At 32.1% G+C, this 275,891-nt stretch overlaps 1 protein-coding gene and 1 long non-coding RNA gene across 2 annotated transcripts in view; one reads left to right on the forward strand and one right to left on the reverse strand.

Annotated features, from left to right (window-relative positions):
• Positions 1-7,747: 7,747 nt before the first annotated feature.
• Positions 7,748-242,206, reverse strand: LOC140441327 (uncharacterized). The gene is made up of 3 exons (XR_011950983.1): positions 242,022-242,206; positions 61,733-61,912; positions 7,748-7,818 (listed from the first exon to the last, which is right to left on the reverse strand). It is a non-coding gene; the product is annotated as an uncharacterized lncRNA (long non-coding RNA).
• Positions 242,207-245,151: 2,945 nt separating this feature from the next.
• LOC140441324 (uncharacterized) overlaps positions 245,152-275,891 on the forward strand; it is a 160,369-nt gene continuing 129,629 nt past the window's right edge. The window contains exon 1 of the mRNA XM_072531976.1: positions 245,152-245,271. Coding sequence (XP_072388077.1) covers positions 245,259-245,271 — 13 coding nt within the window. The 5' untranslated portion in view covers positions 245,152-245,258. The remainder of the gene's footprint in view (positions 245,272-275,891) is intronic.

The following is a 275,891-nucleotide window of genomic DNA, read 5'->3' on the forward strand; positions in this document are numbered from 1 at the left end:
AAGCTGAAAGAGACACAGTTTAAAGAGTATTGGGCATTAGGGTCCTTACAAAGACAGCGAGATATTTTGACTTCTTGTATTCAGCCACGTAAGTTGCTGAAAATGTGCTGTGAAATTGTGCATTTTTCATTACAGGCAAGGAAAAACAAGAACGGGTATGTAAAACGTTTCTCATTAATACTTTTGGAATAACTAAAAGAGGTATTCGCTCTATAATTAAATCACTCTTAAATGAAAAAACTTCTATTATACCAGAAGATAAACGTGAGAAGCACGAAAGTCACAAGAAAATAAGTGACAAAATTTTGGATTCTGTTCGTAGCCATATAAATTCAATTCGACGAATTGAAAGTCACTATCTTCGAAGTGATTCTTTAAGGCAATACATAAATGGTGGTTTAATTATTGCAGAACTATACAGGAGCTATATAAAGGAACAAAAAGAAGCAAAAGAAGAAGAGTCAGCAACCTGCGATTATTATTCTCGTATTTTCAACAGCGAATTTAATATAGGGTTTTTTTTTTCCCGAAGAAAGATCTTTTTGATAAATGCGAATCTTTTAAAAATGTCGAAGCAGAAGAAAAAGAAAATATGCAAACAACCATTGAAAGTCACTTGGAGGAAAAGGATCTAAGTCATAAAGAAAAAACTAACGATTGAAAACAAAAAATTCTCATAACAATATACATCTGGCTACTTATGATTTACAAGCAGTATTACCTGTACCAATAGGACAAAGTTCTGCATTTTTTTACAAATCTTGCTAAAAACTGTTATACTTTACAGTAGTAGAAATAAAGGCGAAAAAAGGCCAAGTCTCCGAAACTGATAGCACTTGTGAAATTGATAAAGCTAGCTGTTACTTTTGGAATGAAGTGATGGGGAATAGAGGGGCAATAGAAATCGGATCTTGCGTTTATTACTATCTAAAATAATTGTCAATAACCAGCCCAGGAGTTAATGTAATTTTTAGTTTGGATAACTGTGGAGGCCAACAAAAAAAATAAATTTCTAATAACCATGTACCTGTTTGCTGTCAATACTTTGGACATTAATTATATTACTCACAAATAACGTCTTCGCGGTCACACCCAAAATAAAGGTGATTCAGTCCACAGCATAATAGAAAAAACAGTGAAGAGGGCAACCAAATCAGGGCCCATATACATTCCCGAGCAATACGTTGAATTAATTAGGAATGCTTAAAAACAGGAGCTCCTTTAAACGTTAAAAAAATGGATTTCACTGAGCTTTACGATGTAAAAGCACTATACAATGAAATGGGAGTAGATTTCGCCAAAAGCGAGGAAGGCCGAGACAAAATAACAGAAGTAATGTTACTTCAAAGCTTAAAAGGGAAAGATTACTTCCTGTATAAAAAAAGTTATAAACCATCAACGTGGATGAAAGTTGATGTTTGCCAAAAAAGAAGGGGTCGGAGTTCGTCCGAATTGTTTTCACCGAAATGCCAGCTACGTAGGGCTCACTCTTCAAAAATTCCTTTAGGTGATAACAAACTAAAAGATTTGAAACAGTTACTTTCAAAACATATAATTCCTGGATCTTGTAAAGCCTTTTATGGTTAAATTTTTCGTTGATTGTTTTTTTGCAATTTCAATTTCATTTTTAAGTTCCTTTTTATTAAAAATGTTTGCTTTTACTACAATTTTTAATTTGTTTAATAAACTTTTTCAATGACTTTTTGTGCTTATTTCGATTCCTCCTTTCAAAACTAGCCAGGTAACCTAAAATTTTACAAAATTAGTATGTCTGTGGAAATTTTGTCTTTAAAACTAAATTTTAAATTTTTCTTTCTAAAACTAAATTCTAAATTCTTAATTTTTCATCCCTAAATTTAAACCCCAATTGCAATTACGTCATTGCTACCTCAGTTATTTTGTGGCAACAATGACATAATTGCAATTGGGGATCAAATTTAGGGATGAAAAATTAAGAATTCATTTCGAATGTGTAGTAGAGTTACAGTATATCACGGTGGCTAAGTATAACTGCAATACTAATCCAGTAACTTCAATATGCTTTATTGCATAAGGTATTAAGTAAAATAATTTTATATTTTTGGCTCTCCTGAAAAGTAACACTTTTGTAGTTGCGTCATTGTTCCACCGGGGCAGCAATGATGATCTTCTTAACGTGCCCCATCCCTAAGGACATTGGCGATCATCATAGCCCATTTGACTCTATCTGCAGCCGTCTTGAAAAGTTCTATTGACGTTTTCCCACTCCATTGTCTCAGAGTCTTCAGCCAGGACGTGCGTCTTCTCCCCGGTTCTCTTTTGCCTTCCACCTTCCCTTGTATGACCAGCCACATCAATAGGGATGTTCACAAATTTTTAAATATAGTTAAATTCAATTAAATTCAATAGATTATAAACTATATAAAAATATAGTAAACATGAAATTGTTTAAATATATATATTTTTTAAGATAAATCAATTCTTAATTTTAATTTTGATGGAGGCTAGAAAAACGGCTCCTCGCAGCGAGGCTACGGTGTGTGACGTCAGCAGTCGTATCTACGACTTGTTGTGTATACGTATTTACGAAGTGTAACCAGTTCTTTAAGTATTTATATAGTGATAATGAAGCCAAATAAGTGGTGTTTGCTACAAAGAGAGGGAAAAACTAGAAAAGGCAGTTATTATGCAAGTTAGAAAAAAAAATAAATGCAAATATCTGTACCTCGGAAGGAATCAACACTATGTTCATTTTTAAAACTTTACAGGAGAGCAGTTTTAAACTTTTTTTCATCAAAAAGTATTATTGCTGCAGCTATTTATTGAGATATCGAAACAATATTTTACTAGAACATTCTGTTTATTGTTATTTACATAATACATTTGTTATAATTAAAAACAAATTTGTTCCAGTGTTGTTTAACCCTTTTAACGGACGTGGTGTTGTATCCATCTAATAAACTTATTGTACTGTAAGAGTTAGTATGGGGTATTCAATAACAACTACAATCCTATTTGACTTTTACTGACAAAATTTATTTAACCATACAATTTTCCTTTACAAATACAAATATGTATGTAAAAATGCCATTTTAGGTACAAACCACTCAGTCATCCTCAAGTAAGTCTCCTTCTGGATAGTCACTATTAGTATTACTAGTAGGTACTTTAAGTTTTGATAAAAATCATGGCAAAATGTAGGAACATTTGACAGTAATGCCAATAGATCGTTATACTTTTGTTGTGATATAAGTATTGGACTTTGTGATACCAGTTTCAAATCTTTTGGCAATGTAAGGTGTCGCTTTCGAAACCTAACAAGGTCAATCTCCTGGTTTTCGTCATGAAAAGTACTTTTTAAAAACAGAGTTCCAATGCTGTTTTGTTTAACTTGCAGTTAAACACAGTTTGACAGAAGAACTTGCTGTTTGTTAATGTCTCTTTTCTATTAATCAAAGGCGGATTTTAAGATGTTTTGACATCATACAAAGACCTTAAATTTTTAAAATCTTCTAGTTCCATAGTATGTACGGTATATTTCATTGAGGTTTGTCTGACTAATTGCTGCCAGTCCCAGAGCGTGTAAATAGAAATGTTAAGTTTTTTCTCTTTCGCTCTATCAGCGCATGGACAGTGTCCTCTACCATGTGGGTATTACTCTTTAGTAGAAACTTCTGGATGATAATTTTTACTTTTTTAAACAAGTATTAATGCTAACATTTTTATTCTGGCCGTAACATTTGTAAGACCGTAGTATGATTTCTTCTATGTTACTGTCAGGAATGATGGTATCTGCCCATTTTAGTAATGCAGATCTTATTTCATTTCCAATACGAATAGTTTATCAGAACTTTTGTCTATATCAGACTGATCTTCGTTATCAAAACTCAAGGCATCTCTAATAATATGCTCTTCATTTAAAACATCATTGCTTGGTGTATTATTTGATTCTGAAATTAAACAAGGAGTATAATATTGGTTATAAGAGATTTAATAATATTGCTAGTCTAAGGTTGGTATCAAATCACTACATTATTCTTTTGAGGTTATGTTTTTTTAATAGTTTAAAAATAATGAGCAAAAAGGTAGCTTACCTGTAAATGCAGTAGAAGAATTCGCAGAACTTTTTAGTAGGTACTTCAAGAATCTTTCTCCTACGAGAATTATGGTTCATTGTTCTTATTATTAGTAACAAACCACTGTAAACACACCATAAATGGCAAAAGTATTATTATTAGATCACTAACAGTCTACCTCTCATCATAGAGATATGCGCGGCGGTAATTCACATGCGTAGAGGGACAAAACATTAAGTCCACATGGTGTTTTATCCCTTTAAGTAAAAAATTGACTTGGTGTTCTTTTAAAGGTCACTTTCTTTATCAGCAAATGGTTTAGGACCTAGTGCTCTATTCCTTTAAATAAAGTTAATTATTAGTCTGTAAAAGTGTCAAAATTGAAAAAATGGACATAGTATTGTATCCCTCCGAGGTACAGATATGAAAACCTGTGGTTTGACAATTTTATGTGAATATGGTGTTAAATTGTTTACAACTGTATTAAAAATCTTCTCAGAATTGTTTTTAGATGTATTTAGACACCCAGGAACAAAACACCACTTATTTGGCTTCATTATCAGTGATTAAATACTTAAAGAACTGGTCACACTTCGTAAATACGTATACACAACAAGTTGTCGATACGACTGCTGACGTCACACACCGTAGCCTCGCTGCGAGGAGCCGTTTTTCTAGCCTCCATCAGAATTGAAATTAAGAATTGATTTATCTTAAGAAATATATATTTTTAAACAATTTTATGTTTGCTATGTTTTTATATATGTTATAACCTATTGAATTTATCAATATTTAAAAATTAGTGAACATCCCTATTCGTATTTCTCGTTTCTTAGTATGTGACCAAACTAGCTCATTTTTCTGTTCTTTATAGAGATGATCAGCATACACTAAAAATCAAGAAACATGTCTTTCAAATTTTCTGTTTTATACTATATGATGACTTCTTTTTTGTTCAGTGAGAGATTATGTATTGCTGATACAAAAATGTTTAAAAATCAATATTCACTCGTTAAGAATAAATTTAAAGATTATAGTTTATTCGTCTTCCGGGTTTGGACCGTGTCATTTGTGAGTGACACAAAAGTGGGTTCATCTCGACGTTTCGCTACAATTGTATGTAGCTTCTTCAGGAGAACAAAAAAAAAAAAGAAAACAAAAGATAGGAAGATGGGTAGTTAGCAACGGTAACTCAGTTACTCAACGCAACCAGAGGCGAATACTAACTACCAAGATGGGTGTTTGGTCACAGTAACTCAATAACGCAGCCAGAGGTGAAAACCAAATGCCAGGACAGGGATTCACGTCCAACAGCTCAGAACACTAACGCGTCGAGAGACGGGGAGTGAATCCGACGATTACTCCGCTACCGCTCTATTTATAGTCGCGGTGACCTGTCGTGTCGGGACGTATCGGCACACTTCGTGGCGCGAACGTCAAGAAGCGCGCGCTGGCCAATCATGTGGCTGCATCGTGGTAGCGGGACCGGACGGCGGCTCTAGACTGAGATTCCAGATGGGAGACAAGTAGTATCCTTTCTCTCGATTGATATTATGTGGATTTTTTCGGATCTCTAGAGATTCGCGGATTTTCCTGGAATAAAAGAAGGGGCTCTTAGAAATAATATGGGTTTTTTCGAACAATATGGAATGGCCGGTTTCTTGGCAGTGTTCTGCAACTGCAGAATGGGAGAAAAGACCTAATCGAATGCATCTTTGATGCTCTTGAATCCGAGTTTTGACGGAACGACCAGTTTCGCCAATATACACTTGTCCACATGAACAAGGAATAGAATAGACACCACAGGAAGATAGGGGCGGTAATGGGTCCTTGGGAGAGGGTAGATATTGTGAAATTTTCTTGGGTGGTCGAAAAGTAGTCCTGATACCTTCTTTGCGAAGAATTTTGCCAATCCTATCAGTGACACTTCGAATATACGGAAGAAAAGCCACAGGAGTATTACCCGAAGATTCTGAATTTGTCGTCCTAGGGTGTAAAGGGGGATGTAGATGTCGGTGTGTAATATTTTGAATTGTGGACTTGGAGTAACCGTTGGCGACAAGGGTTTTTTGCAGATGGCCAAGTTCTTCTCTAAGGTTGTCAGGTTCAGAAATCGAAATGGCCCGATGGATGAGAGAGTTGATCACAGAATTCTTCTGGGCAGGATGGTGGTGTGATGAAGCATGTAGGTAACGATTCGTGTGAGTCTTTTTTCTATAAACAGAGTGACCCAATCGGCCATTGGGCTTGGAGGTGACTAACACATCGAGAAAAGGAAGGGACCGATTATTTTCTACTTCCATTGTGAATTTTATACTCGGATGTTGTGAGTGTAGATGATCTAGGAAGGGAGAAAGGGTATGTTGACCATGGGGCCAGATGATAAATGTATCATCAACGTAGCGGAACCAGACTTTTGGTTTTAAGGGGTAAGATTCTAGGGCTAAAGACTCAAAGGCTTCCATGAAAATGTCAGCAATGACAGGGGAAAGGGGAGAACCCATTGGTGTTCCAGATATTTGTTTGTAGAAATTGACTCTAAAAGAAAAATATGTTGAAAGGAGGCATTTTTCCGCAAGATCTGCCAAAACCAAAGACTTGTTATCTGGTTGCGTTGAGTAACTGAGTTACCGTTGCTAACTACCCATCTTCCTGTCTTTTGTTTTCTTTTTCTTTTTCTTTTTTTGTTCTCCTGAAGAAGCTACATACAATTGTAGCGAAACGTCGAGATGAACCCACTTTTGGGTCACTCGCAAATGACACGGTCCAAACCCGGAAGACGAATAAACTATAATTCTGACTCTGGCCGTGGAAGCCTACGATTTCAATTTTAAAGATATATTTAAACATTTTAAGTGCTAATATTTTAAATATAGTTAACGTTTTTATGTAGCATTTTTTTAGAAAAGTTAAGTAAAAATCGATAAAACAATCACCGATTTCTAAATATCACTTTACGAACGTAATTGTAATTAAACAAAGTCCATTTTCACCATACTTGTTATGTTGGACTGTCGTTGTTTGAGATTTTAAGTGGTGTTTCCAAAATTTTAACAACCCTAAATTACTTTCACGACTTGAAAGCGTTTCCATGTAACGACACACAAAAAAGGAAAAGTTTATTGGGCTTGGGGTTGTGAAAGAATTTTGTAAAAATCCGAAGTTTAGATAACATAATTTAGGATTTCTCAAGAAAGTTGGCCAATAATTTATTTCACGATTTAAAAGATATATAAATAAGTTTTCAAACTGAAATATTCCACATTAAGGACATAAGATGTACTCATATGTGAATTTACGTTTTCTTAATATAATTTGAAATCACTTATCAAAAAAAAACACGTTAAATTAGAATACACATTAAAAAGTATTGTTGTTTATTTATAAATGTCAAATAAGCCAACTAAATTGGACCGTATTTGTTTATCAATTTCTAATAAACTATTGCAAGAAATAGTAATTTACGTAACAAGTTTTGAAAGTGATATTTTACTAGACGAGTAGGAAGTTTCCAGGGCGAGCCGTAGGCGAGTCCTGGAATCCTGCGAGTCTCGTAAAATTACTTTTGGATCGTGGTACGTACAATATTTTTTCTGCAGACGTTTTGTATGTTAAAAAGAATAATGGATAAACTTTACTTATGAACTTTTATTAAACACTTTAAGTGTTTGGACACTCGGAGATTGAAGTTCCTGGTTCCTGTTCTGTAATTTTATTTCTGTGCATTAGTTAACACGTGTTCTCTTTTTTCTTGGTTAAGCATCTGCAAGACAAATAAAACATTTTATTATATTTCATTATATTTATCAATTATGAACACGGAAATAGTGAAAAAGACAAAAAGGGTGCGTTTTAAAAGCACTGATGACCTTTTACTAGTAAAAGAAGTGCGAGGAGTCAACCCTCTGGAATGTCCTGTTTTTCAAACCGAAAATACTGTTTGGCTTGCTCAGGCTCTAAGCTTTCAAAATTGAACACAGAATTTACATTTTATATGTTATCATTTAAAATATGATTTAGTATTAAATCATCTATAACTTCGTCATTTGCTTCAACTAATATTGTTTGTTCTAAATTGTCTTCCATATTTCTGTAGAAAAAATTTGAAACCCAAAATGTACAAAACCAGACAAATATACCTTGGGCAAATGAAAACAAAAAAATTAATTATTTTACTGTCACATACGACATTTGACTGACAGCTGCCAACTATTAACGTTAAGCAACAATTCGACCACTTGATAACTCTAAAATTACATATCCGTTAAAACTTATACCGTAAAAAAATAGCGTGTCAAAATAACGGAAGGATAACATTTTACTTGATAACTCTCTATTAGTTGATTTCCATCCTCCGTATCTGGAATCAGTTAGGTTTCACTTTCACTGGTGATTTCCATTTCTTGGAATTGAAAAACGAAAAACTAAGCGAAAACACACGAATTTTAAATGACAAGCGTTATCATAATAAACTACAAAGTTGATGTTATTGTCAAAACCGTTACCTAGCTTCCCAAAATCGTCCCGAAAGTGAAAACATTAGTCACGAAAGTAGCTACTTTCGGTTACAGTTGTGTAAAATGGTACTTTCGATTTAATAAATCATACCGAAAGTTTTATTTTCGGGAAGGCTGCAGAAAAATTATTATTGTATACATAATATATTTGTCGTAGTTTGTACATAAAGACAATTACAAATAAAATATTCAGTTAAATTTAATTTTAACATGGAAGGTCGTTTGGGTTTACATTGATACACCATATTCTATTGAATGGGGTATAATTTATTTTACAAATATGCGACTATCGCCAGAACTACGAAAGTAAACTTTTCTAGTAAAGAAAATATGAAACAAGTAATTTCTGAATTGAATTAACAAAGATACTTTTATAATCTTTTTGAAGCAAAGCTTCAATACTGGCGTTGTATTTTACTTCGTTCTCCATAGTGAAATGCTGAGGGGAGCGTCACGTAACAACCGCCAAAAGATGGCATCGTCATATGACGATGGCATTACATAAAAAATAACTACTAAAATACAGACATTAACTAAAAAGTAGAAAATTAAAAGTATATCTGTCATCCCCTCTATCCCATCCAATTAAAAACAATATAAAATCGTCACACGTTACACGTTAAGTCCTAAAGCATAAACGCGTCCTTTTGTCTCGGACCAAAGAATTTTTTTGTACTTCCCATATCAAAATTATATTCGATTTTGTGTATGAATGACAATTTGATGTTCTGACAACTAAAACAAGGAAAAAATATTGTGGTCACTTTTGGTGCACACGGTCTGTGGATAAAATTTTTTGTTCTTTTTAGTCTCTTAAGTCCAGACCATGTGAACAAGGTTTTCCCACACAGTTTGTAATGCATGAACAAAATAAAAATATATTGCAACAAATATATATATATATATATATATATATATATATATATATATATATATATATATATATATATATATATATATATATATATATATAAATATATATATATATACATATATATATATATATATATATATATATATATATATATATATATATATATATATATATATTATGATATTCTATTACATTAACTTCTTAACAATACTTGCATGGGTATCAAAAGAACACTTAATGCACATAAAAGTAGTTATGGGCAGCCTGAACAGCATCTATGTACTTTTTTAGCATGTTTAATTGCAGATTGCCTTCAATCGCGTTCTGAAAAAGATTTATAACAAAGTGTGTATCTTCCTCTATCCTCTTTTTCTATAATGCAGTGTCGGACGGATTGTTCTTGTTGTGGTTCGACAGCACCCCTAGTCTATAGCAATGATAAAACTATTTTTTCTCGGACAGAAGTAATAGGTATGGTGTTATCCGTAACATATTTTCAACGCACATGCGCATTGACCTCTGTCGTATTAGTCAAAAGTTAGATAGCGAATTTCCGGTACCACTTGAAACAATTTTTGAAAACAACGGTTTTCAATTCTCAGTTACAAAAACCGTTGATATGGTATTCTGAAAAAGAACTTCCCAATCTTAAATTTCAATTCTCGGTTACAAAAACCGTTGATATGGTATTCTGAAAAAAGAACTTCCCAATCTTAAATTTTTGTGGTTTGATAATCAACTTACTTGGAAAGAACATATTAGATAATTAGTTTTGACTTGTCACAAAAAACTTAACCTAATGAGAACACTGTCAAATAGATATTAGGGCTCTGATCTCTCTACCTTACTTACAATCTACAGAACTCTAATTAGATCAAAAATTGATTATGGATCAATCGCTTACGCCTCTGCTTCACCCACATTGTTAAAACAGCTAGACTTTATTCACAACACAGCACTTAGACTCTCTCTTGGCGCATTTCGAACATCACCGGTGGAAAGTTTATATTCTGATAGTGGGGAGCCTTCATTATATCACCGCCGAATTTTCTTAACACTTTCACACGCAACGTCAATAGCCTCAAATGTAAACAAACTTCTATTTAATAATACGTTCACTAATAAATATATAAATCTCTTTACCAATAGTACCAAACATAAGCCTTACTATGAGAGAGTACGGTGTTACCTGAGATGTCTTAATATCGAATTCCCAATTACATTTCCAATCAATATTAAAAGCCCCTCTCCTTGGATAATTAATACCCCAAATTTAAATACTAACCCAATACAACAAACATATTAACTGTTACGCAGAGATTAAGAATAATCTAGATCTAATTTTCCGTCAGCCATTACGAACATTGCTATAAAATCTTTACAGATGCATCTAAGTATGATAAAGGAGTTGGTGCTGCATTCGTTACTCCAAGCGATATATATCAATTTCGTCTTCCAACCTTCTTTTCGATTTTCTCCGCTGAGCTCTATGCAATGTTTAAAGCTATCATGCATATAAATTCTAATAACATTCCTAACTCTGTTATCTTAAGTGACTCACTAAGCGCCCTTCAAACACTTAAAAAGATCTATCCCAAAGGTCCCCTTGAAAAACTGATAAAACTAGAACTCATGAAGGCTCAAGAAAATTCTAGGAGTATAAGATTTATATGGATTCCATTCCACATTGGCATTGCTGGCAACAAAAGTGCGGACCACTCCGCGAGTGAAATTGCTAAATGTGCCGATATAGAAAAAGCCGAGAATCGAAATACCGCGAGTGATATAAAAGCTTTTATAAAAAATCGAGTTTTGTGCAAGTGGAAATACGAATGGCAATCTTCTTAAACATCACTGAAGCAAATTAAAAATGACGTTACAGCTTGGGAACCCTCAACCAGGAACAAAAGAGAACAATTGGTGATAACGAGATTACGAATTGGACACACGAAACTTACTCACTCATATTTACTGTCCAAAAGTGATCCACCTATTTGTGAAACATGTAATTTACAAGTAACCGTTAACCATTTATTAATTGAATGTCATAGATTTGCCAATTTTCGTCTTACATTTAACATACCTAACAGTTTAAGTAATTTATTAGACACTAATTTTTCAGTTAGTAATATTGTTTCTTAAAATCTCTAGGAATATTTTATAAACTCTAATTTTGTAATTCTGTAGCTGCCGCTAATAACCATTATGGTGGATGCGGCTGTAATTTCTAAATAAAAAAAAAATTTAAATAAAAAATCAATCTTTGAGTTTAATATTTACAGTGATATCATGCTACCGATCTGTTCCCTTTTAAAAATCTTGATATTTAGATTAAACCACATGTATTTACTTTTAAAATTAGGTATTAGTAAATTAACAGTGGCGGAAAGGGCTCTATTTACAAAAAGTTGCAATTTGCGAATTCAAGTGCATTGGCACTATGGCATGTACCCACAAGCAATTTATATGCAAAATATTTTGAAGGATAAACAGATCAACATGTTACAAGCGAGATTAAATTAAAATTCTTTTTTTTTTTCCATGTTTATGGTATAATTTCGGTTTAAATAGATGTCTTCAAAATAGGTTCTTTATAGAATCATAAATAAATATGCAAAAACGTTTGTAATGAGGAATTTAAAGTTCTAATTAAAATAAGTTGCGTATCTTAAAATCAGCAGGTGTTTTTTATAATTAATTTGAGTAATTAATAAACATATTTTTGAGACTTAATTGAAACATAATTTTAAAAACGATATAATATTAAACATAAAGTATTTTATTGAAGATATAGGTAGGAAGATAATTGTCCTTTCAGTTTATGGGTAAACATGTTTATTTTTATAGTTTAACACTAATAATTCTTTGACATGTTTTCTGAAGTGATCTTGAAGTCTTTAAGTGAAGTGTAAATCTAATGTTTAATCTATTTAATCTAGAGTCCTTTAAAATGTTTAGGTAAACACTTACTGGCGCTCTAATTTTTGCAGTTTAGCTGTATTCAGTATTTCTTGATTTCCTATTGTCAAATTGTTATCTTTTTACTATCTTCCTTTTATTTATCTATCTGTCTTTGATTTCTTTGTTCTGTCATCTCTCTATCTAAATCTTTTCTGGACGGACAGCTACGTAGCTTTATCATCTACTATTGTTGGCTTTTTCGTTACATTAATGTTAAGAATCAACCTCCATAGAATACTTTATATATATATATATATATATATATATATATATATATATATATGTGTATATATATTATTATGGATCAGTTTATCGATCAGAAATAGAATAAAGAATTTTTTTATTATTTTCATATATACCGCGGGCATATAAGTTAAAATACAACCCTGTACTTATTTGTAATAGTTAGAATAAGAGAAGACATTGTTTCCGTGACGGAACATTTTTTCCTTGAAAGACTGAGTGAATAGTGAAAGGACAATGGAACCCGTATAATTATATATTTAAGGAATAAACTTTGTAATTGTATTTTGCGGTGGACATTTTTCGAAAGTAAATAAGAATTAGATTTAGATATGAGATAACAAGAATTTGGAAGCTTATTTCTGTTGAAAAGGCAAAATTGTTAATGGTTTCTGAAAAGTAATTTGAGTGAAAGTAGTTTATTTATTTTAAATATTATGTTGGAAATTTTCTAAATCGGAAATAAGTGGGAAAGATGAATGCTTATGATTGGTTTAAAAAGGAATGATGGGGAATGAGAGAGTTGAGAAGGTTTATCTGGGGAGATTGAAAAGATTATTATGTTACCGGCAGACCAGAAGAGAAGACGTGTTTTTCGTGTAGTCAATCTGAGTACCAGTGTTTTCGTGTGTTAGTGAAAAAGGTGGAAGCTGAGAGCAGATCAAAATCGAGAAGATTAATACCTCTTTTGAGTCTGCATAGTCTACGAGATACAACTGAGAAAGAAAGGAGAATTTGTGAATAAAGAGTACCGGTCAAAAGAGGCTTGGGCTTGTGTTTTCGGAGGAGTAGTTTGCTGGTATGCGGTTTGGATCGATGCTGAGAACGGGAAAGATTTGATGGTAGCCGGACATAATCAATCAAGGAAGGAACTGTGGTTTGATCGAGGGGAGACATCATTGGTGTAAAAAATAAAGGTCAGTCAAATAATTTGAATGAAAGAAAACCTCTAAGATATTCTAAAGATAAAATCAAATATAAACATACGAATTAAGATTCCAAGTTTCAAAGAGTTATATTTTTGTGAATAAATTATATTTTATATGGTCAATTTTTTTTGTGGATATTATTATAAAAAACAGATCAATAGATAGTTTGTAATTAAAATTAAATTTAGAGTATAGGAGTTTGTTGGGAAAGATAATTGCCCACAAAAGTTATTTATTAATATTCAACGTATTGCTTATTGAAAATAAATAATAATTTGTGTGCATATTTATGTTGTTTTAATGTTAGTTCCGTTTCCTGTTCTATCCCGATTATGAGCAACTAGGAGATACTGAACCCATTCGAAGAGATATATAAAGTAAAGTGATTAAAGTAAAATTAAGAGCACCCTGAGTATTTTTAATAGTAATTGATTTGTATGACTCTTTGTATGAAAACAGTTGATTGAGAGAATTTATTTGCCCGTCGGAAAGAATTTGATATATTTATTTGAAAATTTATGAAATTATTTGAGTTATTTTATCTAGGTACAATTTTACATTTACTCTATTTTTGATTGATTTAATTTTTTGATGAATTTAAAATTTATGTGATAAATTGATAATATTTGGGGGAGAAATATTTGTCGTGTTCTGCAACATAGAGAGTGTTGTAAAATTTCACATTTGGCGGGGACAAAAAAAAAACAGTAACAAAAAGAAACAACATGTCGACCACAAGGAGTCAAAGCAAAATGCAAGAAAGAAACGAGGATAACAGATTAGAAGAAGCAATTGTTGAAGAAGGATCGGATAATGAAGGAAATGCTACAATAATGGAGGAAAAAAAAGAAACAGGGATGTTAGAAAAATTATTAGCAATGATGCAAATACAGACACAAACAATAGAGAAAAACCAAAAAGAAACAAAAATAACAATGGATAGAAATCAACAAGAAACAAAACAAACAATGAGCAATATAGAGCAGCGTCTGGAAAACTATGAACAGGAAATTAAAGGATGTGTTGAGGGGATAAAGAAAGAACTGATACAACAAATAAAAGAGATTAATGAAATTAAAAATGATATGAAAGAACAAGAAATGAGAATTAAAGATAATTTGGAGGAATTAGAAAAACAAATTAAGGATATCAGAAAACAACGAGAGACTGGAGACAGGAGAGAAGTAATCATCCAAAGTCCGGGTGACATAAAAATACAGTTAGGCGGGGACGTAAAAAAATTACACCCAGTAATTTTCATCAACAATTTAAAAAAGAAAGTACGACATATCGGTAATTTCGAAACAGCAAAGGAAACGATAAGGAACCATCTTAAAGATGAGGCAAGTTTATGGTTTGATAGCAAAGAAGAAGAATTTCAAAATTGGCAAACATTTGAACAAAAATTTCTGAATTATTTCTGGGGGAAAATACAACAGATAGAGATAAACAAGGAATTACAAAATGGGAGATACCAGGATAGTATAGGTATATCAGAAAAAACATATGCCCTACAACTATACAACAATGCAAGACACTTACATTACAACTATTCGTCCGAACAGCTAGTGGAACTAATAGCCAGACATTTTGAAGACACCTTAGAAGATCACATAACTCTACAAAACTACAAAGATATTGACATTTTATGTCAATTCTTACAAATACGAGAAGCAAAATTAAGAGAAAGAAAAATGAGGAGAACGCAAAAAAATTATACACAACGAGAAAATCAAGACTATAGAGATAGAGGACAAAACTTTAGGAGAGAGTACACAACAAGAGAATTTGTCCCGAGGAGGGAAAACGAAAGTAGAGACAACGGAAGAGTAAACTATGAACAAAGAAATCGGCAATGGAACGAAAACAGATATCGAGAGAACCAGAATAGAAACAACACTCGCACATATCAGGAAAACCGAAATAATAATAGAACGAATGAACCGGAAAATCGCGGAAACCGATACGGGTCCGAGAGACCTAGAGAAAATAGAAGAGCGGTCAACAACACACACATAGAGGAATGTGAGGATGAGAGACAAAGCGACAGAAGTAGAAGCGAACAAGAACAGCAAGCGTCTTTTCACGAAGGCGCTCACTAAAGACAAAGAAACAAACAGGAATTTTTTGTCACCCGAAGGAATTTATTAAATTGGCAGAAAATAAGGACAAAACAAGTGGAGCAAATCTAAAATTTGTAGATGGTTTTATCAACGAGACACCGATTAAAATTATGATTGATACTGGATCGGAAATTACACTGATCAACAGAAAACTAATAGAGGAAGTTAATTTAATGAATTTGATTTACAAAATTCCCAAGGTAAATTTAGTGGGCGCAAATAAACGGACTTTGGCAACGATAAATGAAGGAATACGAATAAAAGTACGATTGGATAAGAAATTTTATGCACTACAATGTGTTGTGATGCCAAACATGTCGCATGATATGATCGTAGGAGTGGATGAATTGGCAGAAAAACATGTGGTGATAGATTTCAAAAATAACACGATGAAAATCACAGAGGAAAAAGAAGAAGAACAGGACAGTAAGGAAATAGAAAAGGAAAATGAGAAACGGAAAATTGATTTAGATAAAGAACAAACGGTGGAAATGAATTTGGCAATGAAGCAAGGACAGAGAAGAACGAGGAGATTGGCAAAAGTAAGTGAAAAGTGGGTTTCCTCAAAAGAAAAAATGATCCCAGAAGAAGAAAAAGAAGAAAGATTAACAAAAGAAGACGAAAAAGGTACAATTGAAACAGTGGTATTTGAAGAAGTATGCGAAATGGAGGAGGCAGAATACAAGATAAATATGTGCAAAGAAATTGAGGAAAAAGAAAGAAAATTGATATGTGGAGAAGAAAAGGAAAAGGAATTGCGTGTAATATTGAGAAAGTATGAAGATTTAATAAATGAAGAAAACAGAGTAGCCAAAAAGTATGAACATTCATTTGAGGTTAAAGACTTAGGAAATTTTCGATCGAAAACTTATCCGATCCCATATAAATACCGACAGGAGGTGAAAGGAGAAATTAAAAAAATGTTAAAAGATCAAATCATAGAGAGATGTGACTCGCCGTACATCAACCCAATCGTGATTGTGAAAAAAAGCAGTGGAGAATTGAGGCTCTGTTTGGATGCCCGGAATATAAATCAACACACGATATCTCAATATGAATCACCTCTCAACATCGAAGCTATTTTTGGGAGAATTACGGGAACACACATGTTTTCTAAAATTGATTTGAAACATAGTTTTTGGTTAATACCGTTAGCAGAAAGATGTAGAAATTACACCGCTTTCTCAATCGATGGTATTGTATACCGATTTAAAGTAGTACCTTTTGGATTACAAAGTGCGTGTGCAGCATTGGTAAGAGCTCTTTATACAATATCAAATGAATATAAAGATTTCATAGTGCATTACATCGACGACTTACTCATTTTTTCACCAGATACATCAAGTCATTTGGAACACATAAAGATTATTTTGGGAGAATTGGACAAGGCCGGATTAAAACTGAATATTGAAAAATGTCAATTTTTTCAAAAAGAAGTGATATATTTGGGATTTAAATTGGACACACAAACAGTTAGTTTAGCCGAGGACCGGGTAAAACTCATAGATGAATACCCAAGACCAACGAATTTAAAAACATTGAGAGGTTTTCTCGGGACGATCAACTATTTTAAAAAACTAATTCCTGATTTAAGCCAGAAGGAAATTCCTCTGATCAAATTATTGAAGAAGGGTGTTAAATGGAATTGGAAAGAAGAACAAGAGAAAGCTTTTCAAATTTTAAAAGAGGAATTCTCGAAAGGAACGAAAATATATCATCCCATGTACAATTTGCCTTTCATACTACGAACTGATGCATCCATACAAAAATTTGCGGGAGTTTTGTCGCAAATACAAAACAATCAAGAAGTGCCGATTTGTTTTATTTCCCAAGTGACAAAAACACACGAAAGAAAATACAGTGTGACTGAACTAGAGTTTGCTAGCGTACTTTTCTGTGTAAATAAGTTAAGATTTTATCTGTTGGGAGCAAAATTCACAATCGAAACTGATCATGCAGCTTTGGTACATATAATGAAAAATCGTCTGGTTAACAATCGTATACATAGAGGCATTTTGTTACTACAGGAGTATGACTTTGAGTTTCGATATATAAAAGGAAAAGACAACATTATAGCCGACGCTCTCACAAGGGATGAAGACTCGGGGAAAAAGGAAGTAATTGCTTTTCATGTAGGACTGAACATTTTGACACAAGAGGAAGGTGTATTTTCGTTAAACGAAATTAGAACAAATCAAGAAGACCTGGAAGAAAGAGAAAAAAGAAGAGCGGAGAGTGAAAACGGTATATTTTTCAAACGAATTGATGGAAAGGAACTATACGTGATAACACAGACATTGGCAGAAAGGATCATACAGAAATTACACGAGGACAATGGACATATCGGCAGCAGGAAGGTTTGGCTGGTTTTTCGCGAAAACTATATATGCCGAAAAGATTACCGGATTGCAAAAGAAGTTACCCAAAGATGTGAAACATGTCAAAAATATAAAAGCAGAAATTTCCGAAATGAAAATGTGGCTAAAAATATTGTATCCCACCAAAAATTAGACATTGTAGCAATAGATATGTTAAGTGATCTGATAATGACCACGCAGAGGAACAAACATATTTTGGTGATGGTAGATATTTTTTCGAAATATGTAAAGCTATACACATGCCGTACGACAAAGGGGGAAGAAATTATGAGAAAAATAGACAATTTTATAGCCACCGTAGGAACACCAAGGAAAATATTATTTCCGGAGTGACCGATTCAAGAGACAGTTGCAAGACAGGGGAATAGGGACAAATTTTGTCAGTATCCGACATCCTAAAAGTAATCCGTCAGAACGTTTTATACAAGAGACTACAAAATTCCTCCGCATTGCTGCCATTGGACAACATCGACGATGGGATAGGAAAGTGGCAGAAATCGAAAACGACTTGAACACCACTCCAAGTACGGTGACAAAAGAGACGCCGGAATATGTCATGAAGGGTATTATGCCAGTACGGCCATGGGAAGAACCGGAGCAGAGAGAGTATCAAATAGTATTGGAAACTGTTCGAAGGAGGCTGCAGCGCAGTAATGAAAAATATCTCCAAAGGCAAATCCAGAATAGAAAACGAAGACCAGTGACTTTCCAGAAGGGAGAAAAGGTGCTTGTAAGGGCGTTACGAGTATCAAATCTCACGGGGGACGTGTGCGCAAAGCTAATGCCTATTTTCGAGGGTCCATACATCATACAAAATGAAAATGGAATAAACAGCTATGTTCTTAGACATGTAGAATCAGAAAAGATACGAGGAGTTTACAATATCCAGGATGTGTACAAATACCATGAATAAAAATAGTATAGATTTTAAGATGGAGTAATAAAAATTTAGGATAGGATAAAATGACTACAAAAGAAAAATTTTGTGTTGAGAGAAAATAATATTTTTTTTGGTTACACTTAAAAAAAAAGAACATTTGTATCTCAAAACAAGGCGGGGATTTTTTATGGATCAGTTTATCGATCAGAAATAGAATAAAGAATTTTTTTATTATTTTTATATATACCGCGGGCATATAAGTTAAAATACAACCCTGTACTTATTTGTAGTAGTTAGAATAAGAGAAGACATTGTTTCCGTGACGGACCAGTTTTTCCTTGAAAGACTGAGTGAATAGTGAAAGGACAATGGAACCCGTATAATTATATATTTAAGGAATAAACTTTGTAATTGTATTTTGCGGTGGACATTTTTCGAAAGTAAATAAGAATTAGATTTAGATATGAGATAACAAGAATTTGGAAGCTTATTTCTGTTGAAAAAGGCAAAATTAGTAATGGTTTCTGAAAAGTAATTTGAGTGAAAGTAGTTTATTTGTTTTAAATATTATGTTGGAAATTTTCTAAATCGGAAATAAGTGGGAAAGATGAATGCTTATGATTGGTTTAAAAAGGAATGATGGGGAATGAGAGAGTTGAGAAGATTTGTCTGGGGAGATTGAAAAGATTATTATGTTACCGGCAGACCAGAAGAGAAGACGTGTTTTTCGTGTAGTCAATCTGAGTACCAGTGTTTTCGTGTGTTAGTGAAAAAGGTGGAAGCTGAGAGCAGATCAAAATCGAGAAGATTAATACCTCTTTTGAGTCTGCATAGTCCACGAGATACAACTGAGAAAGAAAGGAGAATTTGTGAATAAAGAGTACCGGTCAAAAGAGGCTTGGGCTTGTGTTTTCGGAGGAGTAGTTTGCTGGTATGCGGTTTGGATCGATGCTGAGAACGGGAAAGATTTGATGGTAGCCGGACATAATCAATCAAGGAAGGAACTGTGGTTTGATCGAGCGGAGACATCATTGGTGTAAAAAATAAAGGTCAGTCAAATAATTTGAATGAAAGAAAACCTCTAAGATATTCTAAAGATAAAATCAAATATAAACGTACGAACTAAGATTCCAAGTTTCAAAGAGTTATTTTTTTGTGAATAAATTATATTTTATATGGTCAATTTTTTTTGTGGATATTATTATAAAAAACAGATCAATAGATAGTTTGTAATTAAAATTAAATTTAGAGTATAGGAGTTTGTTGGGAAAGATAATTACCCACAAAAGTTATTTACTAATATTCAACGTATTGCTTATTGAAAATAAATAATAATTTGTGTGCATATTTATGTTGTTTTAATGTTAGTTCCGTTTCCTGTTCTATCCCGATTATGAGCAACTAGAAGATACTGAACCCACTCGAAGAGATATATAAAGTAAAGTGATTAAAGTAAAATTAAGAGCACCCTGAGAATTTTTAATAGTAATTGATTTGTATGACTCTGCATAAATTAGTGAATTAATTAATTAAATAATTGGATTAATTAAATTAGTATTAATTAATAATAAAACATCATAAAGCAGATCACAACAATATATAGTAATCTCTTTTTATAACGATTCCCTATATAACGATAATTCCTCTATAACGATGAAACGATGGAAATAGTAAAAATTGCTTGGTTCGTTATAAGGACAATGTATTATTTCTTTCTCTATACTGATATCGTTCTTTCTTTATAGCAATGACTTTTTAGAGTTCAATAGTCGATGACAACTGTGTTATTGTGTTTACAGTTTAGACTACCTGAGTCACTGAGTGGCAAGGTCATTGTCCAGCGGTTGTTTTGTTTGGCGCGTAAGGAATGCAGCCACTCATTCAGGACTTTTGAGACGGCTTTTCATTTCCAGTTTGAGTCGTGTGTCAGTGTATCAACAGTCAACATGTTTTCGAAAAAGCGTACAGTGCTCTCGGTGGAGGAAAAGTTATCGATAACTCAAGAAATAGAGAAAGGTGAAAAGCAATCGGATGTCTTTCGATGTACGGGGCTGTCTCAGTCAACTGTGGCCACGATATGGAAGGACGGAAAAAAGAGGTTTGAAGTGGAGATGGAGGGCGGTAGCAGTAAAAAGTTGCGGAAACCTCAGCACGAAGATTTAGATCGCGTTATGTTTCAGTGGTTTCAGCAGCAGCGTATAAACCATATTCCACTTTCTGGACTTGTGGTCAAGACAAAAGCTGAGTTTTTTGCAACTGAGCTTGGAATTGAGAATGTCAAGGCATCTGAGAGTTGGATGAGCAAGTGGAAGCTGCGGCACAAGATCAACTACGACTAATCAGCGGACAAAAACCTAACGGATGATTGGCTAGAAATCGTGTGGCCTGAACTGAAGGCACGATATGCGTCAGACGACATTTTCAATGCTGATGAGACTGGATTGATTTTTAAAATGGCATCAAACAGAACTTTAAAATTTAAATCGGAGAAGTGCGTGGTAGTGGAAAGCTCTCGAAGGAACGCATTACAGTTTTAGTGGCCACTAACATGACAGGTTCAGTGAAGCGAAAATTGTTAGTAATACGCAAGTCGAAAAAATACTCTGGTCTAAAAATGAGATTATAATGTTATGCCAACTGTTTGTTGTGCCAGTGTTATGCCAATTTTAATATCTAACAATAATTAACTAACTTAATTTCTCAATATCCGATTTTCTATTTATACATTTTTTATTTTTCTGTATATGTGTAATTTCTAAAGTAATAGGTGGTAAATACTGTCCTTATTCTTCTTGGTTCAAGAATTTTGTCGATTTATTCAGTGACACCTAATATATAAGGAAGAAAAGCTTTTGAAGTATGATCAGGAGGTAAGTTTTTGGATTGAGATCCTATAGATGTGATTTTCGCGGTAACCATTTTGGATGAGTGATCTTCTCAAAGTAGAAACCTCAGTAGGTCCGCTTGCATCATCGTAAAGGCTTATTGATCTCGAGACAACGGTATTAATAACTAAAATAATTTGTAAAGGTGGATGATTAAAGCTGGCATGCGAGTTATGATTGGTATGGATTGATTTTCAGTAAACAGAGTAATGAAAACTTTGGAATTAGTTTTTCTTTATGATAATGTCAACAAACGGTAGAGATGAATCAGTTTACATCTCCATCGTGACCTTAATACTAGACTAAATACCATTGAGATGGGTTTGGAACGTTACTTAAGCTCCCATAAAGGAAAAACAGCTGAAACAATAATGGCATAAGAATGCTAGACTTCTCTATGATGAACAATGTAGTAATAACTATTACATTTTTTGGACACAAGAGAAGTTAAAAGTAGAGAAAAGAAATCGATAATTAATTACATGTTGGTAGAAAAAAAAAATAACTATAAACTATAGTAGTAGTAACGAAAATTAAACCAAAATAAGTCAGAACTAAACGAGAAGAAAACAGAAAAAATAAATAACAGCACTACCATTTAATTAACATTAGTGAACTTATTCAGTTTTTTTTTATGTTTTTTTTTTCGTTTAGTTTGTTATATTTTTAATGTTCTTTGACTCTCCTAAATTTACTCCGCATTCAAACTCCCTGTATACAAAATTAACTAAATGCACTACATACGCTCCATATAACATACAGTCCTTGTTAGCCATAGTTTCTGTAACAATATATAATGTAATTATAGAATTTTTTTCAGACACATGCATAGCTTTATAAATCTGGTACTCGTTCATGGAAATTTTCATGAGTGTGTATAGGGTTAGACTTGTACCCTTTGTTTATCCTATATGTAACAATACCTTATCCGTGATCAAGTATTGTTTATCTGTTAAAATAAATGTCTTGACGGACCCCTAGACGAGAAGCGAGTGTGCTTGTATTTTCCTTCGACGTGTTCTTCTATTAATTATTCGTCTATTTCGTTTTAGGGATATCGCTGTGCATTTGTCTGAGGGAAATAATCTGTACTTATGTGTATATACTTTCTTAAGGAATATATTATAACCTTTCGAGACTGGCTGAATGACGAAAGTCTATGCCACAAAAAAAAATATTTTTAATGTTAAGTTATCGTATAGTTTTCATACCATCACAAAAACCTACAAATTGTTTTTTAAGTAAAAACGCTTATAAGTATTATAATAAACTAATGAAGTAGTTGACGTCTTTCATTTGCCAATAATTAACCGATCAAACCTCTGCATTTATCGATTGAATACATTTTAAAATAAAATTTTAAGCATTGTTTGTTCCTATATCTAAAAATTTCTGTAAACCTCTGTAGCAGTAGTCAACCAAAGAGTGTAGTCTATATATAAAATTAAGTCTGGTGTTTATATTTAATAATAATTATTTAAGTAACAATATAGCTAAGTTAAATTGAATTTTAATAATCTGAAAGGTTATCCTACATATACAAAATTAATAGGTATGGTCCTTACGAAATACTTAGCTAAACTTGTGTCGTAATCAATAAAACAGAGCCTGTGATATATTTCTTCATCGCCCTGATGCAATAATGTTGTCAAAATAATTCCCCTACGTATTTGTTATAAGCTTTCTTAATATAATTATGAGCAATATATAACATTGAAGGTGATTGATTGAAAACACAATTTAAAAATAAATTGTTGTGCGAATTTAAAATGTAACAGAGGGAAGTTAAGTTATTTTTTTACGACAGATAAAAATATACCTTGATATATAGAAATATAAAAATCAATTTCAGGTATAACTTTTCTTTATTATTTATATATAATATTTATATTATATATATATATATATATATATATATATATATATATATATATATAAGAATAAGAAAAAGGAAGTACTTGTGACTCGTTTGGAACAAATATATAACTGTTTTGGGTGGGTTGGAGTCAATAAAAGGGCTATTGGTTAACTATTTTTTTAATCTCGAGCTTTCAATTGTGTTTACAATTATTATCAAGAGCTAAAAAAGACAAAATATCTTACAAGGTTGAACTACAAAGAAAAAACAATTTTTGTTAACTTACCAAATAAAAATTAGTTTAGTAAATAAAAATTGCTGCTAATACAGCTTACAAATAATTAATATAAAAATGTCCTAATCTAATAAATGCTTCTCTGCAAATTTTTTATAATTTTGAAAACATTTTTTTAATACAAAAATAATTGAATTTATAAATAAGTTAAAATAGCAACCAATTACAAATAAGCCTCAATGTCATAAATGCCAACATAAAATTTTTTTTTTTGACAATTATATTGCCAAAAGTAAAATTTCCTTTAAACATTGTTTTTTGTTTAGTAACAAAAAAGAAGAAGATTTATTCACCGTTGACAGATGTCTGAAAAAATGTAACAGATATAATGGAGAATTAAATATGACATTTTACAAGTTAATATAATTATAAATTTTGCTTAGATTTTGAATTTCTGATTAATTCAAATCGCATTATTTCTCACAAAAGTGATTGCAGAATCAAAAAACCATCTTGTGCTTTGGCAGAGCATGTAATCGATAAAGACCATATTATGGATTTTGATAACATTAAAATTTTATGTAGTGAAAGTAATAAATTTAAAAGGACTTTTTTGGAAATGGTTTGTATTAGCAAAAGTGATAATAATTTAAACAAAAGATCAGAAATTCAAAATCTAAGGAAAATTTATAATTATATTCTTTCTTTATGATTTATATATAAAACTTGTAAAATGTCATATTTAATTCTCCATATATCTGTTAAATTTTTTCAGACATCTGTCAACGGTGAATAAATCTTCTTCTTTTTTTTACTAAACAAAAAAGAATGTTTAAACGAAATTTTACTTTTGGCAATATAATTGTCAAAAATAAAAATTTTATGTTGGCATTTATGACATTGAGGCTTATTTGTAATTGGTTGCTATTTTAACTTATTTATACATCGTTCCCCTGTCGTCGTTCGTGCAGTAAAGAGCTACTTACTGTCAACGAAGAAAAGAGGTGAGTGTTTGTGCCAAATAGAACAGAATCAAACCTATCCTTGTAAATTGAACAGGTATTTTGAGCATTGTACTTTGTTGTAATATTATTTTAAATTTTAGTTTGATAAAAATAATTTTTTATTCATTTTTTGTGACCAAAAATTTGACATTTCTGACTGATTCTTTATGAATAAGGTGGAGGGGGGGTTACCCCCCCTGATCCCAATGTAAATAAAAAGTTAAATTCAACTGTCACTGTCAATATGTATTCTGAAAAAGACGTTGGTCCGTTTTTTGTGTTTATAGAGTCAACAAATATAAATAATATTAGAGTTGGTTCTTTTAATAATATAAAAATTGCAAGAAATAATTTTAATTTAAAATTAAACAATATTAATAAAATTAGAAGCAAAGGTTCAAACAGAATTTCTGTAGAGTTTAATAATTATCAATCTGCAAATACATTCCTAAATAACAAAAATTTATTAGATCAAGGTTATAAAATTTATATACCTTTTAATTATATATCTTGTAAAGGTATTGTACGTCAAATAGATGTTGAAATAAATGAAAATGAACTTATTGAATGTTGTTCTACTAACAGCGATATTCAAATTTTAAATTCTAAAAGGCTAAACAGGAGAGTAGTCAAAGGGGATACAACTACATACGAACCTACTGGTACAGTTTTGTTCACATTCAGTGGTGTTTTAATGCCTAAAACAATAAATTTTTACGATCTACCAAAATTGGTTAATGTGTACATTCCCCCAGTAACACAATGTTACAATTGTTTAAGATTTGGACACACCAAAACAAATTGTAAAGCAAAAGAAAAATGTATGAATTGTGGTGAACTTAAACATACTGTTACGATAACTATCCTGGCCTAAAAATAACTGTAAAATATATGATGACTAATGCTAATATGTTTTAGATTTTACGAGATACTTCGATTTACCTGAATGACCTTCCGGAATAAGGGCGAACCGATGCGAGGGAAATCCAGTTTGCCTTTACCGTTTCGCCATCGAAGGTTTTAGACTTCTCGAGATAACGGCACTGGTATATAATAACGGAACTCTAATTGAAGGGACAGTTAATAAAGAAGATTCGCGCTCGCGATATTGTTGTTACGCTCGCCTACTAATAAATTATTGTATATGTAGTGATAAATAAATAAATATCAGTTATTGTGCTTTTTAATGAATTAAGATAAGAACAAGACATTATAAATTAAAGACTTAACAATTAATAAATTCACAACAAATGGTGGCAGAAGTGAGATCGAACATAAATTAGACTTATAATAATAATACAAGTGAATATTTGTAAATTGTGAAAATGACGACGATTTATGAGCTGACAGTGACTAATTTAAGAAGACATCTTGAAGACAGAGAATTAGCTTCTACCGGAAAAAAGGCTGAGTTAGTCCAACGACTAAAGAACGCTTTGCTAGAAGAAGGACTAGATCCAGAGACTTATATATTTGAAGATGCTGTCATCTCGTCGATTTCGAAATTAGAGAACAAAGTTTCCGGTGATATCGCATCATTAGAGAACAAAGTTTCTGGCGATATTTCGAAAGTTTCCGGCGACATCGCTTCTTTAGAAAGCAAAGTTTCTAACATGATTTCTTCCCTGGAAAGCAAAGTTTCTGCTAACATCTCTTCAGAAATCTCTAAAGTCACTTCTGAGATGTCTGCCCTGGACGATAGAATATCTTCGTTAAAAAACCAAGTTGCTGCCGATAAGTTGGCCTTCGAAGAAAAGATTAAAGAGATGGAAAGGAAGATGGAAGAAACAGGGACAGCAGAGAGAGGTAACAATCCGATTACAGTGGAGATAAAAGAAGACGAGACGAAATTTAAGTTGGAGACACGGCCGAAATTTGAAGGAAGTGGAGGTTTTATTCATGTTAAAGTCCCAACTTTCGACGGAAAATCATCATGGAACAACTACATGAAACAGTTCGAATCAGCCGCAAGAGCAAATGGATGGTCTGAAAAAGAAAAGGCTGTAAACCTGACTATCGCTCTTCGAGGAGATGCCTTAGATGTGCTTCAGACCATAGCCGTAGAGGAGACCGATGATTTCGAACAACTGAAGAAGAGGTTAAATATGCGATATGGCCACGAACATTTGGAGCATGTATATCAGTCACAGCTTAAAAATCGTAGACAGAAGAAAGATGAGGCTCTTCAAGAATATGAGGTAGATATTGCCAGATTAGTACGATATGCTTATCCAACAGCTCCCGAAGACATGATGGAAAAATTGGCCGTTCAAACGTTTATTGATGGTCTTCGTGATCATGAAATGCAGAGAACACTGCGATTAGCTCGTCACAAGACGCTGGTTGATGTCCTATCCGCCGCGCTCGAATACGAGTCAGCTACGCAGACCTCTGGCGGGTACAGTAAAGCTAGGACTGTAAAAGAGGAAGGAGATGAAGATAAACTTGACCAGCTCGTTAATATGATGAAAAGCATGACATACAAGAAAACGAAGACCATCAGATGCTGGAATTGTGGCGAAATAGGACACGTACGAAGCTCCTGTAAGCACCCTAGGTACGACGCAAATCAAGAAACTCACCATCAGGAAAACTAGAACGGGCCAGCCTTAGGGGGGCAGCTTCGACCCAAAACTTTTCCAAAGACCCTCTCATACTAATAGCTTCTTTGAAATGTCGTGAAGATAGTGTATATGTAGATGGAGACATAAATGGTAAAAAGCATACGTTGTTGGTGGATACCGGAGCGACCAGAACCATTATACGCCCGACAGTTATAAACAGCCGAAAGAAACTGTTACCAACGAGGTTACGACTTCGGACCGCTACAGGTGAAAATGCCAACATTCATGGAGAAATCCAGGTACAATTGGGAATTGGGGCGGAAAAGTTTGTCCATACTGTTATAGTTGCTGACATCGAAGATGATGTTATATTAGGAATGGACGTAATGAATATGCATGGATTCCAATTGGATTTTAAGAATAAGGTAATCAAAGTTGGCAACGAGGAGGTATTTCTCCATCCACATAATGACAACACTGTGCAAGCAGCCATTACAGAAGATACAGTCGTGCCTGCGAGAAGCGAAACGATCATAGTAGCGCGACTACAGGGAATTGTAGACGAAGGGAGACCTGTTATGATGGAGCCTTGGAACCACGACGATGAGGTTGGCCGTGGAATCATAATTGGAAAGGAATTGGTGACTTTGGCTAAGGAAATTCCTGTGAGGCTTATCAATGTCAATGACTACCCAGTGACAATCAAGAAAGAGACAAAAGTAGGAACTTGTATACCTGTGACATCCATAATCCGTCAGGCGACAACATCTGATAATTCCAACGACAAATTCGACCAAATGGTTGCAGTTGCAGGACAGTCTCTAAACCAGATGGAGAAAAGGAAATTAAGGGAATTTCTTCGGCAGTATCGTGATATTTTCGTACCGAAAGGAGGAAAAACGGGAAGAACTACCGTTGTTAAGCATAAAATTGATACTGGTAATGCTAAGCCAATTCGTCAAACAGCTCGACGATTACCACAGGCAAAAAGAGAGGAAGCTGAAACGATTGTTCAGGAAATGAAGAAAGACGGGGTGATAGAACCTTCTACGAGCCCATGGGTCTCTCCGGTGGTCCTGGTTAAGAATAAAGACGGAACGACGAGGTTCTGTGTGGATTACCGTTTGCTGAACAACGTTACCAAGAAGAATAGTTATCCTCTGCCTCGGATCGATGACACATTGGACACATTGGCTGGAAGTAAATTGTTTTCTACTTTGGATTTGAAGTCTGGATACTGGCAGGTAGAAATGGACCCAGTAGATAAAGAAAAGACAGCCTTCACCACAGGATCTGGATTGTGGCAATTCAACGTTATGCCATTTGGACTCCGTAATGCTCCTGCGGCATTTGAGAGGCTTATGGAAAATGTGTTGAGAGGGTTATCTTGGAAAACATGCCTGGTTTATTTAGATGACATAATCGTCTTGGGGGAGACATTCGAAGATCATTTGAGGAATTTAGAAAACGTTTTTAATCGACTTAAAGCTGCCCAATTGATGCTAAACCCCAAGAAGTGCCAGCTATTTCAAGGTAAAGTCAATTATCTGGGTCATATAGTCAGTAAAGAAGGAGTGGCCGTGGATAAGGGAAAAATCGATTCTATTAAGGAATGGCCAAAACCAACTGACAAACATCAAGTGAGAAGTTTTCTTGGACTATGTACTTACTACCGGAGGTTTATTAAGAAGTTTGCAGATATCGCTAAGCCATTAACGCGACTTACAGAGGAAGCAAGAGAATACCGCTGGGATATAGACTGCCAAAATGCCTTTGAAACGTTGAAAAAGCATTTAATAACAGCACCAATTTTAGGGTATCCACTGCCAGAAGGAGAGTTCATCTTAGATACGGATTCAAGTAATGTGGGAATTGGAGGAGTGCTGTCTCAGATTCAAGGAGGACAGAAACGAGTCCTCGGATATTTTAGTAAAGTTCTTTCAAAACCTGAGCGGAATTATTGCGTCACGAGAAGAGAACTTCTGGCAGTAGTGAAATCAGTAGAGCACTTCTATCAATACCTCTATGGAAGGAAGTTTTTAATCCGAACCGACCATGCCGCCCTTAAGTGGTTGATGCAGTTTAAGAATCCAGAGGGTCAGATAGCCAGGTGGATCGAACGACTCCAAGAATACGATTTTAAGATTGAGCACCGAGCCGGAGTTAGCCACAGAAACGCTGATTCTCTTTCCAGAAGGCCATGCCCAGCAGAGTGTTCCCACTGCAACAAAACGGAATCCAAGGAAGCAGCAGTGCTAAGAACGACGATTCTCAACGACGACTGGACGCCTACTAAGATAAGGGAAGAACAAGAGAGAGATCCAGTTATACAGAAAATTCGAAAATGAAAAGAGGAAAACCGTCGACCACCTTGGCAGGAAATATCAAACCTATGCTCAGTAGTTAAGACGTATTGGGCCCAGTGGGACTCATTTATCATCGAAGATGGCTTGCTCAAACGAGTCCTGGAAAATGATGACGGTTCAGAGAAGAGAAGACAGTTGGTGATCCCAAAGAGCAGAATAGCCGAAGTACTTCGTCAGTTACACGACAGTCCATCGGGAGGGCATTTTGGTGTAAGGAAAACCCTTCAGCGAATTCGGGAATGGTTTTATTGGATGAACAGTTCCGACGATGTAAAAGACTGGTGTAAGAAATGTACTATTTGTGCCACGAGTAACGGGCCTTACCGAAAAAGGAGAGCTCCTATGAGACAATATAATGTTGGAAGCCCGTTTGAAAGAATAGCTTTGGACATCGCTGGGCCATTTCCAGAAAGTGAAAGTGGAGGCAAGTACATGCTGGTAGTAATGGATTACTTCACTAAGTGGGTCGAGATTTACGCACTTCCAGACCAGAAGGCCGCCACCGTTGCAGATAAGTTGATCCAAGAATATATCAGCCGATTTGGAGTGCCTTTGGAGATCCATAGTGACCAAGGCAGGAACTTCGAAAGCGATCTATTCCAAGGAATATGTGATAGACTAGGCATGAAGAAAACAAGAACTACCGCGTATTATCCGCAATCGGATGGTATGGTAGAACGAATGAATAGGACAGTTGGCAAGTATTTGACAAAGATGGTGTCCGATCATCAGCGAGACTGGGACCAATACCTTCCGTTCTTCACAATGGCCTACAGATCTGCTGTTAACGAATCAACAGGCCAGACACCAGCCAAAGTCCTATTCGGACGCGAAATGCGACTACCTTGTGATCTAGAGTTTGGGTGTCGACCTGGAGAAGATGTAGCGGGTGAAGATTATGTGATCGAATTACGAAAAAGAATGGACGATGTACATGAGTTGGTCCGTTCCCACCTTCAGATCGCTAGCGACCGAATGAAGAAACGGTACGATACACAAGCCGAAAAGGGTTGCTTTAAGAAGAACGACAAAGTCTGGCTGTATAATCCCAAGAAGCGAAAAGGTTGTTCTCCCAAATTGCAGCAGTTTTGGGAAGGTCCATACCTCGTCATGGAGAAAATCAACGATGTCATCTATCGAATAAGCAAGATTCCGAGGGGAAATCCGATGATAGTACACCATAACCGGCTGGCGTCTTTCGAAGGTGACCACGACGTAGATGAAGAAGTGGAAGTAAACCAAGTCCAAGATGTGTCTGACCTCACGTTTGAGGAATTCATGGGTGCCTATGGAGGTACCGGTAAAGCGAGACATGGTGTTACCACTGAAGAAAAGCAAGATCTACTCGCGCTCCCCGATGACTACTCGCTGGCCCTTACCATCCCGGCCAGTATCAAAGACGCACCAGGGTTGGCATCCGTCTTTCGAAGGAAGTTTGGTCGAGTTGCAGAACTTCAATGCCAAGTGCCAGCTCCCGGTAAAACCTTGAAGCTCCAAGATGCATCACGTTACCTTTTCTACATGGTGACAAAAGACACTGCCCGTGACCAACCTACCTACCGAGATGTATGGGAAGCCTTACTTCAATAGAGAGAGCACGTACTAGAGTCCGACGTGCAAAAGTTAGCCATACCAAAGTTGGAGTGCCGCCAATTAGATTGGAGGGTTATCCGAAATATGGTGGAGGAGATCTTCAAAGACACCGAAGTCCAGGTGTTAGTCTGTTGCAATCCGCATAGTTACTGGTGCGGAGAGAAAACCGTCCCTTGTCATTTTTATACAACTGGAAGTTGTAAAAGAGGGTCCAGTTGCCGATACCAGCATACAGTTCCGGTTCCAGTCCCGACAAGGTTCCAGGAGGAACCATCTTTTAAGAGGGGGGCAATGTTACGATAACTATCCTGGCCTAAAAATAACTGTAAAATATATGATGACTAATGCTAATATGTTTTAGATTTTACGAGAGACTTCGATTTACCTGAATGACCTTCCGGAATAAGAGCGAACCGATGCGAGGGAAATCCAGTTTGCCTTTACCGTTTCGCCATCGAAGGTTTTAGACTTTTCGAGATAACGGCACTGGTATATAATAACGGAACTCTAATTGAAGGGACAGTTAATAAAGAAGATTCGCGCTCGCGATATTGTTGTTACGCTCGCCTACTAATAAATTATTGTATATGTAGTGATAAATAAATAAATATCAGTTATTGTGCTTTTTAATGAATTAAGATAAGAACAAGACATTATAAATTAAAGACTTAACAATTAATAAATTCACAACAATACCGATGATTGTACTATGAAATGTTTCTTTTGCAAAGGTCCACATGTTTCAACAGCGCGTACGTGTCCGGAATATTTACGTCAAAAAAATATTAAAGAACTCATGTCTTACGAAAATTTAACTTTTTTTGAAGCTAGTGAATACATTCCCAAAAATTACATAGAAAAAGACAAATTTATTTTCAACTCAAAAGATTTTCCGTCCCTTCCGAGTAATAGTACTAAAGTAAAATCCCTTAATAATAAAACTATTCAACACAATACCGTTTCACCATCAGAAAGAAGAACACACAATTTCAAATCTTCGAAAAGGACATTTCAGCAGGTAGTATCAAATACAAATAATAAAAGAAGAGTAATCCAACAAAGTTATGACAGAAATGCACATGATGAATGTCTTTATGTTCCAAATGGTAGACCAGAGAATTACTCCTCTTTAACTGCCTTATCTCAATCTAAATCTCCAATACCCTCCCAATCGGAACCAAAATCTTCTAATTCATATAATGTAAATCCAAATTCAGCCTGGAATGCCAGTGCATCGCATAGTAATTATAATTTCGATACAATACCTTCACAAGATTTCCTAAAATCATGTATAAACTTTATTAACATTTCACCAGATAATTTAAATATGGTTAACAAACTTGTTCTTTCCCATTCTAACCTTAAGTCCTATATGGACTTAGACAATTATTCAGATAGTGATTAATAGGTTAAAACTTAGAATGATCCTAAAAACAAAAATAAAAATCATTCAATGGAACATCAGAAGTATCAATTCAAATAGGGATACTCTGACTGATTTAGTCTCTAAAGAGGACCCAGATATAGTAGTTATTAATGAAACTTGGCTTAAAGAAGATTTCAATTTTACTCTAAAATTTTATCACATTATTAGACAAGATAGGGATGATGGCTATGGTGGGGTAGCTACCTGTATTAAAAATTCTATTTCATTTCAGACTATTAAAAAATATAATTCGGACAAAGTCCAATACATTATAACAAAAATTGATGACATATTCCTAATAAATATCTATTCAAGTTCAAATAATGAAATATCAGTGCCTTTTTTAAATTCCATGTTAGAAAACCTAGATATAAAAAAATTAATCATTATGGGCGATATGAATTCCCATCATCCAATTTGGGATAAATGTTTAATTAATAAAGGTGGTAAAAAAATAGTTGACTTTATATTTGATAACGAGTTGACCATCCTAAATGATGGTTCAGCAACTTTGTTTCAGCTTCCCAACAATAATATCAGTGCTGTTGATTTAACAATCGTGAGTAGTAATCTGGCTTTATGTACCAAATGGGGAATTATTAAAGACTGCGGCAATAGTAACCATTTTCCCACATACATAAAAATCAACGACATTGAACTATCAGATACAACTTTTGTTAAAAATTATAAAATAAGAAATTCTTCAAGAGCTGATTGGGATCTTTTTTATGATGAAATATTAAACAACCTAGTAAATTTCTCAATAAATAAAGTAAATTACAAACAATTCATGTCAGTTATCAATAAAGCAGCAGATGTTTCGATTCCTTATAAAAATTGTAGGATACAGGGTAAACCATTCAATCCTTGGTGGGATGATGAATGTACATTATGGGTAAAGAAACGTAAGGAAGCTTTGCACATATTTGACTCATCACCATCACTAGAAAATTATTTGTATGTTAAACATATAATTGCACAAACCAAGCGTAACCTTAGATTAAAAAAGAAAAATAAATTTAAACAATTTTGTGAAACATTAAATAGAGGATCCAATATTACATACGTATGGAATAAAGTAAAAAAAATTTTCAAACCATAATAATTGCAAACATTTTTATAATCCATCAGATAACATTAAAAGAGAAATATTATATAATATGTCATCAATTTCTATTGATCCTGAATTCCGTTTACTTCACGCTAACCAAGAATTTGAACTTATTTCAATTTCAGAAATTGACACTGCATTGTTCAATAAAAGAAATTCTGCCCCGGGAATTGATGATATTTCTTACTCAATGATAAAACCTCCCTCTAAAAGCCAAAAAAATTTTCCTAAATATATACAATGAATGTCTTAAAGGAGGACCCTTACCTAGCGATTGGAAAAAATTTAATATTCTTAACATCTTAAAACCCTTAAAGGACCCACTTCTTCCAACTAGTTTTAGACCAATTGTTTTATCCTCTTGCATACTAAAAACTTTAGAAATAATTTTAAAAAATAGATTAGATTGGTTTTTAGAACATAATCTCGTTTTCAAAAATACTCAAGCAGGTTTCAGAAGAGGTAGAGGAACTGCCAACAATTTAGCCCTCCTTCATACCTTCATTTCAGAAGCCTTTGAATCTTCCCATTCAGTTCTTGCCGTCTTCATTGATATTAAATCAGCATATGATAATGTAAATATATATAAACTTTACAATAAATTACAAAATTTAAATGTCCCTTGTCCTATAATTAATATTATTTTTAAAATTTTGCAAAACAGGCTTTTATATACTAGATCCAATAACGGTGACTTTTTGGGCCCGTCTGTAGTAACTAAAGGTTTACCCCAGGGTTAACCTTTAAGCACAATTTCTCTATTTTCCATTCTTCCTGAAGATATAAATATTAATGGGTATGCTGATGATTTGGTTTTATATGTTAAAGGATCAGTTATCCAACAAATGGTTAATAAAGTCAATATGGCATTGTACAATGTACAAGAATGGTTGTTAGAATATGATCTATCTCTTTCTATAGACAAATGTGAAGCTGTATGGTTTTCGAAGGGAAAACGTAAAAATTTTACCCCAGAAATCAAACTTAGTAACACAATTATACCATTAAAAGATCAAGTTAAATTTTTAGGCATAATTTTTCAAAATCATCTCAAGTGGGACAAACATGTTGATAATATATTAGTTAAAACAAAGAAAAATATTAATATTTTACGTGCAATTTGTAGAGTGTGGTGGGGGGCAGACCCTAGGACTCTTTTAATAGTCTTTAATGCTTTAATAAGATCTCACTTAGACTATGGTTCATTATTATTCAGACCTATATCTCAGAAATGTATTAATAAACTTAACACAATATTTTTTGAAGGGCTAAGAATTTCTTTAGGTTGTATGAAATCGGTTTTCGCGTCTTAATTAAATAAAAGAGAATTCTTAGAAATGGTATGCATAAATAAATATCAATGCGTTAATAAAAAAACTGATATTGATAAACTAAGCAATATCTATAATTACATTCTGTCTTACGAAAATTAATACTATAATTTTGCAAAAAAAGATTTTCTGACTATAAATATTAGAATTTCAAAAAATTTAAATATTCATATTTGGCGCCACTTTGTACGTAACCATAATAACAATCAAGAGCTAGTTATCAACAACAAAAAATATAATAAACAGAAACGAGTGTCTTTCTGACATAAATCAAACATCAACATAATCAATGTCAAAATGAATTTTTACAAAATTAGATTAAATTGGAATATTGTACTTACATAACTGTATAATTTTTAAAATAAGTTAAGTTTTAATGTTTTGCAAATTTGAAAATTTTATGGATTAACCTCATGTTGTAAGTTTTTTTACTAGTTTTATACAATGCTATTTAGTTCTAATTTCGTTGTATTTACTGATACCATATTTTAGCATATCCTGAAGAAGCAAATAAATTTTGCGAAAGCTTGATTCAAGAACAAAGAGTTTTACTTTCCTGCCCTATTAATGACTGCAACCTCAATATAAAACTTTATTTTACATAACGTGTCAGTCAATAATACCTAACTACTTTATATATATATATATATATATATATATATATATATATATATATATATATATATATATATATTGATACGATTAGGGTTTATAGAAAATAATTTATAAGTTATATACTACATAATATTAGATATTTGGTTGTTTTAAATAAGTTATATACTAGAGAATTTAATAAAAATTATTTATGTGAGGGTATTTTTAAGAAATTATCATATAATAATTGTAAAAAGTTGTATTTTAATGTTGTAAATATATGTAAGTGAGCCATGTGCATAGGCAACCAAAAATACTCTCGAAGTGACAGATAGAAATTAAGAATATTTACGAATATAAAGTGGGGTTATAATAATATATTGTTTGAATTGTGTATGTTATTAAATTAGAGTGTTAGTTACTAATTTGAATGTTTATTCTGATCTGAAAAGCCTAAATGTCAACAAAATTATCAATGGAACATTAACGAATTCTCCAGAGTGAAGAGTGTGACCATTGTTTACGGTCGAACATTCTGGAATAATGATTATCTCGGTGGATGGAACAGATATTTTTTCGAGAACATCCATATCGAAAAAATAGAACGAGATCGAACATGGTTTCTTACCAGATGGTTCTGGAATATCCAAAAAGATATAAATACCCGTGATTTGGATTCAAGATGGCAGTTTTTAGTCAGAAGTCAGGCCAGTTCATTATGAAAGTTAGTAGACACATTTAGTGAATAGTGAAGTAAATTGTTCAGAATTTTCAAGAAGTCAGTCAGAAAAGTTTAGTAAGAAATATGAAAGTTAGTTGGAGATAGTCCAATTGTTTAATATAGTGAGTTAAATGAAGATTAAAAATTATGCATATATTTAATGCACATTAATAATTATACACAAATAATTATTGAAGATTATAAAAGTATATTAGAAGAATATTGGATGGACATTGGAAGGAATTAAAATTATATTATGATTGGAGATTAGTATAAATCAACTTATAATAATTGGATATTGGTATATTGAAAAGAAGAATAAATATAAATGGTGTTTGCTGGTTTGCTTGGTGGTATATAAATGCTGGTGAAGAAAAATATATCTTAAATTGGTAAAAGCTGATAATTGGAAAAAGAAATTTCACAAAAACAAGGATAACCGAAGTACGAAGACATTCAGTGGTGATTAGAATATATATAGTGGAAAACAGTTCATTTAGGCATTCAGTGAAAGAAAGGTACAAAATTTTGTTAATATAATTTAGTTAGTCTTATAACAATTTCAATTTTGAAGAGAGTTTGTTTAAATTTAACATTGTCTATAGAATTTAATTAGTTTTATAAGAACATCAATTTAAAGATAGTTTATTTTAAATTTACATTGGCTAGGTTAGATATATATGTGTGTTTCATAATAGTTATAATAAAGATAATTTAAAAAAGTACTTACAAGCTAATTCTTTGAGAACCGCGATAAAAACCCTATATATTATATTATTAAAAATACTCATTGCTCATCATTCAAACAAAAAATACATCATAACAATATATATATATATATATATTGTGATGATTGGTGTTTAAAGAAAATAATTTATAAATTATAGACTAGATAATATTAGATGTAAAAAAGTATTTGGTTATTTTAAGAAGTTATATACTAGAGAATTTAATAAAAATTATTTATGTGAGGGCATTTTTAAGAAATTAGCATATAATAATTGTAAAAAGTTGTAGTTTAATGTTGTAAATATATTTAAGTGAGCCATGTGCATAGGCAACCAACTATACATGTGAATGATAGACAGATATACTTACTCTCCAAGTGACATTTTAGGAAATAATTGGGAATATAAAGTGGGGTTATAATAATATATTGTTTGAAATGTGTATTTTATTAAATTAGAGTGTTAGTTACTAATTTAAATATTTATTCTGATCTGAAAAGCCTAAATGTAAACAAAATTATCAATAAAAAATGAACGAATTCTCCAGAATGCAGAATTTGACCATTGTTTACGGTCGAACATTCTCGAAATAATGGTTATGTCTGTAGAACGAACATATATTTTTTTCGAGAACATCCATATAGAAGTAATAGAACAAATGGAACATGATCTCTTACCAGATGGTTCTGGAATATCCAAAAAGATATAAATACCCGTGATTTGGATTCAAGATGGCAGTTTTTAGTCAGAAGTCAGGCCAGTTTATTATGAAAGTTAGTAGAAGATAGACTCATTAAGTTAGTGAAGTCAATTGTTCAGAATTTTCAAGATAGTGCAGTCAGAAAAGTTTTAGTAAGAAAGTAGGTCCAGTCCATTCAGTTACAAATAGTCCAATTGTTTAATATAGTGAGTTAAATGAAGATTAAAAATTATGCATATATTTTAATGCACATTTATAATTATACACAAGTAATTATTGAAGATTAAAAAAGTAATAGTATAAATCAACTTATAATAATTGGATATTGGTATATTGAAAAGAAGAATAAATATAAATGCTGTTTTGCTGGTTTGCTTGGTGGTTTATAAATGCTGGTGAAGAAAAATATATCTTAAATTGGTAGAAGCTGATAATTGGAAAAAGTAATTTCACAAAAACAAGGATAACCGAAGTACGAAGACATTCAGTGGTGATTAGAATCTATATAGTGGAAAACAGTTCATTTAGGCATTCAGTGAAAGAAAGGTACAAAATTTTGTTAATATAATTTAGTTAATGTCATAACAATTTCAATTTTGAAGATAGTTTGTTTAAATTTTACATTGTCTATAGAATTTAATTAGTTTTATAAGAGTATCAATTTAAAGATAGTTTATTTTAAATTTACATTGGCTAGGTTAGATATATATGTGTGTTTCATAATAGTTATAATAAAGATAATTTAAAAAAGTACTTACAAACTAATTCTTTGAGAACCGCGATAAAAACCCTATATTATTAAAATACTCATTGCTCATCATTCAAACAAACAATACATCATAACAATTTGGCACCCAACGCGGTGGCTCTCTATTTAAAAGAATTAGTTTGGGAAGATAAGTGCTCTCATATAATTAAATTAATTATCAGTAGAAAGGAAAAATTATAGATTTTATTTTAATTATATTTGAACAAGGAAAGTCTCAAAATGTCTCAAGGAAAGAAAGGTACAAGAAGCAAAAAGAATGAAGAAGATGTGGAAGTAGAAACACAACCTATACAAGAGGAGAGTTTAGTTCAAGTTCCACAAGATACTGCAGAAATGAATCCAGAAAGAGAGGAAAATGTCAATATGGCAGCTTTGATGTCATTAATGATGCAGATGAACAAGACAATGGAAGAGAATACGAAAAAAATGGAAGACAATACGAAAAAAATGGAAGAGAATTCAAAAGAAGTCAAAGAAGACATAAAAAAAATAGAACAGAAAATGGAAGAGAATACAAAAAAAATGGAAGAGAATTCAAAAGAAGTCAAAGAGGACATGAAAAAAATGGAACAGAAATTGGAAGAGAATTATAGAAAATTAGAAAAGAAAATAGAAGATAATAATAATAAAATTGTAAAGCAAATAGAAAAACAAATGGATAAAAACTTGAAACTGCAGAGAAAAAAGTAGCAAATGAAATAAAAAGTATACGGAATGACTACAAGAAAAGGATAGACAATTAGAGGACAAAAGTAAAGAGGATTATTCAAGATAATAAGATAGATATAGAACAGAAAATAGAGTTGCAGAAATGTAACTTAGAAGTAAAAATTAACGAAGACAGGAGAAACACAGAAGAAAAATTAGACGATATACAACAAAATATCCAAATAAATAGTAATCAAATAAGAAATGTGGAACAGAGAATAGATGATATTTCACAAATGAGAGACATAGGGAGACCTTACTTAAATTTAACACATGAGACTGGGATTAAATTCTCTGGTAATATAAAAAATTTGCATCCTAGAGTATACATAAATAGTTTAAAACATAAATTAAGATTTGTGAATAATTAATGATATTAAAGATTATATTAGAGTGACATTAAATGACAATGCAGCAACTTGGTTTGCTAGTATTGAAAATGATTTAGATAATTTTCAAACATTTGAAAATAAATTTTTAAATTATTATTGGGGTGAATTAGAGCAAGCCAAGTTTAGAGAAATTCTATATTTTGGAAAGTATAATCACAATTTAAAATCAAATATGGTAGATTATGCATTAAAACTGATAACAGTTGAAAATATTTAGAACCACCACTTAGAGAAGATGAAACAGTCTTAAATGTATCTAGACATTTTGATGCTGATGTTGTGCAAACCGTAACTGTACAAAATATTCAAACAATAGATAGTTTTATTAATTTTATTCAAAGAATACAAAGAGGCAATATGACAAGTAATAATAACAACAGAAAAAACAATAATAACTTTCAATATAATAAAAATGATAATCAACAATATAGACAATCATATAATAATTATAGATATGGTAATAATTTACAAAATTTTAATAATAATAACAGTAATTATAATAGACAACATTTTAATAACAGTACTAATAATAATAGACAAGATTTTAATAATCGAAGAAATACAGAGCGACCTAACTATAACAGACAGGTAAATTGTATACAAAGGAATAGAAGCTGCGAAGACAGGGAACGAAATAGTACAAGGCAAGAAAATGTGAGTAGAAGTCATAGTAGGGAAAGACATAGGACATCAGATCCAAGTGGTCAGATACCATCTGACAATTCTAATAATCAAAATTTTGTGCAGTAAACTTTCTGAATTACAAGTTAGGCCATTGCTATTATGAAAAACCTTCTGAATTTATTTCTTTAGATGAAGAGAAAATTATTGAATCTATTAATTTAATTTATATAAATGCTTTGGCCAAAAATAAAATGATTAAAATTATGATAGATACTGGTTCAGAAAGTACTTTAGTCTCGGAGAATTTTATTTTTAATACATTAAAACTATCAGATATAATAAAGATTCCAAAAATTAAAATTGTTGGTGCAAATAATAAGAAGTTGGGTGAAATTGATAAACTAGCCAATTTTAAATTAATATTCTTAATAAAGAAATTAATATGCAAGGATTTATTGTCAAGGATTTATGTGTTGATATATTAATGGGAAATGATGAATTGGAAAAGAAGAAAGTAAAGATAGATTTTGAAGAAAAAATGGTAACTTTGGAAGGGCAAATAATTAAATTTATGCAGAAAGATGAGGTGGAAGAAGGAATAAGAGTTGATAGGATATTATTAAAAGAAAATAATGATGTTTATGAAGAAGAAATGTATGTGAAGAATAATTATTGTAGTGAATATTTAAGGAATGGAAATTTTAAGCAGATGGATGCCTACGAGGTGGAGTGCGTAAAATTGGAAGAAAGGAATAATGAGTACATATTGAAGAATAATTTTATTTGTAAAGAAGAAGATGTGATAAAAGTTAATTGCCCTGAAGAATATAAATCAATAGTCGTTTCCATATTGCAGCAACACAAGGGACTTGTCAACAAAGAAAATAGAATTGCACAAAATTATATCCATAGTATAAAAGTTAAAGAAGAAAAAGATTTTAAAACAAAATCATACCCAATACCATATAAATACAGAGAAGAAGTAAACAAAACAATTAATAATATGTTAGAAGATGGAATCATTGAGAAGGCAGACACACGTTTTATAAATCCTATAGTAGTAGTACGTAAAAGATCAGGTGAAATCAGGTTATGTTTGGATGCAAGGAATATTAACAAGATCACTGAAAAGCAATTTGAAGCACCAATGAGTATAGATGGAATACTAGGAAGAATTACAGGAATGTCATTTTTCACTAAAATTGATTTACAGCATAGCTTTTGGTTAATACCTCTAGAAAGAAAAAGTAGACAGTATACAGGATTTCAGATAGATGAAGTAGTATATCAATTCAAAGTAGTACCATTTGGACTTCAATCATCTTGCAGTGCTCTATGTAGATGTCTTCATGATATTTTGGATCAATATGAACATTTTGTAATTCACTACATTGATGATATATTAATTTTTTCTAAAACGGCTGAAGATCATGAGAAACACCTAAAAATTATAATAAACAAATTAGACAAAGTTGGACTAAAAATAAATCAAGAAAAATGTACATTTTTTCAAAAAGAAGTAATATATCTAGGTTATAAACTTAACACTAAGGGAATCGAAATGGATCCAGAACGGACACAAGTCATTCAGGAATATAAAACACCACACAATTTAAGAACTTTAAGAGGATTCATTGGAATAATTAATTATTATAAAAGGATGATACCAGATCTAAGTATAAAAGAAATTCCATTACTTGAACTACTGAGAAAAGGTGTAAAATGGAGATGGGATCAGAGAAGAGAACTAGCATTCCAAGAGATTAAAAACATTTTTCTGTCAAATTTGAAAATATACTATCCTGACTACACACAGCCATTCATATTAAGAACAGATGCATCAATAGAGAGATTATCAGGGGTATTATTACAAATACATGATGGGGTCGAATACCCAATACAATTCATTTCAAGAATTACAAAGCCACATGAAAAGGGTTACTCAGTTTCAGAATTAGAACTAGCAAGTATAATACACTGTGTCACAAAATTAAGATTTTATTTGTTGGGTAATGAATTTACAATAGAAACAGATCACCAAGCTTTAACATCTATATTAAATAACAAATATGGAAACAGTAGAATACATCGGTGGAGTCTAATATTGAGTGAATACTCCTTTGAAATCAAATACATTTCTGGAAAATCCAATATAGTGGCAGATGCTTTATCAAGGTTAGAAAATACATCACAAAAAGGGCAGCGAACAATAAAAATTGGATTAAATCAATTAGTAGAAAGTACAGGATTATATTCTAAAGAAGAAATTATAAGAGATCAGATCAATTTGAGTGAAAAACAAAAAGTCCTTAGGAAAGATGGGGTATATTATAAAATAATAAATGGCATAGAAGTATATGTAATAACTAGAACTTTAGCAAAGAAAATATTGAAAAATTTACATAACAATTATATGCATATTGGTTCAAGAAAGCTATGGATGCTATTTAGGGACAATTATTTTGCAAAGAATGACATAAGTATAGCAAAAGAAATTGCTACTCAATGCCCAATATGTCAACTAAACAAAGAAAAGAATTTCAAAAACCAGAACACATATAAATCTAATGTTGTATATGAAAAACTAAATACAGTTTCCATGGATTTTATTTCAAATTTAGTTCTCAGTCCAACAGGAAAAAAGCATATACTAGTGATAGTTGATTTATATATAAAATTTATTAAACTATATCCCTGCTTCAGAACAAATGTTAAAACATTAAAATTATATATTAATCAATTTTTCGAAGAAATAGGACCATTTAGAAATTGCATAATAGATAATGCTACATATTTTAACAACCAAAAATTTCGGACATTTTGTGAGAAAAAGGGAATCAACATTCATTTTACAAGTATCAGACATCCTCAGGCAAATCCTGCAGAAAGATATATTAAAGAAGTTATAAAATATTTAAGGATACTGTGCCAAAATCAACATGAAACTTGGCAGCAACATATACCACAAGTAGAATATTTTTTAAATAATACACATAATTTGAATACAGAGGAAGTACCAGAATATTTAATGTTTGGCCATATAGGAAACAGAAAGTGGATTAGTGAATATAATCAGGATATGTTAGAACAAGTAATGCAGAAAGTGAATAACCGAATTAGGAGGAAAGCTGAAAAATATATCAGAAGACAAAATCGAAATATAAAAAAACCAATCACATTTCAAAAAGGAGACCTAGTGTTAATTCGTTCACTTAGAAAAAGTAATGTTAAAGAAAACCGTTGTAAGAAATTACAACCAATGTTTGAAGGTCCATACAGAATTGAAAATCAGAATGGACTAAATAGTTATGTGTTAATAGATGCAGAGAACAGACTAAGAGGCATGTTTCATATCAACGACATTTTTCAATATCATGAAGAGAATGAATAATGTTTTCTATACCTTTAACACAAATATAAAAACACTAACAATTCACTGATATATCCATTTTATTCAATAGACTTGATTTGTTAAATAGATGGTAGATTTTATTGTTGTGAATCAATTTGACATCATACTTGTTGTCTTGTACATATGGAAATTATTTTGTACCCTAAAAATCATAATTTGGGGTTAGATACAAAATTGAATTTATAAATGTCTTTCTAATATACCTAATAAAGTGTAAAACTTACCAATTCATATGGATGAAAGCCTGTTGAATGGAAATAATTCCTAGATTTTGTTTATAAATAAACATAACACAATAATAGATGATTAGATTATATGTTTATTTTCTGATAGCCTCCATTTTCAATTGCTTTATTTGACATGACAGTTTGACATAGACAGCGAACAGGGATGTATTTAACACATTTAAAAAAAAAAATTTTGATTTATTAAATTTAATAAGGTATGAGAAAATTAATATTTAAAAAAATAATAAGTAAATTATTTATTTTAAATATTATTTTGGGGTATTGTGATGATTGGTGTTTAAAGAAAATAATTTATAAATTATAGACTAGATAATATTAGATGTAAAAAAGTATTTGGTTATTTTAAGAAGTTATGTACTAGAGAATTTAATAAAAATTATTTATGTGAGGGCATTTTTAAGAAATTAGCATATAATAATTGTAAAAAGTTGTAGTTTAATGTTGTAAATATATTTAAGTGAGCCATGTGCATAGGCAACCAACTATACATGTGAATGATAGACAGATATACTTACTCTCCAAGTGACATTTTAGGAAATAATTGGGAATATAAAGTGGGGTTATAATAATATATTGTTTGAAATGTGTATTTTATTAAATTAGAGTGTTAGTTACTAATTTAAATATTTATTCTGATCTGAAAAGCCTAAATGTAAACAAAATTATCAATAAAAAATGAACGAATTCTCCAGAATGCAGAATTTGACCATTGTTTACGGTCGAACATTCTCGAAATAATGGTTATGTCTGTAGAACGAACATATATTTTTTTCGAGAACATCCATATAGAAGTAATAGAACAAATGGAACATGATCTCTTACCAGATGGTTCTGGAATATCCAAAAAGATATAAATACCCGTGATTTGGATTCAAGATGGCAGTTTTTAGTCAGAAGTCAGGCCAGTTTATTATGAAAGTTAGTAGAAGATAGACTCATTAAGTTAGTGAAGTCAATTGTTCAGAATTTTCAAGATAGTGCAGTCAGAAAAGTTTTAGTAAGAAAGTAGGTCCAGTCCATTCAGTTACAAATAGTCCTATTGTTTAATATAGTGAGTTAAATGAAGATTAAAAATTATGCATATATTTTAATGCACATTTATAATTATACACAAGTAATTATTGAAGATTAAAAAAGTAATAGTATAAATCAACTTATAATAATTGGATATTGGTATATTGAAAAGAAGAATAAATATAAATGCTGTTTTGCTGGTTTGCTTGGTGGTTTATAAATGCTGGTGAAGAAAAATATATCTTAAATTGGTAGAAGCTGATAATTGGAAAAAGTAATTTCACAAAAACAAGGATAACCGAAGTACGAAGACATTCAGTGGTGATTAGAATCTATATAGTGGAAAACAGTTCATTTAGGCATTCAGTGAAAGAAAGGTACAAAATTTTGTTAATATAATTTAGTTAATGTCATAACAATTTCAATTTTGAAGATAGTTTGTTTAAATTTTACATTGTCTATAGAATTTAATTAGTTTTATAAGAGTATCAATTTAAAGATAGTTTATTTTAAATTTACATTGGCTAGGTTAGATATATATATATATATATATATATATATATATATATATATATATATATGTGTTTCATAATAGTTATAATAAAGATAATTTAAAAAAGTACTTACAAACTAATTCTTTGAGAACCGCGATAAAAACCCTATATTATTAAAATACTCATTGCTCATCATTCAAACAAACAATACATCATAACAATATATATATATATATATATATATATATATATATATATATATATATATATATATATATATATATATATATATATTCTGATTATCCCATCCTACACAACATAAACTGGCAGCCTATGATAGCATTTTACATAGATTAATAGAAATTCAATGTCAAAATATAAATTTCAAACAAAATTAAACATCATTAAGCAAATATCAGTAAACAATGGGTACAACGAACAAACAATTAATAACATCTCAAATCAAAAACTACACAAGAAAGCCCCGAAATTAGTATTTCCAACACCAGAGAAAAAATCCAGTACCTTCTGCTCGATTACATAGACAGACAAAATAACACAAATAGCAAAACACTTAAAAAAGAAATGTCCAAATACTTACATCGATCAAACTAGTAGAACTGTTAACAAACGTAAACCAGAAGATCTTCACATCCAAAATAAAGGCCTTAGGCTATCTTTATTAAAATCCTTGGAAATTATCTAATTAAATAACAGACATAATTCTGAAAGTTGAGACAAACAGTTCTCCCCTCCTCAACCTATTTCGGTAAAGACTATAAATTATAAATACTTACAAAAATAGATTACTTGAGAAAGGCACTCTACCGAAATAGCTATAGTGGTAAGATATTATAATAAATTTTGTGGAAGTTTTAAAAACAAATTTTTCAGTGTTTTATTGTTATATAAAATAAATTTCCATCAAATAACGGTCGAATTCATCACTTATTTAAAAGAAGTCAGTACAGGACTTTTGACCATATTATTTTCCAGATTACTTTTGAAAATTTGCAACACAAAATATCTTGTTTTTAAACATGTGTTTGCAAAATAAAGTGTTTCCGAAATATATACAATTAAGAACGAAGAACCTGAGCCCAGTGGCACAAAAAGGGATAAGGGATCCTCGATAACATTGAGGAAAGCTGGGAAAAACTGAAAAATAACACTATCATATAAAAAAAACCGCATGATTTAGAGAGGAAGTAAGACAAAATGTAAAAAAAGAAGAAAATCTTTTTACAATACAGTAACCTACAAATATAACAAGCATATAATTACTATAAACAAATCAAAAATGGAATAAATACTTTAGTTAAAAAAATAGAAAGGGGAAAAAAATTAATTACCTATATAAGATAAAACATATTTAGAAGGAAACATGGACAGACTACTTTAGATCTCTATTTGCTAGTGACGATAATAAACCAACAACACCAGAAATGATGACAAACGATGTAATAAATATTGGGAGAAAAGACGCAAAGGTAAGAAAATTAAAAAATAAAAAATTGCCGGTGAAGGCAGAATACCGAATGAACTTCTAAAGTAAGGGGAACCAGATCTATATAAATAACTATTAAAACTAAGCGAAAAAGTAATAGAACAAAATAAAATACCATATGAATGAAGATCAAGCATCCTAATACCCCTCTTCAAATAAAGAGACAAATAGAAACCGAAGAATTACAGAGTTTATTAAACACAACACTAAAATTTTAAACCAAACTGATAAAAAATAAACTAAATGAAATTATAACACTAGCAGAAGACAACAAGGTTTAACACTAGAAACGCGACCGTTCCAATTTTGACCCATTTCGAAATTCATCTCTGTGCAGTAAATATTCTATACTTGCTATAGCTTTAAAATTTTATGACATTTTGTGAATTATCTGGTACTTTACATACAGAAAACTATATATCTACAATGATAACAAATTTTTTGTTTTTTTACGAAAATACCTTAAAATGCGGATAGGTCATTCTTGACCCAGATATCTATATTAGTATAAACTATTTACGATTGATATATACTAATTTATATTGGAATTTAGGGGTTTACTACTAACTTATAACTAATGGCAATAGAATGAGAATGGCGAAATACATAATACCGTCTGAATGGAAGGGATACCATACTTACGTTCGCCAGATCGTCCATCGCATGGAGAAAAACACTACAACTTTCTCAAAGTAAAGATAATTTACTGCATGATAAAGTATGCTGCACCAATTCAATATAACTGCAGAAAATTAAACATGTCAATTTTTCCAAAAAAGACAAAAAGCATGGTCATAACAGCAAATTTATGAGAATGTAAATTGGAGCTGGAAGCTCACAATATAAAACAACAAGTGATGGAGTGTAAATATCTAGACACCACACTACTAGCTCTGGAAAGCTCGAAACAGAAGTGGTAGATCAAGTGAATAAAGCAAACACCGCCTCATGTTGCCTGAATACACCAATATGGAGAAATAAAAATATCGAGAAAGAAATGAAAGACAGAATTTAAAAAATAGTCACTAAACAATATTGACATACTCGGCAGAAACACAACCTGGCAAAGAGAAGACAAAAATTATGATAGAAACAGCAGAGATGAAAACTCTTAGAAAAATGTAATAGTAAGTAGTAATGTCATAGTAAGACACTATGGGATAAAGCAAGAAGTACGAATGAGATATACTACAAAGATGCAAGGTAAAGAACATCAAGAGCTGGGTAAGAAATGGACGAGTAGAATGCAACGATCACGCAAACCGAATAACAACGAATAGAGTAGTAAAGACGACAATAGACGGTTCCCCAATAAGAAGAACAACAACTTACTGGAGCCACATTGAAAAGCAGACAGACTTATGTCTATATAAAAAGAAGAAGAAGAAGAAAACATCTTCGGACAGCTTACAAGAATGTAAACAACAAATACAAAAAAGACATAAAAAATATATTTGGAGATACGAACACCAAAATGTAGGACTCGAATCATTCATCTCATCACTCATCACTCAAAAAGAAACAACTGGGATAAAAAAAATGGCAATAGAGATCGACTACTGGTATTTTGTATCTCATCACATTATTTTTTTAAAACGATACTTAAACATAAGACGATACACAGAAAAACATGAAGATCTTCGGAAGCAAAGCATCAAAACCAAATCGATCACATACTGGTTTTTTCAAAACACAAAAACTGGCTAGTAGACGTAAGAAGAGTATAAGAAGCAAATGAGGAATTAGACTACCTACTAGTCAGGATTAAAATTAAGATGGAATAAGCCAGACACAAAATTAGAAAATTACGAAGAAAGATGCAAAAATCAAATGAAAAAGAAACCAAAAATATACTGGCATGAGAAAATATCGCATTCAGAACTATGGAGAATACCAAAATAAGAGAAGGTATCAATTAACATTAACAGAAATAAATTCAAATAGATTAAGCATACTAAGGAAAGATCAAACTACCATATCCAGGCAGACACTCAAGTTTACTTGTATATATTTAGCAATGAAGGTGGTACTTTTAGACTGAGAAGTCAAGATAGTTTGTCTAGTGTAAATTGCCACCATTATTATTAAGATTTGGGCTGCTGAAGAAGGCACATAAATTTTAAACCAAACTTACATATTTACACTTACACTTTTTTATAATATTAATAAGCAAATAATAACAAGCTCAAAAGTGTAAAGAAAACAAATTTAAATGTGATGTAGGGCACATATCTTTATAAGCTTTAGCAATTATCTGTTTCTATATTACTTTCATCATAAAATATAAGCTCGCCGAAGAGAGATTATTAATAACAAATCCATGTTATATTAAGAGTACAACGTACATTTAATTTTGGTGAGATTTATTCTTGTTTGTTTAAATTTTCCGGACTCCAGCCTGGCATATTCTAAAATTACGTTTGCTGGCAACCCCACTCAAATAAAAAATTTTTACCTTACAAATTTTCGAACACATTGAAATGAGTTTTTTAGTGTTCTTGTAATTTAGTTAAATGGTATAATTATAGTTTTTACTTATATATTTTAATGTACCTATATATGTTACAAAACATAAAGTTCTGATATACTAAATTATTGCAATTTGCAGTACCGCCATCCTTTCTACAAAGTCGGTACTTTTTTTTAACATAATCTCCAATATTAAAATCTTTGTTTGTACCACCGTGTAAATTTTTAAAATAAAATAAAAAAATAATACGTACGTACTTACGGTTTTGCCACAACATGAGCAATAAACTTTATCCACATCCATAGATAGCTCTTTGTAAGATTTTATCCAAGTTGAATCATTGCTTATTTTCGGCGTTTTCAAAGTACAATAATTATTCACAATTAGAAATACACGTTGTTTACGCCTCCAATTTTACCAAGAATTTGAATACCAAGTGGTTATAAAACAAAATTAAATATTGACATTTTCATGCTATCTGTAAGTTTGAATATAAAAATATATATTTAACACCAAATTTTTAAATGATATGCACTTAATGCTCACTTTTATAAAAATATGCAAAATTTGACATTTTTGCATTTTTATACATTATATGAAAAATATGCAATTTGCATATTTGCCTAAGTCTACTTATTACCAACTAAAACCTCAATAATGATTGCATTCACATCATATTCAATATTTCAACCTAAATTAAACAGAATCACAAGCAAACAAAACATTAAAATCTGTAGCTATATGCTGTAGGGAAAGAGCTTATGTGAAAATTAAGAAAAAATTTATTGTTATTTTGCTATTTGAACTTGCCATCTTTTTAATGCGTAAATAATAAAAATTAATAGAAAAATAATATAACATGTGACTATGTTTGCCCGACCTAGACTAAATATATCATAATCTTCTCTCACTGAACTTAACAATGGTGTATTACATGTGCATGTATATACAGGATGATTCATTAAGAATGTTCAATCTTTAAATTGTAGATTCTAGACCTCAAAATTCGATGATTCTGTCCAACACCTTTAATAATAAAGTGGCATAACTCAAAATTCTTAAATTTTGAGTTTTATGTAAAAAACGACCGAACATAGTGCCCTTTATTGATTTAATGCTAACGCATTTTGAAATCGGACACCCCTGTGGGTAGATTCCTGCTTGCGTCAGTTTAGTACCGCACTATTCCATTTTGTGTGTGTAACAATAACAGGTTAAAAAACAAAAACTAAAAAACTTTAAAGTAAATGTTCAAAATGTCCACTATTTACTTCAATGGACTTTATGATCCGATATCGCAAAGATCTCTTAATATCAAATAGCCCTTGTCTATTATTTTTAATGACATTCGTCACTTCTTCTATTTTCTGTGACAGTTCTTAAAGGAGAATTAATTCTTTTTTTTTTGTAAACTAATGCCTCCATTTGCGACCAAATTGAAAAATCCACAGAATTGAAATCAGTGCTTCTTTGTGGCCAAGCAAACTATCTTTCACGACCAATACATCGATGCAAAAACTGTTCATTAAACTAATGACGAACTTCTAAAAAATAATGTGGTGGTGCCTTGTCGTGCAAGCTAGAAGAATAAAAAGAAAAACCTTTTGCCCATAGCATATTTTTTCAGCCAGCAGAATTAAAAAAAAAACGTTTTGCTTATGGCATACTTTTTCATCCACTTTTCACTAATTTATTACCAACCCGATAATTTTTCACCACCAAACCTACTACTAATGGGAGCGATTCCGATAGCTTAATATTCAAGATAGCGAAATTAAAAAAAAATATTTATGATATATCACACTATTCTGCCAGATTTTTACGAATTTATTACCACCCTAGTAATTTTTTACCCCCCAACTACCCTTTGTGGTAGGTATGTCAATAATTCTGTTTTCTTTTAAAATTTTCTTTTACAATTTCACTGTCCTTTACTTATAACTAAAATAAAAATATATTTTGGTAGATTTTTGCTAAAGTTTGACAATCCTGATATATTTTCATCCCTAAAACAATTTTATTTGAAATTTGGAAATGTTTCCGCTAGCTTAATATTTGAGCCAGCGGAATTAAAAAATATTTCTTTGAATTATCACCGTGTTTTGCTTTAACGAATTTATTAACACCCTAGTAATTTTTCACCCCTTAACTAACCCATTTAATACCCTGTAAATTTTTCCTATATCCAACTGACAATAAATGTAATATCGACATAAAATTAAAATTTTTGAAAAACTGCTAATATAAATATATTTTCCAAGCAAATAATTTAAACTAGCTGTTTCGTAATTTCCGCCTCATTTGAATATTCTTAAAGTAATAAGGCCATTAAATGTTAGAATAAGTGAACATCAATCTTATACTAAAAATAGAGGATTTGATAGATCTCAAATATGTAAACACGCATGGAAAAGTGAACATAAAGTTCAATGGAACGATTCAAGTAAAGTCCTAAACTAAATAGACGGTAAAAAGAGAAAAAACAAAGAAGCGGCTCTAATTATGCTAAATTAGACGAATTGTGATACTCACAATTCCTCGGCAGAATGCAGTAGGATCTAGTAACCCATATTAAAAGATGAAGTTAATAAAAGGAAAATACTACCATTGGTAAGTCAGTACCATATCGAGGAAACATCAATTGTTTTCTAAACATCATACATATATAGAATCAGAGTTTGGTGCTTATTGAGAGCACACTAAATGTAAGACCAAATACTTACCATGTAGGGATAGTATTTTTTCCTGGTTTTTTCCTGATGATTTCATAAAGTTGATTTTATGTAATCGAATGAACTATCTTACAATAAAGTCGTCCCAGGAACACAACTCAGCAGTATTGGCAATATCATTTTAAAGTGATCTTCTTTAAAATGTATAATATATGTCAATACAAATGAGTCATATAAAATTAAATTATTAGAAGAATTTTTCACCAAGTAACAAAAAATAAAATTTGATTAATTTATTAATGTTTGTACTTTGCCAACCATTTCCAAAGTGGAAATTGAAACGTCAATAAACTTATTTTAAACTTTAGTTGTGGCTTATTCCCAATAAGACAGTAATTACTATAAGACACCACAAGAAAATAGCTTCATAACAATATTCCATGTATCACAAAAAATTTTATTTAATATTTTTGCCTTAATAAAAGGTATATAAATAAAAAAAGCTATCGGGCTACATCACAGAATGTTTTCGGAATAACTATTCCATCATCAGTGCCATCTAGATGTACATGTTTAAAAACACTAAATATGTGGGTAAAAACCCTTTAAATGTAGTTTGATTAACTTTGAATTATTACGAATTTGATATTATAAAACTATGATGTTTAAGTTATAAAAGGAATTCAGCACATAGCAACGTAGCGAGATTACTCACATGGCTACAATCCAAGAGTGGAGTCCTACGTTGCCATGTGATGAGTTCGTTTTATAACTTAAACATCATAGTTTTTAAATATCAAAGATGTAATTCAAGGTAAATCAAATTACATTTAAAGGGTTTTGACCCACATCTTTAATGGCTGCACAACATAATGAGTGTTATCTGGATGTGCATACATCCAGATAACACTCATTATGGAATAGTTCTTTCAAAAACGTTCTGTGATGTAGCCCGATAGGGTTTTTTATTAATACACCTTTTTAACAAAACACTTTTTCATTTCAGTTATAAGTAGAGGACAATGAAATTGTACAAGAAGGTTTTTTCACCTTCAATTTTAAACTAACAGAATTATTGACTTCTGATAAGGGGTATTTGAGGAGTAAATAATTACTAGGGTAGTAATAAATTCGTAAAAACCTACCAGAACACTGTGGTATATCATAAATATTTTTTTTTGGAATTCTGCTACCTTGAATATGACTCTAGCGGAATCGCTCCCATTAGGGGTAAGTTTGGAGATGAAAAATTATTTTGTTGGTAATAAATTAGTAAAACATTGATGAAAAAATATGGCATAGTTTACATTGGATTCCGCTTATGTGTCCTTGCTAGCTTAAGGGTCTTCCCTGTCGTGCAAAAACAACATGTTTTGTCTTAAGGCTAGATGTATATAATCTAGTAATTTGTAAAAATATTTTCGAAGAAAATCTATATACAGAGGTTTATAATTATAACTTTAAATTAGTTTGCAGTTTAGAAGGACTTATTAAGTAGTCACATATTACACCACACCGAATATTACCCTTAAAGTCGTGCTGAAAATGGGTTTCTCTTTTAGCATGATGATTTCTAGAATCACACAAATGATTATTTTTCTAATTAAATATTCCTCGTCTGGTAAATGTTGCCTCATTAGCCAAAATAAATATATCCAGAAAATCTAGGTTAATATTTGCTTTATCTTGTAAAAGGTTGAGCGAATTGTAGACGTGCATGTAAATCTTGAGAAAGTAAATTCGGAATAGGGTGTAATGATATGGATGCAGTTTCCCCTCTTTAATATTCTAAAAACAAACGATTGGCTTATCCCTGTTGCCAGACTTAATCGACTAGTACTAATATATGGATTCTCTGCAACAAGAATTAAAATTTCATCTCCTTTATCGACAATAATAGTTTTTGTAGCTCAGTTTTGACTTTATTGCGTAAAGACCCTATGTCATCTGGGCGGTTGTAAAGATTTCAAAACAGTTTATAGTTGGATTGTCTTTTATTTGGGTATAATTGGTAATATCTATGAGTCGCAGTGGTTCCACTGTAATTTGATTGAGCAAAAACACAAATCATATTGCGCATTTCATTGTTGGAAAAATCGGTATGCCTAGGTTTTATTTGATAAATAAATATTTCCCTTATTAACTACTTAATTCTTGAAAAATTCTATACTAATTTAACACTTACTCTTATTATTATAATAATATTAACAGCAAGTTTTATTGGTACACAAACATTCTAAAAGTGACATAAGCTTAATTGGAAAAATGAACTTAAAACCACAATTAAATTCATAAAAACATTAACAATAACACAAACGTATTTGGATAAAGAAAATCCTAGCAAACAAATGCTATTTTGGACTGAGTAGACATAATATGAGAAGCAGAAACTTAAGCCAAAAAACAATAATAACCATATACAAAACCCTTATACAACCAGTGTTGACATATGGGTCGGAGACATGGACCATTTCCAAGGCAGATGAAAGTCTCCTGCTTATATTTGAACGAAGGATCCTGAGAAGAATATTTGGTGACATCTGTGAAAATGGTGTTTGGAGAAGGAGGTACAACTACGAGATATATCACAGATATAAACATATATTTGGTGGTAAAGACGTAGTATCCTTTATAAAAATAGGAAGACTAAGATGGGCAGGACATCTGGCAAGATCACAGCAGAACAACCCTCCTAGAAGAATCCTTATGTCACAACCTGTGGAAAGTAGAAGTAGGGGTAGACCAAAACTCAGATGGAGGGATGGTGTAGATGAGAATGGTAGACAAATAGGCGCAGCAAACTGGCAACAGTTGGCAATGGATATAACTGACTGCCGTAATAGACTTGGGAAGATCTAGGCTCTTTTATAGGGCTGTAGCACAAATGATGATGATGATTTGGATAAAGAAAACTGAAAAATTAAATTAGGGCTAAATTTGCGAATAAAAGGCTTATTTTACATTGAGTTTTGTGTCTATATCCAGGTACCTGTGTATCCTTGGTAATTGTTTTATGTAAATCATTGGCGATAGTATAGATATTTTATTTCAGCTTCTAGTTTTTCCTACAATTATTTAGAATGAAGAGATTTATAAAAACCAAAGAAAAAAATGCATATAATATATTAAAAATAACTATCAAAGTTTTTACATTATTACGTCCACACCCGTGGACTCGGCTAACACTAATGTTTAGTAAATTATGAAGTTGTGTCTAGTTTTTTTATATAAAAGTGATATAGACTTATGAATAAAAGTTACATTTCAAACACATTGTCCGCACTTACTTATGTTTACTAAGTGTTCATTACATAGTAGACGATTACAAACTTTGCATGATTTTCGTGTCTTTATTAGCCGCTTTTTCGCTAAATACATACAAATGTAGCTATTTCCATCAATTTTGAGGCATCCAGTGGAATCTCGAAAAGGTAATGACTCTGCTGTATTACTTGAATCTGTGGGTAGAAGTTTTCCTAACATACACCAAATTCCTGACCTTGATGAAAAATTTCGATACACATTTGGTACTTTAGATTTAGCAGAAATTGCAGACATCACTAGTTGTTTCCATAAGTCTTGTAGAAAACTTCTACGCTTACTGGTTTCAGTAGAACTCTGTGGATTATTCTCTGTATAAATTATATACGTTTAGGCAAGCTACGTCTAGGATATTGTAAAAGAAGGCTACTGGCCAACGCAAAGTTCTGTGTTTAGTGGAATAATCAGAAACCATTTTGTCCATGTTGTCTACGCCTCCTTTAGTTTTATAATAGAACTGAATTATTTCAGGTTTATTTTTTGAGCCACTTGCATTATCGTTGTCATGCATTGTTGACAGCAAGATAACGCTTTTTTCTGGCACATATGAACAAATGGTAACACGATCTACAATAAATCTGTGTAATGACGATTCAGGTTCACACTTTGGCGAAGGCAGCATTTCTTTTGGAATATATGGTTTGTTTCTTTTCAAAGTACCAACTAATGATAAATTCCAAGACAACGGGAGACGGGCTAGTGGAAGAGTTGTGAAAAAATTATACATTGTTTTGTTTCGTCCACAATTTTGGTATCGGTAACACAAATATTTTAGTACGCGTTCACCTTGATTAGTTTCACGTCCAGTTGAATTTTTTTCGGTAAAAATTTGTCTAGTAAGTGGATACGAATTATCGGCATCACACACCTACAAAATCTTAATGCCATACTTGGCAGCTTTTCCTGTCATGTATTGCGTGAAACGTGTCTTACCTCTAGAAGGAAATAACTGTTCATCCACAGAAAGACAATCCGACGGTACATAGTTACGATATGAATTATCATTGAGAAGATGGAATATATCTGTGATAGCTGCAGCTTTATTATTTGTAGGAATCTGGTGATGCTCCAAAAGCGTTTTATGCCCATACTTGCTCGGAACAAAGGATCAGAGTCTGTTTTCCATAAATCTTTCGAGTGCTCTGAATTCGAATGCCGTACTCGTGCTGTAATAAGAATACCTAAGTATGCATTAAATTCTTTTTTGTGAATGACTTACAAACTTTTCCAGGTTTTTCGGGGTTTTCAGCATTATACTTTTTACAAACGCCATTAGCTTTTCGATTGATTTCGCGTATAATTATGTCACACATTACGTCCCTAAAAACACATTTGAATGTATCTCTAATAAAAATTTTTTCACGCAAAAGGTTACGTTTTAGTGTTCGACTTGCAGTAAATGGTTTTCGTTGCCATACGTTTTATCTCTTGCAACCAGAACATCACTTTAGGAAGAACTTCCTTGAAAATCGTCAACATCTTTATCACTACTATCGTTGTCGTCGGTATCGATTTCAATCTTATTATTGATATTAGTAAAAACGTCCTCTACGTCTGAAGCTTCATCTCCATCTGGTTTGCTTTGTGGAACATGGTCCTTATCTGATTTCTGGTTTTTGATATTTTTGTCTACTTCCTCATCTATATCGTCTATAAATTGTTCAAGTATGTTTGTTGCTTTTCATACGTCAACTATTTTTTTCTCTTCTTGTCATTATTACAACATAAAACAGGCATATAGTCACAAAAATATTAACAACTTCTAAGCACAGTTAAATAAACACTAAAAAACAAACAAAGAAAAATCCCAATTACTACCGTATCAGGTACTTGGGTATAGACATAATGGTTAAGAGATCTTTGCGAAACCGGATCATAATGTGTATTGAAGTAAATGGTTGGCATTTTGAATATTTTCTTTTAAGTTTTTTTATTTTTTTGTTTTAATTTGTTATTGTTACACATCTAGAGAATAAGTTTTTTTTTGTAAAATTAAAAAATATATAAAATAACTGAAGAACCTATTGAACTACATAAATCAAAACAAGAGTAACTTTTTTTGTAGAATTTAACATGTTTTCTTTTTATATTATTTTATTATTTTACCCATAGTTCAGCCAAAAAAAAATTGTTTCGATAAATAATATATAAAGACGTGTAAATAGCGCCCTCTATAAGAAATGCTATATTAGAGTCTAAATTAGCAAGTCTGATACCCAAAAACGTAAAATTGAGAATGTTTAAAGAAAAATTGTAAATATATACAAAATTATTGCACAAATTAAAATCCATATTTAAACTTTAAATTCTCGGTATTTGGCACGTTGGGCAGAATCATCATATTTTGATGTATATAATCTACAACTTACAGATTAGGCATTCTTAACTTATCACACGGTAAATACACATAGTCAGTCGCAGATTCTGTTTTTGTCACAAATATTGAACCAAAAGATGTTTCGAAAGGAACATACGCTGAGCCACATCAAGAAAGGCCTCTCTGTAGCTTAATAGAAGAGCATAAGGAAAGAGGCAACAAGGGGTACTGCGATAAGGATTACAACAAAACTGTATAAAACCAAGCAATAAGGGTAATTGCTTGGTTTTATAGTATAAAGAGGCCTAGAGAGATTACAAGTACATCCCATAACAAAGAGTTACTAAAAAATCAAGAAATTTGTTTAGTTAAAGAAAATGAATTACTGAAATCGTTAGAACAACATGGGGCCTGTAGAAGGAAGCAGACTTAAATAGAGTCGATCTTAATAATATTCCTAAGTGCCCTATAGTTCTCAACCGCGTTCCTAAAAAAGAGGTTTATAAGGCAATTATCAGGACCCATCCAACGTAATCTTATACAAAGCATTTTCATGACATGTCAAACCTCTCCCTTTGATGAATCTTTACCCCAAGGATTTAACGACGATGGAAATTGAGATTATAGAAAGAGAAAGTATAAGGAGATATTTCCTTATTTTATCGTTCATCCTATATGATAATCCTGAACAACCACTACCAAGGGATTTGGAAGGGCTAGTGAAAAATTTCAGAAACAAATTGACTGCAGTTAATCACCGGCTATGATGCAAATGGAGACTGTCTGACCTGTGGCAGTACAAACACCAATAAAAGAGGTGAGTCATTACTACAGTTTGTTATAGAAAATAATCTAACCATACTAAATGTGGGAAATAAGCCAACATTCGTAATATCTCAATAAAAGTAGGCAATGTATATAAAAGAGACCACGACTCACGTGGCCATAGTCTAAGATCCCACAAGATTACTACGTTGGTAACGTAGTTAATTTAACTCACATTTTTACATACAGTTAAGAATAGGAGAATACATTGATAAAAGGTTGCCAGTCAAAAAGTGGTCGCTTTATTTCGTTAATTTATTCTTTAAATAAAATAGGCTGCTAATGAAGTATATGCATGTTTTTTATACCAAAAAAGCTATTTTTTTAATACATTTTTTTAAATTTTTTCTCCGTGAAATATGGTCGAAAATCGACAAATCCATTTTAAAGTAGTTTAAGAATATTTATTGTTCCTTATATATAGCGTCTGATAATCACACCTCAAAGTTTTATACATGTTCCAACTCTTTGCCTGATTACAACGATTGCAAATTCTCGATCCTTTGAGATAAAGGATGTACTCAGACAAAGAGATTTACCTATTTAGAGATACCTATTTAACATTGCATTGGAAACGGCAGTCTGAAATATACAAATTAGAGGTGGCGGTACTATTTACAATAGATTAATACAAATCTTGGCATACGCTGATGACATTGACATAATAGAACGTAGTAAGCGAGATGTTGAGTAATATTTTCTAGAATTGGAAACGGCGGCGAAACAAGTCGGCCTTGTCATCAACGAAAACAAAACCATATACATGTTGGTTACTAACGATCCTGTAGCTAATGAGAAACGGAAAAGAGCATTTGGAAGTCACATCTTTGAAGGTGTTGACAGCTTCACATACCTTGGCTCGCTCATGACTACTATCAATAAAACAAGCGAAGAAATTAAAAGACGAATAAACCTTACAAATAAGCCATACTCTGTACTCCAGAAACAATTCCACTCTAGAAATATACAAAGAAAAACTAAAATTATTATAAACAAAATACTGCTGAGGCCGGTGCTCACATACGGGACCAAAACATAGACTCTAACGCAGAAGAATGAAAGACCTCTGGGAATATTCGAGCATAAGATAAGTACTCCGTAAAATATTTGAAGCTATAACCGATCAAGGGCACTGGCGCAAACGACATAATTTCGAATTGTACTAACTTTTTAGTAAACCAGATGTCATAATGTTCATTAAAATACAGCGATTTGGATGGGCCGGACACATAATACAAATTCCTGATAACATAATTGCTAAAAAGCTAACGACAAAACACATATAGGAAGAAGAAATAAAGACCGACCGCGATAGATGGAGTTGAGACCGACTTAATGTCGAGTTACACATATCCAGTGCTCGGCAAAAAAACAATGGACTAAATATATATATATATATATATATATATATATATATATATATATATATATATATATTTATATATATATATATATATATATATATATATATATATATATATATATATATATATGTTTGTTTTGAGGTTTCCGCGGGAGCTATATGTGCTATCACTATTTTTCCGGGTTCGACTCCGCGTTGTAAAATGCTGGTTTTCTTGAAAACCATTGTTTTGGCGACGTTTCGGCAAGGTCTCACTTGCCATTCTCAAGCCTGGTGGATCTACTTCTCGTCGTTACTGTACTAATCGAGTAACGACGAGAAGTAGATCCACCAGGCTTGAGAATGGCAAGTGAGACCTTGCCGAAACGTCGCCAAAACAATGGTTTTCAAGAAAACCAGCATTTTACAACGCGGAGTCAAACCCGGAAAAATAGTGACAGCATATTATATATATATATATATATATATATATATATATATATATATATATATATAATGGCCAGTAATGTATATAATATAATATCATTATGACAAGTATTTTTAACAATTTAATTATTACACTAAATAAAGAAGAATTGAAATGGACGGTTTAGAAAAATAAAAACAGGCACAACCTTCTATCCCGTCTTCTTCTTAAAGTGCCCTCTCTTGAATAGAGGTTGGCTACTACAATTGCAAACTCTTCTCTGTCTTCAGCTGTTCTTATTTAGCCCTGTCTATTGCTAAATTTTTTTACTTACGATAGTATTTTTCTTGCTAGTCCTCCCTATATATTCATAAATAATTATTCGTTTAAAAGATGTTCCATTTTTAAAACTAAAAATATTGCTTTTTAGAAAATAAAACTATTTGTTTACCTTTTTGTTCATAAGCATTGAAACGCGTAAAACGAAGAATTTAATTAACAGTACTCTGAATCGTTTAAATTCGTACAACATTTTTGTCATAAAACACGCTATTTTAAAATTTTTTAATGACTAGCAAAAATGAAAGCTCTTTGTAGAATTTCATCGATCAAATTTAAAAAATCTAAATTTAATAAACGTTTATAGTTTACTGTCGAATCATTTTTAGATTATTATTTGATTATGTTCTGAACTAGGCAATATTTTGATATTGCTTTTTAACTAAAAGGAGTTTTAATAAAATAATCTTTATTTGCATAATACAATAATTTTTTTCTGTGTGCAGGCAATTTCTGATTACTTCTGTAACATTCGAACGCGATTTTTTGGCAACTTCATGGCAAAAATTATTAAATTTGTCTACCATTGGAGAGAAAATTAATAGCTCTTGAAAATGTTGTACCACTTTGCCCCCTTCCTGTTTAAAATTGTACGGGTAACATTTACTCTAGCTATGATGTTGACCGTTGAGAGCAAGAAATATTCACTGAAAGAGTCTCCCTTGAAAGGAAAATTGACCTGTTTTCCATATTTAAGAGTCTAAAGATATTATTGGTAGAAATTATTCTAATTGCCACCCTGTATTTATACTAGGTATATATTATAGTTACTTACCTGTAGATGCAAAAAGTGAAATCAATGCAACTTTTAGGAGTAATCCTTCTAATGACACCATTTCCCTTAGTTTTCTGTATTCTTTATCACCTTTAGTATCCAGTACACTTCACTTCACTTTGAAAACAGCTTCGGATATATTTTTGTTAACGGAGCCCATCGTACACGTAGACGCTTGATCTGGAAATTACAAATAAAGAAGTTAGCATAAATGTAAAAACTATAAAATGTAGTGTATTTGGCTAAAATTATTTTATTATAATATAATATGTAGATCTAGTAAAGCATGATTACCTAATATCTATGTAAAGATCCATTGGCATGGATAATAGAGGTATTAGAATATTCAGAAATCTGTATTATGGCCAAACAGTTAAAAATGAATATCAATCAGTATATGTTCGATGGCTTCGAAAAAAAAATATAGCCCTTCAATAAACATTTAAAGGAAGACCTGTGCGACTATGCATTTTATATAGCCAAATATAACAAAAGCCCTGTATTAACAAGTGCCGCCCAGTAGGATACCTGTTTTGAGTAATTGACTTAAGTAGGACGCTTATGTTGAATAGAGAACATTCAGTGTTTTGCCCTGACGTTAATCAGGATTTTCTTATTTTTCCGTTTTCTTGCACTATATATTATCTGACAACCCTATATACGAACAGTTGATATGTGACATGTATTTATTTGACGTATGAGCCTTGAAGTCATTGTCTATGCTTTTGGTTATGACTAACGAAAGATTCTGCACTGTGCTAAGTTACGCGTCGGCCGGTAATGCAGATCCAATGCTTACCGATATGGTCCTATATGGCTGTCTGGCACAACTGACCTATTGAGCGAAGATGTGAAAAAGATAAGTATCAGACAGGGGTACGTCTTTTAATATCTGGTAAAAAGAAATATTTAAGAAAGTCCTAGAAGACGTCTTAATAATTTAAAATATGCAGATGACACAATAATATGTGCAGGGAGTATCTAAGGTTTACTAAAGAAGAAATAAGAAAAGGACAAAACGTTAAACAACTAATAGAAGAAAGAAAGAAAATAAAAAAAAAATGTTTAAGAAGGAGGCAACCGCGGAGGGAAAATCGCGCTAGAAAGAAAATACAAAGAAAAATATGGCAGTTAAAATCACACCAGAAAAGATAAAAGGAATTGTGTATATGATATGTTAAAAATGTCAGAAAAAGCTGAGCTTGAAAATGATCTTAGAACACAATACACCCTTTATTATACAAAATTTGACAGGTAAAACACTAAAAACTAATAAACGACTCAAATATAAACAAGGAAATATAATAAAAAAGAACACCGAATAATACCAAAATCGAAGAACACTTAAAAAAATATACTCCGAACACAAGATATTACCAGATATGGACGAAGAAAATAAAATACAGGAGTACAGATGAGTGTAGTTAGCACAGATGAAAAAAGAAACACAAAACACACTGAAATAACTTAAAAATGACTAAGCCGGTGAAAGTCATATTAAGTGACGTCACATGATTTCAACACAACTTAGAATCCTTTAGCCAAGTACACTGGAATTACAGCCACTAGACGAAGATTTTATTAATGTGAAGTTACAGAATACACCATAGCTTGTTTCATTTAATTTGTATAAGTGCATTCAGATTTGTTATATATTAGCGGTATAGCCACTACTCTATACCGCTCTGAGGAGACATAAAGAGGTCGAAATACGTATAAGCGGCTGTCGCTGCCCTGTTTCAAAACAAAAATCTAATACCGTCATTATGTTTTATTACTTTACTTCGGTTGGAGTACCAGAAACTGAATTCACTACGAATTTTGACCATGATGAACGGCATGTGGAATGCAATTTTAGATTCTCTTGCCGAGTAATTTATCAAGCTGTTTGCTTCGCAAGTTTTAGGAAGCATATTGGTAAAAATTTGAATTCGGTTTCGCCAGGTAGAAATCGTCTGATTTCTCTTTTTGTTTTCAGATGGTGTAGTTACGTCCGTATATAGTTATTTTGATAACTATTGTCTAGGACGGAAAATATTTTTGTTTTGGTTCAGAGTAGTGGCTATACCGCTCTGAGGGGACCTAAAGAGGTCGAAATACGTATAAGCGGCTGTCGCTGCCCTGTATCAAAACAAAAATCTAATACCGTCATTATGTTTTATGTGATAAACAAGACTTTACAATATTATATTCAGGATGAAAAAAGCAAGGACAAGAAGGGGTGAGATTCATGATACTAAGGCACCTAAGAAAGAAAATTATAAATTTCAAGCCAATATGCAAAAAGGATGGCCTATGTAAGAGTTAAAAACAAACCATTTAATATATTAGTTTTAATCAAATAAAAGGCAGATATCGAGCACAGTTTTTATTAAATCTTGCCCAAGTTCTTTCGCTTCTAGAGCATCTTCAGGGGCATTTCGTCAAATTAGGCTATCCATCGATATATGTATATATATGTATATATATATATATATATATATATATATATATATATAGATATATATGTATATATATATATATATTTATATATTTATATATATATATATATATATATATATATATATATGTATATATATATTTATATATTTATATATATATATATATAAATATATAAATATATATATACATATATATATATATATATATATATATATATATATATATATATATATATATATATATATATATCATAAACAATAAAAGATACATTAACATAACACGACACAGGTACAAACTGTTTAAATATTTTGAAAAGCGACGAAGCTGCATATTGGGTGGCATCAGGAGAGAGAATGATGCCACATTTCTCAACAAGCAATGCAGACGAAAAAAAATATTTTATGATAGAGTCGAAGAGGAGATAGAAAAGATACTTACAGAAAATGTCATATTTGTACTAGGAGACCTCAATGCATAGATTATAACAGAAAACTTTTTACAATAAATTGCAGAAAAGCATAGAATACACGAAAACACGAATGACAATGGGCAAAGAATATGTAACATAGCATCAAAACCAAATTTTTTAATAAGCTCAACAAAATTTGAACACCCTAAAATACATAAGGTAACTTGGAGGTCACCAGATCAGAAAACATACAGTCAAATTGTTCACATAATGATTACTAAACGAAAACAATTATCAATAAAAGATGTAAGAACATTTAGAGGTGCGTGTGCAGATTCAGACCACTACATGATCACAGCCACTATAAGAAAAAAAGTTGGAATTAAAACAAAACAGAAAAATCAACATAAAAAGTATTAGGTCAATAAAACGAGTAACGAAGAAGTAAGAAAAAAATATGAAGAGGCAGTAACAGTTAAAATAAAAGAGAAATATAAAGCAGAAGACATAAATACAGAATGGGACATGATCAAATAATCAATAGAAGAAGGTGCAAATATGCAGGTAGGTAAAAGTCAGGATAAAACAAAAAACGGATGGTATAACCAAGAATGTAGAGAAATAACAGGGAAAAAAGTGCAAGCCAGAATTAAATGTCTAAGAACAGATAAAGAGGAAGACAGAAAAGCATATAAATAATTTAAGAAAGAATACTAAGAAAGTGATAAGGCAAAATAAAAGAAGATGGACGAAAAAATGCAGGAAGGAGAGCAGGAAATAGAGGCAAGGATAGCAGGAATTACTACGGAGAGCTCTTGACGAAGGAAACAACAGGAGAAGATATAAATAACAAGGAGAAAACAGTGCACAAACAAGAAGCAGACATAGTAGATGAAGTAGACATCGAAATGTCAAAATAACCAACATTAAAGGAATTTAAAGAAGGAATACAGAGAAGCAAAAATGAAAAAGCCCCCAATAAAGATGGAATTAATATGGAACTAATCAAATACGGAGGAAGGTAGCTGAGTGGAAAAATACTGGCACTAATGAAAAATATATTGAAAGAAGAGAAAATGCCAGGAGACCCCACATAAACTCAAAAAATTAATAGAAATGATAATGAGAACTACAAAAATAAAATTAGCATAAAGACACAAAGAGGAGAGACAGAGGAATTCAGTATAAATAAAGGGATTAAACAAGGAGATGCCTTATCAACAACGCTATTTAATCTAGCCTTAGAACATGTATTACGAAATATAAATAAAGAAAATCTAAGATGAAAAGATGGTAAAATAATTGCACATGCAGACGATATTGCTATTATTGTAAACATAAGATAATGAAAGAAATGCTGGAAGAAATAAATAGAAAGGGGAGGTAATGGCACTTATTTGGTATAATGGTTATTTAATTCCTTTTCTTCTTCTTTTTAGCCTTCTGTCGTCCATTGTTGGACATAGGCCTCTTCCAACTTCTTTCCTCAATTTTTTTTTTCAACATGCGGCTTCTATCGACCGCACAAATATATTTCATTATGGAGAAGACACTCTCTAAAGGAGCAAACGTGTCTGGTGGAAACAAAATATATTTATAAGGTTGAGTGCATCAATGTGTTTAAATAGTTAAATCGTGTACGAAATGCATCGTCAGTCAAAATCAGTTACTTTAGTTAGCAATTATTTATCAATATCCTGGCAACTACCCGGTTTTCTCAATAATAACTGTTTTGCTTTTTGTAGTACAATATTGCTATCAATGCGTTCTTGAAGATCAGATTTCAATCTTTTTTTTACTTTTTTCCATGAGTAGTACAGTCCTGTTAAAATTAATTAATTGTCAATGCACAAATTACAACTAATAATTCACCTATGTCACTTTTCAAAGAAATCTTGCATTGCATGTGGACAGTTTTCTTGGGAAAACAAGAATGCTTTTAGGCCTTCAAATATTTTTTTAATTGCTTGCAACAGAGAAAGAAATCTGGTACTTATATGTTGGACTAGGATTGTATATTGCACATCTCAAGCATCCACAGTTTGATCAAGTTTTTGTTGAAGATCAGATATACGTAAGTCCCATCAAGATAAGTAACAAAATTATGTTTGTCTACCACCCCAAATACATTTGTGATATTGCTATATGACTTAGTCTGTTGGTTAGATTTTCCAGGATTTTTAGCAGATTTGTCTCAGAGCAGATTGTGTTAGACTCTAGTAGTTTTTTTTTACACTCGAGTTTTAGTAGTCTTGCTACTCGGGTCATGTGTGGATTTTATTTAATCCACCTTCCAGTAATTTTTACTTATTTCTCGACGTTTTTTGCTACCTCCCTGAACATTTTTTGGTTCACTATTTGGGTTGCAGACAGTCTGAGTTCTCTTTCATGACATCTCGTTATTTTCTTTCATCTCGTTTTCTGCCGTTGTTCTCGCGAGTTTAAAATATTAAGGCTCTAAGGCCCCAGAGTTTGCCAGCTGTCTGGGACATCACTGACACGATGGGTATTTATGTGTATGAGTATGTGTGTGGTTATTTACAATAAATAAATCTACATTAATAACATATGTGCAGCGCCTATACAACGTTCTCAGTCGATCCAAGGGCATCTGTTTGGTTTTACCTTATTCATACCTGTTCTACTTATCCATAGACTGATCCGTATCAGTAATTGGAATGCGTCATTTTAGACTGGAAAACGTTCCCATCTCCTGCCTATCTAGTATAATATACTAGATATACAGTAAATTCTACCTATTATAATTAATATAAACGGTGACAGTGATTCCAGTAGCAGCTGTGAGATAGACAGTGATAAGTAAGTAAAGCATCTAAGGGCCCTTTGAACATTAAAATTAAGCTTCATTTTTAGTAGATTAAAACTGATGAAACAAAGTTTTTCTAAAAAAAAGAGCCTGGCACTTAGAGAGGTGCCCACAGAAGTGAGTACTTCTTATAGCTGTTAGCTATATATAGTGTTATTACTATATTTAGGTTAACAAAAATGTATGTCTCCTTATTACTGAATTATTAATAGTTTTTATAATAACACTACACATTTAAGTTAACCGCCCAACACTTTATCCCGAGTATGCTCGGTCAAACAATTTTTAACAAAAATTATAAACCCGAGATATCTCGCGCTGAATGTTGACTAAACAGCTGAACAGTAGCCAACCGTTTAAAATCGTTTTAAATAGTGGCATAAAATATATTAAAACGTGTTAACTCGTCTATTTTGTTGTTGCAAATTTTGTTGTCGTTGTATTATACACGATGGTGGGGAAACTTGTTGTGCCAAGTAGAGACCGACCGAATGTGATTTTTTTGGCCGAAGCCGAAGCCGATGCCGAAGTTCGGCCTGTAGGTTACCTTCGGCCGAAGCCGAAGCCGAAGCCGAAGGTGACTAAAAATATACCTATTATATGTTAAAAATTTAAATAATGTGCTTTATTTTTTTATTACCTGATAAGTGGTAAACAAAAATATGAAAGTATGAGATACAAAGTCAAACACTTATACATTATTTGGTAATAGAAGCGATAATAAAAATAAATAACATTATAAAACATTAAAGTCGAATAATTTATAGTCAATAGTCTTTGTTTTGCCATTTAGGTATCTAGTCAAAACACCAGTAATCGTGAGTTTTAACAAATACAATAAAATTATTATTATCAGAATTTTACTACGTGAGAAATATTCAAATGATGATCTTTGAGACATCTTGGCCTATTGTTAAAATTTATATCCTACCTAATACCTGACCTAAAAGTTTGTAAAACGTTTTAGTTAAGGGTATAAAATAGGGTGTAAATATTATTTAAATTATCAAAGACTCGCCGAAGCATATTGTTCAGAGATTGTTTCATTTCTATAGTATAGTAGTATAGTATACTGACAGAGCATTTTATTATTCCACCTTCGGCGAAACCTTCGGCTTTGTTTCGGCCGAAGCCGAATTTAGGCCGAAGGTTTAAATATTGGCCGAAGGTGGCCGAAGCCGATGCCGAAGCCGATTAATCGGTCGGTCTCTAGTGCCAAGCCACCACCCACCACGCTGAGCGCAGTGGTACGGATAGCTAACGGTAACGATTTAGTACATGTCATCATTGAAAAAGGTGTATCGAAGTTTGTTTCTTTTATTTACGAATACTGTGCGGCATTCATGAAGGGTGATATTGAAGACGGACATTATCAGTACGAAAGTAGTGGATCAAAACATATAATATAAGCCGTTCAGGTTCTGAAAGTGATACAGAAAGTGTTTTTTATAAATTTAGTGATTCAGATGATAGTGATACTGATGTAATAGCAGCACGTGTTGCTCATGGGTAATCTTCTATAAATTTGAATGAAATTTCTGAGCCAAACAACGTCTTACACTTCTTCAATAAATTTGTTCACGGTAGTATTATTGCTCACATTACCATCGAAATCCATCGGTATGAGGAACAAATAACTAGAAATGCTTCAGCTACGTCGAAAGGACTACATTGAAGGGAAATTACATATGCTGAAGTACGTGTTTTTCTTGGTTTAATTATTCTACATAATCATCATAGAAAAGCCAGACCAACAACTGTAGTGGTCAAAACAATCCACAATATAAACTCTATTTTTTAGAAAAGCTATGAGCTATCAAAGATATTGCCAATTAAAGAATATTTATATTTTTCTAATAACGAAGTATATAAACCACACGATCATCCAAATCCTAAACTAAATAAAATTTGGCCTATTTATGAACATGTTTAAAAAAAAATTAGGAAGTGCTATTCTGTCGATCATGACGTTACAATAGACGAAAGTTTGTTATTATACAAAGAACGACTTGGATGGAAACAATACATTCCACTTAAGAGAGCTCGATTTGGCATAAATATGGTTATATGTTTTGTGAGTCTAAAAGCGGTTATGTTTGGTCATTTATAATATATTTCGGCAAAGGAACTGTTATCAACCAAAATTATGCAACGTACGGATTTACATCGCAAATTGTACTATCTCTTATGGAGCTGCTATTCGACTTAAGTCATTGCCTCATAACTAACAACTTTTATTCTTCTCCTCAACTGTCTGATTCTCTGATTACAAAAAAACCGAGACTTATGGAACCGTAAAAGGTAATAGAAAAGAAATACCACCACTCATGCACACAAAAAAGTCCAAAAAGGAAATATCATTGGTTATAAACGTGGACAATTATTACCATTATAATGGTGAGATAAAAGAGATATAATTATGCTTTTCACTATCCTCCATGCTATCCACTATAACACAGATACTATAGTTTTAAAATAACGAAATGGAGAAAGGGTAAAACCAATAATAGTAAATGACTAGAATTCTATAATGGGACAAGTTGATAGAGTTGACAAGCATATCAGCGATTACCCTATAACCAGAAAACTTATATACTACAAGAAAATATTCTACAATCTGTTTGGAACTCTTATTTGTTATACAAGAAAAATGGAGGACAATACACACCATTACAATTTCGCACGAATGTGATTGAAATGATATTTGAAACCTATCACTCCAGTATAATCGTACCAAAAACTGGTCGCCCTGGATCGACTCTTTGTTTATCTAATAGACATTTTCCAGAATATGATTCTCCAACACAGAAGAAAAATAATCCGACACGTCGATGTGCAAGGTGCAGCAAAACAGGGGATAACACCGGAAAAAGAATTCGAAAATAAACGAGATATACGTGTCCTAACTGTCAAGTGCCATTACTTGTTGTTCCATGCTTCAAAGACTATCACAATAAATTAAATATATAAAATATACATATGCTTTTATTGGCAAACAACGTTTTTAACACTTAATTTTCCTGTAACGAGATAACTTGGGTGAATAATTTTGGTTTTTTTAAAGGGTTAAGTTTTTCTTTAAACATCAAATTCCACAAGGTCATCTGGAAGTAGGTCAAATTCAATTCCCTATTAAAAATTTTATAAAATATCTCGGTGCTTATTTAGACAGAAAACTTCTATGGAGGGATCATATCCATCAAGTCATAAAAAAGTCTGAAAATGTATTGAATATTCTAAGAGCCTTTTGTAGAACTAACTGGGGCGCTGATCCAAATGTAGCAATTTTATTTTACCGTACTATGATTCGTCCCATTTTCGATTACAGTTGTCATTTATATGGAACTGCCGCAAACACACATTTATATAAATTAGAAATACAAAAAGATAAATGCCTTCGGCTTTGTCTAGGATATTTGAATTCTACACCCGTTAATAAAATGGAAGTTGAGGCAATAGAATCACCTCTGAAATTTCGACGGGAGTTTTTAAGTGATAAATTCATTACTAGAGCCATAGCGAAAAGTACTAACTATCTACAGGATATTCATATGTTATCAATTTTATACCTAACTCATAAATATTGGACAAAGATAAAATGTTCTCTTCTGGTAAATAGTTACTTGAGGATATCTCAATACCGACATACTTTCTATACCTATAAATATCAAGTTTCACCTACGTATTCTCATGTATTAGAAGAGCTTTTCTCAAAACATATTAATACCTTTTTTATGGACAGTCATTTAGATCCAGTCGCTTTTCAATCATTTATACGGCATAAATGGCCACATTATCAGTTTTACTATACAGACCGATCTAAAGTACAAAACAAACTATGATGTGCATTAATTAATATTCAAAGTGGATTTAAAATATTATTGAAATTGCCTGCTGAATCATCGATATACACTGCTGAAATGACAGCGATTGCACTATGAGTTACACTGTTCCTGATGGTAAGGGAGGTTTACAAAAAGTTTGTAAACAGACATTCATGAAGATTTTTGCTGTTACTCCCCAAAGGATTACAACCATTGTCAAAAAGAAAAAAAGTGGGGATTACATGTACACAGACAAGCGAGGTGGTGCAAAAATGTTTAAATTCACTGTCCATGATCCTCGTTTAGTGAAACAACATATTAATAGCTTCCCTAGAGATGTCAGTCATTACAACCGACTTAAGTCGGACAAAGAGTATTTGAGCTCTGATCTGAATGTGCATAGGCTTTTCAGGGCATTTCAAGAAATGAATCCTTGTACTCTTATTTCACACAAGTTTTACCGAAGTTTTTTTTGAAGGATTTTCCGAACCTATCCTTCCGTCGACCACGAGTGGATACTTGCAAAACATGCGATCAACTGAGCATATCAACCAAAAGTTCTGACCCAGCAACCAAGAAAACAGGGACAACAAAACTTGAGTTTCATCACCGCTAAGTAGAAGCTGTTTTCGCATCTATAAAAAGCGACTTTATACGAAGCACCTTGCCAGTAAGTGACACGTGCACCATAACAATGGATTTGCAGAAAGTTTTTTCGTTACCCAAACTAACTCACAGTAGTATGTACTATTCCCGCCAAATATCTGGTTACAACTTTGGTATTTACGTGGCTGATACAGATGATGGATTGATGTGTATTTGGCATGAGGGGCAATCAGGAAGAGGAGGCAACCAAATGGCATCTTGCCTTTTACAAACACTAAACTGTGGACTACTAAATACATACAAAAAAAATCTGTGCGTTTGGAGTGACAACTGTGCAGGTCAGTTGAAAAACAGAATGCTTTTGTTCTTGTACATTTTTCTTGTCTGCCATGAAGTTTTTGAAACGATTGATCATAAGTTTCTTGTATCAGGTCATTCGTTCTCAGCTTCAGATCGGGATTTTGCTTTAATCGAAAAAAGAGCAAGACAATGCAAGCTTATTAATATGCAGGATGTTATGAAGGCGATAGTCACAGCGAGACCTTCACGTCCTTACAAAGTTCTGAACATGGGTGACGAGAAAACGTTTTTTGATTTTGATGCAGCCTCTTCCGCGTTTCTGAATACAGCCAAACTTGGAATTTCTACAGCTGTTTGGATTCGAGTTTCAAAGAACAACCCTGGGACCGTCATGTACAATAAAAGTTACAGTGATTTAGCACCGTGGGAAAGTTGTATAGTCCTAAAACCTGGCATTACTGCCACTACCATCAAAAATGCTACACTGTCTTCTCTTCCAAATTCCTTACCTTTAAAAGAATCTAAAAAGAAAGACATTACTGCAATGTTGCAATTTCTCGATGATGACAATAAACAATATTTTTTAAACATTTTGACAGTTTAAGCACTTTATCATTTTCATTTTTTGTAATATGTGTTATATTTGAAGCATGTTTAATATTTAAAATGACTTAATTTAACAGTTTTTATTTTTAAATAAACGATTTACGACAATAAATTTGATTCAAAAACGGTTTTTTGTGTTTTCCCAATAAAATGTTTTTTGGCACTTAGATCACTTTGCTCCGTCACTCTACAATTAGTAAACGGCATCAAAAAGAAAAATGGCAAACATATTATCGAAACACGAGAATTGGAAATAATTACAAACAAATGCAGCCTGAAATACCCATAAAAAGATGGTTTCATACTCTATCAAATCGCCATTTCGTAAGGGATATAAACAGATTAAGATCTAATCATGCTCTTACCCCCTTTCATATGTACAAGTTGGGTCTCACGGAGTCACGTAATTGGAAGTGTTGAAAAGAAGGTAACCTATTACATATTTTCCTTGAATGTTCCCACGAATCAGTAAACATAAACAAATTTTACGATAATCTTATTATATTAAAAATTCCACTTGACGTCTACCTGAACAATTTGATTTTCTCTAGAGATATCAATATATTAAAAACGATTTACGAACATATCAAAAATTGTAAATACAAATTGTAGCTTTAAAAGTAACCCATACATTTAGGTAAATATTGTATTATATTATAGCAGGAAATATGTATATATATATATATATATATATATATATATATATATATATATATATATATATCAGAAAAAAGAAGTACTTGTGACTCGTTTGGAAAAAATATATAAATGTTTTGGATGGGTTGGAGTCAATAAAAGGGCTATTGGTTAACTATTTTTTATCTCGAGCTTTCAATTGTGTTTACAATTATAATCAAGAGCTGACAACAAATACAAAATATCTTACAAAGTTGAACAAGAAAGAAAAACATTTTTTGTTAACTCACCAAATAAAATTAGTTTGGTTAATAAAATTGCTGCTATGCTGCTAACATATTTCAAAAAGAATTAGTATAAAAATGTTCTTATCTAATAAATGTTTCTCTAAAGTTATAAAAAAAAATTATATTAAAACTGAGTTGTTATCAACAGGTCCTCGAAGACACTTTGTCTCAGGACCATGTAACCTATGTAGAGCCATACGTTGCCATGTTACCGATTCCAACGGTAACTTAAACATCCTAATTTATAATAATATATAATGTAAAGGGTTTTCACCTATATATTTTAGTGACTCATAGCATGTATACTTCGTTACACTGATGATGGAATTTACATTACGAAAACGTTCTGTAATGTATTTGTGATATAACTCGTTTGGGTATTTTATTATATATCTTTTATAAAGAATTTGAAATAAAAAATTTTGTGATACATGGTATACAGCCATCTACAGGAACTTAGTTTCCTAGTGGATAGTAAACTAATAAAACTACTTACTCAAATCTTGGTTCCATAATTAGCACATTCGTTAATACGCATGAATTCACACAACTATACTATTCTTTCTCTCCAAACTGTGGAATGTAACACTGTAACAAATTGAATACAATGACATTAAGTAACGAAAAGTTAAACTGCGGATAGATTTCTAGCGTTAACTTGATTAGCATTAAATGATAAACAAGTGGTCACACAAGGCTTTGATGGGTTAAAAATGCCATAAACAAAAAACATAACACAAAGAAGTTCATCGAAAACCTGGATATCTTACACATATATAACACAAAATATAAGTATGATATACTAAAATTAAGGGCAGAATGTAAAATTGGCGAAGAGAGTGGCCTAATTCTTCGACAGTACTTATGGACTAAAAAACAGTCGTAACTGTAACAACTTTAGCTCACTAGCAACACTCCAAGTTATTTAAAACCGAAAAACGAAAGCTGCTATTATACAGCCTCTAATAATTGCGATAGTTTTTGAAGAAGAAGCTATTTACTGATATATATTACAACAATGGAAAATGTTGTTTAAAATAAATTAGGCATTGGGTACTCAATTTTTAAAGTTTTATTCAAAGAACTGTAAAATATTTTTCGTAAAACTCTCAGAGTTAGTAAAACTCAGAAATACATATCTTTCCTTCAGAACCTTCTCGATAAATAGAGTTGTTGAGTTGGGAATCTTGGGTAAGATAGTTATTAGCCTTAATGAGGGTATTCATCATCACATGTCTGTCTTTCCTTGACATTTTATTTGATGTAAATAAACTCATTCAGTTGTACAATCACATTACAACTCCCTTAGGTGAATTTATAATTCGGTTTTATTGTTTGGAATAATTTTGTATTCATTACGTTTTGTGATAATATTATACGCTGTTAACTATAACTGTATAATTAAATGTAAGGGTTTTACTCGGAAAATGGTTATGACGTGGGTTTCTTTGAGAAATATATATTATGTACCTAATTTTTCTTTATAAGTTGTAACTAACTGTAAGAATTGAAATGGCACGGTCTACATTTATTAAGTTGAGATCCTTGCTGTGCTGCAGTGATCTCAGTTTGAGAACCAAGATGCGAATAGTGAGGTGCTACGTTCTTCCAGTGTTACTGTATGGAGTTGAAGCCTGGACACTGACGCAAGCCACTGAAAAACGAATCGAAGCCTTCGAGATGTGGATATACAGAAGGATACTAAAAATATCTTATGTGGACCATGTCACCAACGTTGAGGTCCTACAGCGCATGACAAAAGAAAAAGAAGTGCTTAATTTAATTAAACAACGCAAGCTTGAGTACCTCGGCCACGTGATGTGGAACGAAGAAAAATATCGAATTCTTCAACTTGTTATGCAGGGTAAAGTATTTGGCAGAAGAGGACCGGGACGCCGTCGTATCTGTAGTTGAAAAATCTCCGACAATGGTTTGGGATGACCTCAGCGGAGCTGTTTCGCAGAGCAGTCAATAAAACCATGATAGCCTTGATGATCGCCAACATCCGGACCGGATAAGGCACTGAAGAAGAAGAAGTTGTAACTAAAATTCTATATTTCGATATTACAAAACACAAAACAGCCTTGGTTGATAATAATTAAAGATAAAAGTTATAATATATATATATATATATATATATATATATATATATATATATATATATATATATATATATATATATATATATATATATATATATATTAATTATATACATATATCTATATGAACAATTCCAATACTTTTCACCCACTTTTGTGGGAGGGGTCTTCGGATTTGCTCCAAATTATAGTACGTTATTATACCTTATGAAATAAGACTATAGTTCAAATTTTAAGCCCTCTAGGTACACTAGGGCCCGAGAAATCCCTTCTCAAAGGCCCAGAAAAGGCCCTTTTTAGCCTATATTCAAAAAGCTATATTTCGATGTCCTATAAACCGATTTTAATTTAGAATAGCTCATTTTTTTTTGTTATAACGTCAGCTATTTACAAAACAATTTTCAAAATCCTAGATCCCAAGATCCATTGTCGGGGACTAAATTAGTGCGGACGAAATTTAAAGATTTTGGTTATTTTTAAAAAATCATAAATAGTGAATGGGTAATTAGAAATACTTTTGATAGGTCTTATTTAAAAGGTTTTTTTATGACCTTTAAAATGAGTCTTGGTAAATTACAATTTATCGAGTAGATTCAGAGTAAGAGCTGTTTGAAATTGATCATTTTCGTGAAAATCGCGTTTTTTCGAATTTTCAAGCTAGCAGCAAAAAAATCTTTGAACTTTTAGAGTAACGAAACTTGGTGTGATGATAGTTCTTCATATGTACAACAACCTGTATTTTTGGCGTTTTAGCCATTATTGACCTTATCTAACTGCTTCAAAAATTGGAAAAATCGAGTATTATGCATCTAAAGTAAGCCAAAGTACTCGGCAGTTTTGGCATTCTTGGTACTATAAAAAGACTGATTATGCGGCATTGTATAAGGTCACCTCCAGAAGCACAAATCACAAATGCAAGTGAAATGTATGAATATGTAAACAATAATGGTGTTACAAATATAAAGTAATTATATAAAATTATTTTTTAAATATCATGGTAAAATGTTTATAATTGTATAGTAATTTTATAATTTATTACAGAGCCTTATGGGTACCAAATATTGAGGTACAAAAATATGAGTGCCATTTTCGAAAGCGTTTCAATGCTAATAAAACATTTCCAAATACTAGAAAGCATCATTCTTACATTTTAGTAGAAGGAAAACAAATGATAATGAAGTTTACCTCTTTTGCTGAAGAACAAAAAATTATTGATGTAGATTTACAATAGTTCTAATGATTAAATATAAACTTTTTATATGAAATAAAAATAAACATAAAATAAAGATAAAAAGTAATTAACGAATTTTTACCAATGAAATATTCTGGTTCAATATGTAAATTCAAAGTTTCACCGGAAATCAAAATACTTCTTGTATTATTTTTTAAGTAAATTTAATTTAATTTAACTAAATACTTGTATTATTTTTTAAGAACATAATATTATAGTAATAGGTAATAAAATGTTTTAAAATGAAATATGTAATCCTTTCATTCGATAATAAAGAAATTTTCTGTATGCTACAAAATCAAAGTTGTTCAAAATTTTACATAAACTTACTAATAGGCAAAAACGACTTTTCGCAGATTTAATACCCTGAATTATAAAAAAACGTTTCAACAATTCAAACTTTGGTTTTCGAGCACCCAGAGAATTCTACCGTCACTTAAATTAAAGCTCTTGGTAAGTACTTTTATTATCTATATTGAGAAAAAGGAGTTAGTATTATGAAATTGATTCAAGAATGCCAAAACTGCCGAGTACTTTAGCTTACTTTAGATGCATAATACTCGATTTTTCCAATTTTTGAAGCAGTTAGATAAGGTCAATAATGGCTAAAACACAAAAAATAAAGAGTTACAGGCTGTTGTACATATGAAGAACTATCATCACACCAAGATTCGTTACTCTAAAAGTTCAAAGATTTTTTTGCTGCTAGCTTGAAAATTCGAAAAACGCGATTTTCACGAAAATGATATAAGGAACAGACATAAATTCAAAATTATTACTCTAAGAGCTTTAAGTAAATTGTTCAATAAGTTTTGTCAAAAATACGACTGGTCAATGTTATGTCTTGGAGAAAAAGGTTACAAATAATATTACGGGAAGATGTCTACAATGCAGACGAAACCGGATTTTTTTTATGGAAAGTGACAAATATTCCGGTAAAAACAATTAAAGATGAAGATTGACAATTTTATTTAGGCAAATATGCAGACTGATAAGGAAAATCCCTTAACATTGGGAAAGTAAAAATTCCGATTTTTAAAAAAATCTCATATCAACAAATTGCCTTTCAAAGGAGTATCTAATAAAAAGTCTTGGAATTGACAATTGAGAATATGACATCATATCTGAAGAAATTCGAAAAAATATGAGGACGTAAAAATAAAAAGTTTTAATATTTTTGGATAATCACATACCATCCCAAATTAAAATTAGAAAATTTAAAAAAAAAAATTGTCGTTCCGCCACCCTTCTTAACTTTCATTTGCCAGCGTTTAACTTTAGGTATTTATTCTTCATAATTTTAAAATAGTCTATAGAAAATTTTTGAAGGGACTTCTCTAAAGGAAAATTTCTCTGAAGGGAAAGGACTTAATTTAACCAGCGCTTTAGTATAGTAGATCGAAAAAATGTTTCTCCACCTACAATTTACAAGTGTTTTGTAAAAATATGATATTTTAAAAATTTTCTACAAAAGTAGGCTATCGATGAGAAATAATCAATTTCACTAACTCAGTTTATTTCTAATATATAATAAGTAAACGTAGAGAACTAGGCATATCTATTGATTGCTATGTTTTACAAAAAGTAAAAAAAAATAACAATAACAATTAAAATTTACTAAAATTACATAAATCGTCAATATCACAAAATAAAACATAATAAAATATACAATCCATTGCAAAAGTTCACTAAATTGCCAATTGCATAAAAAAACCTTACGAACTAAACTATAATTTCACTATTTGAGAGAGTGAGTCATCGTTTAAAGACCCAGAAATGCGGACAGCCGTTTGGAAATCCAGTGACGTACACTTACTTTTATTTTAACGTTAATTATATTTTATTTTTCAAATATTCATGTTCGAAATAGGCCACAATATATTTATTTACAAGTTTTTACTGACGTTTCGATCTCTATATCCAAAGACCGCTTTCAAAGATATAAATGATAGTAATATTTTTTTTATTTGTTTATTATTATATATTTTTATAATCCTATATTGTTTATTTTCTTTTTTTTTTCTATCTTTAAAAACGGAATAGAGATCGAAACGTCAATGTATTAAACATGTAAATAGATATATTGTGGCTTATGTCCAACCTTCTCCCTAAAAATACAGAATGCCACAAACAAGCAGCTATAGAAAAATAAATATATCTGTCATTTGTATGTTTGAAAACGGTCTCTTTATAGAGATCGAAACGTCCGTAAATTAAACATTTGAATAAATATATTGTGGCTTATTCCCAACATTATTTCTAAAAATACAGAACGACAAGCGAAAAGCCATAGAAAATAAATAGTACTATCATTTGTATAATTGAAAACGGTCTCTGGATATAGAGATCGAAACGTCAATAAATAAACATATGAATAAATATTTTGTGGCTCATTCCCTACATTCCCCTAAAAATACAGAATGCCACAAACAAAAAGCTATAAAAAAGAATTATTTTGCAGAAAGTTTACTGATACCAACCGGCTGTCGCGGAAGTTACGCTAAAACATCTTTTGACGTGACCCGTCCTTAAAGAGTTACACAATGAAATTTTTTTAAAACAAATTTTAAGACAGTTTCCACGCCACCCTAGAGGTATGTCTTGTGGCGCGATACTTTTTTTAAATGGGTAATCGCCAAGAGCCATATTGTCTTATTAAATAAAATGAACAAAACACTTACAACAGTATAAAACAAAACAAAATAAAATCCTATAAAACAAAATAAAATTCTATAAAAACAAAATAAAAATAATGTTTGATGTGTTTAAACACAAACACTATACACACTTACTATGTTCTTCTCGTTTTTTTTTTTGATTTTGGTTTTTTTATGCTGATGTTCTTATTAAACTATTAGAAAATATTATTCGCTGTCTAAACCTGAAGATGTAGTGCTGCTATCGCTGTCATTATCTTCACCACCTGGTGTAATTATAATTGGCTCTAGTAAAACTTTGATATGAGTGTCAAGTTCCCACATACGATGTTCTTCTTTAATTATGTGGCCTATACATTTAGCCCATTTCTTTGGAGTTACATGGAGGATTGCTTGAATCAAAAGTTTCTTAATTTTGTTTAATTTGAACGTTTTGTTATTGCGTGCTACTTCTCCTTTCACTTGCTCCCAGATAAGTTCAATGGGATTAAGTTCGCAATGATAAGGTGGTAGACGCAGAACTTTGACACCATAATCTTTTGCAGTTTCATCTACAGCATATTTAAGATATTCAATTTTCCTTAACCGTGCAATGTCAAGTAGTTGAATTTTGAGCATTGATTCTTCGTATGCAATCCCCTTTTCTGTAAGCCATTCTTGAATTCTCCCTTTCCGCCATGCCGTCGTCGGTAATTGTTCTAGTCTGCGGCTATGATATGGCGCATTGTACATAACAACCACAGACCCAGATTCCAATTTTGGTAAGATTCTCTTAAACCAGCGCTCAAATACTTCAGAAGTCATTTCTTCATGATAATCACCTGTTTTTTTCGACTCAAATTGAAGCAAACCATCATCAAGGAACCCTGTATCACTTCCTATATGGGTGATGATTAAACGCCGTCCCTTTCCTGATGGAGCCTTTAGTCCTGTAGACCAGCCTTCTATAAATGCTTCGCGTTTACTTTTTACATTTAAATCTTGCCAAACTTTTCCAACTGTATGACCTTCGTTAATCCAGGTTTCATCCAAATAATATATTTTGCATCCAGTGCTGCGAATTTTTCGTATTTCTTCTAAATATTTTCTTCTCCACATAATAATTTCATTTTTTTCTAATAGCATACTTTTTCTGTTGCGTTTTACGTATCGAAAGTTCATTTCGTGCATGGTCCTGATTAAGACCCTACGAGATATCTTGGGTAAAGAGTCATCATTTTCGAGCTCTTGAGAAATTTTTTTCAGTGTTGGAATTTCACTCCGAAAATAAAATGAATGAATTTTTCGACGTATAATATTCCTTGTCTCGTCATCCAAAACAATGCTTTTCCTACCTCTAGTTTTACCTTTTTCTTGCTTTTTATTTTCCGATGTATTTTTAAGTACAACGCTTGGCTAACGTTTAATGCCATTTTTCTGCCGACAATTCCTTCATAAACGTTTCGTATCATTACCTTCTCTTCGGACGTTAACATTTTCCGTCTCTTTTGCGGCTTTTCATTCTTGGAATCAACATCAGAATTTTGCTGTCTTCTCTTGGAACAACTCGGTTTTTCGTCCATTGTATTTCAATAATCTGGATATATACTATATATACATAAATTTCAAAGAATATAACTAAATATTTACTATAAAACGACAAAATATAACACCCTTATTAACTATAACACGTTTTATCAATACTACAATACAGTATTGATAAAACAGTATTGACAACAATAAGTTTACAAACTTATCACATAAAATATACTCACAAAAACACATGCACTATTTACCCATAGAAACGCCAATGTTTTCTTCGTTCATTTCTTGGGCAAAAAATAATAAAAACTAGTTTTACTGCATGTCTGGATCCGAATTGTAAAACCGAGTTCCCTCGCTAATTCCAACATTGCCAAACGATTGAAAAATAATGTTTTAAAATATCGATTTTTATTTTATAAATTTAAATACGTAACGAAACGGAACATATAAATAAAATTTATTTTATTACAATTTTGTGCCTAATTTTTACTATTGAAAAGATCAGGTTTTTTTTGTATTTTTATGACGGTAATAATCGCTGCATGGAAGAATACAGGTTTTGTATGACCATAATTACTACTTGTGAACAAGATTTGGCTACACTGTTCGACAACTTCTGGTCAAGTCTACTATAGAGAAGCACAAATAAATATACTACTTTATATATTCTGTAATTTCTTATGAGGAAACGCAAATTGCAATCGAGAAAACAGGCAGTTTTCGAGGGCCGCTGTGTACGTTTAAATTTGAGGATATTCCGCGTTTAAACTATGATATCACTCTTCTGAATTGAGGGTTTCTACTATAGTTTACGAATAAGTTTAAACTGCTGCATGTGGTGCCCAAATATCTATAAAAGTACTTTGTTGCTTGTACCTAAACGTACTGTAATTTCCTAGTTATTCGTTAAGAAACTCTGACACTGAATAATATGGTCGTACAGATAGATGGGCTTTTGTCATTTTACGAAACTTAAGGAAAGAAGTTGTAGATTTAAGTTGCAAAGGGAGATGGTTGTATAATTTTTTTGCCGAATATAATATAGATTTCTTTACTAACTCAGTGGACGGGATCGGCAAATATACATCAAAGCTTGAATTTCTGGTGGAGTAGTCATGATTAGGTCTTGTTGGAAAAACATGTAGGTGTTTACGAATTAAGCAAACAGTTTCTAGAATATACACAGAGGGAAGAGTTAAAATCCTGTGATTTTTAAAGTAGCTTCTGCAATGTGTTATTCTACTGAGATCAAAAAGATACCGTATTGCTCTTTCTTGTAATTTAACAATAACATCAGATTGTAGTAGAGCTGTAGTAGAACCCCGAAAAAGAAGGCCATATCGAAGATGAGACTCAAACAAACAAAAGTATGTTATTTTCGAAGATGCTAAATTCAATTTCTTCAAAACAGACCTTATTGCATAGCAGGCCGAGGCTAGTTTCTTACTTAACAAATCGATATAAAAGGACCATTTAAGGTTGATGTCTACAAAAATGCCAAGAAATTTTACAGAATCAACGATATTAATCTTGCTGTTATTAAGAAGCAAGGGTTGAAGAGCTCCTTTATAGGATAATGCTACTGCCTTATCCACGTTAAAAGAGAGTAAATAAAAGGTTTTTATTTTAAGTAGATCGGAAGTTATAATTCCATGAAGAGTTTTAATATTAGAGTTCCTCCTGGTAATACCGGTATCATCAGCAAAAAGAAAAAAATTTTCATCAATTTTTAACTTGGTGATGTCATTTACAAAGGTAAGGAAAAGTAGAGGACCTAGTACTGAACCTTGTGGTACTCCACATACGATGCTTTTGTGATTAGGGTCAGTATCATTTGCTCTAACTAGCTGTTTCCTATTCCTTAAGTAAGATTGGAATCAATTCAAAGAAATACCTCGAATTCCGTAAAAATTTAGTTTTTTTATCAAAATGTCGTGATTTACACAATCAAAAGCTTTGGCATAGTCACAAAAAACAGTGGCAGTATAAAGATTATTGTTTAGTGCTTGATAGACCTCATGTCATACAGATAACATAGCATCGCTGGTACATGTATTAGATAAAACACCGAACTGACTTTTTGATAAAATGTTGTTTTCAACGAAAAAGGACATAAGTCGGGCTTTTATAAGTCTCTCAATAATTTTGGATAGGACCGGTACTAAGGCAATAGGTCTATAGTTGCAGACATTATATTTTTCACCACCCTTATGAAGAGGAATAATAATGGCTGTACTTAGCCACTAAGGAAATATAATTTTTTCAAAAAAAATCGTTAATTAGTGAGACCAGGACTTCCAACACATTAATTGGGAGATTTAAGAAAATTTTTATGAATAGTCCATTAGTACTACAGCAAGATTTGCTTTTGATACTACTGATTGTTTGAATCAGTTCACATTTATCAACTGGTCTTATAAAGAATGAATTCGAGATCTTATTTCAATTGGGGAGATAGGAAATAGGATCTTGTTGTGGTAAAATTGCTGATGTTATATTTTTACTCACATTAACATAGTATTCATTTAGATGTTCAGGGTTTAAAAGAGAAAATGTTTGAGCTATGTTAGTTTTATTTCGAAGATCTTTTATTATGGACCAAGTTTCCCTTGCAACATTTTTAGAGCTTTCCAGAAGATTCTCATAGTACATTTTTTAGCTGTTTTGATAAGTTTTAGATAGGTTTTTCTGTACTTGGAAATATATTCAGTGACAAAGCCGTTGGTAGTAAATTTCTTGATGTACAGTAGTAAACGCATATTATTGGCTGATATGCGGATACCTTTGGTAGTCCAAAGTTTGTGATGTTTTGACTTAATTATAACTAAAGGAAATGCCTTATTGAAAATAGGGACAAGCTTATCTAAAAAATTACTGAAATTATACTCCACGTCCACAGAGGTAAAGTACCATCCAGAAGTCAAGCACAAATTTTGGAATTTACGAAAGTTCTAAGCGGAAAAAATCCTACCTTAGCGTTGGGTTTATCGACGATTGTTTGTTAAGAGTTTTAAACTTGGTTATACTGCTTCATGGTCAGAGAGTCTTAAATTAATAATTGTAGAAATTACATCAAGGGGTGAGAAATCTGAGACAATATATTCAATTATGGTAGATGTTGTTTTAGTAATTCTTGTAGAAAAATTAACGTGCATTGTGAAACGATTCGAATATATTGACCAAGGATAATTGGGTAGTACAAACAACCGCGTAATTAACATTCAAATCACCGCATAGAACTTTTCTGATTTTATTGGGCAGGTCGCCTAAAAAATTTAACAGGTTCTGAAAAAAGAGTTCCGTGAAAAAATCAGGTAATCTATAAATGCAAAAAATGTATAAAGATTCTTGTTATAAACCAATGAAAACTCAAAAAAGGATTCATTCAACAGAAAGTCATATTTTGTTATAGGAGAGAAATCATTATTTGTAGAAAGAGTTAGGGTGTCACCACGAGCTGAACTTGGACGATCATACCTAGCAATTATTGTGGTATATTTTTCTACAAAAAAAGGCTCGTCAACTTCAAGCCGGTGCTCAGTAACCGCAAACTATCGAACAAAATCCGAATTCCTCTAGAAACAAAAATAATTCGTCTGTTTTATATCTTATAGAACAAATTTTAATCAGAACCGTGCTAAAGTTGTCATCACTATAATAATTTGAGGTTTATAATGTTAGCGTTTAAGAAAAATCGGACAAAACATTTGACAATAAAATTAAATAATTGAAATATTAACGTAGAAGATATGGACGAATTATGTGAAACACTAAGAAACGGCAAGAGTTCTTTAGTTTTTGATGATAAAACTCAACTAGCTAGTCAAGATTTCCAAATTCTAACAAAGTGTAAATCTTTAATTTAACAAAATAAAATTAAACTAATACATTTGGCTACTACTTCTACATATTACAAATTAATATTGGCAATATTACAGCTATAAGTTATAAGTATTTTTAGCCATATAAAATAAGTAGCGTAGAGTATCTCTCCGCATGTTTTACCAAACAGACAATAGAAACTTTGAAACGAAAAACATTGCGTTTCAAAAGAGTTTTTAAAGTTAGTGTAAGTTTTTTTACAAAATGTATACAAGAACAATTGACAATCTTTTAAACTAATAACAATAGACAAAAGAACAGACACCAGCTTCATAAAACACCGAATTTTATGTTAAAAACTATCCTTTACATCGGTAGAAATAAACTTAATACTTAATTCGATATAAAGGATACAGTAGCAATAAAAAGAAAAACTTTGGTGGTTATACAATTAAATTCGAACGGAGACGGCTGAAACTTAAAATATAAAATTGTTTAATGACCAAACTAAAGTACCGATACATTGTCCGTATGTTTTAGTGACGTAATGTTTAAAAATGGGAAACGCCATTTTGGAAAAATATTTTAAATGCAATTATATAGCAAATATTCCTTATGTGAAAGCACCTGTATCACTCAGTGCGTCCACAAAATTGTGTGCGATCTTGTTTTCGAAATTTATTTTAAATACAATTATATAGCAATAAATAATGAATTATGTAATAGATCTTATATTACTAGACATGTTCATAAAATTGTGTGCCATTTATTATCCATTGAATATTGAACGGTTAACATTTTGAAGCATCTCAAGAGAATGTCACAAAAATTTAGTAACGTACTTGGCTCCCTTCTGGTTCTTTCAGTTTCAGTGTTGTTGGATACAGTTAATATGGTTAAGTAATTTTTATGAGAGTACAGATTATTCAAAATTTCTAGTTGTACTACAGTCTAGTAACGTAAGACGAAAAAACTTCGCATGACGAGCTACCAAAAATTTTACTATTTTAACCTTTAGAAGTAGTCAATAATAGTGTAAATTTAAATGTCGCGTTAGCCGCCATCTTTAATTTAATGGAGAAACGTTTTGACTTAATATCTCTGCCATTATCAACTTTTCGACAAAAATGTAAGGGCTAAAATTGTTGCAGATACGATTTTCTAGAATTTTTTTCGTGCATTCATATTTTTCGCGTTAACGAGGAAAATAGCAACAAAGCATAATTATTTAATTATCTTGTTTATTATTAACCTTACCACATAAATGTGAATAAAAAATGGAGATATTATATTTTATACAATTTCGGTTTCTTTGGTTTTGTACAACAATCAAGATGTAAGGTCCTACACCTATGACAAACCTTCTTCTTTTGGCATCATAACTCTGGATCCGTCTTTGCCTGTCTGGCTATTCAGATCTCCTTTGGTCCTTTCATTCAGAGTCCTGGTCCTTTAATTCAGATCTCTCTTGGGCCCTTCTTCTACATTGTCTTATATTTTGGTTTTTAGGTCGTCTTCCACGTCATCCAACCATCTCGTCCTGGGCCTTCCTTTTTTCCGCCTTCCTACCGGCTTCAGCTGTAAAATTTTTGCCGTTTGCGTGTCTTCTTGTCGCTGAACATGTCTTAGCTACGACAGTCTTTGACTTTTCATAAATCTTACAATGTCATACCCTTCATTCAGTTTATTAACCTCGTCGTTTCTCCTGATTCTCCATGTGCCGTCATCCTCTTGCAACGGGCCATATACTTCTCTCAGTATCTTTCTCTCGAACGTCCTGAGTTGGGCTTTCTCCTGTATCGTCATTACCCAGGTTTTACAACCATAGGTTACTACGGGTCTAATTAAAATTCTGTAGATGGTTATTTTGGTTCTTTTGTCTAATAATTTCGATATCATCAATCTTTTATTAGCATAGTATGTACGATTTCCAGTGAAAATACGTGCATTAATTTCGCTACTTACGGAATTCTTCTTTTCGATTTCTGTGGCCAGATATGTAATGGCATCCACACGTTCAATAGTATAGTTAGTTGTCTATTGCTATATTATGCGAAAATGGTTGCGTTTCGATTTAATTTGAGCTTCTTACCACTCCCTGACACGTGTTTCTCCACTCCCTGACCTTACCTCCACTCCCTTACCACTCCCTGACACATTTAACTTCATATTGCTATATTATTTTCATCCTCAGGTGTTCTTTTGATGGTCATGTACTTAGTTTTTGTTTCGTTTATTTTAAGCCCCCTTTTTTTGCTTCAGGATTAATTTCCTTGAACGTTTCCATTAGTCGTGTCTTGCTTCTGCTAATAATGGCGACATCGTCTGCATATGCAGTAATTTGTACTGTTTGGATGCTTATATGGCCGGTTACATTGATGTTTTTAATGACTATTTCAGGAACTAGGTTAAACAGCATGGTGGAATGTGCGTCTCGCTGTCTCACCCCCATGTTGACAGCTCTACATCTACTCTAACTGCGGCTTTTGAACCCTGCAACGTCATTTTTATGAGGCTGATATATTTTTTTGGTCTACCTAGATTTGGTCTTCCAGCATTATGTCTCTGTTCACACTATGAAAAGCTTGTTTAAAGTCTATATACTATTTGTTCTATGTCGGATTCATAACCTTTCTCTTGTATTGTTTTAAGTATGAATATGTTGTCTGTAAAAGCTCTATTTAATCTGAAACCATTTTGATAATGACCAATTATATTTTCAGAGTACTCTGACAATCTAGAGTAGATAATGCCAGAAAGGATTTTGTATATTACATTTAGCAATGTAATTGGTCTGTAATTTTGGCATTCCCTCTTATCTCCTTTTTTATTCATTGGCTGTATATAAGACCAACTGCCCATTCCTCCTGAATTTGCTTTGTGGTCCATACCAACTTTATCAGGTAATGAGTTCTTTCTCAGAGTTCGGACCCTCCATATTTCAATGATTCTGCCAAAACTTCGTCCGTGCCTGGCGCTTTACTGTTTTTTAGTTTCTTTATTATTTGAACTCGTTTTTATCATTTCTATTGTCTGCATTTAGGATTTCCTCAAAGTATTCTTTCCATCTCATTATAATTTCTCAATCAAGTAATTATAAACCGTTTAAGAATTGGTCATACTGCTGTCACACAAAAATTTTTAATCACTAAAGATCCACCGCCAATTTGCAATAACTGCTTCAAGTTATTTAAAGTATATAAAATTGTATTATACTATTTAATGTACATAATCGTATTAAAACTATTGTGTTTGTCATCCCACTAATAACCCTGCGTGGTTGATGTGGTATAAGTGTTTTAAATAAAAAAAAGGTAGTGAATGATAATAGATGTTCTGATTGTTGGATACAATGTTCTGAGATTTATCAAAAATAAATGGTGTTAAGTTATTTATATTGACAATATTAGAAAAAGCATCCTATGTAGCATATCTGGAGGATAAGAGTTCTCAATTAAAATATTTTTTAGCAATTGAAGATCTTCTTGTAGATAATCTGGATGAGTAGTTCTGTAGTTCTTACAATTCGCATGTCAAGGAATGGTAGAGAATTATCTACCTCTTCCTCAACTGTAAACTGTATATGTTGATTATGATTGTTGACTGTTTCATGAATTTTGTGTTTAGGAGGTGCCAAAACTAGATCATCTACATATCTTTTAATAAAAGGAATGAAAAAAGTGCAATTGTTGATACAATCACTGATAACATCATCCGTCACATAGCTACTTAGAATGGGTGAAAGACTAGATCCCATAGGACTACCAATAATTTGTTTATAAAAGACACCACTAAAAATCTTTTTTCTTACTCTTATATATATTTATATATACATATATATTATATATATATATATATATATATATATATATATATATATATATATATATATATATATATATATAGATATATATATATATATATATATACATATATATATATATATATATATATATATATATATATATATATATATATATATATATAAATATATTTAAAAATTTAACTTGAGTATGATGAGTATAAACATGTTTCTTTTAGGATCGTATTTAAGAATATCCATTACTATAAGCAGTTTATATTCGTTTTATTTATTGCGTTTTTGTTGTCAACAAAAAGCTCGTAACAGTTTTTATTCAACTCCCATAAATATTTGAAGGTATACTGTTTTCGTTTGTGGTCCCATCCCAAAACAATAACGTACGTTACAAAAACGGTTAATGTAAGCAGAATATCAGGGAAATAAATGACCGGATTTTTTTGGTTGGAAAATTAAATTTGTAGGTTTTTGGAGCGCGTTAGTGTTCACCATTTTTTAAAGTATTTTATTTTCGTTCAAGGAATAAATAAAATTTATGAGCAGAATTTAAACAAACGCTTATTTAAGTATGTAATGTTTGAATTATTTTCGTATTTATTTTATATCTGGTTAACCTTTAGACTGCAGTGAATTAGATTACATTATTTGTTTGTTGGTTGATGTGAATGCTTTTTAATCAATAATAGATTATTTTCCTTTAACAAACAGTTAATATGCCAGTAACTCACATTGTATGTATTTACTACCAACATGTCATTAACTAAAAAGTTTATTATTTCTTAAAAAAATTTCTAATTTTAGCTATTGAAACTAACACATTAATAAAAATTACAAAAGAATGCAAAATAAAATTGTGCAAAATAGTTGGCTCACCGTTCTTTCAGTTTTGGGTCTTTTAGCGAAAAATAAAATATATAATTTGGTGCATGGTAATTCTAAAACGTATTTTAGGCACAAAACAGTACAAAAGTACTACGAAAGAAGTCGTAAATCATAGCAAAACACTAGCTGATAAGGAAACGGTTCTAGTTCAAGTTATTGCGACGTTTCCAAATTAACTGCAAACCCAGGAACGGAAAATATGGGTAATATCAATAAATTAATTAGAAAATTTTAAAATTTCAGCCCAGACATAAACTAAACCACAGACAAGAAGGAAAATACCAGTAAGAAATGAAATTTTTCATATATACTATTTTACAATCAATAAATCACCTATGATCTAACAATTATTAGCAATCTTTACTGGAATTAAACATCGTCTATCCGTAAAGAGGCAGGAAAATCCGATGATATCAAAATCAAACGTGGGGTCCAACAGAAATGTATACTACCTGCCCTGCCATTCAATACATACTCTTAGAAAATATTTACAATTTTTACAATCTTTACAAGCAGTAGAGGATGTTATTGCCATAATTCAAATTAACGGATGTATATTACATAAGATACGCGGATGACACGGCGGTGTCCGCTGAGAGTTATAAAGCCGTCCAGTAGAAATAGACAATTCTATCAGAATTTAAGAAGTAGATAAGCAATAGAAAAAAAAATTGTCAAACATATATATATATATATATATATATATATATATATATATATAGAAAAGGATAATGCGAGTGAATAATTTTATATTTTATATATATATATATATATATATATATATATATATATATATATATATATATTTAGGGATTCTACAGTATTCACTGCCTTCCCTCGCTTAACCGTTTCCATCTCTCTCTGTTGTTCCATTCTCCATCGTTTAGGCCTCTCTTACTCATGGCGTCGTCTACTTCGTTAATCCAGGATTTTAGGGGTCGTCCTCTTTTCTTCCTTCCTATGGGGCTCCATTCGGTTATTCTCTTTATCCATCTGCTGTCGCTAGTTCTTCTTACATGTCCATACCACTTTAATCTTTTTTGTTCTATATGTTAGTATGTCTGTTTCTATTGATGTTCTTTGCTTTATTTCGTCATTACTTCTCCTATCCATTCTTGTTACTCTGCAGCATCTTCGCAGGCATTATATCTCTGTTGCTACTATCTTACTGCTGTTTTTCTTGTTTATGATCCAATTTTCAGCCCCATATGTCATAATACTTCACACTAATGTTTTATAAATCTGCGTTTTTGTCTTCATATTTAGGTGTCTATCCCACCATACTGAGTTAAGTTGTCGGATTGCTGTTCTTGTTTGTCCTAATCTTTGTGTAATTTCTTCCTCTGTTGTTGCCTTTTTCGTGATTATAAACCCCAGGTATTTGAATTTATCCTTTCCTTTGATTGTTACGTTGTCATCAATCTGTAGATCTTCTATGTCTTTTCACTTGTAGACAGGTACTCTGTTTTCGCGAGGTTAATATCTAGGCCAGCCTTGGTATATTCTTCTTGTAGTTTCTTCATCATGTAGCTGAGGTCGTCTTGGTCTTGTGCAATCACTACCTGATCGTCTGCATATATATATATATATATATATATATATATATATATATATATATATATATATATATATATATATATATATATATATATATATATATTATATATATATCCGTGGCTTGATACAAGAAGTGCCTGTCATTTTTTTGTACTTTTGACATTTTAGGTCTAACTGTCTTACCACAAACCGCATTGAAACCACAATGGTTTCATTGCAAGACATATCTAAGTCTATCTACCTTAAAAATCACATTTTCATAAAATCAAGAAATACCTTTCTCTCAAAGTCTCGTTTAAAATTAGTATTAGAAAAACCTATGTAGATATAGGTTTTCTGGTTAAACTGAAAATTTGTACAAGATATGTATAAGTCGACTTGGCATTATTGAGATTTAAATTTTTAATGTCAGAACTGCCTATTTCGTAACAGTCACTTCTTGTTTAAATGTATGATTTTTGCACCGTTAACATCGCAACGTTTGCTTAAGGGTTATTTTATATTTGAGATTTGTGTAGTCTCTATTTTATGAAGTTATTTTTGTGACTAAATTAAGTTCGGTATAAAAAATTGAAATAGACACGAAGTGTATAAAATGTATTAACGGGGAAAAACTTGGGAGCAAATGTGTATAAGGAATTCTGATAATGGTAAGTTGATATCATCTACTTACCATTCATCTATCTCAACTGGATTACATTCACCACCATTAGACGAAGATTATGAGGACGCTGACGTGCACAATAATTTGTATTTGTCTGATAGTTCAGATGTTTATGAACCATCCCATGTGTCGTCATCTGGTGATGAGTTAGTTGAGAATCCTTCCAATACTCGAAAAAAAAGCAAAGGAAGAAATGCATTGACAAAAGAAGAGAAAAAAAGAAAGGGAAAAAGAAATCCAAGTGGTTGGCAGCGTAATAAGCACCGGGATACAAGAAACAAGGGAAACTATTATTTTTCAACGTCAAATAAGATTGTTCCTGGAAAGTTTTTAAAACCTGCTTGCTCATGTAAACAGAAATTTTGTGCACTAGACGTAAATTTTCAAAATCAGTTTATTGCTCAGAATTTTAATGAACTTGAAAAAAAAGTTAAAAGACTTCGACACAATCGACAGTCAAGCAAAAGACAGTTTACAATTTTTAATTGTCTAAATAATGAGGGATAAAAAGTTAAAGTTTGCCGTACTATGTTTTTAAATACCCTCGATAAAAAACCAGGAAAAATAAAAGTATTAGCTAAGAAGAAAAGAGACTATACAAATGTTATCTGACTTGAAGACTAAAGAGGAAGGTATGGACGCCAACAGAAAGTCACTGATGAAGCAGTTCCGACAATAGAAGACCATATTAAAAGTTTTCCCTTATATGTAAGCCATTATTCAAGATCGCATATTGAAAAAAAATATTTGTGTCAAGATTTAAATATTTCGAAAATGTATCGGCTATACAAAGATAATTGTATTTCCCATAATGGAACACCTAAACTAGAGTCATTTTATAGAAAAATATTCGCCGAAAAATTTAACCTGTCATTTCACCCTCCTTTTAATGATGCTTCTGCAAAGTGCGATCGGTATAGTTTATTAATTATTACAACTTCTGATTTAAAAGAACAAGCAGTTCATAAAGAGAGTTATAGCCAGCATCTTGCCATGGCAGATCAAGCATACAATGAGAAAAAAAAATGATAAATTCCGAAGCTGTAATTCTGATTCTGATTATGTTGCATTTTTGTAATTTGATTTACAAAAATGCTTAGCTAGACCCATGCTCCAAAACAATATTTCATTTTATAAAAGATCATTATGGACTTTAAACCTTACTATCTACAGTTGTATAAATAAAAATAAATATGTCGTTTGTTACGTTTGGAACGAATTAATAGGCGCTAGAGCAAAGAAAAAATAGCATCCTGTTTGAGACAATATATATTTTCCTTACCGGCAAATATTAATAAAATTAACATGTACAGTGACTGCTGTTCAGGACAAACAAGAAATATTTATGTTGCTGTTATGTTGTCTCTTTTGATAGAAGATTTTAACAGAAATGAAAGAGATGTTGTGATCAATCAAAAGTCGAGAAATATACAACTGTCAAAATAGAAGTACCCAAAGACTGGGAGAACTTAATTAAAATGATTTCGAGAAATCCTTCTATTGAAGTAATAGAACAAAAAGATTTCCTGTATTTCTCACAAATTCTAAAAAGTCACTACGTGCATCGCAAACTAAACACTGACAATAAATTCAGATTATTTTAAGGTAGTCCATGCAAAATTACTCTAATCCCACTAACCAATCAGAGAATTCCACTATCAGATAAAAAAATTAAAGACTTAATGGACTTAGTGCCTTACTTTTTTGTATCAAGCAGGTATTTTTATTAATGTATTTTTGCTAGACCAGCACCAGTCCAAGCTGTAGATGATGAATATTTACCTGACGAGTGCATGTATGAAGATGATATGTAAACACCAGAAATTTACTTGCCCATCTTTATTTTTAAATAGAATATGTATCACAGATAAATTCTATGAAATTGAGTATGTCATACACAATTAATAATTTACCTAAAATTTTTATTTCAAGAAATGAAGAAGTCACTCAAAAATACAAAAAAGAAGAATTTTTGTTAAATTTTTAACTACAACTTATAAACTAATTTATTATCCTAACAAAATCACATGATCGGTGTTAAAAATTTATTAAATAAACTATTTGTACAACAACACAATTTTAAGTGAGACAAATTTGGCCTTATTAAAAAACATCAAATTTTGACTTAGGCAGTTCTTGTACCAAGCCACACATATATGTTTTTGTATATTATGTTATGTATATAATATATTACACTTGACATTTCCTCGGAAGCTATATGTGCTTTCTGTGGTTTTCCGGGTTTGACCGCGTTGAATAATTTTGGTTTTGATAAAAACCATTATTTTGACGACGTTTCGGCAAGGTCGAACTTGTCTTGTCAAGTCAGGTAGTAGCGCTTCTTGCTGGTGCTTGAAGTTAACTGAGTTAACTTAAGATATTTCAGAACATCTTTGACCTTTTCTTTTACTCACTTTATATGTATTTAATAAAGAAAAAAATACTGACTAATAATTTTCGTATGTCACTCAGTATTGTACTGAAAGATATTGTTTTTAAATGTCTTAAAGATAACCCAAGGCGAGGACTGATAGGGAACATACATTTTTCCTATCCGAAAGCAGACAATTTTGTCCGACTATTAGTATAAAATAATGTTCGTTAATATCACTATTATGAAGTTTTGAATATTATCCGTTTATCAGACTATATTTTAGACAACAGACTAACAAATAAAAAGACATTGTAAAAAAGAACAAACTTGTACGTTCTCTGAATAGAGAGAAAAATATTAGAAAACAAATTCCTTGAATTTAATTAAAATTCGTAAAAGAGATTTCCAAGTTCCGGGAAAATAACGAAAAGGGACTACGAATATTGAAAAACAAATGTTGACTTACACTAAATTTATTTTAAACTTTGATTTTTATACTAATAGCATTAAATTTTCAAATATTTATCTCTGTGTTCATTTTTGTACAGTGGCGTTTTTTAGTGGTTTAAAAGGTTTTGGAATGTAGGATATATATATATATATATATATATATATATATATATATATATATATATATATATATATATATATATATATATATATATATATATATATATATATATATCCTACATTCCAAAACCTTTTACGCTACTGTACAAAAATGAACACAGAGATAAATATTTGAAAATTTATATATATATATATATATATATATATATATATATATATATATATATATATATATATATATATATATATTCAATTATAATTAATCAAATTATAACTCAATAATAATTAACACATTGTGTACCAGTTTCCTTTTTGTTTAATTTTGGTTTATTTACCTATTTATTTGTGACTATTTGTTGTTTTTACTCAGAATAAACTGCATACCGATTTTTGTATCGGTATATTCTTAGATGTTTCGATTAAATGTTTAATACATTTTTTCTTTTCTTTTATCTTTTCTGTTTTATTTTGAATACTAATGAATTATAGAGTACTAAACTTATATAACGACCTATATAATTAATTGATGGATTCGACCGTTACATGATGGAAATTCATTTTATGTAACAATAAAACACTGAAAACTTTGTTTTCAAAACTTCCACAAAATTGATTTTAAATTCTTATCACTACATCTGTTTCGGCTGATTGCCTTTCTCAAGTGATCTGTTTTTGGCATGGGTTTGCACTTTATAGTCTCTAATGAAATAGGTTGAGGAGGGGAGAACTGTTTGTCTCAAGTTGGTCATTCCAAATTACATCTGCGTTTTTTAATTTGTTGATTTCCATAGATTCTAACAAAGATAGCTTAAAGCCTTTATTTTGAATGAGGAGAATTTTAAATTCGTCGTTAAAAGAATGATTATGATCTAGAAGGTGAATTGTGTATGTAGAATATGTTTTTCTATTATTGAAAGCCCTTTTATGATCTGCTATTCGTTTATTAAAATTTCTACCAGTTTGACCAATGTAAGTTTTTGGGCAGTCGCCACATGTAAGTTTGTACACACCACTGTGTAAGTGTTTTTTATGTGGCTCTTGTTGTTTTTAATATATTTGCCTAGGTTGTTATTTGTTCTGAAAGCTGGTGTTATTCCTTTCTTTTTTATAGCAATCTTTCTAAGCAATCTGTTTGGCTATTTTTGTTGATATTTTGCCTGTATATCTAATCGAGCAGAAGGTACTGGGTTTTTTCTCTGGTGGTGGAAATACTAAGTTCAGGGCTTTCTTGTGTAGTTTTTGATTTAACATTTTATTAATTGTTTGTTCGTTATATCCATTATTTACTGCTATTTTGCTTAATGATATTTAATTCTGTCTCAAAATTGTATTTTGACATGGGAATTTCTGTTATTCTATGTAACATAATATGATAGACTGCCAGTTTATGTTGTGTGGAATGGGATAATGAATTGTGAATAGTCGTGTCAGTATGGGTAGGTTTATGAAATATGGAGAAGTCATGTTTGTTTTTAAGTCTGATAATTTTTAAATCTAAAAAAATTGTGGATTGATTTTGTTCTGTTTCTATTGTAAATTTAATATGACTATAAAGTGAATTACTATTAATAACAGGCAACTCGACCAATTTTTATCGTATTCACATCACTATTATAGTTTAAACAAAAGATCTGAAATTCAAAATTTAAGCAAAATTTATAATTATATTCTTTCTTTATGATTTATATATAAAACTTGTAAAATGTCATATTTAATTCTCCATATATCTGTCACATTCTTTCAGACATCTGTCAACGGTGAATAAATCTTCTTCTTTTTGTTACTAAACAAAAAAGAATGTTTAAACGAAATTTTACTTTTGGCAATATAATTGTCAAAAATAAAAATTTTATGTTGGCATTTATGACATTGAGGCTATTTGTAATTGGTTGCTATTTGAACTTATTTATAAATTCAATTATTTTTATATTAAAAAAATGTTTTCAAAATTATAAAAATTTTCGGAGAAACATTTATTAGATAAAAACATTTTTGTATTAAATATTTTGAAGATGTAAGCAGTGATTTTTACTTACCAAACTAATTTTTATTTGGTAAGTTAACAAAAATTGTTTTTTCTTTTTAGTTCAACCTTGTAAGTATTTTGTCTTTTTTAGCTCTTGATAATAATTGTAAACACAATTGAAAGCTGGAGAATAAAAAAATAGTTAACCAATAGCCCTATTATTGACTCCAACCCATCCAAAACAGTTATATATTTGTTCCAAACGAGTCACAAGTACTTCTTTTTTCTTATATATATATATATATATATATATATATATATATATATATATATATATATATATATATATATATAGTTCAGGGTTTTAGCGTTTACTCGCTGCCGCTATATACATGAAAATGTATATCTCCCTTTCGTTATCAATAATTTGGCATCAGAAATTTGGCATCGCTGTTAAATACAATATTAGCTAATACAACGAAATAGCTAATTTGAGAATTTAATATATATTTGTTTTATCCATAATCATTCTGGCATCATGTTTTGTTTAAAAGTAACGAGTTATGATATATTGCACCTACCTATTGTATCTTCGCTCTTATTCGTCCAGTCGTGACGTACAGCGCCTCAAATGATAGGATTTAACCATTAAATTACAATTAGACAAAATAATCAAATACAGCAGCATGTCAAAAAGGCCATAGTTATATATCTTTGTTTCTATAAGTCCAATCGTGACGTACAGTACCTCAAATGATATCATTTAACTAATATAATACAATGAGATAGACAAATCATATTGAGTAGCAAGTCAAAAGCTCTTTAGTTAAATATCTTTGCTCCTATTTACCCAATAGAATACAATAAAATAGAAAAATCAAATACAGCAACATGTCAACTTAGTCTACAACTTTTATTTGAACTATTTTTCTTTAGAATGTATAAAAAACGGTTTATAAGCAAATTTTTTTTTTTATTTTTTAAGATTGTTAAAAAAAAAATAAAGCAAAATCAGCTGTACATCAGCATCTTACGGATTTTTTATCAGCTAGCCCTCATACCATTTTAGAATTTAAATATCTGTATAAGAATTTTTTAAACTATTTAGCAGTGCCCTGTGAATTATTTTCTGGTGGCATGGTTAAGTTGAATATTATTTTTTTATGTGATTAAGCCACAATTATTGGTCGTGATTGAGATAAAAATTACGTTTTTAATTAACTAATATTTAACGTTTCTATTTTCACTATTTAACCCTGTTTTATTCGCTCCGTGCGTAACCATGGTAGGGGCACCTTGAAACGATGCCAGCGTGCGTAGCGACGAAATATGACAAAATTCAACATGCTATTAATATGAAAAAGTAAATCAATAATAAAAGTAAAAAAATAAATTAAATAATTTCATTTTTATGCAATTAAAATAGGAAAAATTTAAATAATTTACCTTAAATGATATTTCATAAAGCTTCAATCAAACTACAGCCTGCCAGATGACTAGCTTTTATATCATAATTTTTACTATTATTGTTTTTAATTACATGCACTTCCACGTGGTATAACTTGATTTGCCAGTACTAGATTTTTCCCTTTCTTTTCTGTTTGGGGTTGAAAAGATAAAGTTGATAAATTTTTAGAAACCCAGTTTTTAATACTAAATTTATTTTGTACATAAACTGAAAAAATATAATTATAAAACTAATTAATAATACTTGTCAATTTCGTATCTATTTAACATATGTTTAACCTCAAATTGGGAGGTCCAAAACTGTCAGATGAAGGCGGTAGATGTCGCGTCATTCACGCACGGAGCGACTACAAAGGATATAAAAATGTGTATGCACATTTTGTACAAAAAACGTTTTTTGAGAACGATTTCCGGAATGGAAATAAAGACGTCAAATATTAATTATTTATAAATGTTACTCATCACAATCACAACCAATAATCGTAACTTAATCCCATAAAAACATGATAATTATCTGAAACTATTCACTGATAGTTTTGATTAAACAGATTGTAAATTAAAATATATAATAGAAATATTCCCGTACACAGTTCTTTGGGAAAACATATCTAGGTAAAAAATACAACTGAACGAAGAATAACCTGTTGTCCTGCAGGTTAAACTAGCCGGCAGGTGGTTCAATGTCGTTATCTGCCTTAACCCAAACCGATCGATATTTATGTATCGAAATACTGTTTTAATTAAAAAATATTAACAACAGCAACATCTATTGACTCTAAAATAATGCAAAATACAGTGATTTCACCCTCTGAGGTTACATACATTAGTATCAATCATACATTATGTATGTTTGATGTAAAAAATTTAGTATATAAAAAATCGGAATATTGAAAAACCGACAACGGTGCCCAGCCTAAAAAGAAACACTAAACAAACATACACGACTTACAAATAGAAAATGAAAAGAGTTCAAAATAATAGCGGAGTATTATATATATATATATATATATATATATATATGTATGAAAAAGGGGTTGAGGTTAATGTATGTATATAAATAAATATGTATGTATGTATATGTATATAAATAAATATTTATATTGACTTAAAATATCTAAGACGTTTACTAAATTCTTGTGCTGGGAATGTAGCTGGTATAATAATTCTTAGAATTTACTACGAACTTTCTTTTAAGGTTTTCTAAACTGGCTACGTCGGTTAATGTAGAATTTATATTTCGCCGGCCAAAAAGGCCATGAAGTTGAATCCTGGCTTATGAAGACCATTTGGCAGTTGGGTAAATTTTTATTACGAATATCTACATTGAAAACATATAAACGTGTACTGCATTTCTTATTAATTCTTAACCATCATATTTTTATGGTAAGTTTTTTCCAACAGGGATGTTAATAAGAATTCAAGGCAAACAGTATGCTGAATATATTGAAGTATCGCCCAATTTAGATTTTTTATAGCCTAATAATCTCAATTTTGTTTTTGTATTACTTTAATCTAAAAAATATTTAAGAAGACATAGATACTTTTTTGGGGGACTGGAGATCAAATTATTTTGTCAAAAAAGTAGAAAACTGAAATTACTACTAGGTATTTGACAAACTTTAAATAGTTACAAACAAACATCAAGTGTATTTATATAATCAATTGACTCTGAAGTTGCAAACAGGAAGTCTTCAGGGCTACCATTGTAGGATCTTGAGGGACACTCTTGAATAATGTGGTCGATGGTTTGGTTCTCCTTACAGTCACATTGAGGAGACGGGTTCTTTCCCCATTTATGTAGCATGTATGCACATCTGCCATGTCTGGTTCGGATCATTGTAGGATCTTGAGGGACACTCTTGAATAATGTGGTCGATGGTTTGGTTCTCCCCACAGTCACATTGAGGAGACGGGTTCTTTCCCCATTTATGTAGCATGTATGCACATCTGCCATGTCTGGTTCGGATCCTATTTAGAGTGGACCATGTTTTGCGTGGTGGAAGATCAAAACCTGGTGGCTTGTGGGTAATGCAGGGCATGTTATTTTGCCATTCGTTCTATTCTTGGGACCATGCATTCGTGATGTTAAACTCCTCATGTATCATTCTTGCCGTTTTCAGTGGTGGTTTTCTAGAACGGAGACGGGTATTTCGTGCATCCTCGGTATCTTGGTGGATCGGCAGGTTTATATTGTTCATGATCTTTTTGTATTCACGTGTAAGTGCGTCGACTCGTCGTAAATGTGGAGGTGGGATGTGACTTAATGCTGGAAGCCATTAGGTGGGAGTTGATTTAATTGTACCAGCTATCATCCTCATAGTGCTGTGCAGCTGATTGTCGACCTTTTTTACGTGTGGACTGTGTAGCCAGACTGGAGCACAATATTCAGCGGTCGAGAAAACAAGGGCTAAGGCAGTAGAGCGGAGAGTGGAAACCGATGCTTCCCAGGTAGTACCGCAGAGCTTCTGTATAATGTTATTTCTTGTACTCAACTTTTGGGCAGTTTTTGTTAAATGCTCTTTAAATGATAGCGTTCTGTCTACTGTTACGCCCAGGTACTTTGGTGTTTTGTTGTGGGTAAGTGTGGTATTTTCAAACCGTATGTTGAGTTCCTTTCCAGCAAGTTTATTTTTCAGGTGAAAGCAACTAACTTCTGTTTTGGATGCATTTGGTTGAAGTCGCCACTTGCGAAAATATTTGCCCAATATATATAAGTCTGCCGTCAGAACTTCTTCAGACGTTTCTAGTATTCTGCATCGTGTGCGAGGGCCCATTCATCGGCGTATCCAAACTTTCTTGACTGTGTTTCCGGCATATCTGCTAGGTATAAGCTAAATAGTAGTGGAGACAGCACTGACCCCTGTGGTAGGCCATTCTTAAGTTTCTTTGGTAGGCTGATATCTGTGCCCATCACTACTTGAAACATTCGGTCGTTGAGCATGCTATCTATTAGGCGTGCTATTGGTTTACAGGGGATTGCACGGAGAATTTTGTATATAAGGCCCTCTCTCCATACTGTATCGTAAGCTGCCGAGAGATCAATAAATGCCGCTGAAGTTTTAAGTCTTGTAAATATTCTATCAAATTTTTTGTACTTTTTACGATGTTATACTACTTAGTACAATAAAACTTTTTGTAACACAAACTTGGAACAATATTAGTGTAAATTTTCATCGTTAATAGTTAACTACATCTGAATAGCTATTATTCACAGTAATTTTAATCACAGTTGCCCAATATCGAACAATAATCTCCTCATAAATTCTCTCTTGAAGTTCAAGGTATATACCTTTGAATTGAATAGAGAAGATTAATAAATTACCAAACTAGTATTGGTTTTCAACACAAACCGAATATCACCAGAAAATTTATGCTTAAATCGTTTTGCGGTATATCAAAGTTGTTAAACTTTGCTTAGGAGTACAATATAACCAGTACATAAGCGTTTAGTTATTAGAAAATTGTATATATCATAATTTCAATATTAAAATATGTTCCAATGGGTACATATTTACATACAACTTTATTTGTTAACGTATAATGAGAAATAGGTGTGAAGGTATATCTGGCAACAATAAAGCAGATATTATTCTGAAGCTATTTTCTTGTGGCATTTTAAAGTAATTACTATTTAAATGGGAATAAGCTACAATTAAAGGTTAAAGTACGTTTATTGACATTTCAATTTCCACTTTGGAAATCGTTCTCAAAATACAAACATTAGTAAATTAAACAAATTTTGTTTTTTTGTTACTTAGTGAAAAATTCTTCTAATAATTAAATTTTATCTGTCTCATCTATATTGACAATTCAGACATAACTTATACATTTTAAAGTAGACGACTTTAGAATGATATTGCCAATATTGTTGAGTTGCGTTCCTGGGACGACTTTACTTATAAGATAGTTCATTCGATTACATGAAATCAACTTTAACTTGAGAATATCCGTCAGAAAAGATCATAACATGTAATTCGTCTTTAAAAAGACAAATACATGCCATGATGACAGTAAAATTCTCCTGTTAGTGATTCCATAGTAAATTATGAGGGAAAAACCAGGAAAAAACCTCATAATACTATCCCGATATGTAAGTATTTGATCGTGCATTTAGTTTACCTTCAATAAACACCAAATTCCGATTTTATATGTTTGTTATTTAAAAAACATAAATGATGTATCCTCTATATGTTACTGACTTACCAATACTGGTATTTTCCTTTTAATAACTTCCTCTTTCAATATGGGTAACCAGATCCTACTACATTCTGCCGAGGATTTCGCGACACAATTGGTCTCATTTCTTTGATTTTTCTCTTTTTACCATCCGGTTCTTTTAGGACTATATTTGAATCATTCCATTGAACCCTATGTTCATTATCCCATGCGTGTTTACATATTTGAGATTTATCAAATTCTCTATTTTTAATATTAAATTGATGTTCACTTATTCTAACATTTAATGGCCTTGATGTTTCACCTAGATAAAACTGATCGCATTCACAAGGTATTTTATAAATGCAATTCCTTGTCCTTTCTTGTTCATTGTTAGGTTTGGTTTTGGACAAAATAGATCTCAACGTGTTTATTGTTTTGAATGTTGTTGAAATGTTGAATTTATTTCCTATCCTTTGAATCTTTTCCGATAATCCTTTTATGTATGGTATTGTTATTTTCCTCGTATTATTCGTTGTATATGCTGTAGGATCTCGTTCTAAGTTGTTTTGTTCTATTCGATCGATTGTTGAAAATTCCTTGTTTATAAACGACAAAGGATAATCGTTTTTTAATAAAACAGATGTTAACAAATGTTTTTCCTCCAAGAACGAATTTTCGTTAGAACAAGTAATTTTGGCTCTATCGTATAAGGATTTAATGATTCCCTTTTTACTATTAATATTGTGATTTGATTTGAAATTTAAATATCTGTTGGTGTGTGTTGGTTTTCTATACACCTGAGTTTCGTATCCAGTATAGTTCGATCGTATCGAAAGGTAATGTGTTATTATATTCCTTTTCCACGGTAAATGTTGTTGTCTCTTCTTTATCGTTTATATTATTTAGGAATGTGTCCAACAACTCTGATCCATGAGGCCTAAACCTAACAACGAACAAGAAAGAACAAGGAATTGCATTTATAAAATACCTTGTGAATGCGATCAGTTTTAGTTAGGTGAAACATCAAGGCCATTAAATGTTAGAATAAGTGAACATCAATTATATATTAAAAATAGAGAATTTAAGCGGCTCTAATTATGCTAAATGAGACCAATTGTGTCGCGAATTCCTCGGCAGAATGTAGTAGGATCTGGTTACCCATATTGAAAGAGGAAGTTATTAAAAGGAAAATACCAGTATTGGTAAGTCAGTAACATATAGAGGACATATCATTTATGTTTTTTAAATAACAAACATATAAAATCGGAATTTGGTGTTTATTGAAGGTAAACTAAATGCACGATCAAATACTTACCATATCAAGATAGTATTATGAGATTTGTTCCTGGTACTTCCCTCATAATTACTATGGAATCACTAAAAGAAGAATTTTACTGTCATCATGGCATGTATTTGTCTTTTTAAAGACGAATTACATGCTATGATCTTTTTCGCCGGATATTCTCAAGTTAAAGTTGATTTCATGTAATCGAATGAACTATCTTATAAGTAAAGTCGTCCCAGGAACGCAACTCAATAATATTGGCAATATCATTTTAAAGTCGTCTACTTTAAAATGTATAAGGTATGTCTGAATTGTCAACATAGATGAGACAGATAAAATTAAATTATTAGAAGAATTTTTCACTAAGTAACAAAACCAAAATTTGTTTAATTTTCTAATGTTTGTATTTTGAGAACGATTTCCGAAGTGGAAATTGAAACGTAAATAAACGTACTTTAACCTTTAATTGTGGCTTATTCCCATTTAAATAGTAATTAATAAAGCAGATATTTTGCTAAAGAAGAAGCTTTAAAATTATTAAAAGTATGGCCCTGACAAAAGTTTAAACAGTTTGTTTGTCTCGGCTCTTAATATTTTTGTGTTTAATTGCGAATACTAAAAGTTATAAATTAGACTTAAAGTGAGTGAGAATTATTTAAGACTCTAAGTTTAAATATATTATTGTTAAACTTAAAAGCGTGTTCTAAACTGGATTTTATTAGTTTTTTGAATATTCATCGATCGTAAATAATTTTAATTTTATCAATAATAAACAAAACAACCAGTACTGTTTTTTGCTGAGACAGAGTCACTATGGTTCTGCTACTGTGAAAAATAATTAATTGGTATGTCATCGGATGTCACTCTACAGAACGTTTCTTCAAAGAACAATTCTTATTCCTTAGCAGCGTGATAGCAGAAGTTTCCTACTTAAGATCAAGCTATTACTTTTAATATGTATGTATCTAAATAATAAACTGACAGTGGATGAATTTATGAAGAAACATGGTTCTATTGAAGTGAAAGTGGGAATCTTAAGAGATAGAAGACTTATAACGCCAGCAAAAAGACTAATATTGTCCAACGTCTTTCCAACAATCCCACATAATGTACTTATCCGAGGATTAAAAGAGATTGGCTTAAACCTCGTTTTCCCTTAAAAATCGGTGCTACACTACCACAGTATAACGATATTTTTGAGCTTTAGGAGATAAGTATTTGTGAGCCCACATAATATCACTATCCCAGATTCTATTGAAATAAATTGTGAAAACACCACCTACAAGATTTTCAGATCTCAAGACACTCTGACATGATATACATGTAAGCAATTATGCCATATTTTAAACAATTGTCTAAACATCAACAGTATACCATCAACCACTCGGGTCCAAAATTCAACTATACCGATTTCTATTTCAACGCCAAATTCGCAGTTTTTTAACGATATTGAGAACCAATTACATTAAGTTAGAGTAGGTTATCTAAATATTACACATACTCCAAAACCATCTTTATTTTCTTCTACTCCAGAAATTTTACAACGTTCTAATGAAATAAAAAGAACTACCATTACCAATGAGGATATTTCCACTAAAACCTCAACTAAAAACCGTCGGAAGAAAAGAATCCATAAGTTTTACTCAAAAAACAAAAAAATCACCCCATTTATAAGTGAAAAGAAGTATCAAAAAAAGATTATCCATCACGATGAAAATGTTAGTGCAAATACTCAATTATTTACCCTCTCACAAAATCAAAATCCAAAAACCAAAACAATCTAAACGCACAGCACCAACCTCTGATTCTCTTAAATTATTTTTGAATGAAAACTCCTTATCATTTCTATTAAACTATGATCAACTCATGATGCTAATTGAAAATACCCAAGGCGGTAAATCACCTTGGAAATTTGAAATTTTGGAGGAATATAGGTACATCCGATTTTCTTGGACTAATAAATCTGTTAACCATATCCTAGCCATACCTATATGACAAAACTACAGGACTCGATGATATCCCAACCATATTTCTAAAACATCTTTCGAAATCAGCCAAATATCATTTACTTGATATATTTAATTCGTATGGATGCAACAGTATTTTCCTTTAATATGGACTAATTCCTACGTCCTACCTCTTTTAAAGGCAATAAATCACGATATAGTGTGGAATCCTACAGGCCAATCCCAATTACTTGATCCATGTGCAAACTTATCGAAAAATCGATATTTTTCAACTTAAAAAATGCCATTAATATAACCAGGAAACACAGCATTCTAAAAACGTTGCATGAGTGAAACATCTGGGGACACTGTTTATTCTTAATCAACAATTTTTTAACCAATAGGACTTTTCGGGTAAGAGTTTCAAATTCTTTCTCGAAAATTATCGAAAATCAACTGCTTAACAAATGAAGTACCACAAGGATTTGTTATGAGCCCAACAGTCTTCCTAATAGCGAATAATGATATTTCGAAAAACCTAAAAAAAACTTTTAAAACAACGGATTTATGCTGACGATTTGATGGATTTACAAATATAAAAAATAAAAATATTATGACTAGACTTAGGCAAATATGCAAATTGCATATTTTGCATATATAATGTATAAAAATACAAAAATGTCAAATTTTGCATATTTTTATAAAAGTGAGCATAAAGTACATATAATTTGAAAATTTGGTGTAAACTATATATTTTTATATTCAAACTTACAGATAGCATGATAATGCCAATATTTGATTTTGTTTTATAATCACTTGGTAGTCAATTTCTTGGTATAGTAACTAATAAAAGACAGCGGCTTATGGTTTTGTCACGTTTTGTCATGGAATTAAGGGTTTGTGTTTGCCAGTTAGTGTCTCTAGGTAAAAATTTTTTATTTTGACTGTCAGTTTCACTTGGTTTCACTTTTATTGTAAAATTGGGGGCATAAGCAACGTGTATTTCTAATTTCAAATAATTAAAGTGCTTTGAAAATGCCGAAAATAAGCAATGTTTAAACTTGGATAAAACCTTACAAAGAGCTCTATCTATAGATATGGATAAAGTTTATTGCTCATGTTGTGTCAAAACCGTAAGTACATACGTACTATTTTTAATTTTATTTTAAAAATTTACACGGTGGTACAAACAAAGATTTTAAAATTGGAGATTATGTTTAAGAAAAATACCGACACAAGACTAGTTCACAATTAATCGATGTATTTTTTCTTTTTTCAAACATTTTTTACACCTATAACACCTATAACACCTATAACACCTATAACACCTATTTAAAATTCAAATAATTCCATAGTCTACTGAAAGGTCGCTAACATTTGTTTTTCTAACAATAGCATAGTTTGCTTTAATTTTGCTAAAAAAACGAAAACATATATATTGGACTTAATTAATTAAGTGCTTTTAATTTATGCTCACAGTATTTTTTCTTTCATTGTAAACAGAAAAGACCAAGAGCCTTTTGTAAATATTTGGGGGTTCTTCCTTCTTGCACAGTTATTTCTTGACATTTTCAAGATTACTACACCGATTTTTATTTGATTTAATTTAAATACGAGTATTTTAATTGTTATGCAAAAACGGTTCATTTTTAGTTTATTTCTAAAATCTTAGATTTTAAAAATGGGTACAACTATGAATATTTATATTCTTTTTTAGATTTCGTCTGAAAAAAAAATTTTAAACAGATCAGCATGTCAGAACTACGAAACATTTAGCCAAAAAAGTAAAAACCACATCCGGTGAAAAATATCAACCTTCAGTGTCCAAGTGCTTTCAGTCAAGTTCCAAAAAACAAACCGAACAAGAAACTTTTAACGAAAACTTGTTTTGTGCATTAGTATCTTCTAATATACCGCTTTCAAAATTATCTAGTGAAAACTTTAGTTCTTTTTAAAAAAAATATTGCAAACAAAACATTCCCAGTGAACGAACTCTAAAGACAAATAATGTCAATTTGTTATACTCCTTAGTTATCCACAACATAAAAGCCGAAATAAGTAATAATTACGTTTACATAAATATGTGTGGACGAGACCACTGACTCGTCAGGAAGATACATTGTGCACTTATTGATTGGTGTACTTAGCGATGAAACCTTTCCAAAATCGTATTTAATTTCCTGTTAGCAAGTGGAAAAAACCAACGCTCTAACAATATCACGGTTTTTACGAAGAATTACCAAATTTTTTTCTTCCTGCTGCTATGCCTAATGATAGATTATTGCTTATTTTATCTGATGCCGCGCCATATATGGTGAAAGAAGGACAAAATTTAAAAATAGTTTATCCAAACTTATTATATGTCACTTGTTTAGCACATGGAATAAACAGAGTTGAGGAGGAAGTAAGAAAAAAATTTACACTAGTTAACAGTTTTATAGCGAGCGTCAAAAAGCTATTCCTGAAATCAAATGTAAGAATACAATGTTGCAGAGATATGCTTCCTGGTGTTGCACTGCCACCGCTACCCATTTTAACACGTTGGGGAACATGGTTGGAAGCAACTAATTTCTATGCTGATCATTTTGTTGATTTAAAAAAAAAATAATTAATCTTTTAGCGGATGACAGTTGCTAATCTTTATTGAAAGCTAAGCGAGGCATCCAAAATAACATCCTCCAATAGAAACTGTGATTCATTAAATCAAATTATAGTTTTGTCCAGAAAACTATAACTCAATTAGAATCCTCCTAATTATCATTGTTAGAGAGTACAGTTTTAATAAAAGAATGTGAGTCATTATGTCAAAACGTTAAAAGTACTATTAGAAAGGAAATTTTTTAAAAATTTAAAGTAACCATGGAAAAAAATAGTGGTTACCAAGTTTTTTCTGAAGTGGTTCAAGTACTAGCTGGGACATTTTCCGAACCACTTAATTTAGAACCATCTATTATAGTAAATTTGAAAAATGTCCCAGTTACATAAATTGATGCCGAAAAAAGTTTTTCTATTTACAAATATATGTATTCAGAAAGAAGCCATAAGTTTTTATTAAAACATTTTGAAATCATTTTTTGATAATCTATTGTTACCAGAATTCAAAATAATATTTATATGTTAAAATAATCGTATATGTTATGTATTTATAATATTATAAGTATTTTTGTAAATTAAAATATTACATGCATATTTTCTAGATAAATATGCATATTTGGCATAAAATACTGCATATTTTTGCATAAAATACTGCATATTTATGTGCATATTTCATATTTTTTTATTTGCATATTTGCCTAAGTATATTTATGACAAATTGTTTACAGAGCTTTATAAATAAACTAGAAGTACAATCTCAGAAATTTAGCTTTGAATTTTCTATTACAAAAACAGGAATCATGGTCTTTGCAAAAACAATAAATAGAATTATCCCGCAAAATCTTACGTTATACAGTAAACCAATATCAGTAGATCCTGATATTAAATTTTTAGAAATGCAATAGGACAACAAACTAATAATTATAATAAATATAATAAAATAATACTGTTTAAACATTATCAAACAGGAAATGGGGTTCCGATTAAAATACAATATTATTAGGACACATATCGTCAATCAGGTCTAAACTGGATTATGAATGCATCGCTTGTTGATCTGCCACAAAACTATTTTACAATATCCAGATACAATTCATAATATTGGTCTAAGAATCGTACTACGAGCATTTAGAAGTACACCTATTGAGTGCGAATACGCTGAACTTGGTGAGCCATCCCTTCACTACAGGCGAATGCAACTGACACTGACACATTCATCCTCAGTATACGATAATCCAGTAAAACCTATTTACAGTAACACCTTCACAGATAAATATCGCGAACTTTTTAATTCTAATGAAAAACTACGAAAAACATACTATGAAAGAATTATATATTTTTAAAAATGAAATTTTGATTTTCACTATAATGTAATGATAAGAAATGTATATTTAAGCAAATACAATAAGTCGAAAATGCATCCACCAATAATAAAAACTATTTTGTCAAATATACTGCAATGTTATGAAAATTTCTCTAAAATATTTACAGATGCTTCAAAATCTAGAAATGTAGTCTGTGCCGCTTTTGAGATCAATTCAAGTAAACATCTATTAGAACTATTTCCCTACTGTAGGTTATACACAGCCGAGTTATTTGCTCATTATCAAGCAATTTTCTTAAATAATTATATGAACCACGTTCTACTCAGTATTTGATTTTGTACACTAGAGTATCTAGAAGGGTTGATATAAGTATATTGTGACCAACATTCGTTTCTTTAAGATATTTTATGGTAATATAAACGACTGCATCATAAAAACTTACAGGTAGTTTACTGGTCAAACCATTTTTTACACTTTTTTGTCAGCATATCCACATACTCGTTATGTTCGAGACCGATATGTGCTTTAATTAATGTTTTTGTTAACTTTTTGCAGTTCTAAAATCCGTGTTTTAATTGCATATATGATATAATTGGAGGAGTAACTGGGGTAGTTAGCCAAAACCAAAGAATTTAAAACAGACAAGGAGTCCGATATAATTATTGCAGAATCAATTGTAGATTGTGTTAAAAATATCAAAGCTTCATAGATTGCAATAGCTTCAACCCTTAATATAGAAAATATGTTATCTAGTTTGTAGGAATAATTATATTTTTGGAGGGAATATAAAAAGCACATCACACACCATCCTTGGACTTGGAAGCATCGGTGTATATTATCACAGATTCTTTTAAGCTTGCAGGTATTGAGTATACTAAGTTAATATTAATGTGAACATTATGGCTATATAAAGGTTTTACACTCTTTATATTTAGATACAATGAATTGTAATCATAAAGGTCTGACAAAGTTTAGCTGGGATAATATAAATCACTGAGGATATTTTGATTAGATTAAAGTGCGATGCACAGTAGTGGAGAATTTTTCTTCGACCAATATTTATTTGTAAGATCTTGTTTATTTAATACTTCTATATTTAAATATAGAATACTGTTGGTCCTGGATATTTTAAGAAGATATTCGTCTGCTAGGAACTGCCTTCTGTGATTTAATTGAGGCTCAATAGCTTCTACATCACGAGGTTCGACTGGAGTTGTTTTCATTGCACCAAGACATACACATAGGACTTCTCCTCCTCCTCTATCCTTTATCCTTCGTAAGGATGTGGTGACGTTATGGTATTTGACAAATGGTTGCTATCCATTCTTCTCTCTTCTGGGCGCGGTGTGCTGCGTCAGACAGAGAGTAAACGGTAGCGCACTTTATTTGGTCTGGCCATCGGAGTGGCGATCTTCCTCGGGTACTTTTACCATCTACCTTGCCTTCAACCACCAATCTCTCCATGCCTTCTATTCATCTGGTAATGTGTCCAAAGTACCTCAATGTATTTTGGTTGATGATTGTGGTAAGCCTAGCAAGATATCTATTTTATTTAAAATATGTGCAGAGCCGTACAAGATACATCCATAATACAATATGGACCTGATAAAGGCACGATAGAATAGTAAATCGGTTTCAACGCCAGCTCTCCACCAAGTTTTAGTAGCCATTTTTTTAAATTTAACGCTTTTATGCATCGGTCTAACATGTAATTAATATGCATTTTCCATATCAATTTCCTATCAAGTACAGTGCCAAGATATTTAACTGAGTCTTTAAGGACAAAATTATAGGAACCTAGGCCAATGTGACTTAATTTAGGTATGTTGTGTCTACTGAAAACACAAACTTCAGACTTATTGTAAAAAATCTGAAAGCCATTTAATGTTAATTATTCATGAACAACACCGAAGATAACTTTGAGAGAAGCCATAGTGATATTAAATTTTTTTATTTTCAGTATCTATGCAGAGGTCATCTGTGATACTATTTTAAACGAAATATGATTAAAACTTAATTTTTGTTATTTCTTGGACCTACAATTGTGTTTTAATATTTTTCTATTAGTATAGAATTTAATTATCATGTTTACTACCTGATTTGGAATATAAAATAATGTCAACATCTTACCTCCTAAAATGGAGAGGCATCTATTATCATACGTACTTTATACGTCTATAAAAAGCGCAGAAAGGTAATTGTTTCTGTCAAAATTATTGTTTATGTCTACCACAAGAGTACTAAGAGCATCTAGAGAACCAACCCCTTTTTTAAAAGAGAACTGATAAATTTATTATAAGTTATCCATCATTCTAGTCTAACTTTGATAATTCTTTCCAAAGTCTTCAATACACATGACATCAAAGAGATTCACCTATATTATTGTACCAAGTTGAGATCTTTATTTGTTTTAAGGATTTGTATGACAATAATAGTTTCAATTTCTGCATCTTTAAAAATAATATCATTAAAAATATCAAGTAATACGTTTTTAGCTATATTTGGAAGCTTTTAAGCATGAAATATTTTAATATAATCCTAACCCGGAGCGGTGTTAGACCTATTAGCGCAAAGTCGAGTTCTTTTCGTTTAAATGGATATAGAAGAAAGTGACTTAAAGTTATAGGATTATTTTAAACTTCTATTGCAGTATTAACTGATGGAGTTGCTATTTTGTCAAAAAATTCTGCAATAAATTCATCATTAAGATAACTAATACTTGGAGTATATTTCCTTTGCATTTTCTTTGCTTAATTCCAAACATTTTTAATAGGCATATTTTTCTTTAAGGATGAACACCAATTTTTCTAACTTCCTTTGGCTTTTAGTTTTAGAACTTTTTTTTGTTTTAGCCATTACTTTCTGACATCGTACCTAATTAGCGAAACTAGAGTTAGTTTTATATGTCTATATATATTTTAAAGCATTTTTTCTGTCAGAAACAACTTATTCACATTCGAAATCCCACCATGGAGGTGGTCGTTTAATAAGTTTAAAGGACGAATTTTTCAACAAAAAACAAAATTTGTTTTTTTTATTAATGTTTGCTTTTTAAAAATAATTTCTGAAGTAAAAATTGAAACGTCACTAAGCTTACTTTAACCTTCAATTGTGGCTTATTCCCAATAAAATAGTAATTACTTTAAAATGCCACAAGAAAATAGCTTCATAACAATAATATAGAAGTAATTCCATGATTTATTATTTTATTATCTAAAGATTTTAAATCATCCAATGTACGCATATTTCTTAAAAAGCTAATTAAAAAGTTAGTCATAGCTCGAGCAATATCTTGTTTCTCCCTTTCTCCACTGTGAGAAGCATAACGGGGTGGATTAGCAAGTAGAGGTTGAGATGGTCCAAATCTGAAGTTAAACCAACATGGGAGGTGGCTGAACAGAGTTAGAAGATACAGCAGAAGAAGAATTAGCTTTCCTCTTGTTGTTAGAAACTGAGTAATTGTTCGATTTTTGGCGAAAAGTTGGATTAAAATTAGTACTCGTAGCTGTATTAGAAGTAGACTGCGCAGATGTTAGGGACATTTTATTTTGTGTAATATTAGGAAAGTTTTTATTATAGTTGGATAAAATTAAAAACTTATTTTGGCCTAGAGCCTGAGTACGAATTTTTGTTAATTTCCTTGGCTGATTGCCTTGGCTAGAGTGATTTTTACCTTTATTGGATCTACATTGAATACATAGATTTTAAGAACTTCTACACTGTTTTGAAATGTGCTTGTATCTCAAACAACTATAACACTGAGTAACCCTACCTACAAATTGTTCCAAAGGCAGTATTCCTGAGGCAGTATATTACCTTCTAAAGCTACAATAACAGTTCGTTTTGCAACTCAATTGTACCATTTTTTTTCAAATTTTCTATGCATTCGTTTAATATTCAATTAATAATTTCAATTCATAATATTCTACGTAAAGTAGATTTAATATTTTCCTGTAAATATACAGTATTAAATTGAGTATATAACCCCAGGTATCAAATACCTGGGGTTTATAATCACGAAAAAGGCAACAACAGAGGAAGAAATTACACAAAGATTAGGACAAACAAGAACAGCAATCCGACAACTTAACTCAGTATGGTGGGATAGACACCTAAATATGAAGACAAAAACGCAGATTTATAAAACATTAGTGCGAAGTATTATGACATATGGGGCTGAAAATTGGATCATAAACAAGAAAACCAGCAGTAAGATAGTAGCAACAGAGATGGAATGCCTGCGAAGATGCTGCAGAGTAACAAGAATGGATAGGAGAAGTAGTGACGAAATAAAGCAAAGAACATCAATAGAAACAGACATACTAACATATATAGAACAAAAAAGACTAAAGTGGTATGGACATGTAAGAAGAACTAGCGACAGCAGATGGATAAAGAAAATAACCGAATGGAGCCCCATAGGAAGGAGGAAAAGAGGACGACCCCGAAAATCCTGGAGAAACGAAGTAGACGACGCCATGAGTAAGAGAGGACTAAACGATGGAGAATGGAACAACAGAGAGAGATGTAAACGGTTAAGCGAGGGAAGGCAGTGAATACTGTAGAATCCCTAAATATATATATATATATATATATATATATATATATATATATATATATATATATATATATATATATATATATAAATTGAGTATAATATCCCGAATTAAACCCTTGCTCTCTAATAAGTGACCCGAAATAAAAACTTTTAAATTTTCTTCCATTAGTTTACTATTATTTATAAGATTATTTTCATCATGTATAAAAGCTACTACCACATTAATTCTATTCCTACCAATTCTCCTTACTTGTAGGATATTAGAATTTTCTAGTTTTTTGTACAAAATATGGCCTATTGTAATAAGATGTAAGCAACCCAGATCGGTGTTATCTATCCTTTCAATAAAAACGAAAATGTTTTCAAGATTATACTTATCTGAATTTATGTTAAATCCTCTATTGGGTATAGTATTTATAAAGTCAGTTGTAACATTTCACTCCGACGAGATTTATAAGGGCAGTTCAATATTACATTTACCGGTAATCTAGTTAAAGTATAAATAACACGCGTCAATGTTTCAAACGTATTTGAACAATCCCCGTACTTCGTAGGAAAGAGATAAAAGAAAGAGAGAATGAAAGATACATTCCATCAAATAAATATTGGATATTGATATGTTATTCAAAATCACCAATATTTAACAGGCTACTTGAAGGTTCGCTTCCAGCCGGCGGCGATGGTGTACAGATAAGAAACGCTGTTGATTCATGCCAGTGCTGTACAGCTAAAATGTTTATTATTTTACGAAGTATAATAACTGTTTTAAATCATTATACTGTCAATATGGTTTATTGCCATTATATATAAATTATTTTTGTTGCTAAATATGATATGTAAAAAACTTTTTTATACACTTATGTACTTTACGACAGTTAAGTAAATTAAAATTGACCTTATTCTGTTCTTCGTTAATCTATATTTGAATATACAAGTAAATGATGCGCCCATGTCTGGTAATATGATATTATTCTTTTAATGTTTGTGGGCAACCAGTTTTTTGGGTGTTTCAACTGACTTTAAAAATACTATACTACGTTTTCTTTTTTTTTTTTTTTTTCTTTTTCCCTGCATTCTTGCATTTAATAATTTTCTGGGGATTCTATTCTCATGCATGCGGACCACGTGCCCTGCCCATCGTAATCTCTGCAGTTTAGTATGTTGTGCTAGAGGTGGTTCGCTATATTGCTCGTATATTTCTCTATTGTACCTAATTCGCCAGTTGTTGTTTTCACTTATTGGGCCCAGGATCCTACGTAATATTTTTCTTTCAAACACATCTAATGCATTGGCAGATTTCTGTGTCACCACCCATGTTTCGCAACCATAACTTACTATGGGCCTGATTATTGTTTTATAGACCCGGAGTTTTGTTTTCCGGTGTACGTCTCGCGATTTGAATATGTGGCCCATCGCGAAATAGGCTTTATTTGCCAGCACAAGCCTTCTATTTATTTCCGGTTCTTCTTCATTGCTTGCGACCAGATCCATTCCTAGGTATGTGAATCTATTTACATGTTCTACATAGGAAAAAGACCTGTTGGAAAACCTAAAAAGAGATGGGAAGATGAAGTCGATGAGGATGCCAGGAACTGCCTGGGAACGCGTTCATGGAAAAGAACAGCGGTAAATAGAGATGGTTGGAGAAGCCTGTTGAAGGAGGCCAAGGCCCGATTTGGGCTGTAGCGCCATTGGATGGATGGATGGATGGATACTACGTTTTCTTCAGGCTCCATTACTTCAGATGACCTAACAATATTGTTAGATGCACTTAAAATTATCCTCGAGTCAATGCCAGCCCTCATAGCGGAAAGTAACAATTTTTACGAACTAGATGAATATGTATTTGTTTCCGTGTGGATGTTGTCTGTCGCCCATCGGACGCGTCCCCAGGTGGTGGATAGGGGAATGCCCTAACCAGTCCTAGGACTGGCGGGTAGGTGGGAAATAAAATACCACCCGTGAACCAAAACAGACTGGCATGGCAACCCAACAGAGTCCCTGGTCCTCCAGGTTGGGGGTTAGGCTAGAGGCTAACAACCTCTTCCTGTAAAAATCATATGTTACGGAACCTCAAGGACTATTAGCCGGACGGAACTTACGACGACGACACTGCAAACGAAAAATGGAATTAAGATTAGGAACATGGAACACCCGAACCCTGTACCGAGCTGGAGCACTCGCATCTCTACTAGACATAGTGAACATGTACAGAGTAGATGTTTTGGCACTGCAGGAAATGCGATGGACGGGAACAGGCATTCTTGATAAGAGAACCCACTCCATATATTACAGCTGCAATGAAAACCAACACATAGATGGAGTGGGATTTATAGTAAACCAAAGAACAAAAGGCCTAGTTATTGATTTTAAAGCCTACAGTCAAAGAATGTGCTATTTACTCTTAAAAGGTAAATTCTTTAATTACAGTTTAATTAATGCACATGCCCTGACCGACGACAAACTAGAAGACATTAAAGAACAGTTTTTCGAAGACCTAGAACAAGCCTACAGAAGATGCCCCAAAAATGACATTAAAATAGTGCTAGGTGACATGAATGCAAGAATAGGACGAGAGCATGTTTTTATGCCGACTATAGGAAGGCATAGCCTACACAACATCAGTAGCGATAATGGATTACGACTGATAAACTTAGCAGCAGCACTGAACATGACCGTCGCTAGCACCTATTTTGAACACAAGAATATACACAAGGTAACCTGGACCTCCCCTGATTTAAGAACAACTAGTCAGATTGATCACATCTTAATATATTCAAGACACGGAACGGACATAATAAACTGCAGAAGTTATAGAGGCGCAAACATAGACTCAAACCATTGTTTAGTGATCTCAACACCAAGGGCTAGAATTTCAAACTCCAACAAAGAAAAAGAAATAAATAGAAAGAAATGGAATGTACAGAAGCTGAGAGATGCAACTGTTGCAAAACAGTACTGGGAAAATGTTACCAATAGGTTAAGGAATCAAAGTCTAGGCGAAGAAGACCAGAGAGATATAGACTCATTCTGGAACAGGATAAGGGAAGATATTGAGTCAGCAGCACAAGATGAAATAGGAACAAAAACTTGTACCCGAAAAAATCACTGGTTTGACGATGAATGCAAAGACGCAACACAGAAAAAAAATGAAGCCTATGCAAAAATGCTTACCCGCCGAACTAGAACAAGTATAGAGAATTACCAGACAAAGAGAAGAGAAGAAAAGAAAATACACAGAATGAAGAAACAAAACCACTTAAAAAAGGAACTTCAATATATAGAAAACCTCAACAGAGAGAAAGAATTCAGAACATTCTATAACAAAGTTAACATCAACAGAAAAGAATTTAAGGCAAACACAAATCAATGTAGAAGTTTAAATGGCGATCTCTTAACAACAAGAACAGACGTACCAAACCGATGGACGGAATATTTTAACCAGATACTTAAAATAGAGGAAGAAGAAAACCCGGAAGACGAAAGCTGCGTGGTAAGCGGAGCAGACGAGAGGGAGGAGGATCCACCAACGATCCTGGAAGTTAAAGACGCTGTAAACAAACTAGCCAGAAACAAATCACCCGGAATAGATAATCTCCCAGCGGAATTATATAAAGAAGGTGGTCACGATATCATAATAGCCCTACAGCAGCTTATAAAAGAAATATGGATACAGAAGTCCCTTCCCAATGATTGGAATATTGGAATACTTTGCACCATACACAAAAAGGGTGATATCTTTGAATGCTCTAACTATCGAGGAATTACGCTCCTAAATGCAGCGTATAAAATATTCTCCAATATACTATGCCATCGTATGGCACCATATGCAGAGCGAATAATAGGACAATACCAGGCTGGTTTCAGAGGTGGTAAATCAACAATTCATCAGATTTCAACCCTAAGACAAATTCTAGAGAAAACACTGGAATACGATGTAGACACGCACCACATATTTATAGACTACAAGGCAGCCTACGACTCTGTAAATAGAAGAGAATTGTTTAGAGCAATGATAGACCTAGGAGTACCAAATCAGTTGGTAAGTTTAACCAAACTAACCCTTGAAAAAGTTGAATGCAAAGTACGAATCCAGGGGGAACTCTCTGAACCTTTTAAAACAAATAACGGGCTACGTCAGGGAGACCCACTCTCCTGTATACTATTCAATCTAGCTCTGGAAAAAGTAATACGTACGTCACAAATCACAACTACCGGTTCAATATATAACAAATCTGTGCAAATCTTAGCATATGCTGATGATATCAATATTGTTGGGAGAACGGAAAACGCAGCACGAAAGGCGTACGTAGCATTAAAGGAAGCGGCTACAAAAATGGGTTTAATAATCAACACCAACAAAACAAAATACATGAAAATAGGTACGCAACCACAAACACTACGGCCACTTGTTATAGAAAATGACGTCATCTAAGCAGTTAACGAATTTGTATACCTGGGAACGCTCGTCAATACTGAAAATGACACTACCGCAGAGATAAACCGCAGAATTTGCACGGCTAATAGATGCTATTTTGGGCTTAATCTCCTTTTTAAATCTACAGTTATATCAAGAAATACAAAAGTAAAACTCTACAAAACAATAATACGCCCAGTCCTAACATATGGTTCAGAAACCTGAACTTTAACAAAAAGCATGAAAACATGTTAGGATGTTTCGAAAGAAAAATACTAAGGCGCATCTATGGAGCGGTAAATAAAAATGGTGTCTGGAGAAGACGATATAACTTCGAACTCTATAGGATATACCAGGAACCAGATATCGTAAAACACATAAAGATAGGACGTCTGAAGTGGGTAGGCCATGTAATGCGGATGGAGCAAACCGACCCAGCTAGAAAAACGCTCCTTCATAGACCTATTGGTCAAAGAAGAAAAGGAAGACCCAGAACAAGATTCCTAGATAACATAGACCAAGATATGAGAAATATGGAAATACGTGCTTGGCGGAGGAAGGCGATGGATAGGGACGACTGGAGAAAAATTCTTGGGGAGGCTAGGACCCACACAGGGTTGTAAAGCCAAAATGAGATGAATATGTTTTTATTAGACACAATTAAAAAAAAACTAGCCTAATAAAATTAGTTTTAAATTAAGCGGTAATACTCTAAATCAAACGAATTTAACTTTTAAATGTGAAGTATTTAAAAATGCGAATCCACACTTTAACAGTTATTTGACAATTGATTTGAAAAAGTTACTAAATCCAATTTTTATTTTTCTGTTTTTCTTCATCGTTATAAACAAAGTTCGTATTTAACTTTAGAAAAGGATTTAAGAAAATATGACTTAAACTATTTATGTCAAATAAATTATATTATTATTATCTTTTAAATTACCATTAAGGTTTTTATTCATTTTCCTAAAAGTAACAAAATAATTATAGCACCGTTTTGGAATAAACGTTTCTTATGCCGTATTGCAAATTTTATGATTTATAAAGCTTGCTATAAAATTTTATTTTTACTTTGCTTTGAACAAAACAGGTAACTACAACAGTATGAATTATCTTTTACATAGTTTCGCATGGTTTCTGTGGCGTCTTTTAAAACCAATATAGAGTATTAGCGTTAATGCTAGTTTTCATAGCTTTTCTGCTTAAACTCTTAATGAAATATTAAGACTCTTTCCCTTCACGTTTCAACGTGATTGTTATGTAAATTTATTCGGAAACGTTGTATACCTTGCATATTTCAATAACTTAAGCCGACCTCAGAATTTAACCTTCTCTTGTAAAAGAGAAATTCATTAAAGTAAAGCTCTCGAATTTCAAAAGATTTTTGTTTTAATATTTTTCATTTTTGCTGCGCTCCTCAGCAATCAAGTCGAAAGGCTGAAAAATGGCAGTATCTCTAAAATTACTGAAAATGATTAAGGTAAGTGTTTCACCTAAAAAGCAAAATTTAAGAGTGGTTTAAAACTGATATGAAAAAGAACTTTTTATTTTCTTTGATGCTGTTTACAAGAACTATAAAATCTTAACCTTTTTGTTGTATAAAACATCTCCCTCAACTAATACTCATTAATTAAAACTCATTAATTTGATACCACAGAAACAAAAATAGCTACCAAGTAAAGTTTAAACTTCGTAAAAACTATCCAAAATAGCTCCAATATCTGAAAACGTTTAATGGAAAATATACTAATGGTATATTTAAAAATATATATTTTTATAAATGAACAAATAGAAATATTCTCGTATATAATATTATAAGAGAGGCAGTTTTCCACTGGTATGAAAGTTTGTTGTCTGGCAATTTTCACGAATTAAATTTTAAAATAAAATTAAATTTTGACAGTTAAATCATGATACGTCAGTCGAGTGATTTTGTCAAAATTTCATAAGCGAAAATTCAACAAAATAAAAAATTGGATATATTACAACGAACGTATACTAAGAGTAGACATAGATATGGATACAGAGGAAACCAATACAAACCTAATCATATGTTATGGACCAGATGAAGACGCAACAAAAAACGAAAAGAATGAATTCTGGGACAAATTACAAGAAGTGATAAATGATTGTACAGAGAAAATTGTTATCACAGGAGACATGAACAGCAGAGTGGGGAAAGAAACAGAAAAATGGAACAATGTCATCGGACCTTATGGGGAGGACAAACTAAACAAAAATGGAAAACTACTGCTCGAATTCTGTCTAGACAATAACCTGGTGATTATGAACACACACTTCCAACATAAAAGGATACACAAGTTCACAAGAGAAGTCAAATGAGAGAGTTATGAAATTGGTAGTGACCACTATCTACTGGAAACAACATTCAAAAGCAAAAGAAAAGAAATAAAAAAAAATGAGAACATAAACAGAAAACACAAAGAAATAATAAAAATTTATAAACTAAGGGAAGAAACAACGAGAATAAGATACTCAGAAGGACTAGAGAAAGAGATGGACAATGAACATGAAATAACAGAAACAATAGAAGAAGAATGGGGAAAATTTAAAAATAACATAATAAAAACAGCTAAATCAATATGTGGAACCACAAGAAATAACAACAGAGAGAAACGAACATCTTGGTGGAACGATGAAGTGAAAAGAGAAATAAAAGATAAGAAGAAATTATGGAAAGAATACATCCAAGACAAAACACAACAAAAATATGAAAATTATAAGAGACAAAGAACAAAAGTTAAAGAGATAGTTAAGAACGAGAAAAAGAAAAGTTGGGAAAAATTCGGGGAAAAAATGGAAGAAAACAGCAAAGAAAACGTAAAATTATTTTACAGAACACTGAAAAACCTAAGAAGCAACAAAGAAACGAAACTGAAACAAATCATGAACAAGGAAGAAACAATAATAAACGACGATAAGACAATAATGGAAAGATGGAGGGAACATTTTCAGCTGATACTGAATGGAAATCAAGCGAATACAATGGAGAAGGAAAGCCACAACAGGAGAGTATCCATGAGAAACACGGAAAATCCAGAAACTATAGAAAAAGAAGAACTGGAACAAGCAATAAGAAAGATAAAGATTGGAAAAGCACCAGGAAGCGATGAAGTAGCACCAGAAATGATGAAATATATAGGAGTAAAAGCAAAAGAAAAATTGTTATACATATATAACCTAATATGGAAGAGAAAAGTAATACCCAGAGAATGGACAAATGCAGTAATTATACCTATATACAAGAAAGGAAACACAAGAGACTGTAGGAACTATAGAGGTATATCACTACTATGTGTAGCAGCAAAAGTATACGAAACCATAATAGAAAGGAAAATTAGAAAATAAATAGAACATAAATTAGAGGATGTACAAAGTGGATTCAGGAAAGGACACAACACACAAGACCATATATTCACCATGCAACAAGTAATAGAAAAAGCCTTAAAGAAAAATAAAGAAATACATCTGAGCTTTATAGACATGGAAAAAGCATTCGACTCAGTCAAAAGAAAAGATATATGGGAAAGCCTAAAGAAGAAACAAGTAAGTGAAGAACTGATAGAAGCAACAAAGAGTATATACAAGAAAACAACAAATACAGTAAGAATGTTAAATATACAGTCAGAACCATTTGAAACAACCCAAGGAGTTAGACAAGGGGGAAGTCTCAGCCCAGTACTATTCATAAATGTAATAGATGAGATAGTGAAAGAATGTAAGAAAACATTCAAGAAATACTGCATCGGTTGGAACAAAATGCAAATGATAAATGCTGAGATGTGTATATTTGAGTATGAGACGACATAGTAATAATTGCGGAAACTGCAGAAAAACTGAAATACAACTTAGAGAAATGGAACCTAGAAGCAAGCAAATACAACTTAAACGTAAACAAAGAGAAGAATGAAAGATAATGACAAATAATGAAAATATCAAGGAAACAAGGGACGGAAGATCAAATAGAAGTAATGATAGACCAACAAAAAATAATACAGACAAATTCATACAAATACTTAGGAACAGTAATCAACAACAAAGGAGACATCGAGGATGATCTTAACAACTAAATAGAGGATTCCTTAATAACAAAGAAATATCAACAAAGACCAAGATGACAATATACAAAACAATATATAGACCTACAGTGACATATGGAGCAGAAAATTGGATATTAAACAAAAGACATCAGAGCAGAATTCAGGCAGCAGAGATGAAATACCTCAGAAGAACGATAGGAGTAAAAAGAACTGATAGAATCAGAAATGAAGAAATAAGAGAAAGACTCAAAATCAAACCGATACTCGAGTCAATCAAAGAGAAAAAATTGGCTTGGTTCGGACATCTAATCCGGATGGACAATAATAGACAAGTAAAAAGAGTGTGGGACGCCAAACCAATAGGGAAGAACAGAAGAGGAAGACCCATTAAAGAATGGAACAGTGACATCTCGCAGATACTGCAGAGTAAGGGTAAGACTTGGCAGGAAGCAACACAGATGGCATCCAATAGGAAGGAATGGAGAAAGTTCGTTAAGAGCTAGGACACCTCAGAAGACTGTCAAATATTGTAATTTAATGAATTGTATTGTAAACGGCCCAACACCGAAAGGTAAAAATGGGTTCTACTGATTAAGTAAAGTAAAGTAAAGTAATTTGATAGCACAGAAACAAAAATAGCTACCAAGTAAAGTTTAAACTTCGTAAAAACTATCCAAAATAGCTCCGATATCTCCAAACCTTTAATGGAAAATATAGTAATGGTATATTTAAAAATATATATTTAAATAAATGAACAAATAGAAATATTCTCGTATATAATATTACAAGAGAGACAGTTTTCCACTGGTATGAAAGTTTGTTGTCTGGCAATTTTCGCGAATTAAATTTTAAAATAAAATTAAATTTTGACAGTTAAATCATGATACGTCAGACGAGTGATTTTGTCAAAATTTCATAAGGGAAAATTGCCAAAAGGCAACAAACCTGAATAATACCAGAAGAAAATTATGTTGGTAAATAATTTTCTCTAGAATGATATTCGACAAAAGTATTTCGCGAGGCAATTAATGCACCATATCAACGAAACATAATTTATTTGTTAACCATATTAAATGTACAATTATTATAAGCTAGAGTAGTTTGTCCATTTTTTTCTACCAAAGCATGATTTATTGTATTATTGACATGTAGCATTTGGGAACTCTAAGGTCCAGCTTCATTTGTTGTTCGGAGATTTTCGATCAACTTCTGGTGGTGACTGGAATCCAGCTGCAGATATGGTTTTAGAGAGCTTTTAGAGCCTTTACTTTCAATTCATTTCTACTTGATTTTGGCTCACTATTTTTTTAATAATAATATAAAAAATAGTAATATTAATAGTAATGATATAACAAAACTATTCTTATTCAATAAATAACTAATACAAAACGTAAATCAAAACAATAAGCAATAAATGTAACAATTTTTAGATTAACGTTATATCAACAGTAATCTGAACCAAAAAGTTTTTCGTAAAACATTTGTAACGGTGGATTGTGATGAGCAATTATTAATAAATAGAAAGTCACTTGTATCAGTACGATAAAACAATAGGCTTTAAAAAAATGAGAGTTTACATAGTACCGCCTTTTAATTGGCCTGTTTGGACTAATTTTAATTAAAAAAAAAAAAATTTATGATGCTAACCTCTACCCAAACCAAGTCACCATCGACGGTATAAATGAACCGTTCTCTATTCCCAATACCAGTAGTGCATTGGTTAGTGATCAGTGTAGTAGTTTCTGGATGCCCGGGAGACTGAGACCTCGGAAGCCCTTAAGAAGACATCGAAAAGGATGTCGAAAGCTCGGCGCAATGATAATTGGCGCGTTTCAATCCTGAAGACTGTTAAGTTTATTATTAATTCTTCTAATAGAATTATTCTTAGCTCTAAAGTTAATATATATATATATATATATATATATATATATATATATACATATATATATATATATATATATATATATATATATATATGTATATATATATATACATATATTACATATATTACATATATTACATATTTGCTATGTCGCATGTTAAGATTCGATTAGTTGTTTATTTTATACTCAACCTTAGCAATTCTGTAAGTCAATAAATCAAAATTTGTGTTATATTCGCCTTGTTTGTTACTTCTTACTTAATATATTCGTTATTGCCTCATATTTTATTTGCTATGTTGCATGTTAGGATTTGTTCAGTTATTTATTTTGTACTCAGCCAAGTCAATGGTATTAAGTAAGATCAATGATGTTTTTAATAGATAATATATCGTAGCTAATTATAATTTATTCTCTTTCAGCCCTGAAGAAGCCAAATTAATTCTCTTTGGCGAAAACGTTCGGCGAAACAATTGATACTCATTAGAGTCTTTCTTGCAGATTTCCCCAATATTTAAGAGTTTACTATATACAGGGTGTCTCGGAAAATAGTGCGTTCCTTAAAGGTATGGCCTGAGTGTAGCATTTAAAACAAAAAAGTTTTATAACATTTTTTTATAAAGTCAACCGTTTTCAAAAAAAATATATATTATATTTAATCCATTTGATTAGTGTCCATAGAAAAGCAAATACATCCGGCAACGTTGCGCTCCAAAAGGTATAGGCAGAATGCGATAGTTTAATTTATTTTGATACAGAAAAGGTACATTATTTGTAAACAGTTGTAATTACCCGTAGCTCAAGAATAAATAGTATTGTCATGTTTTCAATTCGCGAGTATCACGATATGTTAATTACGTACGGTGAAGCCCACTGTGACAGTAATAGGGCTGTTAGACTTTATGTTGAACGCTATCCCGAACGACGACATCCTAATGCCCTGTGTGATACCTAAAAAAACTAGCGGTAGAACACGAAGTAACCGTAGACTAACTGCAGAAAATGTGATTTTGGATATAGTCAGTAATAATCCGAGAGTAAGTACTCGATCTGTGGCTAGAATGGTTGACATTTCAAAAAAGATTGTTCACAAGACATTTACGCAACAACTGTTACACCCTTACCATTACCAACGAGTGCAAGATTTACACCAAGGCGATTTACCTCGAAGATTAAGACTTTGTAGATGGTTTCAAAACAAAATCGCCAGAGAACCTGAATTTCCGTGCAAAGTGTTGTGTGCAGATGAAGCTTGTTTTACGAGAAATGGTGTGTTTAATTTTTACAATTGTCACGTGTGGAGTGATGAAAACCCGTATGCTATACGTAGGACAAATTTTCAAAAACAATTTAGTATAAATTTATGGGCTGGGATTATTGGTAATCGTCTGATTGGACCGTACGAACTTCCCAGAAGATTGAATGGAGAATCCTATTTAAATTTTTTGCAGCATGTTCTACCGATACTTCTTGAAGACGTTTCGTTACAAATACGCTCTGAAATGTGGTTTCTTCATGACGGGTCTCCAGCACATTTTACGAGACATATTAAAGATTTCCTCGACATCACTTTTCTTTGTCGTTGGATCGGTAGAAATGGACACGTTCTGTGGCCACCCAGAACACCAGAATGCAATGTTATTTTTGGGGACATCTAAAATCATTGGTATACGACAACCAGGATGAAATTAAAACAGAAGCTCAATTGCGACAACGAATTTTTGATGCTGCTGAAATAATCAGACATAATTTACATACTTAAAATATTAAGAATAATTCTTCTTCATCTTCAGATGCAAATCCACTAATGGATGTTAGCGATCACATTTTCCATTAATTCTCTATTTCTTGCGATATGTATCAGAGATTGTATGTCATTAATCCCTGTCCATTGCCTTATGTTTCGGAGCCAGGACATTTTCTTGCGTCCCATTCCTCTCTTGCCTTCAATTTTACCCTCGATTATAAGTTGGAGGAACTGGTATTTTTCATTTCGCATGATGTGACCTAGATACGCCGTTTTCCTTTTCTTGATGGTTTCGAAAAGTTGGCGTTCTTGGTATATTCTTTTAAGGACATCTTTATTTGTGATTTTCGCTGTCCATGGTATTTTTAGGATACGGCGATAGAGCCACATTTCGAAATCTTCTAATCTGTTTATATCCCTCGTTTTGAGTGTCCAGCCCTCTACGCCATATAGCAGCATTGACCACACGTAGCACTTAGTAAACCTTAGTCTGAGTCGAAGATCGAATTCTGAACAAGTCAGTACCTTCTTGAATTTTACGAAAGCTTGTCGAGCTTGCTCAATGCGACATTTTACTTCCCTGTCCGATGCCCAGTCTTCAAAAAGCCACGATCCCAGGTATTTAAATTTACTCACTCTTTCAATAGACTTAGTATTCAGTGTTATGGTGGAGTTTTCAAGTGCATCCAAGTTTCTGGAGATGATCATAAATTTGGTTTTTTTGGTATTAATCTCTAATCCCATTCGCTTACTGTATTCTCCGATTATAGTGACAAGTTGTTGAAGATCGACTATGTTGTCACAAATTAAGACACCATCATCAGCATATCGTATGTTGTTGATCAATACTCCATTCACTTTGATTCCCATCTTTGCATCCTCCAAAGACTCTTGAAATATGGCTTCCGAATAAATGTTAAACAAAAGAGGGGAAAGCACACATCCCTGTCGAACGCCCCTTCTTATATGTATGGGTTTGGATATAGAATTGTCTATTTTTAACTGTGCCGTTTGATGCCAGTTTTCAATGCATCTTATGTCTTTTTGGTCTATATCAACTTTCTTGAGGATCTGCATTAACTTGTGGTGTTGGACACGATCAAACGCTTTTTGGTAATCTAAAAAGCATAGGAACACATCCTTCTTCTGATCGTAACAATTTTGGACCAGCACCTGTGTTGCTACTATTGCTTCTCGTGTTCCTAAACCTTGCCTAAACCCGAACTAGGAACACTGATGTCCCATTCACACTTTTTGTATAATCTTTGATGTAGTATTTTTAAGAATATCTTTAAAGTGTGACTCATCAGGCTAATGAGTCTGTGATCCTCACATCTTTTTGCATTGACTTTCTTGGGCAGGGGAATAAAGGTAGAGCGTAACCACTGTTGAGGATAGCAGCCAGTTTCATAAATTAAGTTAAATATTTTGTGTAGTGCTGAAATTCCTATTTCATCCAGTAATTTGAGTATTTCTGACGGGATTTTATCTGGTCTAGGTGCCTTATTGTTTTTTGAATTTAATATTGCCCTTTCTATCTCCTCTTTGGTGATTGAAGGGCCAGTCAGCTGGTCGTCTGTATAAATTTCACTCATGGGTCTTTCGTCATGGAAGAGCTCCTGGATATAATTTTCCCATATATCAACTTTCTCCTTTTCACCCAGCACTATCTGGTTATCCTGATTAACTATGGTAGTTGGTTTTCGTTTTCTGTATATTCTAGCAGTCTCCTTAAGCTTTTGATGTAAATTACGGTCGTCGTGCTGTTGTTGTAAATGTTCCAGATCGATACATTGTTGCTTAAGCCATTCATTTTTTGCTATTCTTATTTTTGCTTTTATTTGCCTGTTAATGTTTTCATACATATTGCTGCCATCTTGGTTATTCTTGTGTCTTCGTCGTTCTTCCATTAGTAATAGTATTTCTTCTGTCATCCATTTTTGCCTCTTTTTATTTCGTTTGTACCCTAAGTTGTTTTTCATGATGTCTGTTACAGCACTTGTAATCTTATTCCATGTTGGTGTTAGATCTTCGGCAATGTTTGTCGTCAATATTTGAATTTGTGCGTTTATTTCATTGCTTATTTCTGCTTGTATCATTGGGTCTTTCAGTTTGTCCAGTGCTATCTGTTGTTGAGTTTCAGGCTTGTTCTTGCATGAAAGAGCGATCTTTATGACGGCCACTAATAGTACGTGGTCAGAAGGGACATCTGCTCCAGGTTATGTGCAAGCTCTTTTGACAGTTGTGCTGAATCTACCGTTGATAAGAATGAAGTCTATTTGATTTCTTATTATGTTCTGAGCTCTATCGGCTGGAGATTTCCAAGTATAAAGGCGACGGGGGTGGAGTTGGAACCATGTGATGGTAACTCTCATGTTTTCTTCTTGACAAAATTGTATAAGTCGGTCGTCCCTTTCATTCCTTGTTCCAAGACCATAGGGTCCAACTACGTCTTCAAAGCTGCCCTTCCCTATTTTGGAATTAAAATCTCCCATAATTATGTTGACATCATGTTTCTTTGTCAATTTAAGTAGTTCTTTGATTTCACTATCAAAGTTTTCCACTACTTCATCTGATGCGTCTGTAGTTGGTGCATAAACCTGTATGATGTTCAGATTATTTGGCTTCGCTTTAAGTTTTACTAAGGCTGTGCGGTCGGAATATGGTACAAACTCTGTGACAGCTCTCACCAATCTTTTAGTTATCATAATCCCGACGCCTTTTCTATGATCGCGCTCATCATTGCCTGAGTAAAAGAATGTTCCGCTTTCTGTAGTGCATTTACCGGATCCAGGCCACCAGGTTTATCCAAGAATGATTGGATTCGTCGAATAAACGCGTGTATCTGTTCAAATGGTGGCCATTTCGAACATTTATTGTAATAATAATTTTCCATGTAAGTAAAAACAGTATTCAAACTTTAATTATTAAATATTTAATAAAAACAAATACATGCTTTTTCTCTATCACTGTTATCAGTATCAATATATATTATGCCTAACGATCGATGATTCATGATAGCTGATTTACAGTAATTAACGAAGAATAACAAGGAACGCAACGTTGCCGGCTATATTTCCTTTTCTGCGAACAATAATCAAATGGATTAAAATTATTTTTTTTTTTTTTGAAAACGGTTAACTTCATAAAAAAATGTTATAAGACTTTTTTGTTTTAAATGCTCCAATCTGCACATATCGTTAAGGAACGCCCTATTTTCCGGGACACCCTATATATATATATATATATATATATATATATATATATATATATATATATATATATATATATATATATATATATATATATGTGGGTGTGTATATACAGATTTGGAAAAAATTTTAGGGAACATAGGATTTATAATACAATAACTCAGATCCTCTGATTTGCAATTAACCAGCGTACATTTTAATATAACGTCGCGATGTTTTATAATTAATTCATTTGTTCGACTGGAGTCTCAATTCATGCCGCGATGCTGCCAGTGTAAGTGTAAAAACGGAACACAGCTAGAGTGCATGTCAAATTCTCCGAAAACGTACGTATTTATAAATGTAGATATGGAATTAAAAATATTATTTAACTAAAAAAATGGTTGTTTTATTGCCAAAACGGCTTGAAAAAAAGTAGATTTCTAGAAATAAAAATAAAAAGGAATTTCAAAAATAAAATAATAATAATACACTCTTTTTAATTTGAAATTATAAACAATATTTGGAATAATAAATGTATTTAAGTATCAATTTAATAATTCAAATAATACCTAATGAACACAAATAAAATTGATGTTAATAAAACATTATTTATTATGTGCACAAAACCGGACTTTCAGGAAAAATCGGTAGATGGAGCAACACTGTCGGCGTGCCAGATACGCTACTACAAATCGCAGAGGAGAGGTAATCCAGTGGAACAAATAAATTAGTTAGAAAATATCGCGACGTTATATAGAAATTTACACTGGTTAATTGCATATCAGGGAATCTTAGTAAATGTATTAGAAATCCTATGTTCCGAAAATAAAATTCCAAATGTGTATATATATATATACACACTCAAAAATGTTTTGCATAATGTATTATTTTCAAAATTATCCACCTAAACTGGTAAAATCTATTTTTTTTAACAAAATACTTTATTATATATATAAAATTGTATGTTTTGAAAAAAACAATAAACAAAATTTAAAGGATTAACAATTTGTTATCATTATTTATAATATGTATTAAAAATATTTTTTTTTAAATTTGTACAGATATAGGAACTAATACTTAATATACCCTATTTCCACCTCTTGCATCAATGTAAGACTGAATGCGATATCCTATGCTTCTTATAAGTGTATTAATGTAGTTCTGGTCCATGGTACCCCATTCTTCAATTGCTGCTATTCTAAGGTCTTCTAGTGTCCTTGGGTTGGCTGCCGAGACTGAATTTTTCTTTTGAGCATATCCCATCCGTGCTCAATGGGATTGAGGTCAGGTGAGCAAGGTGGCCATTGTAATCTGACGATATCTTCTGTCTCTAAAAAATCTGCCACATGTCTCATACGATGGTGGGGCGCATTGTCGTCCATAAAAATAAATTCTGGACCAACAGCTGCTCGCCACAAGCGTACAACAGGCCTAAGAATGGTATCAATATAAATTTGTCCATTCATGTTACCAACAATAGGAATTAAAGGAGTTTTATTATTTAGCATGATGCCGCCCCAAAACATTATGGAGCCACCTTGATATGGGACTCTTTGGACAGCTTGGTTAAGTCTATCCTGTCGATTTGGGTTCCTCCAAATCCTAATTCGGCGATTACCCGACAAAAGGCTAACTTTTGTTTCATAAGAAAATAACACGTTTTTCCATCTGTTGTCATGCCATTGTAAATGTTCATTGGCCCATTCCTGTCGAGTCCTTTTCTGCTCTAACGTAAGCTTTGGTACAAACAATGGTCTTCTTGTAAATAAATTCGCCGAATGTAACCTTTTTCTAATAGTCTGATCACAAATTACAATATTATGAGCTTGCTGGAGCTCTCTTCTAATAGCTGTGGCAGTCATAGTGGGGTTTCTCCGGGCAGCTAACGTTAAAAAGCGTTCTTGGACATTGGAAGTAATTCTGAGTCTTCCGCTTTTTGGACAATCGCTAACAGAATTCGTCTCTCGATATTTTTTCACAATCCGGGACACATCACTCTGATTAACTTCAACCCGGACAACAACGTCGACTTGTGTGTGGCCTTCCTCAATCAAAGTAACGATTCTAGCTCTGTTGAACTCAGATATCACTTGTCTATTCATATTGTTCACTACAAAGTGAATAAAACGCAAACCAATTTTTACAAATATCGGTTTTCGAAAACTGATGAACACAATATGAATACTGAGAATCTTTGCGATGATTAAGAAACAAAAAACAAGCAATAAAATACATTATTTTAGTAGACAAAAAGAAAACAGTGCAAAAAATTTCAAATGAGAAACGTTCAGAGGCGTTACAGATAATATGAAAAACATTTTTGAGTGTGTATATATATAAAGTGTGGAAACATGGTGTCCAATATCAAATCTTCAGAATTCATATCCGAAATTGGACAGTATAATTTTATCACCCAGTAGACCGAATGAATCTATTTGTTACTAAATACACACACGTAGTTAATTAGGTTACATACACATTTGGTCAATTATCAATAATATAATTTGGACATCAGTCAAAAGTGCTGACAAAGTTAAACAATTTACATAAATTAAATACACCATCATCACGATTTACATCACGCGAGGTCCGCGAAAATATTGACCCAATTAAAATTTATATAAAACTAATATCTCTTGCCTAGAAAAGCATTCAATCAATGTTCACTCAACAAACTTGATAGTCTTCAACGATCAACTTCATCAGTCTTTACTCAAAGTAATCGGGTCAACACGCATAGTGTACGTCTTAACAATAAACTCTGCTACTATTATTTGGTGTTTCCATTACAACTGAACGAACATCTTCACTGAGCCAACGAAGGGGAATTTGTTCATGGTCCTATCGAGAAACAGAATACTTCAAGGAAGTTTGAGAGAGCCTATACAGTCCACGCCAGCAACACCCTCAGTAGCAGAGAGAGACCACTAGACCCGGGAGAACGAGAGCAGTACCAAAGCCGAGAGCCATACTAGAGCCGAGAGCAGTACCAAAGCCGAGAGCCATACTAGAGCCGAGAGCAGTACCAAAGCCGAGAGCCATACTAGAGCCGAGAGCAGTACCAAAGCCGAGAGCCATACTAGAGCCGAGAGCAGTACCAAAGCCGAGAGCCATACTAGAGCCGAGAGCAGTACCAAAGCCGAGAGCCATACTAGAGCCGAGAGCAGTACCAAAGCCGAGAGCCATACTAGAGCCGAGAGCAGTACCAAAGCCGAGAGCCATACTAGAGCCGAGAGCAGTACCATAGCCGAGAGCCATACTAGAGCCGAGAACAGTACCAAAGCCGAGAGCCATACTAGAGCCGAGAGCAGTACCAAAGCCGAGAGCCATACTAGAGCCGAGAGCAGTACCAGAGCCGAGAGCCATACCAAAGCCGAGAGCCATACTAGAGCCGAGAGCAGTACCAAAGCCGAGAGCCATATTAGAGCCGAGAGCAGTACCAAAGCCGAGAGCCATACTAGAGCCGCAGAGCAGCCAAAGGACAGGACCGATTGCAGAACCCACCAGAAGCGAGGGATCCTCAACGTCTAAGAACACAAAAAACCGTAAGTTTTTGAATAATTACAAAATCTTCCAACTTTTACAGTCTTACAATTTACCAAGTTTTTTTTATTACAATTTAACAATTTAGAACAACAATCTACACTCTATCAATCGTATAATAATGTACTTTAGAATGTATACCATTTAAATAATACAGAGAATTGATAAAACAAAAATAAACGTCATTCACAACTAAAATTTACTAAACAGTAATTTTGTATGACAATTTGAAAAAAGAAACGTTCATACATATAGCTTGCTTTTAATTCAATTAAATACTTTATTTCGAAAAATTAAAATAATTACGTAGCAAATAATTTCATTTATTTTGATAACAAGATATATATATATATATATATATATATATATATATATATATATATATATATATATATATATATATATTGTTATGATATGTAAAATCGAGAAAAATATTCGTTTGTTTAAAAATATTTCAAAGTTCAAAAACATTAAAATAATTCAGATAAGTAGGATAATATCCAACAAACATTTCGGAGAAGGAAAGTTATTAAATCCTTGGATTTCCTGTACTAAACAAAGTGTAAGCTTTGCATTTATTTCTTTGTTATACTTGAGTGACCCGCATAAGTTTAAGTGAAAGCCACAGACAATTGAACGGGGTTTTTCAAAATACATTAATGCAGTGATTAAAGACAATAGAAGGGATTATAGAAAGTGGTTTTGTTAGTTTTTAAGAATTATAGAAAAATATTATTTGTAAATAAGTTTTAGGAAATTTATAAGTATAGGTAAAAATTTGTTTGTTATCGAAATGAAAAAATAGGGGAATTGTGACGAGTTGTGATTGGCGGAGATTGAAAAAGGTGGGATCAGTATGTAGGAAAAAGTTTAGCGAGATTGAGGAGAGAGAAAAGATATAGTCAGTTGGTTTTCCAAATCTGTAAGAGGAACAGTGATTGTTCTCTGGCGGTTGCTGAAATGTAGCAAGCAGTAGTGTTGAATGTTAGTGAGTTTTTGTGGAGTTAGTGTATCTGACAGAAGCTGAAGCAGCAAAATATTGTAAGTCATATTTCTCTACTTATATTCCAAGAGTCACTGTTCAGGCCAACGAGAGATTCAGTTTATCGTAAAGAGAAGATATTCCAAGAGTCATTTTTCACTCGGGCCCACGAGAGATTCAGTTTATCGAGAGGAGAAAGGCTATCATAATTTGAATGATTTGTGCTTTTGAAGGAGATCATTAAGGACGATATACTTGCAACAATCTGTGTAAGATTGCTGATTACATAGGGAGCGGTTGAGAGGAGATAATATAGTCTACAAGGAACAAGGATTTGGACCACTTATCATCAGAGAGAGATATTTTGTTTTCTGCAGTTTTTTCTTTTATTGATAACACAATTTTTACACTTAATTTAGAAAGGATATAAATATTTTGATTAGGAGAGTTAGAATAGTTCGGAATTTTGAGATTTCAATTAATATTGTTTGTACCATAAATTTTGATTGTTCACGTACGGAGAACAAAATTTTGAGAATCCTTATATGAGATTTGTTTATTGAAAACTTTTGAGTGTGAATTATTTCATTAGTTTTATTTCAATATATAGTGTTAGATCATATGTGTTTTTTATTATTCCGGTATTCTCTGGACCTTACCTTTCACATGTAATAGCATAGATATTGAAGCACGAATTTAACCCTGAGATAAAAGAATTAAAAATTGTGATAGTCATAATCATATCATTTAGATAATTTTAATTAATCAAAAAAATTAATTAGCTAATTATTGCTTGGCGCACCAAGACTTTAAATATCACAATAATATATATATATATATATATATATATATATATATATATATATATATTGTTATGATGTGTTTTTTGTTTGAATGATGAGCAATGAGTATTTTTAATAATATAGGGTTTTTATCGCGGTTCTCAAAGAATTAGCTTGTAAGTACTTTTTTAAATTATCTTTATTATAACTATTATGAAACACACATATATATCTAACCTAGTCAATGTAAATTTAAAATAAACTATCTTTAAACTGATATTCTTATAAAACTAATTAAATTCTATAGACAATCTAAAATTTAAACAAACTATCTTCAAAATTGAAATTGTTATGACACTAACTAAATTATATTAACAAAATTTTGTACCTTTCTTTCACTGAATGCCTAAATGAACTATTTTCCACTAAGTATATAGATTCTAATCACCACTGAATGTCTTCGTACTTCAGTTATCCTTGTTTTTTGTGAAATTACTTTTTTCAATTATCAGCTTCTACCAATTTAAGATATATTTTTCTTCACCAGCATCTATACACCACCAACCAAACCAGCAAACAGCATTTATATTTATTCTTCTTTTCAATATACCAATATCCAATTATTATAAGTTGATTTATACTAATCTCCAACCATAATATAATTTAATTTCTTCCAATATACCTTTTTTTATCTTCAATAATTATTTGTGTATAATTATAAATGTGCATTAAATTATATGCATAATTTTTAATCTTCATTTAACTCACTATATTAAACTATTGGACTATTTGTACTTGATTCACTGACTCTAACTAACTTTCATAATAAACTGCTTGACTTCTGACTAAAAAACTTAAAAACTGCCAACAATTGACTTCACTAAGTAAATGTATCTATCTTCTAACTAACTTTCATAATAAAAACTCAAAAACTGCCATCTTGAATCCAAATCACGGGTATTTATATCTTTTGGACATTCTAGAACCATCTCGTAAGAGATCATGTTCCAATTTGTTCTATTTCATACTTGTATGAATTTTCTGGAACAAACCATTTCGCAAACATGGCCATCTCCGGAGATCCAGAGAATTCCATTCTTTTCTATTAATAATTTTGTTTACATTTAGGCTTTTCAGATCAGAATATATAATTAAATTAGTAACTTAACATTCTAATTTAATAAAATACACATTTCAAACAATATATTATTATAACCCACTTATATTCGTAAATATTCTTAAACGTCACTTCAGAGTATAAATATCTGTCAATCTCCGAGAGTATTTTTGGTTGCCTAAGCACATGGCTCACTTATATATATTTACAATATTAAAATACAACTTTTAACAATTATTATATGCTAATTTATTAAAAATGCCCTCACATAAATATATTTTTATTAAATTCTCTAGTATATAACTTATTTAAAACAACCAAATATCTAATATTATGTAGTATATAACTTATAAATTATTTTCTATAAACCCTAATCGTCACAATATATATATATATATATATATATATATATATATATATATATATATATATATATACTTATAAGAGTGTGTGGATTACATCTTGACCTACCTCAGTACAAAGAATAGCACAGTAGGCAAGGTCAAACTCATATTTCGCTAAATTGCACATTCCGATAGAAAAGAAAGTGTAATGGTACAGGTATACTTATATAATAAATAACGTACATTTCGTATTGTCTAATATATTTACCGCTGAATGTAAAAATTTATAAAAATAATCATGGAAAGTGTATACGTTAAGCAAGCGGAAATAGGAGCAGAAATAGAGAAACTCGTTTCAAATACAAAAAAGGATTCCCAATCTCAGAAAAATCAACAATACATCCGGGATAGACAGGAAAAATTAGAAGAATATTGGGCAAAATTTTTGAATAACCACGAAAAGCTGCTAGAAGGGGGTATAACGAAAGAAAAATATTTTGAAACAAAATACTATGATCAGGTATTTAAGACATACATTGAGGGGAAAACCCTGTTGGAAGAATATGGAAGGGTGCTGAAAAGAGGAAAAGCACCGAAAGTAAAGGAGATACAGATAAGAAAACAAAGAATCGAGGAATTATTACGGCCAGAAAATGAACAAGACTTGCAGGAGAATGAAGAATTGCAGTCAGAGTTAAGAGAATACATGGAAAAGGTGAATACACTAATGATTGAAGCAGCAGTAAATGAGGAACTAGACGCTACAGATAATGGAGAAGTAGAGAGAATAAATCATCTAAAGAGGAAAGTCAGGGATGTTTTAAAGAAAATAAGGCCAGGAATGCAACGGCCAGAAAGCACACAGAGGAGGGACGGTGTGACATTACCGCAGGTAAAAATCCCTGTGTATGAAGGCAGATATGAAACGTGGAGAACTTTAAACGATCTGTTTACTAAAGTAATACATGAAAACGACCAGTTATCAAACGCAGAGAAAATGCAGTACCTAAAAACTCAAGTAAGAGGGGAAGCCAACAGAATGATACAACACTTAAACATATCTGAGGCCAACTACGAAGTGGCCTGGAACATGCTAAAAGATAGGTATGAGAACCCAAGGATGATATTGTTTAAATTAATAGACAGGATGCTACTAGCGCAGGAAGTAAAGGAATCTTCTGCTAGAGCATTGAAATTACTACATGACACCTCCACGAAAGTCTGGAAGCCATAGGAGGGTTAGGAACAGACACGGAAGCGTGGAGCCCATTGATAGCCCGAATTATCATAACGAAATGGGACAATGAAACTAGGAGGCTGTAAGAAAACCTCATTGGAGACAGTAGAGAGATACCGACGTACAAATCGACACAAACATTCTTACAGCGAAGATTTCAGACACTGGAACTGCTGGAGTCAGAAAAAAGACAAGAGAAGCGAGGAGGATCTCTTAGGAAACCAAGAACACGTTGCGTGATATGCAACGGAGATCACGGAGTACCGAACTGCAGAGAATTTCAGGAACTCAATGTAAGAGACCGGAACAGGATGATAAAAGAAAAAGGATTGTGTACAAACTGCCTAGCACATAAAAAAGAAAAACAATGTTAGTCACAATATAGGTGCAGACACTGTGGCGGAGACCACCACCATATGTTGCATTATGAAAAAGGAAACACAAGCAACAAAAGAAACTCCAATGAAACGAAAGGAGAACAAACACAAGAAAGAAATGGAAGAGATTCAAACAATAGAAGAAACGGGTACCAAGCTGATAGGTACAGAGGAGGAAATAATAATCCATACAACGCCAGAGAACAAAATAACGGAAGGCGAGAAAATACACAAGATACCAATGGGCATAGGAATAGCAACGACCAACAAAGAGGGCAGAATTCAGTAAACTGTGCAAGCCATAAGGAAGGTGAAGCATTACTAGCGACAGCTGTGGTACGCATAAGAGACGCGAAAGGAGATTCACACATAATGAGAGCACTAATCGACCAAGGGTCACAATGCGCATTTATAACGGAACAAGCTGCGACGACGCTAGGAACAACAAGGAAGCCCATACAGGCGACCATATCCGGGATAGGCTCGTCAGGAGAAAAAACAGCCAACTGGAGTATGAAACTTTTAATCGAAACTCATTACGAAAGTGACTTCGAGATGGAAACAGAAGCACTAGTACTACCGAAGATAACAAGGAATTTACCGGAACAGGATATAATTCTACCGGACTATAACGAGAAAAATGCAATACTGGCAGATCCAAGATATTACAAGGTAGGGAAGATAGACTTACTACTAGGAGTAAAAGAATTCAGTTACATATTGACAGAAGGGATGCACAGAATAAGTAATGGACTCCTGAGTCAAAACACCAAACTAGGATGGATAGTTTCGGGAATAGCACGAGAAAGGGAGAATATAAAAGCAGAAGTATGCTGTATGATATCAAGACAAGAAATGGACGTACAAATAAAGAACTTCTGGGAATTAGAAGAAGTAAATCAGGACACAAGTTTCTCGGTGGAAGAACAAGAATGTGAAGAACTGTATCGACAGACTGTAAAAAGGAATGAAGAAGGGAGATACGAAGTAAAAATTCCGTTTAGGGAAGACGTCGCAAAGTTAGGAGAATCTAAACAGCAAGCATTCACCAGATTGATGCAACTAGAAAGGAAGTTTGCAAAAGACAAACAGTTAGAAGCGAATTACAGACAATTCATGGAAGATTATGAAAACCAAGGTCATATGGTAATAGCAGAAAACCAGGGAGATGGGTACTACTTACCTCATCATCCAGTGAGAAAAGAGGACAGTACTACAACGAAAATAAGAGCCGTGTTTGATGCATCAAGCAAAAGCTCATCGGCAGTAAGCCTGAATGATATTATGCACACAGGGTCGAAATTACAACAAGATTTGACAAATATACTATTACGATGGAGATCCAATAAGGTAGCATACTCAGCGGATCTGGAAAAAATGTTTAGACAAATCAGAATGGCAGAAGAAGACCAAAAATATCAAAAAATTTTGTGGAGAAAGGACACAAAGGACCACATACAAGAGTATAACTTAACGACGGTGACATACGGCACGGCCGCAGCACCCTTTTTAGCGTTAAGAACAATACAACAATTACAAGAAGACGAAGGAGCGAGGTTCCCGTTGGCATCGAAAATTGTAAAAGAAAACATGTATGTAGACGATATACTAGGAGGAGCTGAGACAGTGCAGGAAGCAGAAACAGCCCAAAAGGAATTAATACAACTGTTCAGAAAAGGAGGTTTCATTCTTAGAAAATGGTTGAGCAACGAAGAAAAAATAATGGAGAACGTACCGGAGGATATGAGGAACGTAGACTCCAAGGCATTCAAACAAGAAGAAGTACGGAAAACGTTAGGAATACACTGGTCACCTAAAGAGGATATAATCACATTCAAAATAAGGATAACGACGGCAAAAAAAATAACGAAAAGACACGTACTGTCAGAAGTAGCAAAACTATACGACCCACTGGGATGGATAGCACCTGTAGTAATTCAGGCAAAAATGTTCATACAGGAATTATAGGAGCAAAAGACCAGTTGGGATAAAGAATTAACTAGCAACCAACAAAGCCGGTGGAATACATACCAGGCGCAATTAGTAAATCTGGAGAAAATAACATTGCCCAGGTGGAACAACTTAAGCAAGATAAACAAAGTAGAACTACATGGATTTGCAGATGCGTCTATGAAAGGATATGGAGCGGTAATCTACTCAAGGGTATTAGGCCCAGAAATCAAAACGAATCTAATGATAGCAAAATCGAAAGTCGCACCATTGAAAGGGAAAACGACGTTACCGAGGCTCGAGCTGTGTGCCGCGGTACTACTAGCAAATTTAATGAAGAAAACCCTACAAGCATTGAACAAGGAAAACATTGAGGTATATGCATGGTCGGACTCAACGATAACCCTGGCTTGGATAAGGGGATCATCAAAAAGGTGGAAAATGTTCGTCGCCAACAGAGTAGAGGAAATAAGAGGCATAAGGTAGATACAAAGGAAAATCTAGCGGATATCCTCTCACGTGGAAGCACCGCATCAGAATTATTAGAAGCAGAGCTATGGTGGAAGGGACCAACTTGGCTGACTAGTAACAAAACTTTAACGCAGGAATCAGAAGAAATACCAGAGATAAATGAGGAGGAAGGCAAAACGAAAATAACGGTGCACACGACAACGATAAAGGAGGACATATGCGAGAGATTCTCAAATTTAGAAAGAATGAGAAGAGTACTATACTGTAGGAGATTTGCAGACAAATGCAGAAAAAAGAAGGACAATGGACAAAGTCAGCTTACAGTCCAAGAATTAGAGGAAACGCTATTAAAGGTGATAAAGCACACACAGCACGCCTACTTCAAACAAGAAATAAATAAGCTGGAGAAGAAACAGCAATTAGACAAGAAAAATAAATTAGCGTCATTGGTACCATTCCTGGATAGACAAGGAATTCTAGGAGTCACCGGAAGACTGAGACACACGAATCTAAAGTACGGAGAAAAACATCCGATAATTTTGCCAAAGGATAGTGCATTAACAAAGTTACTTATAACAGCAAGTCACGCAAGAAATCTACATAGCGGATTACAACAAACACTACAGTACATAAAAAGGAAATACTGGATAATCAACGGCAGAAGAACCGTAAAAGATCATCTAGCAAAATGTTTAAGGTACAGGAGGTATAAAAACCAAGCAGCACAACAATTAATGGGAGATCTACCGAAAGACAGAGTGAACCCGAGTCATCCCTTTACTAACACAGGGATAGATTATGCCGGGCCAATAAAAATAAGTACCACGAGAGGCAGAGGACAGAGGAGCTATAAGGGCTACATCTCAGTATTTGTGTGTCTGTCAACGAAGGCAGTACACCTTGAGGTAGTAAGCGATATGTCTACGGATGCATTCATCGCAGCGTTCAAGAGATTTACGGCACGCAGAGGACAGTGCAACAACGTATACAGCGATAACGAAACCACATTCGTAGGAACAGCAAATTTGTTGAAAAAAGAAAATCAAAAAATAGATGGCGAGATAAAACAAGGATTACTGGCACTAGGTACCCAGTGGCATGTCATACCTGCATATGCACCACAGTTCGGAGGATTATGGGAGAGCGCAGTGCGAATAATGAAATATCACTTGAAAAGAATCATCGGGGAAACAGTTCTAACATATAAAGAATTGAGTACGGTGCTGCCACAAATAGAAGCATGTATGAACTCGAGACCATTATGTGGGTCATCAGAAGACCCTGAAGGGAAAATAGCCCTGACACCAGCTCACTTCCTTATAGGGAGAGAAATTATATCACCAAATCGGGAAGAAGAGCTTACGACTTATTTGAAGATGCCGACGAGGTGGAGATTATTGGAGAAAATAAAAAGAGACTTCTGCAAAATTTGGAAACAGGAATACCTGCACCAATTACAACAGAGAAATAGATGGCATAAGGCGCACCCTAACATAAAAGAAGAAGAAATAGTTATAATTAAAGAAGAGGATACACCTCCAGGCAGATGGCCATTAGCGAGGGTAACAGAAACACACCCTGGAGCAAAGGGATTAACCAGAGTAGTAACAGTGAGAAAGGCAAACGGGAAACTGACTAAAAGACCCATACATAAGCTAATACGACTGGAAGAAGAGAAACAGGAAAACCCGAAGAAGGCAGCAGCACTAAGATGGAAGAAAATACTACTAGCTATAATGTTTTTAACGATGTTAAAACCCATAAAGGCAGAACCGTATAAAATATATAATCCGGTACCAGGATTTTTCACAGAAGACCTTGGAGAGGTCGTCATAGACCGGGGAACATTTCGAATAAAGGTGTTACTCGAAAAAGGAAGAATTCGAATAGAGCACCAACTAATAGGAAATATGATACAAGGCGTACGAGAACTGTGTCATGAGATAAAAATCGTGAATTGTAAGGATATAATAGAGAAGTTAGAGGAAGGACAAAGAAAGGCGGAGTCAGTAAGCGAGGGGTTGACAGTAGAAATAAAAGGAAGGGAAAGAAGAGGAATATTAGGAACAATATTAACCTCAGTATTTGGAGTCAATGACGAAGCCTACAGTAACATTGAAGCATTAGATAATAACCAAAAGGAGCTAATAAAGGGATCACAGCACCAGGCGAAGATAATGTTAGAAACAATAACATCAATCAATCACACAGAAAACAGGATAAACGAGCAAATGAACAAGTTTAACAAAGCACTAATCACAGGTCTACAAGAAATATCTAAAGGACTTAACGAAGTAGAAGACAAAGCACAAAAACTAGAAACCGAATATAGCACGTTACGAATACAAACGATAGCATTACAAGTTATGGACTTCATAAACGAATATACTCAATTTTACGAGGGAATATTAAACCTTCACTATAACCACGGACACTTCATTAATATAGTGAAACCGGGTGAAATAACCAAATTAATAGGGAAAGCAGGGCAGATACTGCATCAAGGGGTCGAAATACGACGACAACCCATTATAGAAACAGAAGTCAGTCATGACGACAGATATATAACAGTCATCGGCTACTTCATAGTGACAGGGAAAAATAAGTACAGCATGCTCAAAGTCACAGCCATACCACTTAACGTTGAGGGGTCGGTGTTGCGCACATTTGTCGCCCCAAGGAATCTACTGGTCGTAGATTATAACACACTGCACTACTTCGAATTGACCGCGGAAGATAGAGAAAGGTGCTTACTGTTGACAAAGGCGCAGATAGCGTGCTCACCAACGGCTATAAGAAACATGGATACCCAACCAAACTGCATACTTGAAGAAATTTATGAGCGATCTAAGAATAGCACATGTCCAGTGGTAGCCAGGACAATACAGACAGCTCAATGGAGTAAGATGGGTACTCCCAGCCTCTGGCTAGTTATCACGCCACCATTATTTGCGATGGAAATCGGAGCGAAAGAGTATTGGAACTAGTCACATTCCTGAAGCTTTCACCCAAATGTATCGCCCAAACGAAAAATATTATATTACTCCCCACTAGCAGTGGGGTGGACAGAGCAGTGACGAGTTACCTGAAGTCGCCAATCACTCCCGTGGCCCAACTGGTGGCGAGTACACCCCGCAGGTTTAACACGCCTCTAAACACCTACCTTGACATACCAGGAGGAGAGCTACGTCATGTGTTAGTTGAGGAGGAGAGTCTGGAACAAGTAATGACGCATACGCAGTGGCGATCGATTCACGAATCTAATTGGCATTATTTTGTGGCCACCGGGATCATTACTATACTGGTAATAATTGGGATACTCACGTTATGGAAGTACCGTCCTGTTGCACGACTATGTCGTTCAGGGAATCCACAAACTCAGACTAACGAACAGGTAGTACCTGTATTAGTTAGTAATCGGCACAACAATGTACCGTCGACTTCCCAAGCTGACATCCCACTTTCCACATTTTCATCCAATTGCCCTAATTTTAATCTAGAGATAGAGTCGGACATTGATAGCTAGGGTACGGTTGGAAGATTATTGATTATTCTTAAACTATTTATAATTTATCATGTTTGAATTTTACTATGTTATGTAATACTTATATGTAAACTTTGAGTATTGACACTTGGGCCAGATTGCCCGATTCCGCAGTATGTCCAATATCAAATCTTCAGAATTCATATCCGAAATTGGACAGTATAATTTTATCACCCAGTAGACCGAATGAATCTATTTGTTATTAAATACACACACGTAGTTAATTAGGTTACATACACATTTGGTCAATTATCAATAATATAATTTGGACATCAGTCAAAAGTGCTGACAAAGTTAAACAATTTACATAAATTAAATACACATATCACGCGAGGTCCGCGAAAATATTGACCCAATTAAAATTTATATAAAACTAATATCTCTTGCCTAGAGAAGCATTCAATCAATATTCACTCAACAAACTTGATAGTCTTCAACGATCAACTTCATCAGTCTCTACTCAAAGTAATCCCGGGTCAACACCCATAGTGTACGTCTCAACAATAAACTCTGCTACTATTATTTGGTGTTTCCATTACAATTGAACGAACATCTTCACTGAGCCAACGAAGGGGAATTTGTTCATATGGAATAAAATTGTTTGTGTCCTTATTTTAGAAAATACATTCTATGAAAATTCTACGATCTGGATCGTCTTTTGTTAGCTCCTGCACAAAAGTCAATTTATATAAAGTTTTTCTTCATGGAGACACTTTAGGACAGTTATGTGAGTCACATTATGTTGACGTGCAATTGACGTGAACTTACGTTGGATTCTCTGCGACACTAAACAAAATATTCACTTTCACCTCATCTTCAATGAAGTTCGATTTTCTTTTTAATGGTTTGACATGTCCAAGTTCTCTGAATTGTGCATAAATTTTACACACAGCACCTTGTGCAATATTAGATTTGGTCTTATCGCATTTCAGTTGTGAAGTGAAGCATGATGACTCACCTTTGGTCTATGAAGACTCTCATCACCCAGCTCTTCTAATAACATTTACGGATATATTTGTAAAAGAGCCTAAATTTAGGTATGGTTTGGAGCAATTAACTTACAACTTTAAAAAAGCAAATTTTCCTGCTTTATATCGAGAACTGTATGAAACGGATTGGAACTCTCTGGATACTTCTAATGACGTTAATGAGACTTTAAATAACTTTTATGATAAGATTTTTTCTGTGTTCAATAAGTATATTCCAGTTTACAAAAACTTTAGCCATAAATACCCACCCTGGTTCGATGCTGATATCATTCACAACATCAAATTAAAAGCAAAGTTTAGAAAAAAGTTTAAACGATTCAAAAATCAGTGTGATTTGCTTGAGTTTCAACGGTTAAGACACCTTGTCAAATCAAAAATCAGTTTGGCCTACAATGTATAGGTCGAGAATATCCAACTTGCTTTATCCATCAACCTCAAGAAGTTTTGGTCGTACGTAAATTCAAAAAATAATAGTTCAAGAATTCCTGGTGTGATGAAATATAATGACATTACTACCTCCGACCCACAAAATATTGTGAATATGTTTGCAGAATTTTTCCAGAGTGTTTTTCTGTCATCAGAAATTAATTTCAAGGCTAACTCTTCCTCAATTAACGCAGATTACTTAAATTTTTATCCTATTTTAGAGTCTGAGATAATTTTGGCTAGTAAGAAATTGAAAGACAAAATGACGTGTGGACCTGATAATATTTCATCCTTTTTGGTTAAGGATTGCATAGGTGCCTTAACTGTGCCACTATTAAAAATTTTTAATTTATGTCTTCTTAACAAGGAATATCCGAGTCTCTGGAAGAAGTCAAAAGTGTGCCCAATATTCAAAACTGGTGAAAAGGGTCAGGTAGAAAACTACAGACCAATTTCCATTATTTGCAATCTATCGAAAGTCTTTGAAATAGTTTTGTATAATCGTATTTACTCACGCACTCGTAATCAGCTGTCTCAATATCAACATGGTTTTGTCTCCAACCGGTCCACTGTGACAAACTTATTAATGGTGACACAATATATCTCAGCGGCCCTAGATAATAGAAGTCAAGTTGACGTCATATATACTGACTTTACGAAGGCGTTCGACAGAATTCACCACGGCGTATTACTTTCTAAATTGTGTCTCTTTGGTCTTTCTGAGGATGCCGTAACTTTTATGAGGTCTTACTTGTCAAATAGAACGCAGTTTGTTGCTTATAACTTATAATGCTTACACATCGGATAGGTACCTAGCTTCTTCAGGGGTTCCACAAGGTTCTAATCTAGGTCCATTATTGTTCTTGTTATTTATTAACGATCTGTGTGAATCAATTTCTGCACCATGTTTATGTTATGCCGATGATTTAAAGATTTATTCATTGATAAGTGACCTTAATGATTGTCATTTTTTGCAGAATGAACTGAATCGTGTACATGAATGGTGTAATGCAAATCATTTGAATCTTAATGCCAATAAGTGCAAAGTAGTTAGTTATTCTAGGAAACAGTCTAATTTATACCATCCTTATATTATCAATGGCAATGAACTTAAACGTTTAAATAAAATTAAAGACCTTGGAGTTACATTTGATTATAAACTCACCTTTGTTGAACATGTAAATTTAAAGGTTAAAGAAGCACTTAAATCTTATGGATTCATAGTTAGAAATAGTCGAAATCTCACTAATATTAAGGCAATTAAATTACTTTATTACACTTTTGTACGCTGTAAACTGGAATATGCCTCTGTCATTTGGTCACCTTTTTATGATGTACATATCCAACTTATAAAGCAGTTGCAGCGTAAATTTTTAAAATTTTTGTCTTTTAAAATTATCGGCATATATCCCAAGAGGGGCATCAGCAATAGTGAGTTGTGTAGCGGTTTGGACGTAGTATCATTAGAATCTAGACGAATTAATGCCTCCCTAATATTTCTGTACAAGCTACTACATAATCTCATTGACTGCCCTGATATTCTTCGACAAATAAATTTTAACGTTTCATCTTATCCAGTGAGAAATTCGATTACGTTCAAAAATACTCAAGCTAGAACTAATCTTATGTTAAATTCTCCTCTATTTCTCATGTGCAACTATTATAATTCCTTAAGTGCTTACTGCGATATATTTCACTGCAGTTTAAAGCAGCTTACTAGGATGGCTGAGATCTACCTAGGTGGTTGAGTAGTTTCTTTATGTTAAGGTAAAATACTCGAAAAATGTGTTATTTAGTTAGTACTTATGAATTATTAATATATCATTTAACTTTAGTATTGTATTTTGTCATATAAATGGATTCTGTTGGACAATAAACGCTATTATTATTATTATTATTATTATCCAGATTTAGCCATACGGCTCACACTCCCTCTAAGGGGAAAATTCACTCATCCCAGATACCTACGGTATCAAAAGGATTGAGCTCTGGTGGGACTCTTTCCATGTTATCGAGTCCTAGGTGACTTGGTATGTCGGTGTGTCTCCCAAAAATTTTCGTACGCATCTGGACGTAGAAAGTAACACAGCTATCTGCATAATCTTATATAGATGTCCATTTAGACCCAGTTTTTTTATGTTTTCTAGGAGGCTCTTCGGGATGACTCCAGTGGTAGAAAGAATAATAGGTATCGTCTGGGTACTTTCCATTCTCCATTGTCTCCTGATTTGTATTTCTAGATCTCTGTACTTGGCGATCTTTTCGTTGTATTTAACACGTAAATTATTGGTGTTGGGTATCGCCACATCAATAAGTGTTGTTTGCCTAGTAATTTTATTAACTAGTATGAGATCGGGTCTATTATGGGCCACTGGTTGGTCTGTAAGCACAGTGCGGTCCCAGTATAGCTTGTAGTTGTCATTTTCAAGCATTCTATCAGGGACGTATTGATAATAAGGAAGATGGTCGGTTTGGAGAAGTCCCAGTTTGTCAGCTAGTTCTTGGTGGATAATCTTTCCTACTGAGTCATGACGTTCTTTATAATCAGTACCGACAAATGCCTGGCAGCCACCGGTAAGATATTGGATGGTTTCTTGGGCTTGGCATCCATATCGGCATTTGTCATTTTGGACTTGAGGATCTTTAACAATATATTTCAGGTAATTTTTAGTTGGAATAACCTGATCCTAAATGGCAAGTAGGAAACCCTCAGTCTCGGGAAACATCTTTCCTGATGTCAACCAATAGTTCGACGCTGTATTGTCGACATATTCTTGGCTGATCTCATATCCCTTGGCCCATGCAGAGGTTTACTCATCCAGGCGCGCATTTTGTCTTGCTTAGTCAGGTGGTTTATGCGCATTTCTTGTTCCCTCAGTTTAAGCGGCGTCGTATCATATATATATATACAAGGATTTCCACAGTTTTCACTGTATTCCTTCACTCAACCGTTTTCTCCAATTTTTCCTGTTTAGCCAGTCCCCTTCCTGTAGGTTTCTTCTACTCATTGCTTCGTCCACCTCATCTCTGAAAGATCTTCGGGGTCTGCCTCTCTTTCTTCTTCCTATCGGGCTCCACTCTGTTATTCTATTTATCCACCGATTTTGGTCTGCTCTTCTGACATGTCCGTACCATGTTAATCTCTTCTGTTCGATGTAGTCTATTATGTCGGAGTTCATTCCCATTCTCCTCTTAATCTCCATGTTATTTATTCTGTCTCTTCTTGTTACTCTGCAGCTTCTCCTTAGGAATTCCATCTCTGTTGCTCTTATTTTGTTTTTGGTTTTCTTATTTATTGTCCAATTTTCACACCCATAAGTGAGGATACTTCTTGTCATGGTATTATATATTTTTTTCTTTGTTTTCATGCTGATGTTCTTATCCCATAGTACCGGGTTCAATTTTCGTATGCAGTCTCTTGTTTGTCCTAGTCTATTTTTTATCTCTTCCTCCGTTGTTCCTTTGTTTGATATTATGAAACCTAAATACTTATACTTGTCTGTTCCTTTGATTTGTTTACCTTCGTCTATTTCCAGCTGTTTTATTTCTGTATTCTCCGTTTTTAGGTATTCAGTTTTCTTTAGGTTTATTTCCATCCCATTCTTTGTATATTCCTGCTCCAGTTTTCTCATCATAAAACTGAGGTCATACTCGTCTTGTGCGATCACTATTTGGTCGTCGGCAAAACTTATTGATCGTCAAAATATGATCGTCAAAACGTCGTATCATCTACTGCGCAAATTGCTCGATGTAAAGTAGATGTCTCAGCCTGTACCTGAAAATAAGTTCTTAAATTAGCAATTTGTATATCCAATTGCTCACCTAAGTCCTCTTCCCCCTTGATACCGCGGTAATGTTGTTCTCTCTACTGCACTACGTGGATGCTGTTTTTGCGCCTTTGTGAGAAGTGTTCTTACTTTCCGCTGAAGACCCTCTATATCCGTTTTTGACCACTTTATAATACCAAATGAGTAGCTCAGCGCGGAACAGGCGTACGTATTTAATGCCTTAAACAAATTTTTACTGTTAAGATATGACCGATTTAGTTGTCTTACTCTTTGCACGAACTCCGAAGTTAGTTCAGTTTTCATTTGTTTATGGTCAATTTTCCGCGCTTGTTTTACTCCGAGATATTTGTACATATCATTTTCACCCATTGCCTCGATGTTTTGGCCATCTTGCATATACGGCACTTGTCTAGTCCAAAATTCATACTGATATCATTTGAGAAATTTTCTACAGTTTTTAGCATCTTATCTAGGTGGTTTCGAGTGGAAGCCATTAATTTTAAATCATCCATATACAACAGATTATTAAGCTTTGCTACAACAGTGTTGTTATTTTTGATGCTAAAACCTGAGTCAGTAGAGTTCAGCAGCTGAGATAGTGGGTTCATTGCTAGGCAAAACCAAAGTGGACTCAACGAGTCCCCCTGGAAAAGCCCCCGGTTAATAGGGATATCTTCAGTTTCGATATTAATTTCACCCGGTATTTGAAGGTGAATTTTAGTCTTCCACTCTGCCATTATATGCTTCAAAAAGGTCACGAGATTATCATCGACTTTACATATTTTCAATATATCTATAAGCCATTCATGCGGCACTGAATCAAAAGCCTTCTTGTAGTCAATGAAGGCAGTAAAAAGGTTTCTTTTTTTGTTGTATGCCTGGTTAGAAATGACTGAGTCGATAATAAGTTGTTCCTTGCAGCCCATGGATCCCTTAGCGCATCCTTTCTGTTGAGGCTTTATGATATTGTTCAGAGCACAATGTTGGTAGATACGCCGGGCCACACAGGATGTGACCAATTTGTACAAAGTTGGAAGACAAGTAATTGGGCGGTACTTTGCTGGATCTTGGGTGTTACTTTGATCCTTCGGTATTAGATAAGTAGTTCCCTGAGTAAGAAATGATGGTATTTCCTGTGAATTAGAAATAATATTATTAATAAATGCTGTTAAAAGCTCATGAACACTCCAAAACTTCTTTAGCCAGAAGTTTTGAACTCCGTCTGGTCCAGGAGATTTCCAGTTATGAAGCTCTTTGATAATGTTCGAGACTTCTTCAGTGGTGAAAGGTTCATAAGGAATATTACTGTAGTGTTGACAGTTGTTCGTCGTTTGTTCAATCCATCCAGCATTGTTGTTATGAGTAGCTGTGTTGTAATGTGTCCAGGCAGTGTTGAGCTGTGTTGTTTTCTGGATCATGTTGTGAGTGTCTTGGAGTGTTCAGAATTATTTCTTCAGTTCTTTTAATTACTTTTCGACTTCTTACTCCTCGGATGTATTCTGTAATTTGTCCAATATCTCTGCGCAATAATTCAATTTTACTCAGCAGTCTTTTTTCCCAGGGTGCAATTCTGTTTTCAGTCCTTCCGATATTAGTTCCCCGTCGTGTTCTGATCTTAATGCCCATAACATTAGCAATTGCTGTTGCTGCACAATAAATCTGCATATGCAAATATTCTAATGTATGGGCTTCCACGATATAATTAGGTAGGACTTCAGTGTTCATAATTTGTAACAGCGCACCTAGTTTCTTACAAGAGTATATATATATATATATATATATATATATATATATATATATATATATATATATATATATATTAATAATTATTTAAATATATACTAGACATATCTTTATCAGTAGTACTAATATAATATTATTAACAGTAAAAAAATAATTTAAATCTGTTGATTTTCCAGAGCTGAAAATTTTTAAATCGATAATGCCAATGTGAAAAATCTTTTAATTATGAGGGTATGATTAATAAAGTTACGCGAAGTTAATTAAATCAACGGTTTTTTTTGTTTATTGAACCAAACTGTACGATATTTAAAATTTACACACATAAAAATACATTTGTCTTATTCATTGGTCTTGTCTCAGGCACGTATCTTTGTTAACTCCTGAGACATATTTTTGAGACTGAACTGTTGTTGTAACCGCCTATTGCATCGGCTGTATATCAACCATACTGCTATTAAGAATTTTGTTTTACTAAAAATCTTGACTCCCGAATTGCTATAGCTGTGTTTTCTCCAACTGTTTTAGGAAAGATTAATTAAGGTTTAATTTTTTTCTCTTTGTCTTGTAAGTTCCTCATATCTTAACTTAGCAAGTTAATAACGGGACAGACTGGGTTTTTTTTTACTTAAGGCCTTGACTATAAGACCAACAGTATATATATAGTCATGTGATATGCATTACATGGGCTGGAAGCATCATCATGTGATGTTGGGTTTCCTTAGCTAGATTTATGTTTCTAACTCAGATGGTTACTTACCGAACATAGGAATGTAGAAAAGAAATAAATTAAGATTTAATTTATTTTAATACAATGAATCAATAGTTTATCGATTCGTTATATTTACATTTTTAAAAAACTGTAGGCTGTGCTTCTACTGAACCATATATATATATATATATATATATATATATATATATATATATATATATATATATATATATATATATATATATATATATCATGCTTTTATATAGACCTGTTTCTTGTTTAGGTCTACGAAGCACGTAGAATAAAAATAGTTATTTGGCACGATTTGACAAGATTTGGCAATAAATACTTTTATTTGTTCAAAATACGAAAAATTTGAAGAATTTTGTTTTTATTAAGACTACTTGGATTAAGTTTAAAGTTTAACATGCAGTTTTAAACACTAATTAGGAAAAGTATAAAAGAAAAAACTTTCGAAACTGTAAATTGTAGTAACCTGTTTATCGAAAATTGACAAACGTCTACACATAAGAATACTCGAAAATTTATGTAAAGTTTTATTGGTTGCTACATGAAATTTACATAAAGCTGGAAAATTTAACTAAACCACGATGACAAAAGACTAGAAAAACAGATGAAAACTAACGCGATAACAGCAAAATTCCGCATTCTAATATAAAATTTAAATATGATTGCGCATTTAACTACCTTTTCTTAACTTTTCTGTAAAGAATGTTACTCAGTGATTGCACACAGATCTACTGTAGTTTCTGGAAAACTAGTTTAAATGAACTAAGTTCTAATGGTACATAAAATAGGAATACAGCTTCAGGGCCACGTTTATTTTTGGATACAGTGTAATAATAATACGTATTATAGTTTACCATATATTAAAGAATAATTTTTTTTTTGATTTCGTGAAAGGTATATATATATATATATATATATATATATATATATATATATATATATATATATATATATATATATATATATATATATATATATACATGTAAAAGTAAACCTATGTTTATTTTAAGTGAAACAGCAGGGATTAGTTATTTTTAGTTATTTAAAGTTTTAGGTTGTATGACTGTTTAAGTTTTATTGACATTGACATATTGTAAATTGTATGGTACAATTGTCAAATTACTTAATGGCGTAAGAAATAGCATTGTTCTTGATTCTCTTTTTAGGTTTGTATATTTGTTAAGTTATGTTAGTTATGTTATTATTGTTAATAATTTATGTTGTAGAATTTTAACGATAATAAACTCTTTTTAGACGAATTCTAACTGCTATCTCTTCACATGAATAAGGGTATGATATTACACTTATAAATCAAGAACTTAAGCTGATAAAAAAAATATAGTGATAACTATAAATTTCCAAGATGTTATTTGGACAAAACGATATTTAAGAATGAATTTTACATCAATGAGAATTTGCATCGCTATAGAAGCAAACAGTAGTGACAGTAAGAAAAATGTATATAAATTTAAGTGGCTGTAGCCAACAGGGTCCCGTTTTTATTATGAAATCCCCTTTGAAAAACAACTTCAAATTGATCATTCTGAACTATTTCATCTGAAAAAAGTGAAGAATATGTTAGCATCTATGAAAACAAGAGGATCCTTTAGAACATGTACTATAGCATTAGAAGACAATTTGAAGGAGATTTATTTTGATTCAGATGGTAATGTGGTTTATCAAAGTGAGTACTTACAACAGACCTTATTACCAGTGTATGAGAAGATAGAAACAACTGAACAATTTCCATCATTTGCTGAGTTGCTCCAGAAATTTATTGATACAAATTAATTATTCCTGAACCCCAACCTTTTCCTTTAATTGACGAGATTTTGACCAAAACAAGGAATGCTAGGTTCTTTACTACTTTAGATATAAATTATGCTTTTTGGTGTATTCCAGTTCGGATAAAAGATAAATAAAGACAGCCTTCGTTACCCAAAGTGGTCATTGGCAATAGAAATGCTTACCTTTTGGGCTTAAAACATCTCCCGCAATATTTCAAAGAATTTTAAGTAATATTATCAGGAAGCATAATTTAAATTCATTTTGTATAAACTACATAGATGACATTTTAATATTCTCATTATCATTTGAAGAACACTTACACCATATAGAAAGACTTATAAAAGCAATTATTAAAGAGGGATTTAGGCTCAAACTTCTAAAATGTAATTTTGCAAGAGAAGAGGTTAAATATTTGGGACACATTGTGGGAAACAATTCAGTTCGTCTGTTACATGATAATTTAATATCGATCAGAGATTTTCCAGCACCAGACATGAGAAAAAAAGTACGACAGTTTTTGGGAAAAGTAAATTTTTACCACAAATATATAAAAGATTCAGCTAGGTTATTAGAGCTACTACATAATTAACTTAGAAAAGATATCAAATTCCACTGGTCTTTAAGCTGCCAAACAGCTTTTGATAGGGCAAAGAATATCATCTGTTCTGAACCTATACTAGCTATTTTTAGCCCTAATGCTCCTACAACTATATATACAGATGCTAGTGTTCTAGGAATTGGTGCGGTTCTGAAACAAAAACAAAGAGATATCAAAAAAATAAAAGGCTATTTTTTTAGAATGCCTGGCAATTAAAGAAGCAATAAAATTTTGGCAATACTGGCTAATGGGAAGAAAATTTCTCGTTATTACTGATCATAAACCCCTTGAGGGAAGAGAACTTCGTACAAGACCAGATGAAGAATTAGGAGATATGACACATTTTTTTTACAATTTGACTTCGACATTAAAATATAAACCTGGAAAAGAAAATGTAGAAGCAGACTGCCTTTCTCGAAACCCAGTTTTGGAAAATATGAAAAATGCAGAAACATTCATAAGAACAGTAAACCTAGTCACATTAACTGAGATAAAACAAGACCAAAATAATAATCGACAAGTTATAGATACAATGAGAGGAACAATTTTGAACCAAGATATATTTTATAAATTAAGGAAGAATGAAAAAAAATAATTTTATCCAAAGATTTTGGAAAAGTGTTAATAACAAAAGTTCACAAATTTTATGGTCATATTTGTGCTGGTAAAGTAACAAACAAAATTAGAAATTTTTACTACATTAAGAATATAGATTCACTAGCAAAGGATATCTGTCAAAAATGCGAGATCTGCTGTAAAAATAAAACAAAAATCGGTCCAAAATATGGTCTTTTTTCACAATTGGCTCCAGCAAAAGAACCTTTTCAGATAATGTCCTTAGATACAATAGGAGGAATTGGTGTCAATCGTTCGACAAAAAAATACTCCACTTACTTGTAGATCACTTCACCAAATATGCGTTTGCAGTTACTTCTAAAAATCAGACCACAGATGATTTCATAAAATTAATCGCCAAAATTCAAGATAAACACCCATAAAAACATTATTAATAGATCAGTATCCAGGAATTAATTCCAAAATATTTAGAAATCATATGAAACATTTAAATATTCAATTAATTTTTACAGCAGTAGACTGTCCATTCTCGAATGGATTAAATGAAAGACTTAATCAGACATTAGTTAACAGAATAAGATGCAAACAAAATGAAACTAGAATTCGAGCATGGACAAAAATAGCTGAAGAATGTATAGAGGAATACAATAAAACAGATCATTCTGTAACCGGATATAGCCCAGAATATTTACTTTTTGGAAAAGCAGATCCGATTGTTCCCGAGGAACTGTGTGAGACAACAAATGTATCAAAAGATAAAGAAATAGCCTATAAAAATTCGGTACGATATCTCCCAAAGAGGAAGATTTGGGCATATGTAGAAAATAAATCAAAACTAAATAGAAAAAAACTTGACGAAGTAAGAGTAGGTCCATTTCAAATAAAAAAACAAATTTCAAATACATTATATGAAGTAGATATTGGATACAAAAAGAATGATATGAATTATTTCCATATTTCAAAATTGATGCCTTGTGATAAACCATATACTTAGATGGTTTATCATACCTTTTTGGTAGGGGGATGTAAAAGTAAACCTATGTTTATTTTAAGTGAAACAGCCGGGTTTAGTTATTTTTAGTTATTTAAAGTTTTAGGTTGTATGACTGTTTAAGTTTTATTGACATTGACATATTGTAAATTGTATGGTACAATTGTCAAATTACTTAATCGCGTAAGAAATAGCATTGTTCTTGATTCTCTTTTTAGGTTTGTATATTTGTTAAGTCTCTTCTAAGCCTCTAGAGGCTTAGAAGAGGGAGATTGGAGAGATAGGAAAAGATGGAGGCTGAAATGCGGGAAGCGGCAATCGCCGTAGGACCCCCGTTATATGATGATGATGATATTTGTTAAGTTATGTTAGTTATGTTAATAATTTATATTGTAGAATTTTAACGATAATAAACTCTTTTTAGACGAATTCAAACTGCTATCTCTTCACATGAATAAGGGTATGATATTACACTTATGTATATTATATATATTGTTATTTTTCTTCTTTCCCAACCAAAGAAAAAAAAATAAAAAATCCATCGAAATAAAATTTTAAGATATCAATATAAACAAATTGTATATAGTAATTTAAGATAAGATTTAGTGTAGATAAGAATAAAACGACCTTTTTCCGTTTCAAACAAAATTATCAAAAAACCTTTGTTTAGAATTAGAAGACATTTTACCTGTAAGTTAATCTTTCATTGTTTGTATAATCGAGTATTAAATGACCATATTCTAATCTTTTGAAATATGTATAAATTGTGTATTGACAAAACCAATTTTAAAGTAAGCTATTTAGTTTTTCTCTGAAACCGAAATTAGGCTTTTATAAAATCATGGTAAACACAATTTGAGCTTTTGATTGGACGGTCGTTTTTAAATGGGAATTTGTGGGAATATAGGCAAACGGTGTTACAGTCCGAATGATTTAACGTTAGGTTTGAGTTGTTTTTAACTCATTCATTTCATCCTAATTCCACGGCTTTTTGGCGTCTTTGTTCACTTGATAATATTGGTTTATTTTTTCATAAATACACCCTTTTGGATAGGTATCCATATTTTTTAGTAATAAACACTTGCACGAGATATGTGGTAAAATCTTAATTCGACGACTGAATTGACTAAACATACAACCGTCAGACGCTGTAACGTTCAATCATCCGGCGGTATCACCGTTTGCCGTCTGCCAGGGACGGCAGTCCCTGAAATGACACATAATTTCAGTTAAACAAAGTAATAATGAAAGTATTGTTCTGAAGCTATTTTCTTGTGGCATTTTAAAGTAATTACTATTTAAATGGGAAGAAGCCACAATTAAAGGTTAAAGTACGTTTATTGACGTTTCAATTTCCACTTCGGAAATCGTTCTCAAAATACTCAAAATAAATAAAATTAGGTATTTTGAGAACGATTCCGAAGTGGAAATTGAAACATCAATAAACGTGCTTTATCCTTTAATTGTGGCTTATTCCCATTTAAATAGTAATTAATAATGAAAGTAATACAGCGTTTGCCGGCAATACGTGTAATGACTAGGCTTTTAACGGAATGACGTGTTACACCTATTGCCTGCGACCTATACATACATATATATTATATTATGTATATTATGTTATATGTTATATGCCTATCCTACTCGTCCATATTGTCTATATTTATCACTGTCTTGCCCTTCTATTTTCTACATTTGATTTTTTTTCATGTTCAGCTTAATATCATTGTTTGATTTCATTTGCGTTTTATTTCTTGATCTTTTTGTAGCCCAATATTTTTGTTCTATTTCTTATTATTTTATATTTAGTTACGTCCAGACAACGGTCTTCTAGTTGTAGGACGTGTTCAACGGCGATGGTTTAATAATAATCATTAATTAATTATAACATAAAATTATATACACACATAATACATATTTATGTACATATATAGGTATATATATATATATATATATATATATATATATATATATATATATATATATATATATATATATATATATATATATATATATATATATAGAAATGTAGCCATAAGCTCCCTTACTATTAAGAATCAGCAGATTCCGATATCCGACGTTATAAATAGGAAGAAATCAATATTTTTATTATTATTGTAATTATTATGTTTCAATAGTCAACTTTAAATCATTAAATGTAGTAGTTTGTAGAATTTCTCAAAAATTGTAACTTATTTTCGAAATAAAGATTTTTTTTTGGGAATATCGACGTTGAAGAAACATTTCTGGCGCTGCGAACCACAGGATATTTCATACAGAAACATAGTCGTTTCCTGGTCTACATTAGTTTAATGAAATCCTGAAGAACCTGGTAAAAGAGAAAAATGTATTGGAAATCAAACACGATCATCCTTGCGTAAGTTTTTCCTTTCTTTACCATTGTTTATGAGCATTTATTATTTTAATTGAATTCTTAAACATTTACATTGAATTTATTATTTATTGTTTATTGAATTTATATTATTTATAACATTTTACTTCAACGAATTTTTATATATACTTGCATTTATATTTTTGCATATATTTTATGAGTACATTGAATGATATTTCCCAAAATAGTATCGAAAATTTAAGTTTACTATTCGACAATTTAAATTTAAAAATAAAAAGAAATCTACAAACCTCTAAATCTAAGCCTGCATCTAAATTACGTTCCAAAATGCCGATGACCAATAGCGATATTGCTAGCCTTTGCTCAACTCTGCCCGAATTCTCTTCTGGAGACAACCTCTCCACCTTTATCAAAGCAGTAGATAATTTAATAGTTTTCTTAGGCACCCAAGATTTAAATCCGTCCCAAGAATTTATCTTAAATTCCCATATCGTATCTCGAATTAAAGGAGAACCTAGAAATTTCTTAAACTATTCTAATAAAACCAATTGGACAGAAATTCGTCCAGCATTATTAACTAAATACGGAGACAGACGTTCCGAAGACATATTAGTAACACAACTATCCACTACCGTCCAAAAACATAGTGAATCCTACGACAATTATCATCAGAGAATAACTACAAATCTGAACGATTTACTCCAACACATCACCCTAAACGATAATCCCGCGACAGTCACTTTTAAAACTCCATACTTCAAAAACATTGCCCTCAAAACTTTCTGTACCGGAATCAACGAGCCTTATTGCGAATACTTATCGCATTTTGAATTAAATTCCCTAGAAGAAGCCCTTCAAAAGTGTATTGCCTACGATAACCACAAAAATCAACAACAATACATGAACTTCCTTAAGAGCCAACAAAACAAAAAGGCCCCACTCAAAAATAAACCCTATCAATCTTCGAATAATCAAAGATCCACAAACTTCCAACCCACACACTCAAACTTCCAACCCACATACTCAAACTTCCAACCCACGCATTCGAATTATGTGAGACCTTCAACTCACAACACAGAGCCCAATTTTAACTTTACTCCACAACAGAACTATAATTTTCCTCAGAGACAAAATTTCAGTTCTCACGAACAAAATCAATCCTGTTCCGAAAAACAACCAACAAAGACTAAATAAATATAAAGCTCCTCGACCCCAACCAAATTTTGCTACTCCAATGAGCGGTGTTCAAACTACCACAACCAGAAACCATCAGCCATGACAATTACAACTAATAGAAGCCACAATTTTCACATAGACTCAAATGATACCCAATATTTCGAAAACGATTTCGAAAATTACGAATCCGAACAAGAGCCCGATTTGCATGATGAAAATCATCAGGATTTTCAAGCCATCCCGTTAGACGATCATCCACCCCCTGTATAAACCTACATAATATCGAAAGTTCCCCTGGGTTACCCTGCTTCATTACGCCCAAAACACATCTACGCGTTTTAATCGATACCGGCGGTTCCCATTCAATTTTAAATCCGCGAGCTCTCAAACTATTTGATAAAAATCATATTTATCGAAAACCTTTTTCGCTAACGTCAATGAAAATTACTTCCAAGCACGACTTAAATATTAAGACGCCACTATTCCTAGAATATGGAATTCCACAAACATTCGACGTAAAAATTGCCGACTTTAGTCAATTCTTTGACCTCCTCCTTGGAACTTACGATCTGAAAAGATTCCACGCCACAATTAGCTACGCAACTCATACTTTAACCTTTGAGAATCCTCACGTTAGCATTCCATTTGAAACTTTATACCAAAAAATTCCAGTAAGCGTTCATAATGGCGAAGTCTTATTGCGCGAAAGACACTTTCAAGGTATCAAAATTCCCCATTCTATTCACGTTGCCAAAAAACGGCTTTCTAGACACTTTCGACTTACCTATGCCTATGAAATTTAATAAGAGAATTGAAGTTGAGAACTTTTGTAATTATAATATAGCAAAAATTCCAACGACGCATTTTAACGAAAACAAAATCCGTACTTCGCACTTAAATAACGAAGAAAAATATAAAATTATAAGTCTTTGCAAAAAATTTAAAGACGTATTTTACGACGAAAATAAAAATTTAACTTTCACGTCAGCTGTTAGACACGAAATTAAAACTAAGGATGAAAATCCAATTTATGTAAAGGGATTTCGGCATCCCAAAGCAATGCAGGAAGAAATAAAAAAACAAATAAATAATTTATTAGATAATAAGATAATTCGACCGTCAATTTCACCGTACTCAGCTCCAGTTTGGATAGTACCAAAAAAAGCTGATGCCTCAGGTCAGAAAAAATTTAGATTAGTAATTGATTATAGGAAGCTCAATGATCATACTGAAAGTGATCGCTACCCACTTCCTCAGATAGATGAGATACTGGATAACTTAGGAAAAGCCAGTTATTTCACAACATTAGATTTAGCTCAAGGTTACCATCAGATTGAAGTTCATCCGGATTCTATTCGGAAAACAGCCTTTTCAGTTCCGCATGGTCACTTTGAATTTTTACGTATGCCCTTTGGTTTAAAGAATAGCCCAGCAACATTCGAAAGGTTAATGGACAATATTCTTAGGCCCTTTATTCATAAGTTTTGCTTCGTCTACATGGACGATGTCATTATTTTTTCCAAGTCACTGCAAGAACACTTAGTTCATATTGCGACTATTTTTGACACTTTCAGAAAAAATAATTTAAAAATTCAGTTAGACAAATCGAGTTTCTCACGAAAGAAGTTTCTTTCTTAGGTCACGTAGTGACAACCGAAGGAATCAAACCTAACCCAGCAAAAATCGAAGCTATACAAAAATATCCTCTACCAAAAACAGTAAAAGAAATTAAATCATTTCTTGGTTTAATCGGTTACTACCGAAGATTCATACCCAACTTTGCAAAAATAACGTCCCCATTTTCGAGATGTACTCGAAAAGGAGCAACTATCGACCCCACAAATCCAAATTATTTAGAATGTTTCGCAAAATGCAAACAATTGTTAACTAATTCTCCAGTCTTACAATATCCAGACTTCGAAAAGCCTTTTGTACTGACTACAGACGCCTCTAATATAGCTATAGGATCAGTATTATCTCAAAATAATCACCCTATTGCCTACTATTCTCGAACTCTAAATTCCGCAGAACGAAACTACTCCACTATTGAAAAAGAACTTTTAGCCATACTAGATTCTTGTAAACACTTCCGTATGTATTTATACAACCAAAAATTCACTGTAGAAACAGATCACAATCCTCTCGTATGGATCTACAAAATTAAAGACCCCACTTCTAGATTAGCCCGATGGAGACTTAAACTAGAAGAATATGATTTTGAAGTTAAATATAAAAAAGGCAAAGAGAATCAAGTTGCTGATGCTCTTAGCCGAGTCCAAATAAATGCCCTAAGCTCGAGTTCAGAATGTGCTGAACCCCCGAATTCAGAATGTGCTGAACCACCCGACAATTTCGACATAGACGATTTCCTTGCCGATTTCGACAACTTACAAAACAGTACTAACACACAACATACATCAGTTGAGAACCCTATCACTGGAATAGAGATTTCACCTGAACCAATTAATTTATCCTCAAACCAAATTATTTTTAAACCAGAGTCAAATAATTTTGAAATTAAATACAAAAGAATTTTTAACAAACACCGTTACACTGTCACTTTGACGAATAATTGGAAAACAGAAATAGCAAATACCTTCCAAAATATCCTTAGACCAAATCAAAAATTTGCAATAACAATCCCTCACGAATTTAGACCTTTTATCTGTAACTATTTTAAAGAAAAAATAAATTCCACAGTCAAAGCAATATTTTGCAATATACTACTTCAGGACATAGAAGAAGAAAACCAACAAATAGAATGCATAAAGAAATATCACGTAGAAAATCACAACGGAATAATTGAAACCTACAAACATTTAAAACAAAAATTTTATTGGCCCTCAATGCAGACAACTATTTCTAATTTTATCAATAAATGCGAAATTTGCCTAAAAAATAAATACGAGCGACGTCCTTATAAACTTCCTCAATTAGGACCGTTGTTAGGTCAAAAACCTTTTGATATATTACATATCGATCTATTCCACTGCAATAAAAACCTGTATCTCACAATAATAGATTCTTTTTCCAAATACGGTCAATGCTATAAGCTCACCGACAAAACTTCCATTTCCATACTAAATAAATTAAGACACTACTTTTCGCACCACAATTACCCAAAAAAGATTGTATGCGACAGCGGCACCGAATTTAATTCCGCAGTCATTAAAGAATTCCTAAATATCCACAAAATCGAAATACATTTTACAACAGTAAACAATTCTTCCTCAAACTCTCCTGTAGAGCGCTTTCATTCAACTCTTATTGAAAAACTTAGGACCTTACAAGCCCAAAATCCAAATGATTCGTTAGATGACATTCTAACACACGCCATTCTTATTTACAACCAATCAATCCACAGTTCCACAGATTATTCCCCGTTCTCAATTCTGTACGGACCCTATGCAGAAGAAATACATTTCGACTTTGATCTTCCGATATACGAAACATATAATCAAAGACATAAAGAAGAACTCCAACCCTTTATTGCAGAACTATATAATAAACAAAAACAAAAAAGACAACAACTCTTAGATAGACAAAACGAAAATGCCGAAGATATTCCGGAAATAGACCCTTACAAAATCCCTATATGTTTCTAAGAAAAAACATAAGTCCAAATTACAAGCCCCTTTCTCCACTATTCATCCAGAAACGCAAGACAAAACAAAAATAATCGGTAAAACAGATAAACAAAATTTAACAAGCACTCACCTTAAATATGTAAAACGAATACGAAAACATGTAGATAAACCTACTCAAGACCCAAATTTTTCACAGGACAATCCTCGCCCTGGTCCATCCACTCAATATTCAGGAGATTCCGAATAATGGTTACTATGCTGAAGAGATAGGCAAATCAAGAGAAATCTCCCACTATCACAGACATTTTCTTCACATTCCACTAGACAAATTATCCGACAGTATTGACGCTAGTCCGACAAGCTATTTCAAAGATCACTTCAAAAATGCACTCTCTCGCTACTGTACTCCAATACACCCACATACAAGAACAAACAAAAGACGATCTACACAAGATTACGCGAAAACAGAAACGCGGACTTTTTAATTTTCTAGTACAGCCATCAAATACGTGACTGGAAATCCAGACGACTCTGACTTAGACTTGTTAAAATCACACATAATCTCTTAGAAAATAAACAAAACGGAAATCATAAAAAAATTTAATAACCAAATATCTTTATGGAAACTCTTTTAACACGAGATTCGATAAACTTTAGAAAAAACTGAATTCTGATAATTCAATTCTCATATCTGCACTCAACAAATTATCAGCTGATTTTGACAGCTATATCATTCTACACAACGAGATAATAAATCTCCAAAATATAAACGAATTTCTAATGAAACTTATTAGAAACCATTACTTTATCTGAACTTAATATCTCCAATATAGAATTATTCACTTTAAAGGAAATAATAGACCTTAAAGAGAACCTTCTCAAAATTTATCCCAGAAATTCAATTCCCAATAGTAATGAACACCCTTACGAACTTATAGAGTCAACAAAAACTTTAGTTTGTGTAACTTCAAATACAATGCTCATAATAATTAAAATCCCTATACTCCATGAAATTCCTTTATACTACCTATAAAATCTATCCCATTCCAAACAAAGATCATGTTATGATTCTGCCACCCTGCAAGCTACTATACAAATAATAAATGGTTCAACACTTGTATAGGACAAGGCGATAACATAGTTTGTTCCAACTATGTACAATCCAAATGTAACATACCCAATGTAGATAACTGCACAAAAACATTAATCACAGAGAACTTTTTCAAGAAACCAGCAAAGTCATATTGCTAGGAATAGTTCACCCAATGAGAATCCAGCAGATAGAAATTAATTTCAACCAGCCTCTTGACGACAGATGTACCAATAATGATTGAAGGTATCCAATTTAATAAAAAGACGTCTCAAGATATTTCCATTCCAAAAATTGTTCCAATAAAATTAATACCAAACCATGAGATGAAAATTGAAAAATTAACAATCCCAGAGACACATGGCCAAATTCAACCAATAGATACCATAGAAGTACTACCCCGATTATCCATAGGACCTGAGCACCACTTCTGTTATAATATTTTTAACTATTTTAGCTTTCCTAATAATCTTCCTAATTAGGAAAAGAAAACGAATTTCCAAAATCCTATTTGGAGAAAAAATTGCATCCTGCCCAGATCCAGAATACTAGACGAGCTGATAGCCGAAGTAACCAAAACTTCGAGGACGAAGTCCCAACCAATGGAGGGAGGAGAAATGTAGCCATAAGCTCCCTTACTATTAAGAATCAGCAGATTCCGATATCCGACGTTATAAATAGGAAGAAATCAATATTTTTATTATTATTGTAATTATTATGTTTCAATAGTCAACTTTAAATCATTAAATGTAGTAGTTTGTAGAATTTCTCAAAAATTGTAACTTATTTTCGAAATAAAGATTTTTTTTTGGGAATATCGACGTTGAAGAAACATTTCTATATATATAATATATATTTGGAAAATATTCAATGGTTGAATAGCAGAGGTTTTATCGGTAAATAATTGGCAAATAAAGGTCGTCAACTACTTTATTGATTTATTCGAATACGTTTCGCTTTATTTTTAAAAGCATCATCAGATTCACTACAAATAAAAAAGATTTTAGAATATAAGTAAATTATATAGAATATATATATATATATATATATATATATATATATATATATATATATATATATATATATATATATTATATATATATATATATATATATATATATATCGTATGTGTATATATACAGGGTGGTCCTTAAGTAATTGTACAAAAAGAAACAGTAGATTCTACACTTTAAAATATTATGATTAAGGCCAACTTGCTTTAATAATATGTTGATATTAAGAAAGATACAGGGTGTTAAAGTGCAAATTTAAAATTATAACTTTCATGTTTGTGAACATTTCTGTATAAAAATTTACAACTGGCTACTATTAAATATAAGAAATTATAATTTGATACACAATTTGATGTAAATGATAGAGGGCGCAACATATGTCACATATGTGCATAAATTTGCACTTAACTTTTTTGTTCTTCAAGTTACCTGTATTTGTGATAAAAAAAAGATGCGTTATTTTAACAAAAAAAGGTATACGTGTTAATAACTTCAAAAACTCAACAGTTTTCGAGATTAACGCATTTTACAAATCAGCCCGATAATTCTGATTTAACGCAGTTACTCCAGGCAACGAAGGAAAAATAGACAAAAACATCAATACTTCTGAATTTTGGTATAAAATACCTAAAATTACCTAAAGTTAATAGTTAACGAAATATTAAATAAAATAAGTATGCCAGCAGAATAATTAATAATAGGATTTTACAAAATAACAGAATAATAGGATTTTATATCAAACATTTTACGTTTTATATTAAATTAAAGTCATGATCAAAACATTTAATTTACAAACCAAATTAAGAAATAGTTAAACTAAATAACATAACTTTTTGTCAAAGTAGCGTTCGATATGTCCACCATTTTCTTTAATTCATTTGTCAATATAAAAGATCGTCTTACATTAAATAGCATCATTGGTTTTAAAGAAACTGCTTCAGTATTTATTTCTTTCCATAGTTCTTCTTCTCCTTTCTTTGCCCTATCCGTTTCGGACGTTGGCTATTAACAAGGCTATTTTGACTTTGTTTACGGCACCTCTGAACAGTTCGGTCGATGTTAGTCCGAACCATTGTCGCAGGTTATGCATCCATGAGTGTCGTCTTCTTCCCGGTCCCCTCCTGCTGTCGATTCTTCCTTGGACTATTAACTGTAGCAGCCGGTACTTAGTATGCCTCATGACATGTCCGAAGTACTCAAGCTTCCGTTTCTTTACGGTGAAGATTATTTCTTTGCTTTTGCCTATTCTCTGCATTACTTCCACGTTAGTGATGTGGTCTGTCCAGGATATCCGAAGAATACGGCGATATATCCACAGCTCAAAAGATTCTAGTTTCTTCAGGGTAGCTTCCGTTGTGGTCCATGCCTCTGCTCCATAGAACAAGACCGGGAAGACATAACACTTGACCAGTCTTAATTTTAGTTTCATTGAGATTTTGCTTGTGAACCACTTTTTCATATTGTTGAACGCGTTTCGCGCTTTTTCAATTCGTGATCTTATTTCTGTTGACTGGTTCCATTTTGTGTTGACTGTGGTTCCAAGGTATGTGTATGTCTCCACTTGTTCTATTTTTCGGTTGTTTAATGTCAATTGCATCATAGGTTGTTGTGTTCTGCTGATGAGCATGCATTTAGTTTTGGTTGTATTGAGTTCTAAACCATATTCTTGACTTGCTGTGTGTATGCTTTGCATGAGTCTTTGAAGCTCGTTGCAGTCATTTGCGATAATAACTGTCGTCAGCATATCTAATATTATTGATTACCTCTCCGTTTACTTTGATACCCTCCGAAACTTCTCCCAGTGCTTCTCTGAAGATTTGTTCAGAGTATATATTGAACAGCAATCGAGTACGACGCATCCCTGTCGTACACCCTTTTTAATATCTATCTTCCCACTGTGTAAGTTGCCCATCTTTATCTCAGCACTTTGGTTCCAATAGAGACTGGTTATTATGCTCAGATCCTTGCCATCAATATGCATCTTCCTGAGTATTTCCATGAGTTTATCATGTTTGACCTTGTCAAACGCCTTGGAGAAATCGATGAAGCACAAGTGGACGTCCTTGTGCATGTCTCTGCATCTTTGAATTAAAACTTGCAGACTGAAGATCGCCTCTCTTGTGCCCAATGCGCTTTGGAATCCGAACTGTGACTCCGATATATTTGCTTCGCATTTGTTATATAGTTGGTTGCGAATATTTATGGGATTCTTATAGACACGTTGTTTTAATGCGCCACATACACCAAAATTAAGCCGATTAAATTCTGCTCTACGTGGTGGCTATAATGTATAATGAAGGAATATATTCTTTTGGGTACATATCCAAATCTTATGGTATATTATGGAACTATATCATATTTGTCACAGGGGTTAATTAATGTATTAAACTGTAATGTATCTCGTTTATTGGTTATTTATATACACACGAAATAACGTATCGACATTACTTATTTATATTATTATTTTACAGCTTACGAGTAACTATATGTAATTACATCTCGAACAAATGGACTAGTATGATTTACTAACGCACTAATATTATGCTGAACTAAATTGCCTGTGTGTTTACTATATTTATAACGATATCGGTTATTAGGCCAACGATGATGTTATTGAAAAAATGTCTTTAAGGTTATATTTATAGCAAGAGTATTATGAAACAAGACATATATGTGTTATTCAATATCTGTGCTCTAGTTTCTAATTGTCCTAATAATAATGGGTAAACAATTTACATAATGAATAATAAGTATTTTTTTGGAATTTTTTTATGAATTAAATAATTATATCAATCTCTCACCACATTGCCAATGAATATGACTACCAGGACCAATCCAACGTACAGAAAAGTTGTATTTAAGTATGTTCTCACTGCCATCTCTCTAGAATGTGGTGGTGTACCATCTTGCATAAACCACATATTTTGGGTTTTCAGAATTTTACAATAAAGAAAAAGTAATACAATGCCAGTATCGAAACTTAAGAAGCGATAGAAAAGAGAAATTGTAAACATGATGACGGCCAACGTCTGAACACGAACACGGCACCTCAAGAAGAATATGAAAGCTTATCTCCAATAAGACATTTAGCAGCCATAACAAAGCATTTTGTGATGTTGCAATATCATCTTTGAGTTGTTTTAATAAGAATAACTATTAATTTTGCTTATCCACTGGTGTTCAGTGCTTTACCGCACAAATATCACAACTAATTATTATTATGCAGCTGATAAAATGCGATTATCTCGAAACCGGTTGAATTTTGAAGTTATTTACAAGTCTACCTTTTTTTTGTAAAATAATGTATCTTTAATATTTTTAACACTAATAGAGCTAACTTAAAGAGCAGAAAATTTAAGCGCAAATTTATGCAACACATGTGGCATGTGTGGCGCCCTCTGTTAGTTACATTAAAGTGTGTATAAAATTATAATTTATCCTACTCAGAAGCATCCAATTGTAAATTTTTGTTCATCAATATTTACAAGCGTAAAAGTTATAGCAAAAAATAAAATTTTAAATTTCCGCTTTAACACCCTGTACATATCTTTCTTAATATCAACATTTTATTAAAGCAAGTTGGCTTAAATCGTAATATTTTAAAGTGCAAAATCTACGGTTTATGTTTGTACAATTACTTAAGGACCAACGTGTATACATTAATGTGTAATTTGATAACGGCTGACTCAAATTACACATCATCTGACACAACAATTAAAATACCATTAAACATTTTTAAACTTTGGGATGTGTAAACAGTTGTAAAAAGTGTCATGAAGGTAATGAACCACGTGTTAAAACTGTCGATGAGCAGCGTCAAAACACGGACATTGATATTTGTGCTTTTGTGGAAGCTAGTGAACCTGCAATAGTGTACAAATTGCTAGGGAAGTTAACGTGAATGCTCGAACTGCCTAGCGAGTTCTCAAAAGGAATGGGTATCTATTTCGAACAGGATGGGTGTTCTTATTCTGATTTTTTTCTTCTTTCTTTTCTTATTGTTATAAGCTTTGCCCATAAAATTTTTACAATTTTCAGTGACAATAAAACATATTACTTATTTACTTACTTATTTAGGTATTTGTATTGCTATCAAGGCTAAAAAACAACCAAAAAATTAGTTTTAGAGCATTATAATAAATATACACTAGAGATGGGATTTCAATAAATCTCAATTCTATGGTCAACAAAACAATGTCGTTATCTGTATGGTAAAAAATTAAAACGGTGAAAAAATCTAAATTAAATGTTACAGTATTATTAAAAATAATTCCAAATTGCCTTAATTTACAATTATATGATTGCTTTCTAATAGGGGTTTTTTTCACTGCTAAAAAATAAAAAGCAACCAATTGCACAATTCCAGTTTTAAATACAAGGTATTCAATGACATTGTTTTAACTATAACTAATCTAAGTGGTCAGATTTAGGGGTTAAACCGTGATAAAATCTTAAATTATCTTGTTTAATATTAACTGACATTCTTAACTTCATTAAAAGATGAGTTGAATCAATTACCTGCATTAGTTTACAATGATATGATTTTTTCATTATAGGGGTAGTGTTCATCCCTAAAAAATAAAAAGCAACCAACGGCACAAGTTCAAAAGTGAAGTGGAAGATAAGTAGAACCTGAATTCAAATTTTCATACAATTCGGTGGTGACACCGAAAATTACACGGTATCGCTGTATTTCACGTTCATTAACTGGCCTATTTGGTAAAATTAATAAATACTATCAATGATTGTTTTTAATTTACCTATGTATTAGATGCGCGGAAAACAGCCGAAATGCCGAAAAAACGAGCCGTAATGGCTCAAAAATCTGGTAAGAACTCGATCAAAGTGGAGCCATATCAACTCATATCGTGAAATGTATCGAACTTATCATTGATAAAAAATAATCAGACACCATTCCACAAATTTGGCTTCAGAAATAATTACTCTGACATTAAAGCAGTGTATAGACTTACAGATATTACTAAAGAAATATTAGATAACAAAGATTTATATTCTGTCTTCTTTTTTAATGTTGAACAGGCTTTTGATCAACTACGGCATACATGTCCTTTCGTTAAATTAAAATCAATATCCCCTGTTTATTTTTATAAAATTTTATTATATACTATTTAAGTAACAGTCATTTTCGTATAACACATGAAGATTAGTTCTCTGCAATTAAAACGAAACTGAAGCTAATTAGAGCTGGTGTACTACACGGGTGTGTATTTAGACCGGTTTTATATCTAATATTTACATCAGAATGACATTGTTTAGCATAATGCCGCTTTCGCTGACGATATGGCGATTATGGGAGATTCCATGGAAAGCTGAACCAAAAAACTTCAATTTGCTATGAAAAAGTTGCCAAGCGTGCAATAGACGAATTAAAACGGAAACCTATTAAATAAATAAATAAAAAGATTGGTTTTTAAAATAAAGTTCTAAAGTGTGAATGCTCCTTGATATGTGCGAAGTCTTAAACAGGATAAAACCACTGAAATTTTTATATAAGAAAACAATAAGTAATTAAGTGGAGAATACCTTAGTTTTAACTAGCTTTAGTATATAAGAAGGGAACAAAATTAATCGTTAATTATGTAAACTAGTTTTAATTAAATATGTCTGTAAACCTAATATAAAAAAATGTATAAAATTTTCCTTTTTATAAGTTGAAAACAAATAATTTTTATATTCTAAATTATTGGCGATTTATTATATAACAAAATTTTGTTATATCTATTTCATGTAAAATCATGTCTGTCTATCGTTTATAACAAAATATCTGATTTAAAACTGGTAAACAACATCCAATTACAAATCATTTTGTTTATACTTTTAGGATAACTAAATGGGAACGTCAATGGAAATTCAATTATTGAGAACTCTAAATTAAAAATCAAACAATAATGTAGCACTGACATCTCAAAAGGTTCGATTTTAAAAGTAATTGTGATGTCAGTTTGACTTCAAAAGCATGTTAGTGAAAAATGTGCAAGTAATTTCATTACAAATTAAAAACGCTAAAGTTTAAATTTACTTTTTGTAGCCGCTCACACCTTTTTAATTCAATTTGTTGAAGAGTGTACTAATAAAATAAGTTTACCATTAAATTTACTTAATTGGTTGTTATTACAGAGGATGCGGCAATAGTACATCAAAGTATGATATATCCGTTATGATAAAAGATATTAAAAAAATTGTTTACAAAAATTATAGGCAACTCTGTACTTCACGTTATATAATTATGTGTTGTAAACATAATTATATAACGTTTAGTTGTTTTTTTTAATTGTGACATCTTACATATTGTTTCAAATTTAGATTAAACCCATTTTTTTGCATACGTCCAATAAAAATTGTTCTTACAATATAAAAGGTATACAAAATGTATGGACGAAAAAAAAAACAGTAATATTTTCGTATTGTATACGAAAATATTTAAAAAAATAAAAATTGTCTGAATTGTCAATATAAATGAGTCAGATAAAATTAAATTATTAGAAGAATTTTTCACTAAGTAACAAAAAAACAAAAATTTGTTTAATTTACTAATGTTTGTATTTTGAGAACGATTTCCGAAGTGGAAATTGAAACGTCAATCAACGTAATTTATCCTTTCAATTGTGGCTTATTCCCATTTAAATTGAAAATACACTGCGCTCCAAAATTAACGCATAATTTTAAAAACCCTGGTAAATCAAATAATTTTAATGTTTTGATTGGTGTGCTAATATATTATTGTTACCCCCAGTATATTGTAAAATTTATCGAAAGAACGGTAAAAAACGCAGATGTTTTTACCACTTTTTGCAAAAAAAGTAAAAACATGCTAATTGTGCTTCATTTTGTTTCGAATTTACATTGATTACGTTGTGCTGAACGTTTAAAGGGGTTTTTCAAGTTTATTAAGTGTTTTCTCTTTGAAATGAACCACCAACAGCAAGAAAATCGAAATTTGTCAGAAAGTGACTGTTTTAGAATCGTTACTCTTCGCGAAGAAGGATACACTCAAGTAGAACTCGCTGAACGTTTTAACGTCACTAAGAGTGTTAACACGTTTTTCTGTTACTTAAGTAACTCGAGAAGACCCGGTCAAGGCCGTAGAAAGATTACAACTCCTAATTAAGACCGGTTTTTGACATTTCGTACACTGAGACAAAGGTTTGTTACCAGTACTTCTCTACAAAATGAATTTTTTGATCGTTATAGCTTTAGAATCAGCCAAAATACGATTAGAAGAAGACTTGCCGAAAAAGACCTATACCCTGGAAGGGCACCAATTGGCCCATTATTGACCAGAGACCATAGAAGGCAAATATTGCATTGTGCTCGTAAACATGTTGAATGGAATAATGACGATTGGGAAAGAATATTGTTCACCGATGAATCCAGGTACTGTCTTTTTTCTGATGACAGGAGAAACCGAGTGTATAGAAGGCCTGGGGAACGCTACGCACAGTGTAACACCGTAGGGACTGTACAGTATGGCGGCGGCTCGGTATTGGTGTGGGGTGGGATTAATTTAGAGGCTAGTACGGAATTAGTTAGAATATATCGCGGTCGGCTTACATCGCAGAGGCATATAACAGACATTTTAGAAGAGCATGTCGTGCCATTTGCACCATTTATTGGGAATAATTTCATGCTTATGCAAGATAATGCCAGACCACACACGGCAAGAATTGTGCAGCAGTATCGTCAGGAGGTTGGAATTCCTGCCGCGGTTTGGCCTGCGAGAAGTCCTGACCTCTACCCAATAGAACATATTTGGGACATCATAGGCAGATGACTACAACTACCTAATGTCCCAAACACATTAAATAAACTGTTTTTGCGGTTGGTTGAAATTTAGGATCAAATTGATCAAGAAGAAATCAGAACGATTATTCTCAGTATGAGAGATCGTTGTCAAGCAATATTAAATGCCAGAAGAGGCAATACTCAATACTAGTACACGGTACTAGTATTTTCTTCAACTTTAAAAATTTCAATTTCGTCATTAATTTATAATGTTAGTTTGTTTAGATAAGTTGTTTGTTTAGATTTTTAGATTTATGATGTTATATTGTTAATTTCAATACATTTTTTTTTAAAGAAAAGTTTTTTGTTTAAGATGTTCTAAAACAACCATAAAGCAGAAAAGAACAAACAAAAATTTTTTCATTACAACTCAAAATAAGAATTTTAAAATTATGCGTTAATTTTGGAGCGTATTGTATTACTGTTTCAACGTCCTGTATACTTTATAAACTATGGGGAAAGTCGAAATAGAGCACATACCTTTCTCATGTTTTTAAATTACTTTACTTATCAACTTTTATTAAATACTTTAAAGTTACTCTCGTGAATTCAACATTAGAAATATCTACTTATGAATATTAATAACACAATTATAAAAGTTATTAACATTGATATTGTTAGGAATATTAACAGAAGTGGCAGTATTAAAATTAGTGTCAGACGTGTCAGTACTTTCACTGTTTTTTGAGATATAATGGTTGCGGCCATTTTCAATCTGTGAAGCTATGTGAATTTTATTTCTCAAAGAATTTTCTACGTATCCCTCTGCTACATTAGTTTCGTCTAGTGAGAACATTAGTGACGAAGCTCCAAAATTTGTGGTTTTGACCTATCTACTTCAAATAGTTCCATATGAAGCATGCAACTAGCTGCATTGAGAAACTCAAGTTCTACTACAAACTGCTCGGTGACAGAAATCGTCTGTAATGCAGGTTGTTTTTATGTTCCCATTCTAACGCAAAGGCTGATAAGGAAAATTGTGTTGTTATACTAGAACAAATTCAATCCATAGAGAAAGTAGAATCTCTTCATCCAGATAACAGTTTTGTAATTTTGGAAAAAAATCCACTTTTTGGTGGAAAAAAACACCTTTATTAATAAAACACAAGCAATGGTTAAATTGTTTAATAATAATATTACTAAATATAACAACAGAAAGTTAACTGTATCTAATCTTATAATAACTAGGTTATATAGATTTCCTAAAATCCATAAACACAATTGTCCCATAAGGTATGTTGTAAGTTTCTGTAACACTTCAGTTACTATTTAATCAGAGTTTATTTACAACACAATTCAGTCTATCACTAATTTTAAACCTAAGTTCTTGCAAATTACAATTACAATTACAAATTCTTTAGATCTAATAGAACGTTTAAATAACATTAAAATAGAAGAGAGTTTTTATTTAGTTTTTTTTTAAGTTTCCAATTCGTTTTAGTCCTTTACGAAGAGATGAAACATTACCTTTAGTACACAACCTTCTAAATAATTGCAACATACCAGCAAAAGACAAAAAATACCATCTTAACTATGCTTTAATTTTGTCTTGATCGGGACTTCTTCCAATTCAATCAAAAAATATATAAACAACCAAGAGGTTTAGCGATGGGATCTCCATTATCAACTTTTTTAGCTGATATTTTCTTAGACAGCTTAGAACAGAAATTTGTTAACAACAACAACAAAATGGTTTTTTGGTCAAGATAGTTGATGATTGTGTAGCTCTCATACAGGAAACCCAAAAATGATGCTTTACAAATTCTGGAAGATCTTAATAACATCCCCATCCTAACATCTCTTTTACACTGGAACCATAATCTGGCAATAAGTTGAACTACTTGAATATTACTATATCTCGCAAAAAAGATTTTCTAGAATACAGATTTTCTACAATATTTACAGAAAACCTACTCAAACAGAACACGTTATACAAGCAACAACTAATCATTCAACCCAACATAAAATGGCTGCTTTCAACAGTTACATTTATAGGATACTCAAATTTCTACTTTCTAATGATAACTTTAATTTAGAACTTAATGCTCTCAAACAAATCGCTTTCAATAATGGTTAAGATCCCAAAATTATCCACACGCTTCTAAATAGAGCTAAACTTAAAATTTTAGAAAAGCTTGCTTATTCATCACAATGTCTGCTTCAACCTAATGCTACAAATAACATCAGATATTTCTCCTTTACTTATATCAGAAACATTTCCAAAAAAGTATCACAACTTTTTACTTCTACAATTAAAGACATCAAAATTTCCTTCAAGTCACAACACTTTCGGTTCCTTGTTAATCAACACCAAAGATAGGATGAACACACTTGACAAAACTAGTATTTATAAATTAAAATGTGATAATTGTGATGCCTTTTATGTAGGTAGAACCATTAGAAAGTTATCTACTAGAATTACAGATTTATTAGCCAATAAACATAATTTTAACATCAATACTGGTGCATCTATTTTACATGATATTAGTAAAAAGAAAAACTACTTGGAGTTGGATTTATTGGAAGATATGGAAATTACAAGGGAAACAAATGAAAACTCTCACTGTTCTAATACTCAAATTAATTTAAATTTTACTAAATTTAAACCTATTTTTAAAATCTTTATTGCAGCTTCACCTCGTGGGAACCAGCTCGGCTGTTTCGACTTCCTGTACTGAGTGTAATCATTAAGAATTTATTAATTTCATATTTTGATTAACATTACTATTTTATTTTACAAAACTAGCTTGTTCAGGATCAATTGATCTATAGTTGGCGTTGATTACACTTTCCATCTTCTTCTTGTAGTTCCTTCTCCTATAGGAGGTTGGCTATCATCACAGCTATCCGTACCTTATTGGCGGCTTCTCTAAAAAGATCTACTGAGCTGCAACTCTTCGGTTTCTCAGCCAGGAAATTCTTCGTCTTCCTATGGATCTTTTACCCTTGATTTTACCTTGCATTATGAGCATTAATATCTCATATTTCGCACCTCTGGTAATGTGGCCTAAATATTCCAGCTTTCTTGTTTTGATATGCTTTATGACCTCGCAATCCTTTTGTAGCCTTCTTAACACTTCTGCGTTTGTAACTTGTTGGGTCCATGGTATTTTCTATATCCTTCTATAGTACCACATCCCAAATGCTTCCAACTTCTTTATATTATCCACTTTTAGTATCCAGATTTTCATTCTATACAACAAAGTCGAGAACACGTAGCATCTTAAGGCTCTTATCCTTAGATCCAGAGGAAGATCTCGATTGACAAACATTGTTTTCATTTTTATAAATGCTTGTCTTGCAATTTCAATGAGTGTCCTTATTTCTCTACATTGGTCATTGTTGTCATTTACCCAGGTTCCCAGATATTTGTAGTTATTCACTCTTTCTACTTGTTTTCCCTCGATATCTAGCCTTCCTACTGTATGTTGCTTAGAAATAATCATGAACTTGGTTTTCTTAACGTTCATTTGTAGTCCATATTTGATACTGACTTGATGTAATCTATTCACTAAGCGTTGCAATGCTTCTAGACTATCTGCAAAAACAGCGGTGTCGTCTGCGAATCTTATGTTGTTTAAGATTTTACCGTTTATTGATATACCCTGTTGTTCCTCTGATATTGCTTCCTTAAAAATAGCTTCACTGTACAGATTGAATAAAATGGGGACAGCAGGCAACCCTGTCTAACAACTCTTTTGATTTCTATTGTTTCTGTTTCGACATTTTCGATTCTAACCTTTGCTTTTTGATTCCAGTACAGATTGACAATAACTCGTATATCTCGACTCTCCACATTCTTTTCTTTTAACAGTTTTACGAGTTTTTGATGTCGTACTCTATCAAAAGCCTTTTGATAATCTATAAAGCAGACATAGAAATCCTGGTTCATATCTAGTCATCTTTGCACGAGAACGTTAAAAGCGAACAGAGCCCCTCTCGTTCCTAGTCCTCCTTTGAATCCAAACTGGGTGTCATCTATATCTTCTTCTATTTTTTTGTTTAGTCTTCCATGTATTATTTTGAGAAATATCTTAAGTGTGTGGCTTTTAAGGAAATTGTTCTGTACTGGGAGCATTCTGTCGCATGTACTGTCTTTGGTAGTGTTACAAACGTGGACAGCAACCAATCTTGCGGTATTACTTCTGTTGTATATACTTTGTTGAACAGATCTAAAAGTATATGCAGTGGTTCTTCGTCAATGCATTTAATTAATTCAGTGGGTATCTGATCTGGGTCTACTGATTTTGCGGTCTTTGCATTTCTAATTGCCTGTTCTAATTCGCACTTTATTATTTTCGGTCCTCTTTGTTCCTGTGGTTCTTATTGTATCATTATGTATTCTTGCCAAAATCTTAGTTTATCTTTGATGTCTACAATGAGTTTACCATTATCATCTTTGAGTATCCCATAGTGTGCTCGTTTTTTGGTATTTGTTAGTTCTTTTATTTTTTTATGCATATTAAAGCTGTCGTATTTTCTGTCATACTCTTCTATTTCTATGCATTGATCTGTTAACCACTTTTCCTTGGCTTTTTTTATCTCTATTTTAATTCTACTTTGTAGTTCTTGATATTTTGGCTCATTTCTTCCTTTGGCTTTTCTCCTCTCTTCCATTAATGCTAAAATTTCTGAAGTCATCCACTTCTGTTTTTTATTTGTCTTTTCGGGCTTTAAATTTTCTTCAGCAGCCTTTAGTAATGCCTCCTGAATATTTCTCCACTATTGAGATTTCTTCTCCCACTTCTGTTAGATTTGAGTTGATTTGTTGGATCACTTTTTGATGTAATTTTCTTTTTTTTAATTTTGTGTAATCAAACGTTGGTTTATTTTTAGGTATAACAATCTTTTTGAGTTTCACGTGGATTCTAGCTATCAGCGGGTTATGGTCAGAGTTGACATCTGCTCCGGGGTATGCTTTTACTGCTTTAATTGAGTTTTTGTATCTATTTTTGAGGAATATATAGTCTATTTGATTTCTGACTATGCGGTCTTTATTGTCTTCAGGAGATCTCCAAGTGTACAATCTTCTATCGGGTAGTTGGAACATTGTGTTCTTATTGCAAAATGTTCATTTTCTACAAGTCTATCCCCTCTTTCGTTTCTTTCGTTTCTGTCACCTAGTCCAAATTCCCCAACATATTCGTCAACTTTTCCTCTCCCGACTTTAGCATGAAAGTCTTCCATTACTAATGTAATGTCTTCTTTTTTAATAGATCTTAAAATTGTGTCTAACTCCATATAAAAATGTTCTATCTCCTCTTCATCTTTATCTGCTGTTAGTGCGTATACTTAAATTAAGTTAACTTGTTGTATGTTCACTCTCCTTATCTCTTCGTTATTTAAATAAGCCATCTCCACAGTTGTATATTTCAACATCTTCCACTGTTGGTCAGTTGGTCTTGAGTAATGCTTTGACATTTTAATTTTATGTTTTTCCCATTGACTGTGGTTGTAACTGAACTATTTGGATTATACTTCATTTATACACTTTGCTTTCAATTTTGATCTTTAATTCTTGATTATTCAATTTTATAGTTCGATTTCTTCTTGTCTACAGTATTGATAGTGCTTGGTAGACCTTTTTATTGTAGTCAACCACCCACTATCTAATAGATTGTTTAGTTTATTTCTTGCATTTATTCTCTACGTCCACTTCAGTTGCCCCCAAACTAACACACTACTCAGTACCCAAAGGTTTGAGTGTGAGATCTGAAATATGCAATATACATAAAATAATGTAGAAAATTTCATATTTCATCACTTGATTTTCTATAGTAGTGTCAGTTGGACCTTTGGTCAATGCTCATTTTCATAGAATTTTGTATTGTGGAGATCACAATCACCATGATTGTGACTGCCCATCCAAGTTATCATATGCCAGAGATGTCCCTTTAACATTTCCGTTAAGTCCAGGAGCCATTCCCTTTCCCGATGCCACCCAATATGTAGCTTGGTCATTTTTTAATAATTTTTAAACTGTTTGTTCTTGTGTCGTGTTGTGTTAAATTTAATGTTGATGACATTCTTCACATATTGTTGGATAACCCAATTTTTACGAACTAAGTCTAAAACGTTATATTATATAAAAAATTTTATCAACCATCAACTTTTGAAGTAAATTAATTTTTCTTCAGTTGATAAAACGTTTCTTAGCTTATTTCAGATGCCCCTGAAAATGTTCTAGGTGCTAAAGTACTTGGGCAAGATTTAATAAAAAACATTACAACCTATTATTTAAAAATATAAGTTCATACATAAATCACTTAATTTTCGTAATACAGATCTGAAGATGACGGAGAAAGCATGAAACGGCAGCCAATTAAAATATTTATATTACTCTATACGCGTATATTTACCTGTTTACCTGCGCTGTCGCTTCTCGTTGGATAGAGTTAAACCAAAAATTATATTTAGAATGTTAAATGATAAATTTCATTCAGTGGAAATTAGTATTTACTACACGACCGATATTCTATATGTTTTAATAATTTCACGGTCTACCCTAATCAAGACTATTTTTCGATAGCTCCATATTATTTGCTTGTAATATTCAAGTTAATTATTAACAGTGGTTTATTTACAAACGAAGTCGGACTTTTATCGCATTACTAAACTCATACATATAACGTACAATCTTTGAAGTTGAATTTGATTAAATAGTTTTATTTTCCCTTCAAAAAATTTATATTTTAGACATATTTAGTTACATTGTTACTTTCCACCCTACCCTACCACAAGATGTTGACTATATTTTCAAATATGCAATGCCAAAGAAGTTGACAGCCACAATTACTCGACTGAAAACTAATCACGGTGCATTCCCAGCTCACTTGGCTAAGTTAAATATTATCCCTTCTGGGGTATGCTCATGCGATAATATATCACAATGTGACATCAACCATATTCTTTTTAAGTGCGATAAACATAGGTATGAAACAGATCAGCTGTATTCAAAACTATCAGAACTTAAAATTCAGACTCCCATAAACATCACCCATTTACTCTCCTTAGATAGTAGAGAAGTATACGAACTAATATGTAACTTTTTATTTAAAGTTGGTTACATTATTTAAAAACTAATATCTTACATTACAATTCTGTGGCTAAAGGACTAGTTTCCAAGCCAACTCACCAAACACACACACACACACACACAATAGTTACATTGTTAGACAAAATAGATAATGTTTAACCATAAGTACCTACCGTTCCTATATCTAAGGAAAAAGTTTTATTTTTACATGAAAGACAACTCCTTGATCAACTTTTCCGCATAAATGTCACTGATACTAATGCACTTATCCTATCAAAAACGATTTTTGCGCCTAATTTGAAGGTCACTGTAACACGGTCCTTTTGAGATTCTCGGCGTCATTGTGGCGCTGATCTTAGAGATGCTTCTTTATATACAAGCACGTTATAGTTACGGTTATATCGGGGTTGCATGGAGAATGACCAAATTATTCCCCAACTTTTGAAACATTTGTGTACCATTCCATCCATTTTGCCCATATCCGTCACCAATCTGATGGTGAATTTTAGATTACTTTCACGATTTTGACATGAAAATACTAACAATTCTCATTTCGCTGTCGGCAGAATTCTCATTCAGCAGAGGAATTTTAAATACACCAAAGCAAATATATATAAACAATCCATTTTTGCCGTAATGGCATCTGAGGCTTGCCAACATATGTACACACTGCACATGCGTGGGACGCCGACCGCAATTTGTTAGCGACGGAATTTTAACTCAAAAATTCGTAATTGATATGGGCCATGAAACCACATATTTACACGGCTTGTTGGTTTAGTCACCGCTCTGAATGACATGAAATGTAAATTAACATTTTCAATATTATAATATAATTGATTGATAATCCCTTATTTATATATATTTTTTTGTCACAAACATAATATTGTTTACGGTTTTTTGGGATTATTATTAGAACATTGGTTTCAACACAGAGTAAAAAAACTTCCACATCGAATATTCCACAGTAAATGAAACTAGATTAATTCATAATAATCTAAATTTTTATTTTTCTGGCAGATGAGTGCAAAGGTGAGAAACCTTTCTCTGGCAGGATAAAATTTTTCATTGGATAAAGTTGATTTTTTATTGTGACATATGATTAATTTTAGTAAGGAATATTATGAATTAGCCTACTGATACTTTTTATAATTTTTTGACAAATTGTAAGAAATTGTTTAGATATATTAGTAGCATTGTACGAAAAGATGAAACTGGTCGTTTGTCTAAATGTACAGCTCCGGACATTAAAACTGTTCAAGATGTCATAGCCCAAAATCCAAAACATAAATTTCAGTAGTTACTCAGAAAACAGATTCGTTATAGAGCACATGTCAACTTAGTTTATAAAAGGACGTAAAATTTCGAACTTACAAATATGAATGTTTTTACTAGGTGTTTCCAGTAGATTATCTAAAAGTAGGGTTTTGTCAATAGTCCCATAATAAACTAGACAATAATATATTTAAAACGGTCTTTTTTTTTCAGATGAAGCTTGGTTTTATCTTTCTGGATAGAGATGATACTTTAGAAAATGTGAGCTGGTTCTTCTCCTTCTTGATGTGCCTATCCGTTACGAATGTTGGCGATCATCATGGCAATCTTTATCTTATCTGCAGCAGCGCGAAAAAGCTGCACAGATGTTGTATTGAACCAGATTCGTAGGTTCTGTAACCAAGATGTTCTTCTTCTTCCTGGACCTCGTTTTCCAAATATATTTCCTTGCAGGATGCCTTGAACGATAGAATATCTGGATTCATTTCGCATAATATGTCCGAAGAATTGTAACTTTCGAGATTTAATGGTGGTCAGTACCTCTCTGTTCTTATTCATTCTTATGAGGACCTCCTCATTTGTGACTTGGTCAGTCCACGGGATAGTAAGTATTCTTCGATATAGCCACATCTCAAATGCTTCCAGTTTTCTGCACATATCTTCGTTTAAGGTCCACGATTCAACACCATAAAAAAGGACAGAGAAGACGTAGCATCGCAGCATTTTTACTTTTGTATCAAGAGAGAGGTTGTGACTCTTTAAGAAGGCCCCCAACTGACTAAAGGCGGATCTACCTACTCCGATGCGTGCTCTAATCTGCTGGTTGTGGATCCATTCTTCATTTATTATGGTGCCGAGGTAGTTGTAGTGCGTCACTCTTTCTACAGGGGATTGGTTGACGTAGAGTTGACCTTCTGTTATCCTTTATTATAAGCTTTGTCTTCTTAACGTTTATATTAAGTCCATATTGTTGACTGTAATACGTGATTTTGTTCATAAGAACTTGTAGGTCTTCTAAGTTGTCTGCAAATACTATGGTGTCATCTGCATATCTGATGTTGTTTAGCCGGTAACCATAGTAGTAGAATACCTTTTTCAGTTTCGTGCAAAGCTTCGATAAATATTCTTTCAGAGTACAGATTGAAGATTAGAGGAGACAAAATACAGCCTTGCCTCACTCCACGCATGATTTTCACATAGTCAGTGTGTCCATTTTCAACTCTGAGATTTGCTGTCTGATTCCAGTTAAATGTGGTAGTGGTAGTAACACTAACACATGAGGTGGTAGTATTCTTAAAATTTTCATTTTTTTATTAAGGAATTAATAAATTCACAAAAAAATAATAATTGAATTGTAATATCTCAAACAAAGTCGGAAGGTCCTATTTTTTAAAAGCACAGTAACTGCTTCAAGACATTCCAATGAGATATGTTGATAATTTATAGATATAGATTTTTTAGATAATTTTAAGATAATTTAGTCCAATTAACATCCACCTACATAATAAAACATATAATACTAATACTAAAATATATGAAAATAACCGATGACCTACCCAAAACGGACACGTATGACCGGTACTAGAAATTACCAATTAATGAAATCGATTCAACTCTGAAGGATAAATAATTGTACCAGTTTTTGTTTTTCTAAATGGAAGTGTTCTGGAGTTATTTAAAAAAATTAATTACAAGGCGTCATCTTCAAAGAGCTCTAGCTACCTTTTAAAGCATTTTCGGACTAAGTAAATTGGGCTAAATTGTCTTAAAATTATCTGAAAAATTTCCGATCTTCGTTTGTCAGGAGAGTTTCTGGACACACTGTAGATATATTAATGTGTATTTCTAACAAAATGCTGTAAAATCACATCGATCTAAAAAAACAACTAAATGAATAAGAAAAAAATTTGTTGAGAGGAGAATAAACATTGACAGAGATATTACACTTCGAACTCATCATTATCATTAGTAGCCGTTTTGGATCCACTGCTTTACATAAACCTTCCGTAAATAGTTATATTGTTTCCAGTCTTACGCACCTGAATCCAGTTTTGCTGAATGCACTTGATGTCTTCCGACAACCTTTTTGGAGGAAGTTCTTGATTATCATAAGAATCGGGTCCAACATATCTTCAACATTTCCAAGTAGGTCTGATCATTTAGATATTTGTTATACTTTTGTTCATATATATGATGGCCATACATAAAAAATTCCATGTATTCAACTACAACTCTTAATTTTAAAGAACTGTAAAATCGCATTATGTAAAAGTATGAAGAGATATCAACTCCGAACCAATATTGCACAATATTTTTATATTTGCAGAGAAGAGTTAAATTAAAAGAGTTAAATCTGATACACGGAAAACCAAAATACTCGTAATAAGTAAACAACAGCATATAAAACCGTCTATATATATAATGAATACCAAACTTGAGCAAGTTGGCTGGAGTATTTTGGACATGTAATGAGAGGTCCCAAATATAAGCTGCTACAAAATATCATCAAAGGAAAAATAGCAGGCAAACGCAGTCCAGGACGAAGAAGAACTTCATGGTTAAAGAACTTGAGAAATTGGTATGGTGTTGATACAAGCATGCTATTTAGGGTGGCAGTGAATAAAATTAAGATAGCTATGATGGTAACCAACGTTGTGAAAGGACAGGGTACATGAAGAAGAAGAATGAAAAGGTAGAAGCAGCGTTTTCAAGAGCTGTTTAACCCAGAAAAATAATAAAACCATGAAGAAAAAATTACTCGTCACGCAGCAGAAGAACTAATTAAGGAACCAACATTGAAAGAAACTATATACGTCATAAAATATGTGAAAAATAACAAAGAGCCTGTCACAGATAAAATAACTGCAGAACACAACAAAATAATGGTGGACATGTACTATGGAAGTGTATCCACAAAACAATCTGCCACATATGGATACTAGAAGTTCTCCCAGTTGATTGTAAAGTAGGAATCATATTTTCTATGTACAAGGGAGGAGACAAACGACAGTGTTGGCGGAATAACAGTGTTAAATGTCGCCTACAAGGTATTGTCAGTCGTCTTGAATCATTTCCAAAAGAAATAATTGGTGAATACCAATGTGGTTTTAGACCAAAGAGGTCAACTATAGACCAAATACATATGTAAAGAAGACTACATGAAAAATGTGTTGAATATAACATACCAATTTACAACTTGTATATTGATTTCAAACAGGCGTTTGATGTAGTAGATAGACAAAAAATGTAAAAACAACTATCCATATTAGGAATACCAAAAAAGTTAGTAAAACTTATACAAATGACTTGGTATTGAAAATAGAGTTAGGCAAGGTGATGCGTTAATAACAACATTTTTAAATATAACTTTGGAAGCCATTATTAGAAAACTAGATAATGAACGGCTGTTGGTAATACAAGATCCACTCAAATATGCGCATATGCGGAAGATGTCGCCATAATAGTCCGCAATAGAAGGGTATTAACCAAAAAAGCGTTTTGGTAGCGTAGAAAGAAGAACATTGAATCCTGAGAACTGATCCACTGTTGGTAGTTGGGAACGATGTAAAAGTATTTTTTTTAGTAAGAGTGTAAAAAGTAGTAGCACTTCTGGTCTATGAATACTGATTGGGAAAAGTAGAAGTAATTAAGTTTTCCAGTATTTATAAGTACAAATAAGTACTTCATCATATCGGGAAAATCACAGTCAAGATCGGCAACCAAAAGAGATAAGAATGATTTTTAGGACGTTTAATCCAAAGTCTGTGTAAGCAGAATAAAGGAAAAAGTGGAGCTAGAGAGTTTTCGATAAATGGATCTAAGAGCCATTTTAGAATTAAAAGTTAACCAATTTTTTCGAGAATAATATTGTAGACACACAACGTTTTGCAACAAAACAAAAGAAATAAAATTAATTTGTAAGATTTTCTTTTGTTAATGCTGTGTAGAGTAGTATCTGTTATTTGTTACAGCTAATTTAATTTGAACTGAGGAGTTTAATTTCTCAATATAGCTAAACTGATATTTCTACGTAAATCGTTTATACGTGTAATTATTTTCCAAGTGATTTTAACTTTATATTTAAATGTATTGAAAAAATTTTAATTTTATTTATTTCGTTCTACCTCTATTTAATATTAAACACTACCTAAAAATAAAGTTATTTCCGAACTTAAATAAGAACCCTAAGATATAATAAAATCTGATTAACAATTTGGCGTTTGTAATTAAAGTTATCTAGATATATATGAGTTATAAAACTCAATTATTGTTTTTTGTTTGTTTGTTAATTATATTAAAATTCATTAAAATAGAAATTTTTTTTAATTTTCTCATATATTTCAAAATCATAATAATAATCTAATTCCATTCTATCCATAGGGTATAGGGATTATATTTCAAAATGTTTAAAAAGTTAAAATTTGGTACATGTTTTTGTATTGTAAGATACTATACAGATTGTCATAATTAAATAAATTTGATATTTTCGGGATGAATAAAAATATGTTTTTCCAATATAACAATTTTTATTTATTATTTTGTAATTTCGTAAATAGATTGGTCAAAAGCGGACGCTAAAGTGTTCGATGGCATCAGCTGCCTTTCAAAATGCTCAGAGTGAATCAAAAGAATCTAAAGCAACAGAGATTTAAAGTGGAATAAGTACGCCATACTTTTCAGCGCGGAAGTTGGTTAAAGGAAAAATAAACGCGTGTGATAGCAATCTCTTAAAATGTGCACTTTCAAGGAAACGAATACAATTTCAAAGGGGCCGTAAAACCTTTTAGAAATTAATGTCGGTATTATAGATGAACGTCGTTTTAAAAATATTAAATACAAATGCATGCACGCACATAAACACTCGTATTGGAAAAACGGTTTACAATATATATATTTAAAGGTTGAGAACATTGAAATGGTTTTAAATATCTAGCTGTCAAATGTCTCTAACACAGCCCAACAAAAAAATGTCGTGTTGCCGGAAAAAAGATTTTGATTAATTTAACTGTACTGATTCCAAAAATGCAAAGCTTTCCTTTGTATCAGCCCAAGTTTTCGAGATATAACACATGCATCAAATACTTGAATATTCTTATATATATATATATATATATATATATATATATATATATATATATATATATATATATATATTGTTATGACGTATTGTTTGTTTGAATGATGAGCAATGAGTATTTTTTAATAATATAATATATAGGGTTTTTATCGCGGTTCTCAAAGAATTAGTTTGTAAGTACTTTTTTAAATTATCTTTATTAGATCTACTATGAAACACAAATATATATCTAACCTAGCCAATGTAAATTTAAAATAAACTATCTTTAAATTGAAATTCTTATAAACTAATTAAATTCTATAGACAATGTAAAATTTAAACAAACTATCTACAAAATTGAAATTGTTATGACACTAACTAAATTATATTAACAAAATTTTTGTACCTTTCTGTCACTGAATGCCTAAATGAACTGTTTTCCACTATATAGATTATAATCACCACTCAAATGTCTTCTTCTCAGCTTCGGTTATCCTTGTTTTTATGAAATTACTTTTTCCAATTATCAGCTTCCACCAATTTAAGATATTTTTCTTCACAGCATTTATAAACCACCAAGCAAACCAGCAAACAGCATTTATTTTTATTCTTCTTTTCAATATATCAATATCCAATCACCAAAATATTATTTAATTTTAATATTCAATTAATACTTCTTCCATTATCATCATTTATACATAACATAATTTTTAATCTTCAATATTATTTTCTTTATACTGTTTCTGAATCTTGATTTAACTCACTATATTGAACAATTGTAACTGATTGACTGCCTCTAACTAATTTTCATACTAAAAAACTTATAACTGATTGACTAACTGAATGGACTTTCTTACTAAACTTTCTGACTGACTGACTTAAAACTGCCATCTTGAATCCAAATCACCGGGTATTTATATCTTTTTGGATGTTCCAGAACCATCTGGTAAGAAATCATGTTCCATTTGTTCTATTAAATACATGTCTGAATTTTCTGGAACAAACCATTTCGCAAACAAGGCCATCTCCGGTGATCTAGAGAATTCCATACTTTTCTATTAATAATTTTGTTGACATTTAGGCTTTCCAGATCAGAATAAACACTTAAATCAGTAAATATATATAAATTAAACATTTTAAACTAACATTATTATTATAACCCCACTTTATATTCCTAATTATTCCTTAAATGTCACTTCAGAGTATGTATATCTGGTTGCCTCGTCACATGGCTCACTTAAATATATTTACAACATTATAATTATATAAAAAAAATACTTTTTATATGCTAATTTCTTAAAAATGCCCTCACATAAATAATTTTTATTAAATTCTCTAGTATATAACTTCTTAAAATAACCAAATACTTGTTATATCTAATATTATCTAGTATATAACTTATAAATTATTTTCTTTAAACACTAATCATATCAATACCCCAAAATAATATTTAAAATAAATAATTTACTTATTATTTTTTTAAATATTAATTTTCTTGTCCACTAATTTAATTTCTTATTTAAAATTTGTTCTATTAAGTACACCTCTGTTCGCTGTCTATGTCAAACTGTCATGTCAAATATAACAATGGAGGCTATAATATGAGAAAATAAACATATATAATCTAATCATCTATTATTGTGTTATGTTTATTTATAAACAAAATCTAGGAATTATTTCCATTCAACAGGCTTTCATCCATATGAATTGGTAAGTTTTACACTTTATTATATTAGAAAGACATTTATAAAATCAATTTTGTATCTAACCCCAAATTATGATTTTTAGGGTACAACATAATTTCCATATGTACAAGACTACAAGTATGATGTCAAATTGATTCACAATAATGAAATCTACCATTTATTTAACAAATCAAGTCTATTGAATAAAATGGATATATCAGTAACAGTTGTTATTATTAATGTTAAAAGTATAGAAAACATTATTCATTCTCTTCATAATACTTAAAGATGTCGTTGATATGGAACATGCCTCTTAGTCTGTTCTCTGCATCTATTAACACATAACTATTTAGTCCATTCTGATTTTCAATTCTGTATGGACCTTCAAACATTGGTTGTAATTTCTTACAACGGTTTTCTTTAACATTACTTTTTCTAAGTGAACGAATTAACACTTTATCTCCCTTTTGAAATGTGATTGGTTTTTTTATTTTTCGATTTTGTCTTCTGATATATTTTTCAGCTTTCCTCCTAATTCGGTTATTCACTTTCTGCATTACTTGTTCTAACATATCCTGATTATATTCACTAATCCATTTTGTGTTTCCTATATGGCCAAACATTAAATATTCTGGTACTTCCTCTGTATTTAAATTATGTGTATTATTTAAAAAATATTCTACTTGTGGTATATGTTGCTGCCACGTTTCATGTTGATCTTGGCACACTATTCTTAAATATTTTATAACTTCTTTAATATATCTTTCTGCAGGATTTGCCTGAGGATGTCTGATACTTGTAAAATGAATGTTGATTCCCTTTTTCTCACAAAATGCTCGAAATTTTTGGTTGTTAAAATATGTAGCATTATCTATTATGCAATTTCTAAATGGTCCTATTTCTTCGAAAAATTGATTAATATATAATTTCAATGTTTTAACATTTGTTCTTGAGCAGGGATATAGTTTAATAAATTTTGTATATAAATCAACTATCACTAGTATATGCTTTTTTCCTGTTGTACAGGAAATGTACACTGTATTTAGTTTTTCATATACAACATTAGATCTATATGTGTTCTGGTTTTTGAAATTATTTTCTTTGTTTATTTGACATATTTGGCATTGGGTAGTAATTTCTTTTGCTATACTTATGCCATTCTTTGCAAAATAATTGTCCCTAAATAGCATCCATAGCTTTCTTGAACCAATATGCATGTAATTATTATGTAAATTTTTCAATATTTTCCTTGCTAAAGTTCTAGTTATTACATATACTTCTATGCCATTTATTATTTTATAATAAACTCCATCTTTCTTAAGGACTTTTTGTTTTTCACTCAAATTGATCTGATCTCTTATAATTTCTTCTTTAGAATATAATCCTGTACTTTCTACTAATTGATTTAATCCAATTTTTATTGTTCGCTGCCCTTTTTGTGATGTATTTTCTAACCTTGATAAAGCATCTGCCACTATATTGGATTTTCCAGAAATGTATTTGATTTCAAATGAGTATTCACTCAATATTAGACTCCACCGATGTATTCTACTGTTTCCATATTTGTTATTTAATATAGATGTTAAAGCTTGGTGATCTGTTTCTATTGTAAATTCATTACCCAACAAATAAAATCTTAATTTTGTGACACAATGTATAATACTTGCTAGTTCTAATTCTGAAACTGAGTAACCCTTTTCATGTGGCTTTGTAATTCTTGAAATGAATTGTATTGGGTATTCGACCCCATCATGTATTTGTAATAATACCCCTGATAATCTCTCTATGGATGCATCTGTTCTTAATATGAATGGCTGTGTGTAGTCAGGATAGTATATTTTCAAATTTGATAGAAAAATGTTTTTAATCTCTTGGAATGCTAGTTCTCTTCTCTGATCCCATCTCCATTTTACACCTTTTTTTAGTAGTTCAAGTAATGGAATTTCTTTTATACTTAGATCTGGTATCATCCTTTTATAATAATTAATTATTCCAATAAATCCTCTTAAAGTTCTTAAATTGTGTGGTGTTTTATATTCCTGAATGACTTGTGTCCGTTCTGGATCCATTTCGATTCCCTTAGTGTTAAGTTTATAACCTAGATATATTACTTCTTTTTCAAAAAATGTACATTTTTCTTGATTTATTTTTAGTCCAACTTTGTCTAATCTGTTGATTATAATTTTTAGGTGTTTCTCATGATCTTCAGCCGTTTTAGAAAAAATTAAGATATCATCAATGTAGTGAATCACAAAATGTTCATATTGATCCAAAATATCATGGAGACATCTACATAGAGCACTGCAAGATGATTGAAGTCCAAATGGTACTACTTTGAATTGATATACTACCCGATTTGTCTGAAATCCTGTATACTGTCTACTTTTTCTTTCTAGAGGTATTAACCAGAAACTATGCTGTAAATCGATTTTAGTGAAAAATGACATTCCTGTAATTCTTCCTAGTATTCCATCTATACACATTGGTGCTTCAAATTGCTTTTCAGTAATCTTGTTAATATTCCTTGCATCCAAACATAACCTGATTTCACCTGATCTTTTACGTACTACCACTATAGGGTTGATAAAACGTGTATCTGCCTTCTCAATGATTCCATCTTCTAACATATTATTAATTGTTCTATTTACTTCTTCTCTGTATTTATATGGTATTGGGTATGATTTTGTTTTAAAATCTTTTTCTTCTTTAACTTTTATACTATGGATATAATTTTGTGCAATTCTATTTTCTTTATTGACAAGTCCCTTGTATTGCTGCAATATGGAAACGACTATTGATTTATATTCTTCAGGGCAATTTAAAACTTTTATCATATCTTCTTCTTTACAAATAAAATTATTCTTCATTATGTACTCATTATTCCTTGCTTCCAATTTTACGCACTCCACCTCGTAGGCAACCATCTGCTTAAAATTTCCATTCCTTAAATATTCACTACAATAATTATTCTTTACATTCTTTTGGGACATTTCCCTATTGTCAAAATACATTTCTTCTTCATAAACATCATTAATAATATCCTATCAACTCTTATTCCTTCTTCCACCTCATCTTTCTGCATAAATTTAATTATTTGCTCTTCCAAAGTTACCATTTTTTTTCAAAATCTATCTTTACTTTCTTCTTTTCCAAGTCATCATTTCCCATTAATATATCAACACATAAATCCTTGACAATAAATCCTTGCATATTAATTTCTTTATTAAGAATATTAATTTTAAAATTGGCTAGTTTATCAATTTCACCCAACTTCTTATTATTTGCACCCACAATTTTAATTTTTGGAATCTTTATTATATCTGATAGTTTTAATGTATTAAAAATGAAATTCTCCGAGACTAAAGTACTTTCTGAACCAGTATCTATCATAATTTTAATCATTTTATTTTTGGCCAAAGCATTTATATAAATTAAATTAATATATTCAATAATTTTATCTTCATCTAAAGAAATAAATTCAGAAGGTTTTTCATAATAGCAATGGCCTAACTTGTAATTCAGAAAGTTTACTGAACAAAATTTTGATTATTAGAATTGTCAGATTGTATCTGACCACTTGGATCTGATGTCCTATGTCTTTCCCTACTATGACTTCTACTCACATTTTCTTGCCTTGTACTATTTCGTTCCCTGTCTTCGCAGCTTCTATTCCTTCGAACACAATTTACCTGTCTGTTATAGTTAGGTCGCTCTGTATTTCTTCTATTGTTAAAATCTTGTCTATTATTATTAGTACTGTTATTAAAATGTTGTCTATTATAACTAGTATTGTTATTAAAATTCTGTCTATTTTGATTACTGTTATTATTATTAAAATTTTGTAAACTATCACCATACCTAGTATTATTGTTATATTGTCTATATTGTTGATTATATCATTCTTATTATATTGTTTGTTATATATTGTTTGTTATATGTTTGTTATTATATATTTGTTAAGTTATTATTGTTTTTTCTGTTGTTATTATTACTTGTCATATTGCCTCTTTGTATTCTTTGAATAAAATTAATAAAACTATCTATTGTTTGAATATTTTGTACAGTTACTGTTTGCACAACATCAGCATCAAAATGTCTAGATACATTTAAGACTGTTTCATCCTCTCTAAGTGGTGGTTCTAAATATTTTGCAACTGTTATCAGTTTCAATGCATAATCTACCATATTTGATTTTAAATTGTGATTATACTTTCCAAAATATAGAATTTCTCTAAACTTGGCTTGCTCTAATTCACCCCAATAATAATTTAAAAATTTATTTTCAAATGTTTGAAAATTATCTAAATCATTTTCAATACTAGCAAACCAAGTTGCTGCATTGTCATTTAATGTCATTCTAATATAATCTTTAATATCATTAATATTATTCACAAATCTTAATTTATGTTTTAAACTATTTATGTATACTCTAGGATGCAAATTTTTTATATTACCAGAGAATTTAATCCCAGTCTCATTTGTTAAATTTAAGTAAGGTCTCCCTATGTCTCTCATTTGTGAAATATCATCTATTCTCTGTTCCACATTTCTTATTTGATTACTATTTATTTGGATATTTTGTTGTATATCATCTAATTTTTCTTCTGTGTTTCTCCTGTCTTCGTTAATTTTTACTTCTAAGTTACATTTCTGCAACTCTATTTTCTGTTCTATATCTATCTTATTATCTTGAATAATCCTCTTTACTTCTGTCCTCTCATTTTCTATCCTTTTCTTGTAGTCATTCCGTATATTTTTTATTTCATTTGCTACTTTTTTCTCTGCAGCTTCAAGTTTGTTATCTATTTGTTTTTCTATTTGTTTTACAATTTTATTATTATTATCTTCTATTTTCTTTTCTAATTTTCCATAACTCTCCTCCAATTTCTGTTCAATTTTTTTCATGTCCTCTTTGACTTCTTTTGAATTCTCTTCCATTTTTTTCGTATTCTCTTCCATTTTTTGTTCCATTTTTTTCGTATTCTCTTCCATTTTTTTCGTATTCTCTTCCATTGTCTTGTTCATCTGCATCATTAATGACATCAAAGCTGCCATATTGACATTTTCCTCTCTTTCTGGATTCATTTCTGCAGTATCTTGTGGAACTTGAACTAAACTCTCCTCTTGTATAGGTTGTGTTTCTACTTCCACATCTTCTTCATTCTTTTTGCTTCTTGTACCTTTCTTTCCTTGAGACATTTTGAGACTTTACTTGTTCAAATATAATTTAAAATAAAATCTATAATTTTTTCTTTCTAATGAAAATTAATTTAATTATATGAGAGCACTTATCTTCCCAAACTAATTCTTTTAAATAGAGAGCCCCAAATTGTTATGATGTAATGTTTGTTTGAATGATGAGCAATGAGTATTTTTTAATAATATAATATATATGGTTTTTATCGCGGTTCTCAAAGAATTAGTTTGTAAGTACTTTTTTAAATTATCTTTATTAGATCTACTATGAAACACAAATATATATCTAACCTAGCCAATGTAAATTTAAAATAAACTATCTTTAAATTGAAATTCTTATGAAACTAATTAAATTCTATAGACAATGTAAAATTTAAACAAACTATCTACAAAATTGAAATTGTTATGACACTAACTAAATTATATTAACAAAATTTTTGTACCTTTCTGTCACTGAATACCTAAATGAACTGTTTTCCACTATATAGATTATAATCACCACTCAAATGTCTTCTTCTCAGCTTCGGTTATCCTTGTTTTTATGAAATTACTTTTTCCAATTATCAGCTTCCACCAATTTAAGATATTTTTCTTCACAGCATTTATAAACCACCAAGCAAACCAGCAAACAGCATTTATTTTTATTCTTCTTTTCAATATATCAATATCCAATCACCAAAATATTATTTAATTTTAATATTCAATTAATACTTCTTCCATTATCATCATTTATACATAACATAATTTTTAATCTTCAATATTATTTTCTTTATACTGTTTCTGAATCTTGATTTAACTCACTATATTGAACAATTGTAACTGATTGACTGCCTCTAACTAATTTTCATACTAAAAAACTTATAACTGATTGACTAACTGAATGGACTTTCTTACTAAACTTTCTGACTGACTGACTTAAAACTGCCATCTTGAATCCAAATCACCGGGTATTTATATATTTTTGGATGTTCCAGAACCATCTGGTAAGAAATCATGTTCCATTTGTTCTATTAAATACATGTCTGAATTTTCTGGAACAAACCATTTCGCAAACAAGGCCATCTCCGGTGATCTAGAGAATTCCATACTTTTCTATTAATAATTTTGTTGACATTTAGGTTTTCCAGATCAGAATAAACACTTAAATCAGTAAATATATATAAATTAAACATTTTAAACTAACATTATTATTATAACCCCACTTTATATTCCTAATTATTCCTTAAATGTCACTTCAGAGTATGTATATCTGGTTGCCTCGTCACATGGCTCACTTAAATATATTTACAACATTATAATTATATAAAAAAAAATACTTTTTATATGCTAATTTCTTAAAAATGCCCTCACATAAATAATTTTTTAAATTCTCTAGTATATAACTTCTTAAAATAACCAAATACTTGTTATATCTAATATTATCTAGTATATTATAACTTATAAATTATTTTCTTTAAACACTAATCATATCAATATATTATATATATATATATATATATATATATATATATATATATATATATATATATATATATATATATAGATAAATTTACGCACTTTCAAAATATCTTTTAAAAAAGATTTTATTTTTAAAATAGTACAACGAAGTTTTTACTTCAAAAATTAAACAATAAAAATTTTTAATTACAAAATGAAACGCATTGATCAGAGAATGATAATGGAATCATTAAAATATAAAATTGAAAAATCAAGTTTATTGTCCCTTGGTTTGCAATTGCTGAGCTTGCTATTCCTTGTAGTTCAACGAACAATAATGTTAATAGTCTGGGAGCTAATGGTTACATTTCTATATATATATATATATATATATATATATATATATATCTTCTTCTGGTTCCTATCCGTTTCGGATGTTGGAAATCATATTGGCAATCATGACCTTGCTCGCTGCGGCTCGAAACAGCTCCGTTGAGGTTTTCTTAAACCATGTTCTTAAATTCTGCAGCCATGATATTCTCCTTCTACCGGGTCCTCACTTACCTTTGACTTTACCTTGCAATATAGACTGCAGCAGGGAGTAACGGTGCTGATTTCTCATAACGTGTCCCAGATATTGCAATTTTATGCGTTTGATCGTAAACACAATCTCTGGTTCCTTCTTCATTTTTTCTAGAACTTCGTTGTTCGTGATCCTTGCTGTCCATGATATTCTCAGCATTCTTCTATAAAGCCACATCTCAAATGCTTCAAGTTTTTTAATAGTGGTGTCTGTAAGCGTCCATGCCTCCGCCCCGTACAACAACACAGAGAAAACATAGCATCTCAAATGTCTCATTTTTGTATCCAGGGATATGTTGTGACTTTTGAAGATGGCGCTCATTTTGTTAAAGACCGTTCTTGCCTTTCCTATGCGGCACTTTATTTCCTGTACATTATCTTGTACATATATATATATATATATATATATATATATATATATATATATATATATATATATCCTGTACATGTACATATATTTATCCTGTACATATATATATATATATATATATATATATATATATATATATATATATATATATATATATATATATATATGTATATATATAAATGGAAAAGGATAATGCGAGTGAATAATAAAAGTAAAAAGTAATGGCATGTCTCGCAAAACAGAAAACCAAAAATGGTATATCGATGGAAGGCAACCGTATATACGTATACCTGACTATTGGTCGTCTTCAGTACGGTGCAGAAGACGACCAATAGTCAGAAATACGTATATACGGTTGCCTTCCATCGATATACCATTTTTGGTTTTCTGTCTTGCGAGACATGCCATTACTTTTTACTTTTATTATTCACTCGCATTATCCTTTTCCATTTGTTTTAAACGTTTCAACGTTTGGCATTCCTTTCCTCAGGTAGCTGTAGCTTCCTCCGTGGTTGGTGTTAGTTGTTGCCCTGGAAACCATCAGGGTCTTCTAACTCTAATGCCACAAATTGGTTGCATTGTTCCTGTATTGATCCTTTCCTAAGTTAATATGCTCCTTTTCTAACTTGGCTGCACCGTACTGAAGACGACCAATAGTCAGAAATACGTATATACGGTTGCCTTCCATCGATATACCATTTTTGGTTTTCTGTTTTGCGAGACATGCCATTACTTTTTACTTATATATATATATATTGTTGTACTTTTGAATGTCCATAAGCAATAAAAAACCGATATACAAATTTTATTACTTAAATAAAAATTAAAATTATTGATATTTCATAAAGACACGGGCATATAAATTTTCAAACATCCTGTATAAGACAAAATATGTATTTTAAGTTGTTCGAAGAATTGTTCATTAGGCCTCAGAGACAAGACTTTCAAATATTATCGATAAGAAATTTAAATAAGTCGGTTATTGTGGAATGGATTTACCCGGAATAAAAGTGTATATAGAAAGTGTAAACAATAGACCGGGATTTGCGGTGGTTTTTTCTCCCCGAAAGATTATATCGGTAAAAGTTTATTAACAAAAAACATTGAATTGAGAAACAGGTATCGTTTGTAGCTATTAGTAAGAAATATTTGTAAAGCAGATAGATTTAGTTAGAATAATTAAAGAAGGTTGTTTTCTGGAATTACCCGAATGACGTTTTATAGAGAGAGTTGTTTGGTAATGATATACGTCACAGAGGTGGATGATTTTTATTGGTCAAGTTTTGAATGCAAGGAGGTGGCGGTTTTTGGCTATGAGAGAGGAGAGAGAAAAAAAAGTTGGTTAGTCAGTTTTCGTCGTCCAAGAAGGAAGGAGCTTTGTGATTTGTGTTTGTTTGAAGTCCCGAAGACGTAATTTACCGGGTGTGTTTATTTGCTGTGTAAAAGCTGACCAGTGTGAGGAACGGGGTACAGAGAGATAGAAAACCAAAGGGCATAAGAATATTAATAGCAGACGAAGCCGGAAACATTTGGAGTTATAAACAGGCGCGGAGATTGGCTTAAAAAGAGGCTGCATAGACTAACACGAGTTGTTGGGTTGCAGATACAAGGACAGATAGGAGAAAGGTGTACGTCATCTGGACCACAATAGGAGCAGAAGCAGAGAAAGGATTTTTTTGTTGTGGCGTGGCCATAGAATTGCAACGGCAGAGAAGGAAAGGTCAGTCAATTTTCATTAGAGCCGGAGTGTGATTTTCATTTATTAATTAAATAAATTGAATAAATAATAGAGACAGTTAATTTTGCGATCACTTAAAAAAAAAGAATTATAAAAAGAGCTTAGTTATAACACATATTAAAAATCAATGTAAAATAACATTTGGGTCCATGATAGAAAACAACTTCTCATATATTTAAAGTTAGTATATTGCAAACATTACAGGATTGATTGTTATATAAAATTTCATTAAAATAAAGGACATCTCACATATAGTTCAGTTGAAATTCTATGTATTTTATTCAGGTCATATTACCTATCCCGATTAGGAAGCCAATTGGAAAATATTTTGAATCCACGATCAAAGGTAAATAGTACAATTTAAATAGCCTGAGATTGTAATTAATTAATGCTGATTTATTGTGATTACTTGGAGATTAGATCATTTAATAAATATAGACAGGATTTTTCCTAAGTAAGCAATATAATACAATTTAAATAGCATAACAAAATGGCCCCCAACGTGTAAAGCTTTGAAAAATATTTCTAGTTGGCAAATTTGAAAGGATAGGAGTAGACGAGCAGATAGTTGAAAGTTTAAATGCCGGGGATAAAGTGAAATATTATGTAAAAATTGAGGACATAAAGATTTATATATTTTTTTTAAGATACAATTTACCATAATTGATTTATTCGTGATATTTACATTTGATAATTTTACCATACTTGAATTATTTGATTGATTTTGACATTTGATATTTTACCATTTGATTTATTTGTGGGATATTGAAATTTGATACTCGTACTCAAGAGTTATTACATTTGAACAGGAAAAGTCCCGTTTGTTGCAACAGACCAGTAGAATTTTATATTTGGCGGGGATATTATTGCACAAATTTCAAAGTTTCATATTTGGCGGGGATAAATAATCTAACGAACATGTCGACCACAAGGAGTCAAAGCAAAACGCAAGAAAGGAAAGAGGATAAGATAGAAGAGGAAACAATTATTGATAAAGGATCGGATAATGAAGGAAATGCTACAATAATGGAGGAAAGAAAAGAAACAGGGATGTTAGAAAAATTATTAGCTATGATGCAAATACAGACACAACAAATACAAGAATCGTCACAAAAAATGGATAAAAATCAACTGGAAACAAAACACATAATGGATGAAACAAAACAAACAATGGAAGAAAACCAACGGGAAACAAAACAAACAATGAGCAATATAGAGCAGCGTCTGGAAAACTATGAACAGGAAATTAAAGGATGTGTTGAGGGGATAAAGAAAGAACTGATACAACAAATAGAAGAGATTAATGAAATTAAAAATAATATGAAAGAACAAGAAATGAGAATTAAAGATAATTTGGAGGAATTAGAAATAAAATTTGAAAATGCGCTACAAGAAGACCGGAAAGAAACGGAAAGGAGATTTAAACAAATTGCAGAGATGGAGATAAGAGGAGTAGAAAGAAAGGAAGTCATCGTACATAGCACAGAAGACGTAAAAGTACGATTTGGCTGGGATATAAGGAAAATACACCCAGTGCCTTTTATAAATAACCTAAAGGAAAAAGTCAAATACATAGGACCGTTTGCAACAGCAAAGGAAACCATCAGAAACCATCTCAAAGAAGAGGCAAATCTTTGGTTTGTCAGCAAGGAAGAAGAATTGGACAATTGGCAAGATTTTGAGAGAAGATTCTTAAATTATTTCTGGGGAAAAATCCAGCAACTACAAGTAAATAAAGAGTTACAAAATGGAAAATACCATGAGAGGATGGGCGTATCAGAAAAGATGTACGAATTACAACTCTATAATAATGCAAAACATTTGCAATATAATTATTCATCAGAACAATTGGTAGAGTTGATATCGCGACATTTTGAAGATACCTTGGAAGACCACATAAATCTCCAAAATTACAAGGACATTGACAGCTTATGTCAATTTTTGCAAATGAGAGAATCACGTAGGCATGAAAGAAGAGAAAGAAGACCGCAAGAAAATTATAGACAAAGAGAAAACCAAGAATATAGAGATAGAGGTCAAAATTTTAGAAGAGATTATACAAGACGAGAATTCATACCTAGACGGGGATATGAAAATAGACCGAACGGAAGAGAGAATTATGAACCCAGAACCCAGAGATGGAATGAAAACAGGGATCGGGAAAATCAGAGTAGAAATAACCGCCCATACCAAGGAAACAGATACAATAACCCACGGAATGAACAGGAATCTCGCGGTAACCGATACGGGAAGGATAGACCAAAAGAGAACAGAAGAGAAATAAATAATATGCAAAGAGGAGAAAATGAATATGAGAGAGAAGATGACGGGAGAGAAAACACAGAAGAACAACAGGCGTGGTTTCAAGAAGGCGCTCACTAAAAACGAAGAAACAAACAGGAATTTTTTGTCACCCCAAGGAATTTATTAAACTGGCAGGAAACAATGAAAAGAGAAATGGAGTTAATTTAAAATTTGTGGATGGATTTATAAATGAGAAACCAATTAAAATTATGATAGACACAGGCTCTGAAATAACACTGGTCAACAGAAAATTAATCGAAGAAGTAAATTTAACAAGTCTAATTTATAAAATACCTAGGGTGAATTTAGTGGGCGCAAATAAACGGACATTGGCAACAATAAATGAAGGTATACGAGTAATGGTACGATTGAAAAAAAATATGTATGCACTTCAATGTGTAATAATGCCGAATATGTCACATGACATGATTGTAGGCGTTGACGAATTAACGGAAAAACATGTAGTGATCGACTTCAAAACCAATACGATGAAAATAACAAAGGAAGAAGAAGAAGAACAGGATAAGGAACAAGAGAAACAAATTACGGACGAATCAGAAAAAGAACAAACGGTGGAAATGAACCTGGCGACGAAGAAAGGAAAAGGAAGAAAGAGGGGAAAAGGTCTGAAAAAGATCAAAGAAAAAAAAAACCTGGGACTCCTCAAAAGATGAGACGAGCTCAGGAGAAGAAGATGGAAAAATTTTGACAAGAAATGAAAGCAAAACTTGGGATTCCTCAAAAGAAGAGACGAGCCCAACAAAAAAAAAACAAAGGAAAATGAAGAGGACACAATGGAGACAGTGGTGTTTGAAGAAGACACGGAGTACACGGTGAATATGTGCGAAAAATTTGATGGGAGAGACAAAAAATTGATATGTGGAAAAGGCAAAGAAAATGATTTGCGTAAAATTTTAAGAGATTATGAAACGCTGATAAATGAGGAAAACCGAGTGGCCACAAAATACGAGCACTCATTTGAGGTGAAAAACTTGGGAAATTTTCGATCGAAGACTTATCCAATTCCTTATAAGTATCGGCAAGAAGTAAAGCAAGAAATCAAAAAAATGTTGGAAGATCAAATCATTGAGAGATGTGACTCACCCTATATTAACCCAATTGTGATAGTGAAGAAGAGCAGTGGAGAGTTAAGACTCTGTTTAGATGCCCGAAATATCAACCAACACACAGTATCACAATATGAATCACCGTTAAATATCGAGGCCATTTTTGGAAGAATCACGGGATCACATATTTTCTCAAAAATTGATCTAAAGCATAGTTTTTGGTTAATACCTTTGGCTGAAAAGTGTAGAAACTACACTGCCTTTTCAATTGATGGTATAGTATACCGATTTAAGGTAGTTCCGTTTGGATTACAAAGCGCCTGTGCAGCACTTGTACGAGCTTTGCATACCATTTTGAATCACCATGAAGAGTTCATCGTCCATTACATCGACGATTTATTAATTTTTTCACAAGATATGCAGAGTCATGTGGAACATATCAAAATAATTTTGAAAGAATTGGACACAGCGCGATTAAAACTAAACATTGAAAAATGTCAATTTTTTCAAAAGGAAGTGATTTATTTGGGTTTCAAACTTGACACCGAAACTGTAAGTCTAGCCGAGGACAGAGTAAAGCTCATCGACGAATACCCAAGACCAACAAATCTAAAAACATTGCGAGGGTTTCTCGGTACGATAAATTATTTCAAGAAATTAATTCCCGATTTAAGCCAAAAAGAAATTCCTTTAATAAAATTGTTAAAGAAAGGGACAAAATGGAATTGGAAAGAAGAACAGGAGGAAGCTTTCAAAATATTGAAACAAGAATTTGCTAAAGGAACAAAAATATATCACCCTATTTACAATTTGCCGTTTATACTCCGTACGGATGCGTCGATACAGAAATTTGCAGGAGTGTTGTCGCAAATACAAAACGGCCAAGAGGTTCCGATATGTTTTATATCTCGAGTGACTAAAACACATGAGAGAAAATACAGTGTCACCGAGTTGGAATTCGCCAGTGTACTATTTTGCGTAAACAAATTAAGGTTTTACTTATTGGGAGCTAAATTCACCATCGAAACGGATCATGCAGCATTGATACACATCATGAAGAATCGATTGGTAAATAACAGAATACACAGAGGCATTCTGCTCTTACAAGAGTATGATTTCCAATTTCGATACATCAAAGGGAAAGACAACATAATAGCTGACGCTTTAACACGGGACGAAGATACAGGAAAAAAGGAGACAATTACATTACATGTGGGATTGAATATATTGACACAAGACGAAGGGATATTTTCGTTAAATGAGATAAGGACCGACCAGGAAGGCCTAGAAGAAAGAGAAAAGAGAAGAGCAGAGCTAGAAAACGAGATATTTTTTAAGAGAATAGACGGAAAGGAATTATATTTAGTGACACCGACATTGGCAGAAAGAATCATCAAGAAACTACACGAGGAAAATGGACATATTGGCAGTAGAAAGGTATGGCTTGTATTTAGGGAAAACTACATCAGTCGACAAGATTACCGCATTGCAAAAGAGATCACACAGAAATGCGAAGTATGCCAGAAATACAAGAGCAGGAATTTTAAAAACGAAAATATTGCAAAGAGCATTGTATCCCGGAACAACCTGGACATTATAGCCATCGACATGTTAAGCGATCTAATTGTGACCACGCAAAGGAACAAGCATATTCTGGTGATGGTGGATGTGTTCTCAAAATACGTAAAATTATATAGTTGCCGCACCACAAAAGGGGAAGAAATATTGAGAAAAATAGACAATTTCATCGCTACGGTAGGAACCCCAAGAAAAATTTTACTAGACAATGCAACGTACTTCCGAAATGATCGTTTCAAGGGACAGCTTAGAGAACGGGGAATCGAGACGAACTTTGTAAGCATCAGGCATCCCCAAAGTAATCCTTCTGAGCGATTTATACAAGAGGTAACGAAATTTCTTCGCATTGCAACGGATGGTCAACATCGGCGATGGGACAGAAAATTGGGAGAAATAGAGATGTACCTAAATTCCATGCCAAGTACAGTAACGAAAGAAACACCAGAATACATCATGAAAGGCGTCATGCCGATAAGACCGTGGGAAGATCCAGAACAAAAAGAGTATCGACAGGTTATAGAAACCGTTCAGAGGAGATTAAGAAGAAGCAATGAGAAATACATCCAGAGACAGGGTCATAATAGGAAACGAAGACCAGTAACTTTCCAAAAGGGTGACAAAGTAATGGTAAGAGCATTAAGAGTGTCAAATCTTCAGACCGGTATTTGCGCAAAATTGATGCCTGTTTTCGAAGGGCCATACATAGTAAACAACGAAGATGGAGTAAACAGCTATGAGTTGAAACATATGGATTCTGAAAAGATCAGAGGTATTTATAATATCCATGATGTATATAAATATCACGAATGAAGATTTAAATTTGTATAAAGTAGATAGTAGGATAGGATAATACGTAGCATAAGTACAGCTAGCATACAGGAAGTGCGTTTTAGTTTGCCTCGAGAAAATTTAGTTGCATAGATTGATAAATTTTATCGATTACAAAGGCGGGGATTTGTTGTACTTTTGAATGTCCATAAGCAATAAAAAACCGATATACAAATTTTATTACTTAAATAAAAATTAAAATTATTGATATTTCATAAAGACACGGGCATATAAATTTTCAAACATCCTGTATAAGACAAAATATGTATTTTAAGTTGTTCGAAGAATTGTTCATTAGGCCTCAGAGACAAGACTTTCAAATATTATCGATAAGAAATTTAAATAAGTCGGTTATTATGGAATGGATTTACCCGGAATAAAAGTGTATATAGAAAGTGTAAACAATAGACCGGGATTTGCGGTGGTTTTTTCTCCCCGAAAGATTATATCGGTAAAAGTTTATTAACAAAAGACACTGAATTGAGAAACAGGTATCGTTTGTAGCTATTAGTAAGAAATATTTGTAAAGCAGATAGATTTAGTTAGAATAATTAAAGAAGGTTGTTTTCTGGAATTACCCGAATGACGTTTTATAGAGAGAGTTGTTTGGTAATGATATACGTCACAGAGGTGGATGATTTTTATTGGTCAAGTTTTGAATGCAAGGAGGTGGCGGTTTTTGGCTATGAGAGAGGAGAGAGAAAAAAAAGTTGGTTAGTCAGTTTTCGTCGTCCAAGAAGGAAGGAGCTTTGTGATTTGTGTTTGTTTGAAGTCCCGAAGACGTAATTTACCGGGTGTGTTTATTTGCTGTGTAAAAGCTGACCAGTGTGAGGAACGGGGTACAGAGAGATAGAAAACCAAAGGCCATAAGAATATTAATAGCAGACGAAGCCGGAAACATTTGGAGTTATAAACAGGCGCGGAGATTGGCTCAAAAAGAGGCTGCATAGACTAACACGAGTTGTTGGGTTGCAGATACAAGGACAGATAGGAGAAAGGTGTACGTCATCTGGACCACAATAGGAGCAGAAGCAGAGAAAGGATTTTTTTGTTGTGGCGTGGCCATAGAATTGCAACGGCAGAGAAGGAAAGGTCAGTCAATTTTCATTAGAGCCGGAGTGTGATTTTCATTTATTAATTAAATAAATTGAATAAATAATAGAGACAGTTAATTTTGCGATCACTTAAAAAAAAAAGAATTATAAAAAGAGCTTAGTTATAACACATATTAAAAATCAATGTAAAATAACATTTGGGTCCATGATAGAAAACAACTTCTCATATATTTAAAGTTATTATATTGCAAACATTACAGGATTGATTGTTATATAAAATTTCATTAAAATAAAGGACATCTCACATATAGTTCAGTTGAAATTCTATGTATTTTATTCAGGTCATATTACCTATCCCGATTAGGAAGCCAATTGGAAAATATTTTGAATCCACGATCAAAGGTAAATAGTACAATTTAAATAGCCTGAGATTGTAATTAATTAATGCTGATTTATTGTGATTAATTGGAGATTAGATCATTTAATAAATATAGACAGGATTTTTCCTAAGTAAGCAATACAATACAATTTAAATAGCATAACAATATATATATATATATATATATATATATATATATATATATATATATACATATATATATATATATACATATATATAGTAAACTCTTAAATATTGGGGAAATCTGCAAAAAAGACTCTAATGAGTATCAATTGTTTCGCCGAACGTTTTCGCCAAAGAGAATTAATTTGGCTTCTTCAGGGCTGAAAGAGAATAAATTATAATTAGCTACCATATATTATCTATTAAAAACATTATTGATCTTACCGTAACTTAGAATTTTAGAGTTAGAATATTAAAAAACTTTGCTAGTAACAACATAATGGTGTTTTTTGTTACTATGTGCAAAAAACAGTTTTCTTAACGTTGGAAATGTATGGTAGCTTTGAACTTAAAACGTAAAGGTTTACCCAAGGTTAATCGAAAAACCCAATGTTACTACATTTAAAAGGAGGTAATTCTTTAAATTGTCGGCAATAACTAAATTTTTGATTGTTAGAAAGTTTAGATGTGAGGTTCTGTTTTAGCCAGGACGCATGTGCTGACAAATTCAATTAGATCTTTTGAATCTTTATGTCGTTAAGGTTCATTTGTAAAACCGAATGAAATTAAATCCCAGTATATGGAAATATTATTTTAGATTTTCTTTTTTAATTATATTAAAATTGATACTCATTAGAGTCTTTCCTGCAGATTTCCCCAATATTTAAGAGTTTACTATTTAACTTATCTGCAAAGATTAAATTTCTTTTCTATATATATATATATATATATATATATATATATATATATATACATATATATATATATATACATATATATATATATATATACATATATATATATATATATATATATATATATATATATATATATAAATATATATATATTCTTTATTGAAACATACATAGGAGGTACAAGAACTTCGTAGTCATGGAAAGTACTGAGAGAATTGAAACAAAACGCAAAAGAAAAAATTAAATTGGAAATATACAGGACAAAGAATGGAAGGACAAGGATAACAAGGAACTGTTAACAGAACAAAGACTAAGGAAATAACGAACAGATAGGGAAATGAGAACGGCCATAAAAACAATCAAAAATACGGATCAAAAAAATTATACCGGATGATACAATGGATATTTTAGAAAGCCATAAATGGAGAACAGCTCCCAAAGGAATGGACGGAGGCATATATGACATCTATATTTAAGAAAGGAGATAGAAAACGATGCGAAAACTACAGAGGAATAAGCGTAATATCATCAATAGGAAGATTATATGGGAAGATACTGCGAGAAAAGATAAAGCAAGCGATAAAAGGTAAAATCGGGGAGGATCAAGCAGGCTTCACGGCAGGAAGATCATGCATAGACCACATATACACACTGGAACAACTGTTGGAAAAGAAAAAAGCAAAAAATAGAGATACACATTTTGCATTTGTGGACCTGAGAAAAGCGTATGACTCTGCACAAAGGTCAGAACTATGGGAGGCAATGTACAAATTAGAAATACAGACGGAACTCATAGAAGCTACAAAAGCTCTGTATAAAGAAAATAAAGTGTCCCTTAAAACGGGAACAAGAATCATAGGAGACTTCACCACAACAAAAGGGCTCCTGCAGGGTTGTTCCACATCTCCAACCCTATTCAAAATATACTTAGAGAAAGCCTTGACTACATGGAAAAGAAAATGCGAAGGCATGGGAGTACCGGTACGAAACAAATACCTATATACGTTAAGCTTTACAGACGATCAAGTAGTGATTGCACAAGACCAAGACGACCTCAGCTACATGATGAAGAAACTACAAGAAGAATATACCAAGGCTGGCCTAGATATTAACCTCGCGAAAACAGAGTACCTATCTACAAGTGAAGAAGACATAAAAGATCTACAGATTGATGATAACCTAACAATCAAAGGAAAGGATAAATTCAAATACTTAGGGTTTATAATCACGAAAAAGGCAACAACAGAGGAAGAAATTACACAAAGATTAGGACAAACAAGAACAGCAATCCGACAACTTAACTCAGTATGGTGGGATAGACACCTAAATATGAAGACAAAAACAGAGATTTATCAAACATTAGTGCGAAGTATTATGACTTTATGGGGCTGAAAATTAGATCTTAAACAAGACTAGCAACAGAGATGGAATGCTGCGAAGATGCTGCAGGGTAACAAGAATGGATAGCAGAAGTAATGACGAAATAAAGCAAAGAACATCAATAGAAACAGACATACTAACATACATAGAACAAAAAAGACTAAAGTGGTATGGACATGTAAGAAGAACTAGTGACAGCAGATGGATAAAGAGAATAACCGAATGGAGCCCCATAGGAAGGAGGAAAAGAGGACGACACCGAAAATCCTGGAGGAACGAAGTAGACGACGCCATAAGTAAGAGAGGCCTAAACGATGGAGAATGAAACAACAGAGAGAGATGGAAACGGTTGAGTGAGGGAAGGCAGTGAATACTGTAGAATCCCTGAATATATGTATATATATATATATATATATATATATATATATATATATATATATATATATATATTCCTATTATACTTTATCTTATTTACTTACCGATGCACGCCATCCGCGTCATAGCCCGTGAGGTCACATGATACCAACACGAAATATTTAGGCGGTAGGTGTGTTCTTTTTTAGAATCACTTTGCCGAGTACACTGGCATTACAGCCACTAGACATATTTTATTATGTAAGTGTAGAAATAATGTTTAAAGATTTCTATTAATGTTAACTTAAAGAAATACACAATAATATGTTTCATTTAATTTGTATAAATGCATTATAAAACGTTTTTATAAAGAACATTTGTTCGGAACACACTGTAACTGTAATCGAAGGTGATATTTTGGCATAAATTGGTAACATTTATTTGACAGTTGCGGTGTTGACACTTTTTGTACTTTATTATTTTGAATTTTAAAGTAAATACCTCTTGTTTTATATTTTTACCTATTTAATAAAATCTGTTCTTTTTAGAACAAAATTAGTTTGTTTTATTTTAAAAATGTCACGTAAGAATTTAAATAGTCGTCGTAAAGGATGGAAACGATGGATGGAACTAAAATCGAATAATCGATCTCTATCTAATCACTATCGATCAGAAAACCGAAATTTAAATAAATCTGAAAAAAAAAGAAAAATGCATTTGAATATTTAGTTGTAACAAAACATTTCAAAGTAAATAGGTAATGAAAAAAGTGTTGTTTTTGTTTAAGTATTCCATTTTACATCTTTATACGACGCTTACAAGCGGCTCAAATTGTTTTTAACAAAATTGTTTTTTAACTCTTGTTTTGTTTCTATTTATTTACATTGAATATTAATTTGTTTTGTTGTATAATCCATTTTTGCAATAATTATGTGACCTATTTGATTTAAAATGAATTCAGGATTATTTTATACTTTGGCAACTATGTCAACTTCGATCTCTGTCAATGATAATGACGTGCAACGGTAAGTAAACTAGATTTACTGTATTTTTGTATATTCCATTATTGTAATCGCAATATAAACTGCGAGGCATATGTTAGGGATATAGCTAATTATTAAATGCATAACCATACAACAATTATTCAACTGTATAAACCAATTAAGTCACTTGTCTACATCAACAATCAACAATTAAGTTGGTAAGAAATAAATAATTAAATTAAATTTATAAGTTTTTTATAGTTTATTACCACAGGAAACGACGCTGAAAAATCACTTGAAAAATGGAGAAATTACTGGGCGCTATTTTTAACTGAAATATCTGCGGAAAGTCAATAGAAAAGGTGTATTATCTTGTGGTTATCGAAACTTTTTCCTGCGTCATGAAATTTAAGCAAAAAAAAACGACTTTTTCATTCATTTTAATACTGTGAAAAAAATACGCATTCTAGATAAAAACGTTTAACAGAGGGCTGCCTTAATAATACTTGCTCTTTAAAATTAGATTTTCTAGATTAAAAAATGTTTAGAAACAAAAAAGTTATTGCAAATTAAATCCGAAAGTAAGCATGTTTTTCAATTATTAATAATTATTAAAATAGATAATAAAAACATTTAAAACACATTTCATAATGTGAGTTTTTATAAAGTTACTACATTTGCCAAAAATGGGTACAGTCGGTCAAGTAGTTCTTAAGAAATTAAATTTGTTTATCCCATTTGAGAGAACAAAGGTCATTTTCAAGTGGCTGTACAGGTGCTTTGATTGATTCTGATTCTCTTTATAAAGTCTTAAATTTTCATGTTTTTTTTTTAACTCTTCTTCTGAGGGTGCCGTGCATTTCTGCGTAGGAGTCCACCGTACATCGTCTTGTCAGGTGAGATGTTAAATAGTCAGGATTAAATAACTCTGTTTTTAGCAGCATTGCGAAGCATTTCATAGCTGTGGATTTCTGTCCATTGTCGAATATTGCGCAGCCATGACATTTTTTTACGTCCCAAACCTCTCCTACCCTCTATCTTCTCTTCGAGTATCAGTTGCTAAAAAGTATATCTTTCTCCTCGTAATATGTGTCCCAAGTATGCAGTCTTCTTACTTTTTACATAACTAAAAAGTTCCCTATCCTCTAAGCCCGCTCTTCCGAGTACTTACTCATTTCTGACCCTGTCCGTCCATGATATTCTAAGCATTCGACGCAGGCACCACATTTCAAGAACTCTAATAATTTTTAATTGTCTACTTACAAATAATTGATGCAGAATGTATTAACATTACCAGTATACTGGTAATATCCCTAACTTATGCCGCGCATTATGTTTATCAAAAATCTTGACAAATTGTAACAAGAGTGCACTGTAATGACGTATAATGAAATTGTGCTTATTGTAAATGCACATAGTTTGAAATTACCCAATGGCCTCTTAATTATTTCCAGTTACTCATTTTCTTGTCTCTTAAAATTATCTAATTACTTCTTAGCTATTTCCAGTTAGTTTTTATTAAGTTATCTATAATTTTATTAAGTTATCACCTTAGGAGCTCCATCTGCATAATTCATATAAATTTGACTTCATTTCATTGTAAAATTTGGTTTGTACTCGACTTTCGTTGCAGGAGGTTATTTTTGACAAGTCAAAACGATGATTCTACAAAGCAGGCGTTGTTTTTTAAATCATTATGTATATGGCGAGTACATTTTAAAGGAAAGTAGAAAACAAGTTTGTGACTTTGTGAAAAGGCCATAACAAGCCTATTTGGTGTTCGTTCAGAGGACCAAGGTAAATCCTGGGCTCCACATCTACTGTGAAAAACTTAACACTTACAATATCAATACTTACAATACACTTACAATAAAATCGACATAAGTTGACATATCCTAAGCTGAATTAAGTAATAAAACATATTCCATATCAGCTTGAGCAGATACCTATTTCAATATTTACCAGCGTACCTACGTTGGCAGAGGATAATGTCAAAAGGTCATGTGACGAACTACACACTAATACATTTGAAAAAAACCAACAGTTATATTAAAGGAGATTCAACCCGTCCTGAGTACTTTACTCAGGACGAGCTAAATGATCTTATTAAAGATTTGAACCTTCCTAAGAAATTTTTTGAGTTGCTTTTTTTTCAGACTAAAGGCAAAGAATCTTATGAAATGAAAAAATAAAATGTCTTTTTCATTTTATTCGGATCTACTCTGTATGAGTACAAGAAACCAATTTGCTAAGGATTTCTTCTTAGTTGAGGAGACATGTCGTGAAATGCAAATTTTAGATTCCCCATGTCTCTATTAATATCTTTATCAACGTCTGTTTTGCCTTGCAATTTTAGAAGGCTCAGATTAAAGAAGAAATCTGAATTGTGTTTCGAAACTATTTTATGCAAAGAATCTTCTTTATCCGGAAACCAAAATTACATACTACCGTAACAGAGAAAATAATATTTTGCCTTCTTTTTTCAGCAAGATGATATAGTTCTATGTAATATTATTCAGGGACTGTTGAAAAAAAAAAGGATAGTTCTAAACAAAGTTTAAGGGGTGTCTTTTTACATTTATTCATTTATTAAGCTTTACAATCCCTAGGGATTATAGCCAACGCCATGGCCTTTAAAAATACTATTCTTGGATGAGGTGGATTATTTCTCTATGTCATTTGTAGCTTGCTGTGTGTCTTAGCTGTTGTCCTTCTACATAACGGCCAAAAATATGGAAATATAACAATTGGGCAATCTTCCGAAATAGAAAAAGAATATAAAACATTATCGCTGGTACTAAAAAACAATAACTATGATCAACATTAGTAGGTAATCTGTGTTGATTTTAAGATGGTAAACTTTCTTCTAGGACAAAAAAGTGACTATACAAAAATCCTAGGTTTATTTGACTTTGGAAAAGCAGGGTTAAGAACCAATACTGGAGTGAAAAAAATGGTCTTCTAGTGATGGTTTAGTTTAAAAACTAGCTAACGTAATTACCAAGGCATTGATTGAACGGAAGCAAATAATGTTACCTCCGTTGCATATTAAACTAGGGATTATAAAACAATTTGTAAAGACCTTAGACAAGAATGGAACTTGTTTTGACTACTTGTAAAGCAAATTTCCTACACTAAGTACAGACACATTGAAAGCCAGAATATTTAATGTGCATCAGATAAGACAACCTATGAAAGATTCAAATTTTACAAAATTTCTTTATTTACAAAAATATCTTAGCTAACTATCTGGATATTAATGACGGCTGAAACATGAACTCTGATCACTCAACGATAATTTCAACTATGTGATCAAAAACGATTTCAATCCAATATTGACTAATAAAAAAACTGGGAGATCTTCAAAGTAAACCTTGAATACAAAATTACTCTTGCTGTGCCATTGAGAAACACGAGGCCATTTGATAAAAAAATAAAAGTTTTTATAAACAGTATCCAACAGGTAGATTGAGAAGATAGTCCCACAATAACTTCTAGAACAAAAGGGAACAACTATCCAAAAGAAATCATAAAAAATTTAGGAACTGATTCGTTTGTAAGTAATTTAGCAGCTGACCAGAACACCGATTATTCCTTATGAAAGGAAACAAAGAGAACGAAGAGACCAATTATTCATTCTCCCTTTATTAAGTTGGAAAACGACAACTGGGCCAAAAGTAATGAACACAAAACAAAACGATTTTCAGATCATTTAGAAAGCACTTTCAAACGTAAAGACAATAATGGTAAAGAACTGGGAAGAACCGTTTCAATCTAAAGAAAGAATAATGTTGAATATGGAAGATGTACAATGAGCCAATTGGCTGCATTACGGCCAGTTTCCAACAGACGGCTTCCATGAAAAAAATCAACGTCTTCCTAAACAAAGGATATCTCTAACTATCGCAGAAGCACAACCACTGCAGAATAAAATATCTAAATTTTATTTATCTAAAAGCTGTTTATAAAACCAAACAATTAAATCAAATATTTGATGAAAACAAAACTTAATAAAACCGTTAAATGTTTTATCGATTGCCATTTACCATCACTCACAATCAACAGCAAGCATTTCTTGCATATCTTATGTTGAAAACTTCACATATAATATTTTAAACCTATTTACCAAACAAAATATTACGGCAATGCAAAGAGCTTAGTGATATTATTGGAAAACATATAAAAAACAAAACTTACTTAAATTAAGAGGTATAAAAGAAAAAACTGCTTCATGGAAACGACGTTTAAGTAACACATCTTAACTAATAAAACTCTTCGCTTAGGTCACTGCAAACTTACATATAATTATCGTATTCTCGTTCCAAGAATTCATATGCAATTTAGTAAAAGATTCGTTTAAAGATTCCATTGATCAACACACAATCTGCTCCCGGACACTTTTTCACTGTTTCTAGGTAAGTTGCTTGTGCTACACCCAAAAATATCATTGGAATTGTTCCACTAGATTGTTTTCATAAAATATGACATTTTCATTTTCATAACATATCACATTTTTAACATATCGTAACGTAAAGACAATAATGGTGAAGAACTGGGAAGAACCATTTCAATCTAAAGAAAGAATAATGTTGACATCATTTAGAGAAGTATCAACAGTAATAAAAGAAAATATAAATCTTTAGAAAGCTCCAGCATATGATCTCATAACAGAAAAACTAATAAAAAATCTACCAAAAAATCCATAGTTAAGCTGACACACTTAATAAATGCTGCTTTTAAATTGAGATATGTTTACAAATACAGTACATACCTGGTGCATTAAATGGCGAATAAAATTAAATGAGACTAAATCTGCACGCATCACCTTTATACATAAAAAAATACAAAATTTCTCAGTTAGAATAAATGATACCCAAGTTTCTTATGCAACATCAGCAACATACTTGAGCATCACCCTAGACGCGAGGCTGCGCTGAAAAGTCAATGTTAATAAGAAAAGAGGAGGAGAGCTTCATATTAGATATAAGAAATTGTATTGGCTAATTGGAAAAGGTTCAACATTATCCATTCATAATAAATTATTCATTTACAAACAAATTCTAAAGCCAGTATGGGTATATGGGTGCCAACTCTGAGGCTGTACCAAAGCTAGCAATCTACATATTATCCAAATATTTCAAAACAAAATACTAAGGAATATTGTTGATGTTCCCTGGTATATCCGTAACAGCAACCTTCACCAGGACCTGGGTATCGAAAGTGTGACCTAAGTAATCAAGAAAACAGCAACAAGTGACGAGCAGACGCTGCACAGTCGTGTGAATGTCGAAGCAATCCAGCTTCTTGACAACACTGAACTAAAGAAAAGATTCATAAGGGGAAAACCATTTGAGTTAGTGTCAATGTGTAACCGTTTAGTGTAAAAAGCAGAGTATAGTGCTATGATGTTATTGGATGTTAGTTGTAGCGCTTAAGTTGACAGATAAAATAAGAGTAAGCCATAGAGTAAGCCCTTAGATTTAAGTATTTGCTATTTATTTAGGTCAAAAAATATCTGATAATTAGTGATTTGTGACCAGATACTAGTATACAAACACCGTACAGGTGTTATACAAAAAAAAATTACAGAATCGTTGACTGAAATTGAGTCTAGTGCATAATGCTCTATTGTTAATGTTGTGCAACATTTTTTTGGGAACAGTAAATTAAAAAATTACACAAAAGTTGTTATATGAGCAATAAAGTTCATTACCTTTACAGCCGCTTACACTGTTTCATAGAAAATCTTGATGACCTTCCTGATGACTGAGTGAGAAACCACTATATTCCACCAATATATAAAAACGATTAAATAGAGGTATTACAGAAGATAAGACACTTACATGATGACGGATTACTGCTGGACTCTTCAAGGGGACCGTCCTCTTAAATCCTTCACATAGAAGAAAGTTTTTAGGTGACGTCAAATATCAGCTTTGTATTGAGATGCTGGTTAGGTTAAATCAAAAGTTTCCGGCTTTTTGGCACATATGTTTAATGGTTTCTGTAACTACATTATTGCACAATAAATATCTTTCTTTTTATTTGTGTCTTGATTTTTTGATGGGTAGCAGCACTACATAATGTATGTAGTGCTGCTTTAAATTATCCGATATGTTAAAAATGTGATATGTTATGAAAATGAAAATGTCATATTTTATGAAAACAATCTAATGGAACAATTCCAATGATATTTTTGGGTTTAGCACAACCAACTTACCTAGAAACAGTGAAAAAGTGTCCAGGAGCAGATTGTGTGTTGATCAATGGAATCTTCAAACGAATCTTTTACTAAATTGCATATTAATTCTTGGAACGAGAATACGATAATTATGTGTAAGTTTGCAGTGACCTAAGCGAAGGGTTTTATTAGTTAAGATTTGTTACTTAAACGTCATTTCCATGACGCAGTTTTTTCTTTTATACCTCCTAATTTAAGTAAGTTTTGTTTTTTATATATTTTCCAATAATATCACTAAGCTCTTTGCATTGCCGTAATATTTTGTTTGGTAAGTTTGTGCAGTTTATGAAGGTTTGTGTGTAGGTATTTTTCTTAGGTTTTATCGTTTATGTGAAAATGAAATTTGAAGTCACAAATAGGTTTAAAATATTATATGTGAAGTTTTCGTCAAAACTAAGGACATCTCTCGATATATCTGAATTTTTTAGGAGATGTTTGAAATGCTTGCTGTTGATTGTGAGTGATGGTGAATGGCAATCGATAAAACATTTAACGGTTTTAGTAAGTTTTGTTTTCATCAGATATTTTATTTAATTGTTTGGTTTTATAAACAGCTTTTAGATAAATAGAAGTTTGATATTTTATTCTGCAGCGGTTGTGCTTCTGTGATAGTTAGAGATATCCTTTGTTGAGGAAGACGTTGATTTTTTTCATGGAAGCCGTCTGTTAGAAACTGGCCGTAATGCAGCCAATTGGCTCATTGTACATCTTCCATATCTTTATGATACCCATTCCAGGATTACGGAACAGTGGACCAGCTTATAGAGGTCTAGTGAACGAGTACCATATAACGTCATAAACGTCACAACATGTTTGTTATTTTTCTTTAAATATATATTTTATTATAATTTCTTTTGTATTTATTTATTTGGTAACTTACTGTTTTATTTTACTATTTTTCATCTGAAAATGGTTGGCGCTCAACTCTTCTATCAACTAAATATTCTGTTTAAGTTTTCACTTATTATATTATATTTCCCGTATTCAGACTCCATTCTATTTTATGTCATAGACATTTATAAATGCTCTACACCAAAATAGTGACACCTTTTTTGTTTGCTATCAATTGTTACTTCTGTCACTCTTAGAAATTTTATTTTCGCTTCGTAAGATAATGTTTTAGTTCATAAATTGATTTGTATAATTAAATCTCTTCTCTAGGGTGTGTACAAATTTCCTTTCATATTTGTATTTGATAATGTTTTATCATTTTTAAATAATTTTTTGCATTCTTTTTGACCTTGCTTTATACATAACCTAATCTCCAAGCCATCCATATCCAACTTTTAAATATGTATATGTACGTAGGATTTGTATCTAAATCATTTTAACTTATTTATTTTAATAATAATTATATTAACTTTCCTTACCACCAGTTATGTCTTAATTTTATGAAGGAAAGAAAATTTTTAAAACATATCCAGTCGCTAACACAAGGTTTCCTATTTCAGTTTTTTTGGGCTTAAATGAATTTTTCGTATATCCACTTGTTGTGTTTAACTTCCTGAAGTCTCGTGGTGCACCATATTTGAAATAACAACTGCAGCAGCATAGCAGATACCATTATTCTTCTTCTTCTTAGGCTTATCTTGTTCATTTTTGGACATAGGCCTATCCCAACTTCTTCCTTTGATCTCAATCCTGAGCAACATACTTTAAATTTGTTTCGGCTACCTATTCTTTTGATGTCGTCCACCCATCTCATCTATGGTCTTCCTTTAGGTGGTCTACCTTTCATGGTCTCCAATGTGGGCTAAAATTGTATTTTGACGTTCCAATGTTGATCTTCTTGTTCAGCAGTGTGACCTGCGAAGCTTCATTTGAGTTTGTCAATTTTTGTTGTGATATCTTTAACTTTTATTTCTGGTCTTCAACAGTTATTCTTTTGTTTATCCGACAGTCGTATACTTAACATTGCTTTTTTCATTGTCCTTTCTGTTTTGGCTAGTTTATTCATATTTGAGTTCAGGTTTGACATCCATATGTCGTGATAGGAAGGACGTATTGGTTGAATAGTTTGCTTCTCAAGTATTGCGGCATTTTGCGGTTCTTCAGTGTCCAATTGAGTTTTCGAAATCCTGTCCATGCTAGTCTTGCTCCTCTAGAATTTGGCCTAGGTAGATATATTCCTGGACTTGTTCTAGCTTACTACCATTTATAGTTATACGTCTGAGATCGTCTGTGTAGGTCATTGTTTCTGTTTCGGTCGTATTTATTTTAATGCAGATGTATTGAGAGCTGTCTGCGAGTTCCTTCATCATAATTTGTAATTCCTCGAATGTGCTCGCTAAAATCATGATGTGTTTAGCGAATCCTAGGTGGTTTAACTTGTTGTCATTAACATTGATACCATATGTTGACCAATTTGTAGTTTTAATGACGTCTTCTAGGGCTAGATTAAAAAACTTTGGAGATATTACCTCGCCTTGTCTAACTCTTCTCTTAATAGGGATGATATTTGTATTTTCATCTAGTTATAATATCATAGTTACGTTTATATATTAATGTATTAGTTGCCCGTATCTCGAATCAATTCTACAATGATTAATAGCTAATAGTAAAATTAATAATAATAATTAATATATTCCACATCTAGATACTATCAAATGCCTTTTCTTAGTATAGGAAGGCAAGAAATACGGGTATTTGCTTTCTTTATAAGTATTCTCATTGTCAGCATTGTCTAATGTACTATATCCTTTGCGAAAAGCCAGCCTATTTAACCGGTTGGTAATTATCCACTTTATAAATCAACCAATTGTTAATAATTTTTTTAAACCGTTTGTATACTTGATTGAGCAACGATATAGATCTACTTATAATTCTTTAGGCCACATTTGTTCCCTTTTTGTGTAAGAGTATTATTAGACTTTCGTTCCAGTCTTTAGCAATTTTGATATTATGGAGACATCTATTAAATAACTCTATCAGTTTAGGGCAGTGTAGGCCAAAACGTCGATCGCGATCGACCAGTTGATCGCGCCCCTAGGTCAGTCGATCGCGAGCAAGGAAAAAATTATCAGTATAATATAGCTACCTACTCCCGTCATAAATATTACGAAAATTATTGAAGTGCTAGCAATCTTTTATCGATCATCGCAAGCGACTCACATTATTTTTTTTTTTTAATTAATCCAGAATTTTATCGCTCAGAGCCGAATCGGTTTCAGATTAAAAATTTTTTTCAGATCTCGAAAGCTGATAAAGTGGTCTTTCAGAATCAGATAGAATAGAATAAACAACACATTGTTTGAACACACACCAACACAAATATAGATTTAATACCACCCGTGGATAAAGATCTATGATAGATTATGTTATAACCAACAGAGATATACATCCATCGAAAAGAATCGACGTGAGATGTCTCAACTCAGCAGATGTAGGTAGCGACCATAGCTTAGTATTATGTAAAATAAGAATCATCCTAAACATCCTAACAAAAATCAAAGTCGAAGGACTAAATACGAAATCCACGGAATACTTATACAGAAAAAGAACATCAGAAAAGATCGCTGGAAATGATATATTAAAAAACGATAACATCGAGGAAAGTTGGGGAAAACTCAAAAATAACATTATTAACGCAGCTACAGAATCACTTGAAGAGGGGAAAGTAACGAACAATAACATATCAAAAAAGAAAATACCATGGGTTAGAGAGGAAGTGAAGACAAAATATAAAGAAAAGAAGAAAGCCTTTTTACAATACAGACCACAACAAACACAACAGGCATATAATCACTATAAACGAATCAGAAATGAAACAAATACTTTAGTTAGACAAATAAAAAGGGAACACTGACAGAGCTTCTCAAAACAGATGAAACACGACTTCTACGGAACACAAAAAGAAAATATGGAGAATGATCGGAAGACAAAGAAAAGAGACGAATGAACTAATAAAAACGAAACACATTCTGAAGGAAACATGGGTAGACTACTTTCGATCCCTATTTGCTAGGTAATGATAATTAACCACTTGACGACAAACGAAGAAATAAGTACATTGGGAAGGAGGATGTAAAAGAAGCATTAAGGAAATTAAAAATAGAAAATCACCAGGAGGGTACAGAATACCGAACGAACTCCTAAAGTACGGAGGACTAGATCTAACCAAACAACTATTAAAACTAATCCAAAAAATAATAGAACATAACAGAATTCCTCAAGAATGGAGATCATGCATCCTAATACCTCTCTTTAAAAAAGGAGACAAATCGAACTCGGAAAATTACAGAGGAATTAATTTATTAAACACAACACTAAAATTAATAACTAAACTAATAACAAATAAACTGAATAAAATTCTAGCAGAAGAATAACAAGGTTTTATGTTGGGAAGATCATGCACCGACGCAATATATATTTATAATGAGGCAGGTGCAAGAGAAATCAATAGAATACAACAAACCGGCATATCTATGTTTCATGGACCTTAAGAAGGCATTTGACGGGGTCAAATTAAAGGACGTTATCCACTTATTAGATATGGATTAACTTAGAAATCCCGAGATAAAAGTCAAGCTTACAAATAGCATTAATAGTAATGTTGCTTTAACAACCAATACTGATGATATTGAAAGAGACTGGATCAACTTAAGGGACGCTATATGCAACGGTGCAAAAGAAGACATTGGTCACTATGAGCGGAAGAAGAAAAACGAACGGATGCCAGATGAAATATTACACCTTATGGACGGAAGGAGGGAAAATAAGAATAATCTCGAACAATATAAAGAACTGGATAGAACTGTCAGCAGAAAAATAAAAGAATCCAAAGAGAAATGGTTACAAGAAAAATGTCAAGGGATAGAAGAGCTAGAACGAAGACACGATAGTTTTAATATGCATAAAAAAATCAAGGAGTTTACTTATACTTCTTCTTCTTCTTCTCGTGCCACTCCTAGCGGAGATTGGAAATCATCATGGCCACTGCGACTTTGTTAGCAGCGCGCCTAAAAAGTTCAATCGAACTACACCCGAACCATTCACGTAGATTACGAAGCCACGATATTTTTCTTCTTCCCACACTTCTTTTGCCCTTAATTTTGCCCTGCATGATATTTCTTAAAAGTTCGTACTTTTCACCTCTCACAATGTGCCCCAAGTATTCCATCTTTCTAGTTTTTATCTCATTTAGAATTTCGCATCTTTTGTCTAAAGTTTGGAGTACTTGCGTGTTAGTGACGCGGTCCATCCATGATATTCTGAGAATGCGCCTATAGCACCACATCTCGAAAGCTTCGATGTTTTTTGTGGTCAACTGTTTTAGTGTCCAAGCCTCTACTCCATACAACAGGGTAGAAAAGACATAACACCGCAGCATTCGTATTCGTAACTTTATATTGATATCACGATTGCAAAAGAGTTTGCGCATTCTATTAAATACTAGTCTAAGTATAAGTCTACTTATACTTACAAGAAAAAAATTCGGTTGCTTGTAAAGTCGGTTTTACGGGCGAAGATTTTACGTGACAACGTCTTTTTCTCGGTAGAATATTTATTGATATGAATATTATTAAATTGCACAATAGGAACAAGGAATTGAATAAAAATAAGAATTGCACAAATTTTAACTATAGAAATATATTTTGTTTACTAAAACATTGTACATGTAAACTTAAACTTAACTAATTTCTATTTGGGTGATTTTGTTGAGGATAGGACGATGATGCACGGAAGCACGCACCGATTCAACGCGCCTAATTCTCTAGTGCTTTGCGCGCAGCGGACCGATCATGTTTGAGTGGGAGAGAGACGCAAGGCATTCGCCGGTCCGGCGGGCCTCTCTCTCGTTCGGTGACTCACTGTAACAGACGTGAGCGGGCGTTACACTTTTTCATGAATGACTCCGAGCCACAACCTAATTTAAGACGTTGTCACGTCAAAAAGTTTGGTAGGTTAATAGACGAGAACAACAAACTTTTTGTAGATAAAGAAGAACAGTTGCAGACTTGGGCAAATTACATAGATTTGTTTACGGATTATCGTCATATTTCTATAAACACTCTTGATCTGAATGGACCAAAAATATTGAAAAGTGGGGTGATAAAAGCTATAGATCAAACGAAAGATGGGAAAGCAACAGGATGCGATGAAATATCAGTCGAATTTTTAAAAGTTTTTAACGAGAACAACCTGAATGTAGTATTGGAACTGTTTAATAAGATATACGATACTGGTCAAATTCCATCGGACTGGTTGAAATCTACATTTGTGCCTCTTTCCAAGAAATCGAATTCTAAGACGTGTAGTGAATATCGCCTTATAAGTTTAATGAGTCACACCCTTAAAGTATTCTTGCGTATTATCCATTCTAGAATACGAGCAAAATTAGAACACAGCATAAGTAAAACACAGTTCCGTTTTAGATGCGGTTTTGGAACTCGAGAGCCGCTCTTTGCAATACAAGTCTTGATTCAAAAATGTCTGGATCAACAGAAAGATGTTTATGCCTGTTTTATCGACTATGAGAAAGCATTCGATACTATCAAACATGACAAACTCATAGAACTATTACATCTTACAGGACTTGACACTAAGGACATCCAGATTATAAAAAATCTATATCGGAATCAAACAGCCTACATGAAGAATGGACATATGGTGAGTGAAAACGTAACCATTTCGAGAGGGGTTAGACAGGGCTGTATTCTTTCGCCACTGCTTTTCAACCTGTACACGGAACAAATATTTCTAGAGGCACTGGAAAACTACAACGAGGGCATCAAGTTTAAGGGCGTACCAATAAGTTATTTTCGATATGCAGATGATACTGTTATACTGGCCGATAACATCGAAGATTTACAGATGATGCTAAATAGAGTAAATACAACTGGCAACCAATTTGTACTAAAGATCAATAGAAAGAAAACAAAATTTATGGTAATCAGTAAAGAGAACATTCAACATATCGACCTAAATATTGAAGCCGAACGTATTGAAAGAGTACACCGATCTAAATATCTGGGATATACAGTAAATGATAAGTGGGACCCAGACGTAGAGATTAAGATCCGAATTGAAATAGCAGGATCCAAATCCATCAAAATGAGAAAGCTCTTAAGCAACCACCACCTAAGCGTTATCCTCCGTTGGCGCGGCACGAAATGCTACGTACTCTCTACGCTACTTTACGGAGTTGAAGGGTGGACGTTAACAGCAGCAACTATAAAGAAGTTAGCGGCTCTAGAAATGTGGCTGTATCGACGCATACTGAGAATACCTTGGACAGACAGAGTGACCAACACAGAGGTATTAAGACGAATGGGTAAAGAGGTGGAATTGTTAACAACTGTTAAAAGGAGGAAAGCGTCATACCTGGGCCATGTGTTCCGTAATGATAAGTACAGTCTGCTACAGCTTATCGTGGAAGGCAAGATTGAAGATAGAAGAGGTTTGGGCAGCAAGAAGAAATCCTGGCTGAGAAACTTGAGAGAATGGTTTCAAATACCAGAAGCTGAGAACATAATACAGGCGGCACAAAACAGAGAAATCTATCGTTTGATGGTCGCCAACCTTCGGTAGAAGACGGCACATAAAGAAGAATCTACTTATTGTAAACAAAAGAGATACCTCTAGGAATAATCAAAACGATTGAAAATATCTACCAACACAACACAAAAGTAATAGTGACAGAAGAACTAACCGACCCTATTGAAGCTGGCAATGGGATAAGACGGGGAGATCCTCTATTGTTCAACCTGATTATGGATTAAATAATAAAAAAAGGAAGAACTAAAAAAGGATACCAAATGGGAGAAAATAACTTAAAATAATCTGCTATGCAGACGACGCAATACTACTCTCTCAAAGTGAAGACGATGTACAACGTATGCTGCACAAAATTTAACATGTTAATTTCCCCAAAAAAGACAAAATGCATGGTTACAGCAGCAAATTCACTAAGATGTAAATTGAAGTTGGAAGGTCAGATAATAGACCAAGTGAAGTTTAAATATCTAGGCTTCACATTATGTAGCTACGGAAAGCTCAAAACTGAAGTGGATGATCAAGTGAATAGAGCAAACAGAGCTGCAGGCTGCCTGAATGAAACAATATAGAGAAGTAAAAATATCGGAAAAGAAACGAAAGGCAGAATTTACAAACAGTTATCAGACCAATAATGACATACGCAGCAGAAACACGACCTAACACAGAGGACAAAAAGGATGGTAAAAACAGCAGAGATGAAAACGCTTAAAAAAATTGATGGCAAGGTACTATGGGACAGAGCTAGAAGAACATCTTGATGTTCTCCACCTTGCATCTACGACGTAGATGCAAGGTGGAGAACATCAAGAACTGGGTAAAAAATAGAAGAGTAGGTATAGAAGAATAGAAGAAAAATAGAAGGACGGTTCCCCAATAGAAAGACGAATAGTAGGAAGACCACGGAAACGATGGAACTACAACTTACTGGAGGCACATTGAAAAACAGACAGAGTCATGTCTACATAAAAAGAAGAAGAAGAAGAAGAAGAAGAAGAGAATCAGTGTTTGATTTTCTGTGATATTGTGAGTGACTCTGAGATATTCAGCTCACTTTTAACGTTAAAATTCTGGATTAAAAGTTTTATTGCTCGCCAGTATTGCTAAAAAATTCCTAGTCGGTAGATTGCAAAAAATTAGAAAGGCGGACAAGTAGATCTCGAGTCTGAATAAGTTGGCCACCCCTGGTATAGGGATTGTTACTGTCTTGCTTGTTTTTAAGAGCTTGCAATTATACCGTCGTGTCCTGTAGCTTTATTATTTTAAGCTCTTTTAAAGCTCTTTCTATTTCGAATCCCTCTATACTGATAGGTTTTTTATTTTTTTTTTTTGACGTTCTCTTTTGTTGATTCATTAGGCTCACTTTTCGAGCTGTACAAGGTTTTATAGAAGTCTTCGACTATTTTTGTTATTTTATATTTGTCCGTCTTTTCCTTATTATTGGTGTATTTTTGTGTATTTTTTTGGCACCCAGTGTTGGTCTTAGAGATTTTAGGCCTCAGTTGTTTTTAATGATTAACTCTATTCAGTTTTCGTTCCATTTTGAAACAGAAACAATTGTATGTAATCAATGCTTACAGTGTATGTAAACAAAACTTTTTATAAACAAATTGTTAATTACGGATCTTTAATGCATTTTTTAAATAAATGTGTTTCCCAAAAAATTTTATGTTGATTGGAACACCCCGAAAGCAAGAAGTGATCAAATTGACCACCACCGTTCTTGCTGGTAGGTCGCTTCAGCCGTCCTTTTACTGCTATCAAACATTTTGTGAAATCTGTTTTTAGAAATTGCCAACTTTTGGCTAGATTTCGCCCTTGAATCGCTAATATCTCAAAAAGGGTGCATTTTTCAAAAAAAGGGACAATAAGGAAAAATTGTTTATTTTTGCCACATTTATCTAGAAAAATATTTGCAATATCTACCTTTAACTTTTTTTTATTTTGCAATAAATTATTAGTATTTTCTGCTATTTATACAAAATCCTGCAATTCATACAATATTTATCTTAGTGGTGGAGAAAACCAAAATATTCAAAAAAAATTTTGAACAAGTCTGTTAAATTTCATTTTTTACTTCTGAGAGAGAGAGAGAGTTCGTCACATTCGTAACAAAACAATTAGGATTAGTTATATAAGTAGCTTGTATTCTAATCAATGCTCTTTTCTAAAATAAAAGCCAGAACATTTACACATAACTTCATTAAATATTCTGAACAAATACTTTAACTATGTGCATCATTATTGACTGTCATTCTTTAAAAAACTGAGAAATATTGAACAAAATCTTTTGTAGATTTTTTTAATAAGAAAAGGTAGATAAACATTAATTAGATACCAGTTTATGTTCAACAAAAATATTATATAAGTTCTATACAGTCGATCCGCCGGATCTTTGCACATCGTCATTATTCTTATTATAGGAAATAAATCAAAACATGTGAGTCAAACGTATGTCGGCTATAAGAATTATTATAAAAATTAGAAAATGGCTAATATTACAATTTACGTTTTTATACTTCTCTTTTAATTTATTTATTGCATTTTGAAAACTGGGTAAGTATACATTTATGAACGTGATTTTTCAATTTTTGGAAACCTATAGGTTTCCAATAACATCTACAGTAAATAAATATTTAAACCATAGTAATCAGAAATTAAAGTATTTTTATTGAATATAAGCAAATATATGGTGCTGACATATCGTCAGATGATGTTCCTGTTGTTGGTAAATATCGGTTTAGATTTAAGAAGGTTACAAAAAAGAATAGTAACAAAAATGCGATATGAGAAGACTAAAATGTAAGTAAACAAAAGAGACGTTTTTAAAGATCAAAGAAAAATATCTAATAGAAAAAAGAGAAAAAGAACAGTCAGATGAATGACAAGATACTGCAACTCATGGAAAAAAGAAAAAAATCAAAGAACGACAAAAGAATGTACAATATTCACAGACAAATAAGAATACAAATACGAAATGCCAAAGAAAATTGGTTCAAATCACAGTGTGAAGAAATATATTTATTGGAAGAAAAACACGATACGTTTAAAATGCATAAACAAGCAGCTGGTCTTTAGAAATTAAATACAGCTAACAAACTGCGAGATCAACAGGGAAATATCATCACAAATAAAAATCAAGAAATTTGCATATGGACCAAGTTTATCAAAGAACTCTGATGATAGTAGATCCCAACAACCTCCATCCCACATATGTAATGACCACTTACAAATCACATCAAAGCTCCTGGACCTGACAATGCACATGCTGATCATAAAAATATTTAACACCAACGGTACTAAACTCCTAATATAAATATTTAATGAACCAAGAACATGGCAGAAGTCACGCCGACGTTTATTGCTGTACCAAAGAAAACAAAATCCGTATCCTGCAGTGATTTGCAGACCATCAGCTTAATGAACCATCTTTTAAAGTTATTTCTAAAAATCATACATCAAAGAATATGTGTGCGACTGTGCGAAGAAAAATTCAGCCGTAGTACACAGTTTAGTTTTCGGAATGCAGTGGGTACGAGAGAGGCTGTCTTTAGCATAACAGTGCTATTTCAACGATGTAGAGATGTGAACTGTGATATATATGCATGCTTCATTGATTACCATAAAGCATTCAGGTTAATGAACAGAAAGAGTAAAAGTTGGGACCATTCCTTAGAAATTAAATGTAGGATAGAGAAAGCCAAATCTACATTTCAAAAAATAGATGATATTCAAATGTCATGATTTATTAACACCCATAAAAATCAGGTTACTACTATGTTACATCTTTCCTATACTATTGTACGGAGTTGAGTCGTGGACTTTCACAGACACTACCTGCAGGAACATTGAGGCTTTCGAAATGTGGCTTTATCGTTGAATCCTGAAGATATCTTATACCGGTCACGTTATTAATCAGGACGTTTTATTAAGAATAAAAAAAGAAAAACAGCTGAGAACCACAATAAAAACAGCCAAAATAGAATACCTTGGTCACATCATTAGGAACAGCGAAATATATGGATTGCTGCAACTAATTTTGCAGGAAAAAGTAGATGGAAAACGGGGACCAGGAAGGCGAAGGATTTCCTGGCTGAAGAATCTATGTATGTGGTTCAACACAACAACTACAAATATTTTCAGACCAGCAGTGTGCAAAGTACAAATTGTCATGATAGTCGCCAAGACTTGAAACGGGTAGACACTACAAGAAGATCTAAAAAACTGAATATAAATCTACTCCAGGGCTCCATCATCTTGATAAAGAAGTTTATTCAGTATTAAATATGATTTTCAGACTTAAGTAATCACTTTGTTTTAAAAAATGGTCATATAAAAATTAACACAACGAACTTCAAATAAAGAAATCTATGCATATTAAAATAAAAAATAGAAAATTTTTGAGCTGGGTAAAAAAGAATTTATTATAACAATAATATAATTTAAATATTTATTGAAGCCTCATACACTATACAGCCACGTAGCCAATCATAAATTTAAGAATTCTTCACTGTCAGAATCTGAGTCACTCATATTACCAGTGTCTATTATGATTGGTTGAATGTTAGTTTCAACCATATTTTTTTCTCGGATATACCACTTTGTAATAATTTCATGAGTATGTTTCACACATTTTTCCCAAATTTCTGTGTAACATTGGTTTAGTGCCTCTTTCCACATCTTTATAACAGCACTATCAGAATGTCCATCTCTACCAATATGCTTATTGTAATATGACTTGCAGTTTGCCATTTACTTTTTCTAATTCGAAATACTCAACACATTCAACACAAGTTGCTGAGCTTGAGAAGTCAAAGGCTTGCCAGGTATACTCTAAAAATAAAAACCTTTAAAAATATTTCATATTGTCCGTTGACGTAGTTTTAGCTATATTTAAATAATTAATGTCAATTTAGAGGTTAAAAAAATATATTACTCGGTATTAGCTAATACATGAATTCTTACCTTAATAAATTGAACACGAAGGTAAGGGTTAGTCGTTATAACAACTGTTTGTTAAAAAATATGTATATTTAAAGTATGAAAAAGGATTGATTATTTAAATCAAACGAAAATAATTTATAACAATATTACAAACTCTGTCAAAACAAAATTTCCAATTGTCATGTCAATTGTCAGTAGACGAATCAATCAGGATCATTGTTCTATGGCTGTCTTTGTTCAATGCATGGTGTTGTGTATGGACAGGCGGTTTAAGTTAATAGTTTTGTTTCTGTAAGTAGGAAAGAGACGTAACATAAAAAATAATTCGTGAATAATGTCATACTTGTGCAAAGATTACATTGCTTGTGCATTTACCAAAACGGATTCATTGATATATTATTCTCGTTTGAAATGTTTCTCGTTTAGAAATTTAAGGAAAGTAATTTAGTATAATTCTTTTATGCTAAAACTTTGGAATATTCTTCTTAGGTTTTGATTATTACGTTTCTCTTTTGTTTTCAAATCGTTTTCTTTTTTAAATGGTTGAATAATATCTTTGTTGCGTGTCGCTCAAACAAAATTTTCGACGTGGACATTATTTTAATGTTACTTTTTAATTCGACTTATTATTCTTTCTTTTGCATGTAACAAGTTATAATAAGCATATGTGTATATATTATTTTAAAAAGTTAGTTTAAAATATTTACTTTTTGGTATTATGAAGCTACTAACTTTGAACAGATAACACTTATTTATAAATAAATAACGATTTCTATAAAAAAAATTTTCTTATTAGCCATGAGCTTGTATTTATCTTTATAATTAGTAGATATATTCATAGATGATTTTAAATAAAATATTTCATACTAATAAGATATATAACCCACAGTATGATGGAGATATATAGATGATATATAGATATATAGATGATGTTGTGTTATCGATTTGGCCTTACGGAACAGAAACACTAAATAAATTTCTGATGGAAATCGACAATAAAGAAAAAATCAATCAAATTTAACATGGAAAAAGAAAAAAACATTTCACTTGATTTTCTGGATGTGCTAATCACAAAGGAAGACACAGGATGCAACCAAAGTTTACAGAAAACCAATCCACATCAACAGATTATTTAAATTACCACTCCAATCACAACGTAAACATTAAAAAAGGTGTTATCAAATCGTTAGATGATAGAACCCGAAGTCACTGTTCTAATGAAAAATGTATTTTACAACAAAAACCTGCTAACAAAATTTTAAAAAATGGCTACCCATTGTTATTTATAAATTAAGAATTCCACAAGATTGAAGAAAGGAGACAACAAAACATTACAAGCAATTCATAAACAATAATAAGAAGGAGTTTAAAGATGACAACAGTACTATATGTAAAGATCTGATCAAAAAAATTGAAAAAGATAATACTCAAATACATCACAACAACATTTACAACAAGTAACATACCCATGTATCCTGTTTAAAACCCGACTCAAAAACACATAAGAAAAATCAATGAACTACGTCCATAATATACCTTGTGAATGAAACCATTTCTATGTGGGAGACACCTCAAGATCACTAAGGGTTGTGATAAACGAGCATGAAACACAAATTAAGAACAGAAACAACGAGCACAGAGTACAATGAAAAGATTCATTAATAATCATGAAAGAAACATACCTAAAAAAGAGAAACGTCAAAGGCCTCCTAGAAGTCTAGACCTTATTCCCATAGAGCATTTGTGAGACAACTTGGAAAAAGTGGTTAGGCAAAATTATAGAGTTTAAAACTATGGTAGCATTAGAACATGCGCTGGTAAACGAGTGAAAGGAAAGACCGCAAAACGAGATTGCTGCTTTGATCCAGCCTATGCAAGAATGAATGAGAGCTGTTATTTGAGCTTTTAGATTTTAATATATATATTTTGCAATTATTTTATGATTTTAGTTAAAAAAATATATTACTTCGGAATTAAAAAAAATTGTAAATTTGTATTTGGTGTTAATTGAATTAATTTGGAATGTTTGGTTATGATTAGAATGTTCCTCGTCGGTCTGAGTCTTTTTTGGGCGATCTTGTCCTATATTATGAAGAGCAGAAAGTTTCTATGCATATTCTTATTTATTTGTTGCTTCTTATTAACTGTAGTACTATTAATATTAAATCTAGTAATATTACTACTTGTCGATTATAGTTGACAGTGTTGAGTTTTAGCTAATATTTAAAATGTTCTTTGGTTACTCTATTTATGACTGGTTACGGCTTTTTCTTGTTAAAAACTATCAAAACATCAAATTATCATAGTGTTGGCATCAAAACAATATAGCAAATACATATCTACAATAGTTAACATTAAACAAAGCTACTTGTATACTAAGACACAAGCAAAAATATATATAAGTTAAGATAAAACGTAGAACTGATTAACGGTTATGAAATGAATTATATAGTTAAAGTTAAAGTTAAATGAAATATATTATATTATGGGCTAACAGCTAAACGTTAACAATGAAAACTATGGGACAAACGGAAGAAAATCTACAGTAAAAAACATTTAATGCAATATGCCAATTTAGCTTACTTTAACGAATAATAAAGAGAAAATTATTAGGGCACATAGTTCTATCCCACACCTGGGTTAGATGTGCTCTAGTATTATAAATAATAATATTAAATAGTGTTATAAATAAATAAATACTAGCCCACTGTATACTATATTCAGAGTACCATATTTCCTTACCGATAAGTGCCCGTAAGCGATACATACGGACACCTACAGTTTCACCATTGTATTTGTAAATTTAATGAAATGAGGTCTCGTATTTTTATCTGTTTGTCTATTTTAGTTGTCCAATTTTGTCGGTTGAGGTCAGTGCATTCAAGTAGTTATAGCCTCTATCATATTTGGTACATACGCACGACCTTTTATGTCAGTTTTTAAACTTTTATGCTTTCAAGCGAGTTTAGTTGTATTTTAAAAACTTATTTTCACATTTTTAATGTAATACTTACAAAAATGTATTTTTTTGGCAACAGGGCTACGAGAAAAAATTACTTTAACTTCGATAATCCAGAATATGTCGAAGCGCTTAGAAATATGATTACGGGTAGTGATTCGAGTAATAAAGAAAATTTTATAGACGACAGAGACATCGATCGATAAAGAGGAGGCTATGCAGAAATGTAAAGGGAATTCTAATTCAGAACAAAATGCGATACAATCTGGAGACGAAGATCATTGAACGCATACAATCTTGGTTTTATGAAGAATTTCAGAGAAAAAAAAAAGGTTAACTGTAGATTCGACCGTTATTTGACGGAAATTAGTTTTATCTAAGAATAAAACATTAAAAACTTTTGTTTTTAATACTTTCACAAAATTTATTATAAAAGTTGTTGTTTATTCTAAAGGCTGGTATTATTCCTTTCTTTTTTACGTGTTGGCTATTTTTATTGATATTTTGCCTGTATAAGTAATCGAGCAGAATATATTTTCCTCTGATAGTGGAAATACTAATTCCATGGCTTTTCTATGTAGTTTTTGATGTAAAGTGATAATTATTGTTAATTTGTTGTATCCATTAATTAGTGCTATTTGCCTAATAATATTTAATTCTATCTCGAATTTGGTTTTTCACATGAAAATTTCTATTAATCTATATAACATGCTATGGTAGGCTGTAAATTTCTTTCTTTATGGTAGTTTCTTTTCATACAGCTCCGTCATAAAAACTTTCAAAAGAAATACAACAAAACTAGTTAATAAATATACGACATTCTCCGTTACCTAACAATCCAAATTAACTTCAATAAACATATAAACTCAATAAACTATAACAAATCCAATCGTTACATCTTAAATTTTACATCGTCTTGAAATTTGCATAAACCAGGACTACTTTGAATTTAATAATCAAGTATATACAAATAACAGTGCAGGACTTATAATGTGTAATCCTCTATATCCATTGCTATCAGATATTTTTATGGATCATTTAGAAACAAAGATTTTAAAACATCCCGTTTCAAATATTTATGTTTTTGGAGAGACGTAGACGATGTACTGGTATGTTTTACAGGAACTAACAGGCATGTTGACCAATGCTTATCGTATATCAATTCACTCAATAGTCATATTAAATTTATAATGGAAACAAAACAAAATCAATCTATATATAAAAAATTTCAGACAATGAACCGAGAATTACAGAGAACTAATGTTTTTTTTTAAAAATAAACATTAGTTCTCTGTATTTCATAAACCCACCCATACTGACGTAACTATACACAATTTATCTTCCCATCTTACACAACATAAACTGGTAGCAATACTTACATAGATTAATGGAAATTGTCAAAAAACAACGTCGAGATAGAATTAAATATTATTAAGCAAATAGCAATAAACAATGGGTACAACGAACAAACAATACATCATCATCATCATATAACGGGGGTCCTACGGCGATTGCCGCTTCCCGCATTTCAGCCTCCATCTTTTCCTATCTCTCCAATCTCCCTCTTCTAAGCCTCTAGATTGCATTGTTTTTGTAATTTCTCTTCTCCGGGAATTTGGTGGTCTTCCCCTTTTCCTTCTTTCTGGCGGAACATACATTAAGGCTTTCTTTGGCCCCCGCTCCTCCTCCATTCTCATCACGTGACCATACCATTGTAATTGCCTTCCTTGTATTCTATCTGAAAGAGTATCTCTAATTCCTGTACGGTTTCGTATTTCCTCATTCCTGATTATTTCCATTCCCGATACTCGACATGACCTTCTAAGATAATAATCCATTTCCACAACGTCTACTTTATCTCGTTCATTCTTTGTCATCGTCCAACATTCGGCACCACATGTGGTAATTGGTTCTACAATTGCTCTGTATACGCGAAGTTTGGTATGCATCTTTATTTTATTAGACCACAGTAATGAATTCAGTATTCGGATGCATTTTTTTGCTTGGGTTATTCGGTTTTGTACATCTATCTTAACTCTGCCATCTGCTTTCTAGATATTTATACTGGTTGCAGCCTTTTATGACTGCGTTTTCAAGCCTCAGATCTGTGGTATTTCCTCCAATTTTTAAATATTCTGTTTTGCTTATGTTTACAGTAAGCCCCCATTTGGCATATTCCTCAAATAATTTTCGATTCATATATCTTCCTCATCGGTTGCAACCACCACCTGATCATCTGCAAACAACAATGTATACAGAGTTTCTTGTCCCATTTCGATGCCCATACATCTACATTTATTTCTCCAATTCCTCAATGCTTCTTGGACGTATATTTTAAAGAGTGTCGGTGACAAACAGCATCCTTGCTTTAGGCCTTTAGTGACTTTAAATTCATTTGAGGTTCTGGTTCCAATTTTTACACCACTAACTGCAGTTTCGTACAATTTATATCTTCTTCTTCTTCTTCTAATGGCGCTACAACCCTTTGTGAGTCTTGGCCTGCTTAACAATGTTCTTGCATTCTGCCCTGTCGGATACTTTCCTTCGCCACTGCCTGATGTTCATGGTTTTAAGATCCCTCTCTACGTCGTCTATCCATCTTTTACGGGGCCTCCAATACGTCGAATCCAATCGGGACCTTTCGAGGACCTCAAACATTTTCTTTAACGGGACACTATCATATGCTTTCTCAAGGTCTATAAATACCAAATGGTTCGGACTACCATCGACCGAACTGTTCAGAGGTGCCGTAAACAAAGTCAAAATAGCCTTGTTAATAGCCAACGTCCGAAACGGATAGGGCAAAGGAAGAATGAAGAAGATAAATACCAAATGGGTCTCTCTACTTCCTTCGACACGCTTTTCAATTATTTGTCGTAGGATAAATATATTATCAAGGCAGGATCTCCCGGTACGAAAGCCGCTTTGTTCTTCAATATCTTGTATCTGTCTTTCAACCCTCTTCTTTAATATTCTGCCGTACAACCGGCCCACAGAGCTCGTCACACTAATACCTCTATAATTGGAACAGTCTCTTTTATTCCCTCTGTTATACATGGAGCTTATATAAGATTTATTCCAATCTTTAGGAATTTCCTGGTCTCCACACATACATTTTAATTACAAACAATACATATAATTTTAAATCAAGGACTACACAAGAAAGCCTTGAAAATCACATTATCGTAAAAGAAACACGTAATAGAAACCGCGTTAGTGTAAAAGATTTATAATGTGATAATGTAAAAAAACTACAAATTTGTCAATACAGGGCATTAACATTAATGGCAACAAGTTAAGCCACCTGAGGTTCGTTGACGACATTGTGATATAGCTGCAACATTCTAGGAATTACAAACTATAGTGAAGGAATTCGCAGACAGCTCCCAATACATCGGAATAAAAATGAATACGACAAAAACATGACACTCATGATGGGCTATTTAGTCCAAAAACATTTTGTGATGTAACCCAAAAGCTATTTTATATTATATACCTTTAATAAAGAATTTTAAATATTTTTTTTTAAAAACAATCACAACCACAGATGACCCCATACGTATAACTATAAAGTCGAAGTCCAAGAATATATCTACCTAGGCCAAATTCTGAAATTTGACAAAGACAACCAAGGTTTAAAATCAGTAGAGGAGCAAGACTGTCACGGGCAGGATTTGGAAAACTCAGTTGGATACTGAAGAACCGCAAAATACCTCAATACTTGGGAAGCAAGGTGTTCACTAGTGCAACCTTCGTATCAGGACATAGATGTTAAATCTGGTTACTAAATAATTCAAATATGAACAGACTAGCCACAACAGAAAGTGCAATACTAAAAGTAATGTTAGGTATACCTCCTAATATTAATATACCACATAAAAAGAGAAACCACTGGATAAGATCAAAAACAAAAGTCGAAGATATCACAAGCCATAACGCCAGACGTATAACTATAAATGTTAATAAGACAGAACAAGTTCAATAATGTATCTACGATATGAATATAAACGATGTATGAAACCTCGAGCAATAAGAAATATTTACAAGAAAACTAAGTTTCTGTAGCAGGCTGTATACCATATATCAGAAAAAATTTATTCAAAATCCTTTATAAAAGGTATATAATTAAAACACCCAATCGGGCTACATCACAAAGCGTTTTCGGAATCTACATTCCATCATCAGTTTGTCTAGGTGTACATGTTTTCAGCCACTAAACATTTGGGTAAAAACCCGTCAAATGTTATTAATTTAAATGTAGGTTACATTATTGGATTTTATATGTCATGATGTTAAAGTTACAAGTGGAATTGATAGCATGGCAACGTAAAACTCGACATGAGGTTGCTGGTCCTGAGACTGTGGAGGACTTGTTGATAGCAACTCAGCAACGTTAATAGCAACGTTTTGTGATGTAGCCCGATTGGGAGTTTTTATTATATACCTTTTATAAAGGATTTTAAATCAATAAGAAATAGTCTTCTAGAAACCGCTTTTAATAACTATAACCCACCCAAACATACTATTATGTGTGTATGTATATATATTGTTATGATGTTTTTTTTTTGTTTGAATGATGAGCAATGAGTATTTTTAATAATATAATATATAGGGTTTTTATCGCGGTTCTCAAAGAATTAGCTTGTAAGTACTTTTTTAAATTATCTTTATTATAACTATTATGAAACACACATATATATCTAACCTAGCCAATGTAAATTTAAAATAAACTATCTTTAAATTGATGTTCTTATAAAACTAATTAAATTCTATAGACAATGTTAAATTTAAACAAACTATCTTCAAAATTGAAATTGTTATAACACTAACTAAATTATATTAACAAAATTTTGTACCTTTCTTTCACTGAATGCCTAAATGAACTGTTTTCCACTATATATATTCTAATCACCACTGAATGTCTTCGTACTTCGGTTATCCTTGTTTTTGTGAAATTACTTTTTCCAATTATCAGCTTCTACCAATTTAAGATATAGTTTTCTTCACCAGCATTTATACACCACCAGCAAACACCATTTATATTTATTCTTCTTTTCAATATACCAATATCCAATTATTATAAGTTGATTTATACTAATCTCCAATCATAATATAATTTTAATTCCTTCCAATGTCCATCCAATATTCTTCTAATATACTTTTATAATCTTCAATAATTATTTGTGTATAATTATAAATGTGCATTAAATATATGCATAATTTTTAATCTTCATTTAACTCACTATATTAAACAATTGGACTATTTGTACTTGATTCACTGACTCCAACTAACTTTCATATTTCTTCCTAAACTTCTTGAAACTGACTGACTTCTTGAAAATTCTGAACAATTTACTTCACTAAATGTGTCTACTAACTTTCATAATGAACTGGCCTGACTTCTGACTAAAAACTGCCATCTTGAATCCAAATCACGGGTATTTATATCTTTTTGGATATTCCAGAATCATCTGGCAAGAGATCATGTTCCAATTTGTTCCATTACTTCTATATAGATGTTCTCGAAAAAATATCTGTTCCATCCACCGACATAATCATTATTCCAGAATGTTCGACCGTAAACAATGGTCACACTCTGCACTCTGGAGAATTCGTTAATGTTCCATTGATAATTTTGTTGACATTTAGGCTTTTCAGATCAGAATAAACATTCAAATTAGTAACTAACACTCTAATTTAATAAAATACACATTTCAAACAATATATTATTATAACCCCACTTTATATTCCCAATTATTTCCTAAAATGTCACTTGGAGAGTAAGTATATCTGTCTATCACTCACTGTATAGTTGGTTGCCTATGCACATGGCTCACTTAAATATATTTACAACATTAAAATACAACTTTTTACAATTATTATATGCTAATTTCTTAAAATGCCCTCACATAAATATATTTTTATTAAATTCTCTAGTATATAACTTCTTAAAATAATCAAATACTTTTTTATATCTAATATTATGTAGTATATAACTTATAAATTATTTTCTATAAACCCCAATCGTCACAATATATATATATATATATATATATATATATATATATATATATATATTAATTGTTTACTTTAACTTATTCACTAAAAATTGTCCTAATAAGAATTTCCTCTATAAAATATAATGTATTGCGGTTACCAGAACTCCTAAATAAATTTAAATCAAATGTCATTTCGATACGTTAAAAAAAATAAATTTTTACTCTTTTAGGTGTAAGTATTAAAATATTCACTTTATTTACATCGAATAATTATTCTCATAAGTCACAAAATAGAGTTTTAATTAATACAGTTATTATAAATATATATATATATATATATATACATAAATATATATATATACATAAATATATATATATATATATATACATAAATATATATATATATATATATATATATATATATATATATATATATATATATACATATATTGAAAAAGACACTATTCTACAACAAACAAAAACAAAACGTAAACCGAATAATATCAAAAAACCACAAAAAAGTATTTATGAAATAGAATCCAGAAAGAAAGATATTAAAATTTAAATAAAAGAATGATTGATTTTACATATAATACCAAATACACCGCCCTGAAAATGTAATATTGACAAATATAAAGCGGGTTCAGAATGAGGGTATAAAAATATTTTTACGGATCAAACTGTGTTCCTTTTCAGATTATACGAACCCAAAAAGGAAAATAAAAACACGAGTGACACTATTAGATTTATCTGCAAGTTCGGTAAAGCTGTTTTTAACCGTAACATTAGAATCAAATATTTTTTTTTTTTTTTTTTTTTTTTTTATTTCAACTTTAACGTGCTCGGCTACTATGGCCACTTACACAGGTACTATAACATGAATTTTCATTACACAAACATTAAGTGTTACATTAAGAATATGTTACAATAATACGGAATAATAATAGTATGTTATACAATGTCTAAATTAAAATCTAATTATATTTTTTGATATAAGTGTTCATCTCTAAGGAATTGTAGCACAGCTTTTATTTGGTCAGGGTTGTTTAGGATACCTCGTACTTCACTTTTGAGTTTGTATTGTAATCTTCTGGCCAAATGTTGATGGCATTCAGTGAGAATATGTTTGATTGTCAAATATGATTGGCAGATTTGACAGGAGGGACGGATGCTAGAGGACATTAGGTAGCCGTGTGTGAGTTTTGAATGTCCTATCCGAAGTCGTCTTATCACAATGAGATCTCGTCTTGAGAGGGCTGAATAGTCAAATGTAGGCTGACTGGTTATTGACGGTTGTATTTCGTGCAAGATCGAACGGTTAGAGTTCCAATGCTGCTGCCAAAGGAGTCTGGTTCTTCTTTTAATATATGATTTTAGGTCCTTACAAATTTGAATTTTATCGGTGATTTCAGGTGATGCTGTAGCAAGTTTAGCATAGTGATCTGCAGTTTCATTGCCTTCTATACCAATATGTGATGGCAGCCAGATTATGGTAACTGTTATGTTTTGGGACAAGATAATTTGGTAAGAGTCTAGGATCTTTTGGACGATTGGATGATCAGTAAATATATTTTTGATAGAATAGATTGATGCTAAAGAATCTGTGCATATGGCAACCTGCTTATTAGGTGGAGATATATGGTTAAAAGCTTGCAATATACTAAATAATTCGCCAGTATGAACGCTGCTGATGGCTGGTATAAGTGATGACTTAATTAGTGAATGAGAGGTTGTAACAGAGCAGCCTACTCCTGTGTCATTTTTTGAGGCATCCGTGTATAATATTAGGTCGTATTTATTTGTATCTATAATGTCTTTAAATGCATTTATAATGATCTCTTTCGGATGTTTATTTTTATCGAAGTTGGTGAGTGAGGTGTTAAATTTGGGCGTGGACATGATCCAAGGAGGAGATGGAGGGAGATAAAGAGGAAGGGTATGTGTAAGAGAGATATCATTAAGTGTCTGTGCTAAAATTAGTGGAATAGGTTTTATTGGTGGTAAGAAATTGGTATTGTGTAAATTATACGTGGACATTACAAATAAGGGATGCACTGGATTAGAGGGGTTAGCTGATACCGATGCTGCATAAGAGAGTAGCAGTTGTTTTCGTCTTATACAAAGAGGAGGTTCGTTAGCTTCGCAATAAAGATTATCTACAGGACTAGATCGAAAAGCGCCAATACAAAGACGAAGGGCTGTGTTGTGAATTGAGTTTAGAAGGTTAATATATGTTTTGGAGGCGGATATATATATGTGACAACCATAATCTAGTTTGGAGCGTATTAGTGATCTGTATATTTTAAGAAGTGAGTTTTCGTCAGATCCCCAATAATGATGTGATAGAGTTTTTATTATGTTTAGTCTTATGCTCGTTTCTCTTTTTATTGCAAATATATGTTGCTTCCAAGTTAGTCGTGAGTCAAACGTTAATCCGAGAATTTTGCATTGTTTAACAACAGGAAGAGGGACATTGTTGATCAAAATAAGTGGAGATGGAGAAGGGGGACGTCTACTAAAGTTTATAATTTTAGATTTTACATTGGATAAAGATAACCCCATGTCACTAGTTTTTTTTAAAAGTGTGTCAACAGCAGTTTGAATAAGCTTCGAGGTGGTAGAAGAGTTTTGTCCATGACAGTAAATTACTAGGTCATCAGCATACATGATATGTTTAATAGGGGAAATGAGGTGAGAGCATAAATCACTTATTGCTAGATTAAAAAGTGTAGGACTTAGTACCGATCCCTGAGGTACGCCATCAGTTTGAGTATAAGTAGAAGATAAAATACCGTTGACAGAGACTCTGAACGATCTAGAAGATAGAAAATTTCGTATGAAGTTAAATATATTACCATTAATATTAAGAAGGATAAGTTTGTTTAATATATATTGCCTACTTATAGTGTCAAAAGCACCTTCAATATCAAATATGGCAGCTACGACTTCTTGTCTTTTGTTTAAGGCCTCTGATATATGAGTTTGGAGGATTACAAGGTTGTCTTGGGTTGAACGGTTCTGACGAAATCCTGACTGTTCACTAGCAAATATCTTATGTTTTTCAATGAACCATAGGAGTCTTTTATTAATCATTTTTTCGAATATTTTGCACATCGTACAAGTTAGTGATATAGGTCTATAAGAGTTGGCCAAGGAACGTTCTAGGTTAGGCTTTTTAATAGGTATTACGATAGAGGTTTGCCATTGATTGGGAAATTGGTTAGATGACCAGATTAAATTATACATCTCAAGTATTTTGAGTAGGCTACAGTTTGAGAGCTTTTTGATTAATATGTAAGGAATGTCGTCAGGACCAGCGGCATTGTTTTTACAAGTTTGAATAACTGATACTAGTTCTTCAAAAAGAAAGGGAGAATTAAGATGTGTGATGTCCATTATTGTTTCGGGTGAGGAACAGGGTGGGGTGTTAGGTAATGGTTTTCGTAAGGAGGCATCTATTTTACTTTTGAATTTAGTGTCGAAGTGCGTTGCTAGGGTTTCACCGATTTCTCGATTGTCAGTGATTGTAGTGTTATTTACAGCAATACTAGAGATTTTGAGGTTGGTGTTGTTTCCTTGGATTTGCCTAATCTTTTTCCAGAGGTCCGCCGGATTGGTGTTTGAATTAATAGAGGATACATATTCTCTCCAAGATGATTTTTTACTTTGTTTTATAATAAATCGGGCTTTGGCTCTAGTTTTCTTTAGTTCAATAAGATTCTCCAGATTTTTGTTTTTACGGTAATTTTTAAGAGCTAATTTTTGTTGTTCTGTTGCAGTTTGGCAAGATGTATTCCACCAAGGTACTGCCTTTCTTTTATGGGAAATACTATTTTTGCCTATGTGCAAATTTGCAGCTTTAAGTATGGAATCTGTGATTAATAATAGATTATTGTTAATATTGTCGGATAGGGATAGAGAAGGTAAGGTGTTATCTGTTTGTGAAGTATAGTCTATCCAATCGGCATTTTTTAGCCGCCAGAAGTTTCTGGTTATAGTTTGTTCATGGTTGGAGATATCAGATGATACAAATATTGGAAAGTGGTTGCTGTCATATAGATCATCGGAAGTTTTCCAAGTTAGTGAAGTATATGTTTTTGGGTCGCTAAAACTAAGATCTATCGCCGAAAATGTGCCAGAGGAAAAGTTCAGATGCGTATTAGAGCCTGTATTTAGTAGACAGGAGCCTGTGCAATTGATAACGTTTTCTATAGTTTTACCTTTGCCATTAGTATGGTTTGACCCCCACATAAAGTTATGAGCATTGAAGTCACCTACTAGAATATATGGAACGGGGAGCTGATATATAAGATTTAGAATTTCAATTTCTTTAAGGGGGTAGTTAGGAGGAATGTAAACACTGCATATCGTAAGTTTATTAGGACACCAAGTAGTTACGGCGATAGCCTCGAGTTCGGTGGTGATGAGAAGATGGGATGAATATATTTCACTTGAAATAAAAATAGATGTCCCACCACTGGCTCTGTCACAATTAGTTCTGATATAATGATATCCTTCGAACTTTTTTAGTGTGGGAAGCTTAGATATTTTTGAGTTCGTTTCTTGTAGACATATGATATCGGGTTGTTTTTCTGTCACTAGTTGTTGGATTCTTTCAATACGGGGAAAGAACCCGTCGCAGTTCCATTGGATTAAATTGAAGGTGAATCTTGAGTTGAAGGGGTAAGGGGCAACTGAGATGGTTGTTCTGGCTGTTGGGAGATAAGGATTTTGGTTTCATCATCGGTTAGGAGTTCAGATGAGACGCTGATATTATCAGAGTCATCTGAGTTTAGCTGTCTTTTGATTTTCTTTTGAAGTCTCGTAAGTCGATTTTTAAGGGATCTTTCCTTAGTTTCTGAATGGAGAACTGTTATGTCTTGTAATAGTCCTTCAATATTTGACGTAAAAACAAAAGCTTCATTAAGTGGACTAGGATTACCATGTGTATTTTCTAGGAAAGCAATAAACTGAGTCTCGGTCAAAGTTAAACCAGATGGATTATTTTTATAAATGGCCGCTACGGATTGTAGTGAACTAGCTGTTAGATTATGTTCCTCTGATTTTGTAGTTTTTGCTTTTTTCTTGTGAGGTTTGGAGATAGTGTTTGTGTTTGTGGATAACGGAGGAAGCATTTGGTTAGACGATGGTTCGGGTGTACTTGCTGAAGATAATAGAGAAGGAATATCAGAATTGCTGTCTGTTGATATAGCTCTTTTTTGTCCTTGTGTGGGTGGAATTGATGGGTGTATAGTTTCAGTATCTATTTCAGTGTGGGTTTCTGTGCAATTTAAAGTAGTTAGGTCTGATTGAACAGGAGTGTTTACGTCAGAAATTATATCAGTAATTTCAGAAGTAGAGGGCTCTAGATGGGGTAGTTCAGTTTGAGAAAAAGTAGTTGGATTATTGGTACATGAGTCAGCGGTATGTCCGACCTCTTTACATAAAAAACAATGCAATTTATCCGTAGAAATAAATATTCTATAAGGTGTGTTTTCGTATGTAATAACGAAGTTTCTATCTATTGAAAAGTTCTCTTTATCGGGGATAATATACGTTACTCTTCGGAAGCTCATTATGTGTGCATAACCTTCTCCGAGTGTACCACATTTCACAAATGACACAGGAGAGACCAGCTGTAATCCAATATCTTTAAGGGCTTTCTCAATTATGGAATGTGGAATTGAAGGAGATACGTTAGATATAAGAAGGCGTTTAGCTGGGGTGATAAGTCTTCTGATGGGAACTACTGTAGAGTTGATAGAGATATTTTGATGTGTTTTTAGAAGGTTATCGACAACTGTAGGCGAGGAAAGATAAATACAGATGCGGTTATTTGGAATACGTGATGCAAAGGTAATGTTTTTTGGGATAACAATGTCCCCTATAGCTTTAACATAGTCAAATAAAACAGTATTTGGAATAGCGTGCATTAAAATGGCTTGCTCCTTACGTGGGAAAGTAGGAGGTGGAGGTTTGGATAAAGTAGCAGCGACATATGATTTTGTGGGTAGGACTTGTGGAGTTGTGAGGTTTTGATTTGAGTTCATTTTTGTGAGTGTTTCTGGATACCAAAAACACTTCACTTAATTTTTAGTATTGCAACAGTCGTCCTATTAGGACACTGTGGATAAAATAATAGGAATATAACAGTTACCTGTATCTGCAGTTTTACTTCAGTTGAATATAATAATATTATAGTCCAATAATAATTGCTTTTTCCATAACACACAAAATAATTCGAATTATCACATCACAAGGTAATGTTTACTCGTTGGCTACATCAATGGGAATTTTGAATACTAATTAATTGTAATATAACTATTAAATACTGTTTAATATACACACAATTATTAAAAATTAATAGGAGAACTTTTAATTATCAAGTTTAACTTTGACAGTTATTTGACCGAATCAAATATTAATTTTGATTAATAAGCTCGTTTTAGATACTAACAAAAAGTTCCTCATGACGAAAAAATCTAAAGAAAATATAATTATTTAACCATTTGAAAAATGAAAAAATATAATATCTAATGACATTTTTAGTTGGACTGAAACATTTAATATTTATATTATTATATGTAAATTACAAAATATATTTGGTTCATATAGTAAAAAAATGTAATTACGTCCTATCCTTTTACATGTACAATTTTACTCCTTAAATTTAATCGTCCCTTTATATTGTCTAAGTATAAAATAATAATATTATAATAAAACTTTCTTACTGCTAAAAGTTCCAAGTATGGAAATGAGCACTCCGTAATAATCCAAAACTTTCGTCACCACGAAGTTCACTCACAAAATTTAAAACACGCAAAACTTTTCAAATCCACGACCACTTCACGTAATGTATTCGCGAACTCAGAAAACAATTGAAAAGCCGGCAGGAATGTCAGTCGGATACGGACAATACCACCACGAACTTCGGTTCAGAACTGAATCCGGGAGCGCCGTTTTGCGCCGATTTTCGCACGAGCCTGCGCCCTTTCCTTGCTGCTTTCCACACTTTTTGACTTCGCTTGAGCAAAAAACTGTGGAATAGCTTGAAATTTCTTTTCCTCGCCAAGAAAATGAATCGTCTCGCTAATTTGATAGTTTCGTTTAAACATAGCTCGTAAGTAGTATCCGGGCTTGTTCGACTCTGAACTATATCATCTCAATCGGAACAAACATCAGATAAAGAAGTAGAACGACCTGTATTTGATTTTATTTACGAAATGAAAGATCGCTCGTTATAGTTTTATTTGTTTTTTGTCATAAAACGAAAGTAAAAAACAGCGACAAATTATTGTCTGAAAGAAAAAAAAAACAAAAAAGATTGCAATCTGTTTCTAACTTCCTATTGCTTCTGATGATAATAATTTATATTAAGATGGATATTGGAATTTAGTTATTATAACATGTTTAACATTTTGACAAATTTTAAAGTAACAATGGTTTAAAGAGTTATATTTTTGAAAAAAAAAACATTATAACCAATTTAAAAAAAAATATTTATAATAAAACAAAAAGAGAAATCAAATGATTTCTACCTGGCGAAACCGAATTTAAATTTTTACCACTGTGTCTTCTTAAACTTGCAAAGCAAACAGCTTGATAAATTACTCGGCATGGGAATCTAAAATTGCATTCCACATGCCGTTCATCATGGTCAAAATTCGTAGTGAATTCAGTTTCTGGTACTCCAAACGGAGTAAAGTAATAAAACATAATGACGGTATTAGATTTTTGTTTCGATGCAGGGCAGCGACAAGCCGCTTATACGTATTTCGACCTCTTTAGGTCTCCTTAGAGCGGTATAGCCACTGCTCTGATATGTGACATATAATAAACTTTATAATTTTTATGATCGTCTTACACCTTTATTTTTAGTGAACTTTCATCTTTCACTGTTATTCCAAAAAACCTCTTACTACTTTATAGTTGGATGGAACTCTATAAAAAAGAATACTACAATATAGTTGTGTCTCTTATCCTAGTTTTCATCGTTTTTTATCTCTCCAGTCTTTATATTGTAGATTTATTTCGTTCATCGCTTTCCAAATTAAAAAAAATATTTATTTTCCTTGATTAGAACCAAAGACTGTTGCAACTTTTATTTTAAATTTATGGATTCAGTTTTTGAAATAATAAAATCAAAAAATTAAAAAATGCTAACTCGGGTTCCAAGCTTCGCCGTAGGACATAGTTTTTTTAATTCGTATAAGACTACCAACATTTCAAATAAAAAAATTAATTCGTCAGAGTTATTTTAAATGTTTATAAGCCTAAACTAACCGTACTTTTGTCAACATATTTTACAATATTTAACATTAATTTTTTAATCATTAAATGATTTAATTTGATAAAGTAAGCTTTTTATTTAAATCTGTTGTTCCAAATTTATGTTGATTAATATTGATAGTTAACGCACAATAACGTTGTATATAAAGACAAAGCGTTTTGGAAAAACAATTTCAATTTTAGAATAACTGTTAAGTGAAACTTCTTGAATTTTTTTTAGCCGAATACATATGATATTGTCTTTTTATCATGTGAAATTAAATTCTTTGTGCATTTTTAGAAAAAGTTATTAACCATTTTTAATAATTTTTAAGAAACCAACTTTTAAAGCTATTTTTGCAATAATTTAGCAACAAATTAACAAGTATAACTTTACAAACTCCTATTTTAAATTATTTTCTACGCTTTTTCACTAAAACTAAGTCACTTTTCCACATAATTTGCTGGTCTTCACCTTTACTATTTAAAATCAAATAGCGATTTTGCAAGGTTTTTAAGTAAAAAATGACGTTTACTCTTTTGCATATTTTATTTATTAAATATCGTTATTAACAAATTTATCAAAAGCTGTTCTTTAGATACCTATATTAAAAAGTGTAACGAAAAAGGCTTTTAATTAGGCATCTTTAAAAGGTATCTTAGCGGGAATTACATTGGTAAATGATCAATTGGCAAAAAGTTATTTAGAACATGCGAACACTTTTTTCAGTCAGTGCTTATCGTCGTTGTTGCTGTTTAGTATCGGATGTTCAATTTGTATTGAATTGATTTGTCTTAATAATTTCATACTTATTTTGTTAATTAGTTTGTTCTTGTGAAGTAAGACAAAATATTAGTTTAAAGTATGACAATTTGCTGTACATTTCATCAGTTTTTCGTAAACTAAAAAAGGATATAAATAAATTCACTACATCCACGTCAAAGAACCGTCTCACAGTAGAGAAAACAAATTATCTGGAAATATATGATGAGTCTGACTAAGAAAACTTACTTTCAACAAAAGCTGTAGGTCGATGTCCTTTTCTAACAGGAGTATCACTTGCAATAGTTAAGCGTATTGTGCGTAAAAAAACTAACAAATATTTTAAACCTCCATCTACAAATCAGCGCGGACGAAAACCTGTTAAGTTAGATAAAGTCCAAAGATATATCCTTCGAAGAACTGTTCATTCATTTTTTTTTTTTTGATAATATGGCTCTAATTCTCAAATCTGTATTAAGTAAAATAGGCGAAATCGATAATATACCTAAAATGAGCTGTGAATTATTACGAAAAGCATTACAAGATCTTAACTTTCGATATATAGACAGTAAATATTATCATAGCGACATAATTACTTTTAATTACGCTTAAAGGTAAAAACAGATTGCTGCGATTAATCGGTGCTTCGACGACAACATCGCCATGCGAAATTTTTGAGAGACGAACAACCACGGCGATTAACGAGAACCAACCCATTGATGCGACGATATCTCGCAGAGACAACGTTAGTTCGGCGCTATATTTTGATAACGTAGCCGGCAGCGGTTTCTCTCGTTATCGTTGCGAGTTTAGGTTCCAACAGAGAAATTAATAGAATTGGTAAAAAATATCTAATGCTTTATAATTTGTTACACGAGGATTACAGTTTAAAAATATCAGAAAGAAGAATAAAGTGTGGGATGAAATTGGCCAGGAGATGAAAAAATCCTGTAAGTATTTTAATTAATTTTTTTATTCACTTTAATTATTTTTTTTAAATAATTATTTTTATACATTCACTTTAATTATTAATATTTAGAATTTTTATTTACATTTCAAGTATTAAAATAGTTAACAAATGTTACTCTAGTTGAAAATGCTAAGTGGTTGCCTTGGGTCTCTTTCTATATGAAAAAAAGTCCTGTCCAAGTTTTCTTCAGTTTCTGAAACCTCCAGTCCTTGTTGGTTTATTTTAGTGCGTAAAAAATTATGCAAAATGCAACAAGTTTCAACAATTGAAATTGTTGTTTCAACTTTTGTCTCAATAGGACTAAAAATACTCGCCATTTTTGAGCTAAAATGCCAAACACATTTTCGACCTTACGTCTAGCTCGGCATAAACGAGTATTATAATTTTCTTTTCATCTGTCCTTTCTAGATTGTTTGTAGGGAAAAGGTCATATTAAAAAAGGTTTCAAAGCAAAGGCCTCATCTCCAATCAAAACGTGTGGACAAGGTTCTACTTGCCCAAGAAGATTTTTATCTTCAGGAACAGTCATTAAACCTGCCTTAAATCTTTCGCACATGTTTAAATTTTTAAATAAGCCTTAGTCGCTATTTTTCTCGTAACCTCCTACATTAATTTATATAAATTTGTAATTGACATCAGCAATAGCCATCAGCACCGTTAAGATTTTTTTCAAATAACAAAAATAGTTTGACCTGATTTGTCCAGGGCATTTTACGTTTGTCGTGCAAACTACCGATGTAGTGTGGAAATTGCCACATTTTTAGAAAATCTTCAGCTGATTTTTGTCATATTTCTGTTGTCGCTTCAGGAAGATAAATAGGCTGTAATATTTTACGTATAGCTTCACATACTTAATTTATAATTGTAGCAACTGTTAAAAATCCAACACGATAACTGTGCCCTATTGTATTGAAGCGATCAACTGTTGCTAAAAATCTAAAACAGTATATTTTTTAAGTGAGGAACTAAAGATAAGGTGGAGAAGTTTACGTAATTCTTATGTGTAATACTTAAGAGTAATCAAAACAAGAACTAGGCAAGCTGTACAAAATAAAACATGGCAATGGGCTAAAAGTATGAAAATGTTTCAACCTTTCTTTGCTCTTTACGAAATCCTCCTTAAATGTGCCGGATGTTGCGACTTAAATAAAGTCTGTAACTGAGAAACATTATGGTGTAGATGTTTCAGATAATGAAGGGAGTGATCTATCTGAAGTACCGTTACCTACAAAAAATAAAAAGTTTGCTACTTGTGCTAATGTCACCACGCCTATTGTAGAACCAGAACCAAAAAAAACGAAAAGTGAGAAATGTACAATATACGAAACCAACAACTTCTGTTGACTCTATTACTAGTTATTTGAAAGCAGAAAAAAAAACAGAAAAAACTCAACAGATTAATTGTTTTTATCATATTCAGGCTTGATAAATCAATTTTCTAGAAAACGTCAGGCTGAAACCAGCAAGATCAAGTCCTCCCCCGATTCTGAAGAATCCATTCTAGACTATGCTGTAGTCATCGGTTCAATGTGATCAATGAGACAAAATTTGCAAAACACATTGCTGCGATAAGTCACAGCGACTTATCGCAGCAATGTGTTTATGATATGAAAAAACGCTGTCGCTTATATTGCGAGATAAATCGTGTCGACGAGGTACCGATTAAATCGCAGCAATCTGTTCATTCCTTGATTCGGGAATATCGTGCGACAAAACGAAAAATTTAAATCCTCGACGAGAGTTGAGTTAACGCCGAACATACAGTCACCAAAGATCCAACAGTAAAAAACACACGACAAGCATTTGTGCAAGGTTTATCGACAGGATTGCAAGCATCGTCTAGAAAGGTTCAGCATCTAATTATTGGTCATATTGGAAGCGATAAAAACATGAACTCCATATGCTTCGAGAAGTGATTCGAGAATATTTCAGCGTGTAGATTGTAACAGTGTCATACTGTTGAATTATACAACTTATTACAGCAACCTTGTTGAACGCATTTTAACGATGACTAATAAATAATCTATTTTTAAAAATGTATTTCATTAACAGATGATACGATCAAAGTAGAACTAATGACAATAACCAAGGAGCATCATCTAGATATCGTCAATATGCTGTTTTGATCCAATGGCTAGACTTCATGGCATTACTCTTTTGAGAATTTCACCTTACCATTGTGAATTTAATCTAATTAAATTAATGTGGGTTCAAATAAAATTATGTGTGGCCCAAAAGAACGTAACATTTCAAATTGGCGTTATTCAGCGCATATGACAAACGAGTATATTGAATAATCCTACAAATTGGAAGAATTATATTGCCTATATATTGAAAAAAGAAGAAAAAATGTAGAAGCTAATGGGATAAATGAAAATGTTATTTAATCAGTAATAGTGCGGGTCGGCGACAACGAGTCAGAAGACTCAATGGATTCCCTGGATTCCGATGATTCATAAACCAAGCAAGATATAAATGAAAATTATTTATTACAGATATTTTTATCATAGTAATATTCTTTTTATCCGATACGATTAAAAATGATGTTACTAAATTTGTGATAAACATACTAGGTATAATATAATGATAATTTTAAATCACAGAATACAAGTTAAATTTATTCTAGGATTATCTTTGCAACTATTAATTAATCTTTAAAAAATATGTACATAAAAGGATTGTTACAACTAGTAACATGGGCAATAAAATCATGGGCAAGATGAAAGCGCTCAGCTGGGAATTAAAAAACTTTTGCACACTTAAAAATACTTTTTGTTTCCATTCTTTCATTTATCATAAGTGTGTACAAAAACATATCAGTGTTCATAACAATCAATGTTAACGAAGATTCGCTTTGGGATGGTAACACGTACTTTCCCACAGGTTTTTGATGGTGCTGGATGCACTCTTTACGGTCACTGAACGCATAACGCCGTCCTTACCAGGATGAGTCCTTATTATGCATCCAAGTTTCATTTCAAAGGTGTTAGACCATCTTCTTTGACCAATACTAACGTTCCGATCGTATCAATGGCGTTACAAGTTGGAAAGTTTTTTTATCTCGTTATTTGCATCAACAAATGTGCTTTCATTTTCAGAATATAATTTTGTATACTTACCTCGTCTAGACGTAAAATGACGTAAGGCTGCTATGAAACAATCGGTAGTTAAGTCGGTTACAATTTCCAAATAAATTGCCTTAGATTCAAATCAAAGGAAAAATGCTCTCTCTCTCTCTCTCTCTCTCTCTCTCTCTCTCTCTCTCTGAGAGAGAGATGCCAAAGCGCTCTGCGCTCCTGCGTGTATAAGTTTGACATGTTCGTATTGTAATAATTTGAGGTGGTTAGACGACCTCCATTTCATACGGTCTTAATAGAATTATCAAAGACAGATGTAAGCCCAACAATTTACTGTCTTTGTTTCTATCTAATCTATCTAATTAGTCTTCTTTGGTCCATCTTTGGACACAGGCCTCCCCTTATCCTTTTTCATTCTTCTCTGTCTGTCGATATAGTCATCCACTTAGAGCCCACGTGCTTGTTGATATCATCTGCCCATCTCATTTGGGGCCTTCCTCTGCTTCGTTTATATTCCCACGGTCTCCAACTTATAAGGATTTTGTTCCATCGGTCTTATTTCTGTCTTATATTATTTCTGGCAAATCTCCATTTCAATTTTGCAACTTCTTGTCTAACATCCCTCACTTTTGTTTTTCCTCTTATCCACTCGTTTTTCTTTTTATCCATTAGTCTTATATGCAAAATTTGTCTTTCCATTGCTCTTTAGGTTTTTATGATTTTGTCCATGTTTGCTTTTGTAAATGTCCACGTTTGGGAACCATAAGTGAGAACAGGGAGTACGCATTGATTGTATACTTTGGTCTTAAGATGCTGTGAATATCTTTTGTTTTTAAGAATGTAGCTTAGTTTGCCAAATGCCGCCCATGCTTGTCTAATTCGTCTTTTTATCTCTGCTGTTTGGTTTTCTTTATTAAGTTTAATAGTTTGACCCAGATATATAATCCTGAACTTGTTCTATTTCATCTTGTCTGATCCTGATTGTGATGTCTTCATCTGTATTTGTTATGTCTTTTTTTATAGATTTAAAATGTTTTAATAGTTTATATTCGTCATAAAAGTGTTGACGTTGGACAAACACGTATTAAGTTATTCATCGATTAAATATATTTTTGTACAGTAAGAGGTTAAGAAGTACTACGTAAATGTCTCATATTTGACTCATAAGAGTAAAAAACTATGACTCATAAGTGAGAAGTGGTTTTGGATTAATATATATATATATATATATATATATATATATATATATATATATATATATATATATATATATATATATATATATATATATATAAGCGGGGATCCTACAGCTTCTGCCGCTTCCCGCATTTCGATCGCTATCTTTATCTATCTCTCCAGAAGACTTGGCTGGTCTTCCTCGTTTCCTTCTATTACTTGGATTATATTCCATAGCTCTTTTTGGCCATCTGTTGTCGTCCATTCTCTGTAAGTGTCCATACCATATTAACTGTCTAGTTTCTATTCTTTCAGAAGTTGTATGTACTCTATCTGTTTCTCTTCTAATTTCAGAATTAGGTATACGTTCTACTCTTGATATACGGCAAGCTCTTCTCAGGTAGTCCATTTCAACCGGGTCAACTTTTTTCTTTCCTTTTTGGTTTTGGATTAATACTTGTTAAAAGATCAGAAGGATTGTCGGAGGTATTGATGTATCTCCATCGCCTAGCTTATCCCAAACAATCAGTATATTTGATTTTTAATACTATGAGTACTGTCAATACTTATTTATTCACGTATCTCTTAATTTTTCATTGTCTCATTATGTGTTAAACTACAACAACTTCATTTTCATTGATAGATCAGAGAAATTATCAAATAAAAAGACTTTTTCGTGACACTCGCTGATACTCGCTGATAGGTACAATGAACAATGTTTGTATTTTGAGAACGATTTCCGAAGTGGAAATTGAAACGTCAATAAACGTATTTTAACCTTTAATTGTGGCTTATTCCCATTTAAATAGTAATTAATTTAAAATACCGCAAGAAAATAGCTTCAGAACAATATTAATGCATTTAAATTCGTAAAAGTCTAAATATCTCCGGTCCAATTAATGAAAATTGATGCCTTTTTTTATGTGTGATACCTTTTTGCATAGATTATAAAAATTCATTTGCTTAATTTGTGAATTGTTTATTTAACCAAATAATTTGTTTAAATAATTTAAAACAATAATATCTATTTTACAAAATTTTACTTTCCTCTTATTATTAGTATTAGAAAAGGTTAAGAAATGATAGATAAACTAAATATTTATAAATAACATTTACAAATAAATTTTATAACAAAATAATTTTTAATTTGAAACTGGGAATTTGAAATTTTGAACTCGGAGAGACAAAACCAAAAGCAGATGAAATATGATAAAAGGAACCCTATTAAGGCTGTGGAAGCTCATTAAGAGGATAGTTCTGGATGAGATGCTTTAAAAAAAATACAATAGATCTCTAAGGGTAACAGGGTGTTAGGCCGAGAACCGCCCTAGTTTGTTATCTGTAATCCGTAGTTTGTTATCTAAGCTACATGGATCCGTAATCCTCACTGTTCGTTTTCGCATCTGAATACATTGAGTACTTGAGACACCATAATTAACAGGCTATCCAACTCATGAAGATGTTACAAATGAATCGGTGAAAATAAAAAGCGGATATGTCCAAAAATAGGAGTTTTTGACATTTTGACAGAAATCCATTAGCAGTATGAAGACTCGCTATTTTGTATAGAAACTGGACATATGCTCATACTAATAATGCTTTTATGTGTATTAGAAATTATGGTATTGTGGAAAAGCCGGATAAGTCCTGGACATGTACACTTTTTCTACAAAAGCTACAACGCATATCTATTCGTCCCAATATACATTTGTCATTCGTCACTGTGGAAGGTTTACAAGATGATAATCTCAAATTATAATAGTCTCCCGTTTTATACCGCTGTCGCGGCTTTGGGAGTATAGCAGGGTAGTCTGCTATATCTAGGGCCTACGGTATACAAGGAAGGTAACATGGCCAGTGCTACGCTTCAACCGTCTATTATTACCCCTGGTTTTACCCAAGGTACTCATTTTTATTCAGGCTGAGTCGACCTGGGGCCTATAGACATTTTTAAAATGTCTAGATGTTCTTGCCGGTGGTGGGATTCGAACCCCGGACCACCGGCTTGCGAGTCAAGCATCCTACCGCTTGCGCTACGCAGGCCCTTATCTCAAATTACAAATGAAAAAAGGTGAAATCCAGAGTGTGGGTAGGCTGTTATCAATAAAAAAGTAAGACAGATAAAAAAAGGATAACAGTATATTGATTATAAAGGTCGTACTATTCCACGCAAAACAATTGAAGAACTATGCAGGTATGTTATAACCTTAACTTTTGTTAAATATTTAATTCTTACTAGACTTATTACAATGTAGATGTAAGAAAAAAAGCTTTCTTGCGATTCTTCGTGAATGTAGAGAAGAGATTTTTATAAAATTTTATAAATTAGAAAATATCAATGCTCAAGACGCTTATTTTCAGTCCCTTATTGAAATATTGACAGTTGCTAGACGGCGTCCTAAATAAAACACTAAAAATAACAGGAGAGAACCACACGAACACTTATTTTCCTACAGAGTGCCAACAAGTACAGGAGTTTATTCTGTTTGTAAATCTGCATTTTTAAGTATAAAAGCCCATATTGAGTCATTTCCTGTCAAACTAGCACACTACACTGGACGCGAATTAAAATATTTAAACGAAAAACTAAATATAAAAATATTGCATTCGTTATTTTTGGAAAACTTTACAGATGTCCCAAGTAAATATTGATTTTATATAGCTGTCTTCACCGACTTCTATCAGTTACACTTCGGCAGTCCTCAGATTAACACCTGCAGCAAATGTGAAGAACTAGATTTAAAAATAAAATCCCAATATTTGAACGATGATGCTAAGAGGGTAGCAATATCTGAAAAGATGGTGCATGTACGTAAAGTGGATCTATCGGTAGAACGAATACGCATTGACTATATGTAAAATCTATTTCTACCAGTAACACCTATCTAAGATACATTTTACCTAATTCAACTTACAGTGTGTTTAACATACACGATCTTAAAACCGGTAAAAGCTACTTCTAGGTATATCACGAAGGATTAGGCAAAAAGAGCCCTATCTGAAGAAGTGAAACACTTTCACCTTTTCTCTGATGGAGCTGGAGGTCAAAACAAAAACCACACAGTTTTAAGTTCGCAAGAGCCTTAACAGACCCCAGAAGATTTGAAACGGTGAATCAGTACTACCCTATTCATGGTCACTTATGCCTTGTAACCGTAACTTTGCTGTAGCAAAGAGAATAATAAAAAAGACTGATAGGATTTACACATCCAAAGAGTATGTATATTATAACTGCTAGTACTAAAAGAAGTTTCACTCGAGATGATTTTTATCGACAATGATAATAGTATTATCAAAGATTATACGGCCTCTCACTAGGTAGGCATGTTCCCAAAGAACAAAAAGTTATTTTTTCTATCAGCAAGTTCATGCACTTTTCTTGTATCTCTCAGGCAAAAGATCAAATTGTTTCTCATGAATTCATTGATGGAATTGTTCACCATACATTTGATGTTTCTACAAGCACCAAAGAAGAGTCACTACCTGTTAACTTGGACTATCCTCAAGTCAGATTTCCGATTAAGAAAAAGAAACTAGAACATCTATTAAAATTTTCACACTACTTGGATAGCAACATTCCTGGATGCAAGATATTTTATGATTCCTTATTTACATGGCCAACTGCAGAAGGTAAAGATGAATCTGAAGAACTTTAATTTATTCCTTTTTATCTTGGTATTTTGTGTTGTATTGTTTATATCATAATAAATAATCCTTAAATAATAATGTTGTCTAAAAACCGGATATGTTCAATAAATAAATATTTATTTTCTGCCCTCTGATAGCTAGCTTTCTTTATTAAATTTTGTATCAATATTTATCAGTGATGGATTACTCTATACAGTGGTAATTAAAATTGTGTTAAATACTGGATAGTTGTTAATAGATGAAGTTTTTTCTTATTTACCGCTAACTTAATTTTTGTGATATGTCCGCTTTCTCTTGCCACTGATTCAAATGTAGGGTAACGTTGAGATAAACTCTCATCCTTACTCAAAAAGAACGATGTAAATCTGAATGAAAATTAAACAAGGAACAAATGTAGGTAAACATTTACCAATCTGGCGTGTAATCTTTAATTTGTCTATAATCTTTTACCTAATTTTTGACGATTACAAAGCCTGCTGTTTCACCTAAAATAAATATAGGTTTACTTTTACATCCCCCTTCCAAAAAGGTATGATAAACAATCTAAGTATATGGTTTATCACAAGGCATCAATTTTGAAATATGGGAATAATTCATATCATTCTTTTTGTATCCAATATCTATTTCATATAATGTATTTGAAATTTGTTTTTTTATTTGAAATGGACCTACTCTTACTTCGTCAAGTTTTTTTCTATTTAGTTTTGATTTATTTTCTACATATGCCCAATCTCCCTCTTTGAATTCATAGGATTTTCTATTTTTGTCATACAGTTTTTTATTATATTTATGATGTCGTACCGAATTTTTAAAGGCTATTTCTTTATCTTTTGATACATTTGTTGTCTCACACAGTTCCTCGGGAACAATCGGATCTGCTTTTCCAAAAAGCAAATATTCTGGGCTATATCCGGTTACAGAATGATCTGTTTTATTGTATTCCTCTATACATTCTTCAGCTATTTTTGTCCATGCTCGAATTCTAGTTTCATTTTGTTTGCATCTTATTCTGTTAACTAATGTCTGATTAAGTCTTTCATTTAATCCATTCGAGAATGGGCAGTCTACTGCTGTAAAAATTAATTGAATATTTAAATGTTTCATATGATTTCTAAATATTTTGGAATTAATTCCTGGATACTGATCTGTTAATAACGTTTTTATGGGTTGTTTATCTTAAATTTTGGCGATTAATTTTATGAAATCATCTGTGGTCTGATTTTTAGAAGTAACTACAAACGCATATCTGGTGAAGTGATCTACAAGTAAGTGGAGGTATTTTTTTGTCGAACGATTGCCACCAAATCCTCTTATTGTATCTAAGGACATTATCTGAAAAGGTTCTTTTGCTGGATCCAATTGTCACAAAAGACCATATTTTGGACCGATTCTTGTTTTATTTTTACAGCAGATCTCGCATTTTTGACAGATATCCTTTGCTAGTGAATCTATATTCTTAATGTAGTAAAAATTTCTAATTTTGTTTGTTACTTTACCAGCACAAATATGACCATAAAATTTGTGAACTTTTGTTATTAATTTTTTTCCAAAATCTTTGGATAAAATTATTTTTTTTTCATTCTTCCTTAATTTATAAAATATATCTTGGTTAAAAATTGTTCCTCTCATTGTATCTATAACTTGTCGATTATTATTTTGGTCTTGTTTTATCTCAGTTAATGTGACTAGGTTTACTGTTCTTATGAATGTTTCTGCATTTTTCATATTTTCCAAAACTGGGTTTCTAGAAAGGCAGTCTGCTTCTACATTTTCTTTTCCAGGTTCATATTTAATGTCGAAGTCAAATTGTGAAAGCAAATGTATCATATCTCCTAATTCTTCATCTGGTCTTGTACGAAGTTCTCTTCCCTCAAGGGGTTTATGATCAGTAATAACGAGAAATTTTCTTCCCATTAGCCAGTATTGCCAAAATTTTATTGCTTCTTTAATTGCCAGGCATTCTAAAAAAAATAGCCTTTTTATTTTTTTGATATTTGTTCAATTTTTTTGAAAAGTATGCTACGGGTTTCATTTCTCCATCTCTTTGTTTTTGTTTCAGAACCGAACCAATTCCTAGAACACTAGCATCTATATATATAGTTGTAGGAGCATTTGGGTTATGAGCTAGTAAAGGCTAGTATAGGTTCAGAACAGAGGATATTCTTTGCCCTATCAAAAGCTGTTTGGCAGCTTAAAGACCAGTGGAATTTGATATCTTTTCTAAGTAAATTATGTAGTGGCTCTAATAACCTAGCTGAATATTTTATATATTTGTGGTAAAAATTTACTTTTCCCAAAAACTGTCGTACTTTTTTTCTCGTGTCTGGTGCTGGAAAATCTCTGATCGATATTAAATTATCATGTAACGGACGAACTGAATTGTTTCCCACAATGTGTCCCAAATATTTAACCTCTTCTCTTGCAAAATTACATTTTAGAAGTTTGAGCTTAATCCCTCTTCAATAATTGCTTATCTATAATATGGTCTAAGTGTTCTTCAAATGATAATGAGAATATTAAAATGTCATCTATGTAGTTTATACAAAATAAATTTAAATTATGCTTCCTGATAATATTACTTAAAATTCTTTGAAATATTGTGGGAGATGTTTTAAGCCCAAAAGGTAAGCATTTCCATTACCAATGACCACTTTGGGTAACGAAGGCTGTCTTGTATTTATCTTTTATCCGAACTGGAATACACCAAAAATCAGAATTTATATCTAAAGTAGTAAAGAACCTAGCATTCCTTATTTTTTTTAAAATCTCGTCAATTAAAGGAAAAGGTTGGGGTTCAGGAATAATTAATTTGTTTAACTCACGAAAGTCAATGCACAATCTTGTTTTAGATCCTTCATCTTTTTTAAAAACCAATGTAACAGGTGCTGCAAAAGGTGAAGATGATTCTTCTATTAAATTTGCTTTTAATAACTGTCCTATTTGAAATTCTATCTCTTTTTGGTCTTCTATCGAGCATCTTTAGGGCCTTTTTGCAACAAATTTATGTTCTAAAAGTTTAATTTGAGCTTCATTATTTTGAATCTGCCCAATCTCAAATTTATGTTTTGCAAAAATATTGTCATATTTATTTAGTAATACATATTTCCATTTTATTTTTCTGATATGGCAATAAATGTTCTAATTTTGCTTCAAAAAGTTCTGTGGGAATTCCCTCATTAAAGTTTATGGAGTATTCTGTAATATTAATATTATAATTAAATTTTTCGATTTTTTCTTCAATTTTTTTGTATAATCTTTGATAAATTTCTAAATCAAAATCTTGTTTCATTTGAAAATTTAAAATGGAATCTAATCCGAGTAGAATATCGTACTCAAAATATTCATCATTAATTACAAAAAGATTAATATTTTTCTCAAATTTATTAATTTTCAGTTTTGCAATTAGTTTTCCTGTAAAATTTGTTCTGTCATTTATCGTTTTAAATATATTCCTTATCTTCTTGAATATCTAATCCTAACTTTCTTGCCACCTTCGAATTCAGAAGAGTAACATTTGAGCCTGGGTCATAAACTCCACATAATTCTTTATTATTTAGGAATACTTTTAATTTGATCAATGGCAGCAAATCTAGTTTTTTGTTAAGTTACTGTTTCATTTAATGTCTCCTGTATAGCAATATTATTAATATATTTAATATCATTTGATTTGTTTTCGTTTGTTACCTTTGTATCTTTTTTGCTTTAAACGGCATATTGCCTCTGAATGAAACCTCCCAGGGAATCCTTTTTTATCACAATGTTGACAAGTAGTTTTCTGTTCTTCTGGTATTATAGTAGTTTTTTGATAAAAATTTGGTTTTGTCTCCAATTTATTCTTCTTTTTTATAACTAAACTTTCCAATTTTCGTAATTCACCTACCAATTTTTCCATTGTTGTAACGTCAGCTCTATTAATATTATCTTGTATATAAATTGGCAAATTTGTTACAATTAAATCAATTAGTGTATCAATGGAAAATCATTCTTTATATTTAGCAATAAATTTTCTTTACGAAACGCATAATCAACAATACTACCCCCTATATACCTAAAAGAATAAGCTTGCCTACGATTATGCCAACCTGTTTCACAAAAACTATCTAAAAAATTAATTTTCCATACCTCAAAACTGTTATCTAAGACTAATGTTATTATTTTTGATTCAAACCATTCTTTTGCTATTCCATCAAGAAACAAACGTAGAATCAAAATCTTGTCTTCATCAGCAACCACCTCACATCGCAAACATTCTGATTCGAAGGTCTTGAGCCATGAATTCATTGGAACATTATTTCCATCAAAATTTCGAAGTACAAAATCATCTTTTATTTTATTTAAATTTTTCTTTTCAACTTTAGGTAAATTTGGGTCATTAAATTTCTGGAACAACTCAGCAAATGATGGAAATTGTTCAGTTGTTTCTATCATCTCATACACTGGTAATAAGGTCTGTTGTAAGTACTCACTTTAATAAACCACATCACCATCTGAATCAAAATAAATCTCCTTCAAATTGTCTTCTAATGCTATAGTACATGTTCTAAAGGATCCTCTTGTTTTCATAGATGCTAACATATTCTTCACTTTTTTCAGATGAAATAGTTCAGAATGATCAATTTGAAGTTGTTTTTCAAAGGGGATTTCATAATAAAAACGGGACACTGTTGTCTGCAGCCACTTAAATTTATATACATTTTTCTTACTATCACTACTGTTTGCTTCTATAGCCATGCAAATTCTCATTGATGTAAAATTCATTCTTAAATATCGTTTTGTCCAAATAACGGCTTGGAAATTTATAGCTATCACTATATTTTTTTTATCAGCTTAAGTTCATGATTTATAAGTGTAATATCATACCCTTATTCATGTGAAGAGATAGCAGTTTGAATTCGTCTAAAAGAGTTTATTATCGTTAAAATTCTACAATATAAATTATTAACAATAATAACATAACTAACATAACTTAACAAATATACAAACCTAAAAAGAGAATCAAGAACAATGCTATTTCTTACGCCATTAAGTAATTTGACAATTGTACCATACAATTTACAATATATATATATGTATATATATATATATATATATATATATATATATATATATGTATATATATATATATATATATGTATATATATATATATATATATATACATACATATTGTCTCAGGAAAACCAATCTTATCGCATACTATACTCTCTCACACTTGCCTTTTTTCGATAAAACAATAATTAGGGTTGACATAACGTATTTAATCTATGGTCGGTAGATTTACAATTACGAGACGAGTCTGCATAAACTACTTACTGTAGTTTTGTTTTCATTGTAGTATTCCTATAGTAGAGCTGTATGGTTTGTACAATACGCGCTATTTTGGAAAGGAATTGCGAATTCCTCTGAAATTGGCGGAAAATTTACCTCGACTCTTTGAAGTTATAATCAACACAATAGCGACTTAAAGAGGCTTTGGTATATTCAGTTATGATGAAAATAATAAAAAAAGTGTACTGTAAATTCAGTGAAAATTTTTCATCTTTAACTTGTGATATTTGTATGAATTTTGTTCTGTAACTTTTGACATTTGTTACTATAATTAATATTTACTTTGGCTTTTAATCATCTGAACTCTCTAAAGCAATAATTTCCAATAATTTATATATATATATATATATATATATATATATATATATATATATATATATGTATTTACTATATACTGGGAAAAGTTGGAAATCGGAACAAAGGAAAACCTGAATGGTTGTCAACGGAACTAGAAAGTTCTCAAGAAAAAACAAGCATATCACATATGGCTTCAATCCAAAGATCCTCAAGACAGAGAAATATACGCTAAATGGAATAGAGAAGTTAAAAAAGACGTGGATAAGGCAAAAAATATAAACTGGGAGGCTAAGTGTGATGAACTGGACAGATTTATGGATGGAACAAAAGTGGCACAAGCTTGGAAAACATTAAAGCAGTTTAGGAAAAATGAGAAAAATGAAGACAACATTTCTCTCATAAAGTTAAATGGATGGGAAGAATATTATACGAAACTGCTGAAAGAGGATAGAGTAGAGTACAGATGGGAAAAGATAAGGGAATTAATAGACAACAGAGACGAAAGACAGGAAATCCCTATAATAACATTATCTGAATTGACGGAAACCTTAAAAGAGGTTAAAAACGGAAAAGCCGCAGGGCCTGGGGACATTCCCATAGAGCTGGTTAAATATGGGCCGACTGCACTTTTAGAATTAATAGTAGACCTTTTCAATAAATGTATGTGTGGAGACCAGGAAATTCCTAGAGATTGGAATAAATCTCCATATATAATAGAGGGAATAAAAGAGACTGTTCCAATTATAGAGGTATTAGTGTAACGAGCTCTGTGGGCCGGTTGTACGGCAGAATATTAGAGAAGAGGGTTGAAAGACAGATACAAGATATTGAAGAACAAAGCGGCTTTCGTACCGGCAGATCCTGCCTTGATAATATATTTATCCTACGACAAATAATTGAAAAGCGTCTCGAAAGAAGTAGAGAGACCCATTTGGTATTTATAGACCTTGAGAAGCATATGATAGTGTCCCGTTAAAGAAAATGATTGAGGTCCTCGAAAGTTCCGGATTGGATTCGACGTATATCCGAACGATATATAAATTGTACGAAAATGCAGTTAGTTGTGTAAAATTGGAACCAGAACCTCAAATGAATTTAAAGTCACTAAAGGCCTAAAGCAAGGATGCTGTTTGTTACCGACACTCTTTAAAATATACATCCAAGAAGCATTAAGGAATTGGAGAAATAAATGTAGATTTATGGGCATCGAAGTGGGACAAGAAACTCTTTATACATTATTGTTTGCAGATGATCAGGTGGTGGTTGCAACCGATGAGGAAGATTAATTATATGAATCGAAAATTATTTGCGGAATATGCCAAATGGAGGCTTACTGTAAACATAAGCAAAACAGAATATTTAAAAATTGGAGGAAATACCACAGATCTGAGCCTTGAAAACGCAGTCATAAAAAGCTGCAATCAGTATAAATATCTAGGAAGCATCATATCAGCAGATGGCAGAGTTAAGATAGATGTACAAAACCGAATAAACAAGGGAAAAAATGCATACGAATACTGAATTCATTACTGTGGTCTACTAAAATAAAGATGCATACCAAACTTCGCGTATACAGAGCAATTGTAGAACCAATTACCACATATGGTGCCGAATGTTGGACGATGAGAAAGAATGAACGAGATAAAGTAGACGTTGTGGAAATGAATTATCTGTACGAAACCGTACAGGAATTAGAGATACTCTTTCAGATAGAATACAAGGAAGGCAATTACAATGGTATGGTCACGTGATGAGAATGGGGGAGGAGCGGTGGCCAAAGAAAGCCTTAATGTATGTTCCGCCAGAAAGAAGGAAAAGGGGAAGACCACCAAATTCTTGGAGAAGAGAAATTACAAAAATAATGCAATCTAGAGGCTTAGAAGAGGGAGATTGGAGAGATAGGGAAAGATGGAGGCTGAAATGCGGGAAGCGGCAATCGCCGTAGGACCCCCGTTATATGATGATATATATATATATATATATATATATATATATATATATATATATATATATATATATATATATATATATATATATATATATATATATATATATATATATATATTTTATATATATATATATATATATATATATATATATTTTATATATATATATATATATATATATATATATATATATATATGTATATATATATATATATATATATATATATATATATATATATATATTGTGATGATGTTTTATTTGTGAATGATGTTTTAATGAGCAATGAGTATTTTTTAATAATATATATATATATATATATATATATATATATATATATATAGGGTTTTATCGCGGTTCTCAAAGAATTAGTTTGTAAGCACTTTTTTAAATTATCTTTATTATATCTATTATGAAACACACATATATATTTAACATAGCCAATGTAAATTTAAAATAAACTATCTTTAAATTGAAATTCTTATGAAACTAATTAAATTATATAGACAATGTAAATTTTAAACAAACTATCTTTAAAATTGAAATTGTTATGACACTAACTAAATTATATTAACAAAATTTTGTACCTTTCTGTCACTGAATGCCTAAATGAACTGTTCTCCACTATATAGATTTTAATCACCACTCAATGTCTTCGTTCTCAGCCTCGGTTATCCTTGTTTTTGTGAAATTCATTTTTCCAATTATCAACTTCCACCAATTTAAAATATTTTTCTTCTTAATAGCATTTATATTTATTCTTCTTTTTAATATACCAATATCCAAGCACCAAATATATTATATAATTTTAATTTTCAATTAATACTTTCTTCCATTATCCAATCACCATTTATAAATAACATAATTTTTATTAATATTCTTTTAATATACTTTCCAATACTATCAACTTTTAATACTAAATCACTGATTATTGCATACTTTATACTTTCTTCCTAATTCTGACTGACTAATCTTGAACTTACTGAAAAACTGACTTCACTAACTGTAACTAACTGTGTCTGTCTTCTTAATAACTAATTGTCTCACCATCTTTATACTGACTTCATAGTAACTATCCTGACCCCCTTACTGACTGACTGACTTCCTTTTTGAATCCAAATCACCGAGTATTTATACCTTTTTAATGTTCCAGAACCATCTGGCAAGAAATCATATTCGAATTGTTCTATATATGAATGTTCTCGAAAAAGTATATCTTCGATCCACAGACAAAGGTTAAATTCTGTGTTCTAGAGAAATCTTTACTTTTCTTTCGAGAATTTTATGGACATTTAGGCTTTTCAGATCAGAATATAAACTTATATGTAATTTAAACAACCTAAATTAATAAATTACACTATTTCAAATCCGTAATTATATGTAAGTAAAAATTATATGTAAATTAAACATCTCAAACCAATAAATAACCCCACTTCTACATTCGCAACCATTATTTAAATGTCTGTCCCTTATTCAGAGTAGGTATTTTTGGTTGCCTATGCACATGGCTCACTTAAATATATTTACAATATTAAAAAAAAACTTTTTACACTCTTACACCCTGTTTTTATATATATATATATATATATATATATATATATATATATATATATATATATATATATATATATATATATATATACAGATTGAACGAATTTAAAACGGAACATACAATTTAATATATGTCTGTTTGAACTGCATTTGAAATAGTGGACCAATATAAAACTTGGACAAGAATAAATCCATACCCAGTGATAGACATTGTATAAAATATCGTTCAACTATCTGTCTCCTTTAAAGGAAAGAGGAGCTTGCCTAATAGTCGGAGAGATAGAGCTGAAATTTTGGAATGATCAGTAATATGACATTTCTCTATTGGAATATATTCATTGTAACTGGGTTAAGACTTTGCCTTACAGGCGGACGCCCCTCGTGGTACAGGGGGTGGCTATACAGGGATGAAGTTGTAATTTTTTTCGGAAAAATTAACGATCGATAATATGGCTGAAAACTTGCCCGGAGTAAGATCTTGGTATAACTAGACGAAATCCCAAAGGGCGGACGCGAGAGTGGATACATAAGGGGTGGCGGACAGGGGTGAAATTGCAATTTTTTGGTGAAAAATTAACGATAAGTAATATGTCCGCCATTTTCATGGCTCATTATTTAGCCCCTAAAAACTCTAAATCCAAAAGAGCGGACAGCTGGGTTGGTACAGAGAGCCATAAAACGGGGTCAAATGTACCACTTGCCTGCGCATTTTAGGTCTCGGTAACAATTTTCAAACTGATTTTATTATGATATTTTTATACCGATTGATTTGAAAATTTGTATGCTCACTTCTGTTACTATTCTGAAAAGCGTCAAGTAGAGTTTTCCTCAAAATTTTCCAAAAAAATTTCCGTAAATGAAAATTTTCGTAATTTTTAAAGGTAAAATCTAATTTGTAGAATCCTTTCGATTTTCTGTATGTTTTTTTTTTCAAACTAAAGTCATAATTACTTTACAAATCACATTTTTTTCTTAAACATAAATATTTTACGAATTAATTTTTAATTGAATAAATGTTTGATATTTGATATTTTATTAAATTAAAGTAATTTTATAATGTTAACTATTAAATATCTCTAGGGTAGGTAAAAAACTGAAAAATAATTGGGGTTTGCTTTGTAAAAAATTTTTGTAACGCCATCCGTTTTCAAGATACAGGGCGTTAAAGAAAAAAAAATTTTACGCATTTTTTACGATTTTGACGAAACTACTGGCAAGATTGTAATGAAATTTTATACGAATATGTTTTGGACGCTGATACATCCCATGAATTTGTTTTTGTATTTGATAGAGATGTATTTCTCATAGAGGGCGCTAGTTGCACGGATCGTACTAAGTATTAGTCAATATAACTTTTTTAAGAGTATAATTATTAATCAAAATTTCAAGTAAACTTAAACATCATTCAATTATACACGAAAAAGGTACTCTTGGTAAAACGCGATACTGTGTACCGTTTTTAATTTTGATTTGAAAATTATGAAGTAATAATTGATGCTGGTATAAAATAGTTAGTAATTAAACATAGCTCACAAAAAGAAAATTAAATTAATGACTAAGAACATAAAATAAAATTCAATTACAGTAAGTGTTCAAAATGCCCCCCGTTTTCGCGAATACACAAGTCTATTCTTTTTTCTAAAGATTCCATTAACCTTCTAAACGGTAGGGGATCAGCTATGATGTCATTAAATTGACGTTGAATTCTTTCTTCCAATTCTTGGCGTGAATTTACCTCTGTAGCATAGACTTTTTTCTTAATATACGACCAAACTGCCAAAGGGTGTCCAAAGGGTTAAAATCGCATGACCGAGGAGGCCAATGAATCAGAGCTTCTGCACCTCTACCAATCCATCGATTCGGAAAATGATTAATTAACCAATTACGACACCTTCTATCAAAGTGTGGTGGAGCTCCATCGTGCATAAAAAATAAAGATCTTTGCTCGTTTAGCGTTAAATCTTCTAATAGCTCGAATAAGGAATTGTTTAAAAAATCAAGATACATATCACCATTTAAATTTTCAGGTAGAATATTAATTTGTTACTTAAAGTTGCTGCCCAAACATTAACTTTAAATAAGTGTTGGTAATGTGATACCCTTTTGACTCGTGGATTCTCATCACACCAGTAGTGTGCATTATGGGAGTTAAACATACCTTGTCGCGTAAAGGTGGCCTCGTCCGTAAAAAGAATGCATTTTAAAAAATTTGGATTGTGGGCTGTCCTTTGTTGCAATGTTTCACAAAAATCCGCTCTAACCGGTAGATCATCTGGCAAGAGCTCTTGGACTTGTCTGTAATGATAAGGATGTAATTTCTGTTCTTTCAGTATCCGCCAAGTACTTGAAAAAGAAGTATTTGTTTGTTTTGCTATATTCCTTACGTTAACTGTTGGATCTTGATCAAGTAAATTTAAAATATTATTTTCTTTATTAATTGTTCTTGTTGTTCTTGGTCTACCAGAATAAATTTTATTTGGTCTCACATTCCCAGTTTCTCGACAACGTCGTTCAACGGCTCTAAATGTTTTTTACTTGGTAAGTTTCTTCTAGAAAACTTTTCTGCACAACGTGTCACAGCTGCACTAGAACATCCTAAACATTCGCCTAAGGTTGATAACATGTCAGCGTATTCAACATTTGAGTACATTTTGATTTGATTTTATAAATAACAAGGTTTCAAAACTCTAATTATTGTTGATTTATCGTCATAACAATCAATAAATGTCAGATTTATATGGCAAACTTGAAGAAAATAGAGGTATACCTATTAGAACTTTATCATTACTACCAGCATCAATTATTACTTCATAATTTTCAAATCAAAATATTCCGAAAACGATACACAGTATCGAGTTTTACCAAGAGTACCTTTTTCGTGTAGAATTGAATGATGTTTAAGTTTACTGGAAATTTTGATTAATAATTATACTCTTAAAAAAGTTATATTGACTAATACTTAGTACGATCCGTGTTACTAGCGCCCTCTATGAGAATCAGATATAAAAACAAATTCATGGGATGTATCAGCTTCCAAAACATATTCGTATAAAATTTCATTACAATGTTGCCAGTAGTTTCGGCAAAATCGTAAAAAATGCGTAAAATTTTTTTTTCTTCAACGCCCTGTATCTTGAAAACGGATGGCGTTACAAAAATTTTGTACTAAGCAAACCCCAATTATTTTTCAGTTTTTTACCTACCCTAGAGACGGGGTTATCTTTTTTTTTGAAACACCCTGTATATATATATATATATATATATATATATATATATATATATATATATATATATATATATATATATATATATATATATATATATATATATATATATATATATATATATATATTCACGTAAATTATCAGTCATTATCTATTATATTGGAATTGTTTTTCTGATTATCTCTGTGTAAAGTTTCACTTATTTTGTGACGTTTTGGCTTCCCCTTTGAAGCCTTTCTCATTAAGGTATCCTCTTTTAATATTTTACTTTCAACCATCTGTAAAAGTTAATCAAAACATCCTTAAACATGCTTTATATTCCATTGGATCTTCCATCCGCAGTTCCCTTGTCCACTCCCTCTTCTTATTTAACTCCTCTTCTAGCACATTGCAAGACTCACTAATAAATTCCAGGTAAAGCTGATTTAACATTAGTTTTAAGTCCTCATCGGACACAACAGATGACGAGCAGTCGGCCATGTTTTAGCTGTCTACTGCCATGTCAATAGTTGGCGCCGTATAAATATCTTCTCGTTCAACTGGACTGGCCTCCGACAATCCGCAAGCACGTAATGACAATTGTCCAATGACAATTGCTTCGTCAATTGTCATCGTGCAAACGTGGCTTAAGTAATAGAACTCAAGTAGTCACAGTGGAAAATGTAACGTCAAGGCCACTTCAAGGTACGATGGGTGTACCTTAAGGCTCAATACTGGCGCCGTTATTTTTCATTATATTTGTAAGTCACCTAAACATGTTTTGTTTAATGCCAGATAAAATTGTTCAGTATGCTGATGATACCAATATGCTCATGTCTCATAGTAAACCCATTCAACTGGTGAAAAATACCAATGTTGCGTCTACTGAATTTAGCACATATTGTAAAAATATTCAACTCAAGCTCAACGTAACAAAACACATTTTATGCGTTTCTTACCAAAAGACTGAACTCCAAATTCTGACTTTTATTTACATGTGGATGGCAAATCAGTAGAAAGTTATACTACAACGAAATTTTTGGGAGTAACCCTAGATCATAAACTTACTTGGGGAACTCAGGTAAATCGTGCCATATAATGCGTAATTTAAGAGAAACTATCTCATTTGATATATTGCGAATGATTTACTTTAGTCCAGTCTGTACTTTAGTATGGCTTAATATTTTGGGGTTGCTCATCTCATCTTGAATGGGCATTTATAGCTCAAAAAAAAGTTTTAAGAAGTATGTATGGTGTTCCATTTTCAGATAGTTGCAAGCCACTATTTAAGAAGTCTAATATGTTAACACTACCTAGCCTTTTAATTTTCCAATTAATATTGCACATTGAGGAAAACAAACTCAAGTTTGACAGAAATGAGGACGTTCACTCACTTGATACTAGAGGTGAATCAAATTTTCGACAACCTTTCTCTAGATTAGGTGTATCCCAACATGCACCTGAATATATTGGAATAAAATAATACAATAAAATAGTCAATATATTAACTCTCAGTAATTCTTTACATAAAGGTTTTCGCCGAACTGTGTATTCATTTTTAATGGACAACACATTCTACAGTGTTAATGGATTTTTAAATTTTTAACATTTTTGCAACAATAGTTCTAAATTTGTATTTGTAACTCTTATTTCTTATTTATTTTATTGTAATCAATGTTTTATTTTAATCATGTGTACTTTTACTATATATTGTACTCTTTTGTACTAAAATTTTGACTAGTCTCCCCCTGTCCCCGAACTCGTTAGAGGAGGGGAGCAGATGTGATTTTCTTCTTAGGGCGTCCTTGTCTTCATCTTGGTACTACAGGCGTTGGGGCTTCAACGTCACTGAGGCTAGCTTGTGTAACCGCGGATACGTGGGACACACCAAGGGCAGTAGATGTGTTCATTTCACAAAACTCATAGCTCACAGGCGATACCACTCGCTTTATCCTATAGAGTCCATCTTTCTTCGGGTAGAATTTAGCTATCTTACCTTTCGACCTGTTACTAGGATCAGTTGTTTTGGTCCATACTAAATTCCCTTCTTTGAATAGACTGAGTTCCTTCAGACGTCGATCAGCATGTTTATATTTCACTTTTTCGCGATCAAACACGCACTATTTTCTATTTAAGTTAGTAAAACCACGGCGAAAACGGCCCATGAGTTTTTAAAAAGTCATTGGGGCTAATTTGAGACTAAAAGGCATCCATAAATATCGAAAAATCTCGAACGGTGACACAAATGCAGTTTTATCATGGTCAGCCTCCGCGACGTTATATTGGTGATCCCTTGATCGTAAATCGATGGTAGACATATAAAATATTCGCTTCGCGGCGTGTAATAAATCGTCCATATGCAGTAACGAATACGAGTCACTAGTACTTACGGCGTTTAAATGTTAATAGTCCACGCAAAGTCTCGTACTACCATCCTTTTTCGACTTCTCGGGAACTCTTTTTTCTAATCGCTTCTTGTAGTTAACCATACACCATATCTAGCTGGATTATTTCTTAATTCGCGGTAGACACGATATGCCGTTTTTTTCAGACCAAACAAGTTCCTCAAGTTAGGCAAACAAGTTCCTCCCATGTCGAAATGGTATTTTTTGACGCCTTGATACCATTTTGCCGCGAGATCATCGAAAACCATCGCGATTTCCCGAAACGTATTTTTATCAGACACTGATGCACAGTCTTTATATATCTCTACCACGCTAATAGACATTTACGTCAGTGTCATTGTGTCTGTCCAATCGTGAATGGCATTTTGATATTATGCCACTTTGGAACGACGCCGCCGGCAAAACCGGAGCATTTTGTAGCGACAATCTCGAAAAGCTGTTGGGTCTGTTCATTGGTCAACACGAAGGTTTTGACTCATGCCTCTAATGTTAATATCCACGGATCTATTGGAAATATCAGAGTCCAACTCAGAATGATTTGTAGCAATCATCAATGTTCAACGTTTCTGTTCTGCGTAAAACGAAAATTTTACAAATGATTTTGCATGCAAAAATTGGAAAGTACTTGCCAGTAAATAGCGATGTCTAATCTTGGATAAAATAACTTTCTGCACACCACACGGTATAGCCCTTGGAACACTGAAGCACTAAATCACTTCCGAGTTCGACAAAGCAGAAGGTTTTAATACATATAGTCCAGCAAGTAATACTGAATCAGTCAATTGTCTAATAATTTAACTAGAAAAAGTGTCCGAGTATCTAATGAAGCACTTTTATTATTTCTTAACAAATAATAGGTCCACTAATTATTACAATACGAAATGTAATTAGCGAATCACCTAGTTATTTTTAACTTTCAGTTAACGATCTTACACCCGTGAAAATGGTCCGAATTACTATTACCGAAACTCACTTTCACGTAAACACCGGGCGAAAGCACACGTTTCTACGGCGATTTTTCGTTAGAACTACCGAAACACAGCAAAAGTTGTCACCGATAATTATTTTCAAATAAAAGCCACAAGCTGGGCGTCATTTATTATAACATATTAATACGTGGAGTAGTCGAACATATACTACGATGTTATGCTAATAATAATTAATCTCAGGGTTTTTTGGGATAGAGCTGTATAGTCGTGTTTCTTTTACAGAAAGCTAAAAGTTATCTGACTAAATATAATGCGAATACTGTCTTTCTGTATTCTATTCACATCTGTAATACTAAAATATATACAAAACGGTCAGACCACCTACACTTAGGTCACTGGTTCATCTAACATAACTCTCGAGATGCCATATGTTGTGATTTGGAAATCATAATATTACGTCTCGCACTCCAGAGGCGCAGCGTCAGGGATTGGTTTGTTACAATGATTTTTTTCATATAATTGTTATGCTTATTAATAGTTTTTTTGCGTTTCTTTATGGTTAATTGGTTTTCATTATCTGTTTTTATCGTTCTCTACATATAACGATAAAAACAGATAATGAAAACAACAAATATCACTTTCATAAATTTTAATAATTTGAGTATATAGTAAATAAATATTTGTACATATGAAGCACAAATAACAATAAAATTTTTGTTAGCACAATAAAACACAATAAAAGTATGAACTACAATATCAATAAATATTTACATGGCCAAATATCAACGACTTACCTGACAAAGAAACTGAGAAATCGCTTGCCTCGCTTAAACAGCTCCATCCAAAATCTGGCCTCAGAAAGAAGTCCATATATTCCAGTTTCTTCTTTTACTCCGGATTATCTTCTTACCCCGGCGGCGACCAACTCATTCTGACATGTATCCACACTATCACAAAACAGTTCCTATAAGCCGACTCTTTAGCTGTCAAAAAATGGGAATTATGAGGTTGCCGAGGTGAACTGCTTTAGTGGTTATGATAATTTGTACTTTAACGATAAAACTAACAGTCTGGAGAGTATTCAAATAGGGTAACTAAACTACTCAACGTATCTAGAGGTGAAACACGGATCTGGTGTTGAAAATCTTGGATTTTATGAAAAATATAAATTAATTTTTGTATTTCTTTGGTTCAATGTACAATTACTTTAATTTCAAATATTTTTTAACAAATGATATATAATATAGAAACCTTCTTACATTATAGTCGGTATCCACTTCTTTCTTCTTCATTTCAAAATTCTCATTTTAGACAGCTATTAAGAAGACTCGGATCAGCCTTGCATAACTAAACCTCGACACCCGAAAGTCTCAAGAATTAGTCAACTTATTGACCCAAAAACTGCACGTGATCACATTTGACAATGAAGTACATTACGCTCTCACTTTTACAACGTGGAGATTAATTTAAGTATTATTATTTTAGTTGTACATTATGTATTTCAAAAAAAAGACATGCATTATGGCTAAATTCATATGATTATTGTGCATTTCATATCTCCACCTGACGTATACTCCTACCTTTACGCGTTAAGATCGATTTTCTGCAACAAAAATAAAAGAGTCTGTAAATTCAAAAACTAAAACTCAAAATATTATCAAACAAATTTTGGGGTGCTGATCTTAAAATATTAATTATTCTTTACAAATCGCTTATTGGAACTAAAATCGATTATGGTTGTATGTGTTACGATGCTGCATGTAAATCCACTTTAAAAAAATTAAACAGTATTCAATCTACAGCTATGAGATTAGCACTGGGAGCTTTTAAATCTAGTCCGGTTAGTAGTGTGCAAGTTCTAACTGGAGAACCTCCCTTACATATAAGACGACAGCAACTATCCTTGAACTATATTGCAAAGATATCATCCCAGAAACAACATCCTGTATTCTTCCACATCTGCAACGCTGGTCTTCCTTCTAACAATAAGACTAAAAACTCTACACTCCTCATAGAAAGAATAAAACCACCCATTAACTATTGACTTAACACTTACAAAGTAGCCCAAATTAACTACAAATTCCGCAATAATTAAACATTTATTCATGTAAATTTTAGGCCATTATCCTAACTATTTGCAAATCTTTACCGATACCTCTAAAACTCCCAATGGTCACGCTGCTGCCCACTACTGTAAAGAAATTTATTATAGTATCTTAATACCAACAAACTGCAGTATACTTACAGGCGAAGCTACAGCTATTTTGGAAGCCCTAATCTTCTTCAAAAAGAGTATAAAGATGAAGTGCATTATCGTAACAGACTCATTAAATGCGTTACTGTATCCGAAAATCCGAAAAATCTGTAGCCGAGTGCGGATAGTGCGATGTTATTCGACCTGGCGGTGTGAGCGACCGAGGTTACCATTTGTGTTATACTCAACGGTAAGTTTTTGTCGTTTTTGGTCCATAGTCAATTTAAATAATAGATATTCATTTTAGGAGTTGTATGTGAATATGGCTTATGAAAGAGAACAAATCAGGTTGCAATAACTTTTTGACAAATTGTTGCTAATTCCGAACCGGAACCAGAAGATGACGACACAAGTTTGCAAGATGGTTGTTCAGAAGTTCTAGAATATGATACCAATTTAGCGGAGGATTTCTGTGATGAAGATATGTCGAAAATCATGTATCAGTAGATGTAATACCGCGCATACCACGTTTTTTTGGGAAAGATGGAACAAGGTGGAGTGAATACTGAATTTAAACGTAACGTTAGAACTCGTACTGAAAATGTTGTACCCAATCTGGCAAGACTAAAAGGTGATATTAGGCGAAAATTGGTGATAAAAGAGATTTGGGAATGTTGTTTCACTACAGATATTCTAGAAAAAATAGTAGAATTCACCAGTAAGTTCATAGCATTGAAACGCCATGACACAGTCAATAACAACTGCTAGGCCAATTGATTTTATAGAATTAAAAGCTCTGTTTACGCCGTTGTACTTATCTGTCGCTAACAAAAGCAATTATCAGAATGCTGATGATTTATTTAGAACAGATGGAAGGTCAATGGAGATTTATCGCCTTACGATGTCGCTAAAGAGGTTCCAGTTCATGTAAGACACATTCGGTTCGATGACAAAAGTACTAGAATACAAAGGCAATAATTCGACAAGTTGGCCGCGATACGTGACATTTTTGAAGCTTTTAATTCTAATCTACCGAAGCATTACAATCTTTTAGCATATACTACGATAGATGAAAAGTTAGAAGCCTTTCGTGGCAAATGTTCATTCAGGGTTTACATACCGAATAAACCAAATCATTACGGTATAAAAATATATGCTTTAGCAGACGCTGAGATGTATTATATATCCAAGATGGAAGTATATGTTGGTAGACAGCCAGCAGGAAAATATTTTGTTGATACGTCAATATGTCACTTGTACCTCGTCTGTGTGAACCGTTTTGGGGAACGGGAAGGAACGTTACCATGAATAATTTTTCCAGACGCGTTCAGCTCGCGCGATTACTTCAACGTGAACATCGTCTAACTGTTACATCGTGTAACTATCTATAGGAACGTTACGAAAGAATAAACCTCAAATTCCTCTGGTGCTATCACAACAAAGGCCATAAAAAACCAGTATGTTCGCATTTCAAGAGAAGTGTACCCTTGTATCGTATGTACCCCGAAAAATAAAAATGTTTTAGTGTTATCTACTATGCATTACGACGAAAACATTGATACAGGTAAACCATAAATGAGCATAGATTATAATAATACTAAAGGAGGCGTGGATGTCGTGGACAAATTCTGCGCGGCACACAATTGCGCTAGAGTAACCCGTCACTGGCCAATGGTCATTTTTTACAGTCGAATGTCGCTGACAAAATATTCCAAGGACAATTCGAATGAGGTTAGTGGAAATTTGTGGCATGCAGACAAGAAATCAACCTATCCAGAATAATGTGTATGGAAGATGTACGTTCTGCAGTAGTAAGAAAAACCGCAACACTCGGTTTCTTTAATAGGCAGTGTGGTAAATATATGTGTTTGGAACATTTAACCGGACTATGCGTTGTGTGCAGTGTAGAAGAAAATGAGGAAGTTAACGGACAATAGTTTCAGTTTATGTTGGACATCTGTTGAATAATTTTATTTTTTTTTGTGACATTTCAACCCTTGTCTTTATGTTTGTTGATATTTTGTTTTAAAAAACTTTACATGTTTTTGTAAATTGTTTGTCAATTATGTTAGTACCTAAAAGAAGCCAATTTTTTTGCCAATCAATAAATAAACATTGATCATTAAATATTTAGTCACATCAAAATATTAACAGAAAATCACAACCTTCATTATTAAAAAAGTCGGTGTCGTAGACCGACGTTACCAACTATGTTACAAGAATTCACGTTATCGGCGAAAGGTTAATATGAACATTTGTGTGTTTTAAGAACATTTGATTTAACAAAATAATATATTTTAAGATAACACAGAAAACTCAATAAACGAGGAAGAACCAGAAGGAGCAATAAAAATGTTGAAGTATGGAAAAACATTTGGAAGAATGTAGAATAATAGCAGAAATTATAAAAATCATAGGAAAAAATAAAAAATAAATATTACGAAAAACAATACTGTGTCACTAATAGTACCCTTATAAAAGGAGTTGTAGGAGTATACAGGATGATATTTTTACTTAAAAACAGAGAACACAAAAAGCGCTGCAGATAAGAATATACTTTGCATTCTGTGGCCTAGAAAAAACCTTCGATATAGTACCAAGAAAGAAACTATGAAAAGTATTAAGAGAAAAAAGAATGGACAAGTTGCTAAAAATGATATAAAAATATACAATGGAAACAACAATGCCGTAATTAGTAATAATTCAGCATCAGCTACGTTTACAATAAATGGAAGTTTGACAGGAAGGAGCACTTAGGCCAACACTATTTCTAATATTTATGACAAATGGAGCAAAGTAAGAAGTATGGGAGAAAAAAAAAGAAAAGGGCCAGAAAAGTAAGAGTCAAACTACCAAATAAAGACAAACATATAGAGACAAATAAAGAGAACCATAGAACAAATTGCTGCAAACAAAAACCAAATAGAAGAAATAAGAACTGAAGAACTGGAAGAAGGAATAAGTACAATAAAAGTAAGAAAAGCCAGCTAATCAGATAAAATTTATCTCAAAATGATGAAATGGACAGAAAAGGATGGAAATAAATGGCTGCTCGAAATAATCAGAAGCTCGAAGTATGGAGCACAAATAAAATACCGAAAGAATGGGAACACAACTGATTAATACCAATACACAAAAAAGAAGAAGCCGTTTACGGGAACTATAGTGATATTTACCTATCTTCGGTGTGTTCAAAGCTTTATACAAGAATAATAGAAAGAATTCTAAGAATAGAAGCAGAAAAAAAATTAGAAGATGAGCAAACACAATTCAAAGTCATAAGATAAAAAGTTAATAATATAAGCATTACAAAATATAAAACATATATCGGGCCTTTATTGACTTTAATGCTGCGTTCGTTCAAAAAGTAATGCGCAACACAATGCAGGAGCTATGAATGTCAAGAAAATTATTGCAGGTAATTCAAATTACGTTGTAACGAGTCCGTTACTTAAATAATCGTTTACTTTTTTTTTGTGACTGGAATCTTTTAATTTAATTCTAAATTAAATTCATATTGAAATATTCTTAAACTAAATATTTAAATAACTCCCAGTAAATTTTATTTTCTGAGGTTGGCATTAAACTGCGCCCCCAGTGGCAAGATTCTGAAAGTACATTCATTCCACAACTTGTAGAATCACTTGTTAACTGGATGTGATTGAAGAAACATCGATTCAATCAGGGTAGTTGCGGCTGGGGAAGTGCCACTTTTTTCCCGAATTTAGTTTAAGTTTATTTTTATTGTGAAGAGCTGTTTATTTTAGAAGAAACCATTTGAGTTATTTTGTTGTTTTGTACGAGGATATTTTCAGTTGGATCACCCTAGCCGGTAAGATAACATTACAAATAAATTATAAGGAAAAATCCTTCATATCATCCGCCATTGTTAGTAAAATTCAGACCTATTTTAATTTCGTCTTTGATAGGTATTTCATATATTTTATACATGTTATATTTCACCTTATTTCATTAAGGAAAAGTTTATACCTAAATAAATTATAAGTATTAGATTCTATATCTATCTCAAATTTTTATTTCCTTTCAAGAGTTAAAGCAAACAATTATTTATTTCAATTTCATACCGTTTAAACCGGCTAATATTTCTTTTTTTCCTATTCTATAATATATAAAGATCATGTTTTCCGTTAAAATTATCTATTTAATATATCCATACATTATAAAAACATTGTCACACCATTCGAAGGTCACTATTTACCGAAAACCATTAAGGTTTTTATTTCAATTTAATGTCACTTGCTGACATTTTTTGTATCGCCTTTCAAGGTTGATAACCCTTGTGTTTTTCCTTACCTTTTGTATGTACAAAGAACATGAAGTAACACAATTGTTTTCTTTTAGCCTACTCCAAGAATACAGTTACAAGTCAGGGGAAGAATTTTTTTTTAGTTTTGGGGTTATCCTTACTTAGGACATGGGGAAAGAGTTTCAAGTTGGTTTTTTTATGGGAAATTAAGAAGAATTTTAAATTGAAATATTTGTCGAATAGTACCTGATCCAGGGAATACAGGTTTGGTATCTTTTTACCACCTGAGTCCAGTTCTCCACCGGATCATCTTCGAGGGAAACCTACGGAAACCGGCAGGAAGAACTGACTTATTTTTGTTATCATTCAAGTATTTTATATAACTTTTGCTACGTCCTCTTCAAGGTTTTAACTTTTGGTTCTACTTTTAATAAAAAAAAAACTATCCTTAATAATAAATATCTTCAATTTTTTTTAAAAAAAACATTAATCATTGTAACTTAATTTAATTATTTATTGTCTACCAAGGGATGAGGTTATAACTCTCCCTTGAATTTCTCTTTGTTAGGTTATCGTGTGCACA

Source organism: Diabrotica undecimpunctata, chromosome 5 (assembly GCF_040954645.1).
Source record: "Diabrotica undecimpunctata isolate CICGRU chromosome 5, icDiaUnde3, whole genome shotgun sequence".
Taxonomy (NCBI): Eukaryota; Metazoa; Arthropoda; class Insecta; order Coleoptera; family Chrysomelidae; genus Diabrotica; species Diabrotica undecimpunctata.